The sequence below is a fragment of the Apteryx mantelli genome, chromosome Z (assembly GCF_036417845.1).
Source record: "Apteryx mantelli isolate bAptMan1 chromosome Z, bAptMan1.hap1, whole genome shotgun sequence".
NCBI classification, from domain to species: domain Eukaryota; kingdom Metazoa; phylum Chordata; class Aves; order Apterygiformes; family Apterygidae; genus Apteryx; species Apteryx mantelli.
In genome coordinates this window covers 46,773,957-47,062,314 of record NC_090020.1, presented here as the reverse complement: position 1 = coordinate 47,062,314, position 288,358 = coordinate 46,773,957, and the positions used below count along the sequence as shown (strand labels likewise).

Sequence of the window (288,358 nt, the reverse complement as noted above, 5' to 3'; positions counted from 1 at the left end):
AAAGTAGGACGTTAGGAAGAGGTTTCTATATGTTCTAGGAGTACCAGAGAGGAAAGGACGGATGAAGAAAAGTTGGTAATATGTAGTTTCAAAGTTACAATTCTTGTATTTTCTAACATTGTTTTCTTAGGAAATGAGGGTTTTTTCCACCCACTAATTTTACAGTGTAAAGTCATCCAAACTTCTGTGAGCAGCTAAAAGATGATGAAGGTCCTAAAGCCATATAGACCCGGGCACCTTGCTAGAGAAGAATGAGGAACTCCAATTCCCTCCTCCCCAGCATCCAGGCAGGACAGCTGAGCCACTCCATCCCCCGACAACCTCCTGTGGCTGCTCAAGGAACAAATTCATGTGACACCAGACATCCTAGGGAATATAGCAGAGACGTGAGCTGCAACAGCACTCAAACAGATTAAACACAAAAACATTTTAAAAAGACTCCATTAGACCTGATACACATGGAAGAAGTTGTTTAAAAATTGTATATATCTACCAACCCCTTCAAACTCAAGAACAAGCTGTTCAAGTCATATCATCCAGACTATTTAGTTAAGGTAACTCAGATCTTGACCATTAATACAAGGGACTCGCTCTAAATACCAATCACAAGGTCAGAACTAGGTGAAGAATAACAAAGGAAGCGCACAGAGCCACTGTCTTTGAGGGTGTTTTTTTTGTTTTTTTGTTTTTGGGGGGGGGGGGGTTTAAACTAGCAGCAGGGTTATGACAAAGTCATTATTGACTGCAGGTTTTAAAATATGCCTTCTCAAAGGAAAAACAATTTATTATGTTTCTGACATTATTTCATATGGGAAAAATGATAATTAGCTGTACCAAATTATCACCTCTCTCAGGATACCAATTTCAGCTGTTGTCAAGTGCTTGTCTCAGTTGGTCTTCCTTTCCCCACATTCTGTGAGTGACAGTTTTTAAATTAATAGCAACTTCATATCACACATAAAAGACAACTGAAAAAATAAAAAACACACAAACATGTTGCTAGCTGAAGAGTTTGACCATGTTGTCATTCAAAAAAGAGCAATGTATAACTTGCACATCCTAAGGGCCTCAAGAAATATGCCATTTCTCACTCCTCAAGACTGAGCAGCTATAACTCACAGCTTAATGCAAGACACACTCAGATTTTCACACATGATCTTTGAGACAACATCCTAAAATATTGGTTTTGTCTATTTTTACTGTCAACTTGCTGAAGAATGAAATTCTTTTTACAACACAAAATTTAAGGGCTGAGTATATTTTTTCCTCTAGTTTAATGTCTTCAGCCTCTGACAGCAGCTTTAATTTATTATAACGACTTCAAGGGGCTACATTTTAGCATCGAGCGCCATAAGTTAGCACTAGACACAGAAGCCTAGCTACTCTAATTTACTGTGAATGAGGAGAAATCTTCTTTCTTATATTATTCTGGTGTGAACAGGCACATGTCCTTTAAAGCAAAATAAATAAGATTTTGTGATTCTTAGGCAGGACCTTGTCAACAAACATTTTTTGTTCAAAGGGCATCAGCAAGGCTTGAGCTGGATTAGGGCTACTTCAGTTGTGAGGAGAATACTGTTGCCTTTAGTCCAATAGGCTGTGAAGGGTATAGCCAAGAACTTGCAATTAGCATGGTAAAAGTATTTAAAGCAGGGAGTTAAGGAAAGAAAAAGAGAGAGAAATTAGAATACAAATCAAACTGAACAAAAATTGGTGGGAAACTTTTCCAGGTATTTGAGTCCCTATGCAAAAAATAGCCACAGTATGCTCAAACTGGAAATGGCTGATTAAGGCTATTTTTTTCTACTCTTCAGGACACAAAAGTGGGATGAAGCACTGAAGTAAAAGCCCTGTTGTGACTGAACTACCTTCTGAAAAGAGACACCTCAGCTACTAGGAAGTTAAAAGAAACTTCTTCCCATTTCCCCTTATTCCCAGGGCTGGCAGCCAAGGTCCACACAAAACAGCAAAAGCTAAGCGAGCCAGCAGTGACTAAGAAAAGGTGCTGACAAAAGAAGTGTTACTCATTCTGCTGTACCAAGAAAATCAATCTGAGATATCTAGCCAGAATGACAGTTTAGCGTAACACCATGGCTGCAATCCTTTTGGTAGGAACAGAAAGCGGGTGGCAAAATACTTTTAATGAATGGATTTCTGACTTGGGCCCAACTCAAGCTCCTTGGGTCTAATGGCTGATGCACAAGCCACTTCAGCCACTTTCTCCACTCCGCAGTAGAAATTCCTATATAAACTTCAATCTGCATTTTGATTTTATCCCCTTTGTGATACAACAGATATGGCAAACAGCCAGAATTAACATGAAGAAACTAATACCGGTTATGCAAATTATTCTACAGACAAGATCAATATGGCCCACATGTGTTGTGTTAGCAAAAGTGTAACCAGCAGGTGGAAGGAAGCGATCCTTCCCCTCTACTCAGCACTAGCTGGACTACATCTGGAGTGCTGTGTCCAGTTTGGGACTCCCCAGCAAAAGAAACACACTGACTTACTGGAGCAAGATCAGTGGAGGGCCACCAAGACGTTTAGGGCTGGAGTATATGATGTAGGAAGACAGGCTGAGACAACTGTTTTTTTCAGCCTGGAAAGGAGAAGACTAAGGTGGGGGGGAACCTTATTGCTGTCTTGAACTACCTAGTGGGAGGGTATGGAGAAGGTAAGACACCTCTTGGAGATGCACACTTGAAGGATGGGAGACAACTGTCACAAGTTGGAAAAAAAGGAAATTCTGATTAGGTATTAGGAAAAAAAAAGTTCATAATGAGGCTAATCAAACACTGGAGCAGGTGCCCAGAGGGGACTCCTTGGAGAGTTAGAACTTGACTGGGCAAGGTCTAGGGCAGCCAGATCTAGTTGGCCCTGACTTGAGCAGGAGGTTGGACTAGACGATTTCCACACATCCCTTCCAACCCAATATATTTTAATATTCTATTATATGAAAAAAAAATGAAAAATATAAGCTGCATAAGGGCAACTAGCAAACAAAAGAGGCTTTGTCAATCAATTTAATCATACATAACTATTTGCTCAGCTGTGTGACACCCTTCCAGTTTCATCTCACCCTAAATGAGTTTGAAGATGCGAATTCTAAATCAAATCAAGACTCTGCATCTTCTCAGCCTTGCCCATCACTAATTGTACAGCACTGTATTATTCAACAGACTGCCGAAGCCTATGAATTCTGACAAGGCCACGTGTGACAAACATGGAGAGAATTATGATCTTATCAAACAACATGCACAGCACCTTCTAATGATAAAGATATATTAATCAATTTAGAAATCAAGATCTGGTTCACTCATTTTGTGTTTTCTAGACACCATGAGTTCCCACTGTGAATTGTGTGAATCAACACTTAACAAAGCTGTTTACTTAACAGTCAGCAATAATGACACATGTCTGTTCCAGTTTCATGAAAGCAGATCCTTTGGCATCAAGGCTGAAATATTTAATTAACAATAAATGTGCAACCACTTTAGGCCTTTGAGAGATACTGTTGTTTCATTTCTAAGTTGCATAGATAGGGTTTTTTATTTCACTTTGCCTGGCATTTCAGCAGACAGTCTTCCTCCTAAACTTGTTCATCGTATTTTGTATCTACACTATCCAGTCATTCTAATTATTGCCCAGGCTTTTAGGAATGACTCATACAGCAGGAATATCAAGAATATGCATTAATTTGTGCTGTTTTATGAAGAACGCTTCATCTGTTGTTGACGTAAAACATTTGTGGCAATCTTAGAAAATGAAATCTACCCGAAGCTCACAGAGGAGTGTGTATCAAAATAACCATCAAAAATGCAGGATGGGGGGACAAACCAACACATGAAATTCTTTCCTGTATTTCAAGAGATGGAAAGATCTTTCAAGTTTACAGACCAGACCATGGGCTGCCTATCAGAGGCAGAGTGTCGCTCAAGCAAAGGAAACTGTGCAGAGATCCAGAGAAAGTTTCACGTTTCCCCACAGCTCACTCTCCTTGGCTGCCTTTTTTGACAAAAGGAGGTAATGGGAGACAGGTTTAAGCGAGACGCAGGGGAAAGGCACAGCAGCAAAGGAAGGATGTGCAATAGGACCCTGCAAGACAGAGTGGAGCAGAAGAAATGTTTCCCTCTCCTTCAGTAACCCAGCTGCAACCAGGCCAGGATAGTGCTTTGGCTACAACATGTGGTTTTATGGCTTCATACAACTTTTCTACTCTTCCCCTTAAAATCACAAAGGCCAAAAGAGTCCTCAGTTTAAATTACAGATTCAAGCAGTTGCTGAACAAGCCTAAGGATGCTTTGACTAGTGGGAGCACAGAGCATCTCCGCCTGCGCTGCTGCTCCTGAGACACACAAAAAATAGAAGAGAGAAAGGCCCCTGAACCAAGAGGTGATTCTTCACAAGAGTTGAGCTTTAAATAGTTTTCAGTTACAATACAGTCTTTCATCTTTCCTCCTCTTTTATTCTTTAGCCCTTCTCTCACTCTTTATCTTGTCTTTTTCATTATATTATTCAGGATAATGCGCAGATTTAGAGAGATGATGAGCACTCAGGCCAGTAGAAACTGCACATTTGCTAACTCTCAAGATTTGTTCCTAATCTTTCCTCTATATTAATACCATATTCATGGTAAATGAGATCTTTTATGTTTACTTATGTATCTCTGGAAAGCTTTAAAAAAGCATTGTACTCCAAAGACATTTTCCAACTACCAGACTCCCACTAAGGTCAATTAACATTAGACTCCAAGTATACAGTCAAAATGCCTTCTGCATCAGCCCTGAAAAAAAAGTTGCACAGTATTTTAAAGATATTTTATCATATTTTGTTAGAATGTTTAATCAAAAACAACATTCATATAGAGGAAAAAAAAAAAAAGACCTGCATTTTTCCTTCAAAATACTACATAGAATATTCAGGATTATAACAACTTGCTAAACTACGCTTGTGTTTATTTTTGCTTTGATGGCACATAAAGAGCATAGAATTCACTTATTTACTCTCGCACATTAGTTCGGACAGATATGTAATTGTCTCTCTATATAGTACTGATCCGTATCTACCAAGCTTCAGACAATACACAAATCTAATCAGGCTTCATGTCACTAGTTGGAAAATGCAAGACCACTGCTACAGTGTTACATCAATACTAATATAATAAAGTTATAAAGTCATATCAATACAAATATAGATTTTTCTGAAACCACACAGATTACAGTATACTCATGAACTCCAATAAATTGTATTTCAGATTGTCTGAGTGAACTCTGGTGTCACAATCCTACCAGTCATGTATGCTGTTCTACAAGTGTATTGAAATCAAAGTAGAAAACTGTTTTTACCACATCATAAAACCATCGCTCGCTTTGTTTGACAATCTCTGTTCAAAAGAAGCCTGCACATCAAATAAGCAAGATATTTCAAAGTATTATCAAATCACTTTACAGTGGACTGCATAACATTGCCTAGTGTCTGCTCTGGGTTATACCTAGGCTAAATCAGTTCAATTAAGTTCCTCACTTACAGGAGCAAATCACTCACAAACGTAAAAGGAAAGGGAAATTTTAAATACTAGACTGTTAGGACATCACTTCTGAAATGACAGATTAAAACACACAGTGACATTTTTAAAGATAAGCAAAGCGTATGCTCATCAAAAAACAAAACAATGTCAAGCAACAGTACATAAGAGGAAAGAGTAGGTTCACATTTACTCTGATTTGTGACATACATAAAACAGAGGGGGAAAAAAAAATGAAATCCAAAGAGACTACGCAAAACCCTTATTAGCAATGAGTGGCTGACCTCCTCATAGAATTGCTGATGAGTCTGAACATCTACATTACATGTAGCTAAGCTCTGGATAACTGATTTTCCTGTTTTAATCAACCAATTGGATTCCATTTTTATTTAACTGGCACCCACAAGACCACTCTTGCCCTTGCCATATCACTGTGTTTTTCATTGCAGTCTGAAACTTTTAATGTATCTTATCTCCTGTTTGAAAAGGAAAGAGATGAAGAACTTTAAAAACCCCTAACCTACTCTAAAGTATATTAAGTAGTTTGGTATGACATGAAATACATGGTATATTCCTGCATCTCTAGGGGAGTGTTTTTCAGTGTCTGTTTTAGCCATAGAAATGTCTATGTATGTATGTCTGTTATGTATGTCTGTTATGTATGCATTTTAGGAAATATGAGGAAGCACAACAACCATGCATCTGAGTATAAAATATATCCCAAAGAGGTTACTAGAACTGTTCACACCGTATACTTCCTTGGAAGCAATATGAGCATCACTAAAAAAAAATACATGACTATCTGATCTCTGCCACAGAAGTGAACTGAACGGCTTTTAGTTAGGGTCAGTAGAAACAGAAGAATGCAGTGAAAGTATTGCGTTTTGGGTGATTTTCATCCAGAAGTATGCTGGAAATGATGCAGTACTGTGATTCATGGTATATTGGGTTCATGTAAACCAGAGCACAGATTAGTGCTTCCAAAATCCACAAGGTCAGTCTGCAAATTGATGAGCAGTACACTGTTGCCTAGTACAATTAAATATCTGCAAGGAAAAGTAAAAGAATACTCATGTCAATTAAAGAAGCTAACACAAGAAAACTCAAGAGGTAAGTCATAAGTAAACTTGCTATAAAGGTTTTAATGGATTCTGTGTATATATTATATATATATATATTTTTTTTGCAAGTGATTGAAACAAAATCTCCAAAGTTGTTTAATAATATAAAGAAAACAGTATATTTTTCCACCTTTTGCAAATAATCAGCAAATAAACAACCATAAATGAGATTGCTGTTATTACAAGAGTGACAGCAAGTACTTCAGAAAACTAATTACCATACGCTTCACTTCTCTTTCAGTGTTAAGAAGTGAAGTAAAACATAATGCACCTGTTTATAGAAAGCCACAGATTTGCAAACAGAGGGTGAGAGCCCTTTGAGAAAGTCTATGGCAAAAATGACTGCTAAAAGGTTAGTGCCCCAAGCACCAAAGTGAGCAAGGCCAGAAAAGAAGTCTTCTGCTGTCACTGCTTTGCCAGCTGAAGTATTCCCAGGTTTAGGGGCTTTTCCTGGCCCATCACAGACACCCCTCTGAACTGAAAATACAGGCGGCACAGCTAGCCCTCAGAACACAGCTGGTATCACTGCACTAATGAAAAAATAAGGATATCGCTTGTGTTTAAATGGTAGTTTAGAGTAAGAATTGAGAGCAAAAATTTTATGTAAAAACATTGCACTGAGATACTTCTTTTCTCAGGAACAGCTAGTGAACTTTAAGTAGTTTTGTAGTCGCTGAAAGATTAATTCCAATAGCTTTCTGTCAAATAGCAGGAAACAAACGATCTCTGCCGATTCGCTACGCGTTTTGAAGAGAGGGAAGTGCATGCCATCCTCATGAATCAGGTCTGCTGCATGGCTAATTCCCATAGTTTATTTTCCTGGCATGCACTGGCCATCTATAGTTAGTCATGCAGAGGATGCCCTTCTTTCTCAGAAAATTCATGATATACATTGCTTGGGCTGAATAAAAAGCATGGATTAAGACAGAGCTGAGTGAGCTTGGGTATAGTCCCATTTGCATCACGCTCAGTGAAACACAAGGAAATCACCACCACCATCGCCATGATAATGTAGTACATGGGAATCAGGAGGAGCTGCTGCTCCTGCTTCTGCTTCCAGACAAGGGATTTCACACAAAAGGAGAGGGACTGGGCTGGAATATATCCGATAGCTGTCAGTCCATTTAAGGGCTAAGGAATGCATTAACACACTTTGTTCATCAAATCCTAAAGGGTCTACTAATAAAATACAACTGGGAACATTACAAAGGTAATTTTGTGCAGTTTTAATTATGTATCCACTGCTTTGAGTAGCAGAAATAAGATTTTTTTCCCCCCTCTCAGATATATACCAGGGCCCTATTGCATTATAAAGGAAGATGCAGAACCTCTGTCATCAGGCTCTTGTGAACATTAAGGCCTGAGTTTGAGAATACTCTTGAGGAAGTTTCTGGAAGAAAACTCTGCCAGAAAAGGAATGGATCCAATGGGGCAACCTACTGTAACATCAATCTAGGTCAAATTCAGACCCACGCAAAGGGACAGCAGAATTTCTGTGCATCTGCCCATGCACTGAAAACAAGATAAATCTACAGTAGAAATTGGTCCCTACCCTGAGAAGATCTGAACCAGTTACGAATATCCACACAAAATATGGATAGTCATGAAGCAACTGCTTTCACCAAGCTGCAGAAAGCACAAGCACCTATCCACCTTCACCTGTGCTTTCAGCCACTTTAACCTCCTGTAGCATTTAAATGAGTAGTTTCATCATTAAGGAAAGGAAAAAAAAAATTCATCTTTCCTAATTTGGTCCCACTGTTGGGCTCTATTAAGCAGTCATTTCCACAATCCAAATATGAGATAAGTATAATATATTGTTGCTGTTTTGCTAGTGCAGTACTCACGGAAAAGTTAAATAACTTGTCAAAGACTGCATATGAATAAAATTCTATATATAGAAACTCAATTCTAGATCTGTTACTACTGTTTTCTGCTAGCTAACACCTTCCTCCTCTTTTCTATAATACTAAAAGCACTACATGTTTCCATTTTAAAAATAAAATCTAAATTTTTCTGTATCAGTAGTAAAAAGTTATAGCACAGTTATGATGTTGGGTTTTTCCAGATTTTCTTTATGGCTTCACCATATTTCTCATTAAATCACATCTCTATTTTTTCCTACAATCAGTAATCAGTCAATAGCCTGCTTTTGTACAAGTGTCTCACAGTGAGGGAAGGAAGGAAAACATTTTCGTTAGATGGGGAAAAAAAAGTCTGTAAGCCACAAAAATTGGCAGGGAAATACAAAAGCGGGTCTAATGCCTTTAAAAATTGATATGAGATATCAAACTGGCAGTGTTGCTTCAAATCCCAGAAAATACTATAATTGAAAGGAGGTAATTCCTGAAAGCTGCAAGCCAGCCTATCTGTAAGGCCTTTGGAAAGCTCTCCTGGAGATGCAGGGGGAGTGTCCCGCAGAAGTCAGCCCTTTGGGAAACAGCGTGATGGTAACCAGCTGAAGACGTACACATAATAATCGGAAAAGACTGGAGATCTCATGTTCTCACCCCAACACAGCGCTGCAAGGAGCTGCAGCGCCCATAGCAGTACGGGCTGCGGTACCAACAACTCCAGCTGTTCAGACACTGTGACTGAAACCCCGTCGTGAGACAATGTCAAAAAACGTACGGCATATTATTATCGGAGGTTAGTTTTCCAGGTCCTCTCTTTTCAGAGTTTAGAGAAGACGCAGGCTATGCCTTAAAGATATTTTTTTTTCCTACATACATGAGACTGAAACGTTTGCTTTTGATGAAAGCTGAAGATTGCTCCATCTGTACATAGGGAGGAGAAGGAAGGAGGGTAATGAAATTTGTAACAGAGGATGAAAACACGTTCAGTCAGAAAACTCTGATGAAGAAAAACACATTGCAACCACCTCCATTGTGCAAGATGTATGCAATATAAGCTAAATCCATAATGTTTGTTTTAATCAAGATATGAGAAATATTTTTTTTATAAATAAGTGGTTATTTATGGTTAAACATTAATTTTACAAAAATGACATCTGCTCAAAGAAAAATCAATAAAGAGAAAATAAGAAAACAAATAGCAAAAGCTGGAAATTATATGACAGAAATATTTTGCATAATTTTAACTGTGCCAAAATAACACAACCTGCACATTGCTTACACATGCAAAAATTTTTATTTTTCATGGGATTTATTAAAATATCCCAAATATTACATATAAAAACATGCTGCTTAGAATCCTTTTCTTTCAAAGCACAGTCTACGCAATCACAGACCTATATTACTATGAGTACAAAGCAGGCTGATGAGTTGCATCTGGTTTTCTTAAGATTATTATAAGGACACAACTGAATTCAAACCTGAGCACAAGCCAAAACGTCTCCAGAGTGCTGAATCATCAAAAAATGTGACTTCTGATGTAAAGCATCACAGGCAAAGGCTCTGTTTCTAATGCTCTGATCCAGATAGGATCCAATTAGGTTAATCCATCATTATCAAAAGGGAAATGTAAAAGGAATTAATATTTATTTTAGAGGTGGTTAGTTTCACAGATAAAGTGTATTAGGTAATGTTTATTCTCTGTCCTTTCTTCCTTCCTTTTTTCCTCCCTTTCTTCAAGCCATCTACAGAGAATTGCTTTAAACCATGTCATCAACTATCTTGTGCAATAATTATCACTGATACCCAATTTGGGACATTGTCGTATACAAAAAGATAAAAAACAATCCCCAGTTTTCAGGAACTTGCTTTTCTTTCTATTCTGACCCTCCTCCTGCTCAGTTTGAATGATAAGTGCTATTTTATAAATTACAATTCTTGAAGGAGTCTAACAAGAACTTTCCTGAAGTCTTATTCATTTTCTAGGGAATGCAGGGAGATGGGCTGCGACACCGTTTTAATAAAATATCAGTAAATTCTTCTTTTCCAGCAAGGTATTTCCAGGATGATGTCTCATTTTGGGCTCTCTGTTGTACCTGGTTTTTGGAAATTCCTGCCTCTGAAGGCATGGAGATATATTTAGCTTTCCTGAGAAACTACAACAAGCTCCAAGGGACTGGAAAATATTGTAAACTATTTTAATGTCTTATCAAGTGCCAGTAATAGTAGAAAGGTACAAAGAATGGAGATTGCTCGCCCTGCACAGGTACCAAGGCACAGACGTGTCTTGGGGGAAACAGCAGAGCCATGATGGTGCATCTCACAGTCCCAGAGCCACCAGCTGTTCCAAGTTCTCAGTGGTGAGACAGTTTTTTCCTTTCAGACAGCACAGCTAAGCAAAGGAGATCTGTAGCATCTAAACTTGAGGTACAGGATTTTGACTGCAAACTAATAAAAATAATACAAAATAATAAGAATGATGATATAGGATTTAGTTACTGGAGCACATAAGGATCCTGATGGCAGATGAGAAATTCCAGTGTCCTAATGTCAGTAAAAACACAGAACAAAACAGAGTCCCTGCTCCAAACAGCTTACAAGAGACGACAAGGAGATATCATCAGGCAGGTACGAGAGAGTACAAGCAAACAGATAACAGAAACCTTCAAAACACATTTTGGGCACCGCAAGAATAGATGGCAGCAACACACAGATCTTTCAATTTGCATTTATTATTTCCATGAGAGTCATGCCTTTCTTTGCCAAGTGAATGGAATTTAAGTTCTTTATATCTAACCGGAGTATAGGGTATTCAGGGTGAAGGTTAGATAGAAACTTCTGCTGAGGGCAGGCTATTTATTTCACTGTTGCATGCCAGCTCTTGTTCCTTACTCTAAAGCATGGCACTGGCTACTATCATGAACAAGATATCATAATGAAGAGTAATTTGGCAATTTTTCATGTTCTTGCTTAACTTAAATATAAAATTGAAATCTTTCAGAATGTTCTTTGTTCCATAAGCCTCTACAGTATCTTTCCAAGAGGTTCATTCTGCAGCCACTTCCGTAATCCTGCAGGTTTTCAGTGAATCTACCCCTGTAAATAAGGGCTGAAAGATGAGACTATGGCAGGGGGAGAGCTGTTTAATTCTGCTATGCATCACTATAACTATCAAGCTGCTCTTGGCTCACTATATTTTTCTCATCTTTTTGCTCGTTAGCTTCCCCCCGTCTTTTTACTTCAAAGCTTAAGACAATTTTATATAGCCTTTTCTTCATCACTTGTTTAACTCAGCAATTTTTCTTTCACCCCCTTTCAGTCTTCAATTTGGACCTTTCTTCCTGTTTTAATGTTTGGTATTTTCCTTTCTTATGAAATGCTTTTGAGCTGGACTGTTATTTTTAATGAAGTTGAGCTAGTGTGACCAGTAGGACAGATAACACAGCCGAGTGGGAGCTATCCTCCAATTAATTTAATGTTTCCTTTCACTTAATTGAACACTGACAAGCTCTTTCTCCCCCACTCTTATATACACAATACATTACTGAAATAGTCTCTACCTCATTACAGTGCCTCATGTAAAGCTATGCCAAAGTATTTGAGCCCAGTTGGACTTTTATTTAGAGTATTAAGTCAGTTTCTTTTTTATGTAAATGCCACCAAAACTAAAAATGCTCTAAATAAAAGTTACAGCTGTATCAGTGAAACAACAGGATTTTTTTATAACATTAATAAAAATGAATACTTTGCCCTTCACATTGCAGGTCTGCTGAGTAGCACCATTATTAATGTTTATCTAGGGAGTACTTTAAAATGCACAACTGAAATCAATACAACTGATATTAGGGAGACAAACACGATTCTCATTTGACAGCGACCGAATCCACGCCCTGCGGCCGCCTGCGCTTCGCTGGCCGAAGCTGCCCTCCCGAGCCCTCGGCCACTCGCTCCAGCAAGTCCAACCTGCTCATAACATGCTCCCTGCCAGCCGCGCAGGCCACCCGCCGCCAGCGGGGCCCCCGCCTAAAGCACATTTCGGACAGGGATAGGCTTTGCTGGAAGGAGAGGAGGAGAGCCTTGCTCCTGCTGCATTATAGCTATAGCAAGCGGTAATGCATTTTTATTTCTCCATATCACACCGGAAACGGCCACGATGATTACAGATAGGACAGCACGCCTCGTTTTCTTCCACCTCGTCAGCGCGTTGCTGCCTGAGTGCAATCTTGGAGTTGCTCAGAGCCAAAAAGCGTACTTACAAACACTCCCAAAACAACAAAGCGCAGACGCATTGCTCACACTGAAAAAACACAAGCAGGTATGATACGCTAGACAAGTTGATTTGATCTTTTGGAAATGGTTTAGTATATAAAGTGCTGCATGCCATATATGAAGAAATTGTGCCAGCAGGATACTGAAAACCACAGAGAACTCTATAGGAAACATTAGGAAAGAACAGGGCAACTAAACAAACACCCAGGGAAAATAGATACTACAAAATTGGCTCCCCGCTGTATCAGCCTTTATAGATGATATTGCTGATTTGGCAAGCAGTAGATTTCATAGGTACTGGTAACCAGGAGTTACGTGGAATCATTCTTAATTCACTATTTTTGCACTGGGAACTACAAGACTTTTACGTAAAACAGAAATAGCTACATCTCTCTAGTATCAAACAAAATTGTTGTCTCAAACTGCATTATCTATTTGGATTCACAGTGAAACTGCTTTAAGGTGAAACAGCACAGAAACCATTTCTCAGCTAAGACCAAGAGAATTAATTGACACAACTTTCTTTATGTATCTTACACTCAGGCCTCATGTGATGAAAGAGTGTAACTGTCATACACATTTCCTTACAGAATAAAGGTGAAAGGGGATAAAAGCCACACAAATATAAAACAGAAATGAACTGTATGAGCAAAATCATTACTGAGTGTCAGTTCCCAACTTAAGACACTAAACAGGAGCCTAATTTGCCCAAGTGCTGAAAACTTGACTTTGACAAGGTTTGAGGGATTCTTAAACTGGAACTGCAAAATTTAAAATACTGAAATCATAAGCAATCCTTCAACACTTTATTTTATTAGTCTTCCTGAAGAAAGTCTATTTCCAAAGGGATTTTTGGAAATGGTAGCTGGAGAGAGTGTTCAATTGGAAAAATCTCTTTCTACCCGTTAGTTTCAAGGTCCTATAGTAAATAAAAGGGAAAACTCTGTTTAAACAACAGGTCACTGAGTTTACAATCACCTCTCAAATGCTGGTTTCAAAGAGTATGATTTTTATGAAGAAGGAATCTCATTCTAAAGAAAAAAAAAAAGTGGTTCATTTTCATCTTAACATAGTGGTGGGGGGAGTTCCCCCCCCCATCTTTAGAAAATTCTTTATTTTATTATGTTTTTTAGTAAGTCTGTTGAGTAAATAATGTCGATTCACCCTTCCTAGGGACCTGGAATTCCAGGATAAGCAGCCAACAAATTTTGTAGGAAACTGATTTCAGAAATCAGCTGTAAACGCACTGATTGATTTGCACTTAAATGTAATTGTTCTGCAAAGCTATAAAATCTTGACTTCATCAAGATACAGATGAAAGCCATTTCCATAATGTGCATACATGACACAAGACAGTCCTGAACCTCAATATGCATAGTAGAAGAAATATCATTTGCCCAAAATGTAAACCACTGGGATACATTTACCAGGCTCAGAAAATGGGGGTGCTAATCAATTTGGATTAATGATGTACAAATAATGAGTTACATTTAAATCAACTATGCTGTCAAAACATTGCTCTTTTAATTCCTGATAAATGATGAGGTTTATAAAAGCAGATTTTTGTGGATATCTAAAGATTATTTAAACATAATGTGGAAAGCAGATGAAGTGCGAATCCAGTGCTGTTTAAGTAAACTACATGTCTGTTACTCGTCTTTGTACCTCACCATTTCATAAATCCACAGCTAGTTGTATATATTTTTTTACTACAACCCAGCTAGATTTTATGTCTAGACTTTTCACATTAAAAAATACCGTACGTGAACTCAGTTTTAATGTCCTTGCAGTGCATCAGATCAAAACACATTAAGTTTTAAAACAAAACAAATGACTTCCAGATTGGACCACCTATTTTCACCCCTCTCCACCTGTCTTAAATGAGACATACAAGAGCAGCTCTCCTTCAGGATGTTTACAGAGGTACTCTGCCAACACAATTACGTTTTATTGAAAGCTGAGTGGCACATCTGCTTGATTTTACCAAAAAAAAAAAAAAAGTACAAACACATTGATTATTCCACTACAAAATCTATTTTCAGGCTAGAAAGAAGCTCATAAATTTCTGATAATTGATTTAAAGAAAGGAAATAACATATGGATTTCTTTATGATGGGAGAGTTTCTTCTTGTAGTTTATTAACAAAGCCTTGTGATACAAAGCTAATGGCAAGGAACTCCATCTTAAGAGGCCTTTCAAAGTACACTAAATGTAATATTTCTAAATGTTTATGACATTAAATAAAGAGAAATTAATATTTAAACTTGTAACCTAACATTGAATATTCTTTGGCTGGCTGTCCTCCATCTCCTACCTTCCCTTTCACAGGTATATTCACCTCTCAAGATTAGTGGTGCCCACAAACACCATAAATAAGAGTCCTGGCACAGCAAACACAATAATGTGCCGAAGAACAAAAGGATCAGCTACTGGGCCAGCTACCAGAAGATGTGCAGTCGTAGCTGTAAATGTGAATATGTTAAATTCACGTAACTTTTGAGATTTCTGTAGACCAGCACCACAAGGCAAGATCTGCCCCTTGCACTTCCTTACCTCCTCCCAGCTGCCCCTTCTGCCAAAAGTTATGTTACTTAACAATTCTTTTCTCTTTGCTGCCCATAGTTCCCTGATAACGTCAACAAAACAGACACAGACAAATCAACTTCCTAAATCTAATAATAAAATAAAAGTTATTCTTACTGCAGCTCCGAGATGAAGATGCTGACCTTAAGCAGTAAAATATTCTGTTCTTGGCATTGCTCCCTGTCCACTTCAGGGACCACCAACTGTAGCGCTCAGACCTCGCTGCCCTCATTGACAGATCAGCATCATGCAAAGCTATTACAGGCCAACCGATAAAAACAGAATTTATATAAACAGCCCTGTGCCTGCTAGTGGACAGTAATGACGATGTTGTGGCTAACATGAGGGTGGCAGTTGGCAGACTCAAGTGTTTTGCAATCCAGCATACACAAAAAAGAAGTTTTACTGCTGATATATATTTGAATGTGCAAAATGCAGGCACTATGCAAAAGATCTTCCGATTGTGGATACGGCACCATATTCGATAATACATAGGTTAGGAAACAGAATACTTCATTTACTTCTTGCCAAGGGCTGTTTCGGCTTTCAAAATAGTGTTATCCAAGTAGCCAGCCAAGTAAACATGTTGCTGCCTTCAGAAATGCAAAGTTGGTTGTACCCTCTTGAATTGAATACCCTCTTCCCTTTCAGTCAGGAAGGAGCAAACTGAACTCAAAATCATTAGGGAGAAAAAAAGCAAAAAAGAACTCTAGATGAGCATAATAAGGTGAACGACCACTACGATTTCAGATAACAGCTGCTATAATTTCCTCTAGGAATAACAGTTGGATGGATTCATTGGTTGTGAAAACTGATAAAATATTTATATTCAATTTTTACACTTCCATCATTTTGCTCCATCATATGCTACATTTTGCACCTGTAGCACTCACAGTCAGTATAGTCTGAGAGGGATAAGAGAAAGGCCACACCTGTGACCCTTATCTTCCATACAACAGTCTAATTTACCATACCCACACCACAAGCACTTCAGGGCTACAGAAGTCTGCACATACATCTGCTTACAGGAGCATTTCTTGTGCTTGCATTTCCATTCATAAATCCAACCACTGGGGTCTGCACTGCCAAAACAGAGTGAATGCTTCAAAAAAGTACAAAAATACCTGCCCAAGTAAGAGTAAGTTAAGCCTCTTTGACTGTGTTCACGCTGCACTTTAATGCTCACTTTCAACAGATATTCAAGCTAACAAACCAAGCGGCAAAGCATTGCAAATTTTGATTAACTCTTTTGATCAGTCTCTACATGCTGCATTAGGTCCAAAAACTATTACCTCCAGATTGTTCCATATTTCCCAAACTTGAGCAACCTCCTAAAATTAGCCAGGCCTACCTGGCTTACCTATCACCACATCCCAAAACTTGGAACAGACACTTACTTCGATTTAAGTGAATCCCTTCTGCGCTACCAGCAATTCCTCAAGTCCTCCCAGCAGAACCACCCTAAGGCATCTGGTGCCCCCAGGGAAATGCAATTTTGCAAAAGCAGAACACCTGATTTCCCCTGGTGGTGGGCAGAGAGAGGGAGGGCAAGGAGCCAAAGGGCACTGTGGGAAATTTTTGGAGGCTTTAAACTGAGAGCTGGGGCTTTCTCTCCCTTTTAAGCTCTTACTTCTCTTGGGCTCCTCCTTCTTTGCCTTACTAGTCTAGTATCTTTTCCATGTTTAAATTCAGATATGCATAAATCCTTGCTCTCCCCACACCTATTTCTGCCCCACAAGAAATAAAGCAATTTCAGTGAAGTTTATGCTGCTCTTTATTTTAAGTTATGAAAGTTTCTCTGCACTAGTATAACAGTATTGGCATTAGGAAATTTGCATTGCTCTAACTCTTGTAACAAAAGACTGCTGCCTTCTTTTGTAGATAGGTGGAAAACCCACAGAAACTGCAGTTAGAAAATACATTTCCTAGAATATGTGAGCTTTTGAATGTTGTGTCTGCAGAAAAGTTGCTAAATTCATTTTCTTGCCTTTCCTAATTGGGGTGAATTTATTTATTAGGTGACTGGCTAACCTTCTTACAGGGGCTGATATATTGCATGGGGTTGCAATGGTCGTGAAGAACATAGGAAGATTGAAGCACCTCAGGTTGCCCAGGATCATCGTTCACCGGCCTCTTCACAGCAATGTTGCTCTAGGACCTTATGGCAAAGCAGTATAAGAAAGTGTCTTCTCTAGGGCAGTAGAATTGAGTGGTTTTTTTCCCAGAATTCAAATATCAAACCAGGCTTGTTTGATATAGCAGTGAAATTATGCCAGAGGGCAAAGAAAGATGTTTGAGCGAGGATAAATCAGACATTTCTCTCAAATTCCGCTCTGTAGTTGGTTAGACTACCTAGTCCAGCTCTAGTTCTCTAAGCCAGCAAGATTTTCTACTTTTTTCCCAAATGTCTGTCTGTGAATTGTGCAGAAACCTTTCATCCTATATGTTTACGAAAGGTATTTCTGCAAAATCCCTTTGGTCCCTTGGATTTCTGCAAAATCATGCAGTTTAAATAGCCAGTTTGTACTTTAATTTGAATGCTTGGGTGTTAGCATGAATCTCTTTTGGTTTTGAAAGCAATAAATTCAGCTTGCATGATTTTTATTTGATGTATTTATGCCTGAGAAAAGCTTTCAGTGCATCCAAAACTTCTGCTAAAGAATTTGGAAGTTCTTTTTCATTGCACACAACAGGCCTTGTAAGGTCTGGGGGGAGGCTGGCAGGCTGCGTAGTGCTGCCAGTGCATGCTCTTAATGTATCATCTCACTGCTTTAAGAACATTTACTTTGTTCCCAGCCCATGCATGGTCCATTTTGACAGATGGATAAAGCACCCAGAACCCAGAATAAGGAGAGCTGAAAAAGACTATGCTTTCAGTGATAAGTACCCACATTCGCCCCTTCTTTTCCTCAGGTGGTTCTCGCTCTGGTTTCAGTGCTGTCATCCCAAGCGCTTGATCTCCAGCAGCTGTCTCCAGTGAGCCCTTGGCCAGAGTGTAGTTCTGAACTCTTCTTCTTTCAATCTTACATCTAAATATTCCCTGTAGCAGCAAGTAGAAAGAGCAGCCTTACATGTCTACTTCAGGGATTTTTGTCTTTTGGTAGGGTTACTGCCTTTTTTTTTCCTTTTTTTTTTTTGGTGATCCCCTAGACTTCTCTCTGGAAGGGACAGTGTTACTCCAGGTCACTGCAGATCCAAGAGCAGGCTTCATACGTTGAAGCACAGTGATCAGTGCTGTAAGGACAGGCTCTCTGGATAGTTTCCAGAAAAGAAGGTTCAGGCAAACTGTATGTGCACAATAAATGGAAATCCTTTAAAAATGTGGTCCTATTAACCTCAAATGGCTCCTCTTCCCTCTGCTTTCCCTTTCCTTGTTCCCTTGTCTCACCTTCCCTGCTCTTTGCACACCCTGAGTCAGGAAACACAGCTTTTGAAGGGACAAATTAGCACAGCGTATTTCTGGCAAAGTCAGCAGCTGTGTCTCCAGTGATTTAAAATCATTTTTTAAAATAAGCCACATTTCATGCCAGCAACATAACCAGAAGGTCAAATCCCTTGATTTTAGAAAGCACGGTCATATTCTGTGGCTTAAAGCTTAAATTATCGTAAATGCTCACATCTAAAGTACGGAGGGGGGTTGGTTCTCCACAGTGTTTTGTCTCCACTTTACTTCGTTTTGTAATTTACAGCAGGGGTGGGAAGTCTTGGCTAATCGGGACTCCTGAGATTTCCTCAAAACAAACACACAAACAAATAGGCAATTGCAGAGATAATTGTGTCTCAGACATTTCCAAAAATGGTGCTAAGCAGAACAAGAGATTGCACTCTCGCGTAGAGAGCTAGATCACGAGGGCATTACGGTTGCTCAGCCAGGAGACATCAATATAACAAATGGCCGGGCCGCGCGGGCGCAGGCGAGTTCGGAGGCTGGCAAGCGGCCAGCCGCGCGGTCACGGGACTCGCTGAGGCTGACGGCGCACCGCCGTGTCCACACACCGGGTGAGGACACTGTGAAAATTCAGCCGCATACATTTGGATAGATAGGTTAATCATTGGAAAAATCATCCTAGCATCTTTACTGTCCTTTCTCTACAGAAGTTATTAAGAGCAGCCATTGGACTACTATCATCAATTAAGAATAGGCACAGTGTGTGCTTCAGTTCAAAAATGTATTGAAGGAGTTTTGCTTTATAAAATGCTGCTTTATTCAAAAAAAAAAAAAAGAGGTAACGCAGGCCCAAACTTTCTTGGACTTACATAAGCAGTGCTGATACATTCATCCTTTCACCTTGGAGATAAATGAATAAGGGAGACTGCAACATTTCAGGGAGTAAAGCACCCAATAGAAAAACAAGAATAGAAAAGGAAAGAATAAAATTTAAAACATACTTGACAGGCAGAGTTGTGGAAACATGCTACCCCCATTCGGTTACACAGGATGATATTTTTCAGCCTTTGAAGAGCCACTAGAATCTTGAATGCCTTAATTTGAAAGTAAAATAGGGATTTTTTTTTTTAACTTTGTTCATTTTTGTCCTTAGTTAGATCAATATTTTTCTTATAAGAGATATCAACTTTTAATCTATATCTTGCAGCTTGAAATACACCTAACAAGAAATTCAGATATACCTTTGAAAGTCCTCAGCAGTATCCTGTGTGGATTTAAGCAGCACTTTATCCTCACTTTGACCCACATAGATAATTACTTGCTCGTTACAGTAAATTAAAATTTAAAATCTCAAATTTGCAGCTAATCCCAGACTGTATGATGCGTCAGTTTAATATGTTTCCTTGTTATGTTTTTTCCTATTTTTATGAACATTTCAGAGATCTCTAGTCCTGCTTCGGCAGTTTTGTATAGAAACCCTATAGAAAAGTTTATGTTTATCTAACTTGTCCTGTGGTGGGAGGCTGTGTCACTCATAAGCAACCCAGTACCCTGCTACAGTCCAGATAAATGCCTTACTGAGCCACACTTCTATCAGTTGTGTCAATGTAAGTGTTTTATAATAAAAATAAACTTGCTCAGGCAAAACTGATTGGGGACTATTAGCTGGCGTCTTCTGGTGGTGCTCAGAGAGCAGCAAGCATGCATTCCCATAGCATTATCTTTATCATTTTGTTTGTATTACAGCCATGTCTGTAAGTGCTTCCTGGAAGCTTCTCTAGTCTAAATAAAGATCTAGGGTTTCACCTTTGTTATTTCTGCTGCTAATGCACTGAATTATAAATAAAAATAAATATACTTAAAGAAATTGTATGATATTACATGAGCATCAAGTTTCTTTTTCTAAAAATGTGCTTCCATTTTTTAAACAGAGACGGATCAAAACAAAAACATTACAGCAGCACAGCGCAAAGTGGGGAGCTTTCAATCACAGCCAAGTGCTCTGTTGAGAAGGTCTGTTTCTAGTCCCGATGCTTAAATGTGGAGAGACCTCCACCAAAGCCTGCTGAGCTTTGCCACCTCACACTGCTTGAGGCTTGTTGAGAAGTCCACCATTGGTGCTGACATCCATAAAAGCATGAAATTCTACACAAGAGCTTGAGAAATACAGCCCTGTATGTTTAGTTGTCCTGCTACCTCACAGAATTATTTTAAATATGTGTGTGTGTATATATATGTATGTATTATTTTGGTTCCTCAGTGCAAGCTGTAACAGCTAGGAAAGAGTTGCATACAGCTCTATAAATTATGGTTAATTTATGGATGGGTTTGATTCCTTTTTATGGTGAAGATGAAAAGAAGCATCAAGGACACCATTATTCGCTTTGTTACAATCATGAAATCTTCAGCCATAGAAAAAACTCCACGGCTTAGCCTTTCATACGGAAAGGCTTCCATTAGAAGAACAAACTAATAGCATCCGATTCACTTCTACGTGAGTCATTCAATTACACCACGAGTATGAAGGAAAAAGAAAGGTCTGGGACTCGAGGACAGTCTTGGCCATTGGACACAGTCTAAAAGCATCTAAAAGTCAGTTACTTAAGAACTGTAAACAAAGAGGAGAGATTTATTACAGCATTCAGAAGAGCTTAGCACAACTGCGTTTATACCTTGCAAGGAGGAGTTGGCCCACACTCCGGATCGTGACTTAGTAACAGCAGAGCTCCTTCCAAACACAGACGAAGGGGAGGAAAATATAGCCTGCTCCTGAAGTCCTGCATCACACAGTATGCTTTTTAGTGGTGCTGTTTAGTGTTTTAGATTTTTACAGTAAACACACACACAAAAGAAAAGAATAAGACTAAAAATCAATAAAATAGAATGAAATACTTGCCCACTAGAAAGCACAAATCTTTCATAGCTAAGGGCCCAGATTTGTAATCCACACACAAGCACAACTCATATTAAAGCAAAAGAGTGTACTGCTACTGTGAGAACCGAAGGACTGGAATGTAAAAATAAGGGGAAAAAAATACACACTTTAATGCCAATTTCAATGTACGGAGTCAAATCCTACCTGCTGCTATTCGAGGCTCACAGAGTGGGAGGGGGAAATGCAAGCTCCCGCAGCTGAGGACATGTACCAAGAACAGCCCAGAAGCTTTGCACCAATTTTGCATCAACCACTCATCCGGTTCAAAACATTTCCATGCCTCTGGCTACGCGGGAGCTTGCGGGGCTGGCACCTGGATAATCAGCGCCTTCCTAACCTGGCAGCAAGGAAAGGGCAAGCTCCCCCATGACTGACTGATGCTCAGCCATGTCGGGGAGACTAATTTGATCACCATCCATATGTTCCCTGAGAGGAAAAGGAACAAAAGCAAAAAACATGCTTCTGGCTGCAAATGACGCCTCAGTCTTAAATTTCATACTTCAGTCTAGCAATCTTTGCATCTACAACTGTATTAACAAAGAGCAAGTGTATTAGTTATGGTAATTTCATTCTACCATTTTAAGTGACACGTTGTTTGTGTGGGTGATTGTAACTGTATATACTTGTATGCAAACAAATGGAAGAAAAGCCTGAATGCCTGCCAAACAGAAAAGTAAATAAACAGCAGGGAATGAAATGATTTTTTTCAGACTTCTAAGAAACAATTACAAGGAAGAGAGTATAAAACCCCAAAATACAAGACAGCACTTGGCAGTAGCTGAGGCTCCTTCGGACTGGGATCATGCTAGAGGATCTGTTCAGGTGTATCTAGCCTTAGTGTATTATTGTAAATGCATATATTTTTTAAGGCCAGGAGGGATCATTAGTTATGATCATCAATTTTCATCTACCAAAGACTATAAAGGATTTCTCCCAACGAGGCCCAAATAAAACCTACCACTTAGTGAAGCAGGAGAGTAACTTTTAGGAGGCAGCCAGTTTTCATATAAAGCCTTTGGCCCTTCTTATTCCTCAGAAATTTGTGCTAATTGTGTATCCTCTTGTGCACTTTATAAGTATATTCATGGTATGGCTAATGGCAGGAATTCACTGAGGACTTGAAGAGGAAGAGGAAGCTTAGACAGGATTTCGACAGTGGTCAGGATCTCCCTGCTGGGGTAAATTTTATCCTGTGCATATTCACATTAAAGGCAGAAATCCACAGGGAAGTGAGGAGAGCCTGTCCCTTGCCATTGCAGGGCCTTATTCACATACCTGGACAAGCAAACGAAACAGAAAGCGTTCAGCAGGAAACAACAAAAACGCTCAGTCTTCACCTTTTGGAAAGGAGGCGCCAAGGTGCGGATGAACGCTGCGTAGCCAGCAGCAGACTGAGCTGGCAGCGCACAGCCGTGCTTGGGTCCCTGGCTCTGCTGCTCTCCTCCCCATACCTTTGCCCCCCACCTGTGTTTGCTAGGCTGCCTGGTCTAGGCTGGCCCCACGTTTGAAACCACTGTTCTCCTTCACCAGCCTGCTGCATCAGTGGCAGGAGAGTAGAGAGGGGATCGCCACACTGCCTGCAGGCACTACGTGCGTCTTGCGTATACATATTACAAAGCATTTTATTATAAGAGTGAGAATCAGCAGTGGGCTGACATCCACACATGTGGGAAAATTTATTTAGCTTGTATAAACAACAAGCCCTAACAGTTTATTTCTTTATTTCAACACTGAGCCCCTCCTTTCTTGGCAATAGGGCCGCCTTAATCTCCATTAATGCAGAGTAGACCCATCATGGATTAATAAAGTCTATGATTCAGCAACAGTAAGGGAGAGCCCAGTTAAAATGGATAAAAGAGACTCAATGTATAATATAAGCTCAGGCTTGGCTGACAAAGTAGACTACAGCTCAGATTAACTCACACACAGGATACAAGCATAAAGTTTCCCATCTGCCATGTCCAACTTTCCTCCTCACCTGTACTGAGAAGCAGCAACCAGCATTACCTAAGCAATAGGATACAATAATCTCGGTGAGGGGCCGCAGAGCAATCTTTTCAGGAATTTGCATTTTACCTAAACCCCCCCACAGTGGGGTCTGCCTCACATTGCTAGTAAGCACTCTGGCTTTCTGCTCAAGGAAAAGTGTTTCACCTGGGAGGACCGACGCCTACCTGAGTGGGTTTTGTACACACGTATTATAGTCCAAATTCCTGTCTCCTATCTGAGAACAGATGTTATCCTGCTGTGTCTAGAGGCAAAAAGGGAGAAAGAAAAAAAAGCAAAAAGTGACAAGAAGCCACAGTAATTTTCTTCTAAATTGTGAAGGTTGTTCTTTCACCTTTGCAAATAGGCTGCATTTTTTGTTAGCCTACTGTTACCACTCTGTGTTCGGCATGTATCACACCAGGATTTTAAATACCCAGTACTGTATTTTTGAAATGTTTTGAATTACATGAATATTTTCACTGAAAAGCATGTCTAAAAACTGAGCCACCACTAAGCTAACCTTCTGAAGCTCAGCATGGAAAGACTTCAAAAAGCATTTCTTATAGAAGAAAAAAAAAGAAAACAGAATTATCAGAACCCAAGCCCCAAATGATTTTGTTCTATTTTATCATGGGTTTCATTATTGTTTTTTCCTTTCTGTCAATGCTGTTTAAAAGTTTTTCTCTAGTTATTTCTAGAAAAGATCCATTTTAATTTCTAGACATAAAAGCACATCAGGGATACACCCAGTTCAGAACTAGTGAGGCTGAGAATGTAAAAATACAAACTCTCACCCTCTCTTAAAGCCCTTAATATTAGACTAAAGGTATTTTTTAATAAGGAGAAATTGCAAGCAGGTAAAATAACGCTTGTCTTTCTCATTAGGGTGCGGTGAAAATTAATTCCTTTGCAGAAAGTGCTTTGAAATCCTTGCATGAAAGGCATTACTTTGGTTAAGAGCAAAGTATTATTATTAAGTGTTATTAAAATAAATTGGAGGCAGAGAGCATCATAAATGTTTCCCCGTGGGTTAAATCTGAGAGCTGGTCTCTGCAGCGTAAGAGCTCAGGTTTAACCTTTACAGCACCGGCATCCTGTGCATCTCATTTACACTGCAGAGATAAAGTTGCCCTGGGCCTTCCAGCCTCGCAGCCCGGTCTAAACAGCTAGTTGACAGCCAAAATGCTGTAACTGCCAAGGAACTTCATAAGGTAATTCTGGATTACAAAAGAAAGCAAATAATAATTTCATGTCATAACTGGCTTTTTTGTTAAAATTCATTTTGTTTTAAGGATACACAATCGTAAATAAACTGTGTGGATCAAATGCAAGCCTCTTAATTTTGAAGCCCATCCTTTTATGTCACAGCTCTAATTATGACCCCCAAATCGGTGCCTCCCCATAGACAACTTCTAAGCCTTGGAAGGTTTTGCTGAGAAGGAATCAATCAGGAGGAGTCGCTTTATCATTTTTCTCCCTGAGTCTCACTGTTGTTTTTAGCTGCTTTATGATGCTAGTTAAAGCTATTAAAGTGCCAGCCCTGGAGACTGGCATCCTGTGTGCAATCACAAAACAAATACATCACAAAGCGGCATCAATGCAGATTTGCTAAATTGTCAGTAGGGCCCACCTGCAGAGGCCTGAGAGGATCATGCCATTCATGAATTTGCTGTTTCAAAAATCAGACAGTATCTGGAAGTACATAGAAAGGTGGGTGAATATACCAATTTCAGTCACATTCTGTACACTGGTGTCCAACTGGACTGTGATTTTTAGGAGTTTCTGGAATATAAATGTTAAGCAATAGTAATAAAGTCTGCTTAGAAAGGTATTAATTGAGGCTGGGAATAGAAAAGAAAATTCAGCTAAGAAGAACCAAGAAGTGATAAACACTTCAGCTATTAAATCTGGTATTTGGGGCTTTGATTAAGACGTTGAAAATGGAGAGGGAGACATTAAGTTTATAAAATTGTTATTATTGACATATAAAAATTTTAAAGCTTTAAAAATATGTGAAGTGGCCAATAAAACAAAATTCCTTCTGCATTGTTCTCCTAAGGGTTATTTAGAAAGCTACCTTGGCTTAGGCAAAACTTTGTATCCTCTTGTGAACACCTGTGAACTGTTGAGTTTAATTGGGCAACAGCTGGTGCTGATTGTGGGTTTTCTTGCTGTATCTCATTACTGCTTTCCCCTTGCTCTTTCTTCGTTCAGTGCTGCTGGTGTGTGCTGCTTAAAGGACCCCAGTCAAAAAAGTTAAAGGTAGTCAAAGAAAGTGATTGGGATTGTTTCTGTGTCCATCTGTGTACAGCTGAGCTTACTCAGATGACAGCAGCTGCCTGATGCACGTGGGCAGTGGTCTGGGGATATCATGCCAGGGCTGGCAGCCCTCACAGTGCCTTTCCTTCTCCTTTTAGGCATCAAGTTTTTCTGCAGAGGTTAGAAGAAGCTGTGATTTAAAGCAATTTATGGGCTAAAAAGCTCAAAAAAGCAGGGAGAAGGGGGAAAAAAAAACTTGTCATTTCTCAGTGGAATATATTCCTTGCTTCTCGCTTCAATAAAATTGTAAAGAAGTATTCACGTATCTCCTATTGCATTACCTTGCTAAGCATTCTCAGGGCGAAGCTGCTGATCCTGAGAGCCAAATTACCATCTTTTGCAACATTTAGGAGAATTAGGAGTTCAGAGAGAAGACATTTTGAGTGCTGACCTTGCCAAAAGCAGAGGAGCTCAGAGTGCACAAAGTAGGAGAGTACATGACAGATGAAAAGTGAGTTTTTCTGAAAATGAGTAATGAAAGAAAGAGAGGGGAAAAAAATATATGCAATGAAATTATCAACCAGATGCCTATTGTAAAATAAGGACATAATTCTGAGAAAGTCTGAAAATGATAACAGTGTCAGATATAGTGATCTACAGTCATTATTAAGTGAGCCTAAACTTTAGTCTGGGCAGATAGTAAGTTTAACTATAGGTCAGTGAAGCTGATTTTAACACTGTAGGTATTTGATTGATTTTTATAAAGTAGATGATAGCTTTTAATTTGTGTGGCAGTACAACATATTATTAATATAATACTATACCTTGATATTATCACTATATGATTTACATCAAGCTGCTATATTATAGCCACATGAAACCATTAACTATTTTGTTTTTCTAATACTGTTTTGATTTCCAATGCCTTTATAATTAAGCTCTTTTAATTTTCATCTCTTTAATAAGAACAATAAAAAGAAACACAGCCAACAAAGAAGATACCATTAATGCTGTGTGCAGCAAATGAAAAAAAGGTTTTAATAACATAAATACTACTTTGGGGTATACTCTCTACTTTATCAGTAGCTGAAGTGACGTGACTTTAATCCTTGCACACTGAGCTGATATAATATCTCCCTTAGTGGTACAGGACAGGCCATTTGGACCTATTTTATCTTTGCATAAGCATAGACATATTGAATATATAAATATGCTCAGAAAATACTTATACCTATGAGAGTGCAGGACGATCATGAATATTTATAATCCTGAATTGCAAAGAGTTGGAGTTGTATTAATTTGCATTACTGTTGATAGAGTTGGACTTTAGATTTACCTATTAGTGTTCTTATAAATCTCATTAATGCATGTAATAGAGGTCCCCTTAGCAATGCGCCCTTACTAATTCTGCAACCATAGCAATAGAAAGCATTAAAGTGTCTTGAGACAATTTTCAGCTAGTGTTCCTACATCTAGCAAGATATATTTATTGCAACGTTGTGTTTTATGTCTTTATCTTTATTAATGCAGTATTAGCATTGTTATTACCCTCAGAAGAGAATTACTATGTATAGAGAATGCCTAAATAATGAAAAAAGAATTTATTTACTGGTTCTTGCTAAGGGAAGAAGCGTATTTGTAATGACTTGACAGAAGCAGCACATTCTGACTGAAAGATCACAATCTTTGAGTTGAATTAGGTAAACATTAATGTCAAGTGTCAGTATCATGTTCCCGATAACTCCAAAATTTGTAGCTGATTTAGGCTAGAATATTTTGTTATTAGAATTTAATTTGTGTATTTGGCTACAGGAACTCCAGCCTCAGCACGAGGTGGCAGCTGGGTTCTGTGCTGGGAAAATGAGCGTCCTCTGATCATCCCCGCGCTTGCTACTTGCCTGTTCCCAGGAGAAACTGTGCACATATCTACCCCATCACGGCCAGACCCACCCGTTCTCCTGAGTCAGAGACAACGACAGATCTGTGACAACATCCCTCCTCTTCGCCAAGCGCTTCCTCCTAACAGGAAATGTGAGAGGTCGGTTCACAGGGAGTCAAAGGGTTCTGGTTAAGATGAAGACAGATACAGCATTCACCAAGAATCAGAAATTATTTCTTTTTAAGCACCAGGTAAACAATTCTGGGACTACAGCATTTAAAAAATATCTAAACACGCTTCCTGAAGCTCACCACAGTGAAAATAATCCATCTTTGCTAAGCTTGGTTGCAAATAAGAGAGACATGCCCTTAAGCAGTTTATAGCAATGATAAACAAAATCAGGTTATGGCAAGATACTTCAGTTTCATCAGACATTTACCCGCACCTTACAATTGTAATTTATAACTGAACCAATGCCATATTTCCACAGGCTATCAATTTTTACATCAAAGGCTTGATTCTTGGCAGAAACAACTAGCTGTTGAGAGAAATAATGCTACAAATGCAGAAATACTAGTTAGTTATCTTCAGAAAAACAAAATAGGTAAATGACAGTAGAAGGTGCCAAAAGCCTGACAAACAGCACACACCTTCAAGACTAATTACACTGTTCTTAATCACTTAGACAGTCTTTGAAAGGTTTTCTTTAGGCCCCTATAATTTTGTTATGGCCATTATAAAATTCATCGACTGAATTTAATGTGAGATATATATAACATATATACTTGCACTAAGGGCAGCTCGATGTGCTCTTCTTTGTCCTTAGACAAAGAAAGAGAAATGGCAGTATTACCTATACCTACAAAAATTATTCTATGTTCATGTATATCAGACAAGGACTGAAAACCATATCTCAGATTTATGAAATCAAGAGAGCCTACCTATGTGTCTAAAATAAAATCTGTCTGAACTAATTTTAGATAGATATTTACTCCAAAAATGTATGACCTGATGAGATAGATCTATTTAAAAATTGCACCATCATTTTGTAGCTATCTTCTTGCCTTGGGGAATCTCCACCTCCAAGATAAGCAGAGGGCCTTTCACTATAATGCAGGTGAATGGGATTCACAGAAGTCTGAAAGCAGAGTCAGCTCTTCTTGACAGGAGGGAATGCCACGAGGGGCGGTGATCCCTGAGCAAGCAAAGATGAGGAGTTGAAACATGAATCTTTTTCATGCACACATGCCAAGGAACAGAAAATCACACGTAAAGGAATGAAGGAGTTGACAAGATTAGATGAAAGAGCACCCATGTTTTTGCAGGCTCTGCAGGACATGGGGCCTACTGGAGATACCAGCTGAGAAGGTGGTTATGGACAAGCCTCAAGGTGTCATGTCCAAACCCATCCAGTCCTGTCATTCAGCAGGGTTAATCACCTGGAGTGCAATGTTGCACTTATGGGAGCTGCACTGTTTCCAGACTCAGTACTAGTTTAGTCACGTTATCTCTGGTATTAGCACGGTGGACCAGGCTCCACTGTGAAGCACAGGTGCATCCCAAGCCCCTACAGACACTTTGTAGTAGTACCTAATGTGTACCTAGTGTTTGTTTTTTTAAGCAAAATGATTATTAGCAGTCAGGGACATGCCAAAAGACAAGTTCATCTTAAACTTAATTAGATAGGTCTAACTCAATCATCTAGAAGGATGGTGGAAGTCATCAGGAATAGGCCCAAAAGAGAGAAAGAGAGTAAAGTTGCGACAGGACTGTGAGTTAGGGAAGACACACAGGGGAAGCTGGATGTTGGCTAGCAGATAAGAAAAGCAAACAGGGGAGAAGTGCTGCATGTTCCTTGCACTGATTATAATCATTGGATGTTGGTGTGAGAGCAAGTGGAAAAATGTAAGAAAAAAAAAAAAAAGTAGGGAAAGTAACACAGAGAAGTTAGGTGGATCGGTAGTTCACCAGACTTCATGGAGAGACAAGGGCTGGAAAGATACCTCTACATCAGCAACTAACAAAAAGCCAAGGTTTTGGAAAAATTATAAAAGGACTACAATAAGACAGGAAGATAAGGTCAATAGTGCTTAGGAATTCATTTCATAGTTTACCATGCCTATGTCACTGTTACTGTAGCAGTAATACAGAAAAGTGTCAGTAAAGAAAAATGATGAAGTATCCAATAATGAAAAGTGCCCCAAGTCTCCATTAATAAAACTCTAAGGCATAATTTCTCAAGGAGCTAATCTGTTATTACCAACTACTCTTTCGATTATCTGGGCAATTAGGGCAATGTTTAAAAGTGGAACTGAAAGCAAGAGAAAAATCATTTTGATTCTGTACACAAATTCATATTTAGGTTATTATAAAATTGTCCATGCCAAGCGTTAAAACACCTCACAAGAAGTTATAACCAAATTCACTGAAGGCCACAACAGAGATCTAATTCTCTTCCCACAGCCACCTGGGAACATGATTACGTTTTTCCTCCGCATCCCCTCCCACTTTGCTTTCTCTCTTCTTTCTCTCCTCTTTTGCCTTTGCTCTTATCCCTGGGTATTTTTAGCAGCAGCTTTGGAAAAGTGATGTTGAGAAAGTGAGCCTTAGACTTTGTCTGGAAGGCAGCATGATTTGTGGTCATTCTTATTTCCTCTGATAACAAGGTCCAAACTGTTTGCCTCGATACCAAGATAGCCCCAACTCCAGCTCCCGCAAGCTTCACCCTCAAGGCTGACAAGCTCATAGTTTCCAGTTGTCTAAGGATGTTGTCAACACAAAGACAGAGGTGCTCTCAGGGAAATGTTGTTCATCAGTGGTCTTAAAGATTAATAAGGGGACCTTGACTTTGATCCAGCATATTTATAAGCTGAAGTCTGAAAATGGGGAGATAGAATTGAGGAAGGAGAAGAAAAGTAGTAAGTGATTGCCACTGAGTGTGCTTAACTAGCTGGAGCATTACTACTTAATTTCTACCTTCTCTTCAGCCAAGGCAGCTCTTGTTCACCAACTTTTAGTTAATTGATGATTTTTCTATGGAAAAAGAAAGAGGAAAAAAGTATGAACTTCCTATTTCTGTATCACCTTTTTAGGACAAGTCTTGCCAAGGAACTGGATTTATATATTACCCTTCTCCAGTTGTTTGCCCTGCCCCTCTGCCAGAGTTACCAGAAGCAAATATGAGCCAGATTCTCAGCAGCTGTGGTTTACAGCTCAGTATATCGACCTAAACTGAAGTAGAAGGTGGTTTAAATTAATATGCCAGGCTCCAAACAGTGTCAGAGAAGCAGCTCAGCCCAGAGTCACTTCTGCTGCCTCTTCTACAGGGGCAGTAATACCAGCAGAGGGAAGGTGCAGAGGGGGAGAGAACAGTAAATTGTACAGTCATACACACACAAATCACCAGGGCTTATCTGTCAACCCCCTGAGTCAAACATGGTGAGGCAAAATGAGAACACAGTGTATAAAACCAGAACTCTTCACATGCATGTTGAAAGAAGCTCAATTTTTAGCTCAGAAATAGCTGATCATTTCTACCCAGATTGTGTTCTTTCCCTTAAAGACTACGGTTTTCATAGCCCAACTGCTTACAGCTCTCTAGCCTACAACATCTGTAATAATTTTCATTCCTTAAAATATTGCCAACATCTGTCTTAAATATTGATCTTTTGACTATCAGTCAGAGGCATTTTTATCTGACTTGATCATCTAAAGCCAGATTCTGAGCTTTCAGCTCCTTCCACCAAGCAAACATAGAGCTCTTGGCCTGATATCTATCACTGCATACTTTGGTGGACATCTTTAATTTCAACCCACTGTTTCATTTTATCTTCTCTAATAAATATACATGAAGTATGGATTGTATTTTAGAATACTGATTGATGGTCTTAGCTCTATGTAGTGGTAAATCTCACAAGACTGGTCACTAAAATGAGTCACTGGTTGACCTTTACTACAGTTTTTCATCATCCTCCTGATTGACACGGAAATAAAAAACTGCTGTTCTATCACTTCCTTGTAAAATAAAACAGGCAATTCCACTTGGGGAAATATATTTCCAATTTATGCCTTTACTATTTATTTTATCACTTTACTATGTGTGTTTATTTCTTCCTGCTCTTTGGCCTGCAGTAGAACTGCTCAGCTGCATTTCCACATGCCCCTCTCCTACTGGAAATGCTAACACGTCATTTCAAACTAATGGATCAACTTATTTCAAAATTCCTTCCATGTTTTCATTTTAAAACAGGCCTTGTCTAACCCAAAGTCCATCGCCTTCACTGACAGTTAAGTGCAGGTGGATAGCAAGGGGGCAGTGAGGAACTGCCTCTTGGGCAGGAGGTCTGCTAGTGCGGAGGAGCAGGGACAAGCCTTACTCCCAGCCCCGCAAGCAGCAGGAAGCTCTGCAGGATAATGCTGAAGCAGGAAACCTGTCAGATACGGTGGATGTTGCCAACTCACTTGCTGGTACCAGTTCCTGCATGATTTCTTTAATTTGTCCTTTTCCTGTTCCTTTCTGTGGTGCTGTCGGCATCGCTGCTTCTTGCCTGTTTGTCAGCTTTGATGTTTTTAAGGTGTGCAAAGCCAACACATCAGCAATGCCAAAAAATAATAATAAATAAATTCCATCTGATTACAATTCAACAAGAGCTTGTACCAGCTTGACTGTCCTTTACCTTAAGGCTACCTGACAATACCATAAGACCGAATTCAGAAGTAATGTGTGGAGTAGCTCCAGTTCAAAGGCTTTGAGGCTGGGCTGATTAACCTCCCAGGAATTTCAGAGCCATCTCATGCCCCACAGTCCAAGCAGAGGTGAGCCCATCTGCTCTTCCGAGTGGAAGGGATAACCATATATTCCCACTCCATTCCTTCGATCGCCCTGCAGGGATATGAGTGGGAGAGGCAGAGAAGACTAGATGAGAAGTGAGTAAATGGCTTTACACTGGAAGGGCAATAGGACCAAAGGGAGCATGTCATCTCAGCACTGCTGTGGTTTTTACCAAATAGATCATTTTTTTTATAACCTCTCCTACTTCCTAAAGTCACTTATTAAACAATTGCTTACACATGGCCTACACATCATACCTGAACTTGAGCTTATAGTATCTGTCCTCCAGCTATCTGGGTGTGGATTGGCAGCCATGCCGCTTATGTCCAACACACCATACAGAAACATCTAATGGACTAGGCAGAACATTTAATGAAAGGCAAAGGGAGACTTCCTGCCAGTTTCATGTAGATCAATATGCCAATGTAGAAGGCATTAATGGAAAATGGGCAGATTAAAAAAAAAATTTTGATAAGAATGAAATTGAGATTTGGTTTACAGAAAAAAGAAATGAGCGTATGGAGAGACTGTAGACTTCCACATTAATGGAGATGAATATTGACAAACCTCTCAGAGCAACTACGTCCAAAACAAAGTAAAATTTTCTAGAATGTTTTAGAAAGTAGGTGCTTGCAAAGCTTCCCCAGATGAATATGAACTTTACCTATTAAACCCTTATATAACTATTTTGAAGAAAAACTCAGTATCATTGAGGGTAACATTGCATTCCTCTTTCAGAAAGGTTTGTTTTTTGTCTTTTAAACAAGATGCAAATCTGACAAGCAGCCAATGAAGCAAGAAGAGACACTAAAAGATATGGATGCATTCTCTGATTCAAAAGTCATTAGAGGATAGTTTGAAGCAGATTGCATGGGGTATATTTCCTGTTTCTCTCTTCTGAGGAATCCTATTATTTACCTCTGGAAGAAAGTGCACAGTAACCAGGATGATTTCTCAATAGAAGATATGGTAATTGTAGAAAAGGAATTTCTGGCACAGGCACTTGTGTCTGAAAGAGACACAAGTGAAAAAATAATGCCTTATCCTCAGAATAAATCAACCAGAAGTCATGTGTAAAATGCTCTCTTCTTCCTTATTTAGCCAGCAACAAAACAAACGAGATTTTTTTGTGAAGCCAAAAGTTATTGACTTCTTCAGAACTGCTTGCCCTTGGCTGAATCCCGAGGTGTTGCGGGAGATGCACAGGAAAGCAAGAGGAGGTCTTTACATGCAGTTAATACACATGATTATGTAACTAAGTCTAGCTGAGGTCTAACTGTCCCTGCTGTAAAAGCTACCAGTGTGGCTTTTCCTCACTCCTGGTGCCTCTGCCCCTGTGTTATATGCACCACATAGCCCAGCAGAGTGAGATGCCCGAACCTTTCCTCAGTCCACGGTAGGAGGAGGTGGATGAAAAGCAGCTCTGGTTGATTATTTATCTGGGTCTTCTCTGCAAAGTGTTCAAGCTCCAGAGTTAGACCATGACTCATCTAGCTGGGACTCACAGGAGAGTCTCTGAGATGCTGGTTAAGAGATCGTACACAGAACAGGGTGCCGTAAGAGACAGAGTAATCTGTACAGAAATGATGTATCTTGTGACAGAATTTCACCTTCCCAAAATAGAAAATCATAATAGAAATGGGATTTTGTTCAGGCAATTATTTAAGGTAGCTTTTTGCAAATAGCCCTTTCAGATTTTCATACCAGGCTTAAACACAGAGAAAAAGACTGTCATAATGTCATTCTCCCAAAACACCTATAACCTGGATGTGTTAGATGAAAAGGGTGTAGTTCCCTTTAAAACAGGGAATGCAACCCAGTTTCAATCACAGGGAAAGGCAACAAGGTATATCACCTGGCAAGAGGAAGATGACACCAGAGTCCTCAGGCAAATCTCCCATGCAATACATCTGGCGCCATACCAAAAAAAATACTGACTGTTTGTTCAGGAACGATACATGAGTAAGAGAAACAAGAAGCATGTCAGAACGGAAGTGCCTTGGGAAAATTGATGTGGGAAAACTCCTCCAGAGGACAAAAAGCCAGGGCAAAGGTACAGAGCAGGACTGAGGAGGCACCAGCCAAATGGGGGGGGGCACTGAGAAGTGGAGAGGCCACAGTAAAGCTGGCTTTGGCATAAGCCAGCTACCTTGCTGACCAAGAAGCTCAGACAAGAGAGCGTTCCCAGAGTAAAGCCTGTCCATATTATTTTTTCTTCATTGACAGGTGACAACAAAGATTGTAAAGCTGGCCTGGAGCAATCTCAGTGGAGATGACTTGATGCAGCCCCCCAGAAGTATGCATGAGAGCCTGCTGGTCTCGGCCCTCAGCAGCGAAGTGTGCAGGAACAGGAAAAGGGACATGAAAAAGAAGAAAAAAGGAAAAGTTAAGAGCCGTTACTTCAGAAAACTCTGGCACTCATGGCACTGAGCTGCAGCAGACTCTGGCACTTGCAAACAACCTTCTGGGAGGATAAAGTGGGTTTTGGTCCATCCTCTTCTATTAGCATCACTTCATGTAGCAACCTTCTCTCAGCACTTGTGCAAGAGAAGTCATTCTGCTTTTTTCCTGCTCTCCTCCTTAATTGCATCCAGAAAACACCCTTTGCCACCCGCAGTTTATAGATATTGTAAATCTGTTCCTTTAAAAAAAGTCTGTGACTCCACAGAATATTTTTACCCAAAATACACAAAACTTATTGAAATAATGAGAGATGTGTTATGGCTAGAGAAAACAAAAGTTGAAATAGTTAGATGATTCAACCAAGCTGATGCAGAAAGGGAGGAAAAAGCCAGAAAAAAAGGACCAAATGGCTAGCTGTTTTTACTAGTGGCACAACAGTGGTACTCACATGGACCATCAGTTCCCACCTCCCCATGCCAGCATATCACAAAAGGAGTCTCCTTTTCCCAGCACAGCCAGCCCAAGAAGTAACAAGAGATGGGAGGAGCACAAAATAAAACTGAATAGTTACAGTAAGTGTATTAAGCAACCATCACAGCATACCTGCTGACTTCTGCTGCCTTCACAGAATCACAGAATCGCTGAGGTTGGAAGGGACCTCTGGAGATCATCTAGTCCAACCCCCCTGCTCAAGCAGGGTCACCTAGAGCACATTGCACAGGATTGCATCCAGGCGCGTTTTGAATATCTCCAGAGAAGGAGACTCCACCACCTCTTGGGGCAACCTGTTCCAGTGCTCTGTCACCCTCACAGTGAAGAAGTTTTTCCTCATGTTCAGATGGAAGTGCCTGTGTTTCAGTTTGTGCCCGTTGCCTCGCGTCCTGTCGCTGGGCACCACTGAAAAGAGTCTGGTCCCATCCCTTCCTGAAAACCTTTCAAACACTGCTTCTCTTGAAAATTAAGCAGTGGTACACCCTGTCTATCCAAATTCACAAGAGGAAAATGTCGGCATTATCCTTCATCCCCTCCTCACATCATGTGATGTTGCAAGTGTAGAACAGGTTGGAGTGACTGAGTATATATGCCAGCAAAAAATGACCACGCAGAAAAGGCTGGTAAAATCTTCCCTGCCGATCCCAAGGTGTGGGTGTGTGTTGGGGGGGAGGGGGGGGGGGACACTGCTTAAATGAGCTTTGCGATCAAAGGGCACAGGAGAACAGTTTTGAAGGAAAATTAATTTTGTAAGTTGCTGTCTTGTAGCAATAATCAAAATGACACCACTGCTGAGAGTTATTCATTTCCTGCAGACTACCTAATTTGTGATTGTGGTAGCAATACATTTCTAAAATCGCAGTAAAGCATTAACTAGGGTTTTTTCCTCTTAATTTTGTCAAAGCAGAGAAGTAGGGATTCCCCCCCCCCCTTTTCTTTTTCTAAACATGCATCTTCATTCAGGAACCAAAACTGGATCCTTCATTTCAATGACTCAAGCTGGGTGTTTGTGTTTTATGCTGTTGATTAATAGCATTCACATTTAAATGGTCACAACTAGCCTTTGAAGTCATTAACACCCCATTAAGATGAATGGGGTAACTTCACACCTTTTGTTTCAGTCTCCTGACTGTGGAACCAACAAAGCCGCAGAATATTGATTTACAGAGTACTATCACCACAGCCAGAGAGGAAAAATATGGAGGTTTAAGTATGGGAGACTGCTACAATACCTGCTGAATAGCTCTGGATAATCCGCATCCTGAAATTTCAACACCTGGAGAGGCATTGTCACCTTAGTAATAGGGTAATGACACTTAAACCACTAATCAGTCTAGCACAGTTTGTGCCATGATGCAGATAATTGTCAGCCTGAAGTTCCCATTTAACATCTTTTTAGAGAAAATAAATAACTACATGCAGCATCTAACTGCTTTGTAGAGAAAACATCTCCCTGGGTTTAGATACCTGCTGATTCTGTTATTTATTCTTATACATAAAACAATAATGCAGTCCCTCCTGTATCTCTGTCTTCGGAATGTGGCACTGATAGCCCCAAAATCCAGTTAGAATTAAGTGTGGTGGGGTTCTTCACAATGAGTAATTGTAAATAAAACTATATTGTGTCAACAGTAATGTGCTTTGTCCTATCCCAGCTACATTAGTCTTGCTCAGCAGAAATATAATTTACATGGCCTTTTGGAACAGACTTTCTACACCAGGTTCATTTTAGGTTTTCTTCAGTAAAAAAGAAGCTAAACTACATACCAGACATAAAGTCAATACTCTTTACCCTGGTAAAGCCCTGCCACAATCACATTTAAACTAGAGTGCATTAAAAAGATAGCACCAAAGGAACAAACCAGGGAAAAGGACTACAACATTATAGGTCATTCTTCACTCTGTTCCCATGGCTGTCCCAGCCAGCATCCGGCAAGAGCTTCGCACTGCCCCACACAACATCAGCCACCTGTGGGCTCAGCCGAACTAGCCTGGGCAGCCAGGCAGTCGGGCAAGGAGCGTGCACACATTGAGAAATAGAGTCATTCTTCCCCAGACATCCACAGAGCTGAAATTCCTTTTCCACAGGCACTAAGAGAGCTCTACAACAAGGGTCGACAACCTCTGAAGAGCAGTGGGCCAGACTGTATTTTTCCTTCCCCCCATTAGAGGGGCCTGGCCCGGCCCCGTAGCATGCCATTCAAATTCTGGCTTTAAACCATCTTTGGCTCATGGCCTTTCTCACAGAAAAAGGTGCTCTGGCATTATTTTCATAGCACAAAAATAATTTTCATGAATTTGTACACTAATTTTTCTTTTAAGCTAGGAAGTGAGAGGCAGGTATCCACCATTCCTGCATGAAGTAACCAGGTGGTTTATAAGAGAGCATCACAGAGACCTTTGATCATTCAGTGCATTACTCCAGGCTTGAATCATATAGTGTTTTGGGACTGTTGGCCTAGGAAGGAACTGTTCAGGTTGAGTCATGGCAACAGGTTAATACAATGTTGAATTAACCTGCTTTAAACTGCTGAGGGACAGGTAGGTATTGCTATTGCTTTTGCTATTGCAGAGAAGCACAAGGAGCAGCAGAGAGGAGATGACTTGCCCAGGGCACCCAGCAAGTCAGTGGCGAAACTGGAATCAGGCCCTGGAAACGCCTGTCTCCCTGCTGTCCAGGCAAAACTGCCTAAGGAACAGCTCTCCATTTCGGTTTGTTTTTATAAGATTGTTCCACATATTTTCATTGCTCCTGATCCCTTGTGTTGAGGTTTCCTCTCTGCCACAGCAGAGGAAAACCCAAATTACCTTTATCGTTGAGCATTTAAAATGCAATGGATGAATTGGCTACAAGGAATCTTAATTTTGCTTGTAATAAGAAGAACTTGACCTGTTATGCAATGTTGCCAGCAGAAGGGTTGCTCTGATTTCCTCAGTAGTGATCAGGTAACCTTGCTTAGAAGAGCTATTTAACTTTCAGACTGGTAGTTAATCCACTTGGAAATTGGATTATTCCTTAGTAAAGCAGGAGATTCCTCTTATTATCCCTTAAATACCTCCACAGTATTTTGCTGCAAATCAGTAAATAAACCTTTGTTACTGACTGCTGCTTTAAGATGATCATCATGAGAACATTCTCATAATTTTCTGATAATGTCAGTCAGAGAAAGAGGTCTCGCTAAATTTAGTTGGTTTCGAGTTTGCCGCTCTGCAGTTTAGTACGTTCTAGCTGGAATAAACTTTGAGTGAGTCAGAGAGACAGTTTTTATGATTCTGGCTTTATTTTTTTAGCTATCAGTCATATAGAAATCCCACCAGAAATGGATTTCAGAAGAACAAAGATTTTAATGTCATTACCTTTTCACATTAGATTTAAATGGAGACAATATTAAATGGGAAATTCCTATTTCCTGCCCTTTTGAAAACTTTTTTCCTGCATGAGACTTGAAAAGAATCAGTATTTCACAGCAAGTCTGTATAAAACACAAAAAGGCTAGAAGCTATGTGAAGTGCGGCTACATACAGACTAGAGTTTTGACATTATTTAGATTTAGAAATCTGGAGCATTTCATCTTGATTATAAAACCCCAAGGAATGATCTGGGTGTTTCACCACATGCTAGGAGAGATGATGGGAGAAAACTGGCAGAAGTTATCTCTTCCCACCCAGTTTAACTGATTCAGACAGGGCAATTTTGTTGGAGGAGTCTGCTGGCAATCAATATGTCTCAGCTTGCTCCTATATGCCTTGCTGAGAGAGAGAGAGCTGTTGGAAGAGAATCAAGACATGAAACTTTTTCTACTCTAGTTTAAAGCTTATGAAAGCAAATGATCTCCAGGGCACTAATCCTTTCACCTTGGTAAACATGCAACGAATCTAAATGAAAGGAAAAGAGAAGGACTCCTCCCTTCTCCTGCTCCTTTTCCTGCAGCAGCACTGAGCCTTACAGGCTTCCCAGTTCTCTACAGCCATCCTGTAAAACTCAAAGGAGACCAGATTAAAAAAAAAAAAAAAAAAAAATTGAAAGGGATAGAGAGGGAGAACAAATTCCTCATCAAGAAAGTGAAATACATTTTTCAACACATGTTTTCAAGCGAAAAGTCAGTGCCTTGCCCTATGCAGAACAAGTACAGGTTTGACAAGGGTGAATCAGTTCTGGCAGCCTCTCTTACTGCTAATGCCGGGCACCCGGTCTCCTGATCTGCCCATCTTTCTTGGCACCAGCCCTGGAAGCAAGTAAAACAACCTGACTTTGAAAAACCAACCATTATAGATGTTACTTGTTCCTAATGAGTTATTTAGCATTGTTTCTTATTGACCAAATATTATTTGTACATGATATAAATAAACCTCTCTTGCAGAGCTCACAGTCAGGAATTTTACTTGAGGCAGCCACTTATTTATTTAATAATATTATAATGGATTGTCAGTAATTTCATCTGGCATCTCAGATAAAAATATACCCCTCTGGAAATATAGGATCAGGTCAAAGAAGAAAACTTACTCTTTGTCCCTTAAGCAACAAACAGAGGCCCTAAAAATAGTGTTTGATGTATATTCTCCTAAGCTTAAAGTGAAGCAAAAGAGCAGTGAATTTCACAAAACCTCCAATCAAGTCTATTGTACCTGGACTTTAATCGATAACACTGTACCTTCCTTCTTCACTAGAGCTGGATCAGTTAGTGAACTGTCCCCACTTGTTTAAGAAACACTTTTCTAAGAGTTGGCAGCCCACTCTGCCCTGCCCATTTCTAAATCACATTGATTTCCTAGGAAAGATAATTCAACATAGGTTGGTTGCTGGCTAAACGATGTAGACCAAGAAGCCTAAATTGCCATGGGCTGTCAGTGATTGGAAGAGGCTGAAGATCAGGCCCAAAAATTCAGTGCCACATGAATGGGAAATGAGATGGAAAGAGCAGAATTCACTTGAAAGAAAAGAACAAGTCATTGAACAATATTTGACATGACAGCTGATCTATCATGTTTTTCTTCTTGGTATTGGTTAGTGATAGACCACTGACTGCCATGGCTTAAGATAAATTTCTTTGCTCTAACATTTCCTTTAAAAAATACATAGCTCTGAGGGAGAGAGAAATGCTCCAAACCTGTTAAAACTATATTCACCCGATTCATACTAAACCAGGCAGGTGGTTACATTGATGCAGCAGGCCAAATTCAGCCAAGTATGCCCCACGTGCTGTAAGAGACACTACCGTGCACCAGATGTACCCCAGGAAAAGCTCTTCTAATCCTCCTTGGGCAGGGAGCATGCAAGGGATCCGCAAAAGCCTTTGCCTTATTGCCCTGAGACTCTGATTTGGAGCAGTTCTAGACACTCTGTCCATGTTTCCCTTGCACCCGTCAATCTCTGACCCAATTTAGGGATTTCTTTTACCCCGCTACCATGGGACTATGGCATGTAATGCATGTAATGAAGAATAAATACGTGGAGACATGGATAACACACACAAAGGGTTATTTGCCTGCCTCAGACTGCTCTCGCAGTGCCATTTCCATGACTGGTAATTTACTCCAGAGTTTCAGTCTGCTCAAAAATATAGCCTGACAGAAACTAGAAATGCATATGTATTTACCCCTTTAGATATTTCAAGAGTGAAATTCAGCAGGTGCAAATAGCCAGTAGGAAGTCCTTTTGTCTCATTTGAACTCCATAATGTGGAATAAAGGCCAGGAACAGGCTGACAGGCAAATGGCCTTCTGCATTCATTCGCACTGCATATTTGGAGAGCTGGTGTGGGTCAATGCAGTAAGGAAGACACATATACTAAGCTAGGAGACGAGCCATCTGGATGCAGAACACAGTCACTAGGACCCTCCCCACCACCATCCTTTCAAGAGCTTAAGTGGCTAAAGCCCATAATATAATACCAGTTTCCATGATCTTCTCTGTTTCTTCTTTTATGGGCCTTAATGCAGCACAGACACATAAACCATGTTGTTCCATCACGTACCTTAAAAACAAACTAGCTACAGCTAAGAAGTCTGCTCTGTGGGCAGAATGATAAAAACAAGCCACTGGTAGGTTTTACAGCCAGTCATCCTATTTCAGTGTATATTTGAAAATATTTCCCTTGCTATGCAGGGGTATGAAACCACAGCAAAGCTGCTCAGCATTTGTTTATAAACCATACATATACACAAAAGCCTGAGACTTTCTCCATGTAGTCTGAAATCTTGGAACCGTACTTAATGCAATCTGCTTGCTGTAACACCAAAGCATGCTCGGACTAGCTGAGAGGGGCAATTAGGAGTTTCCGCACTTTGTTGCTTCATCAAGCACTTCACAGGAATTTAGCATTCATTTACCTTTTTTGCTTTGTTTTTTTCTACAGAAAGAAAGTCTGAAATGCTCTCATTTTGTAAAAGCTGACTAATTTGAGAAGCCATTCACAAGAGTTATCCAATTACCTGTTTTTGAGAAAAGACAAAAAGAATCAGTTCTGGAACACAAAAAAATTTGGATACAACTTCTTGATAGGAAAGTTGCTGCTAATGAGCTCTCTTGGTTGCCCCTGGCCAGAGGGAGTTGGGGCCTTTGATCCCGGTGGCCCTTGATTAGGGTGGGTCAAGCACCCTCTTAGCCAGTGCTAGGGAGAGGCCTATATAAGAGCCAGGCCTAGAGCGCAGTGAACAGAGCGCAGCTAACAGAGGCAGCAGTTTGCGCAGCAGGTACCTTCGTTTCTGTTCCCTGTGGTGTACGCTTCCTCAAGTATGGTTGTGACATGCCGCACAGCACGTTCCCCAGTGGCTGTTGGAGTTGCTGTGTCAGAGGCTGGGACCCAGACCGACCCTCTGACAGCAGATGCGGCTCTACAGGTCTCAGGCTGCAGGGAGTGCTTGGGGCCTCTCCGGGAGGCCTGGGCTGGCAGCCAGCTCTCCTGCAGGAGGTGTGCTGCTGTTGATGAGCTGTGTCGTCAGGTAAGGGAGTTACGGGAGGAGGTCAGTAGGCTGCGCAGCATCTGAGAAGCGGAGCAAGAGATAGACAGGGTATTCTCAGAGACTGTGCAGCTTCGGGAGTCCCAGCCCCCCGCAGCAGTGGAGTTGCCAGAGGGCTCTGTGCCGTGTGACACGGTACATCATAACACCGTAGAAGAAGGCTGGAAACTGGTCACTGCTCGTGGGAGGAGAAAGGCTCCTACTCCTCCTGAAGACCTGAAGCTGAAGAACAGGTTTAGTGCCCTCCAGGATGAGGAGGAGATGGGCATGGCTGCCAGGGAAGTACCTGGGACAACAGACCCTGTGCCCTGCCGGAACGCCTGGAAGAAGCGGCGGGTGATTGTTGTGGGGGACTCCCTGCTGCAGGGGATGGAGGCACCTATCTGCCGACCAGACCTCATGTCTAGAGAGGTTTGTGGCCTGCCGGGGGCTCGTGTGAGAGATGCCATGCAAAGACTGCCTAGGCTCGTCCATGCTTCGGACTATTACCCACTGCTGCTCTTCCATGTGGGCGCCAATGACACCAAGGGCAAACTGGAGACCATCAAGCAGGACTTCAGAGCTCTGGGGATGGTGGTCAAGGGTCTGGGAGCCCAGGTCATCTTCTCCTCAATCCTGCCAGTGAGGGGGGTGGATGAGAGGAGGAGGAGACGGACTTTCCAAGTTAACGACTGGCTGCGCCACTGGTGTTGGCAACAGGGTTTTGGTTTCTACGACCATGGGACCCTGTTTGAAGGTCGACAACTGATGGCGAGAGATGGGATCCACCTCACGAGGCGGGGCACGCGGGTCTTTGCCAACAGGTTGGCCAACCTGGTAAGGAGGGCTTTAAACTAGGAAAGACGGGGGAAGGGGAGAGTTATAGTGACAGGGTAGTTGGCAAAAGACTGCTCAAGTCGGGATGCCTCCAGCAGGTGAATGCAGCCAGGGAAGTGCGCATGGGATGTGGCTATGGAGGACCCTCTTTTACCCCTCCTGGGAAACCTGCATGCTCGATCACCTCCCTGAAATGCCTGTACACCAATGCACGCAGCATGGGGAACAAACAGGAAGAACTAGAGATGTGTGTGCGGTCGCAGGGCCATGATCTCATTGCCATTACAGAGACATGGTGGGATAGCTCGCATGACTGGAGTGCTGTCACAGATGGCTACGTGCTTTTTAGGAAAGACAGGCCAGGCAAGCGAGGTGGTGGAGTTGCTCTTTATGTGAGAGAGCAACTGGAATGTATTGAGCTGTGCCTAGGGGTGGATGAAGAGCGAGTCGAGAGCTTATGGGTAAGGATTAAAGGGCAGGTTAGCATGGGTGACACTGTTGTGGGTGTTTACTACAGGCCGCCTGATCAGGAAGAAGTCGATGAGGCCTTCTACAGACAGCTGGAAGTAGCCTCACGATCCCAGGCCCTGGTTCTCATGGGGGACTTCAACCACCCCGATATCTGCTGGAGAGACAACACAGCTAGGCACAAACAGTCCCGGAGGTTCCTGCAGAGCATTGGTGACAACTTCTTGACACAGGTGGTGGAGGAGCCAACAAGGAGAGGTGTGCTGCTGGACCTCGTACTAACAAACAAAGAAGGACTGGTGGAAGATGTGAAGGTCGGGGGCTGCCTTGGCTGCAGTGACCATGAGATGGTGGAGTTCAGGATCCTGCGAGGAGGCAGCAGGGCACCAAGTAGGATTGCAACCCTGGACTTCAGGAGAGCAAACTTTGGCCTCTTCAGGGACCTACTTGGAGGAATCCCATGGGTTAGGGCCCTAGAAGGAAGGGGCGTTCAAGAGAGCTGGTTAATATTCAAAAATCACATCCTGCAGGCTCAAGAGCGGTGCATCCCTATGAGTAGGAAGCCAAGCAAAGGAGGTAGGAGACCTGCATGGATGAGCAAGGAGCTCCTGGCAAAACTCAACCAGAAGAAGGAAGTATACAGAAAGTGGAAAGGGGGAGAGGCCACTTGGGAGGAATATAGGAATATTGTCAGAGTATGCAGGGATGTGATGAGGAAGGCTAAGGCCCGTTTGGAATTAAATCTGGCGAGAGATGTCAAGGACAGCAAGAAGGGCTTCTTCAAATACATCAGTAGCAAGAGGAAGACTAGGGAAAATGTGGGCCCTTTGCTGAATGGGGTGGGTGCCCTGGTGACAAAGGATGCAGAGAAGGCAGAGTTACTGAATGCCGCCTTTGCTTCAGTCTTTACTGCTCAGGCCAGCCCTCAGGAACCCCAGACCCTGGAGACGAGAGAAAGTCTGGAGGAAGGAAGACTTTCCCTTGGTGGAGGAGGATTGGGTTAGAGATCATTTAAGCAAACTTGACACCCACAAATCCATGGGCCCTGATGGGATGCACCCACGAGTGCTGAGGGAGCTGGCGGATGTCATTGCTAAGCCACTCTCCATCATCTTTGAAAGGTCATGGAGGACAGGAGAGGTGCCTGAGGGCTGGAAGAAAGCCAATGTCACCCCAGTCTTCCAAAAGGGCAAGAAGGAGGACCCAGGGAACTACAGGCCAGTCAGCCTCATCTGCATCCCTGGAAAATTGATGGAGCAGCTCATCCTGGAGGCTATCTCCAAGCATGTGGAGGAAAAGAAGGTGATCAGGAGTAGTCAGCATGGCTTCACCAAGGGGAAATCATGCCTAACCAATCTGATAGCCTTCTCTGATGGAATGACTGACTGGGTAGATGAGGGGAGAGCAGTGGATGTTGCCTACCTTGACTTCAGCAAGTCTTTTGACACTGTCTCCCATAACATGCTCATAGACAAGCTCAGGAAGTGTGGGTTAGATGAGTGGACAGTGAGGTGGACTGAGAACTGGCTGAATGGCAGAGCTCAGAGAGTTGTGATCAGCGGTGCAGAGTCTAGTTGGAGGCCTGTAGCTAGCGGTGTCCCCCAGGGTCAGTATTGGGTCCAGTCTTGTTCAACTTCTTCATCAATAACCTGGATGAAGGGACAGAGCACACCCTCAGCAAGTTTGCTGACGATACAAAACTGGGAGGAGTGGCCAACACACCAGAGGGCTGTGCTGCCATTCAGAGAGACCTGGACAGGCTGGAGAGGTCGGTGGAGAGGAACCTCATGAAGTTCAACAAAGGGAAGTGCAGGGTCCTGCACCTGGGGAGGAATAACCCCATGCACCAGTACAGGTTGGGGGTTGAGCTGCTGGAAAGCAGCTCTGCGGAGAAGGACCTGGGAGTGCTGGTGGACACCAAGTTAAGCATGAGGCAGCAATGTGCCCTTGTGGCCAAGAAGGCCAATGGTATCCTGGGGTGCAGCAGGAAGAGCACTGCCAGCAGGTCGAGGGAGGTGATCCTCCCCCTCTACTCAGCCCTGCTGAGGCCACATCTGGAGTACTGCGTCCAGTTCTGGGCTCCCCAGTACAAGAGGGATGTGGCACTACTGGAGCAAGTCCAGCGAAGGGCCACAAAGATGATTAGGGGACTGGAACATCTCTCTTATGAGGAAAGGCTGAGAGAGCTGGGCCTGTTTAGCTTGGAGAAGAGAAGGCTGAGAGGAGATCTTATCAACGTGTACAAGTATCTGAAGGGAGGGTCTCAAGAGGATGGGACCAGACTCTTTTCAGTGGTGCCCAGCGACAGGACGCGAGGCAACGGGCACAAACTGAAACACAGGCACTTCCATCTGAACATGAGGAAAAACTTCTTCACTGTGAGGGTGACAGAGCACTGGAACAGGTTGCCCCAAGAGGTGGTGGAGTCTCCTTCTCTGGAGATATTCAAAAGCCGCCTGGATGCAATCCTGTGCAATGTGCTCTAGGTGACCCTGCTTGAGCAGGGGGGTTGGACTAGATGATCTCCAGAGGTCCCTTCCAACCTCAGCAATTCTGTGATTCTGTGAAAGTAATCTGTAACGTTACTATAATGACAATATTAATATTAAGCAGTGAGAAGGGACTCTACTCTACCCATGATCTTACTTCAAGGCACAATACTGATACATAATTCATTCAGTTTAACAGTGGCTAGTTGTAATGATTAGCCAAATGGTTTTTCCTTGTTGTATTTGGGGGAGGGAAAAGGAAAAAGCACTGTTCAAAGAAGTAGATGAAAGTGCATGTTTCTTCTATGTTGATTATGGCTTACCACAATAAAGAAGTTTTAACTATTTAGGTACAGCTGTATTTAGATAATCCAATTTTCATCTATCATAAGAATTTGGGAACTTTCTCACACAAAATCATGATGTGGTCCATCTAGTCCAGTATTCTGCCTCCGGCAGTGGTCTGCACCAGATGCTTCAGAGGTAAGCAGATGTCAGATTATCTTCTTCACCTCCTCCTGACAATCAAGATTTTATTCTAACCCATACTCAGAGATAAACCCTGAAGTAAAAGGTTAATAAGACTCAGGCTTCTAAATAGTATTTTATATCCATGGTAAATTAGCCTTTTAATCCCAAATTCTCTGAATTTTGGGCCTCAATAACATCCTGTGGTAATGAAGGGGCTAACACTGCAATATAGGAAAAAGCATTTCCTTTTCTGTGCTGAAGTTGCCATCTTTCAGGGGCATTTAGTTTTCCTTTGGTCTTGTACCTTCGTTGGGCCCTTCTAGACTTGGCAGTTCCCCCTCTGGTTTGCCCCAAAGATTTCAGTGCCTGCCACGAACGTGAATCAAATGACAGAGTATGGTTAGTGCTCAGCAGCCTAGCGTGCTGCAAGAAGGAAAAAGCAAAGCAGAAGTAACATTGCTCCTTCCTTCCTTTTGCTGACAGAGGAGACAGGCGCAAGGGGAAATGCAAGAGCTGCCCCCAGCCTAGACCACCAGCCCTACCTGAGCAGGCCTGCGGGCACCCTCCGTACCCGGGAGGAAAAAAGCAGAATAGCCAAAGCCAGTGGGTTTGCCACTGGTGGGCTCCAGAGCCATGTATCCTTCCAGCGGATTCACCCTTACAACTGTCCACGTTACACCTTTCCAGCACCCAGTTTTGCCCACATCCTAGCAAGCCTAGGCTCATGTTGAGCTGTCAGCATTCCCATTTCAAGACTACACAGGAGAATTGTTCTAGTGATGGATTACATAGCCTGCTCTAAATATATTCCTAGCATTTGATTTTTGCACAGAAATATAAAAACCTTTTTAAGTATTAAAAACATGATTTATGTAAAAAGAAAGGTAGTGTCTCACCTAGCAGACTTATTATTTTTCTAATTTCCATTGAAAGCAACAGTGAAGCTTTCAATATATTACTCTTCCTTCAGTACTCACTACAATTTGAGCTACTGTTCATCAATGCTTCTAAATTACTGGAAAGACTGTAGCTAATCATCCATTTCCATATGCTTTCCAGCAGCCATACCAAGACCATGAGTTGAAATAAACCCCTTAAAAATTACAAAATGTGCTGCAACTAGTGGAAATTTGCCGGAAATGCAAGTTTAATTAATCAGCCAAGAGATTGCAGTACAGAGCATGTGCCAAAAGGAAGCTGGTATGTAAGTGCAACTGATGATGTGATGAAGGACAGTTGACAAATTATCCTTGGGGAACAACTTCTCTTCCGCCAAAGTCAGTCAGAGCCCAGGAAAGCATTTGGAGAATCCATTTCTTGTTCGGGCCAGTTCTCTCAATGCAGTCCCAAAACCGAGTTTGACAGTTTGAAGCCCCAAAATTGCAGACCAGTCCCTAAGGGGGGACTTTTCTAGACTCCTTACCAAAGTTTTGGGGGCACCAGGAATGGTCTCAGGCATCCCTGCCCCACATGGATGTGCGTTACAGCCCTCTGACAGGAAGGGACAGCGCAGCGATCGGGAAGAGAGACTATTAAGGGACAGCTGCACATAAAATCCTTGGAAGTCTTTGCCTGGCATAAAGGTTACTTACAGGCGACAGCTGGCCCGGAGCGGAGGCCGCTTGCGGGCAGGCGATCTCTTGCTGCCGCGGGAGGGTTGCACGTCTCAGCAGTGTCGCTGTTGTACACGGGGCAGGAGACACCTCCCGGTCGTCTCTCCCACCCGGACTGCCCCTCTCTGCTCGGCTCTCGGCCGCGAGGGCACACAGGGATTGGAGAAGCCTTCCCCTTGGCGACCGGCTGTAAGGGGCTGCACAGGCAAAATCAACATTGTCAGTAAATGAGAGGCTGAAAAGGAAGTTCCAGTAATGGTATTTTCAATGAGGCCTGTTTTCAAGTTACAGGGCCAAAAAAGTTCACACCGTTTAGACATTTCACAATGTAGATATACGTCAGGACAAATTTTCAAATGCATCAGGGCGCTCAGTTGCCCTTGACATTACATGGATTTAAGCAGCAGGCTGCTACTGAAAATCCAGCTAGTCGTCAGCCTGCATCGCCAAGGCTAAGTTCCTTTAAAATCTGGTTCTTACAAACTAAGGATAAAATCCTGGCTCTGTTTGATTCTGTGACAAATTCCCATTGACTTCCATAGTGCCAGGATTTCACCCAAAATTCATATTTAGGCATCGAAATAAGTAGTCTGCTTTTTCAGTATTCAAATACCTACCAGCTCTCATATTTAGGTAAATATGGTACCTGGAGCCAAACTGCAATCTTTGAAGTTTGACTTTGGACACATATTGTTAGAAATCTTGCCCTTAATTGTACATGTGGTCCTTTTTATTACTATCTTAGTCACTTTAAAGATATAGAATACCCCAGTGTAGCTTACCTTATTTTGAAAAATAAAATATGCTCAAAACGTCATGCGTTATACACCTGGATATGCCATTCTTTTGTATGATGAGGTATGATAGAGATGAATAAGTGTTGCAGCAAAGCCACTTTAGAGCATTTTGATCCGAGTTCAGTGTAGGATGTACAGGGAAGAAAAATAACATGCCGGCGTGCACAAGGATAAGAAACTTATCACCAGAATGGCCTGAGGTCAGATTTGAAAGCATGTTGGCAGCATTGCATCCAAATCTGGGACAGCACAGGACAAGTTGTTTTGTAGTTCACATCGCTTCTTTCCTAAGACTGTAAAACACTCCCACAATTAAAAAGAAAGGAAAAAAAAAAGAACAAAAAAGAACGGTGGAACACTTGGAAACAACCAAGCTACTCTAGTAAATGGTTATTGACATTTATATATGGATGAGTTTTTTTTAATAAATGATTTTAAAAATTGCTCTGGGTCTGAGGCCTTTGTTGCAGTTTCTGACCAGATTAATTTTTAAAGCTGAAATAATTCCTGAACTACAGAGTTTATAACAGGAACAGTGACAGATCCTAAGCAGAGGTCCCATGAGCAGGTTCTACTCTAAAGGAAAGAATTAAAACCTAGGATTACTGCATTTTCCTTTGTTTGTTTATAGTCCTACACCAGAATCATAAAGAAAGTAAAGATTAATTCATTCCTGTTGCTTTCCTCCTGCAGAGCATTAATAGGTTTTAGAAATGAAATTGTTTTATTAATTTGATAAGTCAAAGGAAAATCCAAGGTTCCTATGAATAATTCAGATTCCCATCATATCTTCAAAAGTCATATGTAAAACATTGTTATACCACAAAAGTCCCTTACAGTCTAACATACATTTAATTTTCAATAATGTTGATTTATAGTTTTATAAAGCAAAATAATAAATATAATAAATTGCCCCTGTATTTCCTGATCTCAGTCACTATAAAATAACTGCTGTAGTTTTACATTTCCAGTGTGAAATATTAAATACATAAATCAAAACAAGATTATTTTTCATTTGTAGATGGAGACTGGTTTCTGAGACTGACAAATTCATTTTAGTTAAAATGAATGTTTTAAGAAAGAGATCTTTACTGAGTCCATAAAGGTTCTAAAAGAAACAAAAATTTTGCATACTAATATCCTGCTTTTGCTGGCTTTTCTGTGGCAGGCATCAAATCCTGCAAATGCAATGGCTAGAAGGAGCTTTCTCAAAAAGCAGAGGATATTTGTTTCCATGAGTCTTATTTTCTCTTTGCCAGTATTCCTCCTCACTTTTGTTGCCTACCCCAAGATTTTTTTTGTTTTCACAGCACACAGCCCCATTGCCACAAGGCTGACATTCTTGTTAGCTGACACAGTTGTCTGGAGGTGTTTTCATATGTATGTATTTATATACATATGTATGTATTTATATATGTATATATGTACATATGTATCCATATGAATAATTGTACACTGAGAAGAACATTATGGAATAACAAGAACAATTCAAGAGAGATGCAGAGTTTCTAATGTGCACAAGCAGATTCATTTGTTGTTACATATTCACTGTCAACCAGAAGCTTCATTGGGAGCTAGAAATACTATTTTGCATCCTTGATTAAAAAGAGTAAATCTAATTATAAGGAATCATTATAACATTTAAATACCTTTCAGCTCTTAGGGTGCTTAAGCATTCAACCACAAGAAGCTTTCAGAAGGAGTGATGATACCTGAATACTAAAGAATTTCAGAGTGTACAAGTGAATGGATAGGGAAGAAAAATAGAAAAAATAGAAAAATAGAAAAATCTACCTGAGGCTGGATATTAGACAATACTGGGTATCAGAACCATACCATCAGTTCAATGTTCTCCCCAAGGCCTTGCTTGAAACCTGGGAAACATTAAATTTTGGCAGCTTTTTTGTATGGAATTCTGTTTGTGGTCTACACACAGTGGGGTTTTTTACTCACATTTTAACACAATTGCATGTTTAGCAATAATACACTAAAGTGCGCCTCAGCAACACTATATGAAAGAAACCTATCAAACAGCATGTATGATTGTACATGCTTACCCTTCTTTCCATGGGAAATGCTGAATTTACCCTGTTGGATGTGTCTGAGAAGCATTTGACTGAACACAACAAAGAAAAATTCATAAGGAAAGTCTCTGGCGTGGGGGGGGGTTGGATGTTTTGGCCTAGACTGTTTTGTTTTGTTTTTTAGCCTGATTTTTAAATGTTGAGAATAAAAGAAAAAGATCCGAAATTCATCTAACCTGCTGTGAAAATCTACATCACATCTACATGATAAATCCTTTGGGGGCTGTCCCATAGCTGACCACTACCATGGCCTAATTGGCTGACTAGGCTGGCTAATACCTTACCGCAGCAGGCCAGAAGGGCCCAGCAAAAGGCGCGTATGATGTCCTTTACACAACAGGGCAGAAGTCATCCAAGGGCATTTTTGCATTTTCATTTACCACTGCTGAGAACACTGAACTAGAAAAAAAAAGATGTGCATAGGGAAAGAGAAGGAAGTTCTGTTCTTAAGTTTACTACTCGAGAAAGCACTAGTATAGTCATTTACATGAATGTTTCTTTGCAATAACATTAGTTTTGTTATTGCAGTTTACTTCCTTAGCCATTATTCTGTAGGAATGTTTTAACAGTTCTACTTCTGGCTGCATTCAGATTCTCAAGTTAGTATTTCTCTTCACAATTGTGAATAGATCTTACAGGAAATTAACTTCTGTGTGCAGCACTTCAGTATTGGAAGAGCTGGTTATTCTCTTCTAGCCTGAATCACTGGAAGAGAGAGGCAACTTGATGTCACAGATTAATTAAACTCAGACAGCCAGGAACTTCATTAGCGGTACCTGTAATTCTCTCTGTTGATTCAGAGCCAAATCTTGAGATCCTTACGTGGTGCTCGTTAAGGCAAAAATCCACTAAGGTAACTATGAATGTTACTTGCTCAAGGCCTGAAGAAGGGTTTAAATATGTCCTGCTGTGGTTTCAGTCTAGTAGCCAAACCTGTATAGTCTGAAAAGGCAATGAATCTTCAAACCATCCAGTTATTTCCAGACTGGTTTGATTTGATTTGACAAGAGAGGTGGTATGAAATCTGGACTCAAACACAAAGAGCAATGCATAATATATACTGGCTGAGAAGTTTCTTTGTTCATAAATATTCCACCACAAAGTTATTTTAAATTTTTTATCCTTCTGGAATCAAAGTGTTCAGTAAACTTTGGACAGCTTGCTTGTAAAAAATATGAAATGAACAACTACAGAAAAGTATGACCAAATAGAGGCAAAAATAGAGAACTGGAGGCTGGCTATTAACTCTGGAAAGTCCATCTTAAGCTAGTATGAAAAGACACAGCCCTTGACTTCAGTTACGCGGTCTTGGAGTCTTGCTGGATGTTTCTAGGGAGCCAATGATATCGGAGTGGTTGGAAAAAAACAAGTGTCCTCTGCCAGCTAAGACAAAGCTGAGGCCCATAAATGACTGCAGACTCTGTCTCTCACAGTCTGGGGTTTCTATACATCCCAGGAACATCCCTCGCCTGTTGTTTGCCAATGGCCCACCCTTAGCGGAAACATGACATTTTCTTTTCATTTTCTCTTACAGAAAGAGAAGATTCTGCCTCTACTAGTCAGCAGGTACCTCACAAAAGAGATAAAAGAAGAAAACTTAGAAGAAAAAGTAAATATACTGACAAAGAATCACACAAATTTGTAACAGCTTTATAGAATCACATAATAGTTGAGGTTGAAAGGGACCTTTAGCATCCTGAGATGGTTGTCTGGCACTTTTGCCCCTAAATTCCATGGGAGCTGTAGTTCCACTCAGCCTTTATAAAATTTATCAGATTAGCAGTTGTATGAGAGTACTTTTAAAAGTGCATCAAACACAATAATTGATACTTATTATTACGCAGTAGTCATTGTTTTGCTGACCTCTAACCATTTGCCATTTATTATTTTATGACTGTAATGAACACTGTGTTTCGAAAAATATGCCTGTAGTACACATACACACAGACTCATCATACACAATCACAAGAAAAAAATGTATTACAACATGCTGTCTCATCCAGACAACATTTTCAGAAACTCAGAATAATTCACTTTTTTTGCTTTTGCTTTGCTTTCAACTACTATCTTCTGCTGACTTTAAAAAAGCAGAGGAAAACTGAAAAGCAATTCTCTTCTATACATATACATGGTTGTTTAGGTATCTGATCATCTCCCCACTGTATTTATCTTTACCATGTTTAAGTATAACAGTATGTGTTGTTTTAAAAATATCATAGTACTCCTGTACAATCATTCAAAAAGTTTTCCTGCAAACTTGCCAACGTTTTACTTTCTAACTTAATGGATATGTCTTCATATATTTAAAATAATGGATTTCTACCAGTCCTCGTGGTTAATTTTGAATTTTAATGTTCCTCCTGTTGTTTTAAAAATTGCTGTCAAAGTAGAATGAAACTGTCAAAGAAAAGACAACACTAAGCCCACATTAAACAGTGAACTTCTCTGAAGGTTAGACAACTCAGGGTCAAATTTAGTTTCTATAAAGCCAAAGAGATGATGCTTTAGAAATAGATGAGGTGGAGATAAGAGGTAGAAAATCTGGAGCAAATAGAAAAAAATCAACACATTGAAACTTTGGAATGTGCAGACAAGCTGCAGGATTTTTTTCTGTTGTTGCCTGTCTATGTCCGAGTGCTTACGGTGAGAAAAAGAATAATGTACTATATTGTAAAGAAAGGTTATGATAAATTTAAAGTGAGGAAGGGAATGCAGATAAGAACAGTGGGTTAAGAGCATTACATTAGGAGCTATAAATTAAATGCTGATCATTCATCTAGACAAGTAGAAGAGAAAACTTGAACTGACTCTGCAGAGCAGATCTGTGAGGAGACAAACCCCGATGGAGCCGCTCCAGAAGGTGCACACCTCTCCCGATGGGCCAGCTGCCAACACCGGCCAGCCTGGAAGCCTCAACCCTCCTAACAAGACATATTCTGGGCCTCTCACAAGTTCTTTCAACAGCCGTATTTTCTTAGCCATGTTAGTCATAAAACTACTATCTTTGTCTAAACTGGCAGGCATCAAGTTGGCAAGGTTCACAGAGGGGAAGGAGGAGTCCTTACAGCCCTTGCATCATGTGGTGTAGGGCCATGTGCCTGCACAAGGGGCTTTGGCAGACAGCAACAAAAACCCCTTTACCCTCATAGATATATATTTGTATATCTGTGGCTAAAATATTTATTTATTTATTCATAATCAGGAAATCCTTTCCTGATATAAAACCATACAGGAAGAAAATCATACCTGAAGTGATTAGTTCATGCGTTTCTGTGATCCTGCTTGGCCTGATAATAAATCCTTCGTAGGGTTTCTGTCGGTAAGTAAGGCTCAAAGCTGACTGCTCATTAGCTATCGGTAGCCAGTTTTTGTCTTCAAATCTTGACACAGATGTTGCAGACTCCGCTGGATGACTCAGCTGTGAGCTCTGATCTTCCCAGGAACCACCGACGTTCATATGTACGGCTTTCACTTCAAGAAATGTCATCTGTGCAATGTCCTCAGCAAAGTGCTCTGCCATACTGAGAGCCTGTAGTCTTAGAATAAAGTAAAAAGAAAAATTACCATATTTCAACCTTTAGATGTGTTAAAATAATGGGTCCAAACGTGGGAGAGCAAGGGCATTTGGCTCCAAAAGGAGTGCCAACTGAGTGAGGATACAAGAACAGGCTCCAAGCACCTGATTCGGTTGCCCTCGCTTGGATGTCCCATGGCATTTGGGATGTGCTGGAGTACCCCGCTTGGCCCCCACTAGCCTCTCCAGAAGGCTGCAGCTCTCCTTACATGTCATATCTATCACCTCAAGCAGATAACTTGGATACTTTAAGGAGTCTTACACAACACAGCCCCCAAATATTCAACTTTACTCGCCCAAGAGTGCAATTCAGCTGCCAGCCTCAAAGCACATACAGCTCTATGGGAACCACAACTATATGGGAGCCTCAGTGTCCAAAATCCCTTAATAGTCAGTGAGCTGCGTCTAAAAAGCTACTCACCCTCCCTACAGTGGACACCTTTGTTAGGTCTGCTGTACCAGAAAACCTACTACAGACACCCAAACATAGGTATTTTTACTGGCTCTGAATCCCACACTACATACCCAAAGAAAAGGATGTAAAGACAATAGGAGCTAGCATATGGGAACCCTAGCAGGAAACATATGAAGCCAACTCTTAAAGACTGAGAATACAGAACAGAAGCAGAGCCTGTCCAGGACAAAATGAATAATTTTCATTCAGAAAATTGTAAGTGCTCAAAATTATTAACATAACAAAACCAGGTATGTGCCCCTGGAAAAGCAGAGAACACAAGAACAAGAAGCAAAATTTGATATACATCAATTTCTTGCCATGTTTCCAACCTATTCCTGTTTGTGAACTTCAATAATTTTGCATCTGTAAGCCCACCAACTGCTTTGGTCTGCATATGGATTGATTCATACACTAGCTATAATAGGATCTGTAACAGTATCATTTCCTAATCATGGCACAACATGAACCATTTTGTTAACTAGGAGTAATCTGACTACCAAATAGTGCTCACACCTATTTAGACAGAAACCTAAAACTTTAATGAGGTGGAATACTTTAAGCATTAAAAATGCAGATCTAAAAGATGGTGAAGATTTTAAATTAGCAAATGAGCATCACATTGGTCTAGGCAACACAATGAATCATTGTTAATCACCTGGCAGAAACTGCAACTCAACTTCAAAGCAAAAATGAGTGGCTTAGACCTCTGGGTGGAGGGAGCTATAAAATACTAACATCAGCTTTTGTATATAACAAGCTCATGAAAAAAAGCTAACCCCGCCCAATATCATGTATCACCAATCTAGAGACTCTTCTCCAGCTCACCTTTTTTTCCCTATGCTCTCTTTCAATGCAAATGCAACAGGCAATAGCTCTATAGTACGTGAACGCAGTTTCTCTCTCTGCAACTGTCATTCCCCTTTTATTCATTTTGCTCCCCGCAGCAGCTTTCTGAAAACTCCTATTTTTCAGGCACACTACTTCCAGGGCTGGCTTCCAAAAGCCATCTCAAGACATTAGACTGACCTTCTCTGGGATATTCCTCCCCTCCTGCTCTGTTCAGCCCTTTCACCGCCCTGCTGTCCATTTGTGCCAACCTGCTAGCAGAAAACAAAACTGCTCTCTTGATTTATATTGTGAGTAATTGAACTGAAGGCAATGGAACCACTAAGTCTGAGTCTATGAGAAAGGAGGGATTTGGACATTCGGTGGTTCCAGCACTCCTGCACCCCGCTCTTCTAGTCACTCGCAAAGTCAGTACAGGCTAAGCTTTCCTTCCCCCAGTAGTGATTTTCTGGAGACCCAGTGCTGACCCCAGGCTGGAAACATACTGTGACACCCAGAAGCAGCAAAACCAATCTTAAAATTATTGTCCAGCTATCAGAGAGCCAAACTTTTGTCTGTGATGAGGCCCTTCCACTCAGGCATGTGTAGAAAGGATGTTGGGGAGGGCCTTAACCACTTTGTGCTGTCAGAACAATGTCCTGAAACCTTTAGTATAAATGGGAATCAGACCAAAGATGTCTCAGTCATGTATAATTTGGCTGTGGATAAATCTGTATGCACTAAGACTCAACTGAAAGTGCAACTGGACTGAGAAGATACTATTTAACAGAACTAATTAAAAAAATGGAATTCAAAATAAATCAGTTAACTCATCTTAAAAGGCAGAGAAGCACAGCCCACACAGCAGAAACAGCCAAACTATTGCCATCTTCCCTCCAGAGGATAAAAGAGGACCACTGTGAAGAGTCCTCCTCTTGGTTTCTCCAGAGCACCAAGAGCAGGAGCTGAGAAGAAGTTAATCACATTCCTTCCTTTGTACCTGAGAGAGAAAATTCTATGGGGGAATAAATATGACTGAGAAAAAACATTTATCTTTGGGATCTGGTTTCATGATGAAATAAAACCACTTCTTTATTGTAAAGAGGTTCTGAATCCCTGTATCTATGTAAGTGGGAAGGAAGCTGTGTATCTCTATTTTACAGAGAGAAAGATTCCTATCAAATCTCTCTGTCTCAGGATACCTCACAGCAATGGAGGGGAAAATATATACAGACTGCTTGCAGCCTGAATATACTCCTAAGCTGTCCTTTCAGACGCCATGGAAATTCCTAGCTTTGATGGTCAGCCCTGGAGCCACCACCCAATTAGTGTCTGTTTTATTAGGGCTCTCAAATATGTGGGTGTTCCATAATAATTTCATTTGAATATGATTAATGTTCTTTATTTTCTAGTGCAAACTGTTTTGTCCTGCATGGCAGAATCAAGCAGTTGACTCCCCAGAGGTGGCTAAACTTCACATGGTAGGTGAAGTGATTCATACATAGATACCAGGTCTCTAGAAACACTTTGGAATCCATCCTATAAGAGACAAGACACATTTAGAAATGCAAGTCATCATTATCATCAATAAATTGGATGTTGGAGGCACAATAGCTATATTCAGAGGCACTAACGTTTTTTGAGTTTCATTTATATCTAAAAATACGGGCGATGTACACCACAGTGCTCATGAAATTCTTCAAGCTGATTTTAATAACAGTCATTATGCTAAAAAATGAAACTTCTCCTTGTGCCGGAGATGAGCTGGGAAGAAACAAAGAAAGAGAAGTAACTCCTGCAGCACCTCTGTGCCCTTCTGGATTTGCTGTTCATCATTCTTTCTTTCAGCACTTAGCTTGCTCCTTTTGTGCAAAAGGTACCACCATCTAATGAAACAATTAAGGCCTGACAGTTTAAATATGCTATTCTGTTCTTTTCAAGTATAAGTGCCAGCCATCAAGACAAACTATACCCACTGCTTCACTATCAGCAGAGTCATTGTTATCCCAGATAGAGTGCCCTAAAAATAAAAGCCATTCTGTATGTGCAGCTTCATCAAGTCAGGTCATGTCAGCCCCACAGGGTAGACTGTACTGTACTAATTTTATTATTCTATTTTTAAATGTGGCCTGCTTAGATCTTTTAGTGTGTCCTACATAACAATACAGAATTAATACAGTGTACTCAAGTCCCTACTCTCAGCAACCCCCAATTTCTGCATATCCCACCCAGTCAGTACGTTTGCTTCCCACAATGGTGATGAAGTGGTCACATTTGGCTTCATATCACCTGTTGTGCATTGCTCAGCAGTTTAAAGGTCATGAGATCAAATCAAAATTAGTAATGACAAGATCAATCAGTGTTAACAATATTAGTGCCCCCAGCAATATTTCATGGAGGGATCCACCTCCAAAAGCTGAACTGAATTTTACAAGCCCTAGAACATGGTTTCAGTGGGAGGATTTCATCCTGAATTACCTTGGATACACTAATGGCTAGGAGTCACCCTGAGTACAATCATCTCTCAAAGAGAAAATAAAAATTCTCATGTCATTTTGGTACATGTGAGGAATTTGGTCCTGCTTAGCTGCCTTCCCATAGCACTTGAGGTCACCCAAGTTAAGAAAAAGTAATAATGCTAGCACAAAACACAGAAATACAAGAAGAGCTGCCTACACTTTCCAAGGGCTGGATCCTCCAGTTGTGCAGATTGAGGGAACGCCATCAGCACAAAGGTTCACACCAGCCCATGCCATTTGATACTGATAGATACATACATTACAGGGGGCCTTATAAAACCTCCAAGAGCTGCATAATAAAGTGCTGTGCCATCCCTTGTACCTATTCCTTACAGCAACAAAAATCAAATGCTGATTTCACAGAAACCCCAAACTGTTTAAAAAATCTTATCCTATACCCACAATTTGGGAATCAGCACTTAGCCGAGTGTTGACTAGAAACTTGAAGCAGTTTCAAATCAAATGAAAGCTATTGCAATTGGTGCCATGGTGACAGCTTTAAAACATAACAAGAAGCCGTTCAACATTCAGCATGTGCAAAATAAAAAATTACACATCTCTGAATGATATGCAAAAGGAAGGTAAAGAAGAAAAACAAGGTTGTTTTCAGCAGTCTGGCTGAGCAAGTTTCTTCGACATTCAGGCTGTCATTTTTCTCATATGCAGTATCATATTCCCAATGGTCAGGGAAGCAGGTGTCTTTAGGCTGAATCTGTGGATAACCAGCAGCTCTTGACATCCTGTCACAGTATGCCCTGAAATAACCATACTCTTCCCATGCAATGTTGACTGGTGATACCGTAGTGCTGAAGTTTTGGACAAAAAAAATGAGATGATAGGAGCCAGCAGTTTTTTAGAAAGGTCGGGGGCCCACTGCACTGTATTCTGTGGGCAAATCTGCCACTGGGCTTTCTCAGACTTGGCAGGGCACTACATAGGTTTTTTCTATTTTCCCCCATTATCTCTTGGTATATAAAGGTCTGGAGCATGTTTTGTTTTGCTTATTTTACTTGTTTGGGTTGCAGCCAGGAAGAAAGGACATCAGCCAACGTTTGAATTTCACATTAGAAATTATTACTTAGTATCTCTCCCCTTAAACCTCATTAGCTCAAGAAAATAGTACTGAAATAGGACTTAGAGGTCGGTATCATCTCCTCCTCCGCTCTAATACTTTCGCAAAAATGTCCTTGCCTTCATGTAGGAGAACGATCATCGGACGCAGTAGGAGGATGACCTGCAGGCAGGCACGTCCACCTGCTTTCCAGAGGCTTTTCTGCCAGAACAAAACCTGCCAATTCCAAACCCAGCAAACTGTAAAGAACAAAGAGCCTGTCTTGATAAAAACACAAAATCATGCAAAAACATCCAAGCTAGCTGTGGCCAAGTTAGTTGCAGGCCCTGTTACGCCTGCGTTAACGTAGTAGCCTGTCAGACTGCACAGCTGCTGAGATGAAGGAGGGTTTGCTCAACCAAAAAGCTGTGCCGCTGCCACTACCCCAGTGATTGAGGTGGTGCATGGCCCCATATTGTACCACATAAATACACCCAAGTGACCCATATTACCTGGTCAGATACTGAAATTCAGACCTGATGAAATATCTACATCCTACCTCTTTGTCTCAGCTATTGTTCTTTCTGCTTTTACTCCTTATTCTCTTTCTGTCCCCTGGATGATCCAGGCAACAGCAGATGAAGGAGGCTGGGAGACCCAGGGCTCTGCATTCATCAGACACAGTCTGCAAACTTGCCTCCTCCTGAATGGCATGGTTCTCTCCATGGAGAGAAACCCCAATGGGCACTCTTGCCGTCGGGCAGATCAACTTTTTAACTTGCACTTGTGTCATTAAAATTTTCTCCTGGTTTACTTCTCGGAAAAAATGGAGCAGAGACATAGCATGAACTCCTGGGAAACCCTAGAACAACTTCTCCTTTAATACGTTATCTAGGCAGGCAGAACAAGGATCTGAAGAACAACAAGCTGTGGGAATGCTAGTGAATACATTTATTTGAAACACCTATTGAAAGCTGGACTGCTGATGAACACATGGAATACGGTAGAAGTTTCACAGAAACAAAACCAACCCAAAACAATTTTAATATAGCTCACCAACACATACTTATGCTTAATGTCCTGGTAGACTGAGATGTCTCCCTGATACAGATTTGGGAATATGAAGCGTCCCCCAGTGCCTCTGCAAATTTTGTTCAGGCAATTCCCATCCAGCAATCTTTGCTGATGTAAGCTTCAACTAAGTGGCAATTCTACCGGAAAGCAAAGAGATATCTGTGCCATTAGAGCTTAAATCTCTGAAAAATACAATATGCAGTGAAATGACCTTTTATCTGGTTTGTTCTGTTGCAGCAGTGTGTTCGTGTAGCAATTTTCAGGCCTTGTAGCTGACTATTTCTGCAGGATATTGGCATTCAGTGCCGCCTTTGTTCCTCAATGAATATGTAAAAACAAAAGTATCATGTTGTTTGAACAGATTTCTGGCCAGCCTTAATTTAGAACTGGAGTGTGTGCACAAAGTTGGCTATTTCAAACTATCAGTCACTGCAAAAGGTTTACTTTGTTTAGTTAAGAGGCAAAAACAAGAGTTGGTGAGGCTATTTCATGGAGGCTGGCATTACCATATCAAACAGTGCTCTAAACTGATGACATTACAGTGTCTCTTCATCTGGCTTGCTCTTCTGGAACAAACAGTGCATGACTTAGACTCAGTTTTCATACACATCGTATACTCCAGCCAAAGGGGAGAGAAAAAAAAAAACAAAACATTGTTATGACATGGCTATAAATACAGACAGTGAATTATAACAGTAAAATATGTTATGCAAATTACAGCTAATTTTAAAATAGCCCAATCTGACTGCCTACAGTGCAAGTGAAGAATTACATAGCATTTTTCAAACCTTTAGCTCTTTTTTTTACCCTTCAAACCATTCCTATTAGCCTGAGTTTTCAGATTTAACAGCCATTGAAAAAGGATTTATATTGCCACATAAAAAATAGCAGTGGGCAGATCTGTACAGCACTCTGAGTTAGAGAATTTTTCTAATTAACATTTCTTATTTGCTTCAGATGGGTAGGTAGCGACTGCTTCTCCTTGCACACATAGCACTTCTGGTTTCTGCTCCTTTTCAGTGATGTTAGACAGAGATTTACAAAGATGCCATTTGGCAGAATATTTTAAAGAGAGTTGTTTTAAGATGAGTGTTTCTTGAGTGTGAGGCATCACAAGTGGTTTTAGCCTCCCAGCTGTGTTTCTTAGCAGATGGGGCTGGCAAAAGCTGCATGTGATGTGACAGCACAGAATTAAGTTTGAAACAACACTTAAAGAAAAGGTTTGAAGAAGAAAACAAGGTCGCTATCCATCTGATGGAAATCACATTGGATAAACATATTTAGTGAGAGGTCAGTGAATTCTAGTTAAGAAAAAAAACCCAAATCTTTGGACTGGCAAGAGACAGTGCCTAGGAGCCATTTTAAGAAAACAATCTGCTTTTCACTGTGCTCTTCTTGCTGTGTCCGTCCCCTATGCCGTGTATCATATTCTTGCAAGGAGAGCTTCCTGAATCGGGAAATACCTACCTGCTGCGCAAAGAGCTCCATCCTTCCCTTCACCCTCATGAAAGTCTGGCCAAGATAAAGTTTAACTGCTGCATATAGGGAGTCTCGAAGAGAAAGAGCTGGGTGGGGGTGAGAACAGAGAAATTGCACATTAAAAAACTTTTGGGCAGCCAGCCAGGGAACGACACCAAGCTCTGATCTTAAAGCCAATGTATTTTGGGTTTTTTCCTGGCTGCCCTGCTCCTGCACGGAGGGTTCATTGGGCAGAAGGGGAAGGTTTCCCCAAAGAGAGGGGACCCGCAGGCTGGGATCAGCTGAAAATGCAGCAGCCCCCGGAGCCCCTGTTGCCTCCGTCCTGGGGCTGCCACCAGCCCCTGATGGACCTGTGGATGGAGCTGCGTGGCCAGGGCTCGCTAACCAGGTGCGGCACAGCCAAACTACCTGCTTAGGCTGTTCCTGAGGGCCTGGAGCACTCCTACCCACGAATATGGAGCTTGTCATAGTCACGGGCACCTTGCTCTGTTAAAAATAGTGCATCATATGAGTTTCTGCCTATGCAGAAGCTTTTCAACCACATATATGTATCCACACCTAGCGCTCTGCCCATACAAGTTTGTCGCAGCATGTCTCCTGGCTGTCGACCCTGTAGTACTAAGTAATGAAGGGAATGTTTTCAGGTTTATTTGCTAAGAAACAACTGGCTACTGGGGTTGGGCAAAAGGGAGAGGGCGCATTGGCTCACAAGGAAGAACCGATGTATTTCCTTCATTCTGCTGTAGATTTCTTTTCATTCTTGCTCCCAGCCCATTCAACAACCACCTTTCAAAAGATTCAGCTTCTGCCCTTGGGTTTGCATCTTAATTCCTCCTAGTGGTGGAGTTAAGAATTCCCTGAAAATAAGCAATGGGCAGGCAAAGCACACAGCTGAATACATACAGCACCATGGTATATGAGTGAGTTTGTTTGTTAGTAGCTGGACTAGAAGGGCCGACTAGCCAACATACTTTGTGCAATAATGTGGTGTTTCAATTCTGTTCTTGCCACCATGCCCTAGGGACAGAATTGCTGTTAGATATGCTACCTTCCCTTCTAATTTAGTTGGAGACAGACCAGAAATTAAAAGCCAGGGATCACAGCATAGCACCAGGTGCCCAGTCCATAAAGCTCCTCTGTGTTTACTGCTAGATCTCAAACACCCGCATTGTTTCGCCCTTGCCCTTTCCAGCTGACAGTGGGTACTCTGAGGTTCGGGGAGCCGATGTGGTTTCCAGTCTTGGCCTCGCTCACTCTGTATATGCAATAAGCAGTGTATTGTGCTGATGTAAACAGCTCCCAAGACTGGCATGTTAATATTTCTTGCCTAATTTTTCCAAGTGGAAACTGCTTGCCCAGTGAGTCACGCCGTGTTTTCTCCCTCCTTCAGAAGATTCCTCTTGGGCGTCCCCACGCCCGCTGCTCCGAAACATGAATGGCTTTCTTTTCTTCACTCCTCTATAGGATGCCCCATTAGAGCATTCTTTTGTTTCGATTCTTTCCCCCCAAACGCCTTTGCAAGACTGAGTATTTTCTTTTTCCATTTCTGACAACATCATCTTTTCCGATGCCTTAATCTCAGATTTAGCATCTGGTATATATCTTGTGAAGACTAAATCTAGGCTACATCTGTTATTGTTACTGCCGAGGCAACAGGTGCTTCCCAGGCCAGAAGCGTGTGCTGTCATCCTCATCTCTTCCACAGCAGCTTCTTCAGACTCCACCATTTATTCAGAAGAGGAAAATGCAAGTTCTTGTAATGTACCTAGCCTCCAAAAGCACGGGCAGCTAGCAAGTACCATTAAATTTCAAAATACAGGAGTTTTATTATTCTTCAGTGTACTCAACCAGACATTTAAGATAGCAATCTGTCGCCTAAGAGAGCAGAAACTAGGGTACCGGCTGTGGCCTTTAATTTCCTCCTTTGTAATTTTTTTGTTTTGATTATGTTTGAAACAAAGTAAACAGCTTTCCCGGTGGCTGCTAGGGCAAGTCTTCACTGAAAGGCATGCAAAAGGAACAAGTATTTGACAATAACAGGGACAAGACACCCGTATGATACTGTCAGAGATAACTTGCTCTATGACACTGGTCGTGTTCTGTGTAAACATGAACAGAAAAGGATCTACCTGTTCCGTAGTGGGCCTTTTGCCCCATAATGTAAGCTAAAAAAAAAATAGTATGAAACAGTTGATTAAGCTCTGAAGGAATTTTTCTTCTCTTCTCTTTGAGAGGTGTTAGACATAACACTAAATAAACTTCCATATGGAAATGATGGCAAGAAAGCAACATCAGATCTATGTTGATTTATTTCAGCCTGTGCTCAAGATCAAACGTCTTTCTTCTTTTATTTCCCTGACTGACCACCATACAAATTAAACAAATCTTTTTAGAAGTACTCAGTAGTGACCTCTTTCAATTCACCTTTTGTTTTAAATTTTCTTTCCTTTTTTTTTTTAAGGAAAAGAGGTTTTACTGTAATAAATTTGCCCTTTATTTTGTCTGAAACGCATACAAGCTCACATGTCCCCCATCTCTCTGCCTCACACAGACACTTGTGTTCAGCCCTTTCCAGAAAAGCAGCAGCTTTTCCAGGCTGATTCTTACCCCAAGCTGCTCTTTTTAGAGCTTTTCTCTAATTTGAGAGCAGGGCTGCTGTCAGTGGCCCAGTCTGAGGCCTGCTCTTCATCACATGTGCAACCAACTGTGGCAAGCCACCTCGCGATGCAGAGGGGGACAGAATGTCCCTGAACGGCAGCTTTGGAGGAAGTTTGGCCGAAGGTCAAAATGCAGGCAATTTTTGGCATCTCCAAGTGGGAAAGTTATGAAAGAAGAGAACGGGTGAACACGCCACTCCCTTAAACAGTTTTTTGTTTGTCCATTTGGCATCAGTTATCTGTGTATACATTGCATGACACCTCTTCCCATAAGCCCAGCACTCCCAGGTAAAGCAAACATGTAATAAACCCTTGGTCTAAAATGCATCAGCGAGCAAAATTCTCAGTGTTCCCCCAAGCATGTCATCACCATGGCCCGACAGCATCTTGCTTTGGCTCTAAAGAAACCAGGCTTTCGGCAACGGAGGCTACTGAGGTTACAGACAAACACAGCGAGGTCTGTGGCCTTCAGCGAAGGGGCAAGACCTTCAGCCTGCCTCCCTGAGAAGCCTGACGGCGGCCTGCTGGGTGTGCGGCCCTACCCTCCGGCATCATGCCGTGGGAGCAGGGGGAGAGGGGAGGCAACGGAAGCGCCCGTCTCTGCCTCAGCACGCCCAAACAGTTCTGCTTTGGCTTACATACCACCAACCTCAGTGTCTCAAAAACACTCGTCAGCTAGTGGCTCCTAAAGACAGCGAGCAAAGCGGCAGCTTCAGCTTCAGACACAAACACTGCTGGAGAGTATCTGAAATAAATACAGTGTTCAAAAGTTGAAGGTCATTTTGCTGTCAGAAACCTTGCGCTTCCGCAAATGAAGCATGCAGGAGGTGGCTGTGGCACAAAGCACAGATAAAACACCTGCTTTCTGCAAAGCTACGTGAAAGATCTGCATGTCCCATCAGACTATTTTTGGTGCTGGAAGAAGAGGAAGGAGGCAAGCACTGCCTTCTGCTCTCAGTGGAGTCCCTGCACCGAGGGGCTGCTGTATTAACCTCTTCGCTGTTTTGTACCGATCTTGTTATCTGTTCTTGTTAAAATCTTTATTATTCATGGATGCAAAAATCCCATCATTAAAACATCATAAATATTCATAGTGTGTGCATTTCATTTAGCCACTCGGCAAAACTTCTCTGGAGTACAAGAGTTTTGAGGAAGGCTGGCTAATGAGACCAGAGCACAGGAAGTGTGCACAGATTTTTTTTTTTCTTTTTACCTGCAAATAAATGCAGAATAATTAATTAAACAAACAGCAACAAAAAGGGCAGGTATTCACTAGCAAGGATGATATCCACACTTGTTTTGGCTTCTGTGTCAAGGGGAACACATAGCCTTTCGCAATGCAAGTATGTGCAGGAAGCAGGATGTTGTAAAACTAATATATGAAGCCTGATAGGCATTGCTGCATGGGTTCATAGGGCCTCACATTTGATATCTAACTATTAACATCATGTATGATTCAAGCTCTGTTTGTTCCTTTTTAAGGCAGAGGAGCCAGCCTCCTCTTTGCAGTGTTCCTAATGGAACTGCAGCTGTATCCTGCCTCCTAAAAGTCAGTTTATTTGTGCTCTGCACCCACAATTGAGCATTCAGATCTTTCTGATGGCAAGGATAATACAAAAAAAGCACTCTCCAAACCAAGCTTTAAAACCACCAATAAAGTATTCGCTACACAGAACTCACAGTAAGCAGAGGAAACCTCTCACTAAGGCTTGATCCTTTGAAAGCATGAGCAAAATCATGAGCTCCAGTTGCTTCCTGAAGGAGATTTGCAGAGTGCAAGCTTTGAAGTTTTTCCAGTTTTGGAATGGCCAGGTGATTCAACCTAAAAGTATATATTCACAATCCATAGCTATAAAACATCATTTTATGCGATAGCTTCTTACAACATAAAGTCCTTCTAACAAAGCATTTCTTCAACCTCACTCCCAAGAAAAGAAAGTGTAAATCATTTCCAAGTGAGACAAAAGTAATGGAACAAGTCAAATCTAGTAGCCAGAAGTAGCTCTTATTCTTCTGTACCTCTATGGAGAGGCTACAGCTTTCACTCATTGAATCGTGTCTGACATACAGCTGTTATCTCTGAGCTGTAGGTCACCTCTTCTTTTTTCCTAGCTGCTCGCTAAAGCACCCAGCCATAAATAATTAACTACAATGTTGAACTGTATGTTTTTAAATGCTGATGGCTTTTCAAAACTGATCGATGTCTTCCTAATTGAATGCTAAATCTTTCCCTGACTTCCATGAGAATAGTGCTTGGCCAGAGGAGTGCATCTAGAAAATGCAATCTGGTACCTTGCAGGCTTCTTATCTAATGTTTTTATGTATTTCAACAAGTAAGCAAGACTTCTACTCACGGGCAGCTTACCCCCACAGCAATTTCCTTTGCTCAGTCTGCGCTCTACTTCTTGCTGCTACTGTGGAGATGTCTGGGACTGAATGAGCTCTCTTCTTCTGCCTTTCCCCTTCTCCATGCCCATTGCAGCAAGCCGAAGGATTAGGATACATGCAGTGCTATGTGACGCACAGTATGCCAAATTTCCACTGAAGCATTCACACCAAGCCAAGGGCCTGATTCCTCTGACCCTCCTCAGGCAAGGACTGTCCCTGCAGGACCACAGCTAGCAGTTTGCATTTTGTAGCATTCAATTTATTCCCAATACCTGACTATAAAAGAAACAGCACTTCAGTGTCACCTCAGGGCTGCCATTTTAGAAAGAGCTTTGCTTTTGTTGCATTCAATTTCTAGATTTTTTTCTTGCTTTGTTTTGCTGTAGGTGAAGCAACAGTAAAGAGATGAAAACCAAAAAATTCCTCCTCACCTTCTGCTTCTGACTAGGTGGCCAGTGATTAGTTGAACTGTTAGTTAAGATACTTCAGGTTACAGTACATGAGAACAAAAGGCACTATTGTTCTCAGCAGTACAAGTAACAGAGGGATGCTTATATCTACAGTATCCTATTGATTTACTTGACCTTTCCTTTTACAAATACCATACAGGCAAAAACTTCAGGTTTTCCAACAGCAGTTTTATCTGTGGATAACAAAGCACGTTTAAATGTTAACATGAGTACAGGAAAATATAAACTACTAAGTGGGAAAGTGTGTTCCAGAAAATAGCACTTAGATAGAGCATGCTTTGAACATGATAACTGAAAGATAACTGTGTAAGAAGGATGCACTTAGGATTGTATATGCAGAAAGAAAAAGACAGTTTCCTTCCTTTACTTCAGAACTATATCACAAGGTGGATAAGTGTATAGGAAGTGCTCTGGAAGCCAGGTCTTGAACACCATGTACATTTTCATGTAGTTCTAGACAAAACAGAAAACGCTTCCTCTTTTTGCCCGAGGTAGACATTTAGCTTGTCTCCTTCCAATTTCTTGTATTTATACTCATCCTTGCATAACCAAATAACATGAGCACTTGCCTGAAAAACCATCACAGGAAAAATGAGCATTTGAAGATGTGCTAATGACTGCTGGAGTTATCCTGTGTTCTGAATTCTTCTGAATTAAACATGATTGACAGTATCAGCAAGCTAGCAGTTTTATCAGGGAGGGGGGCAAAGCAAAAACCCTCCTTAGATCTTTTACGTTTCTGCAATATCACTTGTACTTTGATTTTTCTTTAAAGGACTGCTTCGCATCTAAGAAATACTTTGTTTTACAGGTTCCTATCTGGTCTAGAAGAAAATTTGAACCACAAATTTAAATTGATAGTATCCCAGCTTGCCTTTGTTCATAGCAGCAAATGAAAATGATCCTAAAAACACTCAGTCATGAATAGCTGCCTAATACAAGAGCAGCTTTTACAATGAAGACTGAGTCTTCATCTGGGCTGTAAGGCATGCACCTATAATACAAAGTTAAATAGAGATCATGTTTTAAACTAAACTTCCTAACAAGGGCAAATGCTAATGAAAATAAGACTTACATGGAAGGAGGTACTTTTCAGTCCTTTGCCGTTAAAGCCTGTAAAAACTCTCCGACCATCCCAGTTGGTTGCCACATCTCTAACCTATATAAATCAAAGTTTTGTTTTGAATTAATAAAAATATGTTGGCACATAACTGTATCATAGCGGTATGATGCATGCCTGGCCATTCCTAGGAATGCCCTCAGAGGTACTCTGCGAGCAGAATTACTCTGCAGAAGGAAAGATGAGGGAACACAAAGGCCCATTGTGCACACTAGTGCAGAAAAATGAAATCAAATACCATTCTCAGCAAAAGCAGAGTGTCTTCTGAGCAAAGGCTATTAAGTGTGTCAAACTGCAGGATATCTTCTGGACACGGCTATTATGTTAAGACATACTGAACATGTGTCACTTATAATCCTGCCCTGCTTGTAACATCACAGCTCCAGAGGAAACAGTCCGCTGCATCAGTTCTATCAAATACTCACATACAGTTCTCTTCTCACCAAACTGTCACTCCTCATTTGTAAAGGAAGTTACAGTAAGTTATAATTAGTACTTGATGCCCTGTCAACTAATTAAATGTAGTAAAAAGCTTCCAGTGAGTTTAATGCTAACATGGTGTAATTAAAGCTGTGTTTTGAATACATGGTGCATGTATTACAGGTTTCAGTATGTGTCCCCCACCTCCTATGACCTAATTTCTCAGGTTAAACCACTGTACCTATCATATGATTAGTGAAAGGGCACTGTAAAAGACAATCATTTCCGACCTAAATACAAGTCAAGGCCAATCCAGTCCTGTGCTTTTTTAGAGGCGCTACAACAACTGCTGGGGGCAGGGGTGGAGGCAAGGAGGAGGAGAAACAGAGAGCCAGTTAGTTGCTTCCATTCTCATCTTCCCTTCAGGAGGCACCATTGCTCAAATTCTCCTGTCCATGAGGCTCCCACCGCTCTCACCCCTTCTTTTCCTTTTCTTAAATAAAAACATGATTAAGATTTTTAAGCCACTTCTAACCCCATGTCTTTGTCAGTCAAGGGAGCATCGTGGGTAGAGGGGCACTATGTGCAACCGCCCTGTTTGCACAGCTCTAGGACTGGTTCTGCTCCTCAAGAAGCAAGAGTTAAACCACATAAACATTGGTTACCTGGCGGAGTAAGGAAGACTACTCCGGAGGCCCAGAGCAGGACAAAAGCAATGATGGAAACCATACAACACTCCAGCACTTGGTCAACACTGTTTCTTAGTCGTCTAAGTATTTGGAAAGGCTATGAATACATTTAAAAAAAAAAAAAGGTGAAGAAGCAGAGCAGCCAGACTTTAGGAGATCAGCCAGGAAATTGGTAGTTACAGCCCTAGGTAGTCAGTCACTGTACCCAAATGCCTTCTTCACACTATATAACCTTTCCCACTTATTGCTTTCCATTGCCCACAGATATGTAAGGTAGGTACAAACAGATGCTAAAATAAAGGCATAATTCAGTGAACAAAAATGTAGCTTAAGAGAACCAATTAAAATGATGAAAATCTTTAATTTTATTTAAGTATAATTGTACGGACACGTGTATATACAAATACAGATCTTATGGGGCAGGGTTTTTTTGTTGTTGTTTGTTTTTTGGTTTTTTTTTTACATTTTAAGTTCATATAATATAAGCATTTCAAAAACAGCACTCAATGAATAAGTGCAAAGAAACTGCAAAGCAGGGCAGTACAAGCACAGGACCACACTGAGCTGGACTTTCATACCCAGATGCACACACAATGAGTGGCTTCAATGGGGTGTCAAGAGTAAGCATGGAAAGCGGATTTCGCAGACTCATGGGTAACCTCCAACATGCCAGCATCTATTAAACTGTACAGACAATGGCAGCAAGCCTATTGTAGGGAGATTTGTCTCACATCCGAGAAGCTTGGGGGCAAATGCATGGGAAAAACTCGGTGATGCCAGACCAGAAACAGATCTGCCCATTCACAGCTCCAAATTAAAAAAGGAGGGGGGGGCGGAAGGGAGGGAGGAGGAAGGGCAAGAAGAGGGGAGAGAAGTGTGGAGGGTTGTATAGTAAAACCGGTGAGCACAAAATCCAAGTGTAATGAAAGGAGGAGAGGAGTTAATGCTCTGTTCTAAGTCTCTGAAAGCAACTGAGCCATTGCTCTCACAAGTCAATGGATAAAGTTCAGTTTTAAGGGCTAGGGGTGGGAATCAACAGGTACAAATACAACCCTTTTCTTTCCGTAATTATACTGGAAAAGAAATAATCTACATTTGATCCCTCTCAAAGTTGTCTCTAGTTGTTTTGGAACCAAGTACGTACACATATCACACATATGACACTGGCAAGATCCTTTCTGTAAAAACTATTCATGGAAACAAAACCAGAAGGAAAATAGGGGAAAAAATAGGTTTAAAAAGAAAAAAGAAACAAAAGAATAGAAGAGTTGTTAGGTCCCCAAAGCCTTTTTAGAAACAAACATGATAAAAAAGAACAAAAAACTAACACAGAAACCACAGGGTTCCAATATCAGACCTTTAAACACTGAGGACAAAACATTGATCATCAGAAGTCATGTTCCAGGTCTTGACATTGTGAAGTCTTGCAATAGATGAACGATTTTCACAGATGAGTCCTGTATATGCTGCGGTGTCATGGCCACTTGTCACTCAGTTCTCAGCCATGATCACACTTGATGCTTCAAAGCTCTGTCTTGTAATCAATGCGTGATTTTAATATCCTGAAAGTCTATTGTTCTCACTTACAAAAGACATAAGAATCAAATTAATACTTTATTATCAAACACTATATACAACAGAGGTTGCTAATAATACAGAATTTAAAGAACATAGCTTTAAGTTTTAATTGTCTTTCCTTTGCCATCCAAGAAAGTACAGTACAAAACAATATTCTAAACTAACACGAAATGTTACCTTGTCTATTAAAGGATACACAGTATCCACTAAACTGACTGATCCATATTTCCCTGCTTCACGTTGCAATGCCCTTGGCAACCAGGAGTGCAGGTCATAGGGGTGAACTACCTAGACAAAGAGCACAAGTCCCTCAGACTTCGGATGGGGTAGATAAAGGGGAGGGGAGCAGAAATCTGCTTACGGTTCGCACCAACATCCTTCAAAACATCCAGAGATTTGCAGCTCAACACAAAACCCATCAACACTTATCTACCTGGTATGAGTGGGATTGCCTGATGCCATCAAGTATCAAACTGATGTCTAGTAAGCTTGTCACTCCGTAATGCAGGGATCTGCCTATTGGCTGCACCACTCTTGCTATTGCTCATCTAATTAGCACAGCTATATGAAGAAGTGAAGGGCTGAATTTCACCAGGGGTAACACTAGTGGAGAAAACTTGCTGGGGAGAAATGTAGTCTCAAAGTCCAATATCATTTAGAGACAAAGGATGAAAAAATAAGGTCACCATTTCTAAATGAAATTGGCACTGTTAGTATGACCGTCTACAATTGTTATGAATCATTTTAATACGGTTACCTATAATGCAGTACCATCTGTACTCTGGTTAATAACCCATTCGATAAGGTGCATTTTGATCCTCAAGCTCACCTCTTCCAAAGCTCTTTAATTCCTACCTGAAAGTAGTAGTAATGCATGCAACCAAGCACATATACATTGAGAGAAGAGTACCAACTAGGCTGCAATGAGAAGATGACTTCCGTCAGTGTTTAGATAGCCTCTCTTTGTTGCATGTGCTTGACACTAGAGGAAATTTCCTGGATTCCTACTGTAAGTGCAGGCCCTGCATTAATCGCCATACTGTATGGTATCAGGCAAGCCCAGATTTTAGTTTAACATGCATACAACCTCCCTTTGCATCTTAACTTAACATCTTAACCCCTTTCCTCCTTTCTTGAATAATAGGCTGCTTACAACTTCAGGAAAGCTTTTCTTCATTTAAAAACAAAAAAATCACAAAATGCTGTCTGTTAATGGTATCACAATTTTTGTGTGGTATCACAATTTTGTTACGCCAGACATTTTCTTCAGAATTAATATAGAAAATCCTTGTTTTGCTTAAATGTGTTCTGTATTTTGTTTCGCATTTAACATAATTATCACAGTTTCTGCCAGGAAAGCTTTGTTTCAATGTCGGTCTGATACTTCCCTGATTATGCTTTGCAGTTCAAATTTCATGGCAGCCTCGCCAAAAAAAATACCTCAAGGCTTGCATTTCCTGGCAGGTGACTTTTTCAAGTTCTACCTTAGCCAAGGTTCAGATTCCTTAAACAGGGTCTCTCTCAATTCCATCAAACAAGACAGTCCCATATCCTAATTGCATCAAGGGCTACCACTTCTCTCACAAGTTTAAATAGGACAAGCATATATACTCACTCTCAGCATAAAGTATATCTAAATAATGTATTTTCTATTCTAGTGGATTTTTAAAAAAATATTTTGTTAAGTCTTTGGGAGCCCATCTAGTTTATCTCCTGCTGATAAACACGTTTCCTCTACTCTTCAGATTGTGCTGGAAGGGGAAAAAGATATAAAATCAACACTTGAATTCACATTCCACACTTCTTTTCTTTCTCCCACCAAACAATGCTACTAGACTGTCCTGGCTTCTTCTACTTGTGTTTTATTCCCATGACTGAGGAACTTGCAGGGGAGACAAATCAAGAGCACACTGAAGGTCCTGTGTCCCAAAGAGGTTTCCTCTGGCCACTGATGTCCTCTTTTAGCATGTATTAACACCCAGAGCAGCATCCAAGGCTATCAGCAACTAAGTCAGTGCTGGGGAAGGTCACTTTATTCTCAAAAATGCCTCTTTGCATTTCAAGAAAAAAAAAAAATTGTAGCACCATGGTGATCTGTTTTGAAATAAAATAGTCTGGTGTGCACTATCCACTTAAACAGAAATAACAGAGGCACTCACACCCCCAGTGAAGTTTTCTAAATCTGACCTTGCCTGCTGTGTGCTAACATTCCTAAATATTAACTTCTTCCTCTCACGAAAGACAGCATTTCTACTGCTAAGCACAAATTTTACTGCCAAAGATGTTTCAAGACAGTCCTATAAGAAACATTGTCTTTTCCTTTTAGAAGCCCGTTCATTTAGAAACTCCTAGAGGAAATGGTGTTATATTATATCTATGTTAATATCTCCCCTCCAGTCCTGACATGGTGACACGATGCCTTGCATGATCATCTTACAGTGCTGAATGAGAAGGCATAAATATTGTATCGGAGAGTAAATCTCTCCCAGGCTTTCCTTGAATTTCCTTATCCTTCACTGACTGCATCTGCCACTATTCTTCCTTGTCCACATACAGATGACACAGTGAGCTAACAGAGGTGACTTCTTAAAGGAGAATGCAGAGGAAAATAAGAATCACTAGTGTCACTATTATAATTTGGCATTTTCATTTGGAGTCCTTTTATTTGTTTGGAGGGATTAAGAAAGTCACAGGGTAGGGATGGGTGCTGAAACTAGTTATTCCCCTCAAATTCTTGCTCAGAGTTCAAGCTGAAAGGGGAAAAAAGGGAAAAAAGAAAAAATAACAATTTGACATCTGCAAAACCAATACAGAGTCCCTTTCTTGGGATGAGCAGTTAGGTGGATCTTTGATGTTCCAAGACCCTGATATTTTCTGCGACAGGTTGCTGGAGCATACTGTGCTATAATATCAAAAGCATTGCCAGGAGGAACAATAGAGTTGCCAAAAGCCGACTGGGTATCCTTGGTGTCTGTGCCGCGTTCTCACCACGGGATGGCTCGGCTGACTCATGCACGGTATCATCTGTTCAAACAGAAAGCATACATTCCAATGAGATTTTGCATCCTTAATAAATTCTCACTGAGCCGACAACTGTAAGTAGATTTCTGTGCCTTTATGAAATAGGTCAATGAACCTTGTGCTGTCATTGACTTTCACAACCGTGTAATATCTCATTATGTAACCAACTTGGGGCCAAGTCCTGCATTTCTTACTGGCAAAACTCCCACCGAAGACCAGAGGAGCAGCAAGTAAGTCTGACTTCAACAGAATGAGGAAGGAAGGATTCCTCCTCTTATAAAATACTGTAGCTCTAGCTTTGGATGGCTCATTAGATAGCAAAGTCAATAGCTAGACAGCTAAATAAAAATACCTGATTTTCAAAAGGGCTTGAAGAGGAGTTGCACGTGCTCAGAATTAATTTCCAAGGTAATCCCCTTACTGAGTTACAGATTTTGCCTGCTAAATTTGAAATGATAGTCCATAAGCCTATGCGTACAGTCCACTTCCACACATAGAATTTCCACTGAAGTATACTGCATTTTGGGATACCCAGGGGATATGATACTAGTCTCTCTTTCTTGAAACTTAATTTTAAAGGCTAACACATAACAATCTCTGATTTTACAGAATACATATACAATCTGAAAAAAACCTCTCATAGGTAATAGCTTACTTTTTATATTACACAAAAACAAATTTACATATATGCTTCTAAAACTAACGAAAAAAGAACCAGCTTTCTTGGAAAAACATGCTTATATGTTAGTAACAGAAGAGAATACAGTAGAAAAAATATTCCACTAAATTTCTGATGCTGAATAAAGCTCTATTTAGTTTTATAAATTAAAAAAAATCAGCACTAGAGCCATAGTTTGTTTCATAAAAAATATAGGTAAGTCAAATGCAACTCTAGTGTTGTTAAAGGTATAGTATTTTTCTTTACAAAATCCTCCATATCCACAGTTATCCAATTTGGCTATTTTAACTGTATCTGTCTGAAGTCTGCCATACAAAGTCAGCTCTGGGTTTGAATTTTCTACATACTAAATGAATGAAATCAGCTGCACCTTTTTAGGGAGTGTGAAGTGGCCTCAAAATGTATTTCTAAGTTATTTTAGAGTGCCTAAGTTTTCAGGAAAATTAACGCTCTCTCACTACCTAGTGTACTAAGCTTCTCCATTTTATGAGAGGTTTCTACATACCTATGATACCTCTGCCTCGTAGTTCCCATCTCAACAAATTACATTATCAGGATTACACCGGATGAGAGCTGTGCAATTCCAATTAAAGGCACCAAGAGAAGCAGGAGTTGCAGGACAAAGAACACGACACAGCTTTGAAATGAAACCTTTCAAGTTACTTAGCTTTAGTTAGAAACAAGCCTCCCTTAACGCCTCTGACACCTAGCAGGTAGAGCACTCAGGATAATTTAGGCTAATTGGCTCTTCAGCATCAGTCTGGTATCACTGGAAAGTGCACAGTAAACTGGCTTAACAATCTACCCCATGCTTGGCAGCATTAATTGATGCTACAGTTATATCAGACTTATCAGTCATGTCTTCAGCATCGTTCAAGGTAGACACATGAAGAGCAAGCAATCATCGTTTGCAAGGATTTTTACATTCGTAAGAAAGGGACAAAAGTATTCACCAGATGCAAGTCTCACTAAAATCAGTGGGAAAGACTGACTGCAGTTCCTTCAGGCACAGTTCCTTACAAATGCATGGCAGAGAGAATCTCCCTGAGACTTAGGCCCTGAATAAGGCCGTAGTATCCTTCCTCCAGAACGATTCCAAAGGGCCCTAAAACTTTCAGTAAATGCTAGATATTTAAAATCGTGCTAGTTCCAGTGGTTGTCAGAACCAAAAGCTGTATCATATTTCACTTGCTAGTTACACACCTGTACTTTGATGACACTACAATCAGAACACAGTATTTCACAAGAAGAGCTCCCCAATTAAATCGTAGTGATGTTTTTCTGCTGGAAATTCCCAGACTATCTTAACTTTCAGTCCTACCTTCTTCAAAATATTCAGAGTCAGGTGTGCTCAGACTGGAAACATTTACTCACTACTGATGAACCAAACTAAAAGGGGGGAATGATGAGACTTATCTTCCACCTCTTGCATCATCAATGGAATTGCAAATAAGTGTGAATTATTGGTCTCTCTAATTTGCAACATCAAATGCCAACAGTTCTGTCCCAATTACATGCATGAGTCAGCACCGAGATGTAATGGGTCAGAAATGGTATAGAGCAGTGATAAATTCTACTTCTCTGAATACTGGCTACTGCTAAAAAAACTGAACTGAGAAAACCCTCTAAATTAAGAAGACTACTTCTTAAATAAAAAATAGGGAGATCTTCTATGATGCCATTTTTATAAAGTCATTCTTCACAGCAGAATTCATTTTCATGTAACTTTAAGGGATTCTTTTCAAGGAACCATCTGGGTTTTCTGTCAAGGCAGTCCCAAGGTCTCTTTGCACTTGTATATTAGAGCACACTTTTCATGTGTAGTTCTCAAAACTGCTTTACAAATATGATTTTCCTTGGAGGTGTGCAGTTATAACACTGCACAATCTTAAATACTTAGGGGGAAGGTTTTAGTTTATTTTAACACTGAAGGCAAGTGATGAAGAGGACAAAATTCACTAGTAAAATCTGGAAGGTCACTGCTAAAGACAGGGAATGCTAGCAGTAATTAGAAAAAAGTATTCTGACAGCCATGAATTTTCCAGATCACATAGCTTTACATCATATGCTTCAAGTATAATTTTTCCAGATATGCACAGCTACAATTTTTATTTTAGGGATTTTTTTATTATTATTAAGTAGGAAAAGAAGGGGAAGACAGGAAAAGGGCTGATTACTTTCATGACTTCTGAAATAAGAGCAGTTTCCACAGATCAGCTTCCTACAATTCCCTGAACAAAAACAGCGGAATTACAAAGGTTCAAAAATCACGCAAATGGTGATTTTTAGAAGGATGGTTATAGTGATCAGTCTGTAGAACGTGACCCTCCTGCCCCCCAAATCTTCTGTCTACTGTAAGGGAAGGTAGTGGCAGGCTAGGTGAGAGCGCACACACAGAAGACGCATGCCAGAGACAGGTAAATTAGTACACAGCGCAGATCACATGCAACAGGAGTCACTGAGGCAGCTGGAAGTCTAACAGCCTAATAATAGGAAAGCGTGAGAGCAGGTGGCAGGTCCGGGAATGACTGATTATCTAACAGTGACTGGTCCAAATAATAACACAAATATACACTCATCTCAGGAATGGGAACTTTTGCTGTCTTATTAAGGGTATTATTTCCCCTGCTAACACACCGACTACTTCATCTCAGTTTGCAGAATGTTCTTTATATGATTTTAGTTTCCTCTTTTGCCTGATGCTTTCTAATGATATGTTTTTGTGACAGTGCTAGCTAGGTATTACCATTCAACTGGGAAGTGATCAGCAGTGTTTGAAAAAAAACACTCAGTTCCCTAAAATCACGTGTTTATTACTCAGATGAAGATCTCCCTTGCAAGCCAGTAAACAGGAGGGATACATGTTATTTAGCCCATATTCACCAAATCACAAATGTAAAAGAGCACATTGAGTTTCTAGATTCATAAGGTATCTAGAGATAGGGAATGATTGTCCCAAATTCCTGCTCTAGAAGGATAATACTACTAATAAAAGCACAAATGTATCTCCACTATAAATATTGCATTTACATTTGCTTAGAGAATATCCTAGATTCTCAAAACCAAAATATTTAGGAGAGTTTTAAAAATCCTCTTCAGAAAAATAATGAAATCTACTGTATTTTCATAGGTAAATCATTCAAACTGGATAACTTGTTAAAGTCTTTTTTATATTTCTGCCTAAATAATGATTTTTATTTAAAGGATCAGCAAGTATAATCCAGGGTTACAAAGAGCAAAAAGAAATAATACACTTCATACTAAAGGGAAAGTCCCCTTTCAAATAACCTAAAAGAGAGAAAGATCTTGGTAATCTGTTCTTCAGCGTATGTACTAACTGGTACATGTGGAATTTTTTCTGGTATGATTTGTTTATTTAACTGCATACTTTAATTTTTGAGGCTTGAATACAAACACTGTGTGAGCAGTGTGTAGGTACAGATAAAAAAAACATGTAAATATTATTGCAAATACTTTTCCTAAATACCTACCTAATTTTAATGTCATGAGCCATGCCATTGAAGTTGGTGGGATTACTCACACCCCTAGAGTTAAACATGCTCCTATCTGTCATGGATCTGAGTCACACAAACACATACATGCACTCCCCACACCGAGGAACATAGTTTTGTGGTCACAGTTAACCTAACCTTGAGGGGAGGGGGGGAGAGGGGGGAGAGGGGGGTCCTAAAATGTTCACCTAAGTCTGCTCCAGTAAAATCTGGATGGGAATTTATACATACAAGTGTGTTTGCCTGGGTGTGTGTGTGCGTAAGTAAAATATAATACTTTGCCTAACCAAGCATACAGAAAAATGCATGTATTTTTAAAGGACTAATGTTCTTACTTAAGCACTAGCTCTATCAGTTGCATGCCTGTGTCATGCACTAACATGAAACAAGCAGTGGGTCTGTCGTTTTTGAGGGCCTTTTGAAACCACATGACAAAGTACACACATCGACTTTGTGCCTAAAACTTTGGGCCCTGTTAGTAAATAGAGTGCTTTGCCAACATGCTGGGTGTTTGGCATGGAAGGGCCAGTGACTTCAGGAGACCGGTGGAAATTTTACACTGGCACACACCATATTCTATTAAACCGCATCACCCAAAAACCAAATAAAGCAACGTTTTTCCTCCCCTGCATTAAACAAGGATACAGGAAATATACCGTAAGTGATATTAGCACTGCTAGAAATGAGCAAAGGCAGAGCAATTATACCATGCAAAGCATGCAGAGAGAAGAGGAAAAAAAGTACTGAAGCACCAGAGGGATAGACGCATTTGTTAAAAGAGATTCTCTAAGCATACTAACCTGCTGGTTCTAATGAATTTTCTACTTTGTCGTTAACATCGAAAACACGATCATGAACACCTATAGTTTTCATACAGCTGTCTATAACAAAAATAGAGATAACAGCCAAATATGTTAGTGAGACACCCTTAAACTCCCCACTTTCCTTTTTTTCTCTGTATCATTTTTTTCTCTATTTATTATATAAAAATAAGTATATTTATATTTTAAAGTCTGCGGCACTTGTCCAAATGCCAGTAGTCTTCCATTTGTACAACAGTTTAAGAAACAACAAGTTAGCAATTGCCATGTAATTAAAACAAAGCTTTATGAAGAATGATAAGAAAATATGATGAAAATCATAACACAAATGTTGCTGTACAGAACAGATACACAAGATTTAACAGTAAAAAAAAGTTTCATTGCTGTTTACCAGACCACACAGTAAAGCATGCGCTACAAAGCCACCCTCAAAAGCTTAATCTAAAGAACTTACTTGCTGGTCGCACAAAGACCTTAAGCTTTAGACAGGATCTCCTTCCATTATCTGGGATCGCAGAAGCTGTAAATAGGGAAGAATGAAAGAGAAGAAGAAGAGTAAGAGAGAGAAAATGCATATTAGCCTTTGTCCTATAAAAAAAAAATCCTTTATTTTCCCTTCATCTGAAGGGATAAACACATTTCAGCCTCTGCATGTATGGATTCCAAGTACACAAAGTAGCTTGATCACGCAAAAGCAGGGAAAGAACTTCAGATCTGATCTTGTTCTAATCCCTTTCTTGATTATTTTACATGAGACAAGTGAAGCATGTGATATTCACAAAAGTTTCATTATCTCCTTTCACCTTTCCACACCTTTTTCTCAAGTGGTTGTTTAATATAGTTTCTGCTGTAATGCAGGTGTTTACTCTGCAAAATTACACTTTAGAATAATTAGGATTACTTACAGAAAAGCTAGTCTTGAAATGCTAGGCCATAGGTTTTAGCAACCCAAAAAGGGATGGGGGAAAAAAAAAACACAGAAAAAATGATGATGACTGCTAAAAATTTAAATATATATTTACTTCCAAGAAAATAGAAATATGTACAGTTAAATCCTACAGAAAAAGTCAGCACCCATATTCCATAACCTATCTGCCTTTGTTGCAAAAACACTTACCTTGCTTCAGTAAAAACGTGATTCCCTATGTTATATAACTAACAGACTAAACCCAGCTCATTCCTTCTGTCTGCCCTCCCCGGCACTTGCCATTCCACATATTTCACTATAAGAATACTTACTGTCCAAGCAGAAAATGAAGAAGGGGAAACGACATGTCTAGCACTGTACAAAAGATAATACAGAGACCACTATGGTCAGCACCTACTTATTTCCCCAGGACCAAGTGCTGCTATGAATACTTCCTTACTTTTAGCAACTGTTCTTGCCTCAAAATGTGCAATTACAGTGAAATACCCCTGCCTGTCACCTCAGACTGGATTTTCTGCCAACCTGAAGTCACCTTGGCAACTTCCATCAACGTTTGCAATTTTTAAATTGTACATTGGCCTGAAGTTAAGCATGCATGCTGGCAACTGAGGTACTCGATTTGGGCATACAAATTTTCCCTTGAGAAAGATGATCTGTGTATACGGTTTTTTTGCCCTTGCAAAAAATCTCAGAGGCTATAGCTGAAAATATTGCCTGAAGCACTGCAAAGTCATTTTATTTCATTGCACAGTCTCCTCCATCATTCAAAAAGCTACGTACTAAGGCAGAGCAAGAGACGCTTTTTCTTGAAAATGACAACTACTGGAAGCTGTCTGGATTTACAAAAAGATGATTGGGCTGGCAGGAAGTCTGTTTTGTTTATCATCCGTTTTTATTAATTCTGTCCCTGTTTGTGACAATTAATGAAAATGATTTATGTATAGACATATGAACTCACACTCTGTCTGCATGCTAAGCTCACCCTTGAAGGACTCCTCACTCACTCAAAATGAATTCCCTTCATTCTGGATGATGCATCTCCATGGCAAGCATCAGCTTCTTCCTAGGAAGGACTAGCAATTGCAGTACATGTGCAGAAAAAGGAACAATGTCAGAGTCGAACAGAGCTAATGCTGTGGCTTTGCACCGAACAATGTCAGAGTCGAATAGAGCTAATGCTGTGGCTCTGCACCTGTTGGGAAGTACTTGAAAGATTGTTTCCTTCTTTTGATTAAAAGACAAAAAGTGTGCAGAAATGATGCTCCCCCCTTCACGACAACAAGCAATTAAGAAGTGCTAACAGCTGGCTTTGCTTTAGGCTCTTACTAAATCAAAGTCAGAAAAACTCCCTCTACTGACATTTACAGTAACTGGCGTGTTATTTAGGGCACAATATTTGTGCTGCATGGTTATATCCAGGAAATTGTGTCCTCTCTGTGGCCCTGACTGAATATATGCAACTGGCTAACTGCTTAACTCAGACTAAACAGGCAGTTGTGGATTGCTCAAAAGATCAGAATTCGACATTTATTATCCCATTATTAATACAAAGGTGGAAATAACATTTCCAACATTAGCCAAAATAGAGACCACATTGTAATTTCGTCACTAAAAGACTTTTTGCTGCTCAGAAATTATTTTAGTAGTACATCAAGATACACATTTATTCAAAGGCAAGATTTAGCTTTGATGATTACATGCTGCTATTTACACCCATAAAATAAGCGTATTTGGGCTCACTGCTATTTATTAGAACACTTTGTTAGTCAATGCCAGTACCATGATAGCTAGGATTGGATAATATTTTATTTGGAAAAACAGAAAATAAATGCTCTGTACATATAAAGTTTATATGTATAGACAAACTACAGCTTGTAATTTGCTATGTTCTTTGGGAGAAAAATACTAAAATCTGCTCCCTGTTTAAAGCTCCTTTTTCTACCAGCCCTTACAAAACTTTGCATATTATATGTTGATTCATGACCTGAAGACAATCTAACAGGTACATTTAATTCACCATCCTAGGAACTGACACAGTTTTAGTGATATGTATGAAAAAGTGCTTTTTTTCCTTTCCAAGGAAATGACACAATCTCATGCTTGCAGTAAAATTAGGAGGATTCCTCTTTCATCGCAGTGTTTTACTCCTTCAGGAAGGAATAATAATAATAATAAAAAAGTAAAGTGAGTTACTGTTCTGCTTTCACATCTGGTCAACCACCAAGAACAAGGTGATGAAGGAAAATACTGCAACCTCTCTTGCCTTCCTGAGAAATTAAGAAATTGTTTGCCAAGCTGGATGACTGCAATCAATTTTTATTTCTTCCCTTCTCCTCCCTCCCTCCTCCTTTTCCTTTTCATCTTAAAACAAAAACACTGACTAGCTGTAGTGTTCACTTTAAGCCCAGATGTATCACCCAAAGGGCACAGTCAGGATGGCTCATATCATCTGTCCTCCCCACACACACATTGCAGCAAGTTTGTCAGTACTGTTCTGCTGTCTTCCCTCTCCTCGTTATTCTGCAATGTTTTCACCATCACTGAGAAAACCCTGACTTTTGGATTAAAACGTCCAGGATAAGATGGCAACAACTGGAAATTTTTTTTCTCCCCTCTTTCACTGACAACCCCAAGATCTTTTTTCTCTGAACGCTCAATGCTAGGAATATCAGACTTGCTTTTGACTAGGCAAAGCCAACATTTTTCATTAAATCTGTTTTTTGCATAAGTCAATGCCTTGAAGTTTGAACTCAAGCTGAAGGCTGAAATCCTGTTCTTCTATAAGAAAGCAGCCTTAATGACAACCTTTTGTTACAGAGCACGGAACTCCATCAGGGTGACCTGTAAGAGGGAGTTTTGAGTAACAACTGTAAAGAAACATTAAGTGACCAAAAACAACACAGAGGAAAGGGTAAGCTGCACATACTACTGGCAATAAACGCTAAATGTGCTTTTTCTGCAGGGAAAATAATGCATCAGCTGGGACCCATCAACAGCAGAGGTTCGCATGAAAAATTCTGGGATCAGTTTGGTTTTTGGAACCAAAAACCTCCTATCAAATTGATAGTCTCTGGAAAAATTCAAATCTTGACTTATACACTTAAAGGTAGGAAAGAGCAAAGTGGTAGCAGAAAGATCAGTGGTTTTAAGCTCTTTCACTTTCCACGAAAGGTGGGTTTTCAACACAGCAGAGTCTGACAAACTCCCTGAGACTCTGTTCCACACTTGTAAGACAGCACCGTTTCTGAACTCTGGAAAGAAAGGCAAATGGTTTCTACCAGCTTGCGATCTGCTAAAGTTCCTTCCCAACTAAACTATTGCTGTTGTTGCTATATTCTACTGAAATTAGCTCTACTATAAGAAAAGATGTCCTTCCTAAGCAGTACAAAGAGAAACTTCATTCTCCTGTCTGCACAAGACCGAGTTAGCCTCTAAGGCTTTGGTATACGGCTTTGTTATTTGTTCCTTTTAAAGGTGATATTAGCTATAAAATAGAAGCCAGTTCTGAGAGCAGGAAGCCTCTGATGCTAATAGAACCTGTCCCAAGCAACATTTTCCTTTTCAAAAGGCAAAATTCCCAGGGAAAAAAAAAGGGTGATGGAAACCTTGCTGCACAACAAAAAGAATCCTTTGATAAAAGACCCCTTATAAGGAACAAAAGAGGTTATACCCTCTTTTTTCCATGGATGATAAGAGAACAGAAAAGAATCAGTCAGCAAGATTCACAATGAAAAACAGAAGGGGAACTTTACAATGTTGCCAATTCCTATGATTTTATTACAATCCTGATGATATTCCCACCGCCCCACCATCAGCAACCTCATGAGAATCTCCTGGGTCTGTCTGTTTTAAAGAGCATGTTTTAGGCTTCACAGTTACATAAAGACTTGGGGCTAGAAGAAAACACACATTAAATCCTTCTGAAACCACAAGATATATGAAAACAACTCAATGATTATAAAATAATTGTTTCAGTTTCTTCTCTCTTTTTTTTTAATCGAAAATTCTATGATTCAGGAGAAATTCAAGTCATGATTTCTGTATTCTTGAGGTGAAAATTCTGTCTCCATTCAGCTGAACTAGAAAAAAGCACATGCAAAAAACTACTTCTGCTCATAGGACTAGATCCAACTTGGAACCAAAAATGGCACAAAAAGACAAATTAGATGACAAAATTTCTCTTCTCTGAACTACTTCTGGCTACCATTTTTACACCCTGTAAGGAAAGGAAAGAAAGTAAAGAAAATTATTCTCTCCTCATCTAGAGCCAAACCATAACTGTTTCAGTATTTGCGAGCTATATTTAAATAGGGAAATAAAAGTCCTGCTCCCTCCATCCCACTCTCAAGAAGTTCTCTGCTAGAAAACACATTGGATATTATTAATAAATTAGATATAACAGCTTAAGCCCTTAATCAGACAGGATAAGGCTTAGCAGAGTTTTTCAATAACTACTAGGGAGCCATAGATAGAAAACAAATTGTAACATACACAGAAACAGTTTTTTCCTCCCAACAGATATGCAGTTGAACTATTACATTAAATTCCAAAATCTCCTTAAAGGAGTTGTCAAGATATGGCCCAATCAATTTATGAAATGGGCTAATTCTGAGACAGGCAGCAGTTTGGCTGGCAACTATTTGAGGCTCAGTTTCTGACTGAGGAGCATGTTATTTGGAGGCTGCACATAGAAAGCATCTCAACCATCCTATCTGCTGATATTCACATGTAACCAGCGGTTTCCTCTACTTGCCTCCTAATCCATCCTTAGCCTTCTAATTGTAACATTGCACCTTTTACTAAAATGAAAGTCAGGGAACAGACTGATGTAAAAGAAAAAAAAAATCATGAATGCAATGCAAATACTCATTTAGCATTACAAATATATTTAATACTCGAGCCACAATCCACTCTGGGCCCTATTAGACAGCCAAACTGAAACCGCTCAGTATACAAATAGTGTCCCATTTTTCTAAGTCACTCAAATGGCAGCTTCTTTCTGGAGCAGGGGGACACTGACAAAGGAGCTTCCTTTCCTTAAGCAGAACAAAACTCCTGCGTGTCTTCACAGCCCTGATATAACACACTGCAGGCACATGCTGAATGATAATTTCTCTTACTATTTCATATTTCAAGCTTCTATTATCAGTCCACTTGAAATATTCTTTGAATAATTATAAACTAGTGTCTATGATACAAGTCCACAGAGACAAGTCCGTTTATTTCTCACTGTATTTTTGAGAACTGTGATTTCTCTCATTTACCCTTTACATGAATGTTTTTTCTGTGCTCTAATATGGCCAAACAGGGTCTTTTTTTGGTATGAACCCAGATCTCACCTCAGTTCATTACAGAGATACTACTAGCAGCATCCTCTGCATGTTACACAAATTCCAGTCACTGATAGCTGCTTCCAAGCCACAAACACTGACTGGAAGTATTTGTTCATACTGGGAGGTCTATAGAGAATTATTTTTGAACTTCTCCCCTACCCTTCTAAAGAGACAAGCCAGATACGTACAGCTGGAGTAAACACCTAACACTTACTATCCAACCCAAAGGATTGCACTGTAGTAAACACCTGGAGAAACATCAAGAAAAGGGAACCTGCAGCAACCAAATACACTGGATGATGCGTGCTGTAAATCAGAAACTCATGTTTAGGCAATCCTTCCACTCTCTTAGTCCCGCAAGTTACAAACAATCTCGCCACAAAAAAATATTTAGAGCTCTGATCTGCCTCTAGCCTTTTCAGGTGCAATACTGCTCCCATTAGTCAAATCCAATATCCAGGGAACCTCATATAACCTGCGAAACATAATTCCACCAAGTAGAAGTGTTTTAGCATCGAATACCTTGTGTCAGCTACAAAGCTTTCGAAAGTTTTATTTTTAAGAGCAGTCACCTGCTCCTTTCTTCGTAAAGAAATGAGTATGTGTGAGAGCATTAAAAATGCAGTTTTCCATTATGTTTGCCACAGGCAATATTTCTCAATTTGTGCAAGTCAAAAGAAAAAATAGCCTATTAGTTGTTAGAAGAGTTGAGCCTTTCCCCTGTAGGTTTTCATGTGATTTACCATACAACACAAATGTATGCAAATTAGCTAGGTAAATGCAGAATTAGTTATTAATATTCTTCTCACAATGTAGATTGAAAAAGTTACAAATTTGCATAAATGTTATGACTGAAAAAGTCAGCTGGAATTTAATGAATCAATAAAACACTCCTTTGTGTGTATATATGAAGTGAGGCCTGTATGGAAGGACAACAAAAGAGTCTTTAAAATTATTAACTTAAAAAAAAAAAAAAAAAAAAAAAAAGACTCCCAGAAAGGATTTATAGATTATGATCTCCTTGTAAGCATTAAAATCTAAAATTAAAAACAGATAAATCCTGTTCCTAGGGAAATCCCAACTTTCACCAATCTTTGAGTTTAATTAGGGAAAAGAAAAAAAAAAAAGTCCATGCATGTCTGTTCTTCCATTCCAATATACCAACAAAAATTGAGTTTTGTTGTGGTAGTATGAACATGACTCCATTCTGGGAAAATTAAAATACTGACTGTTTATGACTTACTCATTCTTCATAACTAATAATCAAGCACAATTCCTGAGTAAATTCTGACTAAAAACTTATTTGCACCTTTGCTATTGCCCATTCTACCATCTCTCTATATTTAGTCAACACCAGGATGAGATCACATACAAAAATTACAGTGCAAATTAAAGACTGAGAAATCTCAAGCCATCAGACAGATAGAGAGAATCTCTGCTGGAAAAAAAACCTGATCTAGGACTGCCAACAGCACTTGAAAACTATGAAAAATTAAAGTGAAAATCAATCAATCAGTAGTTCACAATACTGCCCATGGTTGAATACAGGCAATGGTACTATGGATACAACTGGTATTTCCAAGAAGCTTTTAAATTCAAAGTATTAAAGGGGTGCCCAATACAAATGCACACTTTGCTTTACTCCTGCATCCTCAACTATATACATATGAAGTGAAGGTAAAAGCAACCATATCATATTTCTCTAGTCATCTGTGTCTGTGTACATACACACATGCATGGAGTAGTATTCTGCAGCTCATGCAAAATATAAATCACTACACCAAATGCACAACAACAGAGAAACAGACTTGTTAAAAATCATGTGCACAACAAACAGAATATGAAATACTGCTTTTATTTCCTAACGTTTTATACCTAATTTGCACTTGTTTTGCACTGGTGTAAAAACACTGGATTATTATGGCCTACATTGTAATTGACTGTATTTCTCAGACCCGCCAAAAATAGCCTAGGAAATGGAAATGACTTGCCAGACACATCCGAGAACAAATGCTATTTTAGCGAGAGTTCCTGGAAGAAAGTAATACACAGTTACTCTTTGTGCATTAGCACTTAACGTTGACTCAGCCGTCCCATTTCAACTGCTTGGCCAGGAAGGATATACATTTTTTTTGCAGTTCCTAATCCACTGCACCTTATATATCTGGTTGAAGGCTGCACAGATTGAAATTAGGTTTCATACTGAAAGCCATTTCAAATAAAATCAAACTCTGTATGGTAAGAGACATAAACCATGGATTTCCAGTTTAATTAAGCCATTTGTCCAGTATTTCCTCTATTAAGGGATTCAGTGTGGTCCAGTCCCATATCTGTCTGCCTCAGAAAGGTCCCTTATCTGCTCTAGCAGGTGATTTAAGACAAGACTTCTCTGTTGTTAGATTACCACATGGCTGGTACACTGCGGTCAGACTTTTCCAGTGCAGAACACAAAAGCATCCAGAAGCCCAGTCCCTCAGTGCTGGGCACCTCCTGAGCTGAGCAAAAGCTGAGGGCTCACGTGAGGCAGACAGCATCACGCTGGATCAAGTCTAAAGGTTTATTACAGTCATATTGTTATCGTCTGTCCTCTCAAGTTACAGAGTGCACCTGTGCACAAGACAACACAAAATCACCTCAATGCAGGGCAGCCTGCATCCTTCAAACCTTCCGGAGAACAACAACGCAGACATTTCAGCTGCAGAAAACACCGTGCTCTGAGCTGTTCCCTGAAACAAGCCCACCTATGTGACAACCTAGCTCAGCTGTGCTTTACAAAGGCTCTTTCTGTAAGAGCAAGAACAGTTATGTTTGCTTATGAACTGGGACAAAGCTGTCATCTGACCGCAGCCTGAGCTTCCCAGCGAATCTGTCTTGCCTCTGCAGTGCTTCTTCTCATTAAAAAACAAACAAAGCTCAGCTGGAAATAAATGAAAGGCATATCCTAGTTTGAATGGACTTTTAGTTGCACGTAAGCTCCTGTGAAACATAAGGTGGTAAAGATGCAGAACAGGTCATATGTTTCCTCCCACATGAAATATTTGCAGGTCTTTCTCCCATATATGTGTTTCTCTTTCATAAATGCAAACTACATTACGTACCGCAAAATAAGGGCCAACATTACTACACTAGCACAATATAAATGACTGATGTCACACACCTCTATTGTATCAAGCTAACATTATTATTGACTAGAATGAAATAAGAGCCACAGATCTCATTACTGTTTTCAGTGGCATCAACAGAAACAAATACAGTTATTGTACAACATTAAGACTGTATTAGAGTAAATTGCTAATAAAACAAGTTAATACTATCAAATAGAGCACTTAGGGAAAAATATATCCTTTTCATACTTTTCATAAGCACTTTTATACTTTGATTTTCCCTTGGTATCACTAGAAATAACATGTTTTTCTTCAAGCAGGCTATCCATTTTGCTAATTTCCATCTCTAAGAACTAGACATAAGTAAATCCTTTGAAGAGACATTATAGTCTTGTTAGTAATGACCTTCTCTTTTTGATCTTTAAAGCAACATGTTCACCCGCATGGAATTTGTGGGTACTGTATCATGTTACTAAACCTCATATACTTTAAGGACTTCATATTACCCATATCTGGCTCTACCACTGCTGACACTATAATTAAAACCAAGAGGAGCATTCCATTCTGCTCTATTTTCATGCGCTTGCTACTTTCTTTAAAATATTTGGAAAGATTTCTAGCTTCCTATACTACACATGTAAATTCTGTCCGTTCCTAAAAACAAAAAAGTAATTGTAAGTATTGTATTGTGTTGGAAGTGTGACAAGCACCCAGACATGAAAAGTTACTTCTACTGATTCACCCAACCAAAGCAGCAAAATCCTGTGTTTATGCCCCTCTCGAGGAAAAAGCAGAAGAGACAGGAAGAGAAGAGATCTACAATAAGCCACCTTAAGAACAAGGGAAATTTAGAAAAAAAGCAGGAACTAGGGAGTTTATATGGTGGTTGCTTAACATAAAGGCAAATGGTGAGAATAATGCAGTTTTGAATGTGTCTGAATGCGTTTGAATGCATGTGCATATCCAGAAGTATGCAAATGTATTGCTTCAAGAGAATCCATTGCCCAAAAGATTTCAGAAAGGCCTTCCTTTGGAGAAAGGTCTACCAACAACTCAACACAGCTTTTACAAAAAATGCCTTTATGCACATAGCTAGCTTCTCTACAAATAAATCCAAGTAGGGCAGGATGAAAATCAGGTAAGAAATAGAAAGAATAAAGTCTGTAAAACACACAATAGTCCTCTGTAATTCAAGCTGTTTCTAACAAGTAAGGAAAGATTCTTGGGGCAGAAACCTTCCGTTTCATTACACCGACTACAATGGGGTCCCAGCCCATGACTGAGTACAGTACGAATTAAATAACAGATGCCAGCACCATATTAATAACAGTACATCTTTATCAGGTGAATTCCCAGTTTTTTTAAGTCCTGGAGAGGGACTACTGAACCTTCAGTCACGCTGCCATACGAGCCAGAAATTTTTCTTCCAGTCTTTAAAAGGATTTCCTTAACCCTTCAACTTGTCACTCTTCCTATGAAAAATTCTTGAGCACATTAGGCTGAAGTCTTCCCTCTGACTGAAAGTTGTCCAGTGTATCAGGCCACAGCAGTTTTCTTTAAGCTTCTCAGCTCCCTGCTTCTTTATTTCACCTGTCTAGTTTGTGTGCAGTGCTACAGGTCACACTCACTCTTAGAAAGCCGTATTTGAAAAAAGCCAATCTCCGCAAGTGTTATTTCATCACTGCAACCTCTTCAAGGAGAACTGTTGCCTTGTCAGCAATGTGACATGTCTCACCTGTACCAGAAAAGAACTGTAGACTGTCGTAACTATGACTGTGGGAAAGTTTGACACACCCAGGGGATAGCTAACATTTCATCTTACTCTGCTACAAATTATTTCCTTCCACGTTGTTTTTTTTTTAATTAATGTATAGCACAGGATGTTCATCCCTATTTCCAGTGATTACTCCCAGCTGAACTCAAAAATAGATATGTATGTGTGTACATTCTTCCACAAGCAGGACTCAAAATCCCTGGTGGTTTGGAAAACATTTCTCAAAAGCAAAGAATACCTCATTGGACTGTTGAGCCATACGGGTATCTTTCCCACAAATCCAGCAGAAAAGTCAAATGCTGTAACAGTGCCTCCCTCTCTCAAAACAGGAGTATTTTTCCACTGTTCTTCCAGAAAAGTCACTACTGGACAGAGTCTTCTCAAGCGGACTCTGATACTCTTTCACACCTGATGCCTTCTGATCTAAGCAAGCATCTCCTCACTGCAAGCTAGCACTTCTGTCCTTTACCTGCTAAGCAGTTAAGGAACTTTTCTAAGTCAGGTTGTGAGCAGTTTTTAATGGTGCCTCCCATGTGTACATACAATTATAAATATGGACAACAATACGGGATAACACAAATCCATTATTTGACACCTCCTTGATGACACATACTTCACTTCAAAAGATATGGACAAAACCTCCACTGAATTAACTCTTCTCAACCACACAGTATCCATCACTGCCACATGTAAGCCTCTCTCCCGTAGTGTGGTCTCTCCAATCTTCTTTGGGTAAAGACCTAAGGGCTGGTCACATCAAAGCAATCCTGCTAGTGAAGTGTAGAGTCCCTGCCTCGCATTCTGCGATCATGAAGATCTGCTTATATTTGAATCTCCGTTCCTGGCTAATCCAGCTCAGTAATATCTGCACTCAATATAGCTCTGGTAGCTGTTGAGTGCTGCGTGCCAGTGTGCATCAGAAACCTCCTTCCCCTCACACTCCTAAGCAGCTTCAGTGCACCAGGTTTCTCCCAAGAAGCCTGGATACACTCCCATTTACCTTAATAAAGAAAAGAGCCATGTGAAGTGTATGTATTTTTTCTTTGAACTACTATAGCAAAACATATAGAACTCCAAAAAAAAAAAAAAAAAAAACCCCAACAACAACAACAAAAAATCCAGAAAACCCAAAACACCCAAACAGAAAAACCCTCTGAAATCAAATACCTTACTTTGAAGGGGGTAGGGGTAGAGAAAGCAACAGGTAACTGTAAATCTGTATGTACTGTCTGATCTGGAGTCTTAAGTAAACAAATGCAACAGACACTTACATAAACATCTGTGACTTCTGCTGTTGCTGGCTGGAAAGCCACAACGAGCTCATGAGGATGCCCACACGGGGGCTGTGGCAGCACAGGCTAAGGAAGGCCCCGCCGGGCTGCTGGCCTGCCCCCTCCCCTCCTACAGCTGCCCCTGGCATGGCCCCCTGGGAGCACGGAGACCCCCAGGGTTCAGTACACTCCACACAGGATTTCCAGCTAGGACAATGGTAAATCTGGATCTGTTGTTGGTCCTTTTCCTAAGACTTGCACAGCTAAAGCCAATGACACAGAAGGTTCCTTCTAGTTCTGTGGTCCCATTTAATTTTTGAAGTCTCTGAAAAGCCTAAGTTCACCTTAAGTCACTGCATAATCTGTTCTCTAACCAAGCAAGAGTATGTAAGGTACACTCTTGGGTTTTTCTGTTCTCCCTTTGTGAAATATCCTGGGGAGACAAGAATATTTTCTTCTTGGATCAAGCCAGATATTTTTCTTTTTTTTGCAAGCCCACGAGGTGTGTAATCAAAGCTGGCACTGGAGCATCCTAATTACAAAACCCAGCATGGAACTTTTGCAAGCGTTTTGTGCACTTCAGATTTCCCATTCACAGAGTCCTCTTACTGAGAAAGTAGAGATTGTGCAAAAAGTTCAGGAAAGAGAACCAAGAGTGGCAGTAAATCATTTTTCATTTCTGCCTTTAATACCAAGATCAAATAAAGAAAAATTGACCCTGTATATGTAACATGTCATTCCATTTTTGTTTGAGACAAAATCCTGAACTCCTCAGAAGGAGGACTGACCAGGGGGGCGGGGAACCCAAGGTTTATGTTTTTATTATTATTATTATTATTATTTTTAAGACATTTCAAAGAAACGTGCACCTTAAAACTGAATTGTGGGAAAACAGCAGGTCTGAAGCGCTATCCGTGCTGGCTGCTTTCTGCAGAGTTGAAGTGACCATTTTCAGATCCTTTCATTCTGTGGTGAAAAGATCATTACCATGCTACTCCCGGGAAGTCAGTCCTCCTGCAAGTGAGCTCCTTTGTTATGAATATGGAACAGATGGAACCAAATCTATCTGCTCTGTAGGAACAAAAACACTTACAACCTAGCTCTCTCTATTAAAGACTCTACTTAGCTCCTTTATACCACTGGCTTTCTGTGCACTGCTGTGAGGTTTTGACTTTATAGAAAAAGGCACTCCATAAAAGCAATAGTTCTTACTCTTAAACCAAAGTGGCCTAAGAACAGCAGAAGATGAATGCAGAGTTTAACCCGCATGGCTCCTTGGAGATATGCAAATATTCAATTACTATTTTTTTAAGCTAGAAAAAGGATTTCTTTTTTGAGGAGGAGGAGAAATAGCTATATGCAAAGACTGTGCATCAATGGCAGTGAAGCACATAGATGATAATATGCTACTCACTCTAATAAAGGTTGAATCTAACTATGTTACTGCAAGAAGGAACATGGCTTTCATTTGTACATATGTCAGTATGGATCAAGATGACACTCCTGCAAAGAAATCTATATTGGTCTTCCAAAAAATTGACTTTTTCGGTAGGAGACAAAAACCGCTCTGAAATCAGGTCCCCACCACAAATACAAAGAAGATATAAAGCATCAATTTATTTCCAAATATTGCATCATGCAGGGCCTACTTACTAAGAATTTACCAGAAACTACATCACTATTACAATAATTAATTTTACAAACTGAAAATATGCATGAACTGTAGCTGAAACCAATAGATATACTTATTGAATCTGTTCATTTGGAGTGGAGTTAAGCAGATACTTGTAGAGTACCACATTTCTTACTATCAGAATAATTGTTAGTGTTCATTCCTAGCCACACATGCACAAATATATGCAGATACTGTTTATATCAACTTCTCACAAAAGTCCATACAACAGAAGTCAGTGACTCCTTTACTCACTATTTAACATGTTAATACGTTTACCGTCTGGCTGCCTTTTCAGAAGTAATTGAAAAAAGGATTTCTGTGGCAGGATGCTTTGATTCTGACTAAATCAAGTCTTCAGGCAAATTTCCACCTGCCAGTGAAGGCACAGCTTGCCTGAAGTCATAACCTTTGCTGGCGGAAGGGAACTGGCCTTGAAACAGATCATGAAGCAGATGTTTTATGCCAAATCAGAGTCTAGGGATACACAGGCTACCGCAAATAAAACTCTTCTCCTGTCTGTTCAATCATCTCAATTCCCTGCAGTGTGAAATATGAACTTGCCAACAAATGGCCAGTGTGCTACGCAGCACAGCGGGGAGAGCAAGTGCCACAGCTGCACCAAGGACTGGAAAACTCTAGACATTCACAACATTTTCATTAGGCCTGCTTTTCAGCCGTAGCCCAAGCAGTGGCATGTTATGGGCACCATCTCCAAGAGAAGGCGATGGAGTTTGTAGAGATAAGCTTCTGCCAGCTTGAGCTACAGAAACTGTGTTTGCTTGGCAAGGAAGGGGGTGGGATTCACATGCCTGTATCCACAGCTTATGTTCATTAATGGCTCGTGACAGGTTACTGCAAACACAAAGCCTGGATTTTTTTAGGATTATTTTTCTTTAAGACTTTCCCACCTCAGACATGACACCTAATAAAACACCCACCCATGAGCTCCCACAAGAATCCCATCGAGCAGGGCTAGGGTGCCCGGCACATGCCCCCGTTGAGCCGTGGAGCACACTGGTAGCACAGGCAGGGCACCCGCGAGGCCCGCTCCCGTCACCTGAGAGCAAGGTGGCGGGAGTCTCCGGGTACCTGAGCACACCCGCGATGCTCCAGCTCCTCCCCTTACTCATTTCCCCATCTACACCGCTTCCACCTCATTAAAGCACTAACTGCCTGGAGACATGCGCTTGCTTGAGAGCTCTTTAAAGCACTAGTTAAACGTAGCAGAAGCCTGGTACTTTGAAGTCAGCTTCCATCGACATCAATGCTACAATCACTCTTTTAGGTATTTCTAAGCTGCACTTCATGTTAAAAGGGAAGAACAGCTAACAATACTGCATTAACTTAGCCCTTGCTTATGGGAGAGCAGAGATGGGGTTCAAGTTGACAAGAGCATTGTATTTGAACTTAAAAAAAATCCCAACTAGTAAAACACAAAAAAGCTATTCAAAACAACCTACTGACAAGCTTTCAAGATGTTTACAACCCACATCAGATATTACCTTTTCAGAAAAACTCAGTGCTTCATGTGCAAAGCATTTTAGAAGTCTGGCCAACTATTTGGATACCTAAGTGACAGCTAAGTACTTCTGAAATTATGACTCTAATTGGGAATGCTAAGCACTTTTGACATATGGCCTGTAATATACAATCTATTTATTTTACCTCCTTTTGGATGGGGGCCAAGGAAGAACAGGATTGAAGAAGCATATTACAATTTATGTATAGTGTAATTTACATTTTATCTACTCTGTTTTTAGTTGTTTTTTTTCAATTTTGAGAATGTACGTATTCAGGCACATTTCAGGTCAGCCCTCTAAAGCCTAAAAAAGATTTGATTCAAATGCAGATACACTGAAATCAATGTCATTTTCACTGATGCTTAAGTCAAAAAAAAAAAAAAAAAAGGCACAATAATCTGTGTGCACAGTCATAAGAATTTTTTTTTCAGCAGCACAGTTAAAGGCATTTCTTCAAGAGAAGGTTAGGTAACTTTGTCAAAGTCACAAAGAAGCAAGTTTACCACTTCTCACTGACAGTTACTGAATTTGGCCCTCTATTTTGACATTCATTTTGACATATTCCAGAAAAAATTCAAGTGAATCATTTTTAGCATTCAACACGCATACACAGTCTCTATTTACTTTTCAAATCTGAAACAAAACCATCACTGGAATATTTATGCCTATAAATAAAAAATCCTGTCCCTTTATGAAATGGCATAGAAAAAAAATTACTGCTACTTTTACTATCATTCTTTTCCCCTCACAGAACATAATTATTTCTTGTAAGGGTCCTCTTCCCTCAGCCTCAAGCATAGCTGCTGAAGAGCTAAAGCAATTTCATGGGACTTTGTGTTGCCATTTTATTTGTGTGTGGCTTTCTTTGCTGACTTTTTTGTAGGCTGTACATGTGCTTGTAATTTCACCTCTATTTATATGGGTGTGGGGCAGATTTGCATGTACATATTGCCATATGCTGTTCACAAGCACTTTGTAGCCAGAAATGACATACGTCTTTGTGAAAATCTAGCTGTACTGCTGGACCAAAAGCACAATTTTAATTCACCTTTCTAAAGTACAGTCTTCCTCATCCTTATAATCCGCATAGTTCCGAAAATCTTCTCTTCTTTTTCTCCTGGTCACTTAAGTCTGGCATCACATTCCCCAGTGATTTATTTCTGGCTTAAGACTACTTTTCACTCAACATATTCTTTAGTTTATTAAAATGAAAAAGTCGTGGGCAGAAATATCTGTTCTGAGATAGACTAACATATTAAGAAATACCTTCTTTGGACACTAGTTTATACGGGCTTTTCCCAAGATAACCCTAATGCACATCCTTTAGCCCTGTGTAAAGTCTAGAACAGAAGCCATTTAGTAGTTTGGATGAAAACAATACTATTGTTCCTGATGAGAACAAGCAGCTGGTATGGTCAAGTACCAAGTGGTTTAAGGGCCTGTAAGTGCACACAGACACCAAATCACCCTTACAATAAGTGCTGAGCAATGCACAGAATTAGGTTCCTGATCAACTTTGAAGCAGCATTTGCTCCTTCGATTTAGAAGGCAGAAATAACACAGCACAACACGGCACAACACACAGGTTGGAAAACTCCAGTGGAAACGAACATTGTGTTTTGTATCCCGAGGACTCTGGCAGCAAACCAAAATATTTCTTTTCTGAAAAGCCAGAATACTTCCTCAGACAAGCTAGAGCACATTTGTGGAGAACGGCTCTTTCTGCCATTTTCTTCTGTAGGGGACATTTCAGTGGGAATGTATCTCCTCTACGGCACAGTCCTTACGATATGCATTTCCCAGGAAGTTTGGGGGGGGGGGGGGGGTATGTGGGGGGGGAACCGAGCACAGCAGGGAGGAAAAAGTTAAAGGGACTACGGTCACAGTTCTGCCCCACGCAGTACCCCAACCAGTCCCCTATCTAAAGTAGAGCGGAATTGATCTTTAACCTCCTATTCCTTTTGGCAAGTGTCCGCAATGCCTAGTGACAGTAGCATGCCCGTACTGAGGAAAAGAAAGGACAATCGGGCTGCTCAGCCCATAGAGGAGAATGATACTCTAATGAGAGTATAATTCAATGCCCATAAGGTGGTACTTTGACATTTTATAATACAAACATTTTATTTTTCAGTGCAGTTAAAATTATGTATATTTTTAGCTGGACAAAATTAGTGCTTTCTTTTTTTTTTTTAACCACAATAGCTAAACCCTTTAACACCAAAAGATTTTTTAAATCAAAAATGTAACCAGTACTTGACATTTTCATATTATCTATATATATGCACCTACAAGCCCATGCAATCCATATGCACACAGTTGCTAAACAGGTACTTGAGAAATATAGGAAAAAAAGGTCAATGAGTAAAGCAGCAAACATCTCTACAAAAATTTTGCTTTTTCTAAAAGAACATTACTTCTAACCCAACACTCTGCCTCAGAAAAAAAAAATTAATAACAGATTCTTCACTGTAAATTTCCCGCATGCTTATACTAAGCCACAGATCTCATCAAGTTCTCAGACCTCTCTTCTACTGAATTCATCAACTGCCCAGTACTAATTAAGGGGGATGGAGGGGGGCTGCTAAACTCCTTGTCACAAGAGTCCCCAAACCTCTCTGAAACAGAATCCTCCCTGCTGAAATCTTTTAAGTTTTATGCTCAGCAGAAGCCTTCTCTATTACAGTTTGACTATTAGACATAGTAGGTCTCTCGCGGGAATAACACTACCTCTACTGATTTTATCATGCCCTTTTCTTGTGAAATATTTCACTGAAAATAATTGGAACTTAATGATGCTTCAGAGGAGTCTCTACATGAGAAAAAGAAATAATAGGAAGAAATGTTATGTTTGAGACTATAACTTTCTTTTCACAGGGTCCTTAGACATTCAATGGGAACTATCAGAGCCACCAATCAATTAATTTTCTAATCTCTTTATAATGAGCTTTCTTCTCCTTCAACCCTTGTTTGTCTCCTTTGTAGCAAACAGCTGATTTTTCATGTGTGTTTTGATTTTCTTCACTTTTACCACCTCAAAACACAAAAGTGAAGGAAAAAAAGGGAGCTAGCCATAATAGAATAAAATACAGCATGTCTGTTAATTTGTTGGAACATGATAAGCTCAGAAAGTAATATGCAAGGAAACTGATTTTTGCCTGTACAAAACACATGAAAGCGTGAAGGTCATATTGACAGTCTGCCCTGCATTGCTCTTAAACCCTGTAATATTCATTTTGACATCTTTCTTATCATTCTGGTCAGTTCTTCACACACTGTACTGAGTTCATGGAAAGCTCCTACAGTATTCCACAGAATTACTTGCAGATGCAGAGACTATTAAGTGGTCACTTAGACCGTTTTTTCCTGGAGATCTAAACAGTGCACATAAAACCATCTTGAGGAAAAAAAGGCACAATGCGGGTGAAAAAGGAAACCATGAAGCATGAGGACAAAATGAACCAAAATGTGCTAAAACAGCAGTTAGACAGATATCTCACTGCTGTTACTGGAAATTTGGACTTGCCAAAAAATTAAGAAATATGGAGCCAGTTTGATTTTTAACCTGTCTGCTTTGTTGATTAACCTATTTCTGCTCTTAAAATGAACTACACCATCTTGTGTCTTCACTGTATAATTTTATCAAAGAGGCGACAAATCATGCCAGCAGTGATGGTCTGTGCTGAAGTGGAATGTATAGTAAAATACGTTTTTCCTCAAACGAATTGCTGAAGCCGTTAATCTTTATCTAAGCGCCCATAATAACTGTTTTGTTCTCTGTGGCAGTTTGGAGAAAAAAATATCTTCCAGAAAGCACTTTGGCAGCCAATCTGCTTGTTATAAAACCTGGAGAAACATTTGTGATTAATATAAATTACTAATTCCACTTTTAATGCCTAAACGTGACAGTGACTAATTTACATAGTTTCACTTGAGTTCCCACTATTTCAAGTGGGACCGTGAACAAAATACTCTTGCACTGGTGTGTGTTTGTGAGCAAGGCTACCACAGGGGCAGGGCCACAGATGAGGAAGCCAGCTTACGGCAATAATTTCTAACCGTGCTTCTCGTGGCTTATCAGCCCGCTTAGGCTGGAGGAAAGGGTCAACAGTAAAAGCTGTCTAACACCTTCTTATAATAAGCTGGAAATGGCACATTTTGTACAGGCATGGGAGCTGGTTACAATAAACTGTGAGGCTGCAAGGCAGCCGCCACTTCTGCCGCCTTGTTGGCAGCATTGCTTAATGCTACAGTGGGAGATAGATAAAACGCTCCCCACCTAAAGTGTGAAACCCAGAACTACTGCAAAGAGACGTGGGCAGGAACGTGGGCACTCGACAGTATGCTGCCAAACAGCTGCCAAGCAGACACTTCACTCTTCACAGCTGATCTGGTGATCCACAGATTACATCAGTTAGACCCAGCCAAGAGATAAAACAATCATCAAAAATAAATAATATCCCACATCCCAAGGCTTCAAACAACTAGTTCAACACCAAATAGTTCTTTTTCTATAAATGTACTTTAAATGTATTCTTATACATGATTATCCATTTGAAACTTCAATAGAATTGTAATTTTGCCCATATATATATTCAACTGCTAAAATAACAATTTTAAAAGTCTCATGAAGTGTAAGAAAATATGAGAAAAGAAATTACTAAACAACAACATACTCATGTCAGTTGTTCGTGTCTGAACTACACAGCACTCATCATCCTCACTGGAACATATCTTCATTTCTGAATAAAGACATGCTTTGCTTCTGTATCCTCCTCTGAGGAAGAAATGCATCTTTCTACCTTGCTGATGCACCTTTGGAGCTTTGACTATGCTGTTCCTCCCTTTAACCTCTTCATGGTGTTTACAGAAAAGACCTAAAAAGTTAGGTACCCAGCTCTAGCAAGCACCAGCTAGAACTGCATACCTAACTCCATGGAGCCTGTACCTGAGAGAGATGTAGGGGGAAAAAAAAAAAAAGATCATGACTTTTCTGTGCATCACCAGCCAGAAGCAGAGAGATGTTAATACTAAGTCCTTTTCAAGAAAAAAAGGCTGCATTCTTTTACTGTCCCCTGGATGCTAAAACATGCAAAAAGATGTATTTTTTCAGCCTGAAGCTACTGTCTTTCTGTTCAGGATTTCTCAGGAAGAAATACATGCACACGTGCACACAGAGCAAGCCTTACTCCAGCTGCAGCTACAGATCCTGACTTCAGTCCCAATACAAGGCCGTGTTACAAAGTAGCTCATTCTTTCCATGCTTCAGCTGAGCATGTTCTGCAAAAACGCAAAATATTTTAGTGAAGTCCACATGAAGTTTTTAACAACACAGACATCAAGATATAAGACGACCCAATTGTTACTAAAAGCAGATGTGTCAAAACCAGAAAAATTTCAAGCTCCCGTCTTCAAAATATCTCTGTCTAGAACTCTTAAAACATAATGCAAGTTAAGCCATTCCTGTGTATTTTTCCCTGAATACATTTTGAACACCACTCTGACTGAATTGTCAGGACTCTTTTAATTGATTAATATACCACCATTCTGATTATCCTTCAAGTAATTAAGATCATTTCACACCCAGATGATCAGCAACAGCAACGTTATTCCCCATATCCATCATCAGGAGCCTGGTTACTTTTGTGCACAGAGGTATGGCATGAGTGAGATTCTGATACACCTTCAAGCTATTCTTAATTCCCTAAAGCAGTGCTGTATCTAGCTGGCTATACCACTTGACACTTTAAATATTAAATATCCATGATGCAAAAAGAAAGCCAGGGAGATTTTAGAGGGAGTAAAAATCTCATTTGGCCAACAAAGTGGATTTGAGGATGACCTACCACTTTCCTAAGGGAAAGTGGGAACATTTGGAAGCCTGAAGAGATTTTTCAGTAATTTTTCAGAATAAACCTCTTTTACGCATTACTGAATACTCTGACTGAACAATCTTATTTTGTGTGATATATATTGGCTTGTGAAGAATCTTGGGAGATAACAGTACTAACTGCATATGGCCATTTCAAGCCCAGAGTCTTGGCCACCTTGTCTGAGAAGTTTGCATTACTGGGGAAAAAAATTCACTTGAGAATTCTGTAATATTCTCCTCTTTACAGCATCTTGCAATATCAGAGGGACAGGGAGCTTAAAAACAAGCTTGCTTCCTTTAAATCTAAGTATTTATGAAAATATGGAGTTCAGTGTGGGATATTAACTTACAAAAGAGAGAGAGCATCATCCAGTTGTTGCTAATGTTGAAGATTTTGTTCACTGAGAGGATCTGGTTTTGATCTATTGGCTGCAGGAATGCATAGACCCCATTTGGATCATGACATGCAGACGGTATCAGCAGAGAAAGCACTGTCTCGGTAACACAGCCTGAGCAACAGGGAGACTAACATGCTGATGACATGGAGGCAATGAAGTACAACACTGTTATTCCAAATGTCACTGGTACGTTATTTCCATTTCTGCTGGCATCTGCTCCATGTTACAAAACGAATACTTCCAATACAACAGCTCATTAAACAGATTTCAGTTTGCTCAGAAATCAAATTACAACAATGTTAGAGAGCTATAAGTCCTCAGGTAATTATTAATAATACTCTCCACTTCTGTGAGTTCTTTCATCCAGGGAATCTACGTGCTTCACCTTATTAATCTCATAACATCCTGGTGAAGCACTACCACAAAAGAGTCTCACCCACCACTGGAGTGCAGCCATCTCTGAGATGGGAAGTAGTAGCTGTTGAACATCAAAACTGATTTAAAGCAGGCAATGATGAATGGTCCATCTGTACAAAGGATCTAAAGGGGCTATATGCAATTCATTCAATTGTATTTCCAGCAGTACACTGGAATTTGCATACTAACTTCTAAGAAAGTTACAACTGGATTTTTACAAAAAAATGCAAATGTTGAAGACCACAGTAATCCATAGCCACCAGTCTGGAACACTTAGTTACCATGCTCTCTAAGGCAAGTGTGTGCCTATGGATTTATCAAGCTCCTAATACTCCTTGGTGGTCTTTTATCCAAGTTGTAATCAATCTACCTTCTTAAGTTCTGCAATTTGATAGAATCATATAAAAACATTCAACACATACTTTATTTCCCTGCAAAATGAACCGGCCTTCTTCCAGCACATTAGATGAGAAGAAAAAAAAGGACAGAGGAAAAAAACCTGTCCCTCACGCTTTCTCTCTTGTGGGCATTTCCTCATTCTTCTAACACCAATACCAGTAGAAAGCAACCCAAGCCAGTGGTCCTCCTACAGGGGTTAAGACCTTGTACAATATGCTCATGAAAGTAACAGATGCGTAGCATATCCTCCCCTCTTTTATATTTCTGCTGCCATCAGGATCTTAATGGCACTTGAATTTTTGAAGCACATGAATCCAAATCATCTTTCAACTTGTTATCTGAAAGACATTCTCTTTGAAAAGCTTAAACAATAGGGACCAGCACTTCTGTGGGTTCTCTCTTCATTTTCTTATATGGATTTCTCCCAAGTCCCAAATTATTCAACAGCTTTTAACACTCCCTTTGAGGATTTTAAGAACACTACCAACGTCTAAATCTATTAGACTCTGGTGATTGTCTCTGCTTTCTTTTTAGCAGGACCAGCACTTAATTCTTCTGATGCTTTCTAATAGAAAGCAGTTCTTTAATCTATACATGACGCTAAGCATGAATTCCCTTTTAAAGGTCACCTTCCTTGTCTGTCTAATGTTATCACACAAAAATATTTTTTAAAGTATACATTTATCAAACCCTTTCAATTGCTTTGATTTCATTCAGAACATCTTGAGTAATTCAGGTAAACCAGCTATCAAAGCAGGATTCATACGTACTAGAGTGGCATGTCTGAGCCATGCTGTCAAAATAGCATCAATGTTTATGCTGATCAGATCTTGACTGAAAGGTTAATGGGGGACCTGGTGATAAACAATATTCCCCAAAAGAAAAGTGCAATTAACACATTAAAAACATCTGTAATTCCCTCAGCAACCCTTAATAAATGTTCTTCAGTTAACCTTCATTTTTTAGCTCTTGGTGCAAGCCAAGATGCCTGGAGAGAGTTCCAGAAGGGATCTTCTGACCTCCTGTCTTCAAAAAGAAATGAGGAAACACAAACACCAGCAGTATTCTGCTTTAACTAACACCTGCAGAATGGAAGACAGACGGCCTTTTTTCACTTACTGAAAGACAAATCCAGTCTTTACTTTCCAAGCGAAATATCTGCTACTTAAATTAATCATTCCCACCGGTAGAAATGAATTTTAATAAAAGTTTAGCCTGCAGAGTAACTATAGTGACTCAGCTGTCCCCAATATAAGCTTAGTATGGCATGCCACAGACTTGCCATCAATCTGCTCTATTCATTTTTCTAGTGCTCATACAGGTCAGCACTTTCTAAAGCTAAAGGCCAAACTTTGCCCCAAGCCAAACATTAGACTTTGAATCTCAGGACTGACAGGATCAAGGGGAAAAAAAATATCCCAAACTATGCCTCTCACACCCCAGAATTTATTGATAAGAGAAAAAGAACAATTAGCAACTTTGCTGAAAGTTCTTCTCATATAGTTGCAGATTGTGGCCAGTGGAGAAAGAAAATAATCCATTTTCATGTATGGATAGTCTCGTTTTGTCTTACAGAAAAAGTACTGTGGACAGATGCAGCCAAGGACACTGTGAGACAAGTAGCACCAGCAGTCTGCAAATGCCCAACTTCCCTAGCAAAGAGATATACAAGGTATACAATAGTTGTTTACAAGAGATGACCAATTTTATCATAACGGCAAACAGGAGGACAGAAATCCCAGAAATACAGAAAATAACCATCAAGATGGAAATTCATTTCTCCCCCACAACTCTAAGGCCCCTCTGAAGAAGAATCAGTATCAGCTCCATCAGTGAGCAAAAAGGAGCAATTTTTATTTACGTAAAAGCAACCCTGCATCAGGCTGTCAGTGTAAAGAAACATTCATATGGGTGGAAACATAGATAAAGTTTGTCCCAGTATTTCCTTTGAATTTCCAGATGGTATAAATTCATTTATGCCAATGTCAATTGGTTGCTATAAGATTTGACTTTATTGGAATAACAGTTCACAAAAACCCCATATATTCCAAGTGTTGGATGCAAAAGAATGTGTTTCAGGAATATTACTAGTTAATTATTACTGTGCTACCCATGCTGGAATATGATAATATCAGTATCAATATCAGTAACAGTTGACTTCCTCAAAAAAAGTAAGTAACCTAATCATCATGCAAAGGAAGTAACCTAATCATCTACCATAACCTTTGGCTGACACTAATATTCTCCAAGATGCGAGAGTTTGCACTGATTTCTTTACAATATCTCATTTTCCAGCAGGAACTTCCTCACATAAATCAGACTCAAATCTTGAGAAGTTCTGCACTCATACTCTCAGACAGCACCTCTTATCAGCAGACTTACAAGTCAGGGGTATGAACAGTTGTGCTGACAACACCAACTGGTTCTGAAAAAGCAGTGTTTCCTGGTCCATATGAGGACAAAACATTTTTTTTTGAATTTGACTTGTCTGAATTATTTTTATCAAGTCAAGTGTTTTTATTGAAAGGGAAGTATAGTTTTTTGGGGGGAAATCACACTTGACTTTTCTGATAAGAAAAAATTAAAGTTCATAGTCCTTCTGTTTTGTGCTCCTATTACATCAACCTAAATCTCTGGCAGAACATGTGGAGATCCCTAAATCAAACAAGCTTCTCTCAGTGAGTTGGGCCTCTTCATGTGAAACACTGATAACTACTACTAATCAGCTGGTGCTTCAGCAAGAGCGGCAAGCTCTATGTGCCTGTTTAATATCATTCTTTAAACACACATAAAATACCAAGAAACCTTGTTAATATACTATAGTTTATAGGACTTCTCTATAGTTTTCTCCTGCATAGCATTACAGGCTATTCAACCTTGTCTCTACAAAGTCCCCAAATCCTTCCTATACCCAAACCAATCCTAAATAATAACAGCCAAGCTGGCAATTTGTGAGGCTATTTCAGGTTCCTAGTCATGGGGAAGTTACTTTCTTAATTATGTGCTAATTTTCAAAGAAGTGGCCAATGTCTTTCCTACGCTCTCTGCCGATTTGTGTGGAGATATGTACGGTTCCTCCCCTTGACCTAGACACCTAAGTTCTGTCAATAATTCTTTGCTAATAAATAAAAATCCCTACTGTCACCACCAAGCAGTGGTGGTTTCATGTCCTCTTCCACCTCCAGCAATTCTGCGGCTGACCAGGTATTTCAGCTCAGATTCTACCACAAAAATCTCTGGTAAAAAGAAGGGAATAGGAACTAGGCAACTTGACGATAAGGATTTTAAAGTACGTTTACAGTGTCGAGACAAGAAGCAAGTAAACTCTACCCAAAATACCACCCTGCAATCACGAAACATGGTATTGCAGAGGACAGAGAAACTGCAAGCGGATCAGAGGAGACACTAAAGGAAAAGTAATAGGGCAAACAGACACTGAACACCTAAATGTAAGAACACAAAATATGGCAGAAGAGCGAATACAGCTAAGTTCAGCTTAACTGGCATGAAAGAGTTCTGACTCTTTTGGAGTCAGAGTTGTGACTGGCTCAACAAGAGTTCAACTACAGACCTTATTAATAAGGTAAAGATTAACTAACTGCTTTAGCAATAGGTAAAGATAAAAGAGAAAGAAACAGAGACATTATAAACATTCTTTTCTGTTACTGCTTTTTCCTTAAGATCTTCTGAGTCACAGGAGCCTCCAGAAGCACGCAGATGGTTGCAATGAGATAGTCCAACCACGCTGGCAGCTGTTAGAGAAAAACGACAGCAGGATTCGAGCAGTCTCACAAGTTCTTGGAACACGGTGAGGACAACTTCCAGTCTCAGCCATGGAATGAGTTAATAGAAGAGAGACAACTTTCTATTTGAGATTCTGAAAAATCACAAATTCTCTACTAGAGAAGCAGCTCAGAACAAAACAGAATGAAGTCTGAATAAAAGTCATCAGGAGATAAGAGTCAGAAATTTCAGGAAAAGAAGGAATTAGTGCAGAGAAACAAAGATAATGGGGAACAAAGATAAATTTTAAGGAAAATCAAGGGAATAGGTAGCACTAGGTCCCCTGAGGATACATTTTAAGGGGAAAAGGAATACAGGAGAGCAAGAAGTGATAATAAAGAACTGTATATAAAACTAAGCACAGCTTTACAAATTACATTTTTTTTAACTTAATCACAAATTTAAAAAACCACGAACAAGTTATTATTTAAAACCATAACTGAATCCAAATCATAAGAGCATACTATCCTGATGCGGTCAGGAGCAATATGGTTACACTAAAAGCTTCCTGAATCAATGATCATACAAAGAAATGGTGACAAGGGCACACCATTAAAGATGATATAAAGAAACAGCATAAGCATCTTGAAACAAAATCAGACAGACACTTACATGGGATAAAACTAGAAACAAGCATTAATTTAAAAGGTCACACAAATAAGCCACAGGTAAGACAATGGGATTTTTAAACTACAAAAGGAATTCTTTTCTCTATAAGAAAAGAGAAAGAACCACAAGTTATATATTATATAATTAGATAAGTTACATATAAGGCTGTTAATCACTAGCAAACGTATTCAAGACCTTGTGGGGAGCAGGAGAGCAGCCAGAGGACTGGGAAGAGCAGCAAACCTATCTGGTCTCTTTAGAAGAGGGGGGAAAAGGTATACAGAAGTCTATAGTCAAAATGACGAAATGATTAAACAAACACCACATGTACATTCTTAGGAGGATAAGATGATGATAAAAACATGGATCTGTTATGAATAAATCATATCAAGCATTAGATCTTTGACAGAATAACTGGACTGAGGGTACAGAGGAAAGCAGTACATATGATACAGATTAATATTAGTAAGACTTCTGATACTATGTTCCATGATATCCTCAAAAAAAGAGAAACGGGATCTAGCTTAAATCGACACAGGAGGTTGGTTGAAAAACTGCTCTCAGGATCCTGCAGTAATCCGTCCCAAGTCTAGTTCTAGCAGTATCTTCTTTTTTCATTAACTCCGATTTTATATTTGCTTGCCAAGTTATTATTGGTATTTTATTCAATACTAACTACCTTAATAAAAATAAATCACCCATCATTAAGCTGTCAAAGTATTGAAAAAGATGTCTTCATTCTGAATTACACAAAAATCATGTATTTTATGATCCATTTTTGTCCTTCCTTGTTTTTGTGTTTATCATCCCTTGTGCAATACCCCGTCTTAACCTGCAAGCCCAAATTTTTTCTCCCTTCCAAAAGATTAAAACCACAATTATGCCATGAAATATTTAAATTCTGCTTTTTCTATACTCCACTTGCTTCTGTTTCAGCAGTAATATTATTTTGTCTGTGACTAACATATACTAACCTTAGGTGAGAGCCTGCTAAGAACTAAGTAAAAATTGAATCTTCAGGTCATGTTTTATTATTTACTTTCCCTGTCCCCCACTATGAGCTCCCTAATTAAAACCACCTTTTTAAAGCTAATTTCTCTGTAAATATTTAATAAGCTTTTCCTCTTTAAACTCTATTAGTACTTGTTGATTTCATGTCTGCAATGCTGAATTCATTTCTTCAAGGTAAATTTGATACCAGAAAGTTACTTTTTCCTGTCTTTTCCTAGAATGAACATGCAAAGAAAGGAGATCCAATTTAATCCGGGCAACACGTGAAGGCACGACATAACAGACAACAGTGGCAATTTTAAAAACAAACGGTTCGGAAAACGAGATGGGGATCGTTTTCAAATTATTGCACTTCCCCCAAATAACAGAAGCAGCAGGGGCAAGTAACACCCTTAAAAGGCAAAGCAAGGAGATTTGCAAATAACAAATCTTTTCCAAACAGCACCAAACAGACAGTAATTAAGCGAAATACCTAGCCAGCCACTTAGTATTCCCGTCCTACCAGAGGTCTAGACTAAGCCACATGCTTTGAGCCCCCTTAGCAGACCACAGCAGCCTGGCGCTCAGACCAGCCAATGTGCGGGGAAGGCAAAGGTTTCAGATCTGCTGAGGAAACGCAGCCTGCCCTTGCTAAGCAGCGATTTCCTCAATATACAGCCACAGAAAGGTAACAGGGGCAGTCTCTGCAGCCTGCGCTAGAGCGCCTGCTGACAATTTTGATGAGGAAACAAGGCACAATGTTTCACCACCTTGTTTCTTCGGCACAAACTAGGAGAAAAACATACCAGGACGGACAACTCTCCCCCGAGAATCTTTGCATTTAATTGTTGCCAGTGTACTGTGCTTCTCTGCAACTGCTACGTTATCCACCTTGTTACTGGCCTCAGCAGAGTAAAAGATGAAGGGGAAGAAATATTTCAGCTACAGAAAGGAAGAAAAATGTTTTGTCTCTCTAAAACATGACTAAAAATTTAATTTCAGTGAATAGCAGGCCAATATGCTACTAGCCAATGAACAGCTCTTTGCTGCTTATTTTTTTGCTATTTTACCTTTCATTAAAAAAATAATTCCATCTAAACTCAGTTGAACATCATAAAGCTCGTCATATTTTAAAGCACTTTGGAACAATTATTTTGAAGGGAGTTCTTGACAGCTAAATGACTCTATTAAATGAATGTTACAGAAAATATATAATGATTTTTAGTGAAATATTGAATTTAACCACAAATGAGAAAAGCAGTCATAAGCACCCTGAGTGTATTTCAATAATAATGTCTTGCCTCAGAGTTCAATGGACTTTGTATGTTTTAACAATGAAGCCATTACCTAGATAGATCAAGCTGAGATTTCTCATTTTTTTCCTTACTTCCTTGTTTGGTTTTCACCTTTATTAAAGGTTTCTCTGTCTTTTTTGAATCTAGAAAACCAATAAGGAAGTTTTTTATTCTTGCAGCTACTGGTGCCATGTCTGTGCTGCATTTTATTGCAACCACACGATGTTAAGGAGGCTGCATTGCTTAGCTTAAGTATTCCTGCTTGTTATACTGACAATGCTCAGGAACTGAACTAATCCCAAACAAAATTCAGTGTCCACAGAGAGCCTGATACTGTAGTTTTGAGAGAAACAAAACTGTTGAAGTTAATGGGCAGCTTTTGAGAGCAAGGTGACCAAGACTAGGCAAACGCAGTACAGAGTTATTTATCCTACAACACTCTCCATATCGCTCTGATTTCTTATTTGTTACGTGCTCTGAAACAGCACTAGGGTTTTACATGATTTCTCATCACCATACCAAAACACAGTTTGGAAGTAATATTAGAGTTTAATTATTCTTTTTCTGATTATTATTATTATGCTCCAGCACAAGAACAAGGCGCTGTTCTGATGCTGAAATACCACTCATTAGAGAATTCTATTTGCTGGAAGAAAAAGATACGAATTGAAAACAATCCACCAGGACTGTATTTCTCTGTATATTTAGAGAAGGAAAAGAAAAATCTTAATGCTGAAGAAGTGAGGCTGAAAAATAGGGATCATATGTATTCAGTTTCTGTGGAGAAATGAAGAGGAATGACTGTTTCACAGTAGAAAGGCCAACTACAGACATGAAGGCAATATTTCTTGGGATCTACAGCCTGTCTAAAGCTTTTAACTCTCTAGTCTAACACTAAAAAACACACAAAAAATTGTAGTTGTAACAATCGAAACTTGTTGGGAAGTAGAAGATTCAGGTACAAAACAAATTGATGAAATAAGATCCTCGTTGGAGGATTAACCAAACCACACAGTTGAAGCAGTAACAGCTACATAGTGGGTTTGTAAGAATCAGGTAGCTCAACCCATTGGTTTTTAACCTCCTGACGTTTTTATTTCTTTAGCCCCAGGTGTTATGCTGTGTCTCCTCTCAGTTTCCAGCCCATTTGTGGTGCCCAGAGCAATGCTGCTGCAGGGCTCCTTAGAGAAGGGCTCTGAGCCGACAGCGTTCCCCATCATTTACCAAGGCAGGTGTGTGAGCTCATTCATACTAATTTGCCTGGAATCTGCTCCCACTGCGTTCCACATCCCACTACACTTACAGAAACAGCTGCTCTAAGGGAGGAAAAAATAAATAAATAAAAAAGTAAAAAAGAGCCCCTTGGCTTGATGCTAGTATATTTATCCTCAGAAACTATAACTTTAAATATTGCTGGACTATTGATATTAGCAGCTACAGCACTTACAAACTAAACAGCCTTCACTCTCCTTGGATGACAAATATTACAGTGACAAAAATATTTAATTTGAGCAAATAACAAAATCTTTTGCATATGAAATCCCTGGAAGTAATTATTTTTCCTTGTATTTGGGGAGAACTTCCAACCATTCCTTCTCTCTCCCTCCCCCACTTCAGACTGTTGGAATAAATATAATAGTGTGTTTTCCTTTAAAAGTCAGCCACGGTTCAGTGAACAGGCTGACATGTTATTTCATGTGAGAAAAGAAGCTGTGCTTTTAATCTCATTTTCACTCTTGATTCCTAGCTAATGTATCTGGGGATGGTTAAGTCTGCATTCACTATAAGACATCTGCATCACACACGGTTTGGCCCTCTGTATTTCCACAGAGCATAGGTGAAAAATTAGCTACGTTTCTTGCACCTGCTATGCAAAAATGATAAATCTCCGTATACTCACAGATGTAGAAATACTCCCGGCCTGGCCTGAACTCAAATCCTAGTGAGAAGGGAGTGAAGAGCTGGAATTTTTCTGAAAACTTCAATGGTCCATTTGGGGAATGTGGCCGATTACACTCCCACCTCTTGAATCCTTTGGAGGTGTGATCGCAGGAGCTGTAACCATCAAAGTTCACCATGTAAAGAACATAGCGTTCGGTCTTATCTTCCGGCACTGAATCTTCATAGTGAGGGCAGAACACATCCAGATAGTCGTTGATGCACACGTCGATGTGGTAGTCACCCCTCTGGAATCTAAAATGAAAGCAAGAATTCAGACAAAAGCAGAGTTAACTCAGGACAACCTTCTTGTAGGATAATGTTTTCATAAAAGGGGCATCATTAATGGCACTTCATTTCACTCCAGCCACACACCTTCACTCTTAAAAATAACCCTCACAATTCACCAGGGCTATCAGAGACTGCTTATACAGGACTATGGTCATATGATCTTCTGGATACAGGTTTTGCTCTTTTGTCTTATAGAACGAATCTCTTGCTAATGCATACCAAGTTACAGGCTATCTTTCCCTGTGGCTTACTGAATAAACAAAGGAAGAAAGTGTCTGCCTTATTCCTTTTATTTTTTTAATTGGAGAAAGAAGCAAGGAGAAGCAAAAAAGCCAAAACTGTATCAGCCTCCCCAAATCAGTGTCTATATAAATATCTACAAATGCACAAAAATAAACAAACTAAACCCATCCTCTTCTCTGAATCAGGCAGCAATCATCCCTTTGTTGAAAGCTGATTTGACTGTAAGTACTTATACATACTACAGCAGCACAAACAGGTTTACTCTTTCTTCATTATTAGCAGCACTTTGTCAGGATGCAAGCAAAGCCTGTATTGCTTTTTAAAGATATCTGAAAAGCAGCGCAACTCCTCTGCCAGACTATACAGTGGAGACATTGCTCTGTTCAGATAAAAGGATCCTGGGATACGAATTATCAGCACTCAGCCTAATGTGGCGGTTCTGAATGAGTGCCAGCTGCAAAATGCAGCACAGGGCATCAGCCCAGATGCACCGCATTATCACCACCACTGAAGACTCTGTAGACTTTTTTTGGGGGGTGCGGGCACCCTGTTTTCTTCCCTCCAAGTGTCACTTCCATTACTTCTCTAATGCCTGGCACAGTATCTGGAAGAAACTACGGGAACGAATTCACTGCCTCCATGGGAGCCTACACCATGATGGATTTAATGATTCCATAAAGCAGGTCTGCACGTCTATCCAGCTCCCTGGGGCAGCCAGCGAAACCAGCCACTGACCTACTCCACCTCAGACCGACTGGGCTCCTTGTAGCTTCTCTCTTTCATGGCTGCAGTTGTCAAGTGTATCACAGAGCAATAAAAAGGCCATGACAGATTTAACTATAATACTTCTTTTTAGCTGAGGGGCATATTTTAAACACCTGATGGGCTTGAAATCTGCCATCTGGATCCTTCTATCTAATTTCAGAGAAAAAGCAATGATCTGCCGCCCCTCCGAGGATAAATTCAGAGCAAACTATACCTTTTCATATCCCTACAATAATTTAGCTTCAATAAAATAGCTTTTTAAAGGGAAAAAACTGAACACGCATCAAAGCATGATATATCTGTATAATTTCAGCCAGTGCATAGCCTCATGGTTCCATTCTGTAACATGGAAAGTCTTTCTGAACCACAGTCATTTCAGCAGAACTCATATTCATCTAAATCATTAGCTAGAAATATATTTTTGTACTCCAGTGCTTACAAAACCTGTCACCTGAACATCTACTGTCTCAAAACATTTGCAAAGCTGTATTGTTTTTAAATTGGTCTCTTTTTTCCATATCAGTTAACAGCATGCCATTTCTTATAGGTAATGAAAAGGAGCATCTTTTAAGCTCTGAACAGGAAAGTCTAATTCTTGAAGTGATATCTCTATTTTTTTCATAAAATTATATTTTTAGTAAGTAAAAATGACTATCTATATATGCATGCTTGTTTTAACCATACAGGTGACGGACAATGCAAAGTTTTCTGCACTGTTCCCAAGGTTCCCTCTGGTACCATGCTGTGCCTTCACAATAACGCCCAGTCGTGGTTTTGTTACGGAAACTACATGCTTTCAGAACTAGACTTAAATAAATGCAGACATTCAGGATCAGACTGGTCTCCTTAACTTTAGACTTTTACAATACAAATGACCTTATGTGAATGGCTTCTCCAGGTTTCCTTTAAGTCAATGAAGAGAAATAGGAACTTCTAGAGCCTAATTCATCTGACCTGTTTAAGCCCAAGATGCACCAAGACAAGAGGAATCACATTCCAAGAGCAGCTATTTCTCTCCTTTAACTAAAAGGAGAATCTAGACAGATATTTCATAGATGGATTCTACACTGTAAATGGCTAAATTTGAAGGGATGAATCCTACCACGTAGTCTATGATAATGGAGATTATAAATACAAAGAGATAGACAACTTAATTTGTGATCAGACCTTAAATCTGCATTAGCAATGAAACCAAATTTGTAATCTGCACCACTGAGCTCTTCCACCCAATAATGCAAACAAGGAGCTCATCTTATTCTGTTCTGGCAGAGTCCTCTACTGTATTCCTTTTAAACAAGCAAAAACTCAACCCAATTTTCCTCTTTGATCACTGTTATTTTAGCAGATTCACTCTTATTTCTGCTTCCCTAAGTGCTGAACCAGTTGACTGTCTTCCTTCTTCCCAGTAGAGACACAGCTAGACATGGATAGTAGAGGAAGCAAGTACTAACTGCAAAGCAGATCTGAGGATAAAGTATACAACTAAGTCATTTTTATCTTACTGTCTTTCCCTCCCTCTTCCCCTTTCCCCTGCACTGCCTGTACGTTCATTCCACAGTCATTTGCTGTGGCCAAAATACATTTAAATTTACGTGTCTAAAAAAGAAAGATGTTGCACATTTAAAGTGATCTAAACTGGCCTTTAGCTGATACTGCTGCCACAGCAGTGAACCTGCTCCAGGGGAAACATGTACCGAGGTATTTTATCAAGTAGCTCTGAGTGAAGTCTCTTCACTCTGTAAATATAGTAACAGCAATACTGAAAAGACACACAGGGGTTATTAACCAACTACAAAGCAGAAAGCAAGTATTTATTTCCCCTCCTGTAATGCTTTAAAGAATTCAGGAGTCAAACCTTTAGCCTATGTACTAGAGAGAGATATAGAACTACTTTTGTTTTTTTGCCAGAAGAGGCTACAAAACTTGCAGCCTGCCCCTTGCAGTGAACTGAGAGACCACTCTAATTTCTCCAGGTACAAGGTATTTTGCTGCACTTGTGTTCTTAAAGAGAAAGCCCAGAACCCTCCGCCCTGCACTGAAAGGTGGGAGGGGGGGCCATGAGTGACTAACAGCAAAACTCACCAGCTCAGGCTCCTCAGAGCTGTTAAAGGCAACGCTTCAGAAACACATTTCCAAGAATTTTAAACCACATCCAAGAGGAAAACACTCAACATTTACAGGCTGAAAATCCTTTATTAGTAGTGTAAAGCCAGGTATTAGAGTGAAATAAAATTTCCACTTCAAGTGAAAGGATTTATCAATGCTATGTATGTTGAGGAGCACAACATGTAAAGGGAAGGTGGAATTTGTTTACAAATATCATTTGAGCGATGATAGGAAAAACAGATTTCCTACAGTCTGTACTTAAGGCATAACAAATTTCTCCCTTTCCTGTCCCTTTCAATACAGGATGGAAATCTTGCTTTCCTACAGTTTCTAGCAATGCTCTTTTGCTTCCTCACTTAGGCTTTAAACCCTGTAACAGGAGATGCTTGCCTGGACCCCTGTGCCCTTCTACAACCACACAGTGATCAGGATCTTTGTAAATCCCCTTATGAGGAAGAAACCAGTCATACCTATCTTTTGCAAAGCAAAATATAGTAGTGCAATAGAAACCAACCACAAAAGCTTCCCCAAAATTCAGGCAGGACCTTCTTGCAAATAATGCCATTTGTCTCGCTGCACTCTGGCTTATGCATAGCAAGACACAGCTATTCTTCAAACATAATTAACCTTTGTTTTCTGTCAGGTGGCATTCAAACAGCGTCTTGGAAACTTGCATACTACAAGGCTAGCTATTAGGCAGTAGGGCTATAAAAGCCACTTCCAAGACAGAGACAGATACTCAAGTAGCTATACAAGTACACAAAACTTTGCACGTTGCTTCCAGCAATGACAATCATACAGACATTTCTCTGCTCAAATGCCACTGCCCAACCATCCAGATATTCAGGACACAGCAGAAGAATTTCATGGCAATTTTGAGCAGAGAAACACAAGACCATTTTCAAAATAATTTTGTCCTCTGCATTCCGTTTATCCATTAATGCAAGCACAAGTACACAGTCTGTGTGCATGCATCTCTTCATAATTGTAATTTCTGAAGCATATGCAGCTCATCTTGAATTTAATAACTTTGCTGGTCACTGAAATAAGTGATGATTTATTTAAACAGACACTTAGAACGCAACAAGTTTTGCTTACTGCTCTTTGTTTCTTTCTTCCTTTCCTTCATGAAATAAACACTATAAAAATCCAGTTTAAAAACAGCGCAGATAACACTAATTGCCCATTATCATTTAGATAGATAAAAAATTGCCATAGCTTCTGCTTGTTGCTTCCCATACAAATCTTATTAGTTAGATTCCATTGCCCTCCCTGTAAAATAGACATGCCAGCTGTTCTACTTCAAGATAAGTGCACTAGCAAGTTTTCCTCTTCCCATGTCAACCTTTCTTTATTTGGAGTCTGTTCTGTCAAATGTAGGGGGCAAGGCTTCAATGCTAACCACAAAAGATGTCAAATAACTGCTTTAACTAAGAATTATGAAATTCTGATCTTCATTCTAGCATCAGAAGTCATCAGATGCAAATGGCCCTGAGTCTGCTGCCCTGGAGCTTGCACAGCCAGTAACACCAGTGCACAGAGGACACTACTAAAGGTGAATGCCTCATACCAGTTCCCCTGCTTTCAAATGATAGTCTAAAATGCAAGGCAACACCAAAAAAATTCAGTGAATAGATTTATTCTAAGAGCAAATAAAAACTGTAACCACTCACAGTTCTTCACAAGCAGCATAGCAGGAAGATGCTTGCTCTGTTCCCTAAGGAAACAAGGCTTCTGTGAGCAGCGAGTGTTCATACCCCTGTACCTGCTGGCCACTCAGCCCCTCCATCCAACTTTTGAGGCCACTAAGCCAGTTTCAGCTAAATTTGATGGAGACAGAGGGATCTCAAAGATAAATCCATTCCTACCAGTATCATGAAAATAAGCAGCCAGGCGAGAAGATCATGTAAGTGTCCCAGCAAAGGCTGAACCACCAGGAGATTAGATGTTAACAGACACCAGAAAGATCTTTTACAAATGTTCTAGCCACAGGAAAAGCTTCAGCTGAAAAAATACAGAAACTGGTAGAAAAGTAGTTTTCCTTCTAGTAGTTAGGTTGGTTATGAAACCATTGGGGTAATTTAAAAATGGAGAGATGAGTATAAAGTGTTTTGTATATTTGAATATGCCATAATAAACATGCCGAAACATTTTCTGGAAAACGCTCACATCCTTTAAATGGAAAACATTTTGATTGCTTTTAGGATGGGATGTCGTCACTCATTTACCATTCCCCACTACTGAGCCCGCTCCCACCAATTGCCTCTGTTTAAGTGGCAAGCTTCACACTTTCAGCCCATCCAGCGTTCAGCTCACACACTGTCACTGTAGCACAGCGGGGTAACTTGTGCCTCATTAGTCTTTGTTCTTTCAGACAGTCCAAGCCTCTCATTTCATCTAACTTAAAGCTGCTACGTGTGATGGGGGAAATCTTGTGGTTGTTAATTATCTGAGGGGTTCTGGGATTAAGCGCACCATTTTACTGCAGATAATTTTAAAGATGCTATTTTTGCGGTACCCAGAAATAACCCCTTTAATACGTTTCTGCTCTTTTTACTGGCTTTGTCACAACATTTAATAAACTCTGTTCCCATAGCTCTGCTGACATCACCACTGATTCTGATGCACAAACAATGAAGTAATCAAAGAGCCATTTTAAATTTAGCTCTATTCAAACCAAACGAAAATTCAACATTTTCCAGATGCTGAGTGAAGTGGGTTTGTTAAGAGTAGCAAACCAGTGACATTTTAGAACTCTAACAGGATATTACTACCCTGAGCAAGCAAACACAAAAAAGGTAATATAAAGGAGTTGTCTGTGACCTTTTAGCCCTATAGGTTACAGTTTCACAAGTTAAGACAAGTTCAAAATATCATGAGAAAAGACTGGGGTGGAAGCAAAACACTGACTGACAAAACAAAGAGGAAAAACCTGTAATCGAGACTGTTGTTCAGAAAAAAGTGTTCAAAAATTACGCCTAGACAAGAACGCAAGTTAAGTACACAATGCAGAATGAAAGTTATTCTCTTGTCATTAAGTCCTCTACTCAATTATCATTTATTGGGGTAATTAAACTCTGGGAAAGGATGCCAGGCTAATTGTTAGATTATGATAATTACAAGCCTTTGCTGTGCTATAGCTGATCAAAATAAGATGTGGTCACACGCACTCTGCTAAAGCTTCCTTGCAATCGTTGGGCTTCCCTAGGAAACCAGGCCACTTATTACTAGTTCATTATCAATCAGGCAGAGAAGCTTATTATTTGCAACCTTTGTTTCACTTTCCCACCCACTCTGCCGGAACAAGTCTCCCAGAAGGTTGCGCCCAGGTCCCTGCCTTTGCCTGGCTCACTTCCATCACAATTACACAGCCGAGCAGGATCAGGCTCCCGCACTTGAAAGAGTTCATCAGACTTCAAATTACTGTTTCACAACTGGCAGCAGGAGCCTATCGCGTTTCCCAAAAGAGCCAAGCGATCTCGCTGCCTTTCGCTTCGTCTGAATGTGCCGCAGCTCTACCTTCCCCTTTTACTCCTGCTGCATCCCTCCCCAGGCTGGGAGATTTGTCACACTACTTGGATTAGACCAAAACCCCAAAACCAAGACAAACAAATATAAAAAAGGACCACGTTAAGCTGGGCTTCGTGAGAAAAGCATCAGTTTTATGTGGCTTGTCTTCCCTCAGAAACTCATCCCTTTCCCCCTTCTTATCAGTCAACAGAACAAGAGAGACATTGTGCTTTCTTATTTGAAGGGCTGGTTTTCTTTCTTGTTAAATAAGAATCAGGATTCTGATCAGTTGCCATCTTATCTGGTGCTTCATACTACCTATTTAAACCAGACAAACAAATGTTCTACTATTGGGAATAGAACATAGGAATAAAGATGAAACAAATCATTTTGAACAAGCATTTAGGTTTTTCAAGAAAAGAATTCATTAAGCACTGGGTAGCTCTGAAAATTTAAAGAATGCTGGGCCAGAACATAAGAAATTCATCAAGAAGTACCAAGCTTTTGATAATTGTTTTTATTCTGCACTGATACAAAAACTAGACCTTTTTAAATGTCAGAAGCACCCACCCCTGCACAGCCAATTGATTTGGGAACTTTCCTTGGAGGAGGCAGGCCAAGGTTTAAGACATCAGTAAGGTAAGTGCTTGAGCCTCACCTTCTTGAGCTTCATTTCTCCTGTGTTAGTGAAGTGCACAGCCATTCTGTAGCTGACCACTTCGAATCAGCTTGAGAATCAACTCATTGTCTTTAATGCCCAGAACCCAAGAAACCTTCAATTAGTCTGGTAAAAGTCAGTAAGGGTTTTTTTTTTTTTTTTTTTTTGGGGGGGGGGGGGACAAAACAAAAACAAAAAACAGCCAGGTACCCACAAAATTTGCATTTTTTAAAAATAAAACCTGATTGTTGAAAACTTCCCAGTGTGCCTTGACTGAAACACGTCCTCTGCAAAACAAAAAAAGCCTACATCCACAAGGAGGTGGTTTCTATTAGCAGAATCATGGCAAAAGGCTGCAAAACACAGGAGGAAAGGAATAGGTTTGAATGGAAAAGGGATATGTCCTATTTTAAGTGTAATAGTTCTTTGATGCCATATAAGGTATTAATTCCCTTAACCTGAAATAGAGACCTGAAATAACTTGTTTTCTGATTCTACTGCTGAACAAGAAGTTCAGCTGCATCATAACAGTTCCCAATGGCATCTAATTTAAAAGCACAGAATATCTTTTATTTATTTTTATTCTTTAGAAGCTCCTTAAGAAATAAATTGTGCAAAAATGTGTTTACTCCACTTACTGTTAATAATTTCCTCCTCACACTCACAACTATGTTTATTTGTACAGTCAGGTCCTATACTGACTTTTTGTAGTCAACATTGCAAAAAGATATGTGTTCAACGGTAACGCAATCATTAAAAAACAGAAACTAATTGCTCTTCACTGGGTACATATGAAGAGAGGAGGAAAATAAACAAATCAGCATTTATTTCTCACCTATAAATCTGAGTACGTCAGAGATTCACAAGTACTGCAACACCCTCACCCACTCAACTTCCCATCACTCTGCACCTCCTAATCTATAAGATGGGCATTTTTCATTCTGTTTATTAAAACTGTTTCCTCAGACTCTGTATTTATAAAAGGACTTTGGTTCAAAGCTGGCACACGCAACTTTTCCCTAATCCCTAAGAATTTTTTCTTTTGCTGCAACTTCTGAAGCAAAGCTCTTATTGCATCTTTGGGGTTCAGTGGCACAGTCGTGCCAAGGATGATAAAGTAAGAGGGTGATATGGGGCAAAACATCTCACAGCATTGATCCCAAAGAGGTCAGGCTCTCATCTGCAGCCTGTCCCAGCTCCGACAGCTTTAATCCCCTCTACTGCAGCCTCCACCTGGCTATTGATTTGCTACTGCTGTGGGCATTTAACTTACTGAGATGGACAGAGAGAGAAGGAGGGAGGAAGGGTAAAGGAAGAGTTATTGCTCTGTCAGAGGCATCACTTAGACTTACAGGCTGAACTTCAGTGTTGAAGACCATAATCTGAAAGGCACCGCACCCAAACAGATACTAAAGGCAGCCTGGGATTTCTATTTGGAGCCTCTATCCAAACCGAGTCCGTAACATCTGGGGCAATGCCAGTCTCTTTGTTAATTTGATTTATGGACACAAGCTCATTATTTGTGTTCACATTAGTTCTACCCAGTAATGGCATTCTGGAGTTCACTTGTAACATTTATCCCACTTTATCTGAGGTGGAATGAGAAGAGCTAGTAATTACTACTCACATATTTCTAAACATGGTCATCAATACCATCCACACATGACTCTTCATTTATCTACTTTAACACTAACACCACACGAGATGTCAGCTTCTTCTTTTATTCTGTGCTATTGCTTGGAAATACAAAATGTACCTTGACCACCTCCGCCCTATGCCAGAAAATGTTTAGTTTGCTGATTCATTAGCAAATCCGCCCTTTCTAAATAAGCAAGAAAGTCTCACCTGATTTCTGCTGCACTAACACACACTTTACAACCAGTCCCATTCAGAGTTTAAATTCTTAAACAGTAAGAAAAGAAAAAAAGAAAAAAAAAAAAGAAACCAGATATAATGATGAATTACTACTGAAGAGCCCAGAACTGAGCTAACAACATGTGTTGACCATGTGCCTAACCCAGAAGACACTGTCTATCAGACCCGATGGAACGTGCTTCTGGCATTGGCATTTGTCCCCCTGCCTGAGGCGCCCTGACATCTATTCATGGCTACGGAGAGCGGTGCCCTGGCTGCAGAAAGGTCTTGCTTCTCACACTCACAAAACCACGGGTGACAACACTCGCACAACGCGCAGGCTGACCTGCACACTGAATGACAGATCAACCGCAGTCTACTTCCACGATGAAGTGTACATAACACAAGCCATCTTTGCAAATTTATTTTCTCACTAATATATTAAAAGCAGATTGCAGAGTGATAGCTAACACACAAAAACTGAAGTCTCCACCTCTTGAATACTGCTTGAGAAAAACGCTGTATCAATTTGCACCAGTGAATACATGGTAAGTACTTGAGAGGAGATAAACATTTGGATAACAGTGCATATCTGTTGTATACACAGCTACAACTGCTGTTGCATAAGAAATGCGTTTCTTCAATATTAAGCTATATCTTCTCACAATTAATCCCTCAGTCTCTCAATTTACTTTATTTCAAATGCCTTGTGATCAGCTTAGAATTTTAAGAATCGGACAGCATGATAATCTGTAACTGGTAAAATGCAGCTCTTAATTTTTTCTTAATTTTTTAATTATGTAATATAAAGAAGTGAGAGTAAAATGTCAAAAAAAAAAAAAAAAAAAAACAAAACAAAACAAACCCACACCTAACATCAAAAACAGACCTAGAAACATAACAAGAAATTCCAGTATCAGACCAACCATTTGCTATGAAAAGTTCATGAATAACCCACTTATTCAAATACATCCGACAAAAGCTATTTGAACGTGTTCAAGTAAAACAAAACAAAAACTCCCCCAAAGTCAAAATAGCTAAAAGAATAGCTAAAAAAAAGTCAGAATAACTAACAAATACATAAATATACTTGCAGACAATCTGCTCTCAGGAAAGTGGGCTTCGGTCAATGAATATATTTCTTGCTACACAATTCCCTCATGTTTATTTAAGAGACCCAGAGGAAAAATATTTCCTTTATTAACATTGAAACAGCATTTTAGAGAAAGTTCTATGGAGAAATTTAATAATTTAGCCTTCTTCTTTTTACCTTTCTATATTAGTCTCTCTCTTATGCTAGGCAAACTGAACTTTAAAAGAAAAACAAACACCCAGAGTTTTAGATTACAGATCACAGCAGCACCAAGTAGTACAGTTGTTATTAATGTTAGAAATATTTTCTCTTCAATCCTGCATTTTTTTCCGGAGACCTACAGCACATAGACTAAAAATTCTCCTTCAGGCTGAATGTTGGTGCAGATGGTCTCTAAACAATAGCACTTAAAACATATTTTCCCTGAGAGAAGTTTATCTTAAGCTTTCTATTGGTTTGAACAAGATATGTACTGATCCAAAAGGGCTTCTCTACTTACTTAGGATTTGAATAGCTTTGCACTGTAAACTGCCAATTAGTCTGTAAAGCAGCTGTTACAAAGATTACATACAATCTGATGGGCAATAATTAAATTTTTTTTAAAAAGAATGAGATCAGTAAATGATGGACTTCAGTATAGCCTTTATACTATTTTTAATTTTTTCAACTTTTCAAATTAAGTGCCCATTACCGGTTTTGCAACTCTATTTTTGCAAGAATAACAAAAATAATCTTTCAATATGTATGAATACAGCTCAAATTGATAAAAGGTGCAAAACCTGATCACTCAGTTTGATATGTGTGTGTAAAACATTCCTGTAGAAGAAAAAAAAGGAGAGAAAATAAAATACATTGCTCTCAGATCAATCAGAACTTTCTAAGAGGTAAAACTGAAGCTACTCCCTTAATTCCTCTATTGCATCTTTCCTAAAAGTGTTTCTAAATTAATCTTAAATGAATTCCAATCTCCAACCTGCAGTGAGATCGCTTCATTCATAACTGACTGATGGCCTTGTCTGCATAAAACATAGCCACTATACTAATGGTGCAGGCACTAAGGTTTAAGATAAGAAGCAGAGAATATCACAGACAAATTAAACCAAAGGTTTCTTTCCCTGCCCTCCCTTCTTCTTCCTACTTATTATGAAGTCGGCACAAGGCAGGTGCCAGGGAAGGGGCTGTACAGGTCTGACAAGACCATTACTGTGTTGGGAAGCCTTAACATCGTTCCACAGATGTTAAAATGAACTATTGAACATATGAACCACTTCTTCCTTTTATTAGTACTCTTAAATATTAGTCTAGCTTTAAGGAAACAAAATAAACTGAAATAAAACAAAAGAAAACAGAAGAAAACAAAATTTTATTACAAAATAGACCTCGCCTATCTAAAGTATTTTTTTCCAGGGATAAAATATCCCCTTCTGTTACTACATGTCTGGTTTTGATTCTGGTTTTCTAGTACATCCAAATACAAACCAGTTCAAGACCCAACTTTTCTCTCCATATTTCAGTGGATGCCTTTCTGTATTGCCCAGCAGTATTTTATTTTCCCACTTGCACCTGATCGAGTAACAGTCCTGCATCTTTTCTGCTGCCTATAAAAATACCTAACAGGCTCTCTGCCACTGCAGTCTGCCGCTCACTTTAAATTCTTGCAATGTAAAGCGTCTTGCAGAGCGCCCTGTACAAAGCATCTCCTCGAAACCTAAAATTCGAGAACGAAGAGTTTGTAAGCTTAAACACACAGTTGGGGCTTAAACAGATAATCAGAGGTTAAAGAGAAAGCACACACAACTTAGACCGATTCTGCGGTAAGGCTCCCAGAGCTACCGGGCATCAGCATGCAAAGCAGCGAGAGCAGTCACCCTGCACCAGTATTTCCAGCAAGGCCGTTCTGTGGCACTGAGTCATACAGTTTAGTTACCGTATGGAAAAGTACATGCTCCTTTTCATTTTTCGAGCCTGACACCTGACAATTTCTGCCAGAAATGAAATTTATACCATGAATTTCGTAGCTAAGAAAGTACCTTATAATCTTTGATGCTGCATTATTAAGACAGAGAATGGTAGGAAGTGTTTTCAGCTGACTACAGCAGCGTCTAACCACATGCGGTACTGCCCAAAAGTTTAACGAACGCATGAACGGAACATTTCCACCTTTGTTACCTGTAACAGCCAGGGATAAGAGTGTACTTTGTCAGCCCCTCAGTGATGAGATTTTACAATAATTTTTGCTTTGGTAAATAAACTCTTTTTTGGAGATTCACTCTTTAGGAAAAAAATAAATCTTGATTTCCGTAATCCTAGTTTGTAGTTTAACTTAAAACAAACACTTATCTAAAAGAACATATTGAAAACTAGGTTTAAACGGGTATCAGTAGCGCTCTAAGGAAGCTGCCACATAAATAAGCCTAGGCAAACAGAGGGTTCCAAGTTTTCTACTGACTGCAATGCAAGTTTGGCTAAAATCTGACTAAAACAGAATATGGACCTCCAGATTTGTCATTAATTTTTTTCTGACTCGTAACAGCAGCAGTACAGCAGTCTGCACTTCAGACATATCTTAGATCATTATATCGCTTGGCTTATCCTGCACTTGCAGGAATGCACACTTCAGAATCAGGCGGTCACTTCTTTAGGAACATTCTTCTAATGCTTAAGCTTGCTCTCTAAATCGCTAAGGTTTTTGAGAGGTTACCTCTGCCCAAAGAGGTATTGCAGGAATTTTTACAGTGAAGCAAGCATAATCAAACCTGCTTTTGCCTACCACAAAAACACGAGGTGAGAAACAGTTGCAGAGCCCTCCACTTCCGCTCCCCGAATGATAAATCTTCTCCTATTCCAAATTCGTTTGGAAGATAATTATGCCTCCCAAGCTCCCAAGAGCAAAAGGTAATTTAAGGCTTTGGCATTCACCAAACTTGCAGACAATATGCTGAACAGCTGGAGGTCATTTGCTTTGTTTCCCTAACTTTTCCCTTCATCACTGAAGTGAAAAAATTCTTAATTATTATGCACATGAGATATGTCAACTGAAAGACAAATTATGTGCTTTAAATATATTATCAATAAATCTGGATTGGTTAAGATAGTAATTTAAGTGTAATGATAGAGTATAATATAACTCCACCTTAGATCAAAGAAACAAAGCAGACTGTCTTCCAAATCATTTAGGAAAGGTTAAAAATTCTTTGGATTACAGAAAAAAATTGTCCAATAGAAAATTGCTGCCTTTAGCTAAAGTATTAGATTGTTTCTGGAGCTGCTGAATTAAGCTATTTAACTGCTTTTTCTATTTCATCCTTCATTTCACTTTTCTTATGAATCAGTTCTGTAAATGAGCAAGCATCCTCTGTTTTTTCTGTGTTTTCCTCTTTACTCACACCTTAACATGTTTTAACTCAGACATTTAAATACACTTAAATATGTGTAAAGGGACACTTTGTTGGATTAAAGAATGGTCTCAGTAACAGTGCATGAATATTCATTCTCTATTTAAAACCACAGTTATAACTGATGTAAAAAATACATTTTGACACATTAGCTCTAAAGTTCCTAAAAGGTTACAGATATGTGACTATTAAGATCCTCTGTTCTGGTAAGTGGCTCTGTTCAAGACAGCAATTAAGCTGATATTTAACATTAAGCACATACTTAAGCCAAAGGATTTAGGTAAATGGTTAAATACTTTCCTGAACTGGGGCCTAACTGAGCAGAAAGCATTCAATAAAGCATTAAAACACTGAACCTGCATGGACTATAATGTTCTAAAATTAGTCATTATTATGCTGATGTCAGAGGAAAACTACCTCAGCCAAAGAAGAATGTGTGAACGCAGCATTTTATGATATGAAACGCAGTAACAAATAACTTCATACTGAGAATCATTCATTATCAATATTATTACAGTAAATCCTCTTATGACTTGCATTTAATTATCCTATCTCCGGAAAACTGAACTACAGGTATCTTAGTGCTCAATACTTGACTCTTAAACTGCAAAGAGAAAGGGTTAAAAAGCTTTTACTTTAATGAGAAGACACCTTTTATAGCACAAAAGAAAAAAAGCCTTGCCAGGATTAACATTTTAAATACGGTTCTTTGGTCTGCTAAAAGGTCATGACATCACCACCACTGCCCCCACACTGAGCAAGATTTAAAAAAAAACCAACCCTGAGACTTTATCAATACGCCACCATTGATCTCACCAGTAATCTGGATGTAGGTGGCAGCACAATTCCTGTGCGTTCAAACATTAAAGCTTAATTCACTTCACCCATGTAATTTTCTCACTTTTCTGCATGGAGATGATGCTCTTGATTAAGTACCCAGACAGTGAGGGACTAACCCAGCTGTATTGGTTATGTATGTGCGTGTTGCATAAAAACATACAACCTGTTCAAACGCGCACGCTCATAACACTTGGCATATGGACTACCTATTTTCTTCAACGTATTACAGACGGCCAGACTTACATTAAGGCTAACTGAAATCTGTTCTTCCTTTCACAAAAATCAATTATTTTAAACTTCTCAACCCAAAACCCAAAGATCATTTTCCACCGTGGTACAGTACAAAAGATGACTTCTTAATACTCCGGGGTTGATTTTAGCCAATCAACAAACATCGTTTCATTCATTTTTATGTCTCTAAAATTGGACTCTTTTTTTATCTGCCGAATGGAATATTGACATTGTTATTTAAATCCTTCAAAGTAGCTAAAATCTAAGAATCTCAATATTGTTATCTAACACTATAGAAACCAGATCTTGTTCCCAGAATTTCAATCGCAACAGTAACAAGACCACATAGCTAAAAATACAGCAAGCTTAGCAAGCTGAGTTTTTCCATCAACAAGGACAGAAAAAGAATCATTTTGACAGGGATAATTACTTTTAAGAATGTTTAAATATGGTGTGAAACTCCCAGATTGTCCTTATAAGCAATTCTTACATTCAGGAATAACTGAAGGAGTCCCTATTCTGAAAAATCTTGGAACTTTTTCGTAACTCAGTACCAATTTTTTATGCTAGAGACATACTGTGAAATTTACCCTAAGAGTACCAACAAGCTGCAGAGAATGGGCCGGGGGGGGGGGGGGGGCCTTCCTGATTTGCTTCAAAGTTCAACCATCTTCTGTGCTGTTTTTTCTCTTGCCTATCTCACATATAAGGTGCATATCCCTTTCATATTTTACATATATTGGGCTTGTTTCATTTTTTAGTATTAACAAACCACATGCTATACAAAGGAGACTGGAAACTGAAGAGAGAGAAAAAAGGGCATTACTGAGTCAATTAAGGATTTTACATAGCAGAGAAAGGGACCGATTAAGTTATCATGACAGCTTATGATTTACTTCAGTTACAATCTAGGGGCAAAAAAGCCCATCCCGTAAAAACTACTGGATCCAGTTTCACCTTCTGTTACGCTGGGGTAAATCAGGAGCAACTCCCTGGTTTCAGTACATAAATATATGGGCCTACTAACTATAATATTTAGTTCATTTAGGTATCAAGTAGACCGCTTGCGTAGATAAAATCCTACTAAGCAGAACAGCATCTGCTGTGTGCAAAAATAATAGTGGGAAAACCAGAAGGAAGCAGCGAAGCAGACTGCTGGCAGCAGGCGCACGTTGCCATCTACAAACACAAAGGTTCCCGGCACGACACACCCAAGCCGCATATTCGGTTACATATCCAGCTGCTTAAATATATGTATTTACTCTGTGTACAAAAATAAATGTTATTGATAAAAATACAGAATTAGATACTCACCCACAAACACACACACGGTATCTCAAAATAATGTCTACAGTTTTATACGACATACTAGCTTCAACTCTGCAGCTATTCTCTAGCCTGGCAAGCTTTCTCATCTGAAGGATACCTATGCCTTCTGGTATCAACTCAATTTAAATAAGCATGCACAAAACAAGGCACTTCAGTAGAAGAAAAGAGGGTCTTAATGACAACAGGTGGAGCAAAACAGGTATTACTGAAATATTTGTTGATAGGATTGAGGATCGCTCAAGGCCATCTGATGCTAAGGGCCACAGGAGAAATCAGCAGAGACCTAACCCAGCTAATTGTCTCCCTTGATTGGGATGGTTCTGATTAGAAGAATAATCAGCTCACAGCAGCCCATAGGCAAAAAAGCCAACCAAGGGCTTTTTTCTTCTTCTTTGTTTGATGATGGTGCACAGCAAAAAAATGCCAAATTGCATCATTAACCCACTCTTCCAAACATTAAAGGGGTTCCTATACAAACAAAGCCAATAATTCCTCTCATAATTAGCTCCAACGTTCTCCTTCTGCCATTTTGAGATTGCTTTCATATAGACTAAAGCCAATCTCCAGGTTTGCTTGGGCTTAGAGAGCCGATCACGCTTTGCCACTGAAATTCCAGATGCTCCCTGAATCAGCAAATGTTATCTAATGTTAAACCAACGCATGTAATCCAACGTTAAATTAAATTAAGAGCTAACTGCACACAACACAATTTACTTTGAATTCTTTTTAGCAGTGTTTTGACTGATTTTATCTAAATGTGGCCCTCCATGGTAAAACATCCATTTTCCTTCGAACGTAATTAACTACATCATCTCTCCCAATTTTTTCAGTACTGAATTTACATTCCTAGTCACCCAGGAAAACGTCCAGCCAGAGATATTCAAAACAGATTTCACATCATGTTTTCTCTGTACTGCCCTTCTGTATTCGGCCACTTTCTGTAGTCACTTTCTGACTACAATAATTTCATCTTTCCATTAGTTGTTTGCTGCTAGAAAAAGTGTTGAATATTCCTTTGAAAGCACAGTAATACGCATTGACAATTATGTTTCCAGGCTAGTAATTTTAAGCAGCGCATTTTGCACTGCTTCTGCACCATGGTAGATTAGTTTATAGAAAGTCTTCCAAAACTGAAAGCTGATCACATGCAAAGAGCTTAAAAGCAAGAGGACAAAGGAGCTCAAAACAGTTATTCTTTTCATAATCTAGCTATCATACACATAGAAGGAAAGGCTTAAGAGCAGCTCTCAGTGCTTAAGTCATACCAGGATATCTATGGATACGTCCACGTGGCTGACTGAAAAAAAACAGACAAAAAACATGACTTTGAAAGAATTATCTAGTGTGATACCAGTCATTTTGTAACGGAAAATGAAGTCTCAAACAACTGATCTTCTAAAGTCCTCCCTTTAAAAATGTCCACATTAATAAAATTAAATACTCCCCACACTGACAACAAGGCGTAAATGTCTGAACAGCGCAAAAAAAAAAGTCACTAAATGCACTTGATACCTGAAGGTAATTGCACATACAAGAATCCTGACAAAAAAGATTTCTTCTTCGTCCATTTGGAGCTATCTGCATTTCAGAAAGTTCACTGTAAGAATGTGTCAAACTGTCTATTAAAGGGACAACTAAAATATGCAATAAATGCATCCATATTTTAGCCTCTGACCCTTGAAAGCTGGCACATTTGTTAGATTCTTCTTGTCAGGATAAGCAAGAATCAGATAACTGTGTCTGTCTGTGCCCAGCTCCTCTCTTGCTGCTAATGGGCCCAGTCCAAGAGGGATCTGGGGGACCCCTACATTCACAGCTGTCAAGCGTGTTGCTGGAAATCATTTAACCAGGGAAAGAATGAGTAAACGTGTGAAAGAGATTATTGCAGACCTTTTTTACAGATGCTTTACATGTCAGGAGCTCATGTGCCTTTGCCAATAGAGATTTTCTTGACACAAGAACTGTGTCTTTCCCTCAGAATGCTGTGCAAATACTTAAAAGAAAAAATACTTGCTTTCAAACCCTTCTCCCTCCATTCAAACAAATCCGGACTGAAAAATCCAGCTGTATCTCCCCATCTTTGTAGTTAGGGCTCACAGCATTCTACAAACAGAAACTTTTTCAGAGGGCTCAGTGTGAGCTGCTCTTTTCACCAAGAGTGCTAATGAACTGTAAAACCAACATTTTGGTTCAGTTAACATCAGCATCACCACCACCAGAGCAATGACCACACTGACTTAGCGAAGCAGAACCTCTGGTTTTGAGTCTTCAGTGTATAGATTTCACCTGCATCGTTTTATTTTGCTTGTAGGGTTTTTAGTCCATTTTGTAATACATATATGTATGAGCTGCATATTCATATATACCTTACCTTGGTAAATGTATATATAGGTATATTGCAAGAATTCACTCTTTCAATATGAAATCCAGTAAGGCATTCAATAATACTTAGTAGAACCAATATATAGTTAAATCAACTTTTGATTACACTGCCTTTTCCATTTACCAACTTTGTTGATGCCTGCTGGTTTACACCGATATGATTGATAGTGGTAATCAAAGACACCACCTACCCTCCTACAAAGCCCGGCCATGGCTAGAATTGAGTCAGCTCAGGGTCTGCACCTCTGTTTATCACCTGGTTACCAACTTCCATAAAGATGCCAGTGAAACTCTCCTGGAAGAGTGTTTGTAGATCCTTTCTCATCTCCACAAATTTGTCTCTGGGCTAAAGGTTCACCCCCTCCTGCACTGTTGCAATGGCTTGACTAATAGAAGAGCACAGCAACACTACAGACAGAGGAGCCAACTGCTCTCACAAACCCCACGCAGCCAGGAAAGGCTTGTTTGAAAACGTAGAGCATGAGGTTGCAGTATTTTCAACATTTATAAAGGCGGTACCATGCAATGACTGCTTCAGCCAAAAGACATATCCCAGATCTTTCAGTACCTGCAGAAAATTTAAGCATCCTCTTGAAACAAATAGTACAAATCTCAGGGTAAACAATATTCACATGAGCTTAACTAAGCCACTGATGACCCATAAGCAGGCTCATACCAGGGTCAGGGCTGAAGAGTTTCCTTTGTCACTGATTTACTATAGCTCCAGGAAGTTGTACCTTTTCTGCTCTGGAAATCCCCCTTGTCAATGAGCCTGGGATTTACGTCACTGATACACATTCTACAGATATGGGGGTTGTTTTTATTGGGCAGGCAAGGTTATGTCCAGCATCTACAGAACTGCTTTCATTTTTGTTTCAGGTCTACTCCAAAGGGTTTTGTAGGTCAGCGAACATTGTAGTTCACACTCAATCAGCAGAATACCTGCATGTACAATCTAGCTATTTTACATACTTGCAGACAGGAGGCTGTAAAAAGCTCTGTCCTCATATTAGAATGGAAACAATAGTTTCACACCATTTTCTGTTTTGATCTCCTAGACTCTGACACCTCAAGTCTGAGTGTTTTATTTTCCGTCCAGCTTGCATTCTCCAGAGCAGCACTCATTTGACTCAAACACAGAGTTCCCACGCTAGGAAAAGTAAGCGACAAAACCCAGCTTTTAAGACTCAGTCCCTCTAACCTACCAACTGACGCAGTACAAAGAAACCTTCCCCCACATGTTCAGATTTCTTATCAGGCACCTGAATGCACTAAGGAACGCACCTCCCAGCAACTTATCTGACCACACACCGCACTGCGTCTCGCCAGCTGAGGAGCCCTGAGTGTCACAGCACCGCGACTAAGCTGTATCGCAGGCGCTCTTTGCTACTGTGTGTCCTTGCCCTCGCAAAGAAGGGAATTTCTGCACAACATTAACCTACGAAGAAGCTCATTAAAGCATTTTGAGACACTGGAACAGAGGGGTGCATTAGTAAATGCATAAAGTTAGACACAATTATGACTATCCACATTATTTCCTTAATACTACTCATTTTTATTTATTATGGCCTGCAACAAACAGGTGGGTAGATGTTCTCCAAGAGCTAAACAAGGCACAGAGAAATAGGGTAGGACCTGAACAATGCAGTTCAGTGTTGGCCTAATAACAGATTTCCTGTATCCTGCTCTACCTCAGGTTTTCCTTGGTTAAAAAAGCAGTATTTCACTGCCGTGGGAAAATAACTCACTGATGGCTGAGGCACTTGGATACTTTGAGACCACATAAATATCTAACTAAGAAGATCAGATGAGCAACGACTTTCAGATTTATCTGCTACTCCTGCTAATTTAACATCCAAATTTGTTTTCTATGGTGAATTCGGAGCAGCTATTCAGACAGGAGACCTGCAAACACCAGGAGTAGCCTCTATCACTGGACCTTCACCCAAATCTCTTGCATTTTTTACATATACATACATACATATATATATACACACACATAAATTCTTATAGTATATAATCAGAAGATATAGGGGCTTCCAAGAGACTATTTTCTTGCTGAAGCAGTCACAACAAGAATCAGTTGGAAGGAACCACCTGTGGCATGTGGAATGTGTAAACACGTAAGCATTACTGATGTGCGAGTAACTTACGGTTTGGGACAAAGGGAAAGCTAAACACTTTTCCTGTAATTTAATTAACCCTTTTTAAAAAGTTATTTTCTTTTTCAATGTTGAAATAATTTTTTTCACCTTTTGCAACTGTTTCTCTTAAAACTATTAAATGAATTGAACATGAATCTATGAATAGCTTTACTCAACCTGCATCTGAATTTTTAATGACTATCTTCATGCAAAGAAGAAAAAAAGACAGCTGAAAAACAGAACTCAGCTCTGTGACACAATTTGCTTTTCTTCCTCTCTCAGTAAATTTGAAACAGATGCTTCAGGAACCAAACACAAGAAGTCAGTTCCTTTCAGAACAGGCAGAACTCCCCTCATACAAGTGGAGAATGTGGGTGAGAATTTAATACAAGAATTAAATAAAATAATTCAGGCTAGTGGATGATCATAATAAATAAAAGGAGCCCTGGGAAGCTGGAGCTTAAAGATTTGACTGAGGACTAGCTGCTGTTAGAGAGACCAGAGCTGCAGCTGGGCGAGGGCTCAATGGCTGAAACGAGTCTGAAGCAACGTCCCTCTCCTCTCCTGCTGCCTCTCCTTCCTCCCTGCCTCCTTCTGCACTTGGTTTCATTGCCGGCAGCGGTGCCTGGGGCTAACCTCCCCTCCAGCTGCCTTCCTGCTCCCTGGCTAGGGACTTGCCTACACGGCAGCAGCACACGTCCCTGCTCTACTCCCTCCTCGCCCTGGCTGCGGCTTTATGATGATGGCTGGGATCCAGCGGAGAGAACAGCGCTGCTCGGTGGGAAGGATGAATCACAGGGGAATCCTTGCTGCCTCCCCGCAGACCACAGCAGGACTCCAGGACACGCTTGCCAAATGCATGACACCGGGGATACATGGCACTTGGCAGTTCTACTCAGAAACCTGGCTGAAAGAGTTTCTCTCCCTTTTAACCTGTTTTTTTTTGTTGTTGTTATGCTTGTTTTTAATAACTGCATAATGTTTTGTTTAGGCACTTTACAGCCCTGCTGCAACACTGCAGAGTCTCAAGTGCGCACAGTGATGAAATGCCTCAGGGAGCTAGTTTGTGGAGCCTGGGGTAACATAAGCTTTATAATTTAATTCCCAGTGTACTTAGCACAGCTGAGAATTAGAAATAAAATCAAAGTAAGTTTCAGAGAGCAAGTTTCATCAGGCAGCGAGAGAAAAAGAAACTTTGTCTTTTAATGGGAGCCAGTGAAGCCCACTGCAGAGAAGGAATGCCTTAGCTCCAAGCATCAGGGAGGTGGATGACAACGGGCAGTGAAGGACAATACTGGAATTTACACTCAGTGATTACATTTATAGCATCAGCTGCCAAAGGCCAATGAGTGATCCCATATATTTTACAAGGAAAGCAAACAAGGGACAAGCCAGTGAGGAACAGTAATTGCACTACATATAACTGCATTCGTGTAACTGCAGAAGTCGTTCTGACTTCCTCTTGCGTTTCATTTCTCATCCTATCCTTTCAGCTTGTCATCTTACTTCCATCTTCTGAAAAAATATTTCAGAGATAAATAAGAGAACAGGACTGAACGGTAATAACACGAAGTTAGAGTGCAAACACTCTCAGATACCCCATTCCCAAACACGTATAATTTACCAGCAAGTAACACTTGCTAGGTCTCATTTTTTTCTGATTTACTAAGCATGTAGCAACACACTCACTTGTTGCTCCTTCATTCATGCCATTGCGAACGGCATCTCAGCAACACAAGAGACACCCTGCATTTTGGTTTGCAGTGGCTTAGGCTCTGGCAAGGCTGGCCTGACAAGTCAATGTCTTTGAATAGTATTACATCCAGTAAGCAATTACATCTGGGCATGGCCCTTTTCTGCCGATCAGACAATACAAAGACCTTTCCCTACCCTCATTTAACTCTCTGCCTGTTACAATGTAAAAGGATTGATTTGTAAAGAGCTAGGAGTGTATCTGCTTTTGACTTAGCTTCTGCTTTGTACATATTGATGAGGCAAGGAAAAAAAATGGAAAGTGGATGAAAGAAGGACCTACTGCCACAAAGGAAAGGTTGTGGACTCCATCTGGTTTTGCTCTGTGTCACTATTGCCAGCTGACTATTTCTGCTCATAAAAGATTGTGAGCCATCCGTAAGTGCAAAATGGATACAGCACAAATCAGCTCGGTAACGTCACGCGGGCATGTATGAATAATGAAGCTTAGCTGCAGCCTGTCACACAGAAAGCATATCAGTGTAACTGATTTATTGAAAAGTTGAGTAGTATATATGTCATCAAAGGAAAAATATAAAAACAAAAAGTATCTACTCTTGATTTAATTTTCCTTCACATTTTTCAGAACTAGCTTGCTGGAAAAAAAAAAATTTTTTTAAGTTACCCTGGATCATATTCCCCTTACAGTCAACCCTGATAAGTCCTGAAAGAAAAACTGAGATCATCTTGTCCACTGTACTCTGTTACCTGCTAAATTCAAGTTCTTCTGAAAGAGCTTCTTCATTGGTGCAAAACACTCCAGAAAAAGCAAGCAGGTCCATCTGAAAATCTTCACTCTTTAATTTTCCAGTTATCTAGATCCTTCACAGCTATTTCTAAACTTAGAGAAAGTCATTTCTTAAAAGGAGAAGGGAAGCAACATCGTTTTCTTATCCTGACCAATTCAAAGGTTATGCACATTGGACCCCAATTTATTCACAGTCAGTAACAGAGTCCTTTTACATAGTCATGGACAGCATTTTCCTCTGACTAACTATTTCAGATGTTCAGTACAAATGGATAACTATTATCAACTCTGAATTATCTGAAGTAAGAGGGAAGTGAATACTCTGATACAGAAACACTTGGGTAACATATCACAGGAAATTCCACTTCAATATACTCATTTGGATTCATGAATTCCTACTAGTTACACATTAGCACAGCCTTGCCAGCCCTGCACTGGCTCTCAGAGGTACTTAGTTGTCGTTCTATCAGTCTCTTAGGGCTTAAGACCCCTTACGCATTAGAGGGACTTGAATACAGGACAAGTGTCTTTATGCTAGCTTTCTGCCCCAGAAATACTGTCCTCTCTGCAGCTCGTGCCTGGGAATACTGCCTAGCCCCTCTCCCTCCCGGCTTGGGGAGGAAAACCCCAACCCAGCAGGGCAATACTGCCCCGACTTGGCACAGCTCCTGACCAACCTCCCTACCTTGCAGGGCAGCACAGGTCTCCTGCTCCCAGCCCACACGGCCACGTCGCCTAAGCGGCCTGAATTTAACCCCTTGGCTTAAACCCCGGGGAACCAGCTGCTCCCATTCAGCCCCTGCACCAGCCAGAGCCTTGCAGAAAGGTGGGCGAACGCCAGAGGCGGTGAACTACCTGGATCACGTCAGCTCTTCATCCCTCCGTTTGGTGGCCATGCGTGGGCCTGCGCAATCAGCACCGACGTCTCCCTCATCATCCTGTCTCATTAGCTGTCACTTCAGCTGAACGTTAAGCATACGCAACCCCCCGCATAAGTGGAAATGGAATCAAGACTGCCTTTTTATGTAGCAGACCTAAATAACAATCAATTTAAAGCATGATAGACCTTAAACAAATAATGCACTAAGCTGATTAACTTATTTAATTGATTTGTTAAAAAAAAAAAGTTAATTTTATTTATTGCCTGTATTTAATTCAGGCAATATCTTTAAAAAAAAAAGCCTCTGTAATTTATGCAGTATCTCCTGTGATATCTTAGACTCAAAAGAAAGTTAAACAGACTTCTAAGGTTCTCACCAAATACTTCTAGGGGGTTTCAAAAAGGCTTGAAAGGAAGAAGCAGCTTTCTGCTTCAGGCTACACAAATTCCACTGTGCCCTACATACTGTAACCTCTTGATCAATTATTTCCTGCAACTTTTGAAAACGTTCTTTGTTTGCCTGGATATGCCTTGGGATATAATAGGTGATCAATGGAACCACAATAATTGTACTTTATGCTGAAGACCTTACTGCATGCAGTTATTTGTCAGACTGAGATACAAGCATTTTATATGCACGAAATAAGCTTTTGGCCAAAGTACCAGGGCTTGCTTTGAAAAATGTAGCAAATAAACAGAAAATAAAACATCTGCTCCACTGCTGAGTTGGTGTTAGTACTTTCAATTCAATTGCAAACTTGGTTCCAAGCAAGCCACCCACAATGCTGAATAAGAGACAACAATTTAATATAGAAGGTCTGAACCTGTTCCCATTAATGTCACTGGGAATTCTACCACTATCCTAAATAAGATTACACAAAACCTCTGCTTTTTGGCTGCAGATTAAAAACAAAATAAAGGAAGGAAGGAAGAAAATCAGCACCTGGGTGGCTAGAATTTTACTTAGGATTTTCTGATGAGTCTCATATGTGCCTTTAGAGCTCTCTTTCTTGAATGCTTAGAGTAGCCTCTGGTCACTTTGGAAGGCGGAAAAAAACTTTGCTGTTTCTACTAAGGCATATTGAAAAAAACAAAACCGGAAAACCAACAAAAAACAGCAAGTTTGTTCAAAACAGCTGGACACTAACACTGTGCCTACTTAAAAAAAAAAAAAAGTACTTTTTTTAAAACAAATACACAGACGTAAATACGCTGAATTGCTTCCCTTAAGGAGTGATACTCTCTTTTTGACTTTATGAGACTGACTGCTGCTTTTAACTTCATGACCTTTCTCTGAACAATCTTAGCAGCCTCTTCCTAGCCAAAAATTAGAGGAACCTACTGAATACCTCTTAAATCACTATATAGCAAGGAAATAGATTAAGCTAAAAATACACTTTCTAAAAAAGCATACAGAAATAACATCACTTGGGCTTAAATACTGCAGACAGAGTAAGAAGACAGTACTAATATGAAAAGGGAACAGTAACCAATGGAAAGACTAGATATAGGGTACTTGGTTGAAAAAAAACTCTTTCCAGAACTGATCTCCGAATGATACAGCTGGACATGTTTCTCCACACAGCAGCTGAATATTACTTTTATACAGTTTCAAATAAACCCACAAACCTTTCTACATCCTATTTTCTCTTTTCTTTTGAGCAAGAAGGAGGGAAGGAACACGGAGGAGGAAAGAGAGGGAGATATTCTTTCATCTTAAATAGCTACGATTTTACATGACTCATGATCTGTTTTAAAGGTATAAGGATGCCATTATTGAGCTATATATCTGGGAATGAAGCATTTAGCTGGCAGGGCCTCTTCTAAGCACAGCAGTAATTTTCTTATGCAGGGTCCACTTTCAGTAAGGCTGGAAGCAGGAGGGGTTTTAAGTGTGAAGGAAAGTTATTCAAAGCAATACATAAAATTTAAAGAGCACCAAAGAACTTAAAGTATGAAAAGCTTTTAAGATACAGTAAAAGTAATTACTTGCTGATACAGCATCAGTAGGAAATTTATTACACGTAATTTCGCTGAGACACAAATAAGAGGCACTCTTCCACTAGAGCAAGTTACCACAAAGTATTTTGGCCCTAGATTCTTCCCTAAAACGTTCTAGCTGTCCGTCCCTCTGCCTGGCACACAATTCCATTTTCCTGGCTGAGACTGTTATAAGGAGCCATTACAACGCAGCCTTCCACTGCACTCTGAGCTGTCCTAAACTCAGAGAGAGAGAGATGCTGCAGCTGACATCTCCTGAACAACCACCATACCAAACTTGCTCACCAGCTGAAATAACGGTCCATCCTCAATAACCCAACTATTACTTGCTACGGCAGAACCTGGGATTCAATCAAATGTTGTATATGGCAGGTAATTATCTCATGCACAAAAGAGGGAATGTAAAAAAAACAGAGAGAGAGACCTCTGGAGAAGAGCTGACCACTTCCCTTTCCGAGCTCCTTTGTTTAACAGGGATGGGATGGCATTTCATGGTGGCCTGAGCGCCCCTGATTGAAGGAGGCATCCGTTGGGAATGTAGAAACTCTGCTTTGTCCTTGGTGCCATTCATAGAGCTGTGGACAAACAGCACCTAAAGGTTTGCACCTGTGACCTGAATTTTCACCACTGTGTATGAATATTTCATTCCATTATAGAAACAGCTTTTGCCTTGTGCTCCTCCTGTTGTAATTCAAGATGCAATTCTCATATGTTGCCTTGAACATAATCCTCCCATACTTTCTTCAGTGATCATTTGAAAATCTTGAATCCTTGCTTTCCTCCAAGCTGGTGTTTTCATAGGACGAGCAGGTGACTACATGTGTTTAGGGTCCCTAAACACATGAATATTGCTGAGCCTGTTTTTCAGAAAGACAGCACTCCTTTCGCTCCATTACTCTGCTCCCATAGGCCAGTGTAGTCTTCCTTGGCTTAAAAATTACACAGAGCAGAACTAGCACTTTCCTCTATCCCTCTCTCCACTCCCATGAAACCTTCTGCAGCTTCTCTCTCCCCTTTAGAAAGGGACAGAAACTGCAACATATGAAAGGTTCTCTTACAATATAGTCTTAAAGCTGAAAACAAAACCTCTGGCAAAGGAAAACCATTGATGTGTTCTTTCCACAAACTTGGCTTTAGCATGTTGGCCAAAACAGTTTGTTAGCTGTCATGTCATTAAAAACTACAGGAAGAATTTAGACCAGTCCAGCTGAAAGCTTAAGAAGCAGATAATCTAAATAATTATTAGACTTTACTCCTAAGTAAATTCATCATAGGTTGCAGAAAAAATTCACTAAACACTTAATCATGTGAAGTTCCCATCAATTTCTATTCCTAGTTTTCTAAAGGGATTTCCACTTAACAAAATGAGTTTGTCCAAACAAATCAGCCTCACAGCTTGGGGACAGCAAAGAATGTGGAGGAAAACCAGACCAAGGTCACAGCAAAACAGTCCTCCTAGATTCCTGGTCAGGAAACACAGAGCAATGTTCTTCATACTCCTTGTCTCCTACACCATCAGCTGCAAAAAGTCATAGGGGTCACGTGGTGTGTCTCACGACTGTAATAACACTTGTGAAACTGTGACTAAGGCCCAGAAAAATAAAACTCAAAAAATGAGCAAACGTATGTGCGTACACATGCATGCTATGGCAGAAAAATCTCAGGTTGGACCTCCTCTGTTGTTAATGTAGGCATATCATCAGGGGCCAGGGAACAAAACTAAGCACAGCCTAAGTAAAACTCAACATCCCATTTAGATCTGCTAATTCAAATACGGAAAGCCAAAATATGTGCATATTAATGTTAATTTTTTTATAGTGGGGGTTACTTCCCATTTATATGGGTTAGGATATATCAGGATATATGGGTTAGGACACACACACACACACACACACAGAGAATATTCATCTAGCATTTGCTGTGACAATCACCTGCACAGTTGTGAAGCCAATACAAATCATAATTTGCATGGATGTTACAAAAGAGTGTATTGGCAGATGCAACAGTACAGCACAAATCACAGAGAATTAGGAGGAAAAGAAATAAATACTTCTTATATAGCAACAGATCTTTTTTCTAGACTGAACATACTGCAGCAAAAAATAAAAAAAGTCATACTACTAGAGGACTGAAGCTAGAAAATCTATGGTGCCCATTACTTAAATTCTCATTTCATATCTCATGTGGTTAACATCTGCCACTTAGCTTCTTTTGCATGTATTTTGGAAGAGATGGGTTCGCTAGATTGTTGTTTTGGGATTATTTGCTTTGACTGGCTTTTTTGAGGAGAAGAAATGATGGGTTTCCCTTTTTCTCTTTGGTCTCTGCAGAATTCCAGTTGTGTTTGGCTTGAAACAGAAAACTAACAAGCATGTCAGGTGCACAGCCAGTATAGATTAGATGATACAAATATATCTACATAAAATCAGTCTTCAATGCTATTTAAAGCAATGTTAAATCACAGATGCTTATTTGTTTAAATAGAAAACTCTTGAAAATCTTTCTTTTCCCCCTCCAAAGCTTGAAAGTTGCAAACAAGTTTATCACCAAATAAGGAGGAATTACATTACAGATTTAAACAGACAAGACCCATATCATCAAGAAGGAGCATGTTTCATTTTAAACAATCTTCCTTAGGCAGAGAAAACAAAATCACTTTTAATGACAATATTTTTAGCTTGTACTTACAAGGCAAAGAGGGGAGGGAGAGGAAGGTGTTTATGAGAAACAAAACTAATGAATCACAGAGCAGAAGAAAATGAATCCTATAGCTTCTCACGTGTCAGCAAACAAGTTGATAAGAAATCAGCTCGTGCCAGAAGCAATCCTTTCACAGACATTCCTGAATCATAATTGTGCCAGTCAACATGATTTAGAGGAGTAGGCTCCCTTTCCAAAGGTGTTTTTGAAATATTCTAGTTTTCAGCTACCATACTGCTACGATATAAGGAGTTCCCTTGGGTCCTACAATAAAACATCTCCTCCTCCCCTCCTTTACACACTCATACACATAGACACACACACGTACGTTGTTTTTAAGAACAAAGTTTGAATCAGCAGCTCTGACAGATCTTAAGAACTAAAATTATACGTAAAAACTCATTGTTGTACTCCAACAAAAGGGAGCACAGCTGCACTGTGCTTTAGCCATGTAGTGTAAATTGATCTAAAGGGAATTGTTGAAATACAACTGAATGCTACTGTAACTTACACAGCATTAGCTCCAGACAGCTGTTGGACAAACACTTGTTTGGATGAAGAAATACCATCACAGTAACATGTTTACTGACTTCCAATAGACAAGGGGAGGAGGTGAATAGAAGCAACAATAGCTTAAGACAAAGGACTTTTGCCCTCTGCTCTGTCATCCCTTTCTTTCTCCATTCTCCCCTGTCCTAGAAAGCTCTGCTCTGTTTGCACTTTTCCCATCTGAGGGCTTCCTAGTAAAAGAACTCTAAAGAAGCAGCACAAAAATATGTTCCAGTTTAGAAAACCTTTCTGGCCAATATGTATGGCAACCTGAAGGGGAAAGGAAGAGTTTTCCAGTCAGGAAATCTCCTATTAATCTTTCTTTACACCTACATTTAAGCCTTCTACTGGCCTCTGTCACTCAAGAGAGAAAGACCAAAACTATATTTTTTAAAGATTTTCTTTTGAAATAGCTAATAGAACAGTGAAACAACCGGTAAGCTGTCACCTATTTGTACTGGGTGCTAGCTAAACAAATCCTCCGTCCTAGTCGGCCCAAACAACAGCAATGCACTGAATTCAGTGAAAGGCACAAGAGCACCCAGAATATGCTATTCCACCTCCATCTTTATGGATTTTCTCTCTTCTGTGGTTAGGAAGTGGACTTTGTTTAATGTGTATTCTTTTGGTGTGTAGCTACTTACATACAGATTTTTACACTGCCCCCCCCCTTTTTCTTTTTGCTCTGTCTCACTAGGCAAAACAGTACTATAAACATGTGAAAGCCATTGCTAAAGTTCTTGAGATCCTCTGACTACTTTGAACTGCTTTAATCACTGAAGATAGCAATCCTTCAATACGTTCAAGGCAAATATTTGCTTGTTTTGATAAAATGGAGAGACATCATGACCATTCCCCTATGCTTCTCCAGTACCTCTGAACGCAAACATTGCTGCTCAGTGGACAGTCAAATCCATGCCTAAGGATTGTTTTCATAAAGAACTCGAGTGTGGTACAAAGGAATGAGCTGCAGTCATTTGGAAGGGCAAAACTGCAGACCACTGTTGTCAGGCTGACCTTGCCACAGTGGTATCTTTCTATCTTTGCTAATGTGTCTTTCAGCACAACGCAGAATGTGCAAATGAGCTAAAGAAAATTACTGCCCTTCTCCTGCAGGGAACACCACTATATTCTTTATACCATGTAGGACTTCCTGTTTCTCTATAACAAACAATTTTGTCAATGCGGCTTAGCATCTAAAAGAAGTTTGAGTACCTTGAAAGACAACAGAAACAAATTTCAAGAAAATAAAGATATATATCTAAATTCTACCTTCCAAGCTAAAGATATGTCTATGCAGTTTTTCCTTATTCAGTGGTTTCAAATGCTCTTCCAGTTTAACAACCTTCTCTGGCAATGAAATATGAAGAGATGATGATTTCCTCCAAATTAGGAGGACATTAACAATTAAGTGTTAATGTGAACACTGTTACAGTAATGCAATTATAACTGTATTCCATGAAGAGCAATAGGAAATAATTACTCTTATTCTCAAGTGATAGTTCTGAGAGAATGAGATTCCCAATCTTAAATTCATTAGATGGGCAGCTCTCATTTCCTAGCCTAAGACAGAACCAGTCTTTCATTATAGAAATGGTATCTCCTATCTTTCATTACGGAAATGTGCATCCACCTTCACTTTTGTTTGATAATATCAAGCAGTGAGCTAAAGATAACATTTTGAGGATATCCATCTAGCTCCAGGTGCAGATGCAATATCCTCCTCATATACACTGTTCACCTCTTCCAGAGGCCTCTAAATGCAAAGTTCATCCCGAACCAAGGAACACTGCTGTTCATTTAGCACATGGCATTCCCCAACTGTAATGCAAGTACTCTCCAGGTGCTGGCTGGCTGACCCGGGCTGTGGAAAGTCTTACAAGCAATGTGTGCGAGTGCATCATACAGCGCATCACCATTTAAAGTCTGCACTACAAAGAAGTTGGTCCACAGCAACTTGCATGTCAATGCTCAACTGACTTTACCATCTAAACAGTCCAAGAAAGCATGAACAGCAGATTCTTTCATATGGGTTATTAAGCTTCACTGAGTTACTGGTGGCAAGGGAGAGGGAAGTCTCATTTGAGACGTTAAAGAACAACAACAAAGTCTGAATACATTCTTGGTGCAAAGCAGAAACGGAATACAGGAAAACCTGAAAGCAGGCATAATGGCAGCACAGGTATCTAACCGCAGAAAAGACACTGCAATCCTTCAGCCCTCGGAAGGCTGCATTCTTCGCTGACTTTAGAAGCTATCACTCCACACTCTCCATATTAAACACAGAGGTACTGGTTGGCTGTAATAATTAAGAAAGCTTGCCAAAAAGATGTTAGCACAAGGAATGCATCAGGTGACAGGACAGTGCCTCCGCGGACACTGGGACCTGTCAACCTCTGTAACTATATCCTCCTGGCCTGTCACAGTAGAGTTAATTAGAAACATCTGTAGCAGGGAGATCAAGCAGAGGTAGTAGCAGCAGCTGATTTGCACAAGAAAGGTACAAGTCATGTGGGAGGTAAAAGGGGTAGAATCACAAACAGATACAGATCAGTTACATGAGCCTGATGAGTTATCTGAGCTATATGCACTTCTGAAATAAAACTACTTTGGTAACGTAAGTGCAGAACTGATGGAAAGGGTTAAATTGTAATGTCGGCAAACTGACTTACTGGAATCTTAACAGTGAGAACAAATCTTGAAAACATGCAAAATGCCATTCATCTGTTTAGACTTTATGGTTTAGGCTGTTCCACATGTTCCTTTGAAAAATCAACTATGTGCCCTTCACCTTATATTTTTACTAAGGGCTTTGGGACAAGCTAAAAATACTAATTTGTTTAATTACAGTTCCTGCTGCTACAGTTCATAGCAAGCAAATCCTTTTAACTGTGAACTCCTCCCTCTCTCCTCAAACCAGACACACTTTTGGAAAAATCTCTGTTACAGGTGGAACTGGAATTTTTATTTCTCCCATTCCAAAAGCACAGATCTTTTTTCAGTCTACTCAACACAGTATGCTACAATATGGGGCTGAATGACTGAATAATACACATGCAACAGAACTGAAGAAATTCAAATACAAAAAATAAGTTTATGGCTAGAAGAGAACTTGGTAGAGGTGTGCATGTGCACAAATACAACATTGAGATATTCAAGTAACTCTGCATTCACACAACTGTGTCCTCCTACATCCCCATTAGAAATCAAGGGCTTTCAATAAATTAATTCAGGATAACTGCAAACGTTTAGTCTGATCCTTCTTCTTTTCAACAGTACAGAGTGCTTGCATGGCTGGGCATATCAAATGCTGCTCAGAGGAAAGGAACAAAATGAAAAATGAATCGTTTTTGTCTAATCTTTAAGATACATAATTAAAGAGATATGGGATGGAGAGTTCTCCAGCTGAACACGAAGAACCATGTAAGAAAATCACATGATCAAAATATAAATCTGTAAGCAATTTGCAGCAGACATTTTCTGAAGCACTCATTCTCTACTTAATTTTAATTGGATACATTGCTGACTCTTGGGCCCCTAGCGCATATTGCCCAAGCAGACAGTTGCAGCTGGTTGTGCGACCGTCCCCCCTCGCAGCATACCTCAGCCCTTACAAGCTGCCCGTTGCCACCTCAGAGGCGGCAGGGTACGCCTGTAAGGGAATATCTGCCCATGAAACTGTAGGCCCACGCTTTGGCCCTGCCTGTCCATAATCTTAGCACAAACAGACTTCACAGACTGCGTGAACAGATATGCCAGGAGCGTAAGGCAATGGGTGCACATTCCCTTCTGCCATCTCCATTGCTGCAGCAACGCTGGCAGCAAGGTGCAATGGTCAGCTATGAGTAGGAAGACCTAAAATCATCACAGCTACATTTGTTGAAGGTCATTTGATAGAAATATTAATTTTCCCTAGGGATTTTGCTGAAAGGAGCTTCACTTCAAAACTTCTAGAGGAGCTCCTGTTTGCTAACTGTAGTCTTCCTCCTTCCCTCTCCTGCCCAGCAGTTCCACTCTGTACAATCTTTTGTTTCCAAGCCCAAATATACTCCAGCTCCTATTTATGCCGCTTGTCCTTACTCCTCACACTGCTCTTTTTTCTTTCAATCTGGACCTCTTCTATTCAACCACTTGGAGCTTTAGAAAGGTTTGTATTATCACATTGCCAAGGAACAATTCATAATCGTGGCACTTAAACAACTAATTATCAGATTTTGACATGTATATATTTTACAGAAGAGCTTTTTTATGAAAGAAAGGCTCTCAGCAGTTAAGAGCAATATAGAGAGCTGCATGAAATAACAGCTGGAAGCAAGCACATTAGTGCTGGTAAAGCTAGGGAGCTAATAACTCAAGAGTGCAAAGATTTACCCACTTTGGTCACTGATAACTGCAAGTGCAGATGTTACAGAGTTCTCCAGCACAGTCTGCAGCAACATAAGGCTTCAGAGTGGATAAGCAGAATGCGAAGATTATCACTTTCAATGTTTCATCTAAGAAACGCCATCAGTAGTCTGTACTGGTAAAATTTGGCTGGTTTATGCAGATATGGAATGCGCGGCCCTAAAATCCCTGGCAGGAAGCCAAGACAGATCTTAGTATTTGGACACTCTCTTAATGTTCTGTTGCATATAAGCTATGTCCCTGGAAGACGTCCAATAACCTGTGCTGAAATGGAATAACACTTTTTTCCTTTTTGCTGATCTGGAATGTCTGTATCATATACCAATGCAGAAATATATAAACCAGCAAAGATATTAGTATGTGACTTAATAAGGTACTTATACAAGACACTTGCTGATACACCGACTTCTTCAAGCAAAGATATGCAAAAGTAGGAACAGATTTTTCAGGTTCTTTTTTTTTTTGTACTTCCTTTGGGCAAAAAAAATACAGTGTTCCCTATGGAATGAAAATCTCTTTTCTTCTACATCACCACAAGCTGCTGGCTGTTTCAACTGCTTTCAAAATCAAGTGCCTGTGCAACTGTGAAAGAAGAACTGTTGTTAATGTGTTTTCTCTTGAACAGTCATTAGAAAGTATGCATATAAAACATTTTCAAAGCACATAAGTACAGGATGTATTCCTGACCGAAAAAGGAATTAAAAATCCATCAGGTCTCCAATTACCCAGATCTCTAATCATGAAAACCTTATCTGGATGTAGCCATGTTGCCTAAATCTTTCCAAATCAATACTCTCTGTATCAAGTTATGGCTGCATCCGCACAGTGTAGGCTGAGCTCCCCATGGCGTCCTAACTCAGTTTAACAAGCCATCAATCAAAGGCAGATATTTAGAGGAAGCAAAACTGATTGGTTGCAGAGGGATTTCTGGATGTTTTAACTGATACCCACTGAAAATACATGAGAAGGATTTCAAACTCAGAAAAAATGGCCTGACAAAAGCTCTGACAGATATATAATGCCATGATAGAAATACTACACATTATGTCATATCTAATAACCCACTTGTGCCACATTACACAGCTGTTTTTGTTACACTGTGGTGCCAAACACAGTTCTCTCTCTCTCTCCCTCTCCCTCGCTCTAAATTAACGGAGAACAAAATTACATCAGCAGCTTTGCAGACACCAACTCCATGCAGAACCCAGGTCTTGCCCTGCACAGAAGTCACAAAGATGAGGCAAGCAATCTTCTTGGGAGGGAAAGAAAATTTTTAGTTCCTTTCCCAAACTCATTAAGAAAGGGCCTGACTCCCCCAGGTCTACCCGGAATAATTAGCAGCAACAAACGGGGGGGGGGGCTTTCAGCGCGCAGGTCAGCCGATGGGATTAGGCACAAAGGTTCTGTAAATTTCAGGCGGTATCTACGCAGATGTCTGGAAAAAAAGCAGTGGCTACAGAGTGGATGCAGCCAGCACTATTAAGCGGTTCAGAATTTGTAAGGCTCCCACAGCCGATAAATTTTATGGAAAAAGTCATAAAAGTCAGATGGCAAAAAAATATATAGCATAAAAGTTGCAAACTTCTAGACAGCTTGTAAAAAAGTGGTAATGCTGGAGGGAAATGGTAAACACAATAACAAGAGTTCATCAGCCTTAATAAATAGGACAGGGTCACACAGGTTTACTTCTGGAACCCATAAAGGTCCCTTAGTATCTAATTATTTCTGAAAAAAGTCTGAGGTTTTATTCCCTTCTATTCCTCAACAGATTAGCTCATTCTTCATTAGATACCATTTTAAAATGAAATATACTCCTTTTAAGAAGCTAAGGTTTGTTTCTTATTGACATGATACAATACTATGTACCATATGTTCTTCCAAGGGAGTATTCCTAAGCAATATTAAACATCACACCCTAATGGAAGTTACACAAAGTGTATTTCTTAGGAGAAGCACATAACAAAATCAGTGATGGCACTGGGCCATAAAGTAGCTCTGGATTTTGAAGAAGATGTCGGATTAAAATCAACCGCTTGTACTTCTAAATTTCTACCTTACTGCAAACTACAAAACCATCTTTTTTATCACATTGCCAGAGGAGAGAAAGACAGGACTGTACTGTCACCTTTGCAAGGAGGCAATCACCCTCCTCACTAGGCAGATTTTTAGTTCATTGGGCCAGACATAAAATTGACAAGTGCTGCTTGTTCGTGTCTTTGTGAACAATGATTTTATAGTGTTGCTCAAGTTGGTAACTTCAAAAACCAGAAGTAACAAATGCTACCTTTGTGACCAGCAAAAATAATGAACAAAGCATCTGTAACTGCAGGGTACATATGTAAGCAAATGCATTGTAATGGGTAATAAAAATAGCACTTTGTTCTGACTGTGGTGCTAATTAGAATCTGATTTGCCTACTAAAAAGTCATAATTGAGCAGTACCCATGCCACCAAGATTTCCAGGCTGGATTCACTTTTTAGGAACTAATGCACTGACCTCAATAGCTGAAAAACGAAAGGGTGAGTGGGGGTAAAAGGTCTGAACGCGTATGGCAGCACGCTGGCCAAATTCCAGCTTGTGTTCAGTGAGGTGCCTCGATGCTGCGGTGCCCCTGCAAAGGCAGGCTGGCCACCACGGCTGCCACCCGGGGCCTTACCTGGGAGCATTAGAAAGCAGGGAGTGATGCAGTAATTCGTTCCCAGTGTCTTTTTCTCCTCCCTTCCTTTCCCTTGTTCCTTTTCTCCCTTTCCAAACCCATTGCTTCGTTCTTTTGAGCTACAAAACTATATTCTAGAGCAGCGTATCTTGGAAATTCAACCTGAAACATGGCAGATGATTACCACCAAAGACGTAACATTTGCAAAAGATTTATGTTCATTAAAAACATAACAAAACAAAATAAACTAGACAGACATCTTTTCATAAGCAATAATGTAAATACCAACAACTCCCAAGTTCTGCACTGGATACGGACAACAGAATGTCACGCGTGTCCCAGAGAGCACCGATCATTAGGAAACCCAGAGGGGGAATAAATAAATAAATAAATAAGTAAAACCTCCTCCTCTCCTCACCTCAAGAAAGTAACTGATGTAGCCTCAACTAAATGATGCATCTACTATGTCCTTATTATGTTTTCTCAATGATATAGTCAGTGGCCCTCAGATATTACTTAACCCCCCCTTGGGCTATTGTCTGAATTGAAATGTTGCATTTCAGTACTATTAAAAATACAACCTGAAGTCATAATGGGATTTTTTGCTCCTCATTTTTTCCAGGAAAAACTGTTCTTGTACCTGTGCAGGAAGCCCCAAGCCCTACTCTCTTTCTTATGTGATATGAAAGTCTATGCAGGATCCCGTATGGTCATATTCCACGTATGACTATAAAAGGAGTAATTTGTATTGTCATATTTCTGCAGATCAGCAAAATCCTGTGCCTTTTTTCCCAATATTATGAAATAGGAACATCAATACTGGACACATCTGATCAAGTTTTGAGGTATTTTAGGAGAAGAAAAAGAACAATTTATCAAACTAAATACAACTTATCAAGTTATAATCTATCAAATTACAATGATAAATAACTACATTTTTCTGGTTTCCTAAAGGAAACCCACTTCAGTGCATTAACAACTGTGCGTTCGACAGGCTATCTCAAACATTTGCACCATTTGGCACGTCACCCAATAAGTGTGTCAAGTTCCAGAGAAGGAAAGAACCCCCAAAGCTGCAAGACGACTAGGCTGCCAAACACCTGCCATTGCTACCCTCTCCCCGCAGCCAGCCCCCACAGGCGCAGCCCCCACAGGCGCAGCCCCCCCATGCTCCCCTTCGCCTGCCTCTCCCCCCCCCCCCCCCCCGAGCGCGCGGGGCGAGCTAATTAACGCCGCGCCAGCTCGCTCGCAGCGTGGCGCAGCGCTGCCACAGGGCCCCGCACACCGGCAGGCATCCCTCGGGGCCTCGTCATGACATCATTTGTGCAGTGTAGCCTGCGATGGCAGAAAATGAAGCCGGTATTTATACAAGGGTATTAGAAGGCCCTCCCGTATTGGGCTTAAGATGACAAAATGTCAGCTTCAATCATCTGACAGGCTTTGGTCTCCCTCTGTAACCTCTTTCTTTTTGGCTGCTCTTTTTTTATATACACATATGACACTAACAGAAAAATAAATTGAAAAGAGCACTGAGGCAGAGTGTATTTCACGCACTGGTGCCAGTGTTTCATATCTCATGAACCTCGGGAAAACAATTCGTCGAACTAATTAGTTTACAGTGTTTAAGCAGCTTGTTTCCCCGTCTTTAATCTTCTTTATGTAATACTACGAACAAAGCCATATTATCTTCTGATTTTTTTCTTATACAGTTTAACAAATACAATCTATTTCTTCTGGAGATTACTTCATTTAGACATCAAACCACCCTACCCCCCCTTATTTTTTCTTCTCATAAACAGCACCAATTCATTTCTTTTTGAAAGATCTTCAAGATTAAGTTATTCTTTTTCTTCTTTCTTGCAAACCTAAAAACTAAACTGTAAACTAAATCCAGTTTATTTAATTTCTATTTCTCATTGTTAGCTAGCTCTCAGAATGCAACTTGGTTTGCCCTTCTCTGAAAATAAAAGGACCACTTCTCTCCCTCGTGGGTCCTAGTAATCAAAAAACATCCTCTCGCTTACAATCTTTGTTCAACTTGTTATACAAAGTAACTGGAAAAGCTAATATAACTAGTTAAAACTAAACCAAGCAAACAGTCAAATCTGAAACAGGTTTATCTTTTTACTTTCATCAGCAATGACTGGCTTGAATTAGAAGGAATTACAGGTTCCTAAATAAACAACCAAACCAAACCACCCCCACTTGGAAGCCTGGAAGTGTTTCAATTTCCTAATTCCCTTGGAAGTTGCTGTCATGATGGGCAGCACAGTGAGCACGTCCAGAGCTGACTCCGGCACAGCAGCTGAGCACCAGCTCTGCCCGTTTCACCCTGGGATCCCAAACCACTAGTACCAGAGGTAAGGCCTTCAAAGAGCTTCACCCAGCAGGCACACTGTAAAACAACCTGAAGGAGGGCACAATGTTACAGTCTCCCCCTGGTTGTTCTGCCTCTCCCTCTTCCCATGCCATAAGCAAAATGAGCAAAACAGGACCACATGTGTGCTGAACCGCACCTGCGTTGAGGCAGGCAGGCCGACTTCAACCAGCACTGAAGGTGGGCTAAGTAAACCTGTATTGAAAGATATCAGATTTGCCCAGGCAGCTTGTTAGATTTTTCAAGTCAAAACATATGCTCAAGGGTATTAACCGACAGCTGGGGACAGCAGCTTTTTAAGGGACTCCAACTAGGGTCATTGGAGGATTGTCTTTTATGGCAACACGTATGGACAAGGTTGGGCTCTTCCTGAAACACAGTTGTAGCTACTCTCTTTTTAAAGCATGGGATGGGAAATATTGTAATACCTGCTTTTTATACACTAGTCTAGTGGTATAATCCACCAGGAATAGTCCTTGTCTTCAGTATTATTTCTGGTTTTGTCCAAAGGCTGTTTGATGTAAAATGCACAAATTGTTCTGGAAAAAAAGAACAGAACACAGGACTTTATCCTCTGACCAGAATATCCTAGCCACCAGGTGCGGGGGCGGGGGGGGGGGGGGGAATCCCTTACACCTATTCAGGGCTACTACTTCTAAGAAAGATGTCAGGTGTCTCAGTGTTTAACTGAGAAGTGCCTCAGTCTTCTCCTTGATCTCTCTCTCTCCTGATGGGGCTTCATCTGTGAATAGTGATCAGGTACTCAACTTAGACATTTATCAGCCTATTTCATGCCCATTGTTAAAGAAAGCCCATGCTGTCAGCATTATTTTCCTTTCTGATCCTTTGCTTGCTTTAGAATTGTTTACTGTCCCCACATGCTTATTTACATTAAAGTTCATTTTGTCCTTACTTGTCAAACAGATTCATTGTAACTCTCAATTAGTGCAGAACAGGTAGCAGCGCTGTGACTTTGCGGCCCCAGAACACTGACACGAGCTCTCTCCTGCGGTGCTCAGGGGACTTCTCTGTTCTCCCCCAAGGTTAATGCCTGTAACTCCTCTGAGAGCTAGCAGGTACCCAGGCTGTTTAACTGAAGATGCCTGAAGTCTTACAGCTACTCAGAGATTTACCAGGGACTGCAGACAGCTTGCATATTTCTGAATGCATGAAAGGTTACAGGATAAAACTTTGCAAATGAGTGAAAAGCGTGAGAAATATTAATACAGTATTAACTTTCATTAAACTTCAATTTACATCCTAAACCGCTGGATTAAAACTTTACGAATTGAAGTTTTGCTTAAAAATACATTCTCTCTTTAAGAATACATGCAATCCCAGAGCTGTCTAATGTTAAACATACACACGCTTTTCTATTCAACACAGACTTGTACTAGCAAACAGACCAGGAGAAATGGAAAATTAGAAATGACAAAGCTGTATAAACACATACATCTTCAACCCTTTATTCACAAGACAATTCTGCATGCTTCTCAATTTCTGTCCTCATTTTATGGATTTGTTTTAGACTGGTTTAATAAAGTTTGGGGAGGAATGGAGAATGTCTGATTTTTCCCCACTTCCTTTCTCTCATAAAAGTCAAAAAGCATATATATTTTACAACTTTTTCTAATACTTAGTAATGTTTGAAGTGGAACTGCTTCTGTTCTTAATATAACCATCAATGTATTCCAAGACCCTACACAATGTTTTAACTGTTAGTTCATAAGTAAACAGAAGAGTTTTCTCCCCAGAAAGTTTTCTTTCCTTCTTTGTAGTGCCTAAAGGATATGCATGTCCATCAGATCTTAGGAAGCTTTTAGAGAACAGATATATTACTTTTCTGTTGGATCCACCTGCTAGTCCGTCTTCGGGTGCTACACTATAATAACTCATTTAGCCCATCTCCATGCAGTAGCAGGATGATCAGCATCATTTGTTGTTTAAAATCAACCTTGGTAACGAAAGCATTTGTGACTCATGGGAGGTGCTGAAACGTGAGGTTTAAGTGCTTGAAATACTTATCAGAATGAACTGCATCAGCTAAGACTGGAAAAGACCAGTTTGACAAGTTTTTTTTTTCTTTTTTTTTTTTTCTGATCAGCAGGAAAATTCATTTTCCAGCAGAAAAGTCAAGTCTCCATAGGCTCATCTTCAGAGATAAGTCTTTTAGCTTGTTGTTTTGTGAATTTTCCTAACCTATTAGCATGACTGACAAAAGATTATGAAATACCACATTTAAATGCATTCAGGGGGATGAAATATTCTTATACAATGCTTCATGTTTTGTTTTATTTCTCATCTTCATCCTGTCACATTCCTGAGAAGTTTTTTATTGAAGAGTAAATAGCTACATGATTTACAGTGGCTAGAAAACATGTATGCAAACCTAGATGAGCTAGCATGTTCTTCCTTTTCTTCACTTAAAAGACCACGAACTTCTCACCAACTTGCCATGTGTCAGAAATCTATCAAACATTTGTTCCTACTAAATGCAACTCCTCAACCTACTTACTTTGTGAGCATCCCAAAAAACCACTCAATCAATATCTGGCTCACTTCCATGCTTTCTTCTCTCTAGCCAAAGCCTGGCTAGATTCCAAGTGTGTGATCTCTCACTATCTTCTCTTGGAGTTTTCCTCCACTTTCTTTTTTTTCAAAGCACAAATTGTACACCTGATGACTGCTTACTCTGACTGCACTTGCTATCATAGTTCATAAACCATAGCGCATGCGATCCACCTGCAACTCTCTCAGGCCAGCATTCATTAGATAATTACTGTTAACGCTTCCTCACTTCCCTGACAGTGGTCTGGTTCAAGACTGATGCCGGTAAGAATTATGAACAGAGACCTGGTAATAAAGGCTAAGCCCGAAAATTATATTCCAAAACCAAGAGTTATTGTAAGAGATATATCCACTCATAGCTGTTCTATTTACACTTATCCAATGCACAGTGTTGGGAAATACAACATAAATTAAATGATGTAGAGCACAATTACCAGTAGGAGAGACTTCAGCCTGTTACACTTGAAAAATCAGCTTTTCCCTTAAAAAACAAAAAAAAACAAAACAAAACAAACAAACAAACAAAAAAAAACACCCTTTACACAGCTCTGTACTGCAGATGTTGTGTAATAGCTGCTTTTTCCCAAGGGAATTCTCACTCTCTCTTCACACACAGGCATACAAACACCTCCGCCTGAAAGGGCGCGTGGTACAAGCACTGCTTGCCCTTCATTGGAGCAAGCCTCCCCCGGGCACTGCGGGAACATTCCACCCTGCACATCAGCAGAATAGGCTCCTGCCAAGGATTTTGGGTCTCAATGAGTTCTTATATAACTGAAGTTTTAGGCATACATCAGTAAATCTCCAGTCGCTAGTTGCACAGGCAACTAAACCCAGATCCTCAGGTACATTATTCAAAAAAAAAGGGGGGAAAGAAAAAAGAGTAATTGAGAAATAACTGAGAAAGACTGCAAGGAACTGCTTCTTGTCCTCTCATGTTGCAGCTTTATCACAAAGCAATGCCACTGGGGTTTGCACTCTGCATTTATAGGCATCAGACTGTTCATTACTAATCAAGTTGGTTAACAACAAGTATTAGTCAAAGGTGTTTGTTGAACACTAATAAGAATCTCTCACTCATAAGAGTCTTTGGTTTACTGCAATTTTGCCTACAAGAAAAAAAAAAAGTAGCACACTTTCTCCAAAGAATTAGGGAAGTGAAAAGTGTTGCAAGAGTTTTTAAAATAAAGCTATTTAATTTGAACTTTCAAATTAAACTTCCTGTCTACTGCTGTTTGTAACCTAGCTATTACAGCCTCATTTCAGCTTTTTACTTCATGTTTGAAAACCATTTGCTTTGTATTAATAGAAGAACAGCACTCCTACAATAAGGCTTGTTTCTTCACAGGTATATTTTCATCTTTAAAAACATTATCAAATCCATCACGTCTGCACTTTCAACAAAGCACCTTCTTTTCTTTTTCACTGAGTCCCTTTGTTGAAAAACATTATCATAGAGAAAAAATGCAGGACTTTATTCACATGTATAAGGGTTTGTAGCTCCAAAGCTCACTTCAAGTTCACTTCTCCAAAGCAGAAAGCCTAAAAGACAGTAAATTAGACTAATTATGCTGCTGTGAATTGTATTTCTGGCTGAGTTGATGCTCTGAGATTTTACACACTGTTCCAAGTAGGTAATGTCTCATACTTTTCCTCTCTTTATAGAAAGAAATCTGTTAGTTCATAACCCCAGCGCTGGTTAATGTAGTATTTAATGCATGAACCTGCCCACTTTTACCAGCTCATGCAGTAATTACTGTAGCTAAAAAGATACTGCAGGTCTCAGGAACAGAGGAAACAACCTAAAAATGTTAAGAGACGAAGAAGATTTCTCTAAAAGGATACTAACCAATTACATGTCAAACATCCTCATATTTGTATTCATGTGAACAAGAACACACTCTTAAAAATATTTAAGGTCTACACGAATGCAAACAGAGATTTAGCATTTTCTTTACTTGAAATGACTGATAGTATAAATTTAGCAAGTCTATTGCAGTAACATGGGAAAATTTTGCTATAGTTCCTTATTTAGCCAGTAAGTCACACGAACACTCATAGACATAATGACTGTTAGTTATGGCTTTGGTTAATGATACCAGTGATCAGAAATAATATTTCTACCTTAATAATCTATGAGCTAAACCTCAAATTAATGAAATACATATTTAGATTTGGATGCACTTTTAGTGTTTTCTTGCATTAAAACTCTTCTTTTTCTCATAAAAGTGAATGTCAAGTATATTTTGTAAATGTAACTAGGTTAACTAAACTGATTTATGAGAGCAGACACCCTGAAAGTTGCTAATTCAGTATATAAGTATTTAATCAGAAAATTTTTCAAGTAGTCATTTTGCAAATTTATTCCATAATACATAAACTGTACCAACTGTAGACTCTTCTCCAATTTTTTTCCTTCTTTCTTGAGCACAACCAAAACAAACCAACCAATCAACCTAAATCTCTTCCTATATGAACCTGCGGCTTCCTTATTAGTATTTGATTTACTGGGGTATTCTAATCTTTCACCTTCTTTACATCACAATATGAATTGGAGCAATTCAGCTTGACTCCAATGTTCTGTCTCTCTCTTAGCATTTCACTTGATTGAATTTGAACCATGTCTCATACATGACAGAGAGCTGACAAAGAATTTCATTTTTTAAAAGCACCTAATACACATGTTCTGCTTGGAAATGAAATTGGGTTCTACATGCTCTTAGAATAAGTTACCTTTCCAGTCATCTAGACTATCTGACTCAAAGGTATTCTAAAGGCACAAAAAAATATTTTGGCTTACTATATGAGTCGGCTTTAAAGTAGCTTTGCAAAATTCCAGTTTTTGTCTTTTTGTGGGGTTTTCTATGTCTTTGAGCAGCATACATACAGAAAAGATATTTCTTGTAGAAGTCATTCCTGTATTTAGAAGGGAAAAGGTGATGTTACATCTCAGCCATCATCAGTAGCAAGAAATAACTGGGCAAATGAAACTTTAGCCATCGAAACACCTGTGCATTTTTACCGTTTTTGTTGTCAAAACACAGGTGCATCTGACAGCAGAAACTGTCTCTGAAATGAATTTAAAAAACTTTAACTTTGATAAATGACAAAAAAATTCGTCTCTTCTCCATTCTTGGGCTGTGTTTGCAAAACTAACGGAGGGGAGAGCAGAAGCCCTTAAGTGAACTGCAGTAGCAGAAGATGTGTTTTTCTTTCTAATTGCAGCTGTGCTTCTTAAACAAACACAACTTACAAAACTATGTGAAGAGTCAACAAGAGAGATGAAAAATGGTAAAGCAGCAGCCACCACATGCAAAATGGTGGCTGATAAGGCCCAGCTGGTCAGCTAGCTCTTATAAAACTGTAGCGCCTTTCCAGAACCTAACACAACTACACCAACAGCTCAGCAAAAGAAAAAGTATCTCAACTCTGTAACAGAGGTACAGAGTTCTCCATGTGGTAAATTAATAAATTACCTGCTTGTAAATTACATCCTTCCACCACTCATCATCCCAAGCACCCCTACACTACCACAAGCATCATCTCATCATGTGAAAAAACAAGATTACGTGATCACGATAATCATTATTTTCCAACACAGTAACAAAAAAGCTAGGTAAGTACTCTTATTTGAAACCACCGATGTGCAGAGAATCATAATTAATCTTTATGTAGCACTGCAAGCTCTCCTTAACTGTTTAAGTATCATCATAATCGCAGGTCCAAAACAGGAACCTCTTGGCTTTGCTTACTGACTCTCTCACATGCTTCTTTTCCAAGACAAGGCTCTCATCTGAGAGCAGAGACACAAACAACACGAAGCAAATGCAAACTGGAGCAAGAGCAGGGCAGGTCCCAATGTCTTGCCCTGAGTGGAGAAAGGGGTTAATCTTAAGTGGCTGTTTAGTGGACTGCTAGAAATGAAGACAACCATGGAGACAAGGAGCAAAGAAAGGAAAGGGCCAGAGATCAGGGAAAGGCAAACATATTTCAATCTGTATTTGCCCTCAACTTGCAACTGTTACTTTTTTTCATTTGTTTACTACGGACAGAGTAATTTTGTTTTAATTTTTTTACAATAAAATGCTCTTTAGTATACTGATAAGGGCCAATAAAAGCTCTGTTTTTTCCCCCCTCTCTTCTCCTTGAAGGTCTACTTTATCTACAGAACTGTTATCTGAAGTGAATTACTGATAAGAAAAATTAAAGAGCTCAGCAGCAGAATGTGTGAAGCAATTGGAGCCCCAATTCCCACACCTCCTCTTTGGCTCCCTAAACCAACCCATTCTGAGCATCAATCACAGCCAAGCTTGGAAACCACAGTTGGGGAGGGGAAAGGGGGAAAAAGGGGGGGGAGAGGGGAAAGACATTTGAAAGAATATATGTTTCTCTGATTTCAACCACTGCTGCTTTTCTTCACAGATTTATTAAAACCTTCTGAAACAGAAAAGTCCCCCAAAAGTCCAAGCTTGTTTTGGATCAACTCAGGATAACCTCTACCAAGAGCATCTCTTTGGCAAGACAGCATAATGGTATAAAATGACAGATATTTATCCAGAAAGATTGTTACAAACTTATTTACCCAAGAAACTTAAGTGATAATACTACACAGATATAATTACAGAACTATGATTATATTGTAAGAAATTCCTATACACAAAGATCTTCAGAAAAGAAGTGCATTAATATTTTTGGCCTATGGTATGGCCTATACTGCTTCCAGAACAACATAAGCTAAAAGAGCAACAAAACTAATCTGTTTTATTCTGTAATAAGAATGTGCCTCGGTGAGCCAAGACTCTGTAGTCGCACTTAGAGCCAAGCCAAGAGAACGGAATGTGTGAATCCTCACACGCCCCACTGCAAAGGCAACTTGTTTATCTTGAATGGTGTGAATTCAGGAGGGTTTTACATCAGTAACACTTTTTGCACAAACTCCAGCTATGTCAACTGAATACAACAGGATCTTTTCTAAACCCTGTATGTCAAACTGATACGTATTCTTATTAAGATGGGCTTATTTCACTACTATTCTGAATCCTCCCAGCCTCCAGAACACTTCAGAACAGATCCACAAATGTAGAAAGGCAGGAGCGTTTTGTTGCTTTATTAAAATTCTGTATCAGCTGCTTAAGAGCCTACCAAAAAGCAAGAAATACAAAATGGATCAACTTTAAAACTGTTAGTATTTAGCAGGAATTACTACTGATTTTAGATATGATTTTTTTTTAAATAATCCAAAATGTGCTTCCACAACATTGAAGACTTCTTTACAGGTACAAACCAGAGCTCCTGAAACCCACTTCATAACCTTCAGATAAAATTCTCACTGAATTTCTCTGTAACAGAATTGGGGTCACCTTACCTATCCCAACTTATTAAATCAGGGAGGGATCTGGGGGGGGGGGGGGGGGAAGAACCAGAGAACCCCCTGGTTCACAAAAAGCTCTGTTTCAAATGATTAGACTTAGAGCCTCCGAGTTTTTCTCTGGTCTATACCTGGATCAATACTTTTAAAGTGTCTGCCCTGCATGAAGAATTCTGCAATCAAAGAAATATCTTCCTAATCGCATGGGTAAACTGAGCAGCTGCTTCCATCTCCTTAGGGCTTGCCTGCATGGAAAAATTATTCCCAAATATGACAGGCTATGAATTTGAAGTGCAATAGCTGTTCCAAAATAGCCACCTATACAACACAGTTACTGCAGTCTAAGAGCATCCAGCAGAATGCTTTATACTGCAAGGACAATTCATGTCCATTTCTGCTGCCCCCCCCCCCCCCCCTTGAGGAGCCTTCTGAAAATAAGGAGTTAAAATGTTCCTTCTCTCAAGTCCACATCTCATCAGGTAGCCTGCCACAATCAAATGCTACATTGTAAAGTATCCCTTCCAATGGAAGATACCTCCAAATATATGCCAGAAAAACAGCATGGGAACTAAAATGTCATCTCCATCTTCACTGCCACAGAGCAAACAAACGGTGACAATTACAATAGAAATACAGCAGTTCTAATGGCTTATTGTTTACCCCTCTGCTCTTCAAAGTGGTCTATCTGCAGGATTTGGGAGGGGGTTTTGTTTCTTTTTTTCCTGCCAGCATATTTGACCTATGTTACTACCGTAAGAGTCATGCATAACAGACACGATGTTCAGAGGCTTGCCATTTGCTCCACCGAAAATAAAGCCCTTCTAGTCTTGTAACCTTTCCTCCAGGTTAGGGCTTCAGCCTATGGCCTCCTTAATAATAGCTTAACGATAGAGCTGCTTTAAAGTAGTAAGTTATTTTACAGGTTATACTTCAGAAATACCTGCTGACCTGAACTAGTAGACAGTCAGTCTTCCTCTAAATGCCATGACAAAAAAATCACATGCTGTAGGTGTTAAAGAACTATGTTTCTCACCCACAAACTACTATTTACTTAAAGGGTCAAGGAGGTTGTCATTAGGGAGCACTTCGCAGTATCCAGGTTAATTCATATCAAGAAAGAAAAAAATTACCACATCTGCAACTGGAGGTTTAAGTTCAGCAAGTAAACATAATCCTCCTTGCCTATTTTCTATCAGTACTTTTTTACACTTCTGTTATTCAAAGGCTTTTTCTCCACATGTTCACATCATCCTTGCTTTATGCCTTTTGTGGCATAAAAATCCTGACATATTTTCACCCTAAAGCTGTGATCATCATCTTTTGAAACCAATAGGGACAGACAATGATGGAAAAAACCCATAAATCCTAACATTTGAAGCACATGCCTGGCAAAAGTCTTAGCCCAGATGTATACTAAATATAGAGGTATCAACTAATGACTACACCAGAATAAAACATTTTTTCTGTTTTTAATTAAAGCTGCCATAACAGAGAGCTTATTTTTTCCAAACTCCTGCTCTCCCTGCCAGTGTAAGCCATTTTATTGTAATGCTTTCTTGCAACATGGGAGAAAAGATATGAATGCCCTAAGGTGGAGGTATTACCAGCGCAGGTGGATCAATCTTCCAAGCACAGAATAACACACTGATCGCAAAGCAGGTAAACCAAACAGAGTATCTGGAGAAGCCAAACAAATAAAACCAGGTTGGTGACTCAGTTCTGTGGTGCTCCGCAGCCACTCTGGTAGAGCTAATTTGCCTGGTGAAATTGTCCTGATCGATAGCTCCAAGGCAGCTGTGACTTGGCTCTCTTGACAGTCTATTGACTAGAGCTTCCCCCCACCACTACCACTTTTTAAATCCAAATGCCATACTTTTGCAGCCTGACCCAGACCACAGGGTCCCATCAGCAGATGTTGACATTATCTCCTTTGGATTGTAACAGCTCATCATAAACAAGTACTCTGCTTTTTGAGCTTTGTTTTGGTTTGGATTCTTTCAAAAATGGCCACACATGGGAATAGAGGAGGGAAAGAAAAGATTATCATTTGTAACTTGGTACAGAATGGATCTTTGCTCTTGTATTATATATTTCCATTATGATGAAAGCAACAGGATGTCATTAATCTGTATTTTCCTACCTGACCAAGTGCCTTAATATTCTGTTGCATTTTGCTATTTAATTCAAACAAGCACTTCAAGAAACACCTGAAAACCGTGATTTTGTGTTACTGCTGTTCAGTTAGGTGAGGTTTTAAGTGTCTTTTTTCTCTTTTGTATCATATCAGCAGACATAAAAGCTGCAACCAAACATCCTAGACCTTCACCTATGCTTAAGGTCAGCAGCACATGCATTGCTTGTTTATTGTTTTACACTGTCTTGAACAGTCATGAATTTGAGAAGCAATCCTGTGTTGCAACCATGATCTTTAAATATGTCAAGGTAAGGGCCATGTGGTACCACGTAACCTTGACATTATCATATCAAAAATGAAGGCTGAACTGTTCCTCATGCATCACCAAACCAGATGCAGCAGAAGAATGCAGTGTTAGTGGAACTCCCTTATGAATAGCCAGCTGCCATGACCTGGAAAAAACAATTCCTTTTGATGAAGCTAAGAGACTTTTCAAGCACTGTCTAGTGCACAAAATTATTCAGATGGTTTTATGATTTAGGCTATCGCCTATGAAAGTCTTCAAGGAAGTTACTGAGCACCATTTCACGAGAGCTGACCTGAAATCCCAGAGTTAAATCTACAAAGGGCTCAAGCCCAGCTCCATCCAAAAGCCAGTGGGATTTTTTCTGTTGACTTCAATGGAAGCAGACAGGGCTTAGAGGGGAACATGAACCCAACTACTAGGCACACCTATAAATGCCTTGTTTCGGAGTCAGTGAGCAGCTGTACAAAGTCTACTACTCAAAATGAGTAAGAAAAGCTGTATTACTGAGATTTTGATTATTTGTCTAAGGTACAAACTGATAGGAAAGAAGCATAATCTAGCAAATAGACCACTAGATTCAGTACAGCAGTCTACCTCCAATATCCCAGTTTGATCAGCAACATGCTGTATGATCCTGGACAATGTGCCCTGTTACATCCCTACTTTCCATCTTGTCTTGTGCCTGTCCTGCCCACTACCCAGTCCTTGCTTCAGTGCGGCACACTTAGCACAAATAAATCTGTCTTAGTTTACAACTCCAAATGTTACTATTACACAAATAATTCCTATAGTTTGTAGAAATATTTGAAGCCTGACATTTGTTTTTGGAATCACTGGCTACCATAAGTAAATGTAAGATTTGACTTTATTTAGAAAAAAAGAAAAAGCTATCAAAGCATCAATTCCAAACCACACACTTAACTCTCACCTCACTTCTCCTGTGCACTATATACACACATGCATGGAATTATACCTTACACCTTGATGCACTGTCAGAAATTGTACCTATTTACTGGATTGGTGCACTGAAGAATACAACGCGGTTTTGTTGGATTCCAGCATTATAAATAGGGCCATCTCAGGCTATTCAGAAACTACTAGTACTTTCATTACTTTCATTTCTTCTTCAGGAAGGGGAATGCTTAACACTGAACTACTGACAGGAAATACAGAGTACAGTTCAGCAATCTTAAGTTCTTAGCCACCTATTTCATATTAAATGTGCAGTCATAACATTTTGTCACAAAACTAAATCAAATACACAATCATTAAATTATTAATTCAAAATGTCAGGAACTTCTGGCAATGTAAGCTTTAGTGACTCTCAGTATCCTACTTTTCCTTGAACCAGGATATGTGGATTTTAAATCTATGCAGTAGATATGGTCCAAGAAGATTTTGATGGATGCACAAATTTTTACTTGTATCTTTCCCCCGCCTTTCCTGGTTCACAAAAGTTGAGGGCTAATGGAAGTGCTGGTATTGTATGGTTCAGCAACAGAAACCATAGATCAAGTGAAGCCTCCGCAACAAACCTATCTTCCTACCTGAACAGGATTAGCAATATCTGGACTGGAAAATTCTCTTTCCACCCTTGCCAACTCAGAAAGAGGATCTGAACGAAACTGCTAACTCTAATGAGCAGCAAACTGCTGGTTATGTGAAGCGAGCTACTATATACCACTTAGCATCAAACTGTAAACCAGTCATTTCACTTCACTGATCTTATTCAGGTTTCCCAGAGTTAAACAGACAACTCATTATCCAGTCTATCACATTGTCCTGTCTACCTCTCTCCTCCAATTGTTTTGAGACACAGCATGAAGCAGCTCATGCCATCTTACACAAGCTGTCTCCTGTGTCTCCCTGCAAAAGGGAGCTGCTGCTTACAGAGGACTTGGGGGGAGGAAATCCAAAACAACCACCACCACCCCACAGCACTAGCACCAGACTTAGTCCTAGCACCTTTAATAGCACTACCACCAAAAATAAGCATTTATAAATTCTCCAGTATGCCTAGGTCATATTTCCTAAACAGGATCCCCTAAAATGGTATTTTTCATCCAGCATCTTTTTAATCTGAAGTGAATTAACTAGCAGTAACCTCAGTAGTAGAAATGGAATTAAAAATAATCTAACCCTGACACTTTGCGTTTACTCATTTTGTTATGAATAGCAGCTGTATCCTGTTATTTGTGATGCAAGTCTTTTGACAGGGCTCTGCTGGAAAACACACACGTGTTCACGGGTAAGCTGGAGAAGAGCACAGCAGGATCCGACCTTTCCCTCCGCTCGCATACAAAACCGCGCCTTCAGAATTCCTTTCCATCAAAGACCAGTAGAAATACGTGATGAATGGGCCCTGCGAGAGCACTTCTCCTTGCCTTCGGCTGCAATGGCTTGCAGGCATCTGACACTCCATCAATACCAAGAGCTGGCAGCTTGAAAGGCGGGAAGGACGTTCACTGATAGCATGCATCTGCTTACTAATAGCACTGGTGCCTCACTCCTTTTCCCATTCATTGCCTGCAGAAACGACTCCATTGAGAGCCTCACCATCAACAGATGGTCCCAGGCTAAGGTGTAATCAGGAGCAGCTTGCTAAATTTACCCAAAACAAATAGAATTACAGGTTTTTGCTGAATCCGAACTGAACTGGGAACTTGGGTGGTACAGAGAGTGTTAACACAAGCACATCTCACAGTCATGATCTGAAGTTGCCAGAGAAAATCAGCTCTGCCCTGAAGTTGCATATTTATACTCATGCTGCTTATTGTCTCAGCTTATACAATAGATGCTTATTTTGAGAGAATTTTTAGCCGCATCCTAATTAAGTCATTTACCTCCTACAGTCCTCTTTTCCCCTCAGAATATACTCTGCTAAGAATGTTTTAATGCAAGATCTACACTTTCATCACCTTCAACTCATGAGTATTTCAATGTGTCAACTTTTTACTCCATTAAGAAAATAAAAACTACTACTAAAATTGAAAAAGCCTTTACTGAGACAGAAAACTGTGTTATAACACAGGACTGGATGTGTATATGCCTTGAAAGCATCATTACCTTGAAGTTATTTGCTGTTTTGTTGAATGCAACATTTAAGTTTGGAATCATGCCCTATTACAATTTACTAATAGCAATTCCAAGCAGAAGCAAAGGAAAAAAGAAAGATTAATCTCAAACGCAGGTTCTGTAACAAGAGTTAATATTCAAATTCACATTCACTGTGCACAAAACAAGTGTTTCCTTTTTAAACAAGTTTATACTACAATATCACCTTATTAGACCCCATATCTTCTTGCTAGAGATGTTAAGACTCATCTGCTGACTCTAATGACAAAAATAAGATTTTAAAGATACTAACTTCCAGTAGTCACACTGAATATAAAAGGATTAGAAAAAACAGTCTCATCTGCTTCAAGATGATCCTTTAGTAAACTGCAGCAGAGCACAATCAGTTCTATTCTATGGACTGGCATTATATACATAACAGAACACCCTGTGGGCAAGCAGGCTGCACTAGCAACACTGCGGATCTAGCCTGGCCAATGGATTTCATTCAGTAGTTGCATGCAAAATAATTTTGTGTTTGTGTGTCAGCGATTAGAGAGATTTCAATCATAGTAAAAACAGCAAAACCGACCACTTTCTTGTGTGTAAATTTTATCACTTGAAGGGCAAATGTAGCATTGCTCCATTACATATGATCCCACTGTCTTCAGACAGCATCATCTGACTTAACAGTAAAAGCCCAATAAAAGCTAATTTCTTCAAACCGTCATTGTTTTTATTTACCTCGGAAAAGTTAAGCTATTTGCATAATTGATAATAACCACATCTTGAGGCTTCATGCTGTAGCTCTTCTACAACACAAGGTTTTCAGCACTGTTGTCAACTAAAGGAACTGCTGACCCACGGGGCAATGTACTGCCCCTTGAATTGTACCAAAACAACTACTTTGGGGCCATGATGTGGACCCAGATAAGAAAAGTGACCTGGTTAAAATAACAATAGGTGTCGTATTGAGGAATTATTTTTGATCTTGATCAATCCCTTGATCCATTTCCTAGCGTGCAAACTGTCAGCATAACTGAGTGCGCCAAATGCTCAACTACAGGGATGCATCTCCCGCAGCAGGGTAAGACACAAGATCTAAACCCAGCAGATCTGCCAAACCCTTCATCCCACGGAGCTGTGGCTTAAAGAATTTGCAGGATCAGGTCCTACATCACAGTATCAGCCTTGAAGTTAGCAGGATCGTTTGCGCAATCACCTGCTTAAGCCCTTTTTAACAAGTGAATGCTTGCCATCAAGTGCTCCTTCACAGCAGTTATCATTTCTGTCATGTAAAACTTTAGGTCAGAGCTTACTGCCCTGAGAGACCAGAAACTCTCCTTCAGAGTAATTACAATCTATTACATCTGGTTGGTACACATGCCTGTGTGCTATCACTGTGTGCTGCAAATGATTACAGCTATGGATTAGAGGAAGGAAAAAAAAAAAACAAAAAACCACCAGCAACCTACACAGATGATTTTTAATCCTTGTCAAGATCACAGCTGTGTTCTTTATCAGTTTAGTTACTATGCAAATATTTGCTTTGACCTACATGTTTATCAATGTTCAGAAATATTTTTAAAATCAAACTAGAAAGAAAGATATCTGATGCGAGGGGGTTTTCTCTCATAAGAAGAAAGAAGCTCTATTTTTAAGTAGCTATCAGCGTTTATCCTTCAAATAAGAGTCAAGACCTAAGTGCTGTGATCTGGCTGACAGTAAATGTTTATCAGTATTTAACGGAAAGCCTGGCAAACCCCGAGGCCAGCCTTTCCACACGGTGGCAGACCAGGTGAGCCGCACGCCAAGCCCGTCGCACAGCCCGCGGCACCTCACAGCGGCGGGGCGCGCCGCCCCACGCCTCCCGGCCAGCGAGGCACCGGAGCCGCCGCCGCCCCCCGCGTGGAGCCGCGGCCGTCCCGCCCCCCGCGTGGAGTCGCGGCCATCCCGCCCCCCGCGGCCGTCCCGCCCCCCGCGTGGAGCCGCAGCCGTCCCGCCCCCCGCGTGGAGCCGCGGCCATCCCGCCCCCCGCGGCCGTCCCGCCCCCCGCGTGGAGCCGCGGCCATCCCGCCCCCCGCGGCCGTCCCGCCACCCGCGTGGAGCCACAGCCATCCTGCCACCCGCAGCCATCCCGCCACCCGCGTGGAGCCACAGCCGTCCCGCCACCCGCGGCCGTCCCGCCACCCGCGTGGAGCCACAGCCATCCCGCCACCCGCGTGGAGCCACAGCCATCCTGCCACCCACAGCCATCCCGCCACCCGCGTGGAGCCACAGCCGTCCCGCCACCCGCAGCCATCCCGCCACCCGCGTGGAGCCACAGCCATCCCTCCCCCCCCCGCGGCCATCCCGCCACCCGCAGCCATCCCGCCACCCGCGTGGAGCCACAGCCATCCCGCCACCCGCGGCCATCCCGCCCCCCGTGTGGAGCCGCAGCCATCCCTCCCCCCGCAGCCATCCCGCCACCCGTGTGGAGCCACAGCCATCCCGCCCCCCGCAGCCATCCCGCCCCCCGCGGCCTCCCCGCGGGCGGGCGGGCGGGCGGGCGGAAGCGGGCCGGGGTGCCGCCTGCGACGGGAACTGCGGGAGCCAGGGCAGGTCTCCCTCCCGCCACAGCCGGACGCCGGTGGTGGCAGCAGGCCTTACATCTTGCCGAGGCTGACGGTGCGACCCCAGCAAGGGAGCCGCTCTCGAGCCATGCCAGAGCTGTGGACAGTCACCCATTACAGATGACACATGCACAAATACAACTGTGGCTTCAGGTAACACAAGCCCCTGTGCAAAAGCAAAGTTTCCTACACATTTAATTAAAAAGAGTGCGGATCTTAACAGCCAGTGACTAAGACGGATAAATGAATGAAAAGGAACTAGAAAAGAGATATTGCAGGAATACTACAGCATAGCTTTTAAAAATAAAACTGACATATTTTAGAATAATAGAAAATAATGCTGGAAAGTACATCTTCCCTGAATGATGTCTGCCTGAGCTCTGGAACTATATTCCAGTTCTTAACCATCATTGCTGTGTAAATTTACCTACATTTAATCAAATGTATTTTGTAACTAGTATTAATTATCCATTATTAGAACAAAAATCCTTTTGTATGAAGAGAACTGGTGAAAATTTAAACTTGGAGAAGACTCTGCAACCTGATGTGTGCCTCTGTAGCACATGCACTATCACATAAATTTAACAGAAGGGAGTAAAACCGAAAGACCAAGATGTAAATCCTACCACTTGTTTGGAAAAAAAAGTAATGAAATAATTAAGTGAAGCTTGCATATATCAACCTGAGCTGTATTGTGCCTAAACTGCAGATCATGTACAAAATCCACCTAAGGAATGTGTAATTTGTAAACACAAAACCTACCCGTTCATCTATCTGACTACAAAATCAACGATAAAGCTATTTCATAACTAAGTCCTCGGTAGAATTTTCTGTAACTTGTCCTGTTTTACTGTTCCTAACTCAAAAAGGAAATTGTAGTGTCTTTTGTGGTATTTACTAAATTTTGCTTTGAATAACCTTCTCTCTTAACTTTGTAAACCTGTAAGGTTAGCAAGCCTGTGCAACCATTACCTGTTTTGACTATTTGATTACAATGTATGTTAATATGTTGAAGCCAAAATAATTGCACAAAATGACCCATTTAAAAGCCTCCTATTCGAGAAAGCTATTAAAAAGAAGTCCCCTGTCTGGGAAGTATGGTTTGGCTTAGGTGTCTTGGATACGGAGACTCTTCAACCTGAGACACTTCACTAGGCTCTTCACTGCTAACCATAGAAAATCTGCCAATCTGAAGTTAGAAAATTATCATCAGAGAGTTATATTCCTGGTAGGTGCATCTGTCAGCAACACATGCAGCCTCTGGCAAGTTCAAAAGGACATTTCCAGAGTGATGGGTGCACAGGTTTTCCTCTGCCCATGATAACGTGGTATTTAAGAAGATAAGGAATTCCCTAATGGGATTAACATCTTTGTTTCCTTAGTTGTGGAATCAGCCAAGAACTTTTCAGCGATGCTGATCTCTCCTTGCCTGTATTCTGAGGTCTCACACCACAACTGCATCCCCAAAAAAGCATGCAGAAACACAGGGAGGTGCTTCTTTCTGTCCACTCACTCCCCTCGGGCACCTTTCTCACCCTTTCTTTGGCATGCCACAAATACAGGCGGCTTCAGAAGCATGCAGTATATGAAGTGCCTCTGCAGGGCCTTAGAGAGCACCCCGCTGGCCCTCGCCAGGTCAGCAGTTCTTTGTGGCGGAAGAAAACAGCGGCTGCCCTGCGGGAGGAGATGCTCTCTGCAGAGTCTTCTGCAGTGAGGAAGAGGGGAGCTGACACAGGCTTCCCGCCACTGCCCCCTCACTGCACCACGGCTTTCACGCCTCCCAGCCACAACAGCATTGCACAGCAACCATCTTGCTTCCCAACATATTTTCAGCTTCATGCAGTAAACCTCAAGCAGAGACTTTACTTTTGTCCTTTATTATCTTGACGTTAATCTAAAATAAAGGTAATTTAGACTCAGGTTATAAGCAATACATATAAAAACCCAGGGAGGAAGCTGGCAGCAGCAGCCAGACTCCGGGCTTCAGAAAGCCTGTCAGAGCCTGCCAAAACACAGTCTTAGCTAAAAGTATTAGCACATCTGAGACCCCATGGATGCCTAAAAACGAAATAAAAACAAAACAAAGATGCTCTCCAGCAACTCTATTGTCTCCGTCTTCTGGTGGGGGGAGAACAATAGCCTGCGCCTGTGTTTTGGCTGAGAGCATCTATGCAAGACCAGTAACAAGTTCCCCTCTGATGAAACCATGTATGACAAGCTCAGCCCGGAGCAAATTTTTACAGTCAAGTTATAAATCCCTCAAATAGGGTCTCATAATGAAAATGTGAACACAGTCTTAATAGATGGCACCTTGACCTGACAGAAATCTGGCCTCCATTCCTCTGCCAAAATAGCCTTGAGACTAAGAAAGGAGCAGGTCCCCCTCCAGTAGGACTTGTGGGGAGGGAGGGAGGGTTTGATGGATGGGTTTGTGGACAAAGGAAAGAGGGAAGAGGAATAAACTGCAAATTGATCTGTGCAGCAGAATAAAAGCAGGATGTGGCAAGGTAGACCTAGGTGGAATTAGTTTCCTGAACATCTGCAGCAAACATAAAAAACTACAACCAATACCAAGGAGGGAGAAAAAATAACACATCTCATGTTGCATGAAGGGAACTAACCAACAAAATAAAACAAAAGCCAAAAAAGTTATTTCCATGACCATCACATTCACTGGCCATTCTGTTCCCAATTTCCTGGTTTAAGCTGTGTGTTTTGCCACATCATTAAAAAAAATAATAACCTTTCTGCCTTCTCCGAAACTGTTTGAAAACATTCCCCTGTTAAGACATTAACTGAGCCAGTCCTCCAGACCTAAACAAAAGAGTACCACTGCACTGGGCTTCTGGCTTATTTTTCTTCCCCCCAAACTACTTCAGACTAAATACAAATTGGAGTCTCCTCCTAGGAATCCACAAAGATCCATCTTAACAAAATGTCTAAGTACGTGATACGCAAGGAAACATTTGTGTTTTTCTTTGCCTATGTGAACGTCTGGGAGAAGAAGAAAAGGTTACTGTTTTGCCCATAATTATTTCTCCTCCCCCTTTCATCCTTCCTATTCCCAGGGTAAGCAGACAAAACAGCATACCAGCACCCCAAACTGAACTCATTTACAAAGCTCTAATTTTTCACTTAGCTGCATACAAAGCAAAGGTACTGCGGAAGGACCGTTCACATGCGATGGGCTAAATTCATTTGCCTGAAAACGTGAATGCCTTCAGCAGCTTACAAAAATAACCCAAACAACTGACACTCCCTTACCTTAACTTACCAGGAAAACAGTTCAAACAATGAAACAGAACAAAGTAGATACCCTGAAGATACTTCAAACCAACTTAATAAATGTGATGTTTTCCAAGTAGTCTACTGCTGTTTAATGGTCAGAATATTCGTTTGAACTATTTGGATTTAAAAGCTAATTTGACTTTTTATTACTTTTCCCCATCGTGTGATTGCTCCTGCCCTCCTTAACTGTCTGTGGCAAACGAAAAGATTTACCTCATGTAGAAACATCACAAAATCCATGAATAACTATTTATTAAAATTATATTAAAAAAACAGCTCACCAGTGGCTTGAGTCTGGCAGAATGAGAAGATTCCTGCACAAGCACATCCTCAAAACACAAGTGTGGCTTAGCTTTCCAACGAAAGCTGTTAGAAAAATGTATAACTCATTACAAAATAAAAAATGGATAAGAGGAAGAAGTACTAGGAATAAAATAACAGCCTTGCATGACTTAGGACAAGAAGAGGTATTTTCATTTCTCAGTTTCTTGGGGGGTGGGGGAGGGGAGTGGAAGAGTTATTCAAATACCTAGTGGTTTGGGGAACAGGTATCTGTTCTCCTGATTCAAAATCCTGGGCTCCAAAGTTAGTATAAACAACTCTGGATAGCTCACAGCTGCCCCTGAACACCACTCCCCTTGTAAGGAATAGGAAAAGGGTTAGGGGGAAGAGCATGAAAAGTGAACAAATTAATTTCTTGATAGATAACCTCAAAGATGCAGAGGGGGCTAGTGATCTTCTGTAGGCACATCTTCTCCACAGACCTTTGCATATTTTGAAGGAAACACCTCCATGGTTTGGTGCAAATCTCCTCCCTGCCACGACTGAACACAGACCATAACCAGAGCATCTCTAAAGAGCATACCAAGTTCTTCAAACAGTTCAGTGAATACTGAGAGCACACCTTTTCCCAGGGCAGCTGTAAACCTGCAAGCACATGCAAAAATACCTGTGCTGGAGGCAGTCACAGATGACATGGTTCGCTAATATGACAGCAGCCACAGCGTGTTTGCCCAGCGCTGACAAGGACCGGGAGAGCTCTTTCTCACTACAGCCAACTGACTTAACCCAGAAGAGATGCAGCCACACTTTATGCGCTTCCAAAGAGACAACAGGGGCTTTCGGGACACTCTAAGGAGGTAACACACGCCGACGAACAAGCGCGCGCGCTCTCCTCTGCAACTCACAACATGACACCGGTGTTACTGAGGGTAAAGCACTGCATGGAGAAAACCGAGCTAGCTCATAGTGTGCTATGTGTTAGCACACCACTTCACCCAGACAGTCAGAGCTGCCTCAAATACGTTACCATATCACACAGACCAGCCCACCAAGATGGTCACTTCAGAAAGAGAGGTAATAAAAGTTTCATTTTTTTCCACAAGTCCTACCCTACTGTGCTTTTTACTTTGCCATTTTATCCCTTTCAATATCCTGTCTTGCATAAAAGAATTTTATTTAGTAACAGTAACAGAAACGTTGAAACAGGCCACGCTGGCTTCATTGTTCCAGCCTGGAGTAAGGCTAGAAGGCCACCACAGATGATGGAGGATGTTTGCATCCTACCTCTCAGTAAATGTGAATACTTTGTACTGAATTCAAGCCTGGGAAAGAATCATCTACGGCTAAGATTCATCTTTGATTGTTTGTCTGTTTTCTTTTCAGGAGAAGGGGAATAGACGGGTTCATTTTATTAAATAAAATGCAACCGGAATGTAGAAAATATGTACAACCTGGATAAAGGATTTTTTAATGACAGCACTGTAAATGACATTTTCCCTCTACTTTAGAATACTGCAAATAGCAAATTAGCATACCTCAGAGAGTGGAATTTCTGCTACAGGAGAGATGAAAGGTTAACTGTCTAAAGAGTAAAGAATATGTTTGACATCTATTTAGAAAAGAAAGAGGCTACTAATAAAAGCAGAGGCCCCACTTGATGCTCCTAATTCTCCTTCAGTGTTTGCATACACTTGCAAATAATTAGAGAACCCCACTCCAAAAAGCCCGGCTGAAAAATAAAAAAACCCACTGCAGACCTCAATGCCTTGTTTGCTGGGCTTGTTAGAGGGTTCTGGAGGTCACAGTGATTGACAAGCCTTTGGTGCCTGTAGGAGGGCTGATAATACATACACATCTCTCAAGAGGCAAGCTCTGAGTACTGACCACACTTAATAAGCAAAGGGCAGCCAGTAGGCTGAACAATGGCGCAAGCAAACCCTTATGAACTAGCGGTGGCTTAAAGACTGCAAATTACATTCTCTGTCAATTAGTACCAATTAGAAAGCGGGAGGATATGGTATATCATGCAAATAAAGATTCCCCCCCACACGCTCCAAGGCTCTTTCTCATAAAGCTACCTTTGTTACCGCTTTTTACCATGCACCTTACTGCTATATACACATGCCCGGGCTCCCATGAGAGAATTTGCTGTACGTGTTACTATAGCAGTGGAGTTGTTTAGAAAAGCAATTTGAGCCAGGATGCACAGGCTTGAGTTTCTATAACCTACCGTAACCTAAGTGCTAAGACTGGGATTTCATAAAGTGTGACAGAGACAGAAACCACAGCCTCAAACCAGACAAAGCTGCACCCAACAGAATTCCACCTGCGCGCTCACGGCAGCCTCGTGTGAGCGCTTCCCACCGAAACACCAAACTGCAAGCAATTTTCAATGGTTTGCTGTTCAGGCGCTAGTCTTCATTCTGGCAGCTGCCACAGCTTGAAGGAGGAGAAACACCACCAGGGAAGCAGATGGCGATTCCCCCTTTTTCTAACTCTTTATAAACCAGGTCTTGTTGAGTTTGTGTGTTTATTCTATGTAGGTTTAAACAGAGCAAACTGCTTCCACAGGCATGTTTATAACACTGGTTTATGATGTGACTTCACGGAGAGAATTTGTCCCTCTGTTTATGTGCTAGTCTACTTCTGCAGCTGTTTTTACTTTTACTTGTTTTGAAGGCATGGTGTAACTCATTAGCTTATAACTCAACTTGCATCCAACTTCAACTAGCATTTTAAAGACAGCTGTGTCTGTTTAGCAAAGGAAAAATAGCTCTATTCAGTGTTTAAACGTATACCTTCAGTGAACAGAACTATTGACCGATAATATTGACTATGCTTTTCAAGCTTTACTGAATCTCCACACAGGCTAGAGGAATAATAATATAAATGCGATTAAGATTTCATCAACAGTAGGTGGCAGGAAAAAAAATCATATTATTTTATTTTACTAAAGTCACCTTAGGCCCTACATGCATAATAAGAATACTTTGATCTTACCACTTTTCACTAGTGAAATTCCAAAGTGCTTTACAAAGGAAGTCAGTATTGCTATTTACATAGGGGGTACCATTTCCAAACAAAAAACTACTGCTCGTTTCTTTTCTCATGCATCTTCTTCAAAACTATTGTGAGAAACTGAAATGCCTCCTCCACCACCACCACTTCCCACCCCGCTCCTCCCCCAAAATATGCAGTACAAAGCACTAAGCCTGGGCACACTATCTTTCAGAGACCTGCTGGACCATCCACTTTTCCCATTCACCAAGGGACAGCCCTTACCTTTTCCAGTCCAGAAAAGATCGGGGGCTTGGTCCCCTACTGCAGGCAGTGGAAGCACTGCTGTTGTGCCACTGGGCTCAGTGAGAGTATGGCTGGGCTCCTGACCTACTGAATTTCACCTCATGTTATTAAAGCCTAGCATGCAGTTCTAGCACAATATGGAAACACAAGAGAAGTGCAGCAACAAAGCTCCAAGGAAAAAAATAATACACTCTACATTTCAAGAAAACTGATGCCAAAAAAAGATGTTGTTAGAAAGCTTGCCTGGGTAATTATTTTTGGCAAAACATAGACATTCCTTGAAAAGCTTGTAACACAGAAGCATAAAATATGGATCTACTGCTTAAAAGTGAAATTAAGACCGTTAAGTAAGTGCCACAGTTATTTCACAGACTGTCTTAGAATGCTTGGCGTTAAAGAAAAAAAATGGAGTCTTGCTTAAACAGCTTCATCTGGATATTTTCTTTAAAAACAGAAACAAAAAAAGCCCCCGCACACATTTGAGAAGCATTTTAATATTTCAGCAGCTCTGGAACTGAAACTAAACAATACCAGAGTAAGGCCTGGTTTTCTCCTTTGAACTGTTAAGTACTGCTCAGCTTGTGTCAGGTGTGATAAAATGAGTGTTACTGTGACAAAGCACAGTGACTCACTTTCCCATTCTCTCCCAATTCCTCATTCATAGCTTTGTTTTTCCTGTTTAGAAAGAAAAAGGGGCCTTCCATTCATTTCCAACAGGGCCACAGAACTATCTCAGGAGCCTAGAGGGACAGTGCGTCACTAAGACAACAGAAGTAAGCAAAAAGACAGATATAAAGAACAGGCTTCTTCAAAGGCATGTTGTCTGATGTTTCATAAATCACAGTGTCACTTTAGCATAACAATAGCTGTTTTCATGTAATGTACTCTAGGTTATCCCTCTTTACACGGGTTAGTTGATATAGTTTGCAAATACCACAGCTGGCCTGTCACTAAGTGCTATAAATGGAATAACCCAACATGAGCCAGGAGAGGTATTCCTCAGTTCTTGATATGCCAATACGCTCTGTTACAAGCTGCTTTCAGACACACACCGGAAGATGTATTAGCAGCCCCGATCATCAGTTTCAAGATAGAGGCGCAAATCGCAAGACTGCCAGCGGGCACAAAGACCTGAGTCTTCAGCATGAACCTCCACGGAGCTGGTCTGCTGAGCTGCCGTGAGCGCTCCCAAAGTCTGCGAGTGCGTGCCTCTGTATTTTCTCAAGTGTTTTAAAACATTTATTCTCTATCAAATCTAACCTAGTTTGACGATAATAAAAGACAGCCAGGGTGTTTTTGATACTTCTTCCAAAATGTGCCTTGTTCTAGTTCCATAGCATGATTAGAGTCTTTATCAACTGTTACAACCTATTTATACAGTCAAACATAATGCTTTATAGTTTTGGAGTAGCGGCTTGCTTCCCCCTCCTCCAAACTCTCTGACCCACAGTACAGCACATACTGGTTTAACCATACATATTTTTAAGTAAGAAAACCGTAGTCTAGAAGGAAAATTTACCTAAAGCACATATTAAGGAAGCATAGAAAAAGTGTGGTAATGAAAAACCCTCTCCAAAATCTTTCCCATATTACAACAACAAATGATACAATCGCTTTGGAGCAAGAATATATAAAGAAGGACGTTCATGTATTTGTCTATTTTTTATTTCTACTACACTGCTACTGTTCTGCAAGCCTTGGTTGTTTATTTACACAGATGCATACGTACACGTGGTTGTGTCCATCCAATAAATTGGATTCATCATTCACTTCTGAGAACTTCATTTTGAGCCTACCAATTAGTCCCAGCAGTTACGCCTTTCCCTAATTTTCAAGTCTTCGAGTAGCTTCAACCTACCAGAGAAATTCTTCATTTCCAAATGTGAAAAATTCCATTCCCAATTACTCTAGTATGGAGCCCAACACAATCTGGTCCTGGACAAGTGACAGATTTAAAGGTCTGATTTCTTGTAACCCTTCACAGCTAGAAGTTTCTGTCGCATGGGAAAAATATCACTTTCTAATCCCTGGATAATTCAAAGATATGGAGTTGATTTTCTTTTTTTTTTTCTTAATGCAGAGAACCCGTTTTAGATTGAACTGTCATGGGTCTTCAGTTATCATAAATCCAATTACAGTAAGCTCATGAGAAACCATAAAAACCTCTAAAATTATGTAAAAAAAAATTTATGTAACTAAAAGTGACACCTCGTCCATTATCTGAAGTTACCTCATGACCCCATACCCAGAACTACGTTCACTTTCTAATAAGGAAATTTTCTTTCTTAATTTTTCTATACTGTGATTTTAAAAATTCATTATTTGCATCCATAGAAGAAAGTTTACTAGCTAAGAGCCAAACCCCTTCATTTGGAGGGACAGTTCTGATAGTAACGTGGCTGGCAAACATGACAAAAATATTTATATAATATATATATTTAAGCATATCTGTTTAAACAAACAGAGCTATATTAGAGGACAAATGAGGCAGTCAAATTATGTATTAATGCTTCACATTTTTTGCCATTACCAAATGACTCCTGCCTTCACATACAGAGTGTATTCAGATATTATTCGATACCGTGTACATGCATACTTCTACCCATACTAACATACACCCACACATTTATTTTATTGGGTACTTAAAGCAGGTTGACCAGCTGAAGAAAGGTACAAACACATCATCGATGAAGACAACTTATTACTCCCCTGAAAAATAAGGACTGCCAAGCCACACAATCCTTTATAGTCATCTTCTCATATCACTTAACAGATGTTGGTCTAAGAAACTAAAAATCAGCGCAACCAAAAAACAACCTGTCATCATTTTCAAGCTGAACAAACATTCTAACACAATAGTATATATGCACAAATATTTTTAGGGAATGTGATAAGTGTCTAAATGAACTTTGAAATAGCTCTAGACTTGCACAAAGCATTTCGATTTAACGTATTTTTGTAAATCTCAGATAGTCTTTCCTTTTCTTAGTGTCTTTGGAAAATATGCTAGATGTATAAAAACATAGGCATATCCTTTCCTTACGCCCTTTAAGGCGACTGTGGAAGAAAGCCTACATAGCATTTTAATTCCTTAGAGCAACTGCTGTGTCTTGCAGTAGTGCACAGCTAACACTGAAGTCTCCAGTCCTGGAGCCACCTTTTCTAGTTTAAGGGAACAAATTCCAGCAAGCAAGCAAGCAGCTTATGGACTCACTAAACTTTCCAGAACTGGGTGAATGAACATACAAGCTAATTTATGTGCCAACTTGCTTAATATCAGCTCCTGAACTGCCATTATCCAACCACTTCCACTAAGAGGACGCTGTCCATTCTGCAGACACAACATTTTAAAGCCATGTCACCTCTTCTCAAATGCAACATCGGATGTTTTCCTTCTGCAATCTCTGAGAAAAACTTACTTTCTATGCTGGGCAGCGCAAAAGCAAGAAAGGCTGAAACTTTGATATCTTTCTTGAAGCTTGAAACTCTGAAATTTTTGTAGCTATGCTCATCCTGCCATAACCGTTAAGCGAGTGATAGGGAAAGTCTTCTTGCACAGGCCAACTGCAGCATTTCTGGTTTTGGCAAGGTAGTGGAAGTGAATTTTTATGTGAACTCAGACACTAAATTTGTAAGAAGAAACCTGAGAGACAAAAGGCAGTTGTGTGACCTTTCATTTTTCCCTGAGGATCAAGCTGTTACATACTTTAATCAGTCATTTAAACCTATCTACCATACAGAGATCCCTGCCATTGGAGAATCTCCTCCAAGTCCCAAACTGAGAGGCAGCGTAAAAAATTGAAGAAGTACTTACATGTGTATGTATGAATGTAAAACATACCATGGTCTATGTCACAGGAAACAGCATGTACTTGTTCTCAAAGTTAAGCACAGGTAAGCAAACCTGCAGACCAGGATTTCTGCAAGGACTGATTCTTCCAGAGAAACATCGGAAGTGACCACGGTGCAGGCCACTGCGCTTTGCTGCGCAAGGCTCTACCGCTAAGGAAGAACGAAAAGCTTATCGAGTTTGGGGCCCACGTCCTACAAGCTTGCTGTAATACTCAAAGGGCTTAAGGGCCCTTATCTGTCATCCCCCTGCTTTATTTCTCCATTGAAATAAATCCCTTTGTAATAACAAAGGAGAGTTCCTACTTAGCCTGTATGCAGATGAGGAGGGACAGAGCTGCTTTTACATCTGGTTGGGAAAGACAATCAATACAGGTAGCATGAACTGTTTAGGGATTAAAGACACAATTAACTAAATAGATCTCCCTGTTGCCTCCCTTCCCCCCCTAAGCTCTTTAACCCTTCCTAACATAATAAAGTAATTCCAATGCACAGTAATTTAAAGCAGCAGTTTTCTGCTGCATTTTGGTGCCTGTAATTTCACAAGCACAAGAGTTTGTTTTTCAACTAGTGGTCTTAGGAGCACCTTCCTGGACTCTTAAATGGGCAGAAACAGAGGAAGAGGAGAGTGGTTTCAGATTATTTATACAGGGCCAAATCCTGCAGCCCTGCCTTTGGCCTTCAAAGGCATCAGGCAGTTAGAGAGTTCAGGATACCCTGCAGTTCACCAACTTAGGAATGCTTTTAAAAATTGGATGTGAATAGGAATAGAGATGTTCATTGTAGTTATTAGAAAAAAGGGGAGGGGGGGAAAAAAGATCTAAAGCTTATTACAGAGAAAAGTTTTCCTGAATATATTTACATATTCCTCAGCTGGCAATTTATGAATGATGTGTTTCTCAGTAAACACAGAAATTTGAAAGTTATAAAAATACCTTTGGAATCATTATTTTAAAATACTTCTAAGGCTACAGAAATAGCCTGAGATTCCATTTTGCAAGGGCACAGAGGTCTTGACTGCATCTGTGATTTCTATCAAGTTGGCCTTGAAGACAATGAGGACATTCACATGAGTAAAGATGATAAAGGATTTGTTCCAAAAATGCTGCATTGTCCATTATAAAACAAATTATACAAGTTTCCCCTGCAATTTAAAAGCCCTAATGTTTTACACAGCAGCAACTCAAAATTAGTAAGTCATGCTGCACACAGTCTATACATGCTCAGAATTAAATATACTCAAAAGCACAGTTACTAACAAAAAATACATAAATTGAATAGATGAACATGGTTTTGACTTGCTTCTATCAAGCATTTAAGAAGCCTGTATACAAAGAATTTAAATTTGAAACACAGGTCCATTCACATAAATCATAAATGAGTCAATAAATGTCCCAGGCCAAAAGTACCCTTTGAAATTCTTAAAAACAAACAAACAAAAAAACACCCTTATGAAGTCTGAAAGTTGATTCTTATGATATACATTGTCTAGAAAATTTAAATTAGGTGTTTATGTAGGTTATCAATAAAAGTTGCATTTTTGAACTTCTTTCCATTCCTTTCTTCTGCTGCATTACCATTCTTATCTATTACCATAACTGTGCAATAATAAAAAACATAATTTTAGTTTATTCTCCATGGTTTCTTGGTGGATTTCCCAATCTGTCCTTCAGTGCAGTTCCCAGTAGAACCCATCCCCAAAAGGAGATCATAGGTAATAAAAATATTTTAAAGATGATTTTTCTTCTTTTATGTCAAGATTGGAAGGTACCTTCAGTCTCTAAATCCATTCCTCTGTATTTACTCATCTTAATAAATAAATAAATGGCAATATAACAGAGCTTTAGGATCCTCTTTTCTATCATAACACTGAAACTAAACAAGTTAATCTTGAAGCAACTAAACACTGCTTTATTTGGTAAAGCGCAATGTAAACAGATGGGGTTTTGTCTAGCCTAACACGGAAAGTCTTAACCTAAGAGAGACAATCTGGTTCAATAATGGGCTACTGTGCCCATCCATTTTCTCCCAGGTAAAATTTATATAAAATCTTAGCAATACAGTTTACAAACCCATCTAGCACACAGAGACATACTGACAGCCTATATTCCTTTATATGTACTTGGCCATCTGTAACAGCTTTGGGGGAGTCACGTGGCTTTTCCCGTAAAGAACAAAATAAATAACAGCCAATTTAAAAGTTTGTGAATTGTATACTTCCAGTGCTCTAAACTCACACCACTGTGCTGTATGTGACAGATATCCACTGTCCCCAGTTTTCAAACATGCTACCAACAAGATATATGGAAAAGTTTATTTCTCACTCCAAACATGGAAGTTTTGAGAAACACTAAAAGCCTTCTTTAATTTTATGAAAGAAAAAGAAAGCATATACAAGCTGAAGAACTAGACTGTGTTGCTGAATCACTGGAGATTTTTGTACCTTTATTTGTATCTGAACTATATCATCATTAGGAGGGTTCAATTAAAGACTGCTATGATAGCCACTAACTTTAATCCTACCTGTATATGACCTTTTTTCATGTGCCTAAACTGGAGTTACATAATTATGTAAGAGTGATTTTGTTGCTGTGACTAGACTGTGGGCAGGATCCAAAGTTGAAGCGGAGCCAGATGAAGACGACAGTTCCTGCAGTCCCCACTTCCAGCTGCAGCCTCACCTCTACTGCAGGCGACCTTCTCCTCCCATCTTCTGGCATAACCAGATGTGTAGCCAGCCCTTAATCTGTCAATATCATCTGGCTAAACGCTTCTTAATAGCATTTAAAAAATAAAGGAATTATGTTGACAGAACCAGCTTTGAGTGTAGCCAGACGTGCAGTAATGCCAGCAGGCACAATTAGAAGTAATACCTCTTTAACCTCCATCAACTGCAGTTGAACAGCACATCTAACCTACCTTCCATATATGCTATCTAGAGTTTAATGCATTAATGTGTTTCCTTCTTTCTGTACATCTGTGATTCCCTTGGAAGTCCCAATCAATCACATTTTATATTCCCTACTTTGACATTTATGCTTACAGGTAAGACTGGACTGTTCGAATATTGAACATACTGCATCTGGAAGGGGTTTAGAGAACTTATACTGGTGATCATTTCTCCCTATGATCAAGATAAGTTATGATTTGATTAAAATGCTCATGAGCATAATTATCTAACACCTAGCACAGCCTCAAACCTTTCCAAATGAGAACATTCTTCCTAGCTTTCAAATCATCATTAGAAAGAAATTCCGAGGTCTAGATATTAGACATATTCTGACATCTTATCAGAGGGTGAAAGTAATATGCAATTGCCCTTAGCATCAGTATTTTGATACATGCACCCAACAGGTGCCCCTTTCTCTACATACATTTCTTCACTTTGCAGGGAATTTAAAAATTATTTTCTCTAGAACTAAATGGTTGATACACACAGACTGACTTCAAAAATATTCCTAGCCATCCCCACCAGAATAAAATACTATTCCTTACCCATAACATTTATCTCCTGAAAATAAAACCAAACACTGTGGACTAAAATCTCAGTAAGTCTGCTTCAGGAATTAATTTCATCACCATTACTCAAACGAGACAGTGAGTCTTCGCGTTTTTTTCCTAATGATTTTTTGAATAACTGTTTAACTGTTCAGTGCTTACAGTATGCAGGGGGAAATCTATCCAAGAAATGCACATTACTGTGGATCACCTCAATTACAATATTCTAACGCACAGATTTAGTAACATGTCTGAGAATTGGGCTCATTGTCTTTAATCAAACTCATATTGTTCATGTAAAAACTCCTATGTTTATATAGCAGGTGAATTAGGCCCATTACCATTAGTCTCAAAGTAACAGACAGATCATTTCACAGAATCACAGAATCGCTGAGGTTGGAAGGGACCTCTGGAGATCATCTAGTCCAACCCCCCTGCTCAAGCAGGGTCACCTAGAGCACATTGCACAGGATTGCATCCAGGCGCGTTTTGAATATCTCCAGAGAAGGAGACTCCACCACCTCTTGGGGCAACCTGTTCCAGTGCTCTGTCACCCTCACAGTGAAAAAGTTTTTCCTCATGTTCAGATGGAATTGTCTGTGTTTCAGTTTGTGCCCGTTGCCTCGCGTCCTGTCGCTGGGAACCACTGAAAAGAGTCTGGTCCCATCCTCTCGACACCCTCCCTTCAGATACTTGTACACATTGATAAGATCTCCTCTCAGCCTTCTCTTCTCCAGGCTAAACAGGCCCAGCTCTCTCAGCCTTTCCTCATAAGAGAGATGTTCCAGTCCCCTCATCATCTTTGTAGCCCTTTGCTGGACTTGCTCCAGTAGTGCCACATCCCTCTTGTACTGGGGAGCCCAGAACTGGACGCAGTACTCCAGATGTGGCCTCAGCAGGGCTGAGTAGAGGGGGAGAATCACCTCCCTCGACCTGCTGGCAACACTCTTCCTGATGCACCCCAGGATACCATTGGCCTTCTTGGCCACAAGGGCACATTGCTGCCTCATGCTTAACTTGGTGTCCACCAGCACTCCCAGGTCCTTCTCCGCAGAGCTGCTTTCCAGCAGCTCAACCCCCAACCTGTACTGGTGCATGGGGTTATTCCTCCCCAGGTGCAGGACCCTGCACTTGCCTTTGTTGAACTTCATGAGGTTCCTCTCCACCGACCTCTCCAGCCTGTCCAGGTCTCTCTGAATGGCAGCACAGCCCTCTGGGGTATCCGCCACTCCTCCCAGTTTTGTATCGTCAGCAAACTTGCTGAGGGTGCGCTCTGTCCCTTCATCCAGGTCATTGATGAAGAAGTTGAACAAGACTGGACCCAATACTGACCCCTGGGGGACACCGCTAGCTACAGGCCTCCAACTAGACTCTGCACCGCTGATCACAACTCTCTGAGCTCTGCCATTCAGCCAGTTCTCAATCCACCTCACTGTCCACTCATCTAACCCACACTTCCTGAGCTTGTCTATGAGCATGTTACGGGAGACAGTGTCAAAAGACTTGCTGAAGTCAAAGTAGGCAACATCCACTGCTCTCCCCTCATCTACCCAGCCAGTCATTCCATCAGAGAAGGCTATCAGATTGGTTAGGCATGATTTCCCCTTGGTGAAGCCATGCTGACTACTCCTGATCACCTTCTTTTCCTCCACATGCTTGGAGATAGCCTCCAGGATGAGCTGCTCCATCACCTTTCCAGGGATGCAGATGAGGCTGACTGGCCTGTAGTTCCCTGGGTCCTCCTTCTTGCCCTTTTGGAAGACTGGGGTGACATTGGCTTTCTTCCAGCCCTCAGGCACCTCTCCTGTCCTCCATGACCTTTCAAAGATGATGGAGAGGGCTTAGCAATGACATCCGCCAGCTCCCTCAGCACTCGTGGGTGCATCCCATCAGGGCCCATGGATTTGTGGGTGTCAAGTTTGCTTAAATGATCTCTAACCCAATCCTCCTCCACCAAGGGAAAGTCTTCCTTCCTCCAGACTTTCTCTCGTCTCCAGGGTCTGGGGTTCCTGAGGGCTGGCCTGAGCAGTAAAGACTGAAGCAAAGGCGGCATTCAGTAACTCTGCCTTCTCTGCATCCTTTGTCACCAGGGCACCCACCCCATTCAGCAAAGGGCCCACATTTTCCCTAGTCTTCCTCTTGCTACTGATGTATTTGAAGAAGCCCTTCTTGCTGTCCTTGACATCTCTCGCCAGATTGGGCCTTAGCCTTCCTCGTTGCATCCCTGCATACTCTGACAACACTTCTATATTCCTCCCAAGTGGCCTCTCCCCCTTTCCACTTTCTGTATACTTCCTTCTTCTGGTTGAGTTTTGCCAGGAGCTCCTTGCTCATCCATGCAGCTCTCCTGCCTCCTTTGCTTGACTTCCTACTCATAGGGATGCACTGCTCTTGATCCTGCAGGATGTGATGTTTGAATATTAACCAGCTCTCTTGAACGCCCCTTCCTTCTAGGGCCCTAACCCATGGGATTCCTCCAAGTAGGTCCCTGAAGAGGCCAAAGTTTGCTCTCCTGAAGTCCAGGGTTGCAATCCTACTTGGTGCCCTGCTGCCTCCTCGCAGGATCCTGAACTCCACCATCTCATGGTCACTGCAGCCAAGGCAGCCCCCGACCTTCACATCTTCCACCAGTCCTTCTTTGTTTGTTAGTACGAGGTCCAGCAGCACACCTCTCCTTGTTGGCTCCTCCACCACCTGTGTCAAGAAGTTGTCACCAATGCTCTGCAGGAACCTCCGGGACTGTTTGTGCCTAGCTGTGTTGTCTCTCCAGCAGATATCGGGGTGGTTGAAGTCCCCCATGAGAACCAGGGCCTGGGATCGTGAGGCCACTTCCAGCTGTCTGTAGAAGGCCTCATCGACTTCCTCTTCTTGATCAGGCGGCCTGTAGTAAACACCCACAACAGTGTCACCCATGCTAGCCTGCCCTTTAATCCTTACCCATAAGCTCTCGACTCGCTCTTCATCCACCCCTAGGCACAGCTCAATACATTCCAGTTGCTCTCTCACATAAGGAGCAACTCCACCACCTCGCTTGCCTGGCCTGTCTTTCCTAAAAAGCATGTAGCCATCCATGACAGCACTCCAGTCATGCGAGCTATCCCACCATGTCTCTGTAATGGCAATGAGATCATGGCCCTGCGACCGCACACACATCTCTAGTTCTTCCTGTTTGTTCCCCATGCTGTGTGCGTTGGTGTACAGGCATTTCAGAGAGGTGATCGAGCATGCAGGTTTCCCAGGAGGGATACCAGAGGATCCTCCATAGCCACATCCCATGCGCACTTCCCTGGCTGCATTTGTTATGCTAAAGAGTGCATCTTAAAAATTATATGTTTCTAGACTGGAAACATCTCATTCAAATGTGAGGTTATTTCACAGACTGTTTGGGGCTGTCCTAGAATTTTACTTTTTAAAAGCTCAAGCATGCAGGCAATCAAGCTTGTGCTGTCATATAATAGGTTTTTACTGAACATTAGCAGGCCCTAAACTGTGACACATGTATTTTAAATATAAATTCTGATAAAATTTCTCAGTCCAACGAACTTTCTGGAGGGCAGAAGGATGCAATCAAAATTTTAACGTTGGCACAATCCAGAATCTCTGCTTCCCAACAGAAAGAGGGGAAGAGCATGGGGGTATTTTTGCCTCCCAGTGAATCAAGGAACTCATTCTGGCCCCCTGAAATATCACTAGCAACCGTCTCTTCCTGAAAGCAGCAAACATGATGTTTGAGAGCCTCTTCTTCATCTTAAAAGGCAAAGGTTCATAGTGTGTATTGCAGAGACAGGAGAAAAAAAACCCTTTTGAATTGACAGGCTTGCCTGTCTAAAGGCATCTCCTTCTCCCTTTGCACAGCAGGTCTTAGAATTAATTGTATCATCACGGAGACAAACGGGTCAGTTCACAGCTCTCTACTACAGACTTCAGCAAACACCACTGCATTGAACCTAATACCCAGTCAAACCTCTTTCCAGTCATGAAGAACAAATGTAAACACAGGATGCCAGAATCTGAGACCCTCAGAATAGATCCTCTATGCTTATGCCTTAATCCAGCCTAAAATAAACCTCATAAAGTTAGAAGAAGAATGTTAGCAGACATACTAAAAAAAAAAACCCACAAGCTGAAAATTCCATGAACTCAATAACTGCTGGTGGAATCAATATTTCATCCACATTGGATGCTGGGGGCACAGGTGAGAACAGCCAGACTCTCCACTTTGACAGACCTGCAGACATCCACAAGTCTCAGAGTCATTCTTACTCCGTTCAGGTTCCCATGCCATAGTACCCGAAACAGCAAGTCTGAAATTCTCGGGACGTCTCTCTGTCCTGCGCTAGCTAGCTATGCTCACAGAGCATCGCAGCTTCCTCCCGTTTGGCTACACTGCCCTTAGCCCTAGCATTGCTATTGTTAACCATGTCCTGGATTTTTCCACAGTGTTGTGCTATGAACACAGAAGATAAAACTCGGTAGCACGTGACATAAGTTACACTCTGAAGCTAGCACATGCAACTGGTAGTTCACATATGGTGAACTGCAACTTCTAACGACACTTGGAAAAGTCATTAATCATTAGGCACGTCCTGCGTGCAGTGGATATAGTAAACGCTTGTCAGATTCTGGAGAAACCCCTGCTCGCCTCCATCAGCAAGGCTTTCGCCTTTCCAACAACAGCAATAATCTTTTACTCTGGCGAGTGACCTGCCGCCTTATCGAAACAGCCTAGGCTTCACAGTTACTAACGGGATTAAGTCCCCCCCCCAACCTTACCTGATGCCGAGACCGATGGCACTTTTAGTATGGTTGTTTGGATCACATTTGCTAAGTTTCTCACTGCTTCTCTATGAAATTTGGTCCTCCCAAAACAGGCCATATTTACACTAAATGTGTAGACAGTCCTTTCCATTTGTTTTCTTTTAAACCTAGAAATCCAGATTAAATTTCCAAACAAGGTAAATAGAGCAGCACAATTTTTCAGGGGAACAGAAATACGTGGGGAAAGTATAAAAGGAATAAACATACTGGAGTTGAAATGGAGATTTCTTCAAGTAATCATCAGTCTGTGAAAGGTGTGTATTTTCAAGGATCATGATCAGGGCTACTTTATTCTATTTTGGAAAATATTCTTACAAGCAAATACAGCTGGCGAACCCCAAACTGCCAGTGTCACATCATCACTACAGGGTGACTGCTTTGAAAGAGGATAACACAAGGATAGTCTTGAATTTTAAAGAGAGTCTTTCCTTGCTGGTCACTAACCTCCAACGTTTTATATGGGAAACTACAGATAAACAGAAAAAGCAAGTACTGCAGCATTCTATAAATTACAGAAAGTATTGAACATTGGGGCAGGGCAAAAGCACTGACACATCATAATTTTCATACTATATGCTGCATGGAGCAAGCAGCAGAAGTGTACTCTGCAAGGTAAACAAAAAACTTTGTTTTTTTCATTTTGCACTGCAGTCATCATTAAGTGAATTTATCTGCAGCCTGTTCTAAGTGCACTTGCAGAAGAACATCACACGAATGCAAGGAAAGCTTGCCTCCAAAATGCTTAGCTGTAATAAAACTATAATAATGGTTTTATCTTGCAGCTGAGCTAAGGAGAGTTGAAATACAGGCATATAAATCTAAACTGCATTTTTAAATACTTGAATTAAAGATTCCTTTGGAAATTCACAGGCGAAACTTAAGTCTGAGTTCCCAGTATTGAGATTTTATGCTTTTATTAGCCATATGTTTATTTCTTTTTTTGCCATAATTTTTTTTAGCTGTATAAATAGATCCTAGAAATACAAGTGGGGTTCCACTTCTATTTGTTAATAGTCTTTAAAAAAAAAAAAAGAAGTTCTGAAATAAATACTGGGATCAGTAATAGTCCCCATGATTACAAGAAAAATTAAAATGGTTTAATATTTGCCATAAATATTACTGCTGTAAGAAACACCTTTCCTGTAGCCTAAAATCATACACAAGACACACTATTACACGAAATGATTTAAACATACGCATATACTGCCTACATGTGAAATCCTTAGTTTTACCATTTGTATGTTCCCATATTTTCCGGACAACAATGTCTGTGCACATCAATGATTTCTCCATGCACAAATTCTATCAGACATATTTATAAGTGCAGTATTGCTGAAGTGGGTGTACATTAACAAAACTGGAGGAAAACAGTAATGCATTCAGCTGAAAAATATATTGTAGTTCAGCTGAAAAACCAGGCCAAATCCACATACACAAATACCTCATTTTGATTACTCTGTGTTTATACTCCACCGAATCCACATTCTTAACCATAAGGGGAGAGAGTATTTACCGCATAGTGCATGTTTTTAATGAGGAATCTCAACATAAGGATTTTAGTGCATCTTTAGCATCATCCTTCTTTTCATAACATCATGGGGGGGGCTCCAACTCCAAGACAAGTTTACCCCAAAACTTACTTTCTCCCTTCTTTTACATGTGGAATCAATTTGTTTTTACAGGATCAAGCCAAGCCTGTGAGACTTTTTTATTTTTTGGTTTGGGGCGGTTTTTGGTTTTTGTTTTTTGGGGTTTTTTTTGTTGCTTTTTAATAAAAACGTTTCATGATTCAAAATTCAAAAGCTCTAGTTTATAACTGTAGACTACTACTATGAGAGGAGTACCTGTTTGGCTGAGAGAATCTTTTCTAAGATCTTAAAGATCATCTAAGTATTTAGACAGCTCCAATGCCTACTTAGCATTCAAGTATCACTAGCACCTATAAACTGTCCCACACAATCAATGGAGGAGAAAAAGAAGTAAAACCACTTTTATTTTAGTAGATAGAGAACTGAGGAACAGAAGAATTAAGTGACTTATCCAAGGTTACACAGTAAGTCTGCTGCAGAACCACAAAGCAAAACAAATGATTTTCAATGCTATCCTAGCACAGGACCCACAACACCATCCTTCCATTCTCTTCCGAGCGTAAACAGTTTTTAAAATGAAAGTGTAATATGCATCACCCTCATCAAATGTACAAAAATGCACGCAGCAGCAAAAGGGACAGAAAATACAGTCAGCAAGAGAAAAATCGCAAGAAGGTTGTCTTTTCAGAGTATGCTTTAACATAATTCCTGGACTTCAAGGGCACACCAGAGGAAAGATCTCCCAGCATTTTGTAAGGTCTCAAAAATCCACACATAACCTAAATCTGTTAGGTTAGATCTGTTTTGTTCATATCTATCTTTCTTCAGGATATCTTTTATGTCAGACAAACGTCAACTGCATAAGCAATGGAATGGCACCTTTGTATAATGTAAGTAACAAGGAGGAGTGATGCCCCTCGAACTAAGACACAGCTAAAAAATACACTGATGGCAAACAGGTAGTCCTTAGATAAAACAGGTATGTATATCAATTAGGCTCAGGTTAATGGAGTATGGGGACAGCTTTGTTTTATGGGTCCTGCTGAAGGTAAATGATTGTCGAGAGGAGCAGAAGGAATTCTCCACTTAGCAGGTACACTTAAAAGACAAAGCGATCGAGTGGGAACATCACATGGGACAGTTACTGGTGAAGACCCCAGGCTGAAACTGAGCAGTCCACTGGGATGCATGGGACATTTGATAGGTAAAGATCCCTCCTGCCATGTGGGTCGTGACCTCATTAACAGACAAACAGTCATGCTGAAAATTAATGACCCACATCCGACTGCCCAGCAAAAATCTACCCTGCACAATGTTTACTTTTAAGAGTGGATTTCGCCGATAGCAGTTACTGTAGACTATTTGAGGATAACTAATTTTAACTGGAAAGCATTAAAACAAAAGAAACAAAAATTACATCCTGTGCACTTCATAATTCATAAGGCAGAAGATGGAAGCATTTGGATGGACATGAAAGAGTGAAGTCCATGAAAGCTTTCTTAGACTCAACTCCTCAGTGCAGAACACAGAAAACCACCTATGTTCAATGCATTAACCACTGAGACACCCTAGCTAGACTCTAAACAGCAATACAGAGGCCTTCACAGCATATTGGTGCTGAAGTACACAACAAACTGCATGACTTACAGCAAAATAGATCAGAAAACATGAGGAAAATGATATCAATACATTATATTAAACAAAAATATTGAACTTTTTTTTTCTTATTATGCTGACAGAGAACTATTTAAGTTGCTTAAGATGCAAAGATACCACATAATTATTGACCTACAGCTGAGCATTTTTAATACAATCATAAAATTAATTAATTCAAAGTATGATTCTGAAAAATACAGTCACAGTAGAATTGTTTTTCACTAATTGTACCCTACAGAATTTTCAAACTAATAAAAAGCAGCAGCAAAGTCAAACAGAAGCTTCTGCTTGCATTAGTTAATGCAGAAAAACTAAAGAAAAAATAAATACTGGTAGCAAAACAACTTGGTAAAAATAAAATTTAAAAAGTCTAACTATTCAACTATTTCCTCTGACTCAAGCTAAAACTTTATCCCATTGAATGCAATTAGAGAAACACAAAAGTTTAGCCCTTAGCTTCAAAAAGGCAGTACAAATGGCTCAGTCATTTTCCTTGATCCTTTTCCCTCCCATTTTCCTTAATTTGTACCAACATCATTTTTGCAGCACTGTGAGAATGTCGTCCCTGCCTCCGAGGTCATTTCTTACACAGCTTTTTTTTATATACAAAGACAGTAGTCTGGAGCTAACAGTGGCTCTGTCAGATAAAAATGAGTGATAATAGTGAAGGATGAAAGAAAAAAAAGAACGGAAAATAAATGGAGAAGTGAGGAAAAGAAAAGAAGGAACAAAGGTTCTAGCTGAGGTACAATTTTGGTCCTTCACTGTTACATGGCCCATTTTATTTTCCTTTCTTCTCCATTTGTGATTTGGGGATTAAACAACAGGCCCTTAGAACAACAGCATCCTAAAAAACAAGGTGTTCACCAACAGCTAAGCAATAACCTCTTTTTGGCCTCAGAGCTCATTTCATACAAAGAACTGAACTTGAGAGAATAATCAGTACAGAAAATAGTTACTGAATCCAACAGAAAGCTTCTTCAAAATGTCATGATAGTGTGTAGTAACATGAATTCAAATTAACTCCCACTAAAATTAAAGGATCAGGCTAGTTCCTTTTTTAAATTGAGATGTTTTAAAACTATTTCATATACATTTTATCATTTTTGCTTTCGGATTTTCTGAGAAATTTAGTTTTTAGCTTATGTGCCACAGGACTCTCTCTTGGCAGATCTTTTGGATTGTTGTAAATTTGCTGCCAAATTTAGAAACAACAAACCACATCCAGATGTCCTACTTTCTGAAGAGGAGAGAAGTGGGAGGGAATTCTACCACTTGCTCTGCTTTGTTAGAACTGGTCAGGAGGATCTTCCTAGTTTTTCCCATCCTTACTGTGAGAGAGTAATTATAGGAAAGCAACTGATGGAATACATGGACTGAAGAACTGAATGAGGACAGAGGAGAGAAGCAGGAACAAGTTGAATGGAAACTTACGCGACATAAGGGAAAGGATCTGGGGCCAAAAGTAGTATTGCACTTTGAAGGAGAAGGGGAGTAAAGTGGACAGCAGCAGAGCTCCTACTAAGCAGGGAGGCCCGACTGGCTTGAATTAAAAGTACATGTGAAACAAAAAAGCATGTAAGAAGGAACAGACAATGAGAGAAGCCCATCATACAAAGTCTACAAAAGAAACTTGGAATGGAGAGACATGGAAGTGTCTTCTCACCTCAGATACGTTCAGTAGTCTGCCAGGGAAATCTTTCTCCTGTGTGACCTTCATGAGCTCACCTACTTATACTGGAGCATGTGCTTTTAGAACAGCCCCCTTAGACGAGGGGATCAGGCCAGAAGAAAACTATTATTTAGCCTTCTGCCTGAAAGCTTGCTCTGTCCAAAGGAGTCATGGCAAGTGCAGTTCCAGAAAATCCCGGCATCTATGAAAGGATTTATGTGATGATCATCGGAAAAGATTCATTCTAGAGCCAATCTCAATGTCGCTGGATTATGTATATCTTTGTGGTGACCATGATAGCCAAATTGGCAAAACTCAATACGAATGCAGACACCTTTGGACAGAACAGGACTCCTGAACAATGGCTAGAATCTGTCCCATCATTTATATGCATCTGCTCTGAAAGGACAAAGCTATTTATCAGTCTTCTCAAAGAAAACTATTACTTTTCTAAGGCTACAAGGGAATGGTTTGAAGTGGAGAGCTATTGCTTCTGTTAAATAAAACAAGCTCAACAATCTTCATAACATGAATATGAACGTTCAATCTTTCCTTTGAGGAAAAAATTAGAGAATTGTTTAAAAAAAAAAAAAACTAATAAATTCAGCAAATTAGTGCTTCTAGCATCTCAAAGACTGAGCTCCTGAGGTTTACTTCTATATATTAGGGGTGCAGAGTAATGGTCCTCATATTGGATGGTTTATGGTTTGTAGATCTATGGGGACCCATCTCAACTAAATTCTTTAACAGCTGATATGACAGAGATGTCCATTACCCAAATGGACAGCACTCTCTATTGATCAGTGCTCCACTTAGCAATCCCATTTGTCATCCTTTTGTCTCTGCCCTCATCTGCACTAGATAAAAAGAAGGAAATTAATCAGGTGCTACAATAGTTAATCCACCCATAAGGCACAACTGAGCAATTAAAACACCGAATGCACAGAACCCTTAGCACATCTACTACAAAAACAAATATACTGTTTTTTTTAATATGCTTCCTTACAACCGGCAGTGGGAATTGAGAAACAGCCTTACTATCATAAAGGAGCCAAAAAGATGCTACAGAAACTGCAAACTCTAGTTATGTTAAGTGTCATATTTGCTTCACAGCTTCTTTATGAAATGCTTTGGTTTGTCTCAAAATACAGTAGGAAAAAGTCCAAACCTTCAACAAAACAACAGAAAGACTACCTAATCAACCAGTGAATCACTTCGGGAGACCCAATTGCAATTAATTGGATTTATGCAGTTAGACAGCAGTCATCCAGTATTCCCATACACATAGTATGTTTTTATATAGTTCTCACACAAAAGATTAAATTAGCCATGAGAAAAGCAATACTGAAACATTTAAAGTTCTTCCTCATAGTACACAAGCATCCATGTCACGGAGACACAGGCTTTTTTATTCTTTCACCAAGTGCAATAATAGAAATAATTAAACATCTTTCAGACTTGAACTGCATAGTCATTAGCCAATAGTCAATGATTTGAACCATTGCTAGAGCTTGAATTGCACTTTGCCCAGGCTTTTCTAGCCATTTCTATTCAGAAAGCCTTCCATATCCAGATTTCCCTTGAGAAATGTTTTATGATGCTATAAAGACCATCAACCAGAGACGGGAGCCCCTCAGCACCTGAGCCACAGACAGAACTATCAAATAACATTTAATTGCTGGTTGACACTGGGTGGCTGGGCTTGAATTCTGATCTCCAAATAATATCCATGCAACTGTCTGCAGAGATAAGGCTGTTATGATAGCAGCAGATAAAATCAATTAAAACTGAGAACAGTGAGCATATCAAGACCCTGACTTTCACCATAAATACAGTTTAATACACACAAGAGGAAAAGGGTATTATGCTCTCTGCTACGTCGAGAACACAGCCTAGGACCTAATTCTCCTTCTACACTGGAAGGAGGCACACACACAGCTGAGGGAATGGCATAGTGTTTGTGACTGAAAGAAAATGCTGCATAATCTGGACAAAGCACAGGAGCTGTTAGTGTCTTTTGTAAATAATGCTGGATTCCAAATGCTGATGCCAACAGCAGAGAGGTTCATTTTAAGTTTAGGTTGTTTACAGTTTCAGCCAGCAGCACAAATATTCCAACGGAACTACAGTGCATGCATTTTTCTTATGCCTCGCATCCGAGCAACTACTTCACCTTTCCAGTTTATGCAATTCCACCAGCATCTCTGTCTGGTATTGCTCATACCCTAATCTACTTCATGATTTATCTCTCAGTGTTGCTGTCAAAGCCCTCAAATGAGGCTGCAAGCTTTAAATTTTGAGATATTTTTTACACACTTAACTACTAAGGAATACAGAGAAGATGTTGCACATAAAAGGGACAATGAATAAGAAATTCTTAGTACGCATATAAAATTTTCTTCATTTGGCAGGAAGAGGCAGGAATATATGAAGAGAGCAAAATAGGAGGGCTGAGATCCAATTTACCCAATAGATCCCATAAGGCAAAACCATAACGGACTGCTGGGAACTAGTTTTAATACAGAGGATATTCTGGTTGAATGAATCATTAATGTCAAGAAATAAAAATCCGATTTTAACCAAAGAAAGGCTAAAACAGCAACATGGCATTGCTTAAAGCACCTTGTTTTCCACAATTTTTCCCTTCAGTTAGATACTTACAATTGAGATGTCATTAGAAGAGGTCACCATCTCATCCAAATTGGACAGTGGAAAAAACTTAAAATTTAACCATACATGATTTCGTAGTGTACGAATCTCTTTAATCTGAGAGCTCTCCATATAAATATAGACTGATGATACCAGAATGAAAAGTAGAATGGAGTCTCTGACTCAATTTTCTTTTCTTTCTGGTTCTTCCCCTTTCTTTATAGCATTGTTGTAACATTATTTAACTTTTTCATAATATTATTTACCTTTGCAAAGGGAATACACAAAAATGACATTATGTAGAGTATTTTTATATATTCTTTCAATGTCAAATGAAGCTTGCTCGCATTAGAGAGCATATTATGCTTTTTCTCCCCCTTCACAGCCATTCTTGCAAATAGTCAACCTAACACCTAAATCAAAAACAACAGAAAAACAAACCACCCTCTTAACTTTTGTATAAATCTTCATTAAAAATTTTGTGTGTCTAAGCCTGGCTGCATGCACATCTGTTGCATCCTTGAAGTTCTGCTTCACTTCCTCACACCCTCTGAGTAGAACTCAAAGAAATTAAGGGAAAAATATAGTTATTGAGCATGTTATAGCTGGCCTTAAAAATACAAATGAGAATGGCTGTTAAAAATGATTACATTGCTCAAAGATCATTCCTAAAGTCTCAGTCATCTCTTCTTGCAGCTTCTTTTCAGTCTTAGAGGAGCACAATGACCTTGTCACTTAGCATACAGAAATCAATAGACAGAGGAGAAACGAACAAGAACTTATCCAAACTGCAACTCTTATTTGCAAATGCATGCTGCCTTTAACTACAATTTTACTATTTGGTATAGTTGTTTTAAATATTTTCAAGTATTTTTAGTTTATTTTTTTAAATCTGTTTTTACTTAAACATCTCCTATTTGACTTACTGATCATCCTTATCCAAATAATACTATTACTGCTGTCTGTATCGGTCTGATTTCTGCATCATCGTGCTTTACTGTTTTAGTCTGTTTTGATCCTCAATGTGGTTCACTTGAATCAGTGAGGTCATTCCTGGATTACCACCCCTTTTTAGCCAAAAATATGGCTAGCAGAAAGGCTAGTGGCCTATTCCAAGAAGGCATTTTAAGATACCTGCTTGTCTTGTTTGTTTTAACTACAAAATATGCCTGGTGTCAGATACACGCAGTGCAACCCTGAGAGCAATATGCTATTTCAGATGCATACAGTGCACCTCTTCAGCATTCAAGCCATTGCACCGCATCTTATTGATATCAGTGACTTCTTGTTCTTCTTCCCCGCTTCAAAGAGAATTAAAGACTTCCTTTACAGCAAAGCATGTTGTAGGAATGAAGGTAGTTTGGCTGCTAAGACTTCCATATTCCTCTTACTGGGGGTGGGGGGGGAACTCAGTTCCTCTATACAGAGTTTTACTCCTCTATAACATAGCTGTAGTTTTTGCACATTTCATTTTCATTCACTCTGAAGCTTTCTTCCTTCAGGCTTCCCCCTCCCCACTCTCTTCCCAGCTGTTTTGATATGGTTTGCACATTTCCTGCTATTACAATTAACAAAGCCCACACAGGAACAATAGCCACTATCTCAACATTCACAGCTTCAAAGCTAGCTCCAACTTGCAAGACATAATACAGAGAGAGGACCCCAATGAAAAGGCTGAATTTAAAAGCCCATTTATCCTGAAAAGGTCATGCCACAGCGAGATGTCCTTGGGAGACTGCTGGGAGACACTGGGCTCTTTGAATGTTGTTGTGATCATTTTCTCAGCAAGATAACTATGTTTTACATGTCTGGATTGTTTAAGGGTGCAACACGTGCTAATTTAATTTATGTTTTTAGGGGAGCTGAAGCTTTTACAGAGAAATGCAAAGGGCTACAGTTTGCACTGCATGCACAAGGGATTACACCTGTCTCTTAAGAGCTAATGGCAGAATTGCAAGAGACAGCAATGACAACCAGTGCAGTTCCCTGAGAGTGTTCTTAATTCGAGATCACTGTCTTGCAAAGAAACTACTCCCAGACACAAAAGGGATTTAAGAAAAATCCTCCTGCGCTCTATAAAGATCTTGAAAAGATTCACACCATTTAGAGTCTAAATAATTAGACAAACCCATACAGAGTACAGGTATATTACCACAGGCAATGGCTATGCTACTGCTGCTTTGCTATTTGAACAGCTTCATGCCATGAGTTTTCAAAATAACCTTTAAAAAAAAAAATACATTAGCCTGTGGCTCTTGTCAGTCATTACACTTACAGCAGGTATGAGCCACAGCTATTACATGGCATTTCACACTAAAAGACTCATTAGCTATCTTATGGCCATGACTATTTGTTCCAGACTATTTTAGGAGAGCTGAAAAATTCTGTGCACTGAGACAGATGGCCTGACAGACTGAGATGAAACAACAGAAACGAGGGAATTTCAAAGAAGCAAAAAATTATAGCTACTTCTTACAGTATGAAATATTACCTATGCTGCAATACAATTCCTGTGCATGTGAATACAAGCAGAGCTACAGCCACACATTATGAATGAACTAGTCTTTTCAATTACAGCCCCTGAATTCACAGGTGTAGTTAGTGTATGAGCATAATAAATCCTTTCAAGTCACACCTTCAAACAGGAGACTTACTTGAGATTTGGGATTTTCTTGAAGTTTTACTCTATTATTATTATTATATTTGTAAGCTTGAAGAAAACAGTTGTATGTCCCTGTGTTCAAGGTTAAGTCTCTGCGTGCCATTCTCTTTTAGGAATTCATTGTCCAAATTACAGTACTAGATTAGGCATGTGAAGAGCAGTGTGACTGAAGTCTGATAATCAGGTCTCTGAGTCAATTTTACTTCATCATAGCTACTGTTAAACTTTCCACTTTTGTTAACAGTCCTTGCCCTCCACTCTTTTGTGCACATCTTCACAGGATATGGCCTCAACTAGGCGTTAGTCTGAGGCCCTGGACTACAAAGCCTCAGTGAAAGGAAAAGGAGGAAGAAGCACAGGAGGAAAGGGTATTTCATACCTGAATTCTTCCATTTTCTTAACCACTTGCCTCTCAAAGAACAGTTTTGTCTGATCTGTGTTTTTGGTTTATTCCCTGAAAAGACTTGTGGGAAGCAATGAAACCTACGATAAAGGGCCTCAGAAAATAACTGAAAAATAGCCAGACAGAATAGTATCCCAGTACTGACAAAGAGAATGGAATATAAAATATTCTTTTCAGTGTAGTCCTACAGGCACATCAAGAGCCTGCTGTGCAGAGGACCAGGAGTCTCCATACCTAAAGGAGGGAAAAAAGGATGACACTGATTCCCAGTCCTGGCGCAGAGAAGACCTCGGAGGCTGAGAGAATGCCCCCATCATGCAGGACAGGCACAGAAGGACATGTCTTCTCCACCACTAGCAAACAGCCCTGATATGTGCTCGGCCAAGGAAACAGAGTCCAAGCCTGTGGTTTCCCAGTTACCAGACAGTGTGATTTCAAAACACTTGACGTATTAATGCAGCAAGAAATCAGAAGTCCAGTGCTGCATCTTAAAAAATCCCTGAAAACACCAGCAAGCCCACAGCTGGCAGCTTCTTCTCAGGAGAGGCCCGGGATGAAAACAGCTGGAGTTCTGAAGAGCATGAACAACAGGCACTGGCAAAGGTGCCTCTTAAACACAGGTTTTCTCAGTCTCCCACTGAATCCAAAACTAATTTACACATATAAAAACAGGAGACAGAAAAAATGATCACTCCTGCTCTTGGAGGTGTTACAAATAGCATCAGCAACTTTGTATTTTATTTTAATCTGGCATCTGAATTAAAGGGACAATATTGACCCCTTTCTACTATACAGTATTATAGTGCTATTTTTTGCATTATTTTTGCATCTAAACAGGGAGGTGGAGAGAGGGAAGATGAAGATTTTAAACAGCTATGCAGAGGATTTTCTTTGGAAAATGTACATGGTCTTCAGCTGTATTAATTGCTAGGGCTTCTGCCTATTTTTTCAAATTCAGGACCTTTGAGTCTTCTGAGTAGTTCAAGTGCCAGAACAAGAAGCTAAATATCATAGGCAATACATTCACTTTTATAATGGGAAGTCAGCTACTATTCTGGAGATGGGAGCATGACATCTGGGATTTCCATTCATTTCTTTATTCATTTGTTCCTCATTATCATTACTATAATCCTGGTACCAGGAGCGAACAATGAAATACAGAATGAACTGCAACAGAAAAATATATCAGATGTTTCAGCAAAGGCATTGAAAGTATTGAAAGTAGCTCTGGTGGCAACATCTATTATTAAGATAACCCAATATTTCCTATTATAAAACCCAATTTTTCATTTCCTTCTAATTTTGCTAAACTTCGAACAATTGGAATATTTCTATTGGGTATTTTAAACAGGTAAAAAGGATTGAGATAGGACAGTACAGATGAGAAGGCAGAAGGAAGGACAGAAGAATCTGTGCCCATTAGAAAATGCTTCCCTACAGAGCCTGGCATGGAGATTCCCAACTCCCACCACTACCCTGCTGACAGCAAATATCAAAGCCCATCGGCAAATCCCTCCCTACACAGTGCTACTCTGCAAATACGACAACCTGCTGCTGTTACCATTTATTCAGTTAGCTCAAATAGCAGAGAACTATGGAGTGAATTACAAATTCCAACATTCCCAATGATCCCCCACAGTTTGATTTGTTATGAAAAAGAAGCACTTACACACTCAAAAGTGTGTTAAAAGCATTTGTCAGGTTGCAAGTCAAGCATTTCAAAGTTAGGAAATGCCTGTAAAGTTGACATTTTACCTTGGTCCCAGTTTGCATCTGTTACAATACAGTCTTTAGCTACGTGGTCACAACAATATTTCTTCTGTGAGGCCCTAGCCTCATTCAGTCCACAGAGTGGGGAGTGACTATTCAAGGAGTAATTAATTTTGTTCAACAGAAAAACATTCAATTTTTTTTATTTAAAAAAACATTCTTGCAACAAAAAATGTCAGAAACTTCTGGGTGCCACTTTCTCCCCTAACTACTTAGGTTGCAAATAGTGGCAAACCTTTCATTATAACAGCTCTGTCAGCTGAAGTGCATTATTAACCGTACTGTACAGAGATGGAATTGAGGCAGAAAAAAGTTGATGTCAAGACTAACCAACAATTTGGGGTCCCCAATTTGCAATGGTTCAGGGTAGTTAGTACTACAATTGCACCTGTGAGAGCTCAGCACTTTTCCAAATCAGACCCCATAGTTTCAAGCCAGTCACCCAGAAAATGAGGAACATGCAGTTAGCAATCATTTGTAAAAAGTCTAGGTTAAGCCATTTACCTAAAGCCACATAGAAACTCTTTAAGACAGGTAGGGATAGAAGGCAGTTCTTCAGGGTAGCATTACTTGACCTCACACATTACATCCTTCTCAATTTTTAAAGTATATCAATTTGAAGTGCAACAAAAACAAGCTTACTTCACTAAATAAATCAGATTCTTCCTATACTCAGTTCATTCTGAGCACTAGTTAAGACATAGGCTCTCTGGATAAAATAGCTTGTTAACACATAATAAAATGTAGCCATTGCAATAATCCAAAGGGATAATTAAAGCCCCCCCCCCCCAACAATTTGTGATATCTACTAGCTCTGCAATAATACTAATAACATTAACTTAATGTAATTTCTCATAGCTAACATTTTAGGTTTAGAGTGGTACACATGCACGCACATTCAGTGCCTTTTGTATGGTCAGAATTTATGTTTCAGAGAATTTATGCATCAGAGAAAACGTCATGGCATATTTTCATGTCTACCTGACTTCAGAGAAATAAATATTGTTATGGGAAGAGAAGCAGATGAGATGACACTGACATCACCACAATCTCAACACTTCTCCAAAGCCACACAGGTCAGGAAGGTCTGCACATTGCGTGCTGCTGCAGCAGGCGAAGCAGCTGTAATAAAGGGATACGGAAGTGACTTCTGAGACTGGGCACTGATTGGCAAATAAATAAATAAATAAATAAAATAAAAATAAAAATAAAATAAAAATAAAATAAATAAAAATAAAAATAAAATAAAAATAGAATAAAAATAGAATAAAAATAGAATAAATCCAATCTGAAAGGCATTTCCCACTTCCATAAGGATGCCTACACAATCCACGTCACTTGGTCCAACACTGCTGCAACTCATTTGCCTTTAAAAAGGAACCTAATAAAAAAAACAAACAAACACTTTCTAACACAAGCAGCATTTTTACTTTGAAAAAGGACTCACGAATTCTTCGTAAAGCCCTGGGCATCTGACTATGACTATTAATTTCACGTGAAAAGACTTTAAATAGTAAGGTGATGAACAAAAATAGGAGAGACAACTAAGATACAGGAAGGAAGCACAGAGTATTTGGTTGCATGACTAATTTCTTTTTTCTTTAACCAGGTCAAACTAACACAAGGTAAGAGGCAGAAGGGAAAAATACAGCAAGAACTCCTATCAGCATTTATATGGCACTTCACACTGGTAAACTACTTTTAAAAATTAACTAATTAATCCTCACAACCCCATATTCCCATCTGATGTAGTCAAGTGTTATAAACCTGCATTTTACAAGAGGAAACTAGGGCAGAAAGATTAAAAGCTGTATTTCCAAAGTGTCCATTAATTCTGTGCATCAGTTTGGAGCGCCCAACCTGAGACACTGAAAAAGAGGCCATAAGATATTCCGAGAAGCCTCAGCTCCTCCGAAAGCTGGTATCAGTCATTAAAATGAGAGAGAGAAAAAAAATCTGAATTTTGGCTCTGCAATAAAAACATAAAAACATCATAATTCACAAACTTTTTTTTTGGAGGGGTTGCTACTGGATACACGTGAGTCAGAAGCAGAGCCAGGTCTAGTATTCATTTAAAAATCAAATGCAAGAGACATTGAATTTAACATTCGTTCATTTAAGGAAAGAGAGCTAGGTCTGAAAGAAGCCTCAGAATGAAGCCTGCATACCAGGCAACTAAGACAAGTCAGGAAGCAAAGGCAGAGAGATCTAGAGAGAAATGGGGAGCACTAACAAACGTGCCATCAGCACAGTTCAGCCAGTGCAGACAGAATCTGGTATTTGCTGAGTAAGAAAGGCAGGCAGGGAGGAACTGCAGTGCTTGTACCTACAAGAGGTCTTTTCATCTCTTACGAGAGCTGCAAAAAGCAGTACACAGCTCCTGAAACTCAGTGTCCACAGCAACCCTGAACACCTGACAGCTAGTCAGAACAAGGAAGAGCTTTTTCCTCTGTGACCTGTGTAGGTACCAAATCACATCCACCCCTCTCTGTGTGAACAAGTCTGTTCCTGAGAGACAGGCTATCTCTTGCGATCACTTGCAAGACTCCTGGTTTTAAAGTGGACACATGAAATGCTTTAAAAAATAAAAATGAAGAAGGCAAATATTGGATCCTTGCGAACTCCAAAAATGATTTTTTTTAATCTTCTCAAAACCAGACCATGGACTAAGACAGTGCGAATAAACCTTTTGAGAACTCTGCTCTCCCGCAGACAAACACAAATCTTGCTAAAAATCCTCCCAAAAAAGCAACAAACTCTTAATTTTTAAACTGTTGCTTCATACATAGCCTACCTATTTTATTTAGTCTTTGCAATGAATGCACTTCAATACAGTGATGACAAATAAAACCGACAGTACGCAACAACTCTGACCTGAATGACAAGCTTGAAACATATGTTCTTGCCTGTCTTCTAAAGCCTTACTTCAGTCCTCACTAAATAAGGAAATAAGAACTACACATTGAACCTCTCACTTTTCCTAATGCATCAGAACCACATCTTTCAAACACATTATCTGTCTGTCAAGACATCAGGCCTTGGCATGCCAAATGGCGCATGCATTTTGTGATCTCGGCTGCTAGCCATACATACTTATTCCATCAGCTGCAGTATCAAAAGCTTCGTATTTGTGTATCTTCAGTGGAACGTGAAATGTTACTGGTATAAAAAGGAGTAAGGGGCTTTCTCTCCTTGTTTGACATAAAGAAAGTGATTATGAAATAAAAAGCCCATGCTGAAGAAAACATGGATAAAATTTGCCCACTGTGTACAGGTTTTCCAGTTTCTAATGGAAAAAAAAAGCACCAGCTTTATTTAAGCATGTTTCTTACATCAATCCTGCCTGTAGAGCACCGAACACAAAGTGCTCCCCCTCCACCACTCTGACCAGGGCGCCTGACACCCCCCTTCCCCCCAAACCCATTTACAAAGGCTACAAAGAACTCCATTTCTGCCCTCGCTTCTAAATAAAAAAAAGCACGTCTCCTTTCAAACCTCTCAATTTTTTGAAGAAGGACGGGTATTTATTCCCAGCAATTTTTACTGAGTGCTGCACCATTCCAGAGACTGTTGTTAATTACTTAAGGCTGGGTCAGAAACCTGTGGTTTGAAAGCCACATGTAGCTCTTCAGCAGCATGTGTTTAGCTCTTCAATCCTCTGGCACCAACCCACAGTTTTCAACAGCACACAAGTGCAAAAGGAGTTTTTTTGGCAAGAAAGGCCTTTGACGGCTGTGTAATCAACCCAACTCCAGCCGCTCTTTTCTACACCAGCTAAGAGCGAATCAAACTTTTGAAAGTCAGTTTTGTCAAGTAACATGTTATCTCTCACTTCCCATCAACTCAAACATTGATATGTATGCAAGACAAACAGCAATTAAAAGAAATCATCATAGCAACAGCTTGATAAAACAGCAAGCAATGCTTCCTAAAGAGTTACAAATTTGTTCAAGTCCTGTGGTTTTTTTCCTGTTTTGTTTTTTTAAAAAAGACAAACAATGCAAAATGTTGCCTTCCCTGATGGCATTATAGATTGGTTTGCAACAGAGAGTTCAGTGCAGACTCGGTCTTTGTCTGCCTGCTTTTTTTGTTGCACTGGAGAGGTTGTCTCTGAATAAAAACAAACTCGTGGACACACACACAAAAGGAGTGGATCCGTTTTCCTGTCCTCCTTTAACTTTCTGCAGAGGACAGTTAATGGCAAACAACTATGCCTGCACATAACAAAGGGAGGGATGGAGGGGGCAGAACAGAAGAGAGCCGGTTTGTAAAGGCTGCCCTCCAACGCTGGCGCTGCTGTTGGGTTCAGCCTCAAGATCAATCCGGGTGTCTCCAGAACATCTGCTCACAAGCTGACAAGTGATGAATTCCATCTCGGAATCCATAAGCAGAAAAACAGCAGTCTGATAAACAGCTAAAAGAGGAAAATATATGCACCTTTCATAAGGAAGACAAATCACTCATTCTCACCAAATGCTTCCAACAGCAACACTAATTCTGTATTTATTTACAGAGCATATGTATTGTGTCCAAAGTAGTGCATTAAAAAAGATCTCCAGCAGCCAACTGCTTTGATTACATTACTCTTCCCCAGTGTAACAACAGCTCTGAAACAACAATAAAAGAGCTGCTGTAAGAAAGAAGGTCCTCTAAAAACATTTTTTTTGTGTGTTTTTTGTTGTTGTTGTTGTTCTTGCTTTCTGGGGGGTTATTATTTTGAACATTTTCCTCCAAGAAATATCCATGAAATATCAAGGTCACACAACAAAGGCTTTCAGGCACTTTCCCTTCAACACTGCAGTTTTTATTACTAATATCTCCAAGAATATATTGCAGGATTCTCTTTGTTTTTAGATCCGGTCATGTGATTTTCCTGACACCAGGGAACACTGGGTAAATTGTAATGCTCTACCAAGTCAAAGAATGGTCTTTTTTTAAAGCTAGGATGTTGATGAATTGTTATTTGCCAAGGCCTAAGCAAGCACAGAACACTATATCTATTCCTCCTTCTGTGCTCTCAGGAATGATGGATGGAAAAACGAGGCAGGAAAAAAGTCAGAGACAAGCCTGAGCTGACAACCTAGCAGATCTAAGCAGGATTGTTTTAATCAAGCTGTGAGAAAAAGTAGCTCTTTGTTTTATTCTTCTAGTCTTGCACTGTTATTGCAAACATAGAGCATGGAAATACTACACCATATTTCTATGTCTGAAGACTGCAACTCACTGAAAATACAAATGGTTATCCCCCCACACACCCCCGAGACACGAAAAAGACTACTTTCAGAAAGGCAGCTTCATATAAACTCTGACTTATGAGCCACGTCCTGCCTGCAATGCTAAGAAAGATGCTAGAGTATACATGGGTTCAATAGTTTACTAGTGCAAAGTAGTATTTACGTCTTCTACAGTAGCTGGATGACTTACTCCTTACCATCTAATGCCTACCCAATGCATATTCTACACCATAATAATATTTACACACAGATAGTGAATAATAGAAAGCAATTACCAGATATGCAAGTTTTCATGGATTTAATACAAATACTTAATAAAAACCAATTAGCTCTTTCCTAGGAGATGGATTGCTCTGTCCACTAAAAGTGTGCACCACTCTAGTTCTAACAGCGATTCAGATAGCCAGGCTAAGAGATGGGATAGCAGAGAGAGATCACTGCTCAGCAGTTTGGTAAGGCTGCTTAGCCGCAGGCACTCTCTGGAGGGCAATGATCCGCCTTGATCCAATGTCTCTGCTTCACAGATGGGTATCTAAAATGGTGCTCCCATGAGGAACAGCAGGGCAAAGTTCCCACTCTTTGGCTTAGTCTGTCCTACAAGGTCAAAGGATAAAATCCTGTTAGCACCTCTTAGCTCAAGTCAGATGGGCAAATTTCTGCTATAGCTAAAAGTCCCTTGCATCCTCTGCTCTCTCAAACATACACACCCAGCAGGGAGGAGGAGGAGGAGATGTAAATTTTGTTTTAGCAGAATAAAGACCTGTACTTTTTGTGACTTAACTGAAGTACTGTTGTTACTCCACAGTAATGAGATGACCTTCAAGGCAATAACACAAGCCCCGCTCTCAGTTTTAGCAGTTTTCCAAGAGAGGAGGGAAGTCCTGAAGGAAGATTCAGAGCTGGTAGAAGAGAAGGCCCTAGCTGCCACTGATGCAGTTCTGTGATATTTAATTACTGTGCTTAGCTTTCTACATTCATTGATACTTGCAATCAGGACACAAGTTAAATCCAAGCATAGCTAGCTTGAATTTTCTTTGACAATGAGACAAATCCACCTTGTTCCTGAGAAGAGATGGAACACATGCAGTAAAAACACATGAGGTACAGAAGGGCTCAGAGATGGAGTCATCTCCAAGAAGCTGATCTCAGTGCAGTCCTGGTTGCTGATAACCAAATTAAGTGTGGCAATAAATATCTGCTACTGACCCTTATGGAATTTATCAGTGGTTTCGACCCCATTCCCACAGGCAGGGAACTGAGCACACAGCACAGAAGCAAACAACTCAAGCAACAGCACTAACTGGCATACTTACACACCAGCTTTGCCAGGCAACAGAAGACAGAACAAACCTAGAGACTGAACTACCTTCCCTGGCTGAAAAACTCATTCTTCCAGCATCCTGTGCTGCACGCAGGGCTTGGGATGACACTCTGCAACAGCAGTGCCAAACAGCGGACAAGAGTGAATAAGTGACTGATGCAGCATGCTGGGGCACTTCACAAGCAAGGCAGAGCACCACCATACATACAAGCAAATACATATTTATACATATATGTTTTTCGGCAAAAGGACTAAACACTGATAATGCCTAAGAGTGGTGTAAGTACATTCTTCCCATAAGGGTGTAATATAATTTATTGAAGTTTACTGTTGGCCTCAACACTTCCAGAAACATGGAACTATGGTAAATCAAACTTTTTAGATGTTTTAACAGCTAAGAAGTACTACAAAAGTGCTGAGTGAATAAGTTCTTCAAGCATATGACAAGACACATGAGATCTACATGAGATCAGCTGACATACCTTAGTAACAACAGGAAACAAGCTGGTGATCTCCATCCCTACAGATGGGTGTCAGTGCACAGAAGCTACCATGACACTTGGAAATAGTTGCAAGTGTTGCTAATGGTCTTGCGCAAAGAAGTCAAGGGATGAATAAACTGGAGAAACTGATCTCCCGCTTCCCGCATTCAAAACAGTGCTTGAAACAGAGGACAGGTAGGCTGGGCAGCGAGCTGACCCTTTTGTTTCAGCATTTGAGACGGATGTGCTTTGTGCAGAAAGGGAAGAACTCTGTCCCCTGCAGTTTCATCTAACCCTGTAGGCTCACTTCAGGGGGACGTCTAGAAGCATGCAAGTTGTTAACTTTTAACAATCTTGGCTGAACATACAATCTATGTAAATGTGCAAATAGTAAATTAGTTTCTCCTGTAATGATATGATCTGGCAGAAGTCATGGCTGCAAGTTAGGCATAAATATATTTGAGTTCCAAAAACCTAATTGGGAAATGGGCTTTAGATGGCAAAACAATTAGATGTCTTTAATAAAACAGCTCAGCACACAAGGAAACCATGAAATTCTTGAGTCTGCTTGTGTATTTTAGCACTGATCAGTGCCAACCACATAGTTTAATGCCCTTCCACAGCAATTTGAACATGAGTTACTGAAGTTAGTTCAAAGTTATTAAACCAGATGTGTGTACTGTTGCACAGTTACAGAGATCTCTGATTACAGTTGGAATTCCCATTACACAGGTGATGCTTTACTAAGCATTTACATCATTTTTACTTTGCTTTCCCTTCCCTTCTTCTCACCAACCTCCTGCCTTTTCTCAGTCACCAAATAAAATGTTTTCAGTTTTGTTTTGCATTTCCCTTGCATGAGGTTAATATGCAGCCTCCTCAGATAACTTCTTGCAACAAGTAAATTTTTCAAAATTTAAAAAAATGACTGTGGAGGGAAAATAACACAATTACTGAACAAGTCAATTCAATAATAAAAAGGTTCGAGAATCCCTGAATGATTTTAAACTGCTTTTCTTTCTTTTCTAAAAGAAGGAAGCTCAAGATTAAAAGAAAACCAACCAAACAAAAAAAACCCCACCTCCACAGATTTAGGGAACCATTATTTTTTAGTGAAGAACAAAAGGGCACAGAACCTATTTGTGCTCTGTCTGCGCATGAAATATTAACAAAAAGCAAAACAAATATTATTTTGCCTTTATCCTACCTCACTACGTTTGTTGCCACATTTCAGTACGGTGGGATTATGTTCCCGCGATCCCTGTGCACAAAGGTGCCTGAAGTCATTACTCACTCTGTTAATCACTAATATGGATAGGGAAGAAGGGCCAGAACCTTTTCACATTATAGCCTCATATTGCTCAGGGGGAAATAAATGATCCAAGTGTTGAAAGCAGATGAAATATAAAATGCCCTCCTTATAAACTTAACTTAAAGGTAAAGCTGCCACTTGTTTCTAAGCCTAAGTCACCCTTGCAGGCTACATTATCCAGGTCCATTATACTTCTGTAGTACTTGTCACTAATTGTTTCCATTATTTTCCAGTGCCTGTAGATATGGGAAAGTACTTAAAGCCAAATATCCTAACATCCTAAGCATCAAATTTAAGCAAGGTGGTTTGCTGAGTTTAGCATCATCACTCATGCAAGTCAGAGAGGTAAAATTTGACCTTAAGAAACCAATTCAATTAGAAGTACAGAATGCATTTCTTTTACACATGCTGCAGCTATACAAAGAGTTTCCTCTTTGCCTTCCAAATAAACAGGTAAAAGGAAAATGCCGCAGTGGTAAAAATACCAAGGCACTTGCATCTCAAATCCATACGCTTACCACACAGTTCCTGTCTGTTCTGCAATACAGAAATTTTGGTTTCATTTCTTCTACTGGGCAATGTTGAAATCACTGTGCAGTTCACTATCCCTATTCCACTGACAACATTTTCACAGAGGTCCAAAGAGGCAAGAAAGTGGCATTTCTCCCACAAGTATGGAAATTAATACATTGCACCAATTTCCTTCAGGAAGACCCTCATTTCTTGCAAGACAGGACTAACAACCATGCCCACTACCTTTCAGAATAAACCTGCCAAACCAATTCTATAACACTACTGCTTAAACCATGCCGCTCACACACGTGGAGCCCAAGGTTCCTGCCAGACAATATTACCGTCACTTTTCACTGTAACTAACAGCAACTTGTATTACTACTAGCTATGTTTTCCTCTTTCTATTGTATAGCCAACAGTTGCTCATTCAGCACAAATTAAAAGCACGCTAGGGACAGGAAAGTCTTGGGTCTCGAGACCATTCAGACCACAGGATTTTGACAGTATCTGTGTCGTCACTATGTGGCGCCCCTTTCACAAAAGGGTAGGGCAGCAGGTTGTGCAGTATGCTGGCCAGACAGCGAGGCTGGAAGTTTTGTTTGCATATCCAGTTAGAGAAACCTCTTGCTTTTGCTGACTTTAAAAAGGTCAGCGTTTGATTTAATAAATTCTCTGTCAGGAAAGCAGACTCCATTCACAAAGGTTTAACATTAGCAGTCATTGCGTAGCTGGGATGTCTCAGCGCATTACTAACAAGCTACAAAGACTTTTACATCTGTGGATTTTCCCAGTTTGAATCCAGCCCAACTCGGCTGTTTCTATACTTAGCAGTCTCTAAATATGTGAGAGATGAGTTTGGCAAGCCTCTGTTCCAGCCCTGCATTACAAACTCATCACTACATTCTGTAAATTCAGAGGTTAAAAACTAGCTATGGGGAAATGTACATTTTAAATTAAAGTTAATAAACCTGTCTTCTGTCTCTGCAAAGCACTGCACGCTTCTGCTGCCTCAGTGACGCATGCCCACAGCTTTGCCCATATGCGCAGTCCTACTGACTTCTTTCAGTGAAGCCACTCATATAAGTACAGTTATACACATGCTTAGACATTTGCATGATTAGGCTAAAATGGGTAAGTCTGAAACAAACTGTCATAAAAAGAATAATTTAAATCCCAAGTGCATAAACACTGCATGCAACTGAATGTAAAGTCAAACGGAAAACCTAACATTTTAAAAAAGGCCACTCTCAAGGAAAATTGATTTAATAATGTATTAGTGTAGCTCTTATTCTCATCTTATTATTGCTATAGTATTTACTTTCTACCTTCAGAACAACATAGCAACAACAAACCATCAGAGCATCTATGTAGGGAAGATGATTTTTACTAAGTTCATTTGATGGAAGAGTCAGAGTCATTTTCTTCCGACTATACTGGGTAGATAAATTAATGGAGTTTCTGGCCTTTAATCATGTGTTCAAACTATGCACAGATATTACCCTTTCATTCCCTTCCTCCCAGGTCTTGGATGGAAATAATTAATAAACAACGTGTATATTCTGCATGCAGTGTTTTATCTGGTCAGGTCCACGCAAAGGGAGCAACAATGCTCAATACCAAACGTGTGCGCTTTTTCTACTTCCATGAACGTTTTTTTCAAGTGGTATTTTCTCAGTAATATTTTATGTCTTATGGATGATTCATCCAAAAAGAAAATAGGCAAAACCAAGTAGATTTTACCTGTGAAAGATAACAATGCTCTGTATGTACCCAAATACCGCTGCATTGATGCACTAGTGCCACATGTGCTTTGAGAGGCAGCTCCTGGCTGTCCTACCAGTCAGGCTATCACCAGAACACCAGACTGGGAACATGACAGAATTTGTGCTCCCTCTGTTGGCTGCCTTGCTCTCTGGTAGGAAGGGAAAACATCACCCATTTCACATTAAAAGAAAATATCACTGGGAGGGAACACTGTTTTAATTTTTTGGATAGGACATGAAGAATTAATTCCTGAGCAACAGAAAATGAATTTAAAAAGAGAGCAAGCACACAAGCAATTTTAAATGCCTGAATTTCAACTGGGATTCAACCAGCCCTTAAATTTTGCAAGCATAAATAACTGCTCTCAGTTTTATGTCTGTAACGAATCACTGACACATATAAGTAATATTATCATGCTTATACATGCAAGCAAGTATTTAGATACCAAAGTCCTGGTATATCAAAGCACAACTCTCCCCCCCTCCCCCACAAATGAAAACTATGCAGCAGTTTGGAAATGCAAACATTTATCCACAATATCAAATATAATTTTTAAAAAATGGACCAAATTATATATGTATATATAGTATGCCTTATGCTGTTCCAAGAAACCTAAAATTAAGTTTCTAATTCAGATGGTAAAAAAAAAATCTCCTTTTAAAAGGCTTTAAAAGCATTTCTACCTTATAAATATAAATCTCAACATCAATTTGGTTCAATAACACAAAGTAAACAATTACATTGCTGGTCATAATGTTGCATCCGCTTCCTAAATAGGAATAAATAGCAATAAATTAACTTGTATGATGTTAAAGATCACCTGAGCAATACTATTAAACAGCTGTATCATCAGCATACCAGAAATATATATATGCATCTCCTTGTGGAGAACCTTTGCACCACTCGCTTCTGAACTGAACAGAGCTCCGAAGCAGGGAAAAAGAATAAAACAGGCAGAGACAACAAGGTAAACAGAGCTCTCCTGCAGGGCCTCGAGTTGTTAAACAAAAACCTATTAGGTAATGACAAGGCTTAGCAAGCCACTGACTTATTAGGCAACACGTGGGCGCATAGCTGACTGCAATTCTCAAATCAGATTGTCTGTCAGACAATCAGCTCCAGTGCCCTGCTCTGATAAAACCTTCAAAACCTTCAGACAGCCTCGTCTGGCAGGACAGCCAGCCAGCAGCTCCGTGTGGTCTCAGGAGCTGAGCTCCAGTCGTTCTTACCTTTCTAGCTGTTCTTACTGTGACTTATTTCTTTGTCTCTCCCACCCACAATAAACTGAATTTCAGCCTGAAGAGCTGTTGCAGTTTACAGGTTTACATCCTTGCCACATAAACAAAGCTGCTACTTGCAACTTTATTGTGACATTATATTTAAAGTATCAACAACTTAAAGGCTTTCGACTTCATTATTTCAGGCTCAGTCAACATATTTTGACTAAGTACTGTATAAATTGTAATGAAAACTGGCCATAGTTTTTGCCTGCTAATGAACAGGTGTGTACAAAGAACTGCTAAGGGCTGGATAAGAAATATATACCTATATAGATACTACATATTTTGCACTTGACAGCTGAAAAGCAAAGATACCCTGGTCTTTATACTGCAGACAAGATGTTATTAAATCCCAGCTTAGACTAATGCTTAGAAAAGCCTGTCCTCATTCTATAATCTGCAGAGACCAAGATCATGCTCCTGACACTAATCAAGTTAAAACATTCCTTCACCTTTCTTTCTTTTTTTTCTTTTTTTTTTTTAAGTAAGGAGGAAGAAGGAAGGGAGAAAAAAAAAAAAAAAGGACCAAACTATATTATATCCTGATTATTCCTATATGAACACTCTGCTACCTCCAGCAGAACTTAATGTTAGTGTAATATCCTCATAGCCACTCACTCTCTTTACGTAAGAAAAAGGGATGAGAGTGGCCTAAAGCACACCCTGCAATATATGCATTAGTCTAACAGAGGATATACAACATGAGCAACAGAAAGCAGCTATATAACTTCTCTCTGAAAAGTGTTCTGCATGTAGCAGCAAAGAACTTCAACAGGAATGAATGCGGGCTGAAGGTGGGAAGTGGATGTCAGAGTAACATGAAGTGATTTCAGAGAGCGATTGCCAAAGGCTAGAACCACCCTCCTCCCCCCCGAAACCCTGGGACCAGGATGAAGAATAATGGCTTAGAACTATACCTTCTTTCTACTGATTCCTCAGCTCTGAGTTTTGCATTAAATCTTGAATAAACACAAGCATGGCATTAATATTAATACTGAACATTTTAGATAACATATAGAAAGCAATCTCAAAGCCATCTAAGCTCTCTGCCCATGCTACGTGCCACACAGAGTAGGTCTAATCTACCTAGAGGAACAAGGTCCAAAGAGCACTCAACCTAAGACCTTAGTCCATCAAATATGCAAATACCTAGCGTACAAATGATCTGTATGACAGCCACTTCAAATCTGAGAAATCATAATGCGCATGACACTAGCCTGTGTATAAACCCCTCTACGACTCCCTTCTTTTATTAAGGAAGTACTAAAAATTTTTTTAGATTATTTTCAAAAGGGAAGCAATTAGGAGATGAGAGGCTCCAATGCAGCGATGCGAGCACTCTGCTCTATGTAGTTTTTGTAAGAAGAATCGCTGTGCATGTTTCCAAAGATTTAGGAAACTAAATGTAACCAAATACTTATCTTCCTATACAACTACTGCTTAAAGGATATTTAAAAAACAAAGGCAGAAACACAGATACTGAAAAAAGAGGACAAGAGTTCCAGTGGCATCTGTCCTTTTCAGAAAAAATGTGCATAGTGAGTTCTTCAACTCCTTAGTGCAAAACCTAATAATAAGCTGTGGTGCTGCTGATCCATCTGTGATTAAATGCAGAGTGACTGTCTCTCAACGTTCTCATCAGCATGCACATTCAGTTAAATAACATAAAGAGTAGATAGAATATTTTCTCTCAAAGCAGGGAAAATAAATTATTGAAAAGAAGTTTTTAAAACAACTCCCTGCCTCAGTGAAGGAGGAGGCTTCAGTAGTTCTCTCTGCAGCATAATGAGCAGATTACTGAGAGAGAATGTCAGGCACATTATAACTCAGACAAACAGCAAAGGTAGTCGCTGATATATCCAGATAGCCCATTATCCTTTAGGAAAGAAATTTATTTAATTTGTAACTTCAAAAAACCAAAAAATCCAGAATATGTTTTAAACTGGAATGCACATATATCTAGCTTACCTCCATAAACATTTTGGAATTGACAAGATAAATAGACTAGCTGTGGCTAAAGTGTATTCAGATTGGTTCTAGCCACTAACCTATTACTGTGAAGCACTCTGAGATGCAAAAAGATACTTTATAAAATTAACTTGCTTTAAATTCCTTAAGATTCCTACCACTGAAGTTCAAGTTCCTTTCATTTCACATTTTTAAAGGATTTTTCTTGTATTATGAAATGAATTACAGTACCAATCTATCTATTCATAATATAGCCCTGATACAGGACATACTTGTATAAGGGCAACAAGAGAAAAATCAAGATAGTCAGCTTGCATACTGTATAAGGCCCACATGCTATAATACAGCAGCATGGCAAAGTCTTGCTGCTAAACAGAATTTCACTGCGTTCACTACACCCGTGAAGATCTGTACTACGTCAGAATCTAAGTGATCTACAAGAGACAAACTTACTTTCATAAATGCTAGAAATCATCAACAGTTAATAGTAATAGTAATCAATAGTTAATATACAAATAAGCACGACCATACAAATGCAGGTAATTGTAAAAGGGCAGTTCAGCTTTAACTACATTTAAAAAAAGAATACAGCAGTAAATCACCACTCAGGCTATAAAAGTCTACTTTGTCCTTTAACAGCTGTGCAGATGTTAAATATCTAATGCACTTTTCCTACCCATATTAAAAAATACTTAACAAATCTTTCACAGTAGGTGAACTAACCCCTGAAGTTTAGACAAGAGAGTTTTGAAATAATAAACATTTTTTACTCCTGCTTTTGGGACCACGCTGGTCTTTTTCAGTAGCCGTTTACATCTTTACAGAGACAACTTGACTTATGATATAGGTTCACAATCACTTTAAACTGGCCTAAGTCCACACTGCTGCAGACAGATGCTTGTGCTGACACAAAGGAAGAGGTAATGAAAAAGCGGAAAGGAGAAAATGTGGGAAGAGCAGACAGCCTCTTTCAATAACAATGCCACATTATAGCGAATGCTACAGTATTATTTCAGCACATACTACACTCTGCCAGGTGACACAAAATTCTTAATAGGATGCTGGACGAATGATGTAACAAGTGGCAGTGTCACAGACTCTCTTTTTCACAGGTATCCCAAAAGCACAGGCACTGGATACTTCCCCATCAACAGTGGTTTTGACCTGTCAAGGTTTAACAGTTCCTTCAGATTGCCGCAGATGGAATTGGTACCAGCTTCTAGATTTGTTAGCCTACTTAGGAAATAGGAAATACAGTTTGTCAGTGATCAAGATAGCACTTCAAGCCTTCAGAGCAGCACCGAGGTTTCCACACGAGGCTTCCACAAGGTTTCTGAATACTAGGATTTCTCAGCAAGAAGTGATAAGGAGACTAATAAGAGCTTGTGATAATATGAGTGGTCCATAACCATTTACGGACAGAAAGCAAGCATCAGCTGTCAACAGCCCTGAAGATGTTTGCAGTGCAGAGCTTGTTCTCGTGACAGGAGTATGTAATAGTAGTTGTAGCCTTCCTGTTAACTCCATCTCAGTCAGTGACAAAAGCAGCCTTTCCCCCTCTAACTCACAGATTTTTCCTTAAAATGACACTGTATTTGGGGGTAAGAGTTCTGCACCTACAAAGGTATTAGAGGGCTGACCTAATTTCAGAAATCTGTGTCTTTCAAATAGTTCTGGAGTACTTGCAAGGCCAGCTTTTCTAGCAATTTCAGCATTACTCACATTTCAAACAGTGCTGCTCACTTTATTATGTAGGAGTTCCCACATGCTATTTTCAGACACAGATGAAAAAGAGATACATAGACAAATTTCTAAATAACATCTATGAGTAATGAACCACAGAGTCTCTGCAATTCCTTTATCTGCTTCTTTTTCATAACTTCCTAGAGGGTTCCTCTTGGGTATCAAGTTATGAATATGATAGGGACAGTAAGTAACATGAACCAGCCATTTTTTTAACAGGGCTAACCCCAAGCCGTTAGTGCTTGCACAAGCTGTTAAGCTCTGTCGTTACATTAGAGCTTCCCAGAGGCCAAGTGCAGAAGGGTCATCTCTTTGAGAAACCGTATACTCTTTACTTTGTGTTTTACTCTCTGGGGTTAGCTGTAACATGACCTTCAGCATGATTTGAGGCTTGAGGTTGGAAAAGTATAGATGTTCCAGCACATCTGAAGGGTAGCAATGGTGTAATAGTGGTTCCAGTCGAAAGCCACAAAGAAAGTCCACTATGGGCCTGACACCACATGGGAAGTGTGAGATATAGTGCACTTCCCCCTGCCCCCACAAGCTGTGTGCCTTCTACACACAAAAATGGGAAGAATGAAGAAAAGTAAACATGGTGAGTAATACAAGCCTTATGAAGATTTTAAAAGAAAATAATACAAAGCCTGCAGACCAAGAACCTTCAAGGCTGCACATTAGTGACGACTTTCAGTTTAATCAGAGCATTCAGGAGATGTTCAGGAAAAAAAAAAAGTATGCACACTTGATGCTTTGTATTTATTATAATCTTTATGTAAATGTCATGGTATCTTTTATTGTCTTTGCTAATATGATTTCTGGCCTTCCACACTAAAGTTTGTGTTTGTCAAAAGAACACTTTTTCAGTTGGACAAGATTTTTAGCATCTCAGGGTAAATGTTTAAACAGAAGACTAGGGAAAATGGCATTCAATTGCAGTTTCTTCATGAGGCAAACACCATGCTTTAATGCACCATTCAAAAAGTTTTCCTTTGGCTACAATTTCGGTTCATATCCAGCCTTGTTATCATACACCAAATTATTAAATCTATAGTTTATGTTCTGACAGCAGCTGGTATGTGTCTGTTTTCATACATGTACCTAAACAGAAACTGTTTCTATTCCAAAGAATTTATACAAGAATCCTGTGAAACAAAGGAGCTCAAAGTTCTCCATCTATCATCCACTTATGTCCACGGGAATTGACGAGAAGGGAGGGAAAAGACAACAAAACCTTCACCTTCAGGCTCAACATTACAAGTCTGTCCCAAAGAAATACAGTAATTATTCTTGCCTGTACTTCTCCCCCATCCACCCACCCCCAAATTACAAGAACAGAATGATTCAAACTCACCTCAGTTTTCAAATAGGAAATACAAAAGAAAAAGACAAGATCTGAATGTTTAAAGGAGGATATTCATGGATACCTTTTAAGGAATTCTTAACCTTTTTTCTCCATACCCATTTGTGCTTAATTATAAATGACACAGTATAATTCCTATCCAAAAATCCTAAGGTTTGCAAAAGGAAATGTTAGTCCAAAGCCTAATAAAACATTATGCCTGAATGTCCTTTTCTCACATAGCAAAGGGTACGGCTATGGTTTCGCAGCAAGGCGGACAGCTGGCACTACGCTCCAACCACCAACCCGGCCTCAGCCAGCAGCTCATTTATGACCTCAGCATCCATCAGTGAAAGAGGATCATTTAGCAGAAAACCTCCCAGGCTGGTCATCTTCCCATTCCTCACTCCCCCCACATGCTAGCACGCAGGTCCAGGCAAGCCGCACAATCCCCTGGCCTTTACAAGCCCACCATTTTTCATGTGCGTTTGAGAGGTTCTTTCCCTCAGATTCAAAGCCGCTTTCACAAATGTGTTAGTGGGTGAGAGCTTTCTATTCTCGCGTTAGAGGTGATTAATTTGTGGCATTCACGTGTCTAGTTCTGCACTGACAAAGGGAATGGACTGGCTCACACCCCATCTACAAGCAATTTATGCCAGGGAAGTTTAGAGCTAAAGAAAAAAGGCTTTGACAGCAGCAACAGTTTTCTGCTTGTTAAGGATGGCGCTGAGTGAACTGCAATCAAATATTTCTGTAAAAAGAAGATAGTGCTATCACCATTAGCACCAATTATTTTTAAAACAGACATTATAGGGACAAAAGAGAATCTTTCTCATAGCTACACAGATCACAATAAAGTACATAAAAAAGGCAAAAAAAAAAAAAAAGATTCTTACATTTCCTTTGGTTCATTCAGCAATCAATATGCACTACGGAAGTGGGGACATGAAACCCTGATAGAAACACCCACTTTAACTCAGATACTCAGCTGTCCCTCTTCCATTCACAATTACACTTGCAAAAGTGTAAAGTTAATAGCAAGAGGAATATTTATTGAATTCCCTTCTCTCTATGTATTATTCTAGCTACAGACCTGGGTCCTATCCAATTCTGTAATCAATCTTTGATGAACTAAGATAGGAAAAACTCAAAGTATCTACAGCTACCTCCCTAGAGAATACTCAAACTTTCTTTATTCCAGTTTCCCTTCTGTCACTACGGACAAGTGTTGATGATCCCTTCTCACCTCTCCCGAATAAGCTCATTTGAACCATACATCAGGAGAGACACATATACACACATGCACACACTCAAATTTATAGAGAGATACATAGATATATGAGGTAACAATATTATGAGATTATGTTCTATACATATATACATTTGCTTGTATAACAAAATACAGTTTACTCTTAGATGCATACGGTAAACACGCACACACTCTAATCTGCATCAAAAAAGCAGTTCTCAGTGTTATTCACAAAACAGTTTCTGCAATTCTTCTGCATGTCTAACATAAGCTAATGACACTTTACACAGCAGTCTCAGAGCATGCCGCCTGTCATTATTTGAAGTATTTCATTACTTGCTGCCTCTCTTGTAGAGTTTAAGATAAAATAAAAAGTACAGAACAGGAAAGGAAAAAACTGGGAAAATGCAACAGATGCCAGCTCAATCATATACTGGTATGTGCTTAAAACTAACTGGACCAAACTGCAAAGAAAGAGTCAATGTATTGAGTTGATATTCTGAAATGTGGTGTCTGTAAATGGAAGGTCCTTTAATTTCTATCAATTAACCCAGTACCTTAAAGTCAGTAATTACATACAGAAGCATGTCCTGCACTGGCCTTGAATTTATTTCATAGCCAGTGTGTATAATTAGTCTTGATTAATATCCCACATTGCACATCAACAGTATCAGCAAACCCAAATGATCTACACCGCTGCTGCCACAGGAAGTCTTAGTGGTCTGATTTGTGCCTTTATCAAAACACTCTGCCCAAATGGGATCGAGGGCTTATTTGGCACCCACACCGTCTGATTTATTAAGAGAGAAACTGCACTGCCTTCCACATAATCATCTTAATCCCTTGTATCAACTAATTAAAACACAGGGAAAGCTTTTACTTATGTGTGAGCAATTATAACAAGTTCCTGGTTGGTGTCCAAATGGATTCATGACATTAATTTGTGAACAATAAAACCTCGTGTAATAGGGAATTTCAACAGGTGACTTTACATACTGTATTAGCATTTTCATTTAATTGTGAGCACATTAGGGAGCAATAGGTGTGAACCTTACCCAGACTGAATAGTGTTCACAAGGTTATTTCCAAAGGGAAACAATTAAAATCAAAGAAAAAGAAATTTGCAACAGCAATATTTGCAAAAAAAGATATACAAAAAAAAAAACACTGCAAGAATAACTAGTGGTCTTCAGCATGCAATTTCAACAGCTTCACCAATACGTACATTTAGCTAACATTACCTTTTTGGATGGGATTTGTCTGTAAGTGAAACTGAGTGACTAATAGTAGAATTGGTAGCAGTTGTTTTAGGGGACTATTCCCAGTTAAAGAGAAAGTGGTCTGTGCACAAAGCTTCATCAAAAGCTGTGCAACCTGCTGCGTGGCTTCTGTTCTTTTGGTTTGCCTCAGTTAGAATGGGAAGCACTCCAGCATCAGGGATGCACATAATCCAGCGCGGGCCATAGTGCATGGGAACCCACTGGGTCAGTCATTCAAGCCAAGGCACTCACTGATAAAGCAACACATTGTGGTTACAAGCTCAAAGCACACAACCAGTGAACTTTTCACTGTGCAGATGGCTTGCTGTCTGGGTACAGTGTAACACACCTAACGCTAATAAAAGGGATTTCTGTTAAGTTTTTTTTGTTTGTTTTTTGTTTTGTAAGTTACTTGCATTTTACAGGGATGATGCTAAATCTTCAATGCACCTTAAGAACTGTAACAAAAGAAATATACATTTGTCAATTAAAATATAAAAGCAAATGAATCCACATCAGCATTCCACTTTCTGAACAAAACAGTATCACAACAAATAATCCAGACTTTCTCTTCCACAGGCTGCAAGAGAAATTCAGTGGAATTTTCCTCCTGGAATTTCTAGCCCAAAGGCAGTGAACAGTTCCCATACTGACAAGGTAGTATACACACACCCTTGTATGCGGGGGAATACACAGCAGAGGAACAAGTTTTCCTCACTCCCGAGAGATGAAATCCTTGATATATTTTAGCAACTACACAACGCAGCTTGGGAATATTACTGTGTGGAAAGTGTTGGTTGCTCCCTAAAGATGATGTTTATTATTCATACACTACAATCTCCCTATAGCCAAGCAAAATCTCTGTGAGAGTAGTACAATAGAGAACTTCCCTACTGAAATGTATTTTGAGCAGACAGAATACTACATATTACAAAAAATGCACAATTCCCTGGCTGCTGTCAAAGGGAAACAGTTTCACTATATTTTTTTTTTAAAAAGGGGGAGGGAAGGGAGGATATAGGGAAAGAACCTGAAATTGCTTTAGTGATGACTAATCCAGTAAACGTGGAGAAATTTAGATTGTGTGAACTCCTCTCTCTCCACTGATCCTGTACCCTTCCCACATCTGTCTTTAATTGCTAAGGGCACCCCCTGCTGTCCTGCTCAACACGGGTGTGCTCCCTTGCCAGCGAGATCCTTAACATAATCAGCTAAATCCTGACCAACTGTGCCAGGGCAAGATTTTACCAAGACACAAAAAGAAAAGCAAATGGGTTTGTAAAACAACAGATCTTAAGCAACAACACTTTTCCAGTCCCAGTTCCCCCCAAAGCCGATGCACTCCAAGCAGGCACCAGCGAGCGGCCGGCCGCCCAGTCGCGCTGAATGCCGGAAGCTGAGGGAAGGGACAACAGCACTCACGTCACACACGAGTTTCCTTCACTGGAAACTCGGAAGTCAGGCACATGCTGGTGTTTTATAAACAGGTATTCATGAGACACTGTCCTAAAGCAATTTTAAATCCTACTATTCCCTACTATTCACTATTAGAAATTTTAAATCCTGTTACACCCCTGCTAGGGTACATTGCCTAAAGTTACTGTAATACAAAACAAAAGCTCTGTATATAAGAGAATGCAAGAGTTTTGTATTCCTTCTCCCCATCAGTCTTCATCCCACACGTGCACAATTCAGCCCTCCCTTTCCAAACTGTTTTGTGATTGCTGTTTGACAGAAACACAAAGATATTTTGTAGAAACAGTTTTCTGTCCCACCACCATGGATCCCCTTTTATCAACGCCCCTGTAGTACCTCAGGGTTTTGACAGAAAATCCTGTGTAACACAGGCAGCGAGCTTGTCTGTAAGCACGTTCCCACCATCATCAATTGGAAACGCTTACTTAAGAAAATCTACCAATACGTTTCATTCAGCTCTGCCTCCTCCAGTGGCAACACCCGTGTTTAAAGTGAACCAGCAAGGGCCCCTCCAAGGGCCTCCTCTCTCCTTGCTTCCCTATTTCAGATGAGCTGTCCTGCAGCCTCCCGAGCAAACTCCCTCCTGTTAGTCATGCTAGGGAGAACCACCTGCCCCAGCTGAGGTTGGGCTCACTTCTCCAGGAACCTCTGTCTTCTGCCTGGTCCCATCTCTCCACTCCAAACCCCCCAGGCCAGGAGGAGGATCTAGGAATGGTCAGAGATTTAGTGGATAAAACAAATGGCAGTAATAACCTTTAGTTTGTCTGGCTTTGTTTTACTATTCAAGTTTAGATAAGACACTATCATGTGGGAAGGGGGAGAGCAAGGAGAAAGTACTGACAAAAACAAATCTGCTGCTCTCTCCGAAACACGTCTTACCTTCCGGCAAAATATTCTGGGTATGAAATGTCTGGCAATAAAACATTATGGTTTCCTTCTACTGGCCATTATTCTCAGCATGCAACATTAAAGTCTGCTTTCTGCAATAACAAGCCTTCGAGGGTTTCACTGGTGCACTTTATATTGTTTAGCCTTTTGCTATCAAAAGGTCTAAAACAGAGTTCATGGTTTCTCTTTTATTTGGGGATGGGAGGGAAGTCGTGAAAAGTTTCAGAAAAGGGGGGGAAAAAAAAATCAATACACATCAGCTTTGGTAACAGCAGCTGCTGGCAAACCTTCCTTCTTTGAATAGAGCTGTCAATACATTTATGAGCTTGAGGGTCAGTTTCCAGAGAGAGTAGTTACCTTTCTAGGCTAAAACACCAATGATTATAAACATTCATTCTTTGTTTCTGTCCCATCCCCACACTCTTTGTTTTGCTGTGGTAAGCGGCAGAAGCAAGCTGTCAGCGTTACGTGAATGTTGTTAGCACAAAGAATGGCATCGCGATGTGATGACAACCTTACTTCCCCCAGCCCACAAAAGCAACAACAATACTAAATCCTCCAGAGGAGGGGACAAAAACACCTTAATTTGATTGAATTTGCTTAAAGCTGTAGTGAGTCATCTGCAAATAACTACCATATTGGATTCTGGCACCTATCCAGAAATTTGCAGCACTGGAATTATATATGGTGGCATGTGTCAGGCCATCTCAATGCACCCAACAGTTGTCTCCAGCTTCATTTCAAGTTAATTAGCTGCAAAAGTCACTTGAGAAAATTCTCCCCTTCATGGGGATTTCACATAATGGCCTCTACCAAGCATTATTATCTATTAGAGAACTGAGGAACTGGGAAAGACTGGAAAATTCTATACTAAAAAGAGACAACCAAGACCTATCAAAAAAAAAAAAAAAATCAACACTATCAAGTATTAGCAGAACATAATCAAAATAAAAATCAATAAATTAGCTCTGGCCAACAACAAAACTCATGAGTTTAACTTGATATTGCCATTAATATGGAAAGAATTTGACAGTTTACATAAGGGATGCGACCCAGTGCCAACAACCTCTGGCTTCTGCATTTTCCAGATGGCAAGAGATTAGCCTACAGTCTTTATTCTCATAAGAAGAGTTTTTTCCCCCCATGGAAAAACTATAAAGGACAATTCTGTTCCAAACTTCAAGTCTCCTTCACAAATGTCTACTCAATTCCAGGCCTTAACTAATGCCTAATAAAAGAAGCCCTTGGGCCTGAAGCCATGAAGACAAAAAAAGAGGAAAGACTAAGGCAAACCTAACTCTAATGCTTGCCTTTAAAAGATCTATTGACAAAAGCAGTGGGGAAGAGTTTGGACCAATATAAACTTAAAGGAAAAGGCTGGCAAGTTTCAACTGTGGATGTGAACGCCTGCTTGATTTTGATCTTGATGGGCTTAAAATGGGAAAAGAGTTAAACCTACTTACACATTAAAAAATGCAGTAATGTTAAATTCAGTATGTACCGGTTTTCTCACTTTGATTTATGCCCATCATTGACAAAGACTTTGAAGGACATTCCTATTTAATATGGTAAAGAGCCACAGCACAGGGCACTGTCTCTGCTTTGCAAACATTAATATGAAAAATCGTCCCTTGACAAAGCATGACACTTTTTCCCATTAATCCCTGAAATACAGCAAAAAGGGAAACTGGAGTCTTTCATTGCTTCCCATCCAGGGGAAGACATGGATGATTAATCAAAGTGGACCGTAAGGTGAAAACATACCGTGTGAAATGCAACTCTTGCAGACAGAAATTCGTAGCCGATTAATCAGATTAAACATAGAAAAAAAAATCGAAACATTTCTTCAGTGCCCAAGGTATCAAGAAAAGTCATCTCCAAGAGTTGTTCATTTCTCTCTCCAACCATCACAAACTATTACCTCATTTCTTGCTTTACTGGCATCACCATAGCAACCTTTCCCTTGCAGGAAATATTCTCCAGGGGCCACTCCCTCCTTCCACACATGCCTTCAACACCTCATACACTGTGCCCTATAAATTGACTTGTCTCTGAAGACTTACAGTAAATTCAAGCGTTTAACGCACACCAGACTTCAGCCATTAAAGGACCATCTTCAAATGGGAGCTTAACAAATGCTGCAAATAGATCAGATTCTAAAGTGACCAACATTTTAGCTCACTTCAAAAAGCGGTGAAACAGAGCAACTATTACTGTGACATTGTTTTCACTGGTAACTACCATCCCCTCTTTGGTAAATCGTTTTACACATGATCATTTTTCATTCTCAAACACAAACTGGTAAAGATAAGTTTACATTAGTTCCCACATAACAATTGTACCAAACTCACTGCCTAGCACAATCCTGGCAGTCATACGACAAGTTTAGGATGTTACTTAAGGAAGTGAGCTAAGAGCATTACATCACAGTACCACATTTTCTTTGATTGTTGAAAGAAATTAAACAAAAAAACCCAACAACATTAGAATAATTTATCAAGTGATCATTTTATAGGCTCTGCTTTGAAAGGAGTAAAACCTGCCATTTCATTTGTAAAATAATTTAGGGAATGATTAGTAGCACACATCAGAGATGTGAAAATAGTATTTGCCATAAAGTGGTCTCTTACAAAAGAAAGGAGCTTTGTTCCAGGGTGTTTTACCATTTTGAACCAATCCTGGAATCTCCTTTTGTGACCATCAAACAAAAAAAACAGAGGGCTTTGACACATTCCCAAGTTGTATTTCTTTTCAGTCCCACCCTTGGCCAGAGTCTCGGGCTACAGTGTTCCCCATCCAGCAGGTGGGGACAGTAAACCCTCCTACGCTCCTCACCTAACCATTCTCCCCACCTCCTCACTAGCAGAGCAGCGCATGGCACAAAGTAACAGGGATAAATAAGTCCGGGCAGATGTATACACCTTTATTGGCAGGACTTTTTTAAGCCTAGACTATTATGACTGAAGCATTTACATATGCATTTATTTTAAAAAGCCTGCGGAAGCAGTTACCCTTCTATAAGCATGAAATTGGTGAAGAGCAACTTTGGAGACAACTGCTCCATCTTGTTCAGCTTTAGCTAAAAACAAAATGTGATGTTTCTGAAGTCTCTCAAATCCTTCAGAGAGAATTTGATTTGTTTAACGAATAAAGAAAATTTAGAAGATGGTTAATTCAGCACAGTAAAGGAAGGGACGAAAGCCATATACATCTAACTGCCTTTTAATGTTCAACTTACATCTACAGCTTCTTTTTCTGCTTTCAACAACGTATCATCTGGCCAATATTTAAAGTGACCTTTGACAAGATAAATTTCTCCTGATCATCATGAAGACTTGGCTTCATCCCAGCTTAAGTGTGCTTTAAGTTGTTCCTCTCTTCCTTCTCATATATCCCTTAGTTTCTGTACATACAGTTTTGTTTCCTCTTTAGTTATATTGTACTACATTCCTACTCCACTCTAATGCTTCTTTGACAAATATTTATTTCAGGTTTTCCAGGTCTACTCAGCAAAGAAGTGCAGAAACAGACAAAGAAGAAAGTCTAAATTACTGTGTCTATAAAGAACATTCTAGGGAGAAAAGACTTGGTATTAGATAGCTACTGACAAAGCAGCAGATTCCAGAGTCAAACCTCTGTTGAGATGAGTGGGACAACTGGAAATGCCTTAGATATATTTTGCCTTTTAGTTCCAAAAAGCCAGTCTGTCTTAGCATTAAATTACAAGGTTCTTTTTCAATAGGAAGACCTATAGACTTGTTTGTCTGAAAAGCAAACAAAACCAAACTCAAGTTCTACATAAAAGTAGCAGTACAGTACAGTCTAACAAAGCGGCCCTGACCAACTCAGTTCATCCAGTTAAGTAATACATACTTTGATGCAAGATTCAAATATGAGTTCTGTACAATTTAGATAACAGTGCACACACTATCAATAACCACTAAGTAATATTAACAGTAGCAACCTCAATGTTTCTTTACCAGCCTATAGCACTCTCTTTTTTTAAAAAAAATAGCAGCTTTACACCTTATCTAAACCAAATGCCTGCTGCTGTAGGCATTTGTAGGGTGTTTTTTTTTTTTTTTGGGGGGGGGGGGGAGTGTCTCATCTTTAAAGCCCCAGTAATAGATTATAATAGGAATAGGATGAAATGCATCCTTGTAATCTAGTCTCCAGCGGCTGGGATAGCTGTACACTGTATCTTGCAGATGTGAAATTCTGGTCCCTTAGTCAAAACCACACTGAACAAATTCAAGAGCAACAGAAATTAAAGTGCATTTGGACTCTGTTCTTGGGTTGCTTGCTGTGTTTCTGTGCCAGTAGAAGACATTTTCCCCAGATGGTATGCTAAATTGTGTTCACAGATCAAAAAGACCACAGGCCAATCAAACAGGTTTTCACCTTTAACTGCCAGCACTTCTTTTCAGGTCATAAAACCTAAGCCAAGATCCTCACTTTCAAAGAACCAAACAGTTCTAGTTTCTTGTGTCCTTCAGAGTTCATCTGAAGCCATTATTCACACCCTTGGTTATTGTCATCTTGAACAAATGAATCACAAATATACAAACCCTATACCCCTGGGATTCTGGGGAAGACTTTTTTTTTTTTTTAAACAGATGCTGCTTATACAGCAGTGTTTTCAGTATTAGGGAGAAAGCACATCTGCCTTTGTCTACAGTGATGGTGACCCATATCTCTTAAACCCCCAAGAGATAATGTTGACAGAATCAGAATTACAATTTGCCTATCAGCACTTGGAAATTAGAGCAGCTCTTTGCAGTGGGATGTTTCTACGACGCACCTAACATTCCAGATGGACTACATCCAAAACCCACTTGTCCAAAACAGAATGAGAAAGAATATCATTATAAAATATAAAAAGAGATCAGCTTGGCCTCTCCCTATTTGGGAAAAAACTGGGAACTGTGTTTTGCCAAGTTTTGGAGAGGCAAGGATGATTTTATTTTATATTGCTGAGCTCCAAAGAGAGCTGCTTTTGTAGAGACCTAAAAGGAAAGATTAGTTGGGTGAACTTGAAATGCAAAATGTGTCCCTCAATAGCTTTAGCCACAGAGCTCATCTCGTCTTTCTGAACCTTGCCAAAAGTTAAATTATATCATAGACGGAAATCACAGATCTTGTTTACCAACCAAAAGCTGAGAAAAATCTCCTTAGCATGCTGGAGCTTAAAACGATCTACAGACCCCTTTTCACACTTACAGGTCATGCTTGTCAGTTGGCATTTGGCCAGAGCAGAGGGTGGGGACACTTCTCTGACTATGGATTTTAGCATGTCTTCAATTAGAAAAGCACTGTTCTCTTTGTACTTATAAAAGCTTACTTTCTTTAAAAGGAAAAAGGGGACTGCACTTGCCCTGTTTGGCTTAGCTGAAATCTTTGCTAAAAGTTTTGTAAAACTTTGGTCAGGCAAAAGAATCTTCCAATTAGGAAGAAGCAAGCAAATTGGTTTTGCACTAGTAAGCACAAAACTGTACCTATATTGGAGCTGCGTGCCCAGCACATTAGCTTCACAGCTAATCCATGGGAAGTTAAGGTCCTAGCTTTGATAGGTGAGCTGGCTGGCACAAAGTAACAGATAGCCTCCAACCTTTTCAACTCTAACCAAAGCAAAGTGTTTTGTTCAAGGTCAGCTCATTTTCAAGCTTTCTCTGTGCTCAAATGGCTCAGCTGCTCCCATGCATATCTTTGAAAGATCCCTGCAGTGAGCTGCAAAAGTCCTTCAAATCCACACCAGACTAAAACTGGAAACCCAGGATGAGGGGAAATTGCAAAGTAGCAACAGCAAGCCCCAGGAGGCTACTGGAATACCAGCTGCACTCTACCTGTTTTAAAAGACATACTTTGTGATCGCTTACATCACACATAAGATTGCGCTAAGCTGTATTTCTGCTTTGTTCAATAATTGTATTTGATTTTTTTTCCCACTCTTCTCTGCTTATAGCAGCAGTAACTTTTGAGGAAGAGAATGCCTCATCCATTAACACAGCATACTTGCTCTTTGAGTCTTTGTTAATAAATCTTTCACAAGTTTAAAATACATCACCGATTATATAGGACATAAAAACTGATTTTGTGTGCTTTGGACAAGGACTGTAATAGTATCTCAGTCCCGTCAAAGATATCATATTAGTCAGCTATGTAATCACATTCTTGAAGTTGCAGGAAAGCATATTTAGCAACATAGACATTACATACAACAGCTTATTACAGTCACAAAGCAGCCAGAGTGCTGCTTACTACTGAAGGTCTGTGGAGGATATGCATAAATTAAATAACCCACAAAAAATCCTTTCACATGTATTCTTCTTTGGGACAACTTTGTACTAAAGTCCTATTCCCCAGCTGTTTTAGTTCATAATCACATATTCATAAAAGTAACATTTTAAAATCTTTAATTTGCTTCTGCTACTTTTTCTCCACTTTGAGACAGAACCCCTTTTGACTACTGTTAAGATCTTTAGCTTCAGAAATTATACTGCAAACTAAAAACAGAATCTCTTTCTAGTAGGCTTTTGCATTAAGATATTTTCAAATAGCATAGTATTTTTCACTGAGATCAAAACATGCTTTGGTGAGGTGAACAGCAATTCATAACCCCTCTCCTAAAGAAACTAAGGTATATGAAACAACTTAGAGATGACTGTGCACAGATACAGCAAAGCATGTAGGGAGACTAATCAAATTTTTTTTACTAGATCTCAAATAGTTTTTGTTTGTTTGTTAGTTTAACTCCTTGCAAGCTATTGGCAACTGAAAGAATACTTATATGCAATTTTAGGCTTTGGAACTACTCATAGAAGGAATATCCTGCACTATTCTCACAAAGAGAAGAAACCAAGGATCTGTTCAAAATTACAATAAGTTAAAATGCTTCTAAGTCTCAACAATGTCCATTTTAACTTAAGATTTTTTTTCCTCACTCTAAGCCACAGACTGCCAAAAGCTGGGATAATACACCAAGGAAAGTTACTGTTTTATGTTTGCAAAGTTTTTCTAACCTTTCCCAGAAGCCTTCGCTACTGGGTACTACCAGAAGCAAAGACCTGATCCTGCATAAGATGGAGCCTTGCTCTGAACCAGCGCTGCAGTTCTTATTATCCATACTAATCTGTGCACACTCAAAGAAAGAAAATTGATTCTCAGTGAAAGCATTGACAGCATTTCTTCCAGAGTTACAAACAGATGCTTAATGTCTCTTTCCTTGCCAGTTTACAAAACCTACAAAGCAACTGCAGTAACGCCAGGTGCATAAGTACAGAGCAGAATTAGCAACAGAAGAAAGCAAGCTGTAGTTACAAATTTCTCATAACACTGGAATAGCTGGAAGCTAGGCTCCTCCGAGCTCCTTCCAGAGACCTCAGTGATATCAGGCAACCTGAAAATAACTTCTCCCGTACAATGTTTTCCTACTTTTACCAATAGTCATGCTCAGGACTTAAATTAGACAGCTTGCTCCCCAGCTCAGTTCAAAAAGATTGTTTACCACTGAATTGGAAATTTTACTGCTTATGGTGCACGCACTCAGTTCTAAAATGACACCATGCTTAAGTGCTCAAGAGATTCTGCTTTGAAAGAATAATTTCTATAAAATCACTTCTTTTCTTCTGTATTACAAGAGAAAATTGCTCTACAGCCATAGCTTGCTGTATTAAAAGTAAGAGAGACACAAAACAAAACAAAACACAGCCAATCAGCCATTTTAAACAGTAAAGAACCTTGGCTTTTTGGACAGTCAACTTAAATATCTACAATCAGGTTATCTGGATCCCTTTCATGGTTTCATAGGAGAAGATGAATCCCCAAGTTATATCCACCCCACCATAAGAAAGCAGTAGGGTACATCCCGAGGTGCAGAGTAATTTCTTCATATTTTATATACCCCTAAGTACTTCTGTGAAGGAAAGGAGGTGCAGAAAAGAATTTATCATACTCTTCCCAGCTTTCCATTATTTAGGTAAACATATCACATTTTTAGAAAATAAAATGGTAACAACAGCTGAACCACAACTTTTCAGCTTGCCAAGATCTGCAATGTGTGACAGAAGATTAAAATATAATAGGGTTAGTCAAGCTGGAAGCTTACCCAAAATATTATAGCAGAAAGGCCTTGTTTCCTGGTTTGCATAAAATTTAGAGGAGGGAAAACAAATCTTTTTGTGAGACAATTTACATTTACAATGTAGGGCAAAAAGAAAGCTGAGGGGACTGCAGGCAACTCTTGTTAAACAAACTGATATTTCACAGAAATCTGTGCAGATTCAAGTATGTGGATGCTGTTGGCTGAACCTGCTTACAAAACACTGCCAATCGACAAGCAGCTCCCCAGCAAAAAGAAGCCTCTTTCCAAAAATGTTGCATCCCAAGAGAAACTCCTCCACAGTAGAGCCACGGAGAAACCAATAATCACTAGGAAATGGGATCTGGAAACACAACACTTTGGATAGGAAGGATGACATTAGTCAGGCAATAAATCAATATAAGATCCCACTTAATGTGAAACACATTTATGCTGTCCTAAATTACACAGTTTAGGAGCAAGCTGATTCAGTAATATTTTATGCTTTTCAGTGAATGCAGCCAAACTTGCAACTTGGGACAGCCACATAAAATACCTCAAAACTCCTGATGAAAAGCTTTGCCTCCAGAAATTTTTTTGCTTCTGAAGGCCCAACCCTAGCTATCAAGCTCAACATGGAAGTCACAGCAAAATTTCTGTAGGTTTCTTTTTCTTCATCATTTCAAAGGTGCAAACCTTCAGCTTTTTATAGCTTTATGCTCAGGTAATTTTAGCAGACCATTTAAAAATTTCACATCCGAGAGAAGTACTGAAGAACAAGTAAGCTGTTCATAAACCCCATAAAATAAGATTCCCAAGGTAAACTGCAGTTTTTACTGTTTTCATGGATCAAACCAACTTGAAGGAGGAAAACATTCAGATATACTAGATACTTGGCAGAAGAAAAGGCCCTGTTACATCGGCATCAGGAATCAAACCTGCAGCAGAAACCTATTTGACCACACAGCATGTCCTGCGCTATCCTAACAGGAACATAAAGGGTAAGACAAATTCTGACAAAGCATCAAGGGTAACAAGATGAGCTCTAGGCTGCTCAGCCAGCTTCCCAAGGACTACTTTGCCAGCAATCTATCCATTTTCTTACTAACAAAGAACTAAGCCCCATCCCCTTTCCTCTACCCTCCAGCTGCTCCTCTGTCTTCCTTTTGTGTGTGTATACTTATGTATATTTATATATATGCATATATATTATACATGTGTGTGTGTACACACACACACACACTACAGAACCCTTTGTTTCCCTCACCTTCCTATCTCTGCCGCTGGCATACTTACCCACGTAACCCATCTTTCATGAAATTCTGGCTTCTCATGCTGCTCTTCTGTTAACTCTGCAGCCACAAGATGTAGCATTGGGCAGCAGCTCCTGGTGACCTCTTTCCAGAGAGCACGAGGAGCACCCACAACCCAAAGACAGCATTCCCAGTTAAAGGTTGTTTACAGGATAGGCTCCTAAGGCTCTGCAGCTGCACAGATAGATCAGGCTTAAGGACTCTCTGCCAATTCAGCTAGTACAAATCACCTGAAGGTATGTTATTCTACAAGGCCATTTCTCTTAACAATACCGTGGTGGTAAAGCCCTGGCAACTATACCCTAGCAATGAAACCTACAGCCAATTAGTCAGCAGTAACTCTCCGCTACGGTTTGGCTGAGGTTTAGCTACTCAGGAGTTCTGAGGGCACAATACCTATTCCATTTTTTTGGCTGCATGCAGTTCTCTGAAGTGTTAACTAGCTTTTCTCTTTCTGTCTGGGATGACTCTTCCTTCCTTGCTAGGAAAATAAACAAGGTCAGCAAGAGAGACATGGGTTCAAGCTCCAAACTAACAGCAGCCAAACCTCAGGGGAGCCCATCCCTGTCAGGCACACTAATGCACAGAAGAAAAGTTAATCCAAACCAGGCATGTGTGAGGATGAAGCTGAACACTCACTCACTCCCTCTCTCTTTAGCCTGGACACCAACACATTTAAAACAAAGAAACTGGCTGGTCAAAAACAAGACAGCAAACAGAGGTAGTATCTGGGAGGAACATTAGGAAAATAACCTCTTTATTTGGACCTATATTATCACAGAACAGAACAAGAAAACCTACAGCCAGTATTATGCTCTGCCCAAATGTGCAGGAGGTCAGCTCTCTCTTCAATGTGTTGTCCTACTGTGTTGCCCTATGCTTTACTACACAAAAGGCTCACAGGACAGGACAAAAAGGTTTTGGAGTTCAAGGGGGACTGAGAAAGAGAAATGATCCCATGCAGATTTTTTTTTTTTTTTAAATGCAACTGATGTTTCAGTTCTCCCTACAGTCACACTTCCCTTATCCTATTTTCACTGCACTGACACTAATCTGCCTTGAAATTGGCTGATTCTGCTCAAGTCATGTTTACATGGAAGCAAGTTTCATCTGGTTGTCCTCATTCAGAGACCAGTTTCTACTCTATGGCAGGAGAGATTATTAAAAACTATATATTACATGCACATGCCTTAAAGTGACTCAGCTTGGAAAGATAACTGTATTATATCAGCCTTCCATTTCCTGGGTCACAGAGAGGGAGAGGTAGCAGTAAAAATCTCAAATGGAAATTGCTTCCTAAATATATTATCCTCCATAAAAACCATTTAGCAACTGCTAGTACTCACAAGACAAAGGAAAAAGATAAAAAAGTACATGTGACAGGGTAGAAAAGGGAGGGGTGTGGAGGACTCATTTGCATTATCACACTGAGCATTAACCACAAGAAGGAAAAAAACAAATGCTCCCTGTTTTGCACAAACATCAATTACATCTAGTAATTTCACTGATTCCTCTCGCAGAGCAGGTGCTTTGGCTCTACTGCAAACTGCGAATGCATACACCATTCTGGCTTGCATGGCACAGGCAGCACTTCATTGACCTGCTCTGCATCAGAATACCTCTGTTTGGGAGAGAGGGTGGAAATGTCTCTTCACTCCTACAACCAGCAAAACAAGCAGTCGCAGTTGAGGCCTTCAGCTATAAACAATAGCTAAACCTACTAGACTATTTTATAGAAGAGAATACATGGATAACAGCATATAGATGCACGTTAGTGCAACACAAACATTTTTTCACGTACTTTTTGGAAACACTTTCCCACTTTAAAGGAGTTCAGGCATAAGGAAGGAGAGGCGTTTTTCTCTTATCCACTCCATTTTGTCGTTTTTATCATTCTAAAGTGTTCAAAAAAAGACTAGCTGTAACTCCTTGTTTATTCACTGCTTCACCAACTGCTATTAATCCTAGGAGAGCAGGACTGGAACAAACAAAGTCATGTTTGCTTTGGGTCATCCACACCACAGCTCATCTACTAGAGGAAGCCAAAAATGATGCATTTTCTTCAAGTTGCTAATCCCTAAACTTCTATTTCCTGAACCACACCCAAAAAAAGCGTTCTTGGTTTACTCCTCCTCCTTTTATCTTACACAAAAAAGGAAAGCCATCAGCCACACATCAGATACTGCTAATCTAGGCTTTCTTGTACATTAAATTTTAAGTAAGGTCTAAATAGCAGTCACTTTCAATTCCAAATAAAAGGTATCCAAATTAAAAATTATATATATTCTTGTATGAGTTCAACAGCTTTTCAGTCTTCCAAGCTACGTAGCCACTAATCCAATCCAAAAATCAAGACGTCTGTAGTTGCTGTAACAGCACTTTATATTTGAAGGGAAATACAAAGCCACCAGCTACATACATATGCGTGCAACGAACCACTATCCAGGCAGACTAGCTTACTTCAGTAAAATGGATAAAGCCAAAGCAGCATCTCACCCAATTGTGGAATAATTACTGCAAACTAGAGATGCAAATTAAAAGACACAGCAAAATACAAATCATGAGAAGAATAGTTATACAACTAAGGTGATATAGGGAAGCTAATGCACTTCCTATTTTCTTCCCCCCCCCCCCCCCCAAAAAAGCTATTTCCTAAATTTACTGCAATGCCAAATAGCTGCTAAGAGACAGCGGAGACAGGGCTGAACAACAAGAGGTCAGCAACAGGCACTTTTGTCTAAACTGTAAAGGGGATCCAAATGTATTCTGTTCCCTGAGGGCAGAAGGAGGGGCTGGTATTACCCACACAAAAAAGGTCTTAAGGGTGAAAAATGTCTTTGGCAATAATCATATATTTCATCAAATTAAAAAAAATAATTTAGATAAGCTTAAGCTGCAGAATTTTACCAATCCCTAATACATACTTGAGCTTCAAAATCCAAACAGTTTGACTTTTCTCCTGGGATGCATTTCTTCTCCTAAATCCTAAACTCTAATGGCAGCACTGAGAAGGATGGGATTCTTGAAGTGCTTAAAAGTACATTCAGATATCTGTTAGATAAAGGAAAATTATAGCTCAGTGTCAAATTTGTATCCATGTCCCAGGGCTCTTCTCACAAGCATGAGTACAATTTATGCTACACAAACAAATCCAATGAGGAGATGCCCACAGTTCCTTTTACCATTAGCAACAGACTGAAATAACTATCACCAAAAGCTGAAATCAAATGAGGTCTCATTTTTACTCCCCATAGCATACAGCTACTTTCTGAAATAAGTGTAAATATGCAGATTACACAGTTGCTCACCCTTTCCCAGCTACATAAGGAGTTAATTAACCGGCAACTCTGTTAAGATTATTTCTCCAATGACCTAGTACTTGAATGGACTATCACTTCTAGTATACAAACTAACTCAGTCTGCACATCGCATGCACACAGTTCATACCGGGTTTCAGTGACGTGCACATCTCTGCCTATTTGTGTCAAGAACATGGCAGACACCACTGTAGGGAACCAACTGAGGGGTAAAGTAGATGAAAATGAGTGTGCCTCATTTTCAGCTGCAACAGTAGTAATAGTGATTAACAAGATATTCAACCCTCTTCACTACAGCGAGTTCCCTCGCCATTCTCAAATAATGCAAACACAAAACCTCTGAAGTAGAGCCAAGCAAGAACACAAGTAGGGGTAGTGCACTGTAATTCACCGCTGCAGGCAGACAAAAATTACCACCTTTATAACAAAGGGCTCTGAGGGCACTGACAGATGTCTCTGGCAAACCATGCTGAGACAGCTGAATACCAGCTGTCTGTCTGCCCCTCCATCACATAGCCACTGCTCAGCCATCTCAGTCCACAGCCTTCCACATACTTGCTCTCCTCAGCATCTCATACTAACACATTGGCCTGTGAACTGGGTGTCTGAGAAACAGGCACATGCTCCCTTTTACTGCTTAGTTACAAAGCTGGTCACCTCCAGCAGAGGGTTAAGCGAATACATCACACTGAGCAGGCAGCAATTTTGAGGAAAGGGGTAAAGCAGACAGCTGGGGGACTAAGCTCTGAAAACTGACCAGAGAAGAATCATTAGACCTCAACCCTCAGGGCCCCAAATCTCTGACTTCTGCAAGTACTGTCTGAAACTCATACCAAAGATCATCTGTCATGATGCCTGTTCATTCAGATCAATCTAGAAACACAGTGTATAGTGCAGTACCGCAGACGGTGAGGGAAAAGGGAACTCAGGGCAGAAACAAAGACAGCCACTCACAGGATAAGATGAAGAATCATCCACAAAATAAGATGAGGAATCCATTTCTAAAAGTTGATTTCAGACAGTGACCATATTTTTATAGCAGTAGAACAATCAGGTGTTCCTTAAAGAAAAAGAAATCAGTCAAAAAAGCAATCCAGACATTTAATTTATTTCTTCTTGTGAGCATACTATCATCTAAAAGATAAACAACGCAAGCCCAGGTTAGAAGGAATGGACGGCTGGGAAGCAGACGAAGGAAAGCTTTCACTTCATGACTTGATAAGGCCTCAGTGAGAACACGGGAGAAAATCAGAGAAAGGTAAGAGAAGGTACGTGCATGTTTGGCGAGATAAAAGGAAAATTAAACCCTATGCCAAACACTACAATGCAATTATCTTCTTGTAGCTGCAGGTCTTCCACCTAAAGCAGCACCTACATTAAGGTCAGATTCCCAGTACTCTTCCTCCTTTACAGAAAAATAAAACTTCACTCAAGCGTCACATACTATTCAGCTTAGACTATCAGACTTTCTTTTCAGATTTCTTGAGATAGAAAGCCAAGGCTGCCTCTTCATGCCAAACCCATTCTCAACAAAAAGCCAATATATATTCTTAGATGTTCCATTTACAATAACGAGCAGCAAGATAGTAAGAGCTACAGGCTTAGGGAAGCTAAGCCACTAAGATCTTCATCCAAGAGCTGTTGTAATTTAGGCATTTCTTGTCTGGAAACTCTAGTTTGTATTAGTTTTATTGAAATACGGATATATTTCTCTTTTCAGTGTGGCACATTTCTGCTATAGACAATGGAAAAAAATTTGCAGCGCTTGCCCTATGTGATCAGCTTCCCTATCACCAACTGCAAAAAGTACACTGAATGAGGCATAATAGAAGAACTTGGCTTCAAAATTGTTGTTAAAGTTCTCTTACGCAGTTGGGCGATTTTATGAATATGGTAATAGCTATAACCTTTAGAATTCAAGACAGGAACAGCAGATGGAACCTAATTAAAAGAGAAAAATTATTAATTCATCTTCATAAGGAGTGGGAAAGGCAATGGCTCTTTGCAAAGGGAGGTCCTCTGTGTCATTTAATAAATGCAGAAACAACTAACTAGACCAGGGACTCATTAAGAAATAGATACACCTTACACAAGAGGCCAAGATCTGTAACTTGTGGCTTAAGCAACTGAACAGACAGAAACAAAAATAACAGGGTGGCTGTTTCTTTTACCATACATTACAGCTGCAGTCCAACTGCATCTTCCCCTTCAGTATAGACAGTAAGACCACATAGAAAATTATATTTCTTTCAGCTCTATTTCATTTACCTTCACTTCAGCTTCACAAAACCTCTCAAGAACATGCATTACTTCCTTTCCCCAAACATTATAAGGCAACAGACAGATAGCTTCATCTTTGGACAGACTTCCCCTCATACAGCTTAGGGTACAAGATAAGAGTAGGAGGCAGGAGGAGGCTTTTTGTTTTTAAGATCGGGGGGGAGGGGGGTCCCCTTTCTGTTGTTGCTCTTTCTGTTTGGGAGAAGGATTAGGGATGCCAGGAGATAGGCATAAATCTTAAACAAGTCCAATGAACAAATCCAAGACAAAAATCTGAGTATTCCATTTCCTTCTTAAGCTTCTGCCATGTCAAAAATGGACCTGGCCTAAGGGTTTTTTTTGTGTGTGTGTGAAAATGCTAAGATAGTTCAAGGGAAAAAATAATAACAAATAATTAAAAAAAAAAAATCATGAAGCAAGAGATCTCACTCCCAATTAAGTCCTGTGCATGCACCTTAAAAATCAGCTGGCAATATTTGTACCTGCCTCTCTTTTCCCCATACTTTAGCATAGGCATCAGCAAATACACAGAGATAGAGTTGATTAATTCCTCTTGTTCAAGCAGTGCTGAGTTTACTTCTAAGGCAAACCAAGAGAAGGTAATGATGCAGCTGAAGTAAAAGCATGTAAAAACATGTGAGAGATGACAGCCACACAGGGCCCTTCCTCCACTCCAAGCCACATTCTTCTAACTGCTGTTTCACAAAGTGAGATAGAGCGACTACCAACAGTGAAGCTAAATATATACACACACTAACCACGCAGCTTCTGCTTCTGTTTATGTAGTTCTTATCCAGGCCCAATAATCAGCATTAGCTGATGATGAAGGGAATGTTTTACAGGAGACAAGCACGTGTTACTATATCCAGTTGGGCAAACAGTGGTGTCTGCAATAAAACTTCCATAATCTGTGCATCGTCAACACTTATTTCATGAATGCCTATGCCCATGACAGCAGCATAAATACACCCGTTTGTGCATATGAGTTCGGTGTGCATGTGGTGTGTGCACTGCTTCCTCCTCCTGGAAACTCAGCATCCATTTAAGTCTGTCTCCTTATTTCTACTTCAACTTCTGACTCTTCCAAAAGACACCTCTCCTCCTCCCCAGCCCCCTGCCCAGCTCTGCACGGCTGTCTCTCAAGCTTGCATATGCCTTTTCTTTCATTCTTTAGCAAAAAAGCAGAATGAGGGAAATCAAATTCACAATATAAGATCTATATTTCTGTTCACTTAGAAATAAGCCTCCAACAAAAATATTTCTTCAGCCTAGCCATCTGATTGCTTAAGTTTTTTTCTAACTCCTGATTTTGATTTTTACAGAACTGAGCTCATCTCTATTGTGTGCACTGAGGTACTTATTAAAACAATATGCCATATCCTCTCTCCAAAGAGCAAAACCAAACCAGAGCATACACAGATACTCAATTTTGACAATAAAATGGCAAAACAAAAAGGAAAAATAGGTCAGCACTTATAAATAAAAGTGATTCACTGGAAACAAAACCTAAAGTTCCCTTGTTGCTTGTCCACAAGACACATATCAGACATAATAAGATTCATTTCAACAAACGTTAAACAAGAGATTTTCTGTGGGATAAGGAGAAATAAGTATTCCATTTTTTACAATTGGTAAAGGAGCAGAAAACTATCCTGAGTTTCTGATAAGGCACGGACAGAGTTCATGCCTCAACAGAATTTTTAATGAAACCTCTTAAAACATGAAAAATCAGAACATGAGTATATACACAACATTCCCTAACATGGAACTTCTTTTACATTTTTTTCTTTCCAAATTATATAAAAGTAACCCTAAAAATTTAATGAACAGAGCTGTACTTAACCAAAACTATCACTGAAACACTTGCAAAATATCAGGAGGGCAGGGAGGAATCTGGGGTATTTCTACTTAGAGAAAAATTTAGACACACAGATGCCACAGCAACATGGTAACAAAAACAATCTCATGGCAAATGCTATGAAAGACGTTAGCTTTACCAATCAGTCCAAGAAGAAAAAGACCAAACTTCTTGTTTCAAAACAATAAACTAAAATTAAAAATTGGTACTGTAATAGTGAGCAGTATACAGATAGCATAAAAGTTACTTTCCATAGACAGCCCTTTTTCAAGCATTACAGTTCAATACCTCAGCTGCACCCACCCAAAAGACACCTGCATTTGCTCCCAAGCTCAGTTTCTCACTGACATCCTAGCAGCATTCATCACACGCACAGACCTCTGCTTCTCTGACATTTCACCAGGCAGTCCTGCAGTTTCATGAAGAACTACATATGAGGCACCTTATGCCACCTACAGGCTCTACGGCTCCCTTTCTCTGACACTCAGTATTCATTTAAGCTTGCCTCCGTATGTCTATCTATTCAAAATCCTGGCTCCTGCTGCAGCCCCGTTTCTCCTCCTAACGGTCTCCCCAGGGGTCTCCTGACCCCAACTCTCCCTCTCGCCTGCTTGTTCTCTCTCTCACAAGGCCTCACTGATCTTGGGGTCCATTTCCACCTTACATTTTCTTGCTTCCAGTGGACCTAACTTTTCCTGACAAACACACTGAGCTCCAGGTAACTCTCACTATGCTGCTTTTCTACAACACTACTGCAAAGACTAGAGTTTACTTTGCCCTTCAGGAGCCTGAGTCTCCTTTGGATCCCACTTCTCCACTAGACCTCAGATGGAGTCAACCGGCCTATTTGCTTGAAAAACAATTAAGAGATCAAAGACAACTGCATTAGAGAATGACTTGGGTATAAGTTATTTCAACATCATGGAAAAACATGAAAGCAAAATTAAGAAACATATCTCACTTTCTTTTAATGGATTGCTCTTTTTGAGAAATGAGAGAACTTGCAGAACACAATGCTAAGCCCTGAGAGTTGCAATACACCACTACACCACAAGGCATGTCATTACAGCAGGAAGCAACTTACTGAAAATCCTTCTCATACCAACTGCAGACAAGAAGAAAAAAAGTCTTGATTAGTCCTCCTTCTCCCTTTCCCTCACCCCCCTCAAAAAATAAGCCACCAAAGCCAGGAAATGGCAGGAAGAGAGTCTATGTAGACATACCTGCAAATGTCAGTGGAAGCAGAGCTGCAATAATACAGTGATAGGTTCTCTCAAACAGACCTACTTAGCTGGCAAGACAGATAGGTTTTACTCTAATATTGTATGGCAGAGCCAATAATGACTTGCAGGCAACTAGCTGCAATGTTATTTATTTTGGAGGCCTGAATAAAAAGTGCATTATTTTGGCATCAGTTCTTGTTTGTTTGGGTTTTTCCTGGAGGAAATGGCACTGCAATCCTTTAGCTCCTTCTTAAACATAGACTAGAGAAGTTTTCAAGTGACATGATAAATGACTTTGTTGAGTTTCACAGGTTTGATAAGCAATTTGTACTTAGAAGAGATCAACCTACTCGGACAGGCAGCAGAAAGCTGCTCTGACTGCTCTATATATGTCTAAGAGTAAGGTAGGTTATCCCTCTCCCCAACACTCTTACACCTAAAAGGCAAGATACAGTCATACCTATTAGGAAACCTCATCTTAAAAACAAAAGAACCTCTTCCCCTCCCCCCTCAAAAAACCCAGCAAACAAAAATGCAGCATCACCACATTTAGCAGCTGCAATGTCTGCCTACTCAGGCTCATGTCCCTGTGAAATGGGTCTTGAGATCTCATGAATTACTAGTGTTGGGATTCTTTTCCCCATATACATAGAACTATTTGAACCATGCACCCCATATACTTTTAATCTAAAAGGCTTTTTACAAAAAGACATTTGCACATACATTAACAAAATAAAATCAGCAGTCTCAAAATATATCTCCTGGACAAACTGCAACCATATTGACTTAAGCAGTCCTGACCTGGAAATACTTTTCTGTTCTACACAGGCATCAAGTTTCAGTCCCATTTTCCTTTCTTACCTCCAAAATAATATACCCTCTTCTTCCCTTCCACGACACCTGAAAGCTGATGGCCCATTGACAGCTGCCTGAATTGGTATATTCTTTGTTAACTGTTTGCTTTGGATCAAATGAAAGCAGAGAGGAAACAGTCAACAGCCCCATTGGGAGAAGGCTCATGTGGGACAAATTAGAGCCGCTGTAAGATTTAAAAGCCAGGGGGAAAAACAGGACTAACTGGAGGCAGCTGTCAGGATGTGGTTTTTCTGTTTATATTCCTCTCCTTCCCTCCCTTAAGCCCATTATGTGTATTATGAGAGAAAGTCAGTGTGTGTATGTGTGTATGCACAAGAGAGCAAGTGAGCAAGTGTGTAACGCTGAGCCTTCTCCTCCAGACGGAAGGCATGAGAATATAATGTAAGCTGTTTAATAAGGTAACCTGGTCAGAAACATAAGAACAGGCAGAGCCCACTTCCTTAAGAAACAAATAACTTTTGCTTATCCAAGTACCATAACATGTTGTAAAATTGCAATTTTAGAGGATCAGTCATAATAATTAAGTGAGCTGCAATTTGGAACAGCAGAATTGATGCTCCACTTTGGTTTTGTGAATGGCAGTTCCTGTTGCTGGATCAAACTTTCCTTGTACTCCCTCTGCCATCTCCCCCTCTAGACTCCAAAATACAAACTGTTAACATGCCACATTGCCATGTACAGAAGAAGTGTTGCTTATCCCCCCCCCCCCAAAAAAAATTCCAATAGTTTTATCTTCAACAATAAGTATTACATACATTTCACACACACATGAAAATCTTCCTTTTCATATCTCTTCATGACTTCTTATATGCTTAACATTGTGCTTTCTCCTGCCATATAACACTCTCAAGAACAACTTCAATAGCTATTGTTACCCAATAGCTAAATCAGTTCTCCTGGAGATATCACCCTCCCTCCTAATCCCTTATCACAGCCCTCATCTTCATGTCAATTCAGGTCATTTTAAGGTGGGAAGAACATCAAAGTCAGAGATAATAAAAGAGGAGACAGAACGAATGAATGAGACGCAGCACAGCACTTGTTCCAACCCACTGAACAGCTGACAATCCCCAGTTCCTCCAAAGATAGTTCTCTCTCTCCCTATTTCATTCTCCACCTTTCCTCTGCCTCCTTTTTCTCTTCCACTCTTACCCCTTCTCTAAAGCCATTAACTAAAATAGCAATGTCTGGATTTTAAACTTCCAGGCAAATCAGAATTAGAAACTGAATTACACAAGAGCCAAAAAAGTTCTCTTCACTCTCTTTGGTCCTCTTCAGAATAAGCATGGAAAAAGCAAAGTACATCAGAAAAGCTGATCTGACTCCATGGATGACCAACATATTTAGAGGCAAAGGCACATAAAAGCTTTTAATAAGTGCAGTTACAAAAAATCCAGAATGTCATTGCCTAGCCAAAGCTGGCAGAAGCAATCAAGATATAATATATATATACTTTTTTAAACAGTTCAAACTTTTTGGCCTTCCCTGCTGGGTGAATGAATCAGAGATACTTTAAGTAGCAGGCATGTGCCTTTCACAGTCCACATTTTCTGTGCAATGATTTGCTTCAGTCCTAGTTTGCAAGTGTATTACTGCATAATGTGTGTCAACAGGTGACGCTGACAAAGCCAATACTATGACAATATGCCTTTTTGCACTCTAGCAGTCACTTAGAAGTAGGCTCAACAATTGCTGTGAACACATCTAGAAGTTGTATAAACAAAAAAGATGGGATTTCATCCTTCAGTGACACTGGCAAAAAATTCTAAAAGCAGTATCCCCAACAGCAAGCTGTCTGTAAGTCCACACTCAGCGGCTAGTCATTTACTTATTACTGTTTGTGACTAAGCATATTCTTATTTCTTTTCAAATAAACGATCGGTGCTTTTAGTTCAGCCCTCAGCGCTATTTTTTTTAATTAAAAAAAACACAAAAAACAGGAGACAAAAGACATCTAGTTTATTAAGATTGAAAAAGAAAGTTCAGAAAGATTTTGTTCTTAATGTTTTGCTTTCACATCCTTTGCAATAAAGAACAGAAACCATACCTAAAGCTAATGATTACATTTTATTCACCTAGCTTCCAATTTCTTGAGAAAGTTAACTAGCCCACAATTCCACTATAACACCCTTAATGACTTTAGGCAGAAAAGGTATTTCTCCCTTCTAAGAAGACATATAACAGAAAAGGCTGTTTTCCGCACCAAATTATGGGCTCCTTATTGCAGTAACTACTATGTCTACCGTTATTTTCATGAAGCAGGAGTAATTCTAAAAGATCTAAATATGTTTTTTGAACTACCAATCTAAGATGATGCCTAATAACCTCTGGGAAAAGGGAGAACCATTTTCCACATAATCATACAGGAAAATCCCATGCCCTCTCAATCTTTTTAGTACATGTATTTATATGAACCCATTCACCATTATAGGGTGCAGCATTCAGCAAAGCACTTTGCCACACATTTAATTAAGACTCGATTGACAGAGTCTGAAGAAACAGGACAAGCACTACCCCACTGAGCTATCCCTGACCTCCCCCGAAGAAGGGGGGAAAAAAATCCCAAAGCAACAACAAAAAATAGTTGCTTTAGCATTGGTGCCACATATATTTATTCACCCAAATGTTCACAGACAGCTAAGAGGGTAGTGGCTGAAACCTGAAAAAAACTAGTCTTGTGACAAAGTGAATTTACATTTTTCTAGACAGCTGTGCCTATTTGTTGTCACATTTAAGGCTTCAATTACTCCTGGTCTGCCTGCAATTAATCAAAAAGAAAAAAAAGATCAGGTAGTGTCACTGAAAGAAGTTGCAAGGGAGTGAGAAACAAATATATTATATATACACACATTTTTTCCTTTCTTTTTTCTTGTACACCTTGTACAAACAAATGGCCTGCAACTGATGATAACCTGGAGCAACCATATCCTCCCCTTCCCAAAAGGACCAAAGCAGATTAATTGCAAGGGTTGACTGCTCTAGTAACCCTTATTTCTATATTTCTCAGATTCTTAATTTTTAGGAAGGGAAGGGTAGAAATGAAAGGAGGGGGAAAAAATGGAACGGAATAAGAGAGAACTTTCTAAATAAACAACTCCAATAAATGGGGCAGAAAAGAGTATTAGAGTAGCCAAAGCAGACTTTAAGAATACCTTTCTTCACTAAGCAAAATAAACAGCGTGTTCATCACGGCTGTTGCTGCTAACGTTGTCTGATGAGTGGTGTACTTGCAGGAAAGGAGCAGTGAATCAGACACTTAAAATTAAGCAGCTAACACTCTCGTTTTTATTACCTATGTGTCATTCAGTAAATCTGTCCAGCTGATTACCAAAAGCTAATCTGGCAAGAGCCCAAGGCTCAAGAATCAAAAATGGCTCACTCCATTTAGATCAGGTCTGAGCACATTCACTCCCTTCTGAATATATTTCTTTTCGCAAGAGAGATTTCTGACCTATCACTGAACCATCCAGTGCATTGAATAGCACCAGACTCTCATCCCTCAGCACACACCAACTGCCACATGATGTATGGTAGTGCCTGCCTCAAAAACGTGACTCTTAAAACCATTCTTATCCAGATGCACTCCCAAATACAGTGTCAGCAGTTAAATACACATCTATGTGGTTAATGCAAAAGAACGTATTTTATTAAAAAATGAGTGATTCTATCACCCAACACAGTGCCATAGTATGGGAGAAGAGTACCACATCAATTCCCACCCCAGACAGAAATCATAAAGACGTGTCTACCAGCTGCTTATTAAGAGTGGGCAAAAAATGCCAATTCTGCTTGTTAGTGAAATAAAGCTGCAATGTTTTGAGTTACTGCCATGCTGTGGAAAACACAGTACGGCATCCAAGCCAGGCTTTTTTTTCCACAGCGTGGCAGTAAAGAGAAGCAGCACAACTGCAACCCACCTTGGGACTCAGAATGACTAAAGAAGGGTAACCACTGGTCTAGTTTTATTACTACCCAAATGAAAAAGTTTAAAAAGGAAACTACTTGTTTCGCTTGCTGAAGAGCAGGGAAGATAAGGCGTGATCTAACTTCATTGCTAATTAAAGGCAAGTTTCCCCATGTTCTTCCAAGGATGCAGCTCTTCCTCCTTATTGTTCATCTGTTTCTGATTTTGGCTCTGACCAAAACATTCATTCCACTGAGAATATAGATTGCTTACCCATGTACAATAACAACAAGAGCAATTCCTAGCAAAACCAAGTAGTTTTTGCTAGTTTAGGGGTTTGGGGTTTTTTTAATAAAAAAAGTTATAAAAACTCTGGGAGGCGGAAAAAAAATAAAAAAGAAAGTCACAATATCACCAACAATTATGTGCAATAGTTTTAACTGAAACCTTGCCCCTCCACAGCAGGTCCTCTTAGCACTTGCTACATACACTACAGATGAACCTCTGTCTCTTCTGTAGTTTTCATGGACTCAGCCCTGTGATACATCATGTTTGGCATGGCACTTGCTAACCCAGGTCTTGCTATTCACCCAGTAAGATGCATACAGCCTTGCTCATATTGTTTTCAGAATAGGGCTCTGTTTTTAAACCATAATAATTTATCATCAATAAAACTTGCTTCATACACACAGTAACTGATTTTTTCCTTTACTAAAGCACTGCTATAAATTAAAAAATAATAATCTTAATAATTAAAACTAATTGTCTTTTGTACCAGAGAGGACTGCCCTACTTTCCTCTTCCTGGGGCTCTGACTCCTTTGATGTGTCCATCTCTGTTATTAACATGAGCTGCAGGAGTGGCAGGTTCAAGTAGAAATGAGGTAAATAATTCCTGAGTGGAATGAAGCTGAAGCTGGCAAGCAGCTGAGATGCCAGCCTGAACTGTTCAGAAAAAATAACAGTAATGACAATAACCATTTTTGTAGTCACCCCTCCAAATAATCCTAACAAAAAGTGTGGCTGGGAGATTGAGCATCGTGCTGAATCACGGGCAAAACAGCTTTCCATCAGCGACAGCTAATCTTGAGCAACCACAAGAAACATGTGTTTTTAAAAACAGTAATTGATTCACTCCTTTTTCTAGTAACTTTGTTCTAGACACCAGGATACTTACGTGTGAAACTAGCCTGTACGCTACTCGTTCCTTATTTCCAAGCCCAACAGATAATCAAAGATGACCAAGTTGAACATCTCAAAAGGTTACAGTAACAAACCCAATTTATTTTTTCCAAAAGAAGAAAAAAAAAAGTGAAACAACATGAATAGGAGCAAATAACAATTAAAAAATGTTAAGGTGACCAGTTCTTAGAGAACAAGGACAGGTAATGCCCCAAAATATCACAATAAAGAAGAAAAAAACCTCTTCTGTTCAAAATGTAATCTTAAATTACACTATAACTTTTATTTTTAGACTTAAATAGACAGATTGATAAGGGTAAAGAACACCACATAGCTCTATAATTTTTTAACAGAGCGAAACAACATGTTAAGACAATTTTCGTTCAGGGGAAAAAAATCAGCACTTTGTGCCAACTATAAAGATTTTCAGAGAGTTTTTTGTTTCATTACAATACTGTTATTAGATTCTCCCATTTCTGAACACACAGAGACAACATAATACACAGTGAATGTCTGCTGAGCACAGTAGTTTTAGGAAGTATAACCTGTTTTCTTCTTCTAGGTTCAGAGGTTACAATACCCATTTCAGACCAGCTAGTAAATATCGCATCATCCGTATTTCCATATTTTACAATAAAAAAGGCTCTGAAAGCCTAAACACTGTAACAAATACATGAACCGACACCCAGACGTTTTTTGTAACAAGGTCATACCAACAAATCTAGGTAGAAAATGCAACAATCCCTTAAACTGCTGAGTTATTATCTTTCACATGGTAACACAAAAAATGCTGCACTACTCTCTTTTCTCATTACTTCACGGGTGCTGGTTTCCAGGTGTTTTGGTTTTACTTTGCTGAAAGGTGGACAGAGGGGGGAAAAAAAGGCACCCCTGTCTGGGAGCTACCTTCCTAACAAGGATTTCACAAGAAGAGGCAGCTGCCGTTTTCAAGGCAATGCATGTTTTAGGCACCAAATCCAAGGCTATTAAAAACCATACCCGGCCGAACGGTGACTACGAGGCCGAGCGCTCGCATCGCCCGTGCCTGGCGGCCACACTGCCAGGCACTTTGAGGGCACCCCGCCGCCTTCAGCGGGGCTCTGCGCCTCCCGGGAGGGAGCAGCCGGGCGGGGGCGGCAGCGTGGCGGGGGCAGAACCTTCTGGAAGCGCCGCGCCCACTGCCCGCTCCCTCGCCGCGCCCCCTCCCAGCCTTGCGCGCCACCGACACCCGAGGGGAGCGCGGGCGGTGCCGGCACCCGTGCGCTCATCCCTTCGCCCGCTCCCAACGATGTTCTGTCTCAGATCATTTGCATACTCACAGAAGCATGAAAGAGGGGCAGTGACAGACACAAAACCTAGCACGAAACACCACCAAGAGCTCCTGTCTAGCCTCCATCAGAAATTAACTCCTTCCTGGCTCGGGCGATGCTCGAACAAAGCAACATGGGGAAGGGGGGCAACAGGCCGGGTGCAAGCCACGAATCAAGCCTGCAGCCCAGCACCGGGCGAAATGGAAAATATTGGTACAAATAAAAGCGGGGGGGGGAAAACCTTAGCTTATTCAACTGTACACAGAAAGGAAATTATTTCCACTTGATGGCTTACTCATCCCAAGCCAAGCCTTTGTTCAGGATACCATCTCCCGACCAGCACAACAAAGTAGAAAACTAAACATCTGCTCATTCAAGAAGTGTTATTCTCCCTCTGTTACACAAATGCTGTCTCCGGATTCTGCCTATGATGAAGAGCAGAGTAAAATCAAAATAACAAAATAACCAAACAGAATGCGGTTTTTAGCTCTTCCTCTTTCTCCCTCTGAAATCCCACCATGTAAGCAGTGAAAACTAATTATCATACTTTACAGATAATTCATACATTGAATTTAAATAACTCATTTGTATATAAATGTCATTAATGCATTATAATAAACAGTTGTAATTGTTTTTGAAACAAATATATACACACATAGAGCGAGAGAAGAGACATACATGCACATATATATATATGTACAATGTTGGGATGCAAACAGAAGACAGATCATAAAACTGTGGAATTAACCTAGAAGTCACAGAAGTCAGTAAAAATATATATTTATTTTAAAAACTAAAGAAAAATCATGAGATATTTCAAAAAGTCGCTCAAATATTTTGTGTATTCATATTTTTATATTACATAAATTTTACTAGGCCACTTTATATGCATTTCTGCTCTTCTCACATTCATCTTATGGCTGATGTTTACTGAGATTTAAGTGCCACAAAGTTAATAAATGCATTGCATAATGAATGCAAATTACAGTATAACAAAAATAGGGAAAAAATTCCACCTGGAATAATGCAATAAATCCTAAAATAAAATAAAAGGATTATACATCATCAACATCATACTAGCTATTACTGAACAACCCTTACACTGTCTTTCCAAATTATGTGGTCTATTCCCAGACTGTTTGTTGAGATTAGGTTTCTTGTTACTAGAAAGTGCATATTACAGGGCAACGATCCAAATAAGCAGAAGAAAGGCATATGGTATGGCAGAAAAGGCTTCTCTAAACCTTCATTAGATAAATGATCAACATACTTTTAAAATGTGCTTCAGCATTTCTATCTGACTTTTCACCTCCTCAGCATACTTCACACCTGCACAAACCTCTCTCTCAAACAAAACAAAACAAGATGATCTAAACATTTCTGCAGCTGCACAAGACAAAAGTCACCAACAATACGGCAAAGCACACCGTTATACAGAACCGTATATAGGCACCATATGTGGAGGCACAACTTCGGACGTTCCTATCAGTCGCTGTATTAATACAGTGGAACCTACTGACTGAGTAAGCACGAAAGGGAGAGAGCTGCTAAAAGAATACACTTTCTGTTTACTAGACTGTAAAATCTGCACTAAGATCCCAGAATCCTCTTAGAGGAATAACTGCTGAAGAAATGAACCTTCAAGCATACACCAACAAGCAAAAGACAATGAGGAACCAAACAGTTACCCGGATGAAACCACTTAAAAGACATTTTCCTCATTCACAAGCTGCAAAACAAGCCTCATTTTCTTCAACAAGTCGTAAAAGAACATAAAACGGGTAAAGAAAATTTCCATGATGCCTTAGACTATATAACCCTAACGATTTTCTTCTGCAATAAAAAAAATTAAATAGTAATAATGGAAAACCTTGGGAAATGTAGAATTTTATTAGTTTTATTAACTCAACAATATAAACTTGAATTATCTCAGTTTGTTTATTTGCTAGTTACTCATTTCAAAGTGCCTCTCAGTGCTAATGAAAACAAAATCTCAAGTGCTTTATAAAAGCAATGGGGCTGGCTGAAATGACTAGAGGTTTTTATTTTATCTATGTTAAGATGTTTTCTCCTCATTTAGTAACTAAATTGTTAATTTAGGAAGCAGTAGTTACATTTTTATATCTCCTGTATTAGTAATGCCATCAGAATAATCAAAGCCAAACAAACAAAATGAGTATTAAAAGTAAATATTATTTAGACTACTACTTTTTATTTATTATCACTAAGTATATATTAATGCCAGCATGCTGGAAAGGGGTGTATTTAACCTTCTCCTCCACCTCTAGCTTCTCTAACTATAAAGCCCAGTATGACATTTTATGCTTAATCTCTTTTTTCCTCCTCCATTCTCCTTGTTTTCCTGCCAGTTTGTGCTCCCAGCCTGAACTAAATTAAAAAACTATTTTCAACCAATTCAGAGCTATTTAAACTTATTACTCCTTCAAGGATATTTTTACTTGAAGCACTTTAGGAGTTAAATTGCTAAGTTAAAATCAAAGTAATGACCCCAAGCAGAGATTACTGAGTTGCAGAGTAAATTCATATAAATAAAATCGGACTGAAAGGCATTTCCCGCTGAATGATAGTGTCTCGATTAAATGTCGTACTGACACTAAGCATGCCTCGTGGTTCTAACAGCCCATCGCCGGCATTAAGACCTTCACAAAGAGAACAATTACCAGACAAACCCAATCAGAACTTTGCCCTCAGAGCTGTGAAAGCCTCCAATTTCTTAATATTTCCAAGACCACCTGAGTGTCTGTCTCGCAAAACATGAGGATAATTAAACTGACACGGAACAACTGCCCTGTTTAAATCCTAGGGGCAGTTTGTCTAACCTTCTGATCTCAGGGGAACCTACAGCCGCTCAAGCACCTGTCCGTGGTCACTATCTGATAACCTCCATACAAAGGTTCCTTGCAGCGTACAGGACACTCCACAAATACGCGCTAACACATTTCCTATTTTACTCTCTTTTCTGATACCCAGCAAATGAAAACCTTACTCTAATCTGCAAGTGTAAAATAATTTTGCAATGATGGAATGTACCGTAAGCATCCTTCAAGTGTAAGGAAATCAAATATTCTGGCAATGTCAAAACATTTGACACCTCTTCATACTTCATCCTACTTTTAAATTATTAAAACTCACAGGAACAATAATTGCCAATGTAAAAATTGAGCATGTGTGACTTGCTTTAAAAAAAAAGAAAACATGCCTGGTATCATTAGAGGTTAAATCAGTTTTTGTTTTCTGAAAGATCATCATCCTTATTTTACTTAAGGTAACGTAATTTTTTTCCACTGACTTCAGGGAAATCATGAGCTGGACTTAAAAATTACGAAATAATGTATCTCTTAATTTATTATCCACACTAGCTGCCAATTTTCTCCCTTAAAAATCAAATAAACAAAATATTTCATTACTACACCCTGCAAATGATTCACTCTGCCAATTCTGTTCTTAATTGTGTTTAATAATTTCAAATATTCTATAAAAGCCAATTTCCCTCTGTCATCTTGGATACTGTCACAGCATACAAGTTCACAGGGACAAAAAACATTTTGTTCACCATCAAATTGTAAAAAACAAGAAATTGTCCAACCTAGAAGGAGCTCCAGCAGTATCCAAAAAAATCTCAGGCTCCGTCTGTATTATGAGACAAAACAAAAACTACAAAATTAAATGTCTGAAGGATAGGAAAAAATCTGCAAGCAGCATTATTTTTTTCCTTACTTTAAAACAAAAATTTTCTGTTGAGCATTTTTCCCTGAATATAAAGTAATTTACACTTTTTCTATTCTAGCATCATGCTCTCTAACTCCTAACAGAAAATAAAACTTAGGATCAACTGAAAAGATCCTCCTCAGGAATTTCTCTTATTGTGGACAAATGAGACTACTCATCTAAGATCTTTTTGTCCAAGAAATGATTTGGCAAGACTGAACTGTGTGTCTTCCAAACACAGATAACATCTGCAAATGGTCTCATTTTATTCTAAACAGCAATTCCTTCGTTAACTCATTTATAGGTATTTTTCCTGAAACTTCAAATGACTTGGCAATCTCAGCAAGGAGTTCAAAGGGTCACCTGATTTTCCTCTCATAGTACAGTGGCAATATTAACCATACTTAGCATATCACCATCAAGGGGCTCAATTTTATCATTTTCATGTACCCTCCAGGGCTTCCATTTTCATCCTCAGAGCTCAGTCACAGTCTTTTACACACTACTTCTGCTCAAGGATAGAATAGTGCTTGTGGGGGGTTTTTTTGTTTTTTTTTAAGCTATATATTCAGCTAGGTGTCAAGTGCTGATTGAGAACACATTCCATGATGATCCCTATTTTCAGTTAAAATACATACTTACAGTTTTAGATTTAACTCCCTGCCTTTTCCAGCCAGAGTCATTTAGCTGGAGTCAATCAAGCATGTGATTAGAAATAATAACTCACAAGCAATGAATTCAAAAAGATTAGATCTTTGCCAAACTGTGCAAATGGCTCTCTATCTTTCCTCTCATATTTCTGAAGATACTAAGAACCCTCAATAAATACAATTCCTGGACTTTATAGGCTGCACTTGTGACTAACAATGTCCATCATTTAAATTCTCACTTTCCATCAGGTGCAATCAATACAAGTGTGCCTTCTCCCTGGGTGGATCCTTCCTACTAATAGCAGCCTCCTGTTGCTAAATTAGCCAAGGTCAGAAAAAAAAAATGTGGGGAGACTTTAAGGTATTTTTTTGAAAAGCAAAACTATCCACATGGCAAAAGGATGTTTGTTTTCAAGTAAAACCTATAGCTCATGATATAAAAAAAACCCTGAATGCTAATAGCATTTATGATATTTTAATTAATGTTCAATTACCCTCTTTCAGAGATGACTGATAGCTGCAAAGTATAGTTGTCAAAAATGACAGTAAAACTTCAGAAAATGTAACAGTTCACATCCTTAAGAAGGAGAAAATAAAGTGAGCTATCTCCTTAGATTCTCTTCCTCCAAAACCAAATGTCAAAAAGCTGGGGGGGGGGGTAGTTTACTTAACTAAATCAAGGGCCAAATTCCACTCTCTACTCTGCAAATATCAGGATAGTTGATATTAGTTCACCTTGTTTGTATTAACAGCCTTCAAAGAACTATTTAGCTTTAGTAAAAATCTACCGTACTCAGATTATCCTTAATAGATAGGTCTGCGGCGTCACCCATCTACTCTACCATCTATTTCATCCTCTTTTACTGATATCAGAAAACAAATACAGAATTTAAAAATCAGTACTTGTCAGCATCTCTCAAAGACTTGTATAAAGTCCTACTTTTAACATCAGTTTTTTAAAGATGAGACTCCTGGCAGACAGAAGTTCAAGTGACTTGCGTTAGTTTACTCAGCAAGCTATTCATTAGAGCATCTGGAGATGCTCACAGTGTAACGGTCTTATCAACTGGTTAGCAATTCTATATGGACCTGCAAATACTTTTAAATACTGCCCTTTCTGAGGTTTCATATGGTACATTGCAAGGGTCCCTTTCAGTTTCCAAACAAAACTGGGTATCTTAGGACATGCTGTATAACCCTGCTCCCTGACAGCAAGTCTACATAAACAGTAGCACAACCTATTTTCCTCAGACCAACTGCCTGACAAGTCACAAGAAAAGAAGTAAATCTTTGAGTAAACTTTGAGATATATCTGGGAGACATCTCACATCTCAGTGTTAAAATTATTATATGAACATCAGATACAAGAAAGATTCCCTTCCATGGAACAAACACCAATGCATTATTTTAAAGAGAGGATTGCAACATTTTGTGTTTCCCATATAAAGTGACAAATCTGTCATACAACCACTCTGAAAAATTACATACCATCTTTCCAGAACAGTTCTTTAAATCAGAAATAGCATGGAAAAAGTCTAGTTCAAATGAAGCAAAATGAAGCGTATATGTGATATCTTTCAAATTAGCATATCCATAACAGGTCGCTAGGTTTCCAAACTTCCATATCTTTTGTTGGAGTCTCCTGAAGACAGTAAGTATTATTTTCTTGAGAACAGAGTAACAAGGGGATCTATGTTCTTGTTTGGTTTACAGTGTACAATGGCTTTAAAAATGTTCCTTAAGGAACAGTCAGAAACAGTCAGAAAACATTTTAATTTCACCACAATTATGAATATGTGAGAAGGGAGCTACTGCATATTAATCACCCAGTTCCTGTTTTAAGACTCCACTAATATTTTTGGCACATAATCTATGATCAGCAAAACATTTATCTCCCATATGATCTCGGTCTAGAAATTTACATTCTGCCTATAACTTTTATTGTCTTTCCAGGAGCATAAATAGGATCACAAACCTAAATGCAAGTCATACCCAGACACTAGCACCGCAGTTTTAATACGCATCCCATCTGAAAAAAGAAAATTATGCTAAGAGCTCTCATATTTTTTTAACAAATTTCTCTGACCTACAAAAGGGAGAGTTAGCAATATTTGAAAACAGTACTCACAGGCACACTGTGAGTGTGCACACTTACACTTCAAACGCATTTAACCGCAACAGTCTTGCCCCTCAGAATGAACCATCTCAGTCACTCAAAACCAGAGAGCTATCACTGTTTTTCAAATATATTTATAGACAAATAATCAGTAAAATTATTTTTGAAAAATGATCTTATTTAAGATACAGTTAAGTATGCACATTTATTATTCCTTAAGTGAGCTGGTCATACACAGTTTTCAATCAATACCGTTTTCAGTAGTAAACTATTATCCACAGCTTTTACATTTATTAAAACAAGTGCAATGAAAGATTATTTTTAGGAGAAGAAGGAAGGGACAACATGACATGTTCAAGATAAAAAGTAATGAGAGCAGCCAGATTTCTTTATCTAAAACTCAACTGAAATCCAAGAATATAAGGAGAACAATTCATTCCAGAGCCTGACAACTATTTTGTATAAATTTGGAAATTAATTAGGAGAAATGAAATGTAATTATTTCATCTGCTGTCCAAGCTGTCCCCTTCACAGAAAAAAAAAAGTTTCAAAAGGGTACAAACCACATTTCCTCTTAAGTTAAATACCCAGAGCAAAAAATTTTGGGGCCCAGCTCCAAAATCCCTAACCTAGCAAAAACAGTCCTTTTTCACTTAAGAAATATCAGCAAAGTCAAAGAATAACGGCTGTTTGATTACATAGATGTTATTCAGGACTAAGCCCTTAACTAAGTTTGGTTAGTATGTTTTATTTTTGGAAGCAACATTCAACAATTTTTAAGAATAAGAAATATTATCTGATCTCATTTCATGGATACAAGGTATTCCTATCCAATCTTATGATTGTATCATATTATTAATTACAGAAGTGACAATATTCTCATTTGTTGTCTTCGGGTTAATAAATATACACACGCACACACATACCCCTCTTCTTGTTCCTCACTGTAAAGAAAAAAATCAAAACGCTGAAGAGTAGTTAAAGCTTAATGCGTAAGCAAGAATCATCACAGATGGTTGGCAAATCCTGCCCCAGTATTTGAGGGCCTCCACTTTGGGGAAGAAAAAGACGACTGTGACATTAAGTAAATCATTTGAAATATAAGGCAATGCACTCTTTCTACTAATCTTTAATGGTAATTTATAGCTGCAGGACATTTGTAAATTTAACAGCCCATCAAAGCATTTGAGAGGACTCAGTCCTAAGTACTCATTAAGTGACATTAAACATAACTTTCCACAAAGTACATACAGCATGAATGGGTGGGCAAGCTTATGAGCAGCTACCACTATAGTAATTTATAGTTTGTAATCCTGCCTTATTACTTCCAAAAACATAAAAAAGAGCACTTGGCAGCCACAAAAAATACTTAGTCAATGCTATAAATTACTCTGGCAGAAAAATCCTTTATGTTCCTGAAGGATGCACTAATTCTTCCTTCTCCAGTGGAAAAAGATAAGCTAAATACAGAAATGCACCACCTCCTTTTATCTGCAAGATAGTATTCCCTGCATGTTTTTCTCCCCAGCTATTTATGTTCCTCTCCTGTAGCACAAGTCATAAAATAAGGCCAGTAAGAATTCAGGCAAATACCATGGAGCTATCCTGCCCATGCAGATACACAATTCCCTAGAAACAGTCTTTGCAGTTTATTAAAGATATCCTCCCACTTAAGATGCCTCTCTCTCACGACTCTTTACAAGATCAAGCACAGAACTATACTGTTGGACACAAAAGGAAAAAATAAAAGGACCAAGAAAAGAAGAGAGGAAAATTCCCTGTGGCAGAAGGTACCTATTTAAATGCACACCTTAGACATAAGTTTAAGAGATAAGTAGCATAATTTTAAAAGTAGGCAAGAAGGCAACTGGCAACTTCTGTAATTCAGCTTGCCTCTAGAAATATCTCTCTCAAATTTTGTTTGACCTAAAAAGCACCCAAAAAAACCCAAACAAGAACAACTTTTGATTTCTAGATGTTTGGAGACTTACACCTGAGAGGGGATTACACTAAACAGCATGGCAGATAGAATGTGATAAATTCATAAAAGAGACCTGAAACAACCTTAAGGATTAAAATAAATAATTATATTTAAATTGACAGAAAGGGAGCAAAATACTATTTGGAAGCAAATGTCTCCAGAATGGTGAATTGGCTAATTGCAGGCCAGGCAATGCCGGGTTAATTTTTTTCTCCTGTGCCAGCAGTGCATTCTCTCTGCACTGATAGCGTGCAGAGGGCAAGCCCTGCGCTCTTGGAAAGATTTGATGCTCGAGTGAGCCGGAGCAGTCAAAATGGCAGTCAGGAGGTGGAGGCACCGTCTTAAAAGTACACCCTCGGAGCCTACTAATTCATTATGATAAATGGGTTGGACTTCCTGTCACAGACCCATCTGGGCACAGCACCACAAGGTTTTGTATAGTATGTATTGTTTAGCATATTATATATCATCTTGTATATTATTGCTCCAGATAGACAGACTGGAAAGAGTCAAGCTGAAAGCCACAAGGATTGTTGGGGGCCAGAGCACAGGTCCTGTGACGTGAGGTGGAGGGAGCAAAGCTTATCCAGCCTGGAGCAGGGACAGTTTCAGGGGCACCTGACAGCTGCCCCCCAGGGCTAGGAGAGGCTAAGGAGAAACTCTTTACTGAGATGCATGGGTGGAAATGAGAGACAACATCATGAACTGAAACAAGGGAGGTTCCAACCACGTATAAAGGAGAAGCTTTTCCCCCACACGGAGAGTCCAGCAGTGGCACAGTTGCACAGGGAGGTTGTGTCATCTCTCTCCATCCTTGGAGGATTTCCAAGATCTGGCTGGACAAAGCCCTGATCAACCTGGTCTGACCTCAGAGCTGACCCTGCTGGGAGCAGGGGCTTGCACTAAAGACCTCTGGAGGTCCTTCCAGCCTGAATGCTCCTGTGATGCTGTGACTCAACTGTCATCCATGTGACAGACAGCTCCTTAGCCATCTAACACTGTCTCCCAGGCTGGATTCTTATCAGCTATCCCAAAGCACATCTCTTCAACCAAGCCAAAAATGCCCGTTTTCACAACACTCCTTAATATTAATTTCACTCATAAATACTGGATACTATGTACTAAGTAGTAAATATGATTAACTGTTTAATTTGGATCAATAAGAAATGTAACTCTACAAGACAAAGTCACTTTAATTTAGTGCTAATTAACAGTTATTACAAAGAATTAAAGGATCAGAGTCATCTCCTTACAATTCAATAAGGAATACAGCTAGGAAAACTTGAGAAAAGAGCCCCACTTCTATTTCTTGAGAAGCAGAAAGGAGGCTCTTTAATTTTATATCCTTACATATTTGTAACTACTGAAGATCTTACAAATACAAAAAAAGTCACCGAAACACAAGACAACTCAAACTTTGTTTTTTATTATCAACCTGTTTCAAAACCCCAGTAGTGTTACTGATTCCACTTAATTGATTCTATTTAATCTATTTATTTACACTAACCTCTATTGCAACACCTACAAAAACCATGCTAAATACACCATGGTATGAAAAGATTCCAATTTAATTTTCTAAGCATGTGTATCATCATTGCTCTTTTTCTTTGAAAAATATAAGCCAGTAAGCCAGTTTGCCCATGTCTGTAGCAATTTAAAGCATTCTCTAAACATCAAAGGATAAAGATGACCCTCACCTGTGAATCTGAAAAGTCGAAGTATGCTAATTTCCAGAATTACTACTAAAATTTGCATTATTTCTGTAAGCAAAGACTGATGGATACACTCCAAACTTGCTGGCCTTTATTACACAGTATTTTACTCAGTAGTTTTAGTTCACAGAATTACTTTGCATTTCTGTAGCATTTTCAACGGAATTACAAATATTTCATAAAATAGCTCATATTCTACAGGCAAGTTTACCAAGACAGACCGAGCTGAGTAACTTACATAGGGATAAACAACGAATTAGTGACAAAAACAAATTCTGGAGCGCTGAAGTCTCCGATCTAAACTACGTATTAAAGAAACCACACATCTTAGCAGCCCATATTTGAAGATGTTTTGTAGACTGACATAGCCCATTTTAAGAACTTTTGATTGAATACTTAACTTTTTAATTACAATTAGTCATATTTGCTGACTCACTAAGGTGTGTAATATGAACTACAACTGGACTTTGAGTTATCAAAACAGAAAACATATCTGTATTTTTAAAACACTGGAACACTAGAACTTCCCTGACACAACCTTTATAACTCAGCCTGACATAACACACCTTACCTTCCACTGCTATTACACTTGTGCAGCTGAGATATCAATTACTACCAATGCTTCACTCACTCACTCACCTAGAGGACTGCAATTCTTTTTCTTTAAAATACATGTTTTCAATAATGAATTAAAAGGTGTAAGCAAGGGAGAACTGATCTTGTGTCATACCAGAGTCTTTTCTTCCTCTTTCTCTTTCAGTATCAAATGTGGATGGAGTGTTGATTTAGGCATTGATATTCATGTATTTGTGATACAGAAAGAGTGTATAAAAATGTTAAGTTTCTATAATAATTATACGCACACAAACACATGCTCGTGTATCTATATAGATAGCTATATACACACAAATTGTATTTACCTTTCTTAAAAACCAATATCCTTATTCTAGAACAAAGAATTACAAAACACACCAATAAAAGTAATTTTCGGTGTGCAAATTTAACTTAAGCAAGTCCTTCAACATGTGTTTTAATTGAGTAAATGCGCTTCTTAGTACCATTTCATTATAGCTCTTGCTTAACGCAGCACTTGGGCAAACAGGTTGCTAGAGATTTTTTTCCTTCAATGTCCAGTTACTCTTCTCTCTGTTTTTGCCTCCTTAATGTTGTGGCACAGGACTTTGCAACAGTCATTATTTTCAACGGGACATAGGTTCCTTTCTTTATAGCTTATTAGGGTATTTTATAGCACCATCATCAAAGAAGCTGTAAGGATTTGTGTTGCTTCATTAAATGTTACAAGACTGCTTTTTCTATATGAAATACCATTTTGTACCTTTTTTGTCACTTTTATTGTCATAATAATCTTTGTATGATTTCCTTTCTTTCTTTTTTCTTTTCTTCCTGTTTGTTTGTTTGGCAGAATTAATACAGGAAGTATTAATGAGACAAGGTTATTAAAGCATGGGGATGAGCTGATTTGGGATCTCTGCACTATTCTTACCAATGAATGGGGATGAAACATTCATCTTCTCTGCTTAGAAATAATAATAAAAGTTATTAGCCACTTTATCACCTGAAGAATCGTCACAGAGGGAGTATTTAGCATGCAAATGCCTGCATTAGCACTACCTCTGTATGAAGGTAATATAAGCAGAGGTTTAGTTAAATAGTGCGTGGTCATTTACAACACGCACACAAAAAGCGTGTGTTGCTTTGTATGAAAATACATAATTAGTTCAAGTGGATTAAACCACTGTGTTTGTGTCAAGGGCTTCAGCTCTTAGAAGCGAAGCCATTTCTATTCAAATCAAAATGAAACACACAAATGTTTCATGACTTCAGCCCCCTGTCCCGGGGCCCGTATCTTCCTTACAGTTACGCCACGAGTGCTTACACAAGCTGCAGCCCTTCTTTTCACAGTAGTGCAGAAAGTCCCACTCATTAGTGCTATTCGTGGCCAGTTACACAAGAAGCCTGCTCGCAGCTGCACCCCATGGCTGAACAGCAGTTTTCCTCAATGACAAATACTGCTACTGACGAATTTCGAAGTATCTAGAGAGCAATAACAGAAATGACAATAACTTCCTGACTAACCTTTAGTCTATTACTCTGATCATCCTCCTTGTTTCTTCAGTGAAATAGGAAGAAAAAAAAAATGTACAGAAACATTTCCACTTTTTATCCTGATGATGACAATCAAGCAATGCCAGTTCTTTGGCGATTCATCTAGAAAAACTAGCAACAAAGGAATTGCTGCTGTTCCAAAATAATTTAGTACTAAACTTTTACAGATTTTATTAGATACAGACCAAAGTGCAAAACAACATATTATTACTTTTAATGAAAAGGTTATTTCTTTTCATTTTGGAAAAGTAATACTTCCTACTCTGTCACATGGTGTGAGGCACATTACTGTAAAAAACATATATGTAGTATGCTTGAGAGATGGAAAAATAAAACTGCTGCCTTTAAATAACAAAACAAAGGGAGGGAAGAAGGACAGGAAGAAATCTTTATAATGACTCCATATTTGTAAATCAAGTAGATTCCTTAGAAAAGATTTCAATATTTATGTCAGAAAGAAGATATTACATTGCTTATACATTAGCAGAAACATCAGAAAATATCATAAATTATAATTTTAAATACTTGGATGCATTTTGTATTGTACTAATTTCCATCCAAGGTAGCCAAAATATTACAAAAGTCATTCCAAAACCTGTCAGTCTGTGCATTATTTTTGTGTGTCAGAGATTCTTGTGTAGCCCAAAATGAACAAAACTTCTGAAGGTCCGTAGCCTTTATAGAATATATCTGCCTACGCGATTCCCTGTATTAGAATTACCACAGCATTAAGTCCCTTTTGCCACAAAATGCACTGACGCTAGTCATCACTCCACCCAAAACCATGCAAAATGCACTGTAAACTACCTCTTTCTGGGAATACTGACTTCTAATTCCTCTGGAAGCTTTATGGAGTTGTCTTGTGACAAACTGTTACAACTTTCAAGTCCTTGTTGGTCACATGGCTTGCCTGAAGAAATCTTACATGCTGAATCCTTTGCCTCTCAAATCCCAACCAAAACTCCTGAGGAGAGGCCAGAGCTGGACCCGCTGCCTCACCTTGGCCTTGGTGGGCCGGCTCAGGCCGCGCAGCCCAGGCAGGACGTGCCAGCTGGAGCTGCCTCACTGTGCTTTCGCATCACATTACTTCCGCTTTTCTAACATTTCCACTACTGAGCACCATCAATTATGCACTAGAATAACAGAGGCTTGGCTCAGCAATGTAACATAAAGGCCGATTATAAGTGTAAATAATTTAAACACCTGTGTGCCATGTTGCCTCTACCAGTGATATGAGGCTGGCAGGATGCAATGCAGCCTTGGGAAGGCTTGGCTCTTTAACATATTGACAGCTCCCCCGTAAGATGATGGGGAGGGCTGCTGCATAATTCAGCCTGTAATACTGCTGTTGGTCTAAAGACAGAGAGGGTTAAAAAAAAATTCTGAGAATTATTTAACTGGAAAAGAGAATCATTAAGAGTCACAGGTGCAGGAAGACTCTGAGTTTCAAAGTCTATGGTCCAGAAAAGTTGGCAAGCTCTGTTTACAACTCAGGTACACAGCCTCCCTCACCTCTAACTCATTCAAAGGAAAGGTTAAAAATGGGTCTTCAGGCAGAGAATGCAATGTTCAAGTTATAAAAGGTGCTATAAAACAACCTTAGGCTATTTAAGAGGGGAAGAGAAACCTGCTTCTGTAAGGAGCAGCATATTGGAAAAATTGATTTTGTACTATTAACAACGCAAAGTCCATTTTCCTCTGCCAGGCCTTTCGGTACACTTCTCTTGCCACTTAGACACAGATACCAGATTTTCCAACTTCTAGTCAGCAGACTGCTTTCATTTTGTTTTTAGTATGCAATTCTGAGCTACCTCACAAACAGATCAAGCCCCTGATACCTCCTTCCAAATGCACCAGTAAAGCTCCAGACAGGGCCTTGCTCAGAGGCTAAGGAATAGCTAAGGAACAAATCTGAAATATCATTGGATTAGCTTAAGTATGCTTCATGTTTTCTAAAATACCACTTGCATGATTCAGCATTTCTGTCATCAGTTGTTCACAGTAATAAGATGTGGGATAGCTCCAACACATGTTATTATAAAATGACCAGGGAATCTTTATAATAACATGCAGTTGAGAGAGATGGCTTTAAATCACATTTTTTGTTTGCTTTGAAAATCCACTAATAATTTGACATTGTAATATGGGATACATGGAACGTTTCCACTTGAAAAACATAGTCCACACTCCAGTTAAATGAGTTTTGAACAAAAAGCACATATGCAGTAATACAGTTCATAGTTTCATAACTGAGATGGGGGTCATGCTACACAGAAATACTCCAAAATACAAAGGGTGGGGAGGGCCAAGGGGACAGGATTAAGAAATAAGAAACCATTACACGTAGAACTGAAATACATGCTCTTTAAGACTGTGGTTTCAAAAATGTACTGGGATTTGATCATGTCAATTTAAAGAAAGGGGTGAAGGGGGGGCAGTGGGTGTTGTTGCTTAAAACAGAAAACCTTAATAGCATCCATATGATTTAGCAAATCAATGTGGCCAAAGTCAATAAATAATCGTGCAGTTATTTTCTGAAATGATTTCATTACTTGCTTTGAGCTAACCGTTGGTAATTTAGGAAAAGCATTTTCATATTTCCTCCTGTTAGGTGCATCCTTGCTAAGTTCCCTTCAAATAAAAAGGGGGATTTGCACCTTCATTGTTGTATGAATATTTCAAAACAACTTCTTCGGAAGGTTACTAGGTTTTTACTGCATGTTTTCCCAGTATTGATCTACTGCAAACAGCCTGGCTTAACTCCTTGTGTACTGTTTTCCCCCAGGACCAGCACATTTGTTTGTAATGGACTAGAAGGGCCCATAAGACTGTAGTAGTGCCACTGAGTTCCTCTGTGGTGAAGACTGAAAGCACTAAATTGCTGCTGTACCACAGCCAGACAACTTGGATATATCCTTCATCAAAAAATGTGCAAATGAAACCAAGTATAATTCCTATTTATTTATTTATTTTTTACCCAGGAGTTTTATTTTATGCAGCAAACAGTCTTCACGCAGCAGTTCTTTGCAGCCAAGCATTTTATGTGCCATAATGAGAGGCATTTTATAGACATGGTAATTATCATGGATTTTAAGCCTTAGGTAACTGACAGCCTCATAGTGAGAGAGTTTCCTATACTTAAGACAAAGTTTCTCATTAAGTAATATAGATACATTTCAGTTCAGTTCCACATAGACAGACTGACAAAGAAGGCCAAACTTGCAAAACCAGCCATCCATGGAATGAATGGTCTCAGCAGTGAGCCAATGTGTAAGGTAATTTTAATCAAGAAGGACTGCCATGGACAAAATCTCTCTATAGGACAATTATCATTTGTGAAGTATTAGATAGTATTAAAAATGCTAGTGAATGCTATGGAAATCCTTCTTGGACCAGCTATGTGTGGGTGTATGTAATGATAGTATGCTATTATGGAAGCATGTATACAAAGTATACATATTCATAAAAATGAAAAATAAAGATAGATGACACACTCAACCATTTATATTTTATCCACCTCATGGTATCCCAAATTGTTTTGCTTCCCCAAGTGTACTCCATCATTTATTGCCCTCCTTCCCAGCTGCAATTAGCCTGTTCAGTTGATGCAGCTGGGAGTAAAACACCCGTACTCTCTCGTCCTCAGGAACACCTCTTGCAGGCTCCCCAGTGTCAGGAATGCTAGATTGGGAGAGTTCATTACAATTACTGAAGTTTACTGTACTTACTAAATGGCTTAGGTAGCCACAATTAATGGAAGGATTAACAAGTAAATATGGTTCACAGATGCTTACAAAAATAATTAAAATTAGTTACTTAAAACCATGTGGGTGGAACCTCCTTGTATGTAGGAGGGAAATATTACCAGCAACCATGAACAAATCACCTAAATTCAGGAATCTGTGATGTTTCGACCTCATTCCCCCTGCCATGTGCGTGCGAAACTTTGCCTGCCCTACTCATCTGTGAGATCGCAAACAGCCTTTAATATTTCATTCAGCCCAAAGCACAGAGCGTGCTCAAATTCAATACAAGGAAATGCTTTATCTCTTCCTTCACAGACTAATAATCTGACAAAAACAGAAGCACCAGGGAGTCATGGCAAGTTGTGAGGAAATGACGTGCAGACACTTCTGAACACTTTTATTCCTGTTTACTGTTTGGGACACTTGGAGTGAATAAACACCAATTAAGAGCCTTTTGTTCACAGATGCACAAAACCAAGTCCAATATCAAGGACCTAAACTGGTTATCAGGGAACTTCTACTCTTATGAAGTCTTTGAAACAGTTTTCCCCTCTAGCTTTGTACATGTCATTAAAAATTATTTTCCTCATTTTTTTCCATGAGGAAAATGGATTTCATTCATAAAATGGAAAAACACTGTTAATCTAACAAATCCACTGTAATCTAAAAATGGGGAACTACATCTCTTAAGGGCTTTGAAAAGGACTGCTGCTTTAACCACTAAATTCTACTGTATTTTTAGGATTCCCTTAATTTTCCCACATACTGAGACTAACATTATCATCTCATTTCACTAAAGGACACCTAAATATATCAGCCATTTACAGCATATCGGATTATGTTGCAGGACAGCACTTTGAACACCATGGTCTGGACATGCTCACTGAGACAGATAGATAGCAACACCCTTCTCTGTTATCAGAAAGATAAAAACTACAGACCTTATTAAAGACACAAAAGTCCAAAATATTTAGAAGTTCTGAAGTCAAATTATCTAATACTTTAGCATTTACTTACACAATGTGATTCAGTAGTTAACAGAACAGTAGGTGAAGGAAAAAGATGTTAAATAATTTGTATTTGAATATTAAGCTATTACCTCCTCTAGAAGGAAATTCAAAATTGCTAGTTAAGTTTCATAAATATCACCTACAGATTATGGTAATGCCTATCAACACCTTTTTTCTATTTTTATTTTATTCAGATGATCTAAACCTACTGCACATATTTCCACACTGATTTCTGCAACTATTCAGGAGCGTAAAACACACAGAAGGACAGTCAACATTGTTGTTAAATGAAAGAAAACTAATTTTTTCATATCTTTATGACATATGGATCCAATCATGCATCTCATGGCATATGTTATTAATTAGGAAAAATGCACAAATTCTAATTAAAGGATGGGGAGATGAACATGGCACTTAAATGAACTTACAGACCAGAAGTTGTTCTGAAAGTGCAGCATTCTTGGCATATATCACATGTATTAGGAACCAGAAGTACCTTGAAATGATTCAATGTGTTGATCAAAAACAGGAGCCTGTAACACAAGTCTAATGTTACATTTATGCAAACAAACACTGTACCGACGTTCTAAATATTTCTGCATATCCTAGCCAAAGTTCCAGTCTGATTCATCATGACACTATTAATCCAGTCTTATATTCACCCACGTCCAGGACAATCACTGAAACATACCAATTCTCCTGAGGAGTATAATTTCTATTATATGTAATATTAAACATCTCTATTACCAAAATAAAAACCTAGAAAAGCAAGAAATGAGACATCCCACAACCCACAGCTGCAATGCACCAGTATGTATTCTGGATGCGCTCAGAAGGGTCAGACCATATAACAGACTGTTTGAAGTACTGTTTATATATACACACATACAGTCAGTGGCTCAAGTTTTTCAGTGTTATCAATTCAAATTGAACAGAAGGTTCAAGCTTCAATGTTAAGTAAGTTATTCTAATTTATAACGCTGTATCTCATCTAAGCTGAATTTGGGGCTCAAATACAATATGTGAGAAACACTGGCCAAAGTTTACTCACCTTATCCAGTTTAATCATCATTGCAGTCACTTCAATGAGTCTACTTACGAAAGCAAGGCAAGCAGAATTTGTTCCAATACCAGTTACACTTAGAAACTGCTGCACTCTTTACACCAGCTGGCTCACTTGGCAATTCACACCAGAATTGTTAGCATGTCAGCAATCAGCATCTATTACTAAAGTTAAGTCCTTTCTGATTTATGAAAGTTTTATTTATTTGTGTATAATGATGTTATCCTAATAACACTTAAGTGCAGGGAAAAAAAAAACCCTCTGACAGGACTGCAGGAGAGAAACAAAACTGTTCATTCACTTTCATAATGGGAGTATATTCGAGCAACCATGCTTATCAGTTTGAAAAAGGCTAATGAAACATCAGCATCCTGAGGTGAACTGTCTTCCTGTATTGCTATTCCTGTTACAAATGATTTCTTAACCACAGAGGTGGTTAAGCCACCACAACAGAGCTCAGTATAGCTATTTTAAGAAACAACTACAGCTGAATATTCAGGGGAAGGAGAATGAATTCAGTAGTGTTAATAGATGCAGGAGGACCTATCTCCTTGCCATAGCCATCTCCACGCCTTTTAGAGTAAGAAATTACCATCCTACTTTCCTTTTGGAGTAATTCCTTTAAATCAACCATTTATGAAGTAGAGCTATTTACATATACATTCTCAGCCCTGCAAAATTCTACCACTAATCATATTTATTATTTTTCTAGAAAAGCAATCAACTAATCTTTTTAAACTTTGGAGTTTCAGCAGCTCCACAAATTAACTTGCTACAGCTTACTGGGGTATGGGAGAAGCCTCAAGATCAATAACTACAGAATTAGTCCCATTCATCCAAACTGTTCAGCCATAAGACAGTCCAGCTGTATGCTTTCTATTTAAGGCAATTTCTCTCCTTTATGACATGATGGATTTTATTTTCCTATTAAATATAATTTAAAAGAATGAAGTATTCATTGTAGAAGTCAAAAGCAAGTGGGCAGCAACTCAGCTCTGTATCACAAATATTAACCTTAATCTGAAGAGGCACAAATGGGTTTTTCTGCTATCAGGGGGTCCAAGGATTAAAAAATTAATGTCTGTCCATCCAGACAGAGAACAGCTGTTCAGCTAATAAGCCAACATTTCCCACCCTTTGCACAGGATTGCAAGACCAAAAAGCTCTGACTGTAGCAAAATTAGCTCTACCAGCCTCTTCCACTTCGTCACAAAGGACTGCTCACTGCAAAAGCAACCCCAAACTTCCTCCCGTGAACTCTGCATTTCTCCTCATTCAGGGGCTAGAAGCTCAGCCAAGGAAGAAGTTTCTTCAGAAGCCCACCACTTCATTCCCATACACTTCTAGAAACTATGCCATAGTGCAGGTAGAAGCAAACCAAAATGCCCAGTTCCTCCTGGCTAAAAGTTTGCCCTGTGTGAATAAGCGGCATTTTCCAGTCTTTCCCTCCGAACATCCACAGCTACTGCTCAGTTCAAACTGCAATTTTCATCCTGTTCCCAGTGCTAAAGTAAGAAGGGACCTCATTCTAGGCCTTTGCAAGTTTTTTCCTTTTCTGGGACAGCTAAAAAAATACTCCTCATTATCAGGGGTATTGTGTTTTTAAATTACAAACTGCAGCTGCCTTACAGTGAATAGGCATATGTAACCTCAAACTGCGCTTCTTAAGAGGTCACAGTTTAAATCCAGTTACGTATAGGAGGATGAGCAAACTTCGCTTTGATTAGCTGGAAGGTGATAGAACCCCCTTATTCCATTCCTTTTCTCCCTCTCCCCACTCCTCATCCTACCCGACAAAACCCCCCCTCTCTTTGCTCCAGTCATCTGTTGTGTGGGGAATGCTATCTGCCCGCGCGCAGAGCCGGGGCCATCTGGGCCATGAAGGGCCCTCAATCCCAGCCCTGAATGGTAATTGTCTCAGAGAGCACCCTCACAGGCATTTCAGGCAGTAGGGCTTATTAAAATCCTGAAGGGCAGTAATCCCTGAATGCCACTAAAAAGATCTCCAGCTGCTACCGTTTATGAAGTGGGCTTGACAAGAGAGAGAAAAGCAGAGGGAGCTGGGGGGGGGGGGGGGGGGAGGGGAAGGAAGAAGAAGAATTTAGAAGAGGCAAGTTATCCAAACAGGGACCCCATCAGAAGAGTCGTGTTTTAGCAGCTTAAGCTTCCTTGCCTCAGTTCCCAAAGGTATTTCCACCCTAAACCCTTATTAAGTCTTCTTTATGCTTGTCCCTGAAGTGGGGAGAGAGAAGGGGAAGATGCCTCATGAGCATATGCTTACAGAAAGGCTAAAATTAAGAAAAAGAAAGGAGGAAGGTAGATGAGGGAGCCAGAATCAGAACTGAGGTTGGTCTTTTCCCAGCCAGTGTGAAGAAAATTCCTAGAGGTGAAAGCATTCAAAAACAGCTTTCTCTGTATGTGCGTGTCTCTCTCCCTGTAATTCTGAAAAGGTCTTTTCATCTCATTAGGTTAAGCTGATTAATAAAAATTCAGCAGTTTGCCCATGGCTCCTTCAGAAGTGGTGAAGCAAGTTGAAAGATGCAGGCAGAAGGTTTTTGTGTTGAAGACAATAAGTGGGATGACTTCTTAAATCCTTCGTTGTCATCCTCCATTAGAGATAAATAGACACCTTGGCTCAAATTCTTCAGACAAACACTACATTGCTACACTTCTTTTATTTTCTATTAACCTTCATGAAAAGCTTTAACCCTTCCAAAGTGCAGGGATTCTTGTGTGTGTGTGTTTTATAATTCACCAAGTAAGTGAAAGCTTTCTCTCATTTCAACAATTATTTAGACAAACTGTTGAAAAGACATTACTGAACACCTATCTGAAAAACGGAGGCTGTAAAATGACTAGCTTGATATTCATAGGTCAATTACTATAGGTTTAGTATATGAAATGCACTCAAAACTGAAACTGATGGTGCAATTTGAGTATCTTCAAAAACTACAATAGTTTACACAGGGTTTGCAAAAAAAATTCTAGAGGTCAGAATTTTAAAATTCTGTATAATAAGGTTGAACACTGTTACATTTATTTATTTTTCAACTACTGTGAATGTTAACTCACCACCTAAGGCCCTAAAGATAAAACAACTTTCCAGTTCTCTACCTGGAAATTGCATTTTATTGTATTCTGAGGTTTTGTTTTGTATTTTCAAAATCTGTATTTGAAAATAAAAATGTGATTTTTTTTCAATATATCAGAAGTTGAATGCTCAAGTAAAAGTTCAGGTTGAAAAATTAGATCACTTTTACTTTTTTTATAACAATATGACAGAGCCTTTATAAATTTTAAGTTCATTAAACTTTTTTAAGCACAAACATCACAATATCTTATTTAAGATGAATAAAAACAGCCTTTTACCATTTCACACGTTTCTAAGGAGAATGCTACTATGTCTGTGTACTTTAGAGAGGCACCTGAACAGATAGGCACTTGTGCAACACGTTCAGAGTATTTTTTACAAATATTGGACTAGAACTTCAGTACTTTTTTTTTTAAAAAAGTGACCGATAATAGTAGCTCTCGCATATATATGTAAATATTTGAGTGTGTATCATTCTCCATATTCTCCATTAAGACAGACTGCTGATGAGTCGTACCTGCAGAAACTTACACAGAGCACCACAAGGACAGACCTAATTTTAAGACTGGCCCAAATCTGCTATTCCAAGAGACAGAATTATTTCAGCTTTTAGTAATAATGCTTGTATCAAATCAGTGACTATTTTGCTCTAGGCATTTGCATTTTAAGAAGGATTTGGACTTGTAGCTAACATCCACACAGATCAAATGAGCAATTTTACATTCTGTTTACAAAAATTACATAAATTACAATATTCTGAACTTGTAGTTCAGATAAGAGACTACAGACTACAATGGACCCTTATGAACCAGCTGGGTTCATATTTTTTTACGCCCTATTAAGCAGAGCCATTTTAATATTATATAATGGCGTAATATGCAAAAAAAAATGCACGTTGTAGACTCTTCATTATAAAGAAGCAAATTTTAACCTTCAAAAAGAACCTTTACTGATGCATCCTCCCAAAGTTTGAGGTGAGGTACTGTGGTATTCTGAGAAATATATTACATTAGCTTGTAGATTTATTGTCATATCCAAGCGTAACAGGCACTCTAATGGGCATGCAAAAAACTTTGGTAAGAACTACTTTTATTCCATTGGTGTAAGTCACCATACATATCTCCTCAGTGTGGGTAAAAGCAGCAATTCCAGTAATCCTTCCCAAGAATAATTGAAACATATCATAATTAAAAAATACAGCTGTATATTGTCCTATATTTCAGGTCCTAAATTGTCCTCTCTTTGTAATTAAAATATAGCAATGAAAAATCAGTTTCAGGTTGTCAAGAAAAAAAACTGTATTGCCCAGAGTACCATTGTCGGACAATATGTTGTCCTCTAATCTAAACAATCAATCCTTTATCAAACTGAATGGCAGGTGCACGTTTACTCAGCTGTGAACTGAGTGGGACCTGCGTGTTCTCCCACTCAAAATTTCCAAAGATTTCCATTCCGTTGGATCAGGCTCTGAAGTTACTCAAAAATTGTCACAAATAAGTGTGCACATATACATCTGTAAATCAATACCTGCACAACCAAGCAAATAAGGCTGCCTTCATGTGAAATACAACATATACCAAATAACTTATCTTTAATGAGTGAAGGCACCTGGATACTAGAACACTGCAATAAAGTGTCAAAAAACACTTTTCATAATCAAGAAAATAGCTAAAGAGAAAACTCATACACAACTGTAGTGGGAGACATTTGTTTGATACTATACCTGCACAAAACCAAAGATCTTAGATTATGCAACTTCACAGCAGTTATAACCTGGCCACATGGCATACTGCATTGTAGAAAGAAAAGTTATTCCATATACACATGCTTAAGATTAAAAGAAAATTTACGGTTCATGCAAGAGAGAGAAGTGTTCCAGTTGTTGCAAAAACAGTAACTCTGAATTTCTTGGATTTTTCTGCCTGGAAGATATCAATCATAACATTAAATTTATTGTGTTAGGTGAAAAACAAAGAAACAAACAAACAAATGAGAAGGATATATAGATACAGATATATCTATATCTATCTATCTATCTATCTATCTATATAAAATGGCCTAGATAGAGTCCAGTTACTTTGTTTCCTCATAATGGTTTTACTGAATGTCACTTTGCATTTGAGGCATACACAAAATTCTTTCTCATGATGTTTAACTTTTGCAAGTCGGTGTTTGTGATGCAGTGGTTTTCAGTAAAACATATTTTCCAGCTGTTGGTTTAAACTCCAAGACAGAAAAAACATAAGCAATGGTTAAAACTGGACACCTAACACGATGTAAATCTGTTATGTGTTTAAGTATTAGTTCAAAACAAAAAGTTTAGATTTACTACATAAAAAAACCCACAAACTCCCCCATTCTGTATCACATCTACAGATGCCTCAATTATGTATTCTGATCTCAGAACAGACAAAGAAACTTGAACAAGATCTGGCAACCAGAATACAATATTTACATAGAGTATTCCCATTAGAAAAAAAATGTTTGGGGGAAAGAAGAAAACCCTACATGGTTAAACCTAACAAACAGTTTTCATATCCTTAAGTATTCTACACACCAAAATAGTTATCTCTAGTGAAATGAAAATCCTGGTTAACTAAAATTTGATCACATCCCTCCACAGTAATTTACAATAATGCGCTATCTACTTATTTATCAAAAGTCCATTTTTCTGGCTTTGAAATAGTACTGTACTGTATGAACTTGAAAAGTAATATTTTGCTAGCTTTAAGTAAGTCGCTGTACTTGAAGTTTCTTATCAATAGTACTTTCATATTTTAGATAATTCCTATCCTTGCTTCTACTTCTCTTGCCCCACTCTTGAAGACTGAGTTTCTGCCTGCTCTACTGCTGCTAGAGAGTGTAAGTAAAGCACAGTGCAGACTCATTTCTGTTAATGTGGTGTCAAGCACTTCTTCTTCCCAAATAAAGGGCTAATGCAGAAACAAGCTGAATCCCATTCTCATCTGAGGGGTGTAAATAGAATTTGTTTTTATACATCTCCTTTCATATTCAAAATATCCCAATATGCTTTACAATGAGACAGATACACTGCCATTTCCCTGATCTTAAACACAGAGGGTATGGCTTTGTCTTGCCAATAGGAAGAAAAGGAGGTCATGGCTCCTTTGAAGTTTCCTTATGTCATCTGGGTTGAAGGACAGGAGGGAATGAAGAACATAACTGAGACAAAATACAAGTGAAAGGGCTGAGGACAGCTGAGCAGTGTGAAATGAATGAGAAAGAACTCTCTCACCACATTCAAGAAGCACCTATCCAGGAGCAAAAATGAATCATAGCAGGAATGATTTTTAAGACTGGCAGCAGGTACAATGCTAATCAGAGTTTTCTTTGAAGGCTTTTTCTGGGGGGGAAGGAGGGAGTTAGGAAGCCTGGTGAGATGAATTTCACTTTCATCACAGCAAGTCAGCGATCTGTATGCATAGAGAGATTTGATTCAGGAGAGCATAATGTAATAGGCAGTACTACCCACCCATCCGAAGCAGGTACTAATCCTATAAAGAACTGATATATCCTGATAACCTAAGGAAAACAGAAAAGGGGACAGGAGGGTCCTAACAGTTGAAACAGCTCCCTGCCTTGCCTTAGAGAGAGGCTCCATCACCCACCCAGCACTGGCTGGCAGAAGCTTCTCCAACGAGGACAGACTGGCCTAGGAAAGCACAACAATCTGCAGTCTGTGTTTTATTGCCAAGCAGTGTTCCCAAATGAGTTAATAAAAAGCCGTGGCCTAATTAAACTACACCCCTGCATCTTGCCCTCCTTCCTGCACAGCCAAGGCAATAGCTACATGCAGCTAAATAGCAGCAGTTAAACTCTCCAAAATATTTCATACATCGCCAGTGAGGGGAAGGGAGCTGCCCAAGGTCCACACTCGTTCCTTAGCTGCTCATAAGGCATTACAGAATCCTTAGCAGGAGCTGTTCCCAGAAGGGAAAAGTTGGTATCCCATCTCATTGCCTTCCCCAAGCCCCACCCAAATAAGGCTAAGGCTATCAGCTACATGTATCTAACATCCCACACAGAGACAGGGCAGATGATATTGGACGCTCCACTTCTGCAGTTTTCTGTAACCCACAGCAAGCTCTTGTCCCTTTTTGTTGGGGGCTTCCCCTTCCTCCACACTGAGCAGTTAGGCGTTCAGCTGTGTTCACTGTTTAATTCCCCCCCCCGCCCTTCTTCTTCCCCTACCGCATGCATACCTCAGCCTTGGCTATGGAGTGCTGGCTGAGGAGGAACAATAGGAGCCTTTCAGTCATCAGAGGGAGCTTTGAGCAAGGCTCAGCTCAGAGACCCAGTCAGTATTTACTGCTGTTTTACGGCTCCTTCCAAGCGGAACTCACCAGTGGGGAACCCCGAGAGGTTACCCTATTTTATTTTAACAAGGCAAAAATGGGGAGGTAAACAGATTACAACCAAAACCACTTTTCCATGGAAATAATCATGGTGAGAGAAAGAACAAAAAGAAAAAAGGAAGAGGGAAAGTGAAAGGGGATAGGCAAAGAAGACACTGAACAGTGCCACAACTTAGGTTTCAAGAATAACTAGCAATTTGTAATCAGGAAAGTCATCTTTCCCCTAAAGCTAACAAAGTTTGAAAATCATGCATCAGACAGCTACTATAGGCAAATCCAATTAAAGTGACCGATGCAAACGAAATATGCAACAACACTCACCTCATCAACTATCTCAAGCTGTTGTTCTTCTCTTTGCAACACCTAGGTTACAGCACGACCACTCACAGATTATAGCGATGCACCTTTCTCCACAGAGAAATACAACTTTCTAATGTTTAAAAACCACAAGTAAAAACACACTTTCAGGTTATCAAGAGAACAAAGATAGAAAAAGGGTGAAGAATTGACATTTTTCACATTAAGTACCGAAGTCAAATGTAAGAAGTTATTACCAGCACAAACAAATGTTTAGCCTCACACATAATAGAAGTACAATGAAATGTTTTAAAATAAGCATTTTTTAAGTACTGAGGATTTTTTTTTTTAATACTGCAATTATTCTTCTGTAGAAGAATTCATCCATTTCCAGAAATTTGCAGAACTGCAACAAAAGTAACACAACCAAATGAAACATCCTAGTGGAAAATTCATATTGTCATTTGTACAAGCTCACCCCTTTTTACTCCTTTGCTTCCGCCCTGTAACCACCCACATATACAAAAAAACATTTCTGAGGGTGAAGTACAACCAGATTGACAATGATCATTTACCTGTTCAAACTAAAGGCAGCTGTATGTTTTTTTTTTTTTAATAATGGTTGACATCTTGTCTGAACATGCTTTCCTATGTTTGACTTTTACTGAAAGTTTTGAGTCAAAGAATCTGACAAGCCACTGCTTAAACAGGAGAAATTATAGCTTTAACTTCAGAAGCGTCGGGATCTTTTGAAAATTGTAGTTTATGTCAGCCCTGGGGTTAAAGGGCATGCAACAGCAGATCACTACCCTTCCCCACCACTTGTTCAATTTTAAATGCACGGAGGTTTAATTTTTTGAGTTGGTTGGTTTGAGAATGTTGCACTGTTTTACTTACGGCATTTGTTTGATTTTTAAAATTTGCTAACAAATGGGATTCCCGACTGCCTTCCATTCCGCTCTTCTCATTTTAAAGGAAAAACAGGAATGCTTGTAAGCACCAAAAAAAACCCATAAACAATCAGTATAATTAAAAGAAAACACAAATACATCTGCAACAGATATAACACTCATGAGTAACTGAGAAATGCTGCAAGCTAACAGCTTTTCCAGTGGAGTTCAAAAGAAGAAAGCTACAAGGCTTCCCAGTCCTAAGCAAAGAAATACAGGTTCCTTTATACCAGAACCAGCTTGTAAAAAATTTCTCCTACTCACTTTTCATATTACCCCAAGTCTCCCAAGTCCATACTTGGGGTGAGAATTTTAAGGAAGTGTTACATCAAACCTTAATAAATAAATGGATATATAAACTTTAATAAATACAAAATAAATATGCAACCCAAAACATAGCTAAGATGGAACCAAAGTTTTAAACAGGAAAAACAACACAGTAAATAACAACGGAAAGAGAAGATAAAATGGACTTTGCAAAGTGGTAAATGAAAAGTAGATGGTAAATCTCTCTAGAGAGCTTTAATCATGTTCTAATTTTTAAAATAGCTTAGCATTACTGATAATGTTTTTGAAGTTCAGAAAGGAATACAAGAGAATAAGGTACAGTGAGAGAATAAGGTACAGTGAAGAACTATCCACTTAACAGTTGATACTTACCTCAATCTCTTCTGAACTTCAAAAATAAAAATTAAGACCTCCTCAATAATACAATAAATTTAATGGGAATTTCATGCAAATATATCACAGCATCTGTCCAGAATATCTGTTAATGCACTATTCCTTTTACTTTCTGTGCTTTAGATAAATATTGCAGAATACCACTTACAGTCTATTCACCTTCACTATGGAATAATACAGAAAAAGATAATTATTAATCCTGTGTTATCACAAATCAGGATATTCTGTATTACCTGAATATTTTCTCAATTGACAGGATAGATTTGTGTAAACACTATTTTTGCTTCTGATATATTATTTAAATAAGAGTATTACTGCAGTGATAGGGACCAAGAAGTAGATAGTGCAGGAGAGGTTCTCTTTCAAACTGATAAATTTGAATGGGATTGTTTCTCAAGCCAAAACCATTAAGAGCACTAAACCCTAACAGAAATCACAGGAAATAACACTAATCTTCCAGTACATTTAATTTAAAACCAAAGAACTATTTCAAGCAGGTACCTCATCACACTTTTGGGACTATGAAACTCCCAAGACTTGCATTGTCTCTGTCATTTTGATTAACATGTGGAAAGCAGAGGACATTTTTGTCTTAAGGGTACATCTTCTCCAATAAGAAAGAAAACAATTCATGAAGATTAGGCTAAAATCTACCTAATACTGATCCTAATCTAAAAATCAAGTCTTATAGGCACCCACTGTACTAGTTTTATGAAGAAAATAACCACACAAAGATGCAATCTTTCCTCTTTTCTAAATCAGAACAAAAGAACACGACACAAGTCCTAATTGGGCACTGCAACACTCCGATTTACTCAAAGAAGTTACAAAGGCAAAAGTGCTTTGGTCAATAAAAGCTCTAAAACTCTACACCTAAAATAAAGTTCTTACGAAACTCTTCCAAATGTTTTGTTCTAAAAGCAGCCATTTTATTAGCAGTAAATCAAGACAGCTAATATGAAAAATGGAAAATGGAGATTTCTTTTTACTGTAAGCTATAAAATGTAGTTCAGTCAGAGACAGGGTCTGAAAAAGTAATATTTAAGGGATGCTGTAAATCAGAAAAACCTTTTTTTCTTAAAAAGTAAACTAGCATGCTTTGCACTAGACACAACAAATATGGAGATTCTCTTCATCGAGTGTTCCTGGCAAGTAAATTTTGTATAATTCAGATACAGAGAAAGGGTTTGCTTGGAATTCAAATGCAGTGAATGGCCATGATATAATGAGAAACAAGCATGATCTACCTCTCTAATTAATTTTCCTTCTTCACCTACACTGTCACTTGTTATAATAATGTGAATCTTAACCTTAATGAGAAATTTCATACCACCTTGATTAAAGATACTGGAAGTAACAACGTTTTTATTTTGGTTTATTTTAATGAAGAGTTTCTCTACACTCTCAAAGCCCTCAATAAACGTACAGAACTTTTGTTAGTGAGGGAAACAACCTATCTGCAATGCAACTTCTGTAGCAAGTGTTAAGAGACTGATTTATATTTCATGTTTTTAAATGAGAATTATGCTATTAAGAGTGTTACAAAATGATGTTCTCTGCAGGAAGTGTTCCTGCTATTTTTGTAAATGGAGCTTGTCTGGAGACTATTTAAGACATACACTCTTCAATAACACTATGTATGCATCCTTTTAAAAGGTTTGTGAACTCAACGTAATAAGGCTATTGAAAATTTACAGAATTTTTTGAAAAAATATCAACTTCAAATAAAATTTTCAAAGGTTTCTGGGATCCTTTAAGACAACTCACTACAAATACATACAAATAACATTAAATTAGGCCCACTATTCTGCAATTGCATCTACCAATACAAAGACTACAAAGTATGATGAGACTTCAAACATACACACAACAGACACAGTTTAAGAAATAGAGTTTTAATATTTTTATGATGCTCAATTTTAAGAAAAACATGTTCGTTTCATCAACATCTGTCTATTCGAATTAAACACACACTCCATTTCCTGAAAGTTGCGTCTTCCTCTCATTACATTATATCTCATAGCCACTAGACATCAGCAAGTCCACTGGAAATCAACAACAATTTAACCCTTGAAACACCATTACATGAAATGCTTAAAGACAAATTGCCTTCTTGTTCTCCTAGCAGCCTCAAAATACAGTTTACAGGCCAGAGGACAAGAATGCCTGCTCACCATTTTGGTAAACAGGTAACAAATTTGATGGTTTACATATTAAACAGTTTATATTTGCAAGGAGAACTAGCGCTCTGTGACAAAATAGAAACCCACACCTTCCTGAATACAGTGTTTTAATTATTACCATGAAGTGACTCTATTGTACTTGGACATTCACAAGATCCATCTGGTCCTTAAAGAACATCTTATCTAGGATACAGCGGTATAGTGCTTTGGAAAATACATATTTGTTATTCTAGATTTTGTATGACTATATCTGATTAACTTCACTTTCACTATCTCAAATCTATGATTTTTTTTTCAGCATATATGAAATTTTCGTACCCAGTATATGGTTTATATGGAGTCTTGCTACTCTCTGCTAATCACGTGTAACAATATCACTCGTGAACCTGCTGATGGCAAAGCAATTACTTATTTCACCAGGTTCACTTCTACCCCCTCAGCCCCTCCAAGATAAAGGTCCCAAATCTTAAAAAAAAAAAAGAAAAAAAGTTTTAAAAAAGTCAGTCTAAGAATTTGGAGCCAATCATACAAACACCAACAGACATACATAGTCCCATGCTGCTGTGGAGTTTCATTAGATTAGACTGACACAGAATGTGAGGCCTCACAAAAAGATATAAGCCTAACTACTAAAATTCTTATTCACAAACGATACCATAAAATTGTGAATACGGGACCTAACATAACTCCCACCCAAATCAATAGCAGAATATCTTTTTACTTCAATGGAGTTGGATCTAAACACTGCCCAAAATGCTGCAATAATAAAGCACAAAATGATGGGGTTAAAAAAGACCAAAATTAGATCCCATCGCATCTACCGACGCATACAACATGAACATATACATGAACATCACTGATTAGCACCTACCAATTCCTCTTGACTTCAGCAGCTTTTAAAAATGAGGATATTTATTTACACTGCTTTCCTTAATCCATTTTAGGGACCATTTTTTGAAATGTATTTAAGTACATAAAAGTGTAAAAAGACAGAAACATAGTCAAAGACAGTTAGGTACCAGACAGCCTCAAAAATCCCATATGGCTCTTTGCCTGCATCTCTAGGTGCCCAAACATTTTTGAAATTCTGGGTCTTCAAGATAGATTCTTTTTTATATCTGTGGGCTACAAAAATGTCAGTAAAATATTCATCTTACAGGCTAGAGAAAAACCATTAGTAAATATTAGTGCAACAGCTAAATTCCACTCCCTCGATGTCTTTCCAGACAGCAGCCTGCACATATTTCACTCTCCAATTAGGTACCTATACTTACATTTGAAAATATTTGTGTATTGATAAACAGGACTAGCTGTAACTTTCACCTAAGCCACTGCTGCCACACCCCAAAATCTTAACCTTCGGCTTTCACTGCAGACGGCCTGCACGCCATGGACTGAAAACAGAAAAAGGTATACACGCATACTAACCTGAAAGAACTAGCTGCTTTCATTCAGCTTCTTTACCAAGTTTACTATGCAGGACACAAGCAAAAGCATACAAAGGATAAGATGGTTTGCACCCACTTAATAAATGCAGGCAAATACCAGCTTTGACCCCAGCAATTTTATTGGAAAGCTCAGTTCACCAGAAAGTGTGCAACAGAGGAAAAAAAGGGAAAAGTGAGTGAAATGGCGAAGGGAAAAGTGTATGCAACTTCAGCATAAGCGAAGGGAAAAATAAAACCCTAGAATTAAGGTCTTTTGAAGGCAGGAATAATAAACTTCCAAGTAAATGTCACTTCACTATGACTGAGTTTCCCCAATTGGGTATTTTATATATACAATTTTATATATATAATTATTAGGCACACACTTTCCATGTTCTTTCCCCCCAAAAGCAGAGCTGACAATGGTGACAGCAGAGTGTGTAATTAGTTTTTATTGTTCCCCTGACAGCCACAGCTCTGCAAGGACCCCTTGCCTTTTCCATTGTAAATGTTATGGAAAAATACACTAATGACAGGCGTTTAATTATGGGCACAGCAACCATGATGGGAGCTGTGCCAGAAGTGATTGGCAGCTTTGGATACCAGATATTCACAGCAATGGTTCTTTCTCTCCCCAAACCTTCTAACCCAAATTATTGAAGACGTTAGCTTTTAAAGTATCTTTTCTAAAGCTTCGCTTATTGGCAATAGATGTTGTTATTAATAACCAATACCTTAAAAATAGCAGGAATAATAAATAGACAAAACAGGGTTTTTTGCTCAAAAGTAGCATGAGTTTTTGAAAGAGCTCTATCTACTGCCAATGCCATCAACATAAAAGAAATTCCTACCAACTCAGGCACATAGTTGACATTTTTATTTGACTTCTTTTTAAAAAATATATACACAGGTACAAACAAAAAGATATTATGTCCCCTTAACATATCCTTATTTAATATTTACAATAAACTGTTCCACATTCAACTATAGCTGCTGAGGTGCTTTTTCACCTGATTAATTAGCAATTGGGAGACACGCTTTTTGGCAGCTTTTGTATCCCTAGTATTTCTTCCGGTTTGGCACAAAAACACTCTTTTGGGAGCACCACTATTTGTACTGTACCCCGCTTAGTGATGGATCACTAATTTTTAATAAATTAAGCCCCAAGAGATCTATAAAAAGATGTATAAGTGTATTGAAGCAATAACTGTAAACAAATACAAAAAAGGGGGAAAAAGAGCTGTTGCAGTACATAAAATATTAGGTCTTTTCCAGATTATGCATGGAGAGCCCATCCAGGAGATCACATGTAGTCTGAAGACAGGGGTCTGAATTGGCTTTTAACTACTCGATCCAAATCTCTGCCTTCATCTTTAAAAAGCTTTAGTGCCTAGCTAATGTGGATGTGCATTTTCCTTGAAGAATGCTATATCTGAATGTCCCTTCGCTGTTTCTCATCCCTCCCCCACCACCAGATGAATGAAATTACTCTGTGAAGCAGATCTCTATGAAGAATGACCACAGAATTCTGGACCAAACGGTACTAAGTCTATGTAGCAGTCACAAATCCCTGGCTAAAGCGAACAAAGCAACATTATTCCTAAATGGTAAGTTTGGGAATTTAGAAGTGAAGCTGTCTGGCTCTAAAGTGGAAACTTGCAAATAGCTGCAGAGTCAATGTTGGCTCTCCATCCCCCATCCAGCTGGCTCTCATATCAGTAACTTCTAATACTCAGTTTGCCATTATGGTGGCTTAAGGCACTTTATGTGCCAGTGCAATGACCATGCTGTGTGTGCATGTCAGAAGGTCAATACTTCCAAATTCCAGAGTCTCTCTTTATTCCCTTCTTTTTCAAAAACAATGGGAAAGAGAGCAGGATTGATAGCTCCTACTTTGTTAACTCCTGCTCACCAAACATGTGAGAATAAATGTCCTGCCTGTATGAATACAAACTATTTTTTAAAATTGATCAGACATCAATTTAAAAAAATCAAAATTGTTTTTTCTGCTTATCAACAAAATTAGTGAACTTCTTTAGAACAATTTTTACAATTCTAGAGAAGCTAACGTCATCATTACTAACCCACTTATCAGTCCTTACCTAACATCAATGATCTAGTGTATTAGCCCGACAACTGTATCACAAAGATCATCATCAAATCTATGAGTGGTTGAAATACTTATTTTGTCTCCTCACAAAAAAAATCTATATTTTATTTACACAGAACCAAAAAAAAAAATTAACCATAGAGAGATCGGGGGATTTTGTTTAGCTTTGATGCAATGACTTAGAATATTTTCAGCTCCAGTTTCAAAGGCAAAGAGTGAAACAAAATATTCAAATTTTTAAATACAGTTAAAACAAATGCAAACTAAAAATAAATATAACCCTGTGTACAATAATAGTATCATAATAAAAATTAATATATAGTTCTTAATGGTTCCCTGTATGATTAAATAATGGGATTTTGTGGTATAAGGAATGTGTGTAGAAGGAAGGAAGAAGTTCTTCTAAACCATAACCTGAATAATACTACTTTGAAGTCCACAAAAGCAAAAATGTACTGTTTCATTTCTACTCACTAGGGAAGGGCCACGGTGCTCAGCTAGTACTGATGAAAAACTCACACGCAGTGTGAATATGCCCACCACTGGCCAACATGCACCCACAAGCAAAAACTGAAATAATCCGGGGAGGAAAAGTTTTATTCTTTTAATGAATAAAGAATATTGATGCTACACAGAGAAGATTAATTATGGTATGAAAACACATTCTATTAAAAATATGCATCTTTTTAATAGTCATGAGGCCAGATATTAATTATGAGAATGGAACAAAAAGACATTTTAGCAGAGACTCAGAGTCAAAGCAGACATATCTCACATTTCCATTTTTTACCTCATCAGACAATTCTCAAGAAAATCATTTCCTCTCTGCACTCCTGCATCATTTCATTATTGTCATCAAAAATAAGTATGATGCCTATCAAATGAAACGGCTCTTTAAGTGTCTGATGAAAACAACAACAACAAAAAATTAGTCAAGTAACTCAGTGATAAACATGCAGTAAAGATTTTTATTGCAGTAATTATTACTGAACAGTTCCTTATTGAATATGCCGATTTAATGTCAGAAATGTAAAAAGTAAAATTTAACTAATACCGTATTTACAGGTTTTGCCAGATTAGAAGCATTTTTCCACACCTTATACCACCAAAGATAGGTAAATTCTGCCACCAGATTATAGCACAAGTAGTAGAATAAGAATTATAACCTTCAAGACTTTTCAAGTGAAAACAGCCGAACTTGGAGAATTTGCTATAAGCAGTTGGTATTAGCAATTCAAGTAGATCTTGCTATTTAATGGGACTTTGGCATACTTTATTGTTAGTTGACTTCTTTTGATACCATTTTTACTGGTCATTGATTTAAACAGAAAAACGGCCATAAAACTCTTAGCATGCCTGTTAACAGAACATGTGCATCAAACAAATACTTTCTCTACATTTTGCAGCAAAAATAAACAAATTCATTTTTTGATGAAACTGGGATCTAACAATGTATTTTTATCAAACTGTCAATAATAAAATATGAAGGATAACCCCACACAAAAAAGGAGGTGGTTATTTTTCTTCTATTGGAAACCATAGTATCCTATAGGAGCAAAATACAATCTCAGTCTTTGCAGAACAGCATCCGTTTTTTTTATTTTAAAATACTTGATTTTAACACAAGTAATTTTTTAAATTGCACAGGAGTGGGAATTTGTGGTTCTGTAATGTAACAATCTTTGCACGATTTCTTAGAAATGAGGACTTCACACATCTATGTATGTTTGCACGCTATAAAATACTACCCACCATTTTAAATGAGCTCAACTATAATCTAGCCTGTAGAGAGAGCAATGAATCAGGAGAATGCAAAAACGCAAGGAAGGCTTCTAAGACGGGCAGGATTCTATTCTTCCAGTCAGCTATGCTGAAGTACATTACAGTAGGGTTTACTCACAATAGCTGTAATATCACCAGAAAGCAGTTTCAATAACTTGTCTGTTTATTTTAAACCAAACGTTTCCATTTCATTATGTTGGTGTGCTGCTGACTGACTACATTTTAAGCACAAGTGCAAAGAAAACTTAAACAAAACAGAACCTTTTATTCTCAACAGTGAATTACACCATTCAGAAACACTGGAAGATTAGATTAGATTAAAGACATTTTTTTCAAAACAATGCTCAGAACTGAAGAGCAGAGCAAAGAGTGATTATAGGAAGAAAATCCCAGTTTCACAATATTTCTCTTTGCATTAAAAAATATAAAAGACAAACACTGAGCCAAAGCAAGAGAGGTACATTTCACAGCCATGGAGGAACTACCGTCTACTCATACTTCTCCAGAAAAGGCTGTGTCTTTGTGAGCATTTTCTCTAAGGTGATGTGTAGCTTCACAGCACTGCAAACGCCAAATGACCAGCCTACTTTACGTGCTTTCTAAAAGTCTAATATTTCAACAATACAGCACAATGCTCAGTGACAGATTGTTTTAGGAATAAGCAGTAACAAGGTACTTTAATTGGCACTGAGAGTTCTCAAAACACACGCCTGCAGTCGTCTCCGTTTCAATTTACATTTGTGGGCTTGCGTATCTACCTACCTACCTACCTGGGGACTACTAGTATGCAAAGAAACAGCACAATGGGAAGACTGCTGAGAATTAAAACATGGATTCTACAAATATTTCTTTTTTGATTTTTGATTTAAAAAAAAACTAAAAAAATCTTTTGCTCAAAGAAGGGGGCTGAGCTATTCATTTTGGAAATTTGTAAGACTTCATTAATTGAAAAATTCCAATTTAGAGATTTTTTTTCACACAACAATTTTGATTTACTCTATCCGACACCACCTTCTAATGACACATTTCAATGTGTACACACATACACATATATATATTTTACATATGCCTCTCCATAAGACTGCAAGTACCATGACTCCTGAAGGACTAATTGCATTCATTCATTTTCTCAGCCCAGCATGAAGCTGGTAGATTGGTGGGATCATAGCAACAGGGTAGAGAAAGAAAGGCTCATCTTTATCTGTCCCTCTCCGAAAAGGCATAGGGCTAGGGGGAAGAATGCAGTGAAGTGTCTTCACCATGTGCTTTTGAAAAAGATTTAATAAGAAGAATTTCATGACAACCATTTACTACTTTACAAGGTGCCTTTCACATGAAGGTGGAAGCCAATGAAACTACTGTTCTTTGTGTAGTTTTTCCATAGAACCTTTCAAAATGTTTCAAAAATTCACTTTTAAAATAAACACCAATAACCTTTTGGAGACTCAAGGTGTTAGTGAAACTATTAAAACCACAGAAAGTAGGTGTAGCAAACAAAGCTCTGCATCTGATCTTTAATTACAAGATTATATATAAAGTCAGAGATTTTTTGCTCTCAGAGCAAGCTGACAAATACAACTCTCTCAAAATACAAGAAATACTTATCTAAAAATAAAAAAATAAAAAAAATCTATGTACTTAAGGCATTATTGCTTCCCTCAACATTTAAAAACTATCTGGAAGGCCAAAACCAAAGTGAATGCCTTGATTTTGACACAATTTGTCCCCAGTTAATTTCAATTCCTTAGTTGGTTTTAACATAGTCAACTGCCTTCTTCCCATTCCAACCATTTCTACATGATTTCCCTTATCGCTGTACATAAGCAGAACTATTTCAAGATCGAAACCAACTAAACAAAAGCAAACAAAAACCAACCCCACGACCTGAGCCCACACAGGCAACATGACATGGTGAAATTAGCAAATGCATGTTCAGTAACGGGAAGATACTCAGCCATCCACCCAGCTTGCTCCTGAGAAGCGCTGAGCGTGCCTCAGCAGACCCGGTCAGAGCTTCTGAAGATTAGTCTTTGCCTTCGGCTGGTGGAGGGAGGCACTCAAGTACTCGCATTCATCCACGCAACTACAACAGAACTTGAGTATTGCAGTTTGTCCTTTAGTGAAGACAGATGCTTTTCCGAACCAGCACATACTCAGCCTCAGAATTCACCTAAGTTTACACATCCAGGTTGCAAAATTCTGGTCTATGCACAGAATTTTCAGCAGCACCAAATCATTTGTTCTACCTGCGGCTCCCATCTCAAGTGTCTATCTTAACAAGAACTCTAGCAATGCTGATCAAATTGTGGTATCCAACTTAATAAAATGGAAACTAACCAGCAGAAATAGAAATTATTTTGCTGCATTAAATTCTCTAATTACCAGCAGATTTATTGATGTTATTATCCACATAAATACAGACATGCAAAAAAATATATCAGCATTCCATGTCTTTGCAGTCATTCTCTTGTGGATGTAATTTTTTTTTTGGTTTTCCTTGTATGAGATACAGCCAAACCCAATAATACTCCTAACAAAAAAAATTTGTCTTCATGAAGGTACAAGGTTTGGCCTCTATATATGATCAAAAATTAGACTTGAAATGCAAGTATCTTGAAACCAGTAACGATTTCTAAAGCTACATAACCTGCCATTGAAATAACTTATAGGGGAAACACTGGGATATAAACTGCAATCTTGAAGCACAATCCCGCAAGCAGTAAAATTTAGTAATAATTACCGCAAGTAGCTCAAGTTGAACTTTGACAAGATTACGAACAGTAGCAAGTGCTAAGAAAGTAAAGAGCTTCTATATTTGGCCCAAATATGTGACATCTTGACGGAATTCTAATTACAAGGACACCAGTAATCAGGATCAAAAGCATATGCTGCATTACCAAACAAACTCTCAGAACTACTCTAGGTGTTGGATTCAGAAGCAGGGCTATGACAAGAACATTTTGCTCTCCCATGTAAGGACACATATGCAGACAGTGATGAAAGACTAATGCACTTTAAGGTCATAATCAGAATTTATCAGCACTTAATTCTATGGCTACATAAACAAAATATATTAGAACACATTTTCAAGCTTACTTGATGAATAATTGTCAATCCACAAAAAGGGATAAAACAATCTTATTTTATGCCTCCTCAAAAGCCTAATACCTAGATGTAGCTCTTTTGGAATTGGACTACGGCACTTATGATACTTGCCTGTAGATAATTAAATGCATAACAGAAAGAAGGCACAAGAATACTTAAAACATTTCTCAAAACAGATTTAGGGTTTAAATAGATATGACTGTTTCTGTCACTCATACATACAAACAATAATGAACATAAAACACTTTTTAATTATTCTAGCAGAGCTTTGGCAACTATTCAAGAAATGTAATATAAACTCTGCTAATAGACTCATGGGTTTTTTTTTATTTAGGGAAATATTCTTCACACCAGGAGCACTTACCAAACTGGGACAGTCATCAATTTGCTAATATGTCTTTTAATAAGGATGAGCACAATATATGTATTTCAGTAAATTCCTGAAGTTTCCTACCTAAAAAATTTATACACATCATCACAGCTGAAGGAAATATAATCATTATTAAATTCTACAAAGTTTTTAAGAAACTTAATTTTAGATCGCCCTTGATCACTATCAACATTTCTTTTTTTAAAAAATGAATTCATTAGTTCTACATAGGTTTGTTAATTTTCAATAAACACAATAAAGAAAGAAAGCTAAAGCACAATGGTCACATTAGTGGTTAAAGAATTATAGCATATTTTGTCTTCTAATTTCAAAGAGTTATCACCAAGTAAGCATCCCTATGTACTTCTATGTGTATAAAAAACACACAGTCTATCTCTGAAAGCAGATAAATCACTGCAAAGTTATTGCTACAGCACTAGTAGATCTAAAATCTTTGGTAACCAAAGAGAATTTTCCTTTAACTTAAGGTACTGACAAAAGGAATTCAAATTAGAAGTGTCTTTTTTCTTCAGGTCTTTTACATCTCATATGTCAGGTGTTTGCCTGCTTTCCTATACTGATCATGTAACTTGAAAGGCACACAAAAGCTGGCAAACTGTATAAAACACAGGAGAAATATATCTGTACTCTGCTCTTTCTCATATTTTCAACTCATGGATAAATATGATGTATCCAAATAGACACTTTCATTGTGAGAACACATTGACTATTTTAAGACAGCAAGAAAGCGTTTGTTTTTAAAATAAAAGATTTTTTTTTTAATCTTGTAATTAACTCTTCCTCTAGTGCTTGGAGGAATAACAAAACTAAGTTTTCTTTGCAGTCTGCTGATGTTTAACATCTGACTAAGAAAAGGTTTTATTTACTGTAATAAAATAAATAGTATTAAACTTACTAAAATCCTTACAAATCCATTCAATGTATAATACTTTCTGACTAGATACATATTGCTTGTACCTTTGACTACCTTTACCTACGTGCATGCAGTTGATGCATAACCTCATCACATACAGGAGAACAGAAGTTAAAACCTTGAATAGAAAGTTATTTTTTTGAACTGTTTTATTTTTAACTGCCACACAAACAACACATGAAAACCATTTAATAAAACCTAATTCTTTCAACAATCCTCCTGCACAGTGGTATTTGCAAATACTACTTTTTTTCTGGCAGTTATATTTCAGCTTGTCTAACAACAGCAACAGCAAAATCTCTGCATGGGCAGACAAGCAATTTTTTGAGAGGTATGTTCTTTGATATGTGATGCGAGATGTAACTTTTCTTGTTATTTATGCTGAACAGTATTTTTTTCAATTAACGGACATACAACGAGAGGGAAATGCAGAGAAAGGCATTTAAAATTATAAATTCTTGTCATTCCCAAGCATCTTTGTTATTTTGGAAAAACTGTCCCTGCTTCAAGCTTTTTGTGCCAGCTACGTGTAAGTGCAGAGTTGTTACCACACACGCAGAGCACGGAGGTGTTGGACAGACTGGCGAACTCTGGGCACTTGAAAATTCTGCCTCTACACTTCGGTATCACCTATTTTAAAGCCATTCTGGAATACCAAGTAGAGCAGTTTTCTGCAGGCAACACAGATCTATTAAAAAACATGACCTGTGACAAAAATCAATGTGCTAATCTCAAACCAAACAGCAGTATCAGAAGCATAAAACAGAGATAACCTAAGATAAAATGTCCTCAAATTTACTTAGACCAGCTTGACAGGTTAAAAAAAAAAAAAAGAAGAAGAAGAAAAGTCTGCTCACACGTACTTTAACAAGGCAAAAAAACCCACAATACCCAGGTGACTTTTTACCCAAACACACGGATACCATTTGAAACGGGACTGAGATTTTCTGACAGTGAACACGAGGGGAAATTCCGGAAAAATTAAACGAAACCTCCGCTTTCCAGGAGGGTTCGCTGAACAGCGCGCCGAGCCCACGGCTCAAAGCGCCTCGGCGGCAGCGCCAGCGCGGGGGGCGCAGGGAGCCGCCCGCCGCCAGCGCGGCCCCGCGGGGAGAGCGCCGAGCTGCGGCCCCGCGCCGGACCCACCTCGTCCTCCCGCGCCCGCCGCCGCCGCGGGCCGCGGCGCGACGCGACGGCGGCAGCTGCGGAGCCGCGGGGACCGCTCCCGGCACGGGCACGGGGGCCGCCGCCGCCGCGGGACGCCCCTGCCCCGCGCCGCCCGCCCCACACGGCGGGGAGCTCCCGCCGGCGCCCGCCGCAGCCCCGCGTGTGCCCGCCCCGCGCACCGAGGCGCCGCCGTCGGGCTCCCCGGGGAGAGCCGGCGCTGCCAAGCCCCACGCCGCCGTGCGTGGCGGAGCGAGGTGAGGAAAGGCAGGCAGTAGCGGGTCCCCACCCCTGCTGCCCGCAGCCCCGACCCTCCAAAAAAAAAAGAGAAAAAAGAAAAAGTTTGCCGCCCCGCCTTGCAAACAAAGTAGTTTCTGCCGGCGGCGGGCAGGAGCCCCGCGCGGGAGGCGGGCGCCGCCGCGCCGCGCCATGCCATGCCGCCCGCCGCCCCGCGTACCTGGGGTTGGTGCTGTTCCAGTAGACGGCGTAGCGGTCGGCCACCGCCTTGGCGCCGGGCTCCTGCCCGCGCACGCACACCCACAGCGCCGCGGCCGCCAGCAGCAACATCTCCACGTGCAGCATCGCGGGCCCGCGCGGCGAGAGCCCCGGCGGTGCCGGAGAGGGCAGGGGAGGACCGGGCTGGGGTGGGGGACAGATGAAAGACTGGCGAGCCGCAGACACGCGGAGGGCGCGGGGGCAGGCGGGCGACGCGGGCAGGGCGGGCTGCCGCCGCGCCGCAGCGAGCCGAGGCCGCCTCCCGCCGCAGACGGGGACCGGCGCGGAGCGCGATCCGCGACCCTCAGGGAGCCTCACCCCGGCAGGGGGAGGCGGGAGCCGAGGCGCGGAGCGGCGGCAGGCGGCGGGCGGCGCTCATTCACCGGGAGTCCCGTGCGGAGCCCACGGCGAGACATACACCGGGCCCCCCGGGCGCGGCGGGCGGGCGAGCGAGGGGCGCCGCTCCGCCGCCCCTGCGAGCGGTCCCGGCCGGGGAGGCGGCGGCGGCGCTGCTGGCGCTAGCGGCGCGGCCGGGTGCGCGGCCCTCGGGCGGGGGGCGGCGGGGGAAGGGGGGCCGGGGGCCGGAGCGGGAGGGAAGGAGATCGTCCCACTGGAAGCCCACGGGGGGTCCTGGCAATATATTAAAGGCAGCCGGATGGGCGAGGGGCGAGAAGTACCAGCGGATCGGAAAGTACAAAGTTTGTGTCTTCCTTCCTCACCCTCCGCCCCCCCGGAAAAAAAAAACAAACAAAAAAAAAAACAAGGGAAAGCAAAAACCCTGAGGAGTTTGTTTGCTGCGCCGATGGAGTTGGGGAGCCTGTTCTGCAGCACGCAGAGTGTCTTGAAGGAGACTTTGTGGAGTGGTTTTCTTGTCCTTCCTGTTCCTGGGCGGTGGATGCAGCAAGGACTGAGCAACAGCAAAGGCGGAAAAAAAGCAACAACAACAACAAAAAAAGAGGCCAATCCAAGAAATATTGCGGCGTGGAAACCAAGGAGATGGAAAAAAATGTTTTATGAGAGGGCGTGGAGAAAAGCAAAACCCCGGAGAAGTGGAAGATCAAGCCTGCAAACTCCTCTGGTGATGCTGGTCTTGGCTCGCCTCTCCTGCACAGGGGACGAAGGGAGCGACGCGGCGAGGTGCGGAAATCTCCGACTTCAGCCTCCCGGTGCTAGCGCCGAGTCCAGTCCCAGGAACACCAACTTCTGCGGAAGGACAAAACAGTTTGAAAGAGCAGGGAGGGGGTGGGAGAAAAAGAATCCACCCCTCAGATGACTACATAAGGAGATCGAAAAAAGATCCCCAGTTCTTCTTCTTCTCGGTCTTGCCCGACAGCTGCTCCCCTTTTCCCTCTGAAGCAGCAGCAAGAGCAGCAAGGAAAAATATACCACGCTAGCAGGCAAATAAATAAACTTGAATGCAGCGGCAGGCAGGGAGGGATCGTAAAGAGCGACGAGGATTGGAGGGGCAAAAGTCAGTTTTGCAAAAAAAAAAAAAAAATTGCTTTATGGGAGGAAAAAAATATCTTTAAACAGTCACGCCCCCTTTTGCAATGACCGGTTCCTTCACTGCGTGTAAATCCGACATCAGCAGCCTAGGAAAACCTGGGAGCCCGGCGCGCAGGGTGCCTGTGTGCACGCGTGTGCGCAGGAGGCGGCGGCGGTGCAGACCCGGTGCAGCGCGGTGCACACGCATACATACATGCACACGCGTGTGTGTCCGGGCGGGCTCTGGCGGCGGGTGCGTGCGAGGGCTGGCGGCGAGGAGGAGGTGCAGGCAGCCAGCTCGCAGCACGGGCGCTGCTGCTTGATCATGTGGGATTTTTACATGCAGTTTACTTGGGAAACGGGGAGATTTGCCGGCGCAGCCAGTCAGGGCACAGCCTGCTGTTTGCTTACAGATTGCCTTTTTTTTTTTTTTAATACACCTCAACCTGATTGGTTTGCAACACGAGAAAGGAGGTGTCGTCCTAGGTTTCTCCTCCTCCATGCCAAAAAAAAAAATTACCCAGCCCCACCTTCTCGAAACCTGACTAATTGAATTACTAAGACATCGGAGTGGTTCCTGTGCAGCCTTACTGTTAAATGTAACCATTTCAACGCCGGCTGCGGGGAGAGGGGTGCGCTCATGCAGGCTTAGGGATGAGTTTCCATCTGCCACGGGAGACACTGTGCAGGGTAATTCAATTGTAAAAGAAAACTCTCTTTTCCCACTTTTAAGCCTGAACGCGCGATTTGTACGCCCCGGATAATACATAGCATCAGCTGCAAGTGGAGATGTGATTGGATCAATTGAATTTGCTTGCAAATTGCAACTCTACTCTTAGGCGTTGCATAATCAAATTAAAATCGGACGGCTGCTTAGCAGTCTGGAAGGAGATTCTGGTCTGCTTTGTTTTGCCTTTAATCCCCTTCTCCCAACAAACGCATCGGGGTTGCTACACCCGGATTTTTAAACAGTTTATTAGGGCGCTCGCCTGTAGCAGGGCGCGCCCTGCCAACACCTCCTGGCACGGCCGGGAAGGCGCAGACGTGTCCCCGCCCCGGGCAGCGGCGAGGGCTGCTGCTAATGCGGCAAAGGCCGCCGCTTCCGCGCACCTCGCAAAATTCGCGTTTCGGCTCAGCATGAGATGGCAATAACGCCGCCGCTGCGCCGCTTTCGGCCGCCCAAACGAGCGGCGGGGCGGCGGTGCCGCGCGGGCAGGTGAGCCGCCCCCGGCTCCCGCCCAGAGGCCGTTGGCGGCGGCCGTTGGCGGCTCGCGGCCGCGGGGTCGAGGCTGCGCCGCGCCGCGCCCCGCCGCGGCCCTCGCGCGGCGGCACCCGCCGGCACCGCGCCGCGC

At 39.8% G+C, this 288,358-nt stretch overlaps 1 protein-coding gene and 1 long non-coding RNA gene across 4 annotated transcripts; both read right to left on the bottom strand.

Annotated features, from left to right (window-relative positions):
• Positions 1-70,291: 70,291 nt before the first annotated feature.
• On the bottom strand, positions 70,292-285,907 carry EFNA5 (ephrin A5). 3 transcript variants are annotated; one of them, XM_067315244.1, is made up of 5 exons: positions 285,484-285,907; positions 110,827-111,119; positions 80,016-80,081; positions 79,541-79,621; positions 70,292-74,552 (listed from the first exon to the last, which is right to left on the bottom strand). In XM_067315244.1, exons 1-5 carry the CDS (start codon positions 285,606-285,608, stop codon positions 74,431-74,433), a joined length of 687 nt encoding a protein of 228 aa, XP_067171345.1. In that variant the 5' UTR covers positions 285,609-285,907; the 3' UTR covers positions 70,292-74,430. The 3 variants fall into 3 exon arrangements, with proteins under 3 accessions (XP_067171345.1, XP_067171347.1, XP_067171346.1); XM_067315246.1 differs by having other exon boundaries at positions 70,292-71,532; XM_067315245.1 differs by lacking the exon at positions 79,541-79,621.
• A 607-nt stretch (positions 285,908-286,514) lies between these two features.
• On the bottom strand, positions 286,515-287,356 carry LOC106488430 (uncharacterized). The gene is made up of 2 exons (XR_001293171.2): positions 287,221-287,356; positions 286,515-286,724 (listed from the first exon to the last, which is right to left on the bottom strand). It is a non-coding gene; the product is annotated as an uncharacterized lncRNA (long non-coding RNA).
• Between the last annotated feature and the right edge of the window lie 1,002 nt (positions 287,357-288,358).

Coding starts and splice junctions, on each gene's coding strand:
- EFNA5 (XM_067315244.1), bottom strand. CDS start 285,608: ATGCTGCACGTGGAGATGTTGCTGCTGGCGGCCGCGGCGCTGTGGGTG. Junction 79,622..80,015: donor GGTCTTTGTGCGACCAGCAA/GTAAGTTCTTTA, acceptor TTTTTGTTATAG/ACAGCTGTATGAAAACTATA. Junction 74,553..79,540: donor AAATTCATTAGAACCAGCAG/GTTAGTATGCTT, acceptor CTGTTTGAACAG/ATGATACCGTGCATGAGTCA.